Source organism: Hyperoodon ampullatus, assembly GCF_949752795.1.
Source record: "Hyperoodon ampullatus genome assembly, chromosome: 13".
In the NCBI taxonomy this organism is placed as follows: Eukaryota; Metazoa; Chordata; class Mammalia; order Artiodactyla; family Ziphiidae; genus Hyperoodon; species Hyperoodon ampullatus.
The window spans coordinates 48,164,738-48,453,095 of record NC_136926.1 but is presented as its reverse complement, the minus strand read 5'-3'; the positions used below and the strand labels follow the sequence as shown (position 1 = coordinate 48,453,095).

The following is a 288,358-nucleotide window of genomic DNA, read 5'->3' as shown; positions in this document are numbered from 1 at the left end:
CAAATCTGACTTCAACCCACAGGTCCAGCAGGCCTAGCTCTCTGACCTTGGGCAAGTCATTTAATCTTGCTGTGCCTCAGTTTCCTCATCTGCAAAATGGTGATTATGATACTCTGTACGGTATAGGACTGCTGCAAGGATGACGTACCCAGAGCCCCTGCAGTTGTTGCTCTCACAAAAGAGATGCTCGGGAAATATTAAATCTTTGGCAGTATTTGCAACCTTGACAATCATTTTCATTGTAAGAACATACGTTTGCAAGAAGTGCTCCCCGGAAGTTCAAGGCTTCCTCTGAGTCCAGTGGACCTGCAACATTATCAGGAGCCACCAGGTGGTGTTGGTGCCTCTTAAGGGACCCTAGGTCGGGGGTTCTTACCATCAGGGTCAATAAACTTCCCAGTGCTAAGTAAGCACCAAGTTCTGTTTCCAGTATGCTTCTTTCCATAGCATTATAACCTTACTAAAATAGCAGTCTCTACAGACTAAACACGAATGTGAGCATTTAACAGTAAAAAAATTTTATATATTATTTGAGAAAAGACTTAATGAAAAGCAGCTACTGCAGTACACATCACGTAACTTCCTGACTCCCTTAAACTGTTTTTAATGATTTCTTAAACTTAAGCTAACCTTGGTTTTAATTCCCTCACATTAATTTCAATTCATTCTTATGTGGGCAGAAGGCTAATGGCCTCTGGACTCTGCTTAACCATAGAATTTGGCAAAGCACTCCATGGAAAAAGCCCTCGGTCCTTTTCACCTGCTGGGGGATTAAATCCCCTCATTAAGAGGCTTAGGCAAGCCACTTCAGCCAGTACTTAGAAGAAAATCTGGCCTCTAGATGCCATTTCAGAGCTTGGCCCTCTTCCTGCTGCCTGTCTTTGTCCACATTGAAATAGAAAATGTTCACTGGGTTCTCCAAGCCCCATGGCCCTTGATTTCTAATCAAAACCCGGTTACCAGGGTTACCCCGGCCCCTGAGCAGGCTCCCTGACTCTGCGTTTGCCACCAATGCCACTGGGCAAGGCCACTCTGCTTTCTCCTGGCTGCTCACACAGGGTCCGGTTTGGGATGCTCTGTGTGCTGCAGCTCCTGGGACCCTGTGCCTGCTGAAGCCCTCTGCTTATAGATGTCAGACATGTCTTGTTTGTCTTCTCAACTTTTACACAATTTTGAAGGCTAAAAACAAAGAATGTTTAAAACAAATTTTAGCACCATCATTGTTCTAAGGGCAGTGAAACTACTCTGTGAGATACTACAGTGGTACATACATGTTATTTTACATTGGTCCAACCCATAACATGTAAAACACCAAGAGTGAACCCTAAAGTAAACTATGGCCTTTGGGGGATAATGACGTGTCAATGTAGGTTCATTAAGTGTAACAGATGTACCACTTTGGTGAGGGATGATGATAGAGAGAGAGGTTGGGGGGGAGGGGTATATGGGAAATCTCTATATTTTCCACTCAATTTTGCTGTTAACCTAAAACTGCTCTAAAAATCAGTCTTTTTTTTTTTAAGTGTCACTGCTATGACCATTTTTACCCTGTAATGTAGGTCCTTATCGCCTCCACAAAAAAAGGGAACAGGGGGTGTGCTCTTGTGATTATCTGACCATTATTAGGCACTTACCTTGTGCTGGTAACTGTGTTATGGGAGCATGGGTGACTCTACAGACCCAGCTCCTGCCCTCAGGAATCCTGCAGTTGAAAGAAAAGGAAGTAAATTAAACTAAGCCACTTAACTAAGCACTTAATTTCACGGTAAACACAAAGAAGGTGCTAGGAGAGTGTTTCCTTGGGGGGCAGCTGGAAAGGGCTGCTTCTCTTCCCTTGGCAAATATTCATGTGCCTCCTTCAACACCGACATGCTGAGTAGTTGACAGTTAGTGCAGTTAAGTAGTTGAGTTAGTACAGCAGTGTCAGTCCCTCACCCCTTCCTCCACCTATTCTCAGTTGTGGCCTTTAAGATCCAGATAGCAGAAGAGTTACTGCTGTGACACATGTGCTGCCCTCAGCTGGGCCTCTCCAAAAAAGGAGTGCTGCAGCTCCAAAAGCATCCAGAATCACCTCATACCTGTTAGGTTGGCTAGTATCAAAAAAATAGAAAAGTACAAGTGTTAGCAAGAATGTGGAGAAATTAGAACCCCTGTGTACTGTTGGTGGGAATGCAAAATGATTCAGTGCTATGGAAAATAGTATGGCAGTTTCTCAAACAAATAAAAATATAGTTACCATATGATCCAACTATTCCACTTCTGGGTATACTCCTGAAAGGATTGAAAACAGGTCTCAAAGAAATATGTGTACACCCATGTTCATAGCAGCATTATTCAGAATAACTAAAACATGAAAGCAATCCAAGTATCCATCAATGGGTGAATAGATAAGCAAAATATGGTATATACATACAATGGAGTATTATTCAACCTTAAAAAGGAAGGAAATTCTGAGGAAGACATTATGCTAAGTGAAATAAGCCAGTCACAAAAAGACAAATACTGTATGATCCTATTTATATAAGGTACCTAGAATAGTCAAATTCGTAGAGTCAAAAAGAATGGTGGGACTTCCCTGGCGGCACAGTGGTTAAGAATCCCCCTACCAATTCAGGGGACATGGGTTCGATCCCTGGTCCTGGAGGATCCTACATGCCACGGAGCAACTAAGCCCATGAGCCACAATTACTGAGCCCGCATGCCACAACTACTGAAGCCCACGTGCCTAGAGCTCATGTTCCGCAACAAGAGAAGCCACCGCAATGAGAAGTCCGCACACCGCAACAAAGAGTAGCCCCCACTCGCCGCAACTAGAGAAAGCCCATGTGCAGCAACGAAGACCCAATGCAGCCAAAAATAAATAAATTAAATAAAATAAATTTTTTTAAAATGGTGATTGCCAGGGGCTGTGAGGAGGAAGAATAAGGAGTTATTGTTTAATGTATATAAAACCTAATTTTGAAAGATTAAGAGTTCTGGAGATGGATGATGGTAATCGTTGTACAAAAATATAAATGTAGTTAATACTTCTGAACTGTACATTTTTAAATGGTTAAGATAGTAAATTTTATATTACTGTATTTTACCACAATAAAAAAAATTGGGAAAAAAAAAAAGCATCCAGATGGCAAGACATTACAACCTCCCTTAGCTGCCTTCAAGGTTCTAACTACTTACCCACAAGCCAGTGATGGAAAACTGTGAAACCAGGCGGATGGTGACCAGATTCTTTTTCTCCTCTATTCATTCTCTGCCTCTCCTTTTGTCCTGCCTTTCCCAAAATAATTTTTGACTTGGAGTGTAACAGAGAAAGGGTATACATGTAGAGATATGTCAGATAATAGGAAATTGTATCTGGAGATGGTTTGCATCGGACTCAGCAATCCCCACCTTTTGAGAAGTCGAGGGTGTGCGAAAATGGAGACGCTCATCCATTGCTAGTGGGAGGTCCACTCATGGGACGTTTTCAGAGAGTGATCTGCCATCTTCCAACAAAAAATTGTTCGAAACTTTTGACCAAGCTATTATACTTCTGGAACATTCTTTTAGAAATGCAAGTGGGCAAAGATATATCCTTAAGGATGTCAATTGCAGCACTATTTAATACAACAAAAAGAAATAGAAAACCCAAACGTCCATTAATCAGAGAATGGTTAAATAAATTGTGGCTCAGCAATATGACAGAGTAGTATAAAAGTACTTGTCAAAAGAGCGTAAATCATATAAACTAATGGAGAGAAGTCAATGATATAGAAAGTAAAAACAATAAGTTGCAGAACTATGTCTAGAATGATCTCATATTATTTAAAAACAAAATGTTCACATATGTGTTTGTATATTCATTTTTTAAAGTCTGGAAGGCTGTGCAAATCACTAAAAGTGGTTACCCCTAGGGAGGGAAATTTAGGAGAAAGGAACTTTTATTCTCTCTATAGGATATATTTCCATTTAGTTTGACTACTACTTATAATGAGTATGTATGATTAACGAGAAAAAATTTAAGAAAGAAAAAATTTTTTTAAAATTTTATCTGCTCCAAAACAGGATGGTAATGGTAGACTCATCCTTAACATTGATTCTTGTTTCATGACAGTCCACTGTGTTTGATTTGAAACAGGCCTTTCTTTTCAGAGCTCTCTGTTTTCCCTTATACTTGGCATTCCATATAAAACAACTGTCTGGAGATCACAGAGATGGAAAGGTGGAAACAAATGCACAGGAGGAGATAGGGAATGGAAGATTAAGAACTTAACCCAAATAAAAAGCAGCCATCAAAATTATGTTCATGGAGAATTCACAATATGGTGAAATATATACATTATAAAAAATACAGAAGTCAAAGACATATAGTTAGCATGACCATAACTAGAAAAAAGAAATAAATGGCCTCCAAAAAGCCTCCAACAAGGATACTAGGGAAAAGTAAATGAAAATATTAACAACGATAGACTAGATGATGAGACGTTAGAGTTTTCATTTTTTTACATTCTACATTTTCGAAAATGTAGAATTACTTTTTTTAAAATATTTATTTATTTATTTGGCTGCTTTGGTCTTAGCTGTGGCACGCGGGATCATCGTTGCAGCATGAAGGATCTTTCATTGCGGCACACGGGCTTCTCTCTAGATGTGGCGCGCGGGCTTGGTAGTTGTGGCATGCGGGCTTAGTTGTCCCACAGCGTGTGGGATTTAGTTCCCCAACCAGGGCTCAAACCCACGTCCCCTGCATTGGACGGTGGATTCTTAACCACTGGACTACCAGGGATGTCCCCAGCATGACTTTTATCATGTAAATAATCACACTTTTTTTTCAGCTACATCTATCACTACCCCACAGTTTATCCTCCCAAAATACCACCATCACAGATAGTAGTACAGAGTATAGATATGTCTAGTTCTAAACTCATTTTCAAAGCCTGTGTGTCTTAATTCTGAGAAGCCCATCAAGTTTGGAGCCTTTCCTTCTCTCTGCAGTAGGACAACTTGAAGATTCCATTATCTTCCTAAGGAATACAGTATGGGGAAGTAAATATCAATTAATTGTTTGGCCTGTGAATCTGGGAGATATTATATAATATTCATTGAAAGTATTTAGAACCTCAGTGTGAGAACCCGGGACACATTGTAGAGGGACTTTGTTGCTTAAATTTTCTTCACAAAGTTGAAGTGAGAAACCATAAGAGTTTAACAAAATTTATCTCAGTCTCTCAAATCCCTTGCTTTGGATTTCCGGAATCTCTTTTGGCCAGAAGACACTCACACCCTCTGTTTTCTGGTGAGAATTTATGTTGGCCTGCTTTTCTTGGTTTGGTTTGTTTGCTGACAGTCACCAGCTGTGCAAGCTCCCTCTATAATTTCTTGTAACTTTTTTTTAAAACAATAGGGCTTCAAATGCAGGGTTTCATGATAAGGTCTCAAGTTCCACATAAAATGGAAAATTTTCAGTACCAAGGCATGCCAAGGAGGGGTGGGGCCGCTCGACTGCCTTTGACCCTTTGTAACCCCGAAAGAGGTCCTCTCATCCCTGCAAGTCAGGTTTCTCTGAAACTGTCACACACCCAAGAGGAGAGATGCTAGTTGTTTTCTAACTTTGAAATCTGCATGAGTTGAAGCAGCAGCTCTCCCTCATTTCTTCTTGAAAGCTTATCAAAATGGGACTGTGAACCCCTAATATCACATCCTTTGATACTCACCAACTCATTTTATAAATAATCCCCTCTACATAGTAGACCTGAAGATCTATGTGTATATGGTTTGGTTGATGTTCCTTTATCTCATATAAGAAGTGCTAGTCCCTTTCATCTAACTTTCTCCTCTTATTATCAGAGTTCAAAATGTTGTCATTGCTGTTGGTTTGGCTTTGCTTTTTTTAAAAAAAATATTTGACTTCTAGTAGCCCAAGAGAGGATGAGGGGAGAAATTATATTGACTGTGAGCCCTGAGCTTTATATAAATATAGTGTGTTTTTCAAGTCAATTTCTATCCAAAGTTCATGCTTTTTTGTTCTACCATGTTGTTTCTGACAATTTAATACAAGAGAAAACTAACATTCATTGAGCATCTATGATATGCCAGATGTGCTACAGAGATTAACTCATATAACCTTTCCAAAACATATTCCAATGGGAATAGCTATCCTCATTTTTATGGAAAAAAAAAAAAGGCTCAGAGAGGTTAAATAGTTGCCTAACGTCACATGGTTTGCTGAGAACAGATCCAGGATTTAACGCCAAGTCTATCTCCAAAGCTCGCTTTCTATCTCATCATAGGTAGTGTTTTATGTGGAATCACTCACCAGGAGAGCTCTATGAGCTAGGTACCATGATCATTCCCATTTTATAGCGAAAAATCCAGCTTAGAGAAGTTAAGGAACTTGTCCACAAGTCCATTAAGTGTGCAAAAGAAGAGATTAAGACCCAGACAGTCTGACTTTGGCACTGTTAGTCACTTATTGGGCTATCTCCCCAGAAACACTTTTAGAGACTCTCTATTCTAATGAAGACAAGGGAGAAATTTCCTTAGGCATGCAAGGCACCAAATGTGATTTTAAAAAGAGAGAGAAAATAAAAATAAACTCTCTGCTAAACTAGGATTGGTCACTAGGAATTTCTCTCCTCCACAAATGCATGGTACAAATTATTCATTGATATTCGCAGAAGTGTCCATTAGCACATGACGGGAATGTCTGATTCCTCTTCACTGTGGCACTAGTGAAACCTTGCAGCTTCAGAAACCTTGCAGCTAATGTCCATTAGCACATGATGGGAATGTCTGATTCCTCTTCACTGTGGCACTAGTGAAACCTTGCAGCTTCAGAGGAAAAGGAGGAGGGTTCTGGAGCTGTATAAATCAGGAAACTGTGCAATGAACCGTGTGGGTGGTGGTAAGGCTTTTAGCAGCCAGGCTTTCTGAGTCTTGAGATGAGCTTACTCATCCTCAGTGTTCTGGGTCAGGGGAGAGCTCTGTCAAATGAAGGAATGAGCCATCCTTCATGGCTCGAGGCCAGGGCCATTGACCCTCCATCAGGAGGGCATGACATTGGAATTACCATTTCAGTAGTGGTGATGGATTTGCACATATCTCTGTGTGCATTCACAGGCTCCCCTGGCTCTTTGTGAGCCATGACAAGGACCTCTGAGGGCACCGGGATTCAAGGGGTGCCATTGTCATGACATATGACATTAGCAACATCCTTAGCTACCTCGGAGCCTAAGACAAAAGAAATGAGCAGATTCCCATGTAAACTTAAACCCGGTGCATGTGTGACCTTATTTCTCTCTGGGGTTGTCTGGACAATTAAGGGACAAGATAAGAAACTGTTGTAAGCTGTGTTTTTAATGTCAGCAGCAGCTCTTGTTTCCAGGAATGGAATAAAACAGAGAGCCCAAGCAGAGTGTCCTGAGCCTAGTCTGAGACAAAATTTTTTTTTTATGTGTTGGATTTATATGCCTCCAACTTCTGTGCTTTATTACAAGGCCATCCAGCCTGAATGCCCTCACAGAGAGACAGAGGCACTATTTCCTCCTGGTGGGAGGCAAAGGAGGAAGAAGCAGGGAGAGCAGCCTTACTATGCAAAGGAGCTACAATAAAGGCTGCCTTTCCCCACTGCAAGTGGCCCTTCGAGAAGACAAGTAGTGAAGGGGAGCGGGCAAAGGGCTCGATGCCTCTTTATCTAATAAAACCTGATAACAAGCAACAGGTGCACCAGCATATAAACTACCTCGGAGTCATCAGGAAATTCTAAAGAAAGCGGCATCAAATTGCAAATGATATGACTTTCATCTAATGATAGATATTAATTATACAGGGAAGATTGCAGTAGGCCCATAAAATGGGTGTTTGCATCCTCATTATTCAGTATTTCATGCCATGATGATAGAGCAATAATGACAGAATAATAAACAAGCTATTTATTTATTTATTTCCGTCATGGAAAACTAGACTTTGAAAGTCAAATCACAAAGTTTGGAGGAAGTGGGTAAAAGACTTCCACAAACATCCAGAAAGGGCGACTGGAGATGTCGGGGGTGGGGTGAGAAGAGTAAGGAAGAGATCAACGACTTGATAGATGAAAAAAACAGACGTGTTTTTCTTTCTGATAAACATACTCCTACAATGGTATCAGAATTAAGATGGCAATTTTCCCTTGCCGGTGACAGCAGCATTTTATTGATATGTTTTTAAATGTCCAAACCCTTTGAAAGAACAGTTCTTCGAGGTGATGTGGTGGACTGGGGCGTGGGGAGGAGTGTGCCATATTGAGAAGGAACACATGAGGTCGGATGTCACGCCCACAGCAGCACCTGTCGCCTCTATGAATTGCTACGTTTCACCCATTCACGAGGCCCCAGGGAGGAGCAGATCCAGGCTGAGCGGGATGACAAGTGGGTGGGAACGAGCTGGAAGGACTGAGATTGTCTGCGAAGAGAAGTGAGGGCAGGAAGTGGTGGGTGGAAAGGAGAGAGGGATGCAGGAAAGAATGCAGTGAGTAAACACACCCGCCAGCACGCGTGTGCCAAGAGACCCGCGCAGACCCTTATCGCGACGGTTTATTACACAGCACGTCGTAAAAATTAAGGGCAATTGGAGAAGAGGATGTGGAGAGCTGGGGGGAGAGGAGTAGCAAAGATCGACTTACCTGGAATCCTAAAATAACCCTCTCGGAGCAAGCTCTGCCCCAAGTACCCTGTTTGGTTTAACGCAGCGGAACTCCCCACCCTCTTGCCAGCCAGCCAGCCTCCTGCCTGCCTGCCTCTTCAGCATTTCTCAACGCTTTGAACCCTGCTCAGTTTAATGTTTTTTGTTTGTTTGTTTTGTGTTTGTTTGTTTGTTTGTTTTGCGGTACGCGGGCCTCTCACTGTTGTGGCCTCTCCCGTTGCGGAGCGTAGGCTCCGGACGCGCAGGCTCAGCGGCCATGGCTCACGGGCCTAGCCACTCCGCAGCATGTAGGATCTTCCCGGACTGGGGCACGAACCCGTGTCCCCTGCATCAGCAGGCGGACTCTCAACCACTGCGCCACCAGGGAAGCCCTAATGTTTGGATAGATGTATTTTTCAAAACATTGGCCAGTCTTGATGGCTATGACTCAACTTCTTTTTTTCTTTTTGGTCCTAATGGAGAGCGTGAAGACACTTTTCCATCTCAAAGAAAAATAAAATGATCTGATTATTTACCCACTCACCATTTTTCCTTGAATGCCATCTCTGGAGACAAAGGCAAAGGAGTCCTGTTAGATGTTTGTAAGTTACATTATCTGCGTAACAGATCCAGTCTCATCTAGTTCATCTGGTTAGTGATGTGAGCATGGAAAACCAAACTGGAAAAGGCAGATGAAGAATGAATGTGGAAAAACTTTTAAGTTAGATCCCACTAATTCAGAAGTTGTGATAAATCTCAACTTGAGAAAATTTCCCTTTCATTTATTTTTTGAAAATGGCAGGCAAATTAATAACGTAAAAAAGAGTGCAAGAAAACTCTTCTTTATCTGCTGAAGCAAACAATACCTCATGTTGCCCAGATATCAACAACTATGCATATTTAAGTCTCAAATGGGCAAACTGTAGCCTATTTTTCACAAACGCAGTCATGAAATAAACCAGTGGTAGACCATTTTTCTTTTTTTAAAGTTTGGACCATCCATCTTTTATTTATAAAGCAAAACAAAAGTCAGGTTTGATAGTATTAATTTAAAAGCATACTCTTGATTTATATACAATATGTATGCTGTTGTGCTCTGAGATTAAATTTATATTTAGCTTGTGGATATCTCATTCTGGAACCTGGGACACTATATCCCAAGGAACAAAATCAGTTTATTCAGGAGACTCCCAAGTTCCCTGACCTTCAGTTAGATGATTGCAGATTAAAAGACTTAATCATCCTCTGGAACACTCATTTTTACATTCCCATGGAGTATTTTCATGAAAACTGGTGTCAAGATGATTCAGGATGATTTTATCTCCTGAGTCGGAAGAGGAACAACCAATAGGACAGAGGTGTGACACTACGACACACTTGCTCCATCTTCACATCTTAAATACCAAACAGCAAAATCCTCCCCATCACCGACAAAACTTGTCACTCCCTCTTCCTATCTAAATTGCCCAGTCCTCCACTGACTTACTTAGAGTCTGGAAGATACTATGATGGTTACATGTGCCCCTGAGCTATCCCACATATGAGAATTCAAGAAGGGAAGCTGAGGTCCTATCTCTTCCCACAAAGTTTTTGCCTTGACTCATTCACTCACGTTCACTGATTCATTTGTTTTAGGAACACTTACTGGGTACCATTATGTAAATGGTAATTAGAGAATAAAAGATTTAGACTCCTTTTTCCCTAAGGCAAGTGTAGTCTGGAGTTTCTGGGTTTGGAGATAACAATTGAAGCAAGATGTGAACAGAGTAAGAATAACATAAGCCAGACAGCATGTAAGAAAGATGGAAAAACAGATATGCCTGTTTTCTATCTTTTTTATAAGGAAGTGAAATAAGGGAGAGCAGGAGAAAATTACTTCTCTATGGGGATAATTGATAAAGCCTTTAGAGAATACGGTGTTTGAGATGAATCTGCAAAATTGTTTTCAACTTGAGATAAAAGTGAGCTAGCTCTCCAAGTGAGAGTAACATGGAATTGACATAGGAAACTGGAAATATGGGGTGATGTTAAGATAGTGTGTTGAGATTTAGGTATGTAAAGGAAAATATTAGCCAGTGAGTTCGGAAGAGTATTCATTCAAGAGACATTTATCTTCCTCAAAAAGGATTAGACTAAAAAGTAATAATAATGAATATAATACACTAATAAGTGCACCTAGCACTTATTGAACAATTAACTGTGTCCCAAGCTTTGTGATATGTCTTAGATGCATTATATCTTTTAATTAGCACAATAATTCGATGATATAAGAATAATTAACTGGATTTCACAGAAAAGAAAACGAAGCCTCATACTGTTAGTAAATAGTGCCTCAGACTTTCCTGTTTGTGGCTATACTTCTTCCAGGCAATCAGTCAAGTTCACTTTAACTGAATTTCACATATAAATTATGTTTGAAGCAAAGAATTGGTTTGGCCTTAATTAGAAATGGCCCTCTTTGGAGGTTTCTCCTCTTTAAAGATAAACATATTCAGATAAGGGGTTCACTGATGCTGTCAGTAGAGGCATTTTACATTAGGGTATCTTTCCAGCACCCCTCAAATAATCCCAGCTCACCCAGAAGTCACCCATCCCACCTGCCCATAGAACTGACCCTTAGTTTCAGTGGCCATAAATATAATAGATACAAGTGTCTATATTTTTCATTACTGACCACATAAAATGTCTCATTTCTAATGGACTTTTAATAGATTGAAAAGACCTTCCTTGTGTCTAGTTCTCAATAATTGTTGCTTTTTGTTACTCTTTAAACAATTGCTTTGACATTCTAAAGTCATCCATTCTTAAGACATGATCTGCTCAGCATTTTATTCTACCTAATGAACACTGTGGTAGACAGAATAATGGTCCTCCAAAGATGTTCATGCCCTAATTCCTAGAACCTGTGAATACGGTACCACGCATAGCAAAAGAGACCAGTCAGGGCTTCCCTGGTGGCGCAGTGGTTGAGAGTCCGCCTGCCGATGCAGGGGACACGGGTTCGTGCCCTGGTTCGGGAAGATCCTACATGCCGTGGAGCAGCTGGGCCCATGAGCCACGGCCGCTGAGCCTGCACGTCCGGAGCCTGTGCTCCACAACGGGAGAGGCCACAACAGCGAGAAGCCCGTGTACCGCAAAAAAAAAAAAAAAAAAAAAAGAGAGAGAGAACAGTTAAGGTTCCCTCAAGCCTCCTGAAGGAACGCTACCCTGCCGACATCTTGATTTTTAACCCAGGGAAGCATATTTCAGAACTTTGACCTTGAGAACTGTAAGATAACAAATTTGTGTTAAGTTTGTGGGAATTTGATACAACAGCAATAGGAAACATTCTTTTATTCTTTTCTGTTCTTGATACCTTGTTATTGGAAATGCTATGTACCACATAAAATGACTGAACCGTTGTATTACCAGTATATCATCTGTCCCCAGTTTCTTTGTCCAAAGCACTCACCTGATAGTTTTAGAATTCAGTCCACCTTTAAAGTCCTCTATAGCTTTCTTTTTTTTTTCTGATTTCTAAGCTTCTTTTATTCTCACCCACATTAACCAATATTTTCAGGTCGAAACATTTGCAAGTCAGAAATGTATAGTCATATTTCATCCTCCAACTTTTTCCCTTATTTGCACCCTAGAATTCAGGTTCTCAAACTTGAGCAGGTACTAGAATCACCTGGAGGGCTTGTTAAAACAGATTGGGACTTCCCTGGTGGCGCAGTGGTTGAGAGTCCGCCTGCTGATGCAGGGGACACGGGTTCGTGCCCTGGTTCGGGAAGATCCCACATGCCGTGGAGCAGCTGGGCCCATGAGCCATGGCCGCTGAGCCTGCACGTCCGGAGCCTGTGCTCTGCAACAAGAGAGGCCACAACAGTGAGAGGCCCGTGTACCGCAAAAAAAAAAAACAACAAAATACAGATTGTTGTGTCCCACCTCAGAATTTCTGATTTCACTCTTCTAGGATGGGATCTGAGATGTGTATTTCTAACAACTGGCCAGGTAATGCTCATGCTGCTGGCCAGGGGACCACACTTTGAGAAGTACTGTTTTAGTCTTTGCTGGGGAATGCTTTGTTACAGGAGAGAACTACAACTGTAATAGACACATTGACCCTATAGGTGAATAAAATGCAATAGGATCTAGAATGGGTAGGGATGACACTAAACTGTTAACTCTGAGAACGGGGACAAAGCATGTTATTCAATATCTACCTTAGCACTAGGCGCAGTAAAGAGTGCTCAATAAATAGTTCTTTTTTATTATTGAGAGATAATTGACATATTATATTTATTTTAGGTGTACAACATAATGAATAAGCTCTTAAATGAATGTCGAGACCGTTCTTCATTTATTCATTCAATTACTATTTATTGACTGCCTCACTCATTCCTTTGTCCACATTTTTTGTTTGTTTGTTTTGGGGTTTTTTTGTTTTTTTGTGTGTGTGGTACGCGGGCCTCTCACTGTTGTGGCCTCTCCCGTTGCAGAGCACAGGCTCCGGACGCGCAGGCTCAGGAGCCATGGCTCACGGGCCCAGCCGCTCCACGGCATGTGTGATCCTCCCGGACTGGAGCACAAACCCGTGTCCCCTGCATCAGCAGGTGGACTCTCAACCACTGCTCCACCAGGGAAGCCCAGTCCACGCTGTTTTATGTGGTCTTTTGGGAAGATACAGCAGTGAACCAACCAAACAAAAATCTCTCTCCTCGTGGTGGACTGAGGGAAATAAAAGTAAACTAAGTAAATGATAAAGAATGTTGAAAGTGATCATTGCTGTGGGGAAAAATAAAGCAGGGAGGAGAATCAGGGTTGGTGAGCAGCCTGTAAATTTAAATAGTGTGGACAGACCAAACCTTGCCTGACGCTCATCAAGCCCTATTAAACTCACTCACAAACAATACATTCGCTGAGTTCCTGGCTGTAGCACTTCAAGCTGGGTACCAAGATATAGCAAATAACGAGAGGGAACATGTAGTCTTGTCCTCCAAGAGTTTGTATCCAGTAGGACCAAGATAAAGATGGAGATCCCTAATGCTCACCCTGTTGTGACTATCTACCAATCATCAAGAACCTAAAGTTGGGACTTCCCTGGTGGTGCAGTGGCTAAGAATCCGCCTGCCAATGCAGGGGACATGGGTTCGAGCCCTGGTCCGGGAAGATCCCACATGCCACAGGGCAACTAAGCCCATGTGCCACGACTACTGAGCCTGCGCTCTAGAGCCCCCGCACCACAACTACTGGAGCCCGCATGCCTAGAGCCCATGCTCTGCAACAAGAGAAGCCACTGCAATGAGAAGCCCGTGCACCATGATGAAGAGTAGCCCCGGCTCGCCGCAGCTAGAGAAAGCCCGTGCACAGCAACGAAGACCCAACACAAACAAAAATAAATTTAAAAAAAGAAAAAAAAGAACCTAAAGTAGCTGCCCATAGCACTTAAACCATTTTTCAAGAATAAACCCAGGGGCCCTGGGAAAGCCAGTGGAGGAAAAGTCATCTCTTTTCTCATCTTTGGGCTAATACCTCCCAAGCTTGAAAAAAATTTGAGAGAGAAAGATGTTTCTTACATTTTCACTTTACGTTTGACTAAGAGTGTCCTTTTCATTTTCAAAGCTTTTCTATACAAATGTTATTCTACAGGATCAAAAAGAGGGAGAGGAATTTAAAGACTGATTCATTTTTACAGCTCCAGATTCAATACTACTTATTATTTCAAAACAAGTGGATGGAAATTATCCTGGGGGCATATTGAGGAGAGGGAGTTGAGAAGAATATACAAAGTGATATACAGATTTTAAAATGTGTCAATAAAGTAATGATGGAACTAATTAAGCCGTTTGGGAGACATGCCCCTTTCACTGAGGCAGCCTCAAGAACTAACGTGTCTATCTGCACACATGACTAGATACAGAGCACAGGGTGGTATTTTTTGCACAAGTCTGGCTCAATAAAGCAATTCTTTGCTTCTCTTCTAAGTATCTACATGATTAGAAATACACAACTTCCTTTAATATACTGCTACAATATAACCACATTACTTAGAAAGATTCTTCTTGAGATCAAAATAAACTCGTTCATCATTTTCTTTTTTTAAAATGTATCGCTATTTTTAGTATCTGTTCTTTTCCCTAAAACACAAAATATTAGTTCTCAAACTTTAGTGTGCATCAGAATCACCTGGAAGGTTAGTTAAACCAGTTTCTGTGCTCCATCTATATTGTTTCTGATGCAATAGTTCAGGGGTGGGCCCTAGGAATTTGCATTTCTCACAGATACCCAGGTGATACTGATGCTGATGCCGCTGGTCAGGGGACCATTTTTTTTTTTTTTTTTTTTTGCTGTGTTGGGTCTTCGTTTCTGTGCGAGGGCTTTCTCTAGTTGTGGCAAGTGGGGGCCACTCTTCATCGCGGTGCACAGGCCTCTCACTATTGTGGCCTCTCTCGTTGCAGGAGCACAGGCTCCAGACGCGCAGGCTCAGTAGTTGTGGCTCACGGGCCTAGTTGCTCCGCGGCATGTGGGATCCTCCCAGACCAGGGCTCGAACCTGTGTCCCCTGCATTAGCAGGCAGATTCTCAACCACTGCGCCACCAGGGAAGCCCCAGGGGACCATATTTTGAGAATGTCTGTTCTAAATAAAATAGAGGTGACTGATTGAAATGACTCCTGTTGACCATAATAATAACCAGTACACCTGAAGAGAATAATAAATAAACATCTTAGTTTCTCCTCCAGGAAAAATAACCCAATCCAATTTAATCTTTCAATTGACATCCCTTCCATCAATTCCACTGCCCTTTTCTAAATTCTCTGGGTTAAAAAAAAAAAATTTACCCTGAAAATATAGAAATTAAAATGGACACCATATGTTAATAAGGGCCTAATAGACAGTGAATTAAGTGGAAATAATCTTTCCCAGCTCTTGCATATAACCCAATAATTTTTAAATATCCAAGTAGCATATTAGCTTTTTAGATTAAGCACATTATTGCTTATGAAAGACCTCAGTAGACTACTTGCTTTGTCAAGCAAAAAGCATTCATTGTTCAGATTCTGTTTCTTTAATAAACATAGAGATAAGTAAATAGTCAATTTTCCTTTAATATTTTATATCAGAACAATTACTTTTTAAAATCCATCTTCTCAAACCACATTTTAAAGTAAGGGTTAGGACTTCCCTGGTGGCGCAGTGGTTAAGAATCCGCCTGCCAATGCAGGGGACATGGGTTCGAACCCTGGTCCGAGAAGATCCCACATGCCGCGGAGCAACTAAGCCCATGCACCACAACTACTGAGTCTGCGTTCTAGAGCCGGAGCCATAACTACTGAGCCCATGTGCCACAACTACTGAAGCCCGCACGCCTAGAGCCCGTGCTCCACAACAAGAGAAGCCACTGCAATGAGAAGCCCATGCACCACAACAAAGAGTAGCCCCTGCCCACCGCAACTAGAGAAAGCCTGCGCACAGCAACGAAGACGCAACGCAGCCAAAAATAAAATATAAAATAAATAAATAACTTTAAAATAAAATAAAATAAGGGTTAAAAATTACACAAAAGGAAAGCAAATTTCTTTTTTAACTAATAAACTAAAATGAAACAGGACTCCTACAGCAACTAATAAAGCATATCTTTTAACATTTGTAAATTCAGTAGATGCCGCTTGATACAATGGAGAAGTGTATATTGGTCCTCAGTTCATTAGTTTTAGTATGCCCTCTTAAAATATCTTACTTGCATTTTAGTATCCGCCAAGATGTCAGTTCTGACATGACTCTCTTCAGACGAAATGTAGTTGGCCTTTCCTCATTTTTCGCTGACACAGAAAATGAACAGTTTCTTAACATCATTTAGGATAATGCTATCTGAATCATAGCAAGTTCAAGTGTAAATGAAGTGCACATGTTAAGTCATCTGCAGAAAGGTACAGTTTAACAACTAACTGAATTAATTCAGGGCATGAAAATTTAGCAGCCAGACCGACCAATTCTAGAAGTACATCTCACTGTAGAAAAATTTCCAAATACATAAAGATGACCAGCCTGTAATGTCCTCATTTCCATTTGTATATGACATTTGACTATAATCTAATGTATATGCAAGCTGCTTCCTGCAATGTTAAGCATTAACTATAATCCACCCCTTTATAGAATACATTTGATGATTTGGGCTGGCCATTATAATATTTAAATTGAGTGCTTAAGTACAGTTTAGAAAATTATGTTCTCTACATTTGAAATAACCCTAAATAAAACTCTCTTTAAATTATCATGGAAGAATAAGGCTAAATGAAAAAAGCAGAATACAAAATTGAATCTACACTGTAATTGCAACTATATTAAATTCATTATGCATGCAAACAAGGCTGGGGAAAAAACATAGAGAATATAAGTGACTGATTTGTTAAGGAAAAGTATATTGGAAGAGTGTCTTTTTAAAAATTCTATACTTTTTATAACATTATTTGTACAATTTTCAAAATTATTAAAATTATCTTAGGGAAGAAATTGTTTTTTCTCCTCTTGGATTGTATGTTTTCTTGTCATTGATGATGATTTAAATTATCAAGATATAAGAAAGATAGTTTGTGTGTTAAACAGTTACAATCTTCTTTCCTTTAAAAAAATTATTTTTAAGGCCCATGATGTTGTTATAGATATACTAATGCATATTCTTTACACGATATTATTATTGCCATTCATCACTAATATTACAATTATCAAAAATACTAGTTTTCAGCCAGAAATAAGCATGGAATCATAATAAAGACAAATGAACTAAATTACTGATGAAGTTGAAAGTTGCAGTAGTTTGATTAAACAGCGAGCAGGAATTGTCAGACTAATTAACTCAGGGTCAAGCAACTGCTGAACCAAATGCCAGAACTATCAAAATCCAATACAGGCTATGCCCTGTTACTTCACTAAGACTACATATTTGTACTTAAGAGTAATGATCTGATATGTTCAGAAAGTTCAGCTCAGTAAAATAACTGCTGTTGAAAACTATTTTTGCCAGGGCTGTTGTCAGCAAATCAGTCAAGTTCTGATAGTCAAGCAAGATCTTCTCAATTCTGAAAGCTAGAAATGCCTAGCATCTATATAGGACAGCACAAGTCAGCTCGGGCAGGGCCTATAGCCTAATATTCATATCCCTGACCATAATAATACATGGTGAGAAGCAGGGATGACCTGAGGCCTCGGGAGAACCAGAACATGTCTTTAAGAACTGGAGATAAAGTTGATAGAATATTAGAAGTGGTGCAGGGAGAAGGAAAACGGCCCCTGAAGAGGCACTGGCCAAAGGACTGAGCTCTTGTTCCCCAATTCATCCTCTACAAATTCCAACATTCATCCATAAAATTAAGATGATGAGCACTAAAACCATTCTGGTCTAATTCGTCTCTTTCCTTTCTCGATTTCCTTCATTGATTCCATTCCTTGTATTAAAATACTAGTCCATGATACAGATATTTAGAGAGCTTAGAGTTACTAGTCCAGGTTGCTAAGTATTAATACAATTTCTTAAGCTCTTACAGGCAGATGTTAACCACCCACATCCCCCTCTCCAAAGCACTAACACACAGCTAAAGTAGATTTACTTGCTTCAATTAAAATGAAAGGAAGGATTGACTAGGAAACCAGATCAATGGTTGGATAAGATGTAATAGGCCTGTGACATTCAAACATATATTAGTGGTTCTCCCCTCCTACACTGTTGGTGGGAATGTAAGTTGGTACAGCCACTATGGAAAAGAGTGTGGAGGTTCCTCAGAAAACTAAAAATAGAATTACCATATGATCCAGCAATCCCACTCCTTGGCATATACCCAGACAAAACTATAATTCAAAAAGATACATGCACCCCTATGTTCATAGCAGCACTATTCACAATAGCCAAAACATGGAAACAACCTAAATGTCCATCAACAGATGAATGGATAAAGAAGATGTTGTACATATATACAATGGAATACTACTCAGCCATAAAAAAGAACAAAATAATGCCATTTGCAACAACAAGGATGCAGCTAGAGATTATCATACTAAGTGAAGTAAGTCAGAAAGAGAAAGACAAATACCATATGATATCACTTATATGTGGAATCTAAAATATGGCACAAGTGAACCTATCTACAAAACAGACTCACTGACATGGCAAACAGACTTTTGGTTGCCAAGGGGGAGGGGGTTAAGGGAGGGAAGGACTGGGAGTTTGAGATTAGCAAATGTAAACTATTATATATAGGATGGATAAACAACAAGGTCCTACTGTATAGCACAGGGAACTATATTCAATATCCTGTGATAAACCATAATGGAAAAGAATATTAAAAAACGAATGTCTATATGTGTATAACTGAGTCACTATGCTGTACAGCAGAGATTGCCACAACTTTGTAAATCAACTATACTTCAATAAAAAAAATTTTTAAAGAAAAAAATATATATTAGTGGTTCTCAACTACAGCAGGGTTGTCTATTGTCACAAATGGGGTTGGGGGAGATACTACTGGCATCTAGTGCATAGAGGCCAGGGATGCTGCTAAAATATCCTACAGATGCAGAGAATAACCACCTACAATTTTTTTAAAAAGTATCCAGCCCAAAGTATCAACGGTGCCAAGGTTGAGAAACCCTGGGTGTACATGTGTTCATGACAGCCTATAATCATCATATCTGAATCTGAACTATCTTAGCTAAAAAAAATAGCCACTCACTCAGGCACAATGAATGTTCTCTTTCAGCAGACTCTCCAATTTTAAAATAACACAGAGGAAAATTTAGTTATACAGAATTTGACCAGCCTTATAGAAATGCCTCCATGGCTTCTGCTGTAATTGAGCTGCAACTTCCATCTATCAGTTTCACACTGAAGATTTAACCAGTTTCTTAAAAGATGAGAAATAAAGCCTGTTACAGTACTTATCACATGTGATTCTGTGACTATTTACATATCTGTTTCCCTCTTGCAATTGTGAATTTCTTAGGAATGTGAGCCATATCTTATTTTTCCCAAGATTACATAGTAGGTGGGGAAAATACATGGCTAAAGGCAAAGGTGGATGGGTAGGGGGTTGGAATATGGATGAATGATGCTAGTTCAACCTGCAAGGAGGCTTTTAAATAATCTGAGTTTATTGGTCGTGTCTCTGAAAAAAAGAATGTCATTAGTTCTAACAATTGCTAATGACAGTATTTTTGCTGTCATGGTTAAGTTTTTTAATACATAAAATAAAATCAGGATTTTCAAAATCAAGATAGTTTTATGATTGAACTGTGTCACCCAAAAAATATATGTTGCAATCCTAACCCCAGTACCTCAGAATGTGACCTTATTCAGAAATATAGTCATTACAGATATAATTAGTTAAGATGAGGTCATTAGGGTGAGCACTAATCCAATTTGACTGGTATCCTTATAAAACGGGGAAATTTGGATGGGGACGCACACACACATTTACACACACAGGGAGAACACCATGTGAAGATTAAGGCAGAGATCAGAATGATACAAGCCAAGGAACACCAAAGATTGCCAGTGATTCCCTAGAAGCTAAAGGAGAACCACAATACAGATTCTTTCTCACAGCCCTCAGAAGGAACCAACCCTCCTGACACCTTGATCTTGGACTTCAAGCCTCCAAAACTGTGACACAGTAAGCTTCTTTGTTTAAGCCACTCAGTTTGTGATACTTTGTTAAAGTATCCCTAGCAAACAAATACCATTCTCTTCATCAATCGACATGAACTCCCTTGTTACTCAGGTAGAGAAAATTCATTTTTTAAGCCACTCCTGATCCCCTAAATCTGAGCTGGGTAGACCCCAATTTTTTTTCTTGGAGTCTTTATGTATGCCACTATTATTCTTACCATCATATTAAATTGAAAATATCTGTTTAGAAGAAGTAGGTCTCCTCTTCTGGACTCTGAGGTATTCACGGGCAAACATCCTATTAATTTTATATCCCTTACACTTCTCCTGCCACAGGAATGCACACAATGAATGTTCAACTGAATTAACTGGCAACATTATTGTAAGAGAATCTGAACATAATGTTCACTGTTTCAACTGCTCGATACACATTTATCAATTACCTACCAAGTACTAGGTATGTGAAAAGTTACCCTATAGATCCCTTCATTCTCCATAGAAGTGCCTTTTTCATGTAAAAATTTGACCTTTGCAAATATTTAGCACAAGACTTTTTTATTGCAGTTAAAATAAAACTTAAAATATTCCCCTACAATCAGCTGTGCATTAGCATGCCCTAGCCTAATGAAAAGCAGGAACTGTAACAGGAGAGAGAAGATGGGCCATACATGGATTGCAAAGAAATAAAAAGAACCAACTCGTACAATAAAGTGGAGACATTCTACATTGTAGAGGTCAAGTGAAGATTGGCAAACTAGTTTTTCTACTTGGGCCCTAGTTACAAGATTGGAAATGCAGCATTTTAAAACCACATATAAATATCTTCTTACAAAGAAAAAATTATCTTTTTAAATAATGGAAAAAGAGTCCTTTGTCAAATTGTAGCCTTCAAATAGGCCAAGACCACAGAAGTCTTACCACTGCATATATCTTTGGTAAGTATAAATATGATCTCAGTACCTAAAATGGACTTGTCCAAATGCTCTTATTCAGAATCATCTGAATAAGAGCATTTGTTATTTTGTCATTTTGTTATTTATAAAGTTGGTTGTTATTTTGTTATTTATAAAGTTGGTTGTTCTGGAAGATAAGACTGAAGCCTACTTCTTAGTCAGATTAGAAAAAAAAATGAGTGTCCCAGGACAAACACCTTCCTTTGAGGGTAGAATCAGAGGACATGAAGGGGCTTAAAGTTTCATTCGGGGATTCAAAAATTAAATTAGTATTTATGATGAGAATCATAGCCTCCATCTTTATATTTTAAAAAATTGACAGTACCCAGTGCAAAATAAGAGTGAAATTACGAAATGTTTAATTTTGTCTTTCTGTATTAAAAAGACAATCTAAGGGAATCTTGAGAAGGGAAGAGAGGGTCCCTCTTCCATATATTTGTTATTATTCTATCCCTGAAAACCACAGCAAAAATCTTTAATCTCCTATTTCTACAGAAGAAAAGGCTTCTTTCTGGTGTCTAGGTATGTGGCAGAGATAGCTGAGTAGGAAACAATTCAAAGTTACACTATTTATTTTATTCTTCCACAGAGGATGTTATTTGGGCAAATGATAAATCATCTCAGTCCTCTCCCACCATCCCTGCCCAAACAAACTACTTGTGATCTTTCTTAGAAGTGGGTCTAGGCCCTGTTTCACATAGAATCATGAAATCTATCTCCGAAAATTATGGATGAAAGTTGTCTTGTCCTTCATACATGCAGTTCTTCATACATAGAACTTCGCTGTGGGGCTGCTGAGATTCTTCCCTCCTCCCTTCCTCCCTCCCTCTTTCCTTCCTTCCTTCCTTCCTTCCTTCCTTCCGCCCTTTCTTTTTTTTTTTGCCGTACGCGGGCCTCTCACTGTTGTGGCATCTCCCGTTGCGGAGCACAGGTTCTGGACGCACCGGCTCAGCGGCCATGGCTCACGGGCCTAGCCACTCCGCGGCATGTGGGATATTCCCGGACCGGGGCACGAACCCGTGTCCCCTGCATCGGCAGGCGGACTCTCAACCACTGCGCCACCAGGGAAGCCCCGGCCCTTTCTTTAATAGCTTTTTTTTAATCAGTAGGAAATTCACAGAGCTTAGATTTATTCAAATATAGGGAAAGATAGGTGAGATGTAGGAGTAGTTTACCATTTAATAAAACACCATGATTATAAACCTAAAGACCTTAAATCTGATACAATTCTAACCAGAAAGTTGCTTCACGTTCTTGCAAAGGGGAAAACTACCTATATTCTAAGAAACTATAAGTAAGATGAATTGGAGTCAGAAGACATTAAAATTAGTCAGACTAACTCATAGAATTTTGCAATAATGCAGATGAAAAATAATCAGAACACCTAAAAACTCTTGCTTGCTTTTATATCTTTTTGTCTTTGACATTCACTATGTTGTAATGAAAGACCATATGTTCTGAACTTTCTTCTACTCATCTAATAGTTGCCAAATCATTAAGACTTAGGGGCCTCTGCAATAGGTAAAACATATACAATGATACCCAATTGAATTAAACTTGATAAAGAGCACTTTCTTTTAAGAGGGTTAATTTGTATGTGGGTAAAGGATAAAACCTGTTCTGTGAGTTAAAGTTTCATAAGTAACTATTACATTATGGGAAAACTGAACCATTACTTTCTGTCTTCTTTATCAGATTAGACTGTAAACTTTTGATTGAAGGGCTATCATCTTACATTGCTTTGTATCCACCTTCACACTCGGCCCACAGTCTCACCTGAAAAGGGCACTCGGTGTACTGTTGTTGATTTTGCCTTATACAATAGTCATCATTTTCAGGGAGAGAATTTAAAAGAGTGACCTATAGTAGCAAAAAAATGGATGTTATATGACTCAAACATTAAAATGTTGGAGCCAGTTAATGCACCTTTGTTCTAAACAGTGGAATTTTTGATTGCCAATTAAAAGAATTACCAGTACTTAATTAAGACTAGTTACTATGGACCAGTCACAGTGTTAAGTAATTTACATGCACAGTATTATCTCATTTATTCTCCCAACAGTGCTTTAGGTAGCTATTATTATTATCCTCATTTTACAGATGAGGAAACAGGCTTACAGAAGTTAATTGTGAAATAATTAGTTAATTACAGTTTATTAATGCATTCTTTCATGGTATCATAAAGCCTAAAACCTTAACTATATTATTTTTTTCTCTAAGAAATTAAAATATCTTAAATTATCTAAGTTTGCTACTTTGATATATTTTACACATTTTTATTAAATTACTACTCTTCCTTGAAAAAACCAGTTAGAATTTTTCCATTAAAAAGTAAAAGTTAGTCAAGAACTATCAATTCAGTGGCACATATACACAATGGAATATTACTCAGCAATAAAAAGAAACGAAACTGAGTTATTTGTAGTGAGGTGGATGGACATAGAGTCTGTCATACAGAGTGAAGTAAGTCAGAAAGAGAAAAACAAATACTGTATGCTAACACATATATATGGAATCTAAAAAAAAATTGGTTAAGAAGAACCTAGGGGCAGGACAGGAATAAAGACGCAGACGTAGAGAAAATGGACTTGAGGACGCGGGGAGGGGGTAGGGTAAGCTGGGACAAAGTAAGAGAGTGGCATGGACTTATATATACACTACCAAATGTAAAATACATAGCTAGTGGGAAGAAGCCACATAGCACAGGGAGATCAGCTCAGTGCTTCGTGACCACCTAGAGGGGTGGTTTAGGGAGGGTGGGAGGGAGACACAAGAGGGAGGAGATATGGGGATATATGTATATGTATAGCTGATTGACTTTGTTATACAGCAGAAACTAACACACCACTGTAAAGCAATTATACTCCAATAAAGATGTTTAAATATATATATATATATATATATATATATATATATATATAAGCATTAGTTCAGTTCTCCTATTAAATACAATGTCATCATTTAATGCTTTAATTAGTGGGTATCTGTGTGTATCTTAAAAGTTTCTGCTGGCACAAAGACATGATTAGTTTGAAACAAATGAACATGCTCTTTCTGATTTAGGTTATGGAGTTATACAAACTTGAAGTAGTTATTTAATTGTATCTTCAATACATTTATCAACCAAATAGTATTCATACCACGGATATGGATCTCAAAACAATGATTCTCCCTGTATCAATGAGAAGCTATATTTGCATTCTGGTGATCTGGTTTATATTTGTCTGAAACTCTATATTTATGGCCAGATTTGTCTTTCTGGAAATTTGGTATCTAACAGTTACTAATTTGTTACTGTGTACTTGAAACTTCTCAGGAAGATATGCTGTATAGATAGGAAATGCATAATTGAATAGGGTTGTAGATTCATGGACAGGTCAGAATAGAAGAAACAGGCTTTTCCTGAAAAACCTCACATCCTCTAAAACTGTGCACTAAATATAACAAGGTATATGTGAAAAAAGTGGGATTAGGAGCAAAAAACTCAGAACTTGGTAGTCAGAGAACTAATGGGATCAATAACAATCTTTTAAAAAATTACACAGTTGAAAAGACGTACTAAATTTTTAATAAGCAAAATAATGCTACAGGACATTACCTTAAGAAAAAGTTTTAGTAGTTTGATGGACGTGGGTATAAGGAAGGGTCGAGGCTGCTATAAATTGTAGAGACCAGGGTAAGCTGTACAAGGAGAAGAGAGGGTCACTCCCAATAAGCACTGCCAAGAAAGCACAGAACCAACTGAGCAAGAGGAAAAGCTGGTGTGAAATGCAAAACTGGGCTCCCCTATGGCTTGCTGCTTTCAAGCCTGTTATTTTATGTTTAGCTGCTGTTAATTGGGAATACAGAGCATTAATATGCTCAGAATATCCTTAAACTGTGGAGACCTCAGTATTTTACTGACACCATTTCCCTATTTACCCATCCCATATGCGCTAATTTTGCTAATTCCCATTTCAGAAACACACGTGGTAGCAAAACAAACTGGACCTAAAGGATTATCTTTCTTCCACTGCTTTTCACCTCTAGACTAGTGAACAAATATGATCCAGTATAGTGATTATTTAATAAATTTTAATCATTTTTAGATATTTAACCAAAGATTAAAACCTTATCATATGGAACCATAGTTTATTTCAGCCACAACATACTTTTCAAAATGAGGTTTGGAGGAACAAGATGGACATTAGAGTGTTTCATCTTTTCCTTGGGGTTTCTTGTGTTATTGAATTTTTTAATATTCAAAAAATATTTAGACACACAGTTAGACCCCATTTTAACCCATAATTTCAGGTTTATCTAAGTAACTTTCAAACCCTTATTAAATTGGGCTTGAAACAAAGTGCTATATAGTTATTTTTAACTTTTTAATGCTTTCACATCTATTATTTTATTAAAAGTAACTACTGTCTACAGAATCTAAAATGCAAACCAGACCCAGTTCTGCTACAACTTCCCGGATAATTGGCCCTTGGTTCCTCAGGATAAAAATTATTTTTTCAATGCAAATGATTTCATTTGAATAATTCCTTTCTTGGCCAAATTCTCTCACCTTAAGTGACTTTAGAAGTCCAAATCTTACCTTTATGAGATTCCTTTCTGGGTTCCCTGACCTTTCAAAGTTGTTTGTTTTTTAATCCCCAGACAGGTATACTTCTTTTCCAGACTTTAATCTCTTCTCCGGAAAGCCACTTCTGTGTTTCATTAAGCCTCCCTGTAATAGTCAGAATTAAATCGCATAACTCATTTATTGTTATGGTTGTGGATTGCTTTTTTTGCTTTTTTTAATGCAGTGCTGGAAATGACTTTGAAAGGAATGACCTAAAGTTTTCATCATTCGATTTATTTTATCTTTTACTTCTAGTTTATTGTGGAATAAGAAGTTGTTTAACCTAAAAAAAGGAAGAAATCTTCCAAAGTGTTGGGGTAAGGAGAGGGCAATGATATCTGTTTTGTAATAGTTGAAGGATTCTGTCATGTGAAGGAAGAATGATATTTTTCTATAGAGCTTTCCAGATAGAACCAGGACCTGATAGAATGTTATACAGAAAGGTATTTCTAAGAGGCAGTGAATTATTCCCTCCTAGAAATACTTTACTTGGAGGATTCCTGAAATGAATACAATATTTTATCAAATGAGTTTATAAATCTGTACCCATATCAAGACTTCTGTGAGCCTTTGGCTGAAGGCTGATTATAGCAAAACAGAACCTTGTGGCAGGTTAGAACAAAGACAGTGAGAATGAGCAAACTGGGTTCAAGTCCCAGCTCTGCCAGAGACAATTTTATGTTATGTTGGGTGAGATTTTTGAAGCTCTCACTGCCTCGGTTTCCTCATCTATAAAATGGGAATGAAAATAGAGTCATAGTGGTTTTGAGAAGATTAGATTAGTTAATATATGTAAAGTATGCCTGACAACTTACATGCTTTTATGTATTAGCTATAAATATTTAGTAATTTTGTATGGATTTCTTCTGTGTCCTTTTAAATTCTTTGGAAATAGAGAATAAAACTGAGGAAATAGAGAAAAAAATTGAGCATGGGCTATTATTCTGAAAACTCCTTCCTTCAGTTGTCCATATGTCCAAAACACATTTTCATGAAAATGCACAAGATCCACAATGGCAGGGATCTTTTATTTGTTCACTAATTATTCCCAAGCATTAGGAACAGCTAGCCTATAGTAGATGCTCAATAAATATGTATTAAATAAATGAATGGAAGTGTCCAAGTGCCTCACAGTTTGAAGAACAAATAGATGTATTTAGGGTGATTATATCATGATAATTTCTTTCAATCCTAAATGAAGGCCTTCTTTGTCATAAACAGGACATTCAAAAAAAGTCCCCAAAGTTGGGAAGCATGTCTAATTTTTCTTTTTCTTACTTCTTAAAATTCTGCACCAGAAATGATCTCCTAATAGGGTATACATGACACTTTTCTATTCTTGCCATCTTAAACACTGGGATGATTTATTTGGTAGGGAATGCAAACATTATAGGACACAAACCAGGTACAGAACTGGCCCATACTAAGAAGACTTGAGAGTTTTTATTTAAATAGTATCAGAAGAGATTAGTATATAATCTGAAACCTAAAAACCATGTGTCAAGTATCAAATGGTCAAGGAGTAACATTTTTAAGTGCATTGATGTCTTGGTAGATCCTGGCTTGGATCTAAGATGTGTGGTTTTCTACTGTTACTCCATGACTAAAATATGTTCCAACTGGATTATGACTATTCCCCTGATCCCTCCTAGTCTTTAATGGATCCCGATTCACCCACCCACTGTGCCAGAGGAATTATTCATTTCCAAGTAAAAGTTAAATAACTAGTTTGACAAATCAGAGATCAAACATGTAAACTGTATGGAGCTTCTACTGAATCTTTCAAAATTCACATATAATACAACAAAATTAACATTTCACAATTGTCTGAACAATCATGTTAATGTAGTTGACACTCAGATGTTTGCCCCTGTGCAAGGGTCGAGACGGGGATTGGAGCAGTTTAAAAACATCAGGAAACCATTCAAAAAGATTTCTAATGCTTTGGCTAAACCCTGTGTTTTCCTGTAGAAACCCATCACTACTCGGGCTTATAGCAGAATGGTTAAAAGGACAGGCTTTGGAATCAAAAAAGACCTGGGTTTACTCTTTCATTTACTGTGACTTGGACCAATTATTTATGCTTTCTAAGTTTTAGTCTATTCATTTGTAAAAGGAAGATGTTAATCCCACCTTATAGAATTATTGTGATGGTTAAATGAAAAAATGTATGTTTGTAAAACATATTATTAATAATAATACCAACCCCTCATGACACTCATCAATATATTCAAAAAATATTTAAGTAGGACCAGATATGTGCCAGGTACTGTGCTCCACCCTAGTGATACTGAGGGGGTATCCTCTGACTCTGGAAGAAAATAAACATTTTTTTGGGGGGGTGCTGCACCGTGCAGCTTGCAGGATCTTAGTTCCTCAACCAAGGATGGAACCCATGCCCCCTGCAGTGGAAGTGCAGAGTCCTAACCACTGGACTGCCAGGGAAGTCCCTAGAAGGAAATAAACTTTTAAGTAAATGGTGCAATTAAGTATGCCAGGTTGTGTAAGTCTGTAATGGGTTCATTGAGGGCACCAAACTTTGATTCTACCCCAGGAGGAAATGTCATAAAGAGACAATTAGTCAGTGTCCCAGCAAGAGAGATGGCGCACTCAAAGGCATAAATGACAAGAGTGTACTGGAAGGATTATTTACAGAGCTGTGAGTAGGGTTAAGGGAACCGAAAGGAATAATGAAGCCCTTGAGAATGAACAAGAGTGGGAAGAAGTTAACACTCATAGACTGGAAAGGATGGGAATGTTTGTCTCCTGTATCAAGTGAGAGCTGTAGCCATGTGTGCTACGATGCTGTTTGGAGGAACAAAGCCACTGCCAAACCATAGTCCAGCAGGGATGAAAGCATGGGGAAGTGGAGGGGATAAATACCTAGACTCCTCTCTCCTCCTGCCCTCCAGTCTTTGCTGGTGCCTCCCATTGGCCAGCCTCAACTGCAAGCCAGCACTCAAGGGAGCATGATGAGGAGACCTCCACCATGAGCCCATGAGGCACAGAGCCGGGAGGGAAAGGGTGATGAGTAGAGCTGGAAGGGCAAATGGAGACTGTCCAGCACACTGTCACTTGATATGAGCCAAGAAATGTGAGCAGGTATGACTCTGCTTAAGTGCTCTCTTAGGCACAACAAAAACAAAAACACAGAGGTGTGAAAACTGAAAGAAACATGTCACATTAAGGGAATTGAAGTGTTGAGATGCAAGGCGGGAAATGAAGTAGAAGTCTGATCATGGAGGGCCTAGTATATCATGCCAAGTCATTTAGGCCATATTCTTCATAACCAACAACAGCCCGTGCTCCCCAATGACAAAAGGAATCTGTTGAGTGGTTTAGAACAGATCATATTAAGAAACTAGGTTCTGTGTCTATTTTCTTTTTTAAGACTCTTCCAAACCAAGGCTGCTAATACCAATCGCATATGTTATGGAAGACACTGTATTCCTAATTATTTTAGGGTAATGTATTTAGTTACACAGTAAATTAACACTAACTGAAGTTGGAAGAGGTTCAGAAAGCTATTAAATATTACTTGGAATAGAGTGGCAGAGTAGGAAATGTTGTTCTCTCAGTACAAAATTTGTGTTGAATGATTGCACTGAGTTAAATTGACATTTTTCCCCCTGAATTCCAGCAAGTAATTCAGTCTCCTTTACTTTTTCTAAATCACATGGAAATGAGAGAAAAAGATGCTAATGTAAGTATATTTCCCTATTTAGGTTTGCCCTTGAATTAGGTATTGAGACTAAATATTGAGACTAATATTATGGTGACGCCTACAAACTCTAAGTCACATATAATGAATCATATGTTTTGCTTCTTTTCTCATCTTGTCCATGGAAATACAACGGAGGTACTCAGAAGCTTGTTCAAAGATAAAATTGAAAAATAATTATTAAAAAGAGCTCTTATGCACAGTGCCTTTTTTTTTTTTTTTGGTCCTGTTTACTTCTTATGCGTAAAACAGAGATATAGAAAATACACTAATTCTCTTTGCGTCCAGACATACATCTTATAATTTTTAAAATTTCTGTTCAGAGCCTAAGGCCACAGAGCAGCATTTAACCTTTAATTCCAGCTCCATTGGCTACTAAAATGTGAACTAATAATTAAAACGATTTATGGCTGTTTCTATAAGTATATTATGTGTTATAACTTAAGAGATTACCAAACTAAACTGACTACCTAATTTTTGGGGGCCTAAGTCAGTTATAATTTTCTACCCAGTTTTAAGGTTTTAAAAGCAGCAGACTAGCTTAATTCATAGGAAATATGTGACGGTATGCAAAACTCTATTTGTTTAGCATGTGTAGATTCTGGAATTGGATAAAAGTTAATTTTTAATTAATTTGTTACATATTACAATAAATGTATGGCTGGAAACGCCAGTCTGGTAATTTATCTACTCAGAGATTTCTTGGTTTGGCTGGAATCTGCGGAATAATTAAGTTACTACAGTTCTCTAGGGTATAATGACGATTGAAAATTCAGAGGAAGATTTGCTCCCTCTCATGAGGGAAATTTTCTACGGGGAAAATAAGTAAGAATTAATACTCAAAGAAAATGACTGCAGCAGAGGGGAGAAGGGAACACTTTACTTCAAAATGAAGATGATTTAGAAAAAGACCAGCTGCTCTGGAAACCCAAGAAAGAAGCCACTCATAGACACTGAAGAACTCATAGCACATTTTTTTAATATTAAAGGATTTAAACCAACAGTTACAAAGTCCTGTCTCTTAAAGACTAGTAACTCTATTGAGAGACATCAAATAAATAGTCTTAAAATGATGTGTTAATTTTAAAATAGAATTTGTATAAAATGCTGTGAAAACAAAGAGCTGTGTGCTGGAAGTGGAAGTTTGCAGAGGAGGTGACGCTTGAGCTTGGTCTTGAACAAGGAAAGATAGTTCACAAAGCAGAGAAAGAATCATCTATTTGTAGTTAAGAATCTCCTAGAGGGAAACTGTACCTTCAGTGTGGCTGGAAGGTGGAGTGTGTAGGGGAAAGTGCTGTCAGAATAGGCTGGACGGACGCAAGCTGTTATATACAGAATGGACAAACAACAAGGTCTTACTGTGTAGCACGGGGAAATATATTCAATATCCTGCAATAAACCATAATGGAAAATAATTTTTAAAAACAGAATGGGCTGGAGTGCGGTCCTTAGGCAGCATACCAAGGAATGTGAATGTCATTCTGTAGGTGACAGAGGGCCATTAAGGATTTCAGGGAAAGAAGAGATTTGCTACAATTCACCTTTCAGAAATATCACCTGGAGTACCATGGCGGCTTGATTAAAGGGGGTGAGTCAGGAACCATCTTAGTAAATGATACACAATAGTCATAAACGATATCAACTTGGAATATTCACTATTAACTGCTCACTATTAAGGAATAACTCCAAAGTTTTCAAACTTGAGAAAACCAGGCTCAGAATACTTTTTTAAAAGAGAGAGGGGGTGAGGGTGGGGGGCACTGGATTTTATAAATTAGAGCTACAACATGAAACAGAAGAAGCATGCTAATTAGGATAATTCAAGGCAGGTTCAGCAAAAGGACTATTTACAAAGTCATGGGCAGCGCCTAGGAAAATAGAATGGATAACTCAGCACCCAAGGGCTAGTAACGATGTAGCTCTTACCACCCCTAGGCTGAAGGATGAAGGGAAAGAACATCATTTCTATGACATCTGGAGGCTAAAAAGATCAGGAGATGGTCTCTGCTTCCAATTAATCTCCTAACCTCTGCCAAGAGAATAAACTAAAAATCATGACATATCCTGGGTAGAATGGGAGAGATTAGTCCAATTGTTATACTCCCATTTATTTTACCAGCTTGGCTGTTGGAAAAAATGTATAGATCATGGCAAATAATAGTGGACTAACACACACTTAACCAAGGGGAAACTCCAGTCTTAGCTCCTGATATTGAGTATATTAGAGAATACATTCCTTTTAATATCCATAAGAAAGGAGAATCCAAAGCAGTTCAAACTGAACTGGGATGGACAGTAGATTATATTCATGATCTTGTCCTACAGCTCTCCTGTCCTTTATCATGATATGATTCAAGTGGACCTGGACCATCTGAACATTTCAGAGAATGTCACATTGGCCCACTATACTGTTTTTTTTAGATTGAAGTATAGTTGATTTACCATGTTGTATTAGTTTCAGGTGTACAGATTCTTTTCCATTATAGGTTACTACAAGATATTGAATATAGTTCCCTCTGCTATACAGTAGTATGTCCTTGTTGTTTATCTATTTTATATGATAGTAGTGTGTATCTGTTAATTCTAAACTCCTAATTTAATCCTCCCCGGCTTCCCCTTTGGTAACTGTAAGTTTGTTTTCTATGTCAGTCAGTCTATTTCTGTTTTGTAAATAAGTTCATTTGTATCATTTTTTTTAGATTCCACATATAAGTGATATCATATGATATTTGTCTTTGTCTAACTTCAGTTAGTATGATAATCTCTAAGTTCATCCATGTTGCTGCAAATGGCATTATTTCATTCTTTTTATAACTGAGTAATATTCCATTATATATATATATATATATATATATATATAGTAATATTCCATTATATATATATAATGGAATATTACTCACACACCGCATCTTCTTTATCCATTCATCTGTCAATGGACATTTAGGTTGCTTCCATGCCTTGGTTATTGTAAATATTGCTGCTATAAACATTGGGATGCATGTATTTTTTCAAATTAGAGTTTTCTCCAGATATATTCCCAGGAGTGGGATTGCTGGATCATATGGTAACTCCATTTTTAGTTTTTTAAGGAACCTCCATACTGTTCTCCACAGTGGCTACACCAATTTACACTCCCACCAACAGTGTAGGAGGGTTCCCTTTTCTCCACACCCTCTCCAGCATTTATTGTTTGTAGACTTTTTGATGATGGCCATTCTGACTGGTGTGAGGTACACTATACTGTTGATATCATGTTAACCAAACCTGATGAGAAAGAAACTCGGATGGCTTGGTGTGGTGGTTAATTTTATGTGTCAAGTTAACTGGGATAAGGTATGTCCAGAAAGCTGTTATACATTATTTCTGTGTGTGTGTGTGAGGTTGTTTCTGTAAGATATCAGTATTTAAATTGATGAACAAAGTAAAGTTGATGGCCATCCCCAGTGTTGGTGGGCATCATCCAATCAGCTGAGAGCTTGAATAGAACAAAAAGGCAGAGGAAGGGCAAATTTGCTCTCAGGGCTCGAGCTGAGACCTCCATCTTCTCCAGTCCTGGAAGAGGACATCGGAGCTCCTGGTTCTCAGCCCTTCAGACTCAGACTGAATTACAACACTGGCTTTTCTCGATCTCTAGTTTGCAGGTGGCAGATTGCGGACTTTTCAGCCTCCATACCCACGTGAGCTAATTTCTATAATTAATAGATAGATAGACAGATACATAGATAGATAGATAAAATAAGTATATAGGTTCTGTTACTCTGGAGAACCTGACTAATACCCATGGTAAAACACTGATGCTCCAAAAATATATAGGCTGTCGCATAAGTGAGCTTTTCAGGGGTCCAATAGTCTGGGGCATGCCATGACATCGCCTCCAAGGTAAAGGGCAAGTTACTGCACTTAGCACCTTCCAACACTATGAAGCACTGCACGATAGGCCTTTTCATTTTTGGGAGGCAACATACTACACTTAGGCATACAGTTCCTATTCATTTGTCACGTGATGCAGAAGGTTGCCAGTTTTGAGATTGTCTGGTAGGATTGCAGTACAAGTACAATCCAGGTTGCCATGCAAATAATTCTGTTGCATACACCACATGACACAGCAGATCTCGTGGTACTAGAGTATATGAGATAGCTAAAGAAACCATAAGGAGTATTTCTCAGGACAAAATAGGAAGTTGCCGCACAGCCCTCTAGGGTTCTGAATCAAAACTATGCACTTGCAGCATAAAACTATATACCATTCATATAATAACTCCTGACATGATACTGTGTCCTGACACAAACCAAGCTGTGACCACAGGTCACCAAGGGGCTGTATGACTAGAAGTACCCATTTTGAACTAGGTGCTGTCGGATCCACCAAGTCATAAGACTGAGTAGGCCCACCACCAATCCATCTCACATTGGAAATAATACATCATGTATCAAGCCGAGGCAGATCCAGAGGACACAAGTAAGCTGCACAAATATGGCCCATGATCATTCCACCTACACCTTGCTCTCAGCTTATTCCTATGCCTTCAAGGGAGTTCCCTAGAACAGCTGATGAAGGAGGAAAATCCCACTGCTGGTTTACTGATCAGATGGCTCAATGTTTTGGTATGAGCTAAAAATAGACTGCTATTATATACAGCCACACCAGGGGGGGATCCTACAAAACAGTGAAAAAAAGTCCTCCTGGTGGGTAGAGCTTTGGGTAGAGAGAGAAGTGGCCAAACTAAGGATATATATGGACACAATGCCAGCACATCATGCACAGTCTGAGCCCACATCTTTTTCTCTTCTGTTAACTCATCATAGAAAGAATTGAAGGAGAGAAGGGAAAGCAGCAGGAGCTGGCCCCATGGGAGCCTGAGCCACTGGCTCTGTTTGGACAGTTTGCTGTGCCTTTTGGACCTACTTGGGTCTGGTTACATATACACCAGGGGTTGGCAAACCACAGCCCATGAGCCAAATCCAACCCACCACCTGTTTTGTAGCTTGCATTCTTTGTAAGCTGAGAATGGTTTTCACTTTTTTTTTCTTTTCTTAAAAAATTTTTATTGGGGTATAGTTGATGTACAATGTTGTGTTAGTTTCAGGTGTACAGCAAAGTGAATCAGTTACACATATATATATATCCACTCTTTTTTAGATTCTTTTCCCATATAGGCCATTATAGAGTATTGAATAGAGTTCCCTGTGCTATACAGTGGGTTCATATTAGTTATCTATTTTGTATATAGTAGTGTGTATGTGTCAATCCCAATCTTCCAAGTTATCCCTCCCTACATTTTTTAAAGATTGGAAAAAATCAAAATCAAAATAATATATACACATAAAGTGATATGAAATTCAAATTTCAGCGTTGATAAAGTTTTATTCGAACATAACCACACTTACATATTGCTTCTGACCACTTTTGAGCTATAGCAGTAGAGTTGAATGAAACCATACAGCTTGTAAAGTCTGAAATACTACCTGGCCCTTTATAGGTAAAATTTGCTGACTTCCATTTTATAGTAGAATGCACTGTGCACATCCAATTTTATGGTTCAGTGAATCAGAAAGCACAAGTTTGGTAATTTGGATATCCTATGGTCAAGAATTCAATCTGTCCCAAGACCAGCAGTCAGTTAGGATCTTCCTTTCTAATGAATAGTTGTTGGCAGAATAAGACATAGCCTTATTCCAAAGCTCTAGGGTGTCTGTTGTCATTCTACTGGGGCTTGGCAGATGCTGTATAGCATCTCTATCTGCCACTGACAGGAAGAGCAGACCATTGATTTTGCTTGGTCACAGGGGCCCTGTGGCAGGATTGAACTGCAGTCTGAACTGTTTCAGAGCTCTTTGCTATTTCAGGTCCCACTAAAAACTGTCAGTTTATGGAGTTACCCGGTAAATGAGTTGGTACAGCACGCCTAATTGTGGTACATATTGTCTCAAAACACCCAAATAGGACCACAAAACATGAGTGATAAAATGTACAACAGCTTCTCTCTCACTTCAGAAGGGATGTCCCAATATGCTCAGACCATGGGTTTCCTATAAACATCACTGATATTGTAGGGTCTTGAATGTTCAGAGAGTTTTTCTCTCACTCTTTGGCAAGCATATATCTTATCCCTTCCATAGGTGTTGATCTCTAATAAACATCCTGAACACCAAACTCCTCAGAGCGTGCTTCCTGGAGAGCTCAACTTGTGACGTTCTAGAGCAAGATTGAAATGGCGTACTGTTGTCCTTGCTATGTAAACGCAAGCTGTTTCTGATTTCACATACTGAAGAAAATAGAAAAGAAGGTATTTTCATACCAGGTGCTAGGACATCTGTTGATTTGCTCCAAGAAAGATACTTTACCTGAAACCATAGCTATGCTAGATACCACCATGTAATTGAGTTGACAACAATTTGCTGTCACTCTCCATACCTACCTTGTCTCTGCCCCAGCTAACAGGTGAGATATATGATATATAGTAGGAATCACAACCTCTGCATCTTTCGAGTCTTTTTGATGGCACTAATATCTGGATGCAATATTTTCTCAAGATGCAATATTGCTTTAAGTTTACTATCTTGAAAGGTCAGTTCCAAGGTCTTCCTCTATTCTTAACATCAAGGCCCTCATTCCATGGGTCAGGGAATCAATGTGGGGCTTCTGTCATTTATTAAGTATATCTATTGCTGCTATATCCTCTAAGATTGGGGGGAAACCATATGATGGGTCTACAGTCCCACTATTAGACAAATTTTAGCCAAAACTCCATCTATCATTTAAAATCCATTAGTTTCCATCTCACTTGTGGGTCATGGTTGCATTTTGGGTCTCCAGGGATTAGTGATTAAGTAAAAATTTCTCAGGATCACCTGTGTCTGACCAAATATTCCCATTTCTTGTCTGAAGATCTCATTTCTTCCCTACTATAAAATTTGAGAGCAAATTCTGTCATCACGACTGCAGGTCTCTCTGGGTAAGTCTCAGGAGAAGATTCATGATATATATGTGTGGCCACATAGCACGGTTCTTCTTTTAAAGGAAACTGGGCTCCTCTCAGACAATGAGTTCTGGGTGTATGAACTATCTTATGTATAGGAAATTGGTAGCTGTCTGCAAAGACCTACAAGAGTGACTCAAAGTAGATTTCTGACTAGTGGTCTTAGAATTTTCTACCTAAATATGTCAAGTAGCATCTGCCTATTTATTTCATTTCTAAGGACACTTCCTGAACAATTAGTCATTGTAACAAATCCTTGCAGCTCAAAACACTCTAAATATTATTCTGTCCCTTTATTTTATTGTGATAATTGTGCCTACCTTATCTCTGAGATTTAAGCTTGACCATCTGGCCTCTACTAACCCAGAATCCCATTGTTCCTAGTGATATCAGAGAACTCAATCTGTGTAACCCTTCACTATCTTCTCTGGCCTGACAGAACAGCATCCGTGGAGCAATTCAAAGATAGTGATCCTCTTCAACAATGCATTTCATAATGACCCAGTGAAGGGAACGATCACCCAGGGGATATAGTTAGGGAGTGGTTGATGAGCTCTATGCCAACATTCCCAGTTCCACGAGGTTTTAGACTCACTCCTTCCTCAATAGTATTCTAGAGAAGTTCTGACATTTTGACTTCATTAGCTATCGGGTATGGTTCAGTACAAACTTTAATTAACCAACCTAGACAATGATTATGCCACTTCCAGGTGCTCAAGACACATTAAGTCAAAATTCCTGGGTAGATAAATCCATCTCTCTTGGTCTAGCACTTCTGTATATTTTCCTCAAGCTTCTGCTGATTAGAAAGTTTTTGCGACTCTTTCAGTGTATCTTCTTTGAATGGCATTTTGCCTCTCCCTCCATGTTATACTGGAATCTTACTCTCATTATGGGCTTAGAAGAAATGAGAAAAATTGACATTAATTTTTAAGTTTCAGGGTAATTTTAGGGATCAAAGTTCCCAGACCCAACCATGATGCTAATACGTCATACTCTTTGTTTCCAAGTCTTGTTTCTTACCCAACAGTTACCTTATTATAATTGTAACCTAGGCTTGGTCCTCAACAATATCTATCATGTAACTACAAGGAAGACTGCCCTAAAGATGCCATGGGGAGTTTCTGTTTCTCCATACATATTCTTTATTGAATTTTCAAAGCTTTTAACTCTTCTTTTTCCCTATGTATGCTCTCTAGGGCCAGAAGAAGCCAAGTGACTCCACAACCTTTATGAGCATTACTGTTGCTACAGCAACTGCGTGTAACAGCCATTTGCTATCCTACAACCTTTGCCTTCCCCTGCTCTTCATCCTCTGTCACTACCTGTAATAATTTAAATATAATCAAGACACCACATGCTATTGTTTACCCATATTCCATTTCTCCCTGGAAAAGTGTTTATTTCTGCACTCAAATTTTTGAGAAACCACTCCCAGAATCCTATTTTGAAGGTCTGGTTTCTTGGGTCAATTAAGGAACAAATTACTGTATCAGTCAAAGTCCAAGCAGGAAACAGGTGGCAGACACAAATCAGGATAATTCTAGGAGAATTTAATAAAGAAACAATACATGAAGGTGTGGGCAAGATGGAAGAAAACTACAAGGGATAATAGAACGTTGCCACAAAACTAATACAAGCTCTGGGCCCAAAAGGAAGCAGGGAGAGAGTATAGTTCCTGGAACCCAGGAAGAGTCATGTAGAGGGCTGCCTTGAGTGGAGAAAAGTAGTAATATTGTAAGTCTCTGTCCATTGGCTAATTGGAATATCTCTATTAACGATACTTTACTTCATCAACTATTTGATTACTCTAAGATGCACTTTGTATAAAAGAATAGGCAGTATAATGCCTGACTTTTTTCGCTTTATTTACCAATTTTAAAAACTTTAAATTGGCTCTCTGGTACCTTCTAATGGTCACCAATGAGTTTGTTCATGAACTTACTTGATGTATTTCAATCCATTTCAGATACTGATGCTCAAACTGGCCAGTGAGAGCCTACCAGGTTGGCTCCTGAGTCCTTCTGAAACATCCCTATTAGCCTTGGATTGCTTCCTTGCTTTCTGATATGACAAGATGTTCCAGGCTCATATTGTAAAATTCCTGCCCCAGACCTGTCATCACTCATTTCTTTAAGTTATGACTCCTTCCTGTGGAAAGTTGTGCTTTAAGACCATAATCTAAGTGCTAAGGGTACTGATTGCTATTGTGATTATTATTGTTTCTCAGCATTTTCAGAGGACAGAGTTAGAAAAAATGTATTTTTTTAAGTTCATATTGATGCTTCCTAGCAAAATCAGGACTATAGGGTTTTTATTTAACCTCTTTGATCTTCTGTATTTCCTTTTTCCCATGCCAAAAATACAAGTAATTAAAATAAGCCAGCATATGTATCTGAGTTTTCCCATGATATGCATCACAAGAATGGGAATAGCAACATCAACTTTTCATGGACACATTTAAAGTATACCTTGAGTACTTCCAGAAATAACTTTTGAGGAAGTGTCTTTAGTAAGCTGAATATCCTGTCTGAGCTGGTGAAGGCAAGAACATGATATAGGAGTTGTCAGATTAGATGCACCATAATCTGTACCCAAAATGTAGTGAGCCCCAGGATAAGCAGGTTATATATCCATTCAATATATAATAGACCAAGGGCCTTTACCACATCAGGTTTCTATTTGAAAATGCAAGCAGTAATAAACAAGCAATTTTCAAATATTTTTAAAGAATAAAATAAATTAATCAATTGAGGAGTTACTATAATATTCCTTTGCCTAATATATATATGTGTATGTATATATATATATGTGTGTATATATATATATATATATATATATATATATATATTTTTTTTTTTTTGGCCACACCAAACAGCATGTGGGATCTTAGTACCCCAACCAGGGATTACACCCATGCCCCCCTGCACTGGAAGCACGGAGTCCTAACCACTAGACTGCCAGGGAATTCCCCCAATAAATATAATTAATAAAACAAATCAGCTGCATAATGTTTATTTTAAAAACATTAACATCAGTGAGTTATTTCTTTTGTGTTCCTAATATATAATTCTATACTCCAAAGTTGAATTATTGGTAGAAAGGGCAATACCATTTTACTAGGCAGCAGGGGAAAAAATGGCTGGCTGACCCAGGAGGAGAACTAATGTGTTTCTTTAGAGCTTGCCCCAAACTTCAATGGTGACTATGATGCAAAAGGGATGATCATCAAGAGAAAAGTCAAGAACACTGCCCAAGCAGTCCCTGTCTGATGGGGTACCCACAAAAGGCAGGGCTCCTCTCTACTGAAAGGATCTTTCTTCTGCAATGAACAGTGAAGGGGCTAATTCAGAATTCACTCATTTTAATCCCAAGATTTAGATGAATTTTTCTATCATCTTGCAAGCTGGTATCTAGTATGTGTAACTTACAAATTTTTATTGCTGTCTTTAAGCAATTAGCTCATGCCATTTTTTTTTTTTCGGTACTTTTCCCTACAGGACTGAAGGTTCAGAAGTAATTTGCAAAGGAAAACATTCCCAGCCATGTGACTTAAAGGTTACCCCAGCAATATTTGTCTTCATTAGTTTCCTTGAAAGGCCATGTTTTCTTAACTTTATATCATGCTCTTTCCCCCACTCACTAAATTTGGTCTGAGTCTGTATTAAGGGCTGCGTTGTTGTCTGCTAACTTCCAGAGAAACTGCTAAGAACCAAGAAAGAAAGCACTTAACTGCTTTTAGTCACGATCAACGGTTTGCTCATAAGAGCCTAAAAGGATCAGAAGGGGTGGGGGGAAGGATATAGAAAACCTCTAATAGATCACCACAGAACTTTTGATTTTGTTTATAGAGAGAACGCCAGTAATAGTGACTGACAGGTAGTGCTCATAATTGATGTTACTGTAATTCTAGACGGGGCGCAATTTTATGTATACTTAATGTACAATATCTTTATGAAATTTATGTCACATCCTACTCTAATGCTCCTATAAACTGCTGCACAGGAATAGAAGGAAATGACATTTGTGTTCTATTTAATCTCTGTCTGGGGCATTAACCTCTGCCAGCGGAACGTCTCTACCCATTTGTCTCTGTATTGGTTTGGGAGTAGTACCGAGACCAATAGGTGGTACTAAATAAATATGTTATCAGCTAGGGCATTTAACCCATATACACGAACCTAACTTACTTATGGTGGTTGTATAACATGCTTTTCTGGGGTAGTAATAACAATAATGGCTATCATTTATAAGATGGGCACTATCTTATTTAACCTCTAACGCAGGTATCTTCACTCTTTGTTCACAGTTGAGGAAACTGTGGCCTGGGGAAATTAACTAACCTGCCCAAGGTCATTCAGCTAGTAAGGAAATAGAGCAAAGACTCAAGTTCAGGCATATCAGGCCACAAAGACAATACACGTGAAAAAAATTCTTCATCATCATCGTCATGTACATCCACGTTCTCTACTAACCTTGAATTTGCCTTCAATTCTCTCTTAGACTGTAAGCATCTAGAGAGAGATTTATAGCCCAAGTATCAACATCACCGAATGCTCTGGACAACTGATGGGAGGATCATTTAGTATAATGCGGCATAATCCTTGCTTTCTAGGTGTTTGGATACTAGGAGGAATACTCATTCCCAGTGGTGAACATGTCTCAAGTAAAAACAATGGTGTACATTCTGAGGTAAACAGTATGATCCTAAAAAGACTCCAGTAACCAATAAGTAATATCCTAATTTCAACATGTTGTGCTTTCAGAGGCTGTTGGTAAGTGACGCAGAACATATATAGACTTCATTATGAGTTCACTTTGGTTCTGGGGGTGAATGGGGATAGCATGGTTGGGTGAAAGGGGCACTTGAGTTAGTCCCAAATTCTTCACGTACCGATTGCCTGGCCTAGGATGACTGGCTTAACCTCTCTGCCCTTAGTTTTCTCAAACATTAAAAGGGATTAATAATACATACTTTATAGGATTATTATGAAAACCAAATGGAAAACTTTAAATTTCCTTGCAATGATCTAAAACATAGTAGATGGGCTTCCCTGGTGGCGCAGTGGTTGGGAGTCCGCCTGCCGATGCAGGGGAAACGGGTTCGTGCCCCGGTCTGGGAGGATCCCACATGCCGCGGAGCGGCTGGGCCCGTGAGCCATGGCCGCTGGGCCTGTGCATCCGGAGCCTATGCTCCGCAACGGGAGAGGCCACAACAGTGAGAGGCCCACATACCGCAAAAATAAATAAATAAATAAATAATAAAACAGTAGATTTTCAACAAGTATTGGCATTTAATTTTTACTCTTTTAAAATCCAATTCAAGAAAGATTTGCTGAGCTTATATTATATATTATGCAGCAACTGCAAAGCAGATTTAAAAAGTGATTAGGAAACAACACTCCATAAGCTAGAATGGGGACAGATGTGTAAATAGCTACCTACAATGTGTTATAAAAAGTGCTATCTTAACAGAAAGGACAAAGTGGGAACACAAAGAAAGGAATGGTTAATTCTTTCTTTAGGATGTCAGAAATCGTTTGCAGAAATGGGAGAATTTCAATCTATATTTGAATGTAAGGAAAGAAATGATAAGAATTTGGAAAGTTTCGAGTGCAGGCAAGGTTATATAATATTAATCTGCATGAGATTCATCCATCTATTCACTCAAACATTTACTGAAAGCCTACTATGTGCCAGGCACTGTTACAACATGCTAGGGTACAAAAATGAGAAGACATGGTTTTTCCTTCAAGGAGCTCACAGTAGTGATTGATACAGAGGGATACTTTGCATTTTTACTCTGAAATTTCCTGTCATTTTTATAAAAACTATTAATAGTACTTAGGCATATGTGTAAAAATGGTAATTGAGGCCATAACTCAGATCAGTAGTAAAGTACAATAGAAATTCTAGCACTGTTGCCATTTTTTTCAAAATAATTTATGTCACAAGAGGAAAATTTGTAAATTTCCATTATTGGTTTGTTTGTCTTTTCCTTCTTCCCTCCACAAAATCAAGATTTCAGTCCAGGTCAACTTCTGAGCTTCAACTGTATGCACTGAATATATAATTTGCACAAGATACATCTGCCTTTGAAGAGTTTACAATTTAGTTAGGGTATGAAATTATATCTCTGTAGAGATTACGGTAAAATTCCTTCTGAAGATTTATCTTCCATGAAAATTTAGAAGGAAGATAATAGAAAGCAAAGTAGAATTTATTAAATTGTTCTTTTAGAGTACCTGTAGAATCATTTCTATCGTAGTTTCTGCAGGTACACAAGAAAACCAAATTATGTTGGATTTATTGCCTGCTTTGGGCATCTTGACAGACTACCAGACTACTTGACAGACTACAGACTAAACTTAAGTCTCTGTTTCCTTGGAACTGTTGGACATAGGCATCTTGTATTTCTCACTGAGAAATTTTACACCAAAGAGACAAAGGAGATTAAGGCAATAAACAAATTGGAATGGCTTAAGGAGACCTGGCACTTTTCCATGATATGACAGCTCTCCTGTTTCTCAGACCGGATTGTATTTTTTGAAAATCCAGCTATACATTCTTTTAAGAGACATCCCTAAAACATAATGACACAGAAATATGTAAATAAAAGTAATGGAAAAAATATATTAGGCAAATACCACCCAAAAGAAAGCTGGTGTAGGATAAAAATATCAGAGAAAATAGAGAGAGTAAGGCAAATAGAGATAAAGATGGCAACACAATAGAAAAAGGAACAAGCCACTAAAAAGATATGACAATCATAAACTTTTATGAGCCTAACAACCAAACCAAACCAAACCAATGCAGTGGCAGGTAGAAATTGACAAATCCACTATGATAGTAGGCAGTTTTAACAATTCTCCATCTGAAACAGACATATCAAGTAGAATAGAGACTATTTCAACAGTAAAATTAACAAGCTTGTACAAATGGATGGGTCTAACACTCAGCACTGAACAAAGAGAAATACATATATATTTTTTCAAACGTATTTTCAAGTACACATGAAACATTTACATAAATTGCTCACAAATGAGTCATAAAAGAAGTCCAATATATTTTGAAGAATTATCTACAAAACACATTTCCTCACTACCAAGCAACAAAGTTAGAAAGCAATAACTGAAAAAAAGCCCCCAGATATTTAAAAAGTTTTAAATACATTCCTAATAAGTCATCAGTTAAAAAGGGACACACAATAGAATTTACAAAATATTTAGAACCAAATGATAACTGTTATGTATCAAAACGTGTGTGGCGAAGTCAGAGTGGATCTTAGAAGGGGATTCAGAGCCTGTAGATATATTTATTTTAAAAAAATAAAGAAAGAAGGGTTGAAAGTAAATAAGTTGACAAATCAACTCAAGAGATTAGAAAAAGAACAGAGTAAACCTGAAGAGAGTAGAAGGTAAAGCAAATAACAGCAATTAATAAAATAGAAAATTAAGAAAAAGTAAATCAACCAAACCAAAAAAAACCTGGTTTTCTCAAAACAACAACAGCAACTAACAAATTCATAACTCTCTAGCAAGACTTATCAAGAATTCAAAACAACCTAAAATGTCTATCAACAGAGAATTATGGACTCTTCATGAAATGAAATGTATAAAAGTTATAATAGTTAGAAAGAAGATTAGAGATTAATGGTCAGCATGGATAAATCTTAAAAACATGTTTGGCCAAAAAAGCAACTTGCAGAATATGTATAAATATATCATTTTTGTACATGTCAAAAGTGTGCAAATCAGGACTATATTCTATTTATGGGCACACACACACGTAGTAAAAATATGGAAACATTCATGGGGTTAACAAAAACCAAAATCGAGGTAAAGTTTACACCACAAGGGAAAGAGGGAACAAGGGAAACGGGATTGGAAACGGGGACAGAGAGGGAAGCCTTGTCTGTATCCATAATGTTTTTTCTTTATACACATCTGAAGTAAATAAAGCAAAAAGTTATTTGCTTAAGCTGGGTTGTGGGTAGACAGTCATTATACCATTCTCCATCATTTTCTATGTATTTGAAACATAATAAAATTTTAGAAGTAAAAACTTAGTTATCTTACATAATCTTTTGTTCTTTCTTAATTCTCTCTATCCTTCTCTCCTACCCCACAACTGTAACACAAAGGTCCAAGGTTTACCAGTTTATGTACCCATGAAGTTACACAGATATTAATATATTTCACCTCCACCTGGATATCTGAAAAACCTCAAATCCTCTTCAGGTTTCACAGGAACTCCCTAGAGATATTTTGCCTCCTTATTCAAGTCACTGCCACGAGCCTTTTAGGGGGGGTTAGCCAGAACACCCAGCTCTGTAGGTAAAAAAAGAGGTGGGCCAGAAGGTCCAAAGCCACCTTAGGAAGAAAGGAATTTCAGATTTTGATGAGTAAATGACAACCAGAGGTATCTTTCACTTCAAATACCAAAGCACATAGATAAACTCGTCTTATTTTTCTTTCTCTTAACCCATGCTACTCAAGGCACAGTGCAAACAAATCCCCCTGGGATCACTGCCATTGATTCTGCTTCCACCCAGTCTGCTCTCTGACCCACACCTGACCCACAGCCTACCGTTCCTCACCCCTACCCACACCCAACTCAGTCTTGCAGATAAGTAAGAAAGGCAGGAGATGCTCTTTCCCCACAGTTCACATGAAACAGGTATTTCTTCTGAGACAAATGTGGAGTTTCAATCCATCTGGATACAAGTCATCTAAAATATGACAAAAGCTACTACTAAACAATTATTTGCAAGTGATACAAATAAAACTCTCATAATTGTTAAAATGGTCATAAATTGTTCATGTTGAGAATTAAAGTTACCTTACACTGTCTTTGTAGAGTAAGGTACTTAACAGCTATACCAGTGCTTTTAATGACAGCTTTACTGTATTAATTGCAGATACCTTTCATTGCTTTCTTGAATCTATGCTAAAACATAAAGCAAAAACAAAAACAAACAAGAATGAGGGCTCCATTCTTAAGCTACTATAATAATCTTGCTTTAAATCACTATTTTAAGGCAATAGTGTGGTGTCTCTAGGGCACCAAAGGAGATACAAAGGCACATGTAGATTGACGATTAGGACTATTACTTGGATACAAAGCGACTACTCAGGCGAAATAGTATTGAAATGGCTGTTTGGTGTGTTACTTTATCAAACCCTAAACAAACAATATTTCTGTAATTTCACCACTGTAAAAAAAATGCTAGAAGAATGATTGATTTTAAGATGAATTTTATTGTAACATAGGAAACTCTTAATGTTTTATAACAAAATGCTAACCCAATCGCTCACTGTATTGTCAGGTGTTGTACAATACAGCCCATATTGTTGGACCAGTAAAAGCTTCCATTTGATACCAGTGAGAAAACATGAAATGTTTGTACCTGAGTAATTAAAATGGAATATTTGTTGGCTTAACTTTACTTCTATATATGTTTGAAGCAATATCCCTACTGGTATATATTACAGATGATTGAAATAAATTTGGCAGGAAGTCTCAGAAACCAATAATGGATTTCTCAGGACATAGGAAAATATTTGCATTCCTGTACCCACTTTCATGCCAGGAAAGGAAAATAAAACTTATTAACACAAATCTGATTTTATTTTATGATTTCCCTTCCCCTCTTCTTTCCCTCCCTCTCCTCCACTCACAAACCCCCCTCCCTCATTGTTTTCCCTTGAGGTTTTCTGCTTATCCCATAACCCCTAGCAATACAGTTCTTGCCCATTTCCATAGCTCAGTCATTTCCAATAGGCTTTTCCTCAGGCACACACAGCTCTCCATCTTCTTTGTTCTACCTTTACCTTGCTTTCCCATTTTCAGGTTTTCTCTCAGCTCCTACCCTGTTTCACCCTCTCTGTCTTTTTAGTCTGAAAGGTAATAAAGAGGATATTGTCATCTTTACTTCCCAGGGAGCCCGAGATGGATTCACCCCAGAAGACGGTAACTCTATTTCCTTTGTCAATTTCCATTGTCTATGTTAACCATATAAATGTAAAGAAAGCAGAAAAACCCAAACTGTCCAAACGCACTCCTATGTGTTTCTTTAACCCTGAGCAAGTTGGTGTAAACTGCCCACCAAAGTTTCCCTGAAAATCAAGGGCACCAAAGCTCACATGTGTATTAATGAGACCCAAGAGCATGTAGTTCAAATAAAAGCAAATTAAATATGTTAATGTATATCTTGGCATTAATGAGATTTACTAATAAGAAGAACCCTATTAACTCTTTTTCTGGATGGAATTATAACTAATACAAAAAGGTCAAATGCTTTATTAAATTATTGCATCTTCCCTCCAATTGTGGGATTTGCTTTTTGACGTGGTACGAGCCCAGGGGCAACACTTGGTTTAACGAAATTCTGAAAGCACTAAGTGTATTTCGTCAAGGTTTTATGTTTTTTTCATGAAATAATCCTTAAGCAAGTATTCTTGCGCTTTGCTCCTCACTTCCTGATTTCATCTGACCTTGTGACACTTTTTTTGGTGGAATAATAGAACATAAAATGATAAGATCTCATTTGACCTAATGTCTTTGAGCAATACAAATAACGTTGGATGATTCTATATCAAAATAATTTTTTTTTTTTTTTTTTTTTTTTTTGCGGTACGCGGGCTTCTCACTGCTGTGGCCTCTCCCGTTGCGGAGCACAGGCTCCGGACGCGCAGGCTCAGCGGCCATGGCTCACGGGCCCAGCCGCTCCGCGGCATGTGGAATCTTCCCAGACCGGGTCACGAACCCGTGTACCCTGTATCGGCAGGCGGACTCTCAACCACTGCGCCACCAGGGAAGCCCAAAAATAAAAATTTTAAAGCAACTTTCTAGACCCTGAAACAATTTGGAACTCAATACCTTCCCCCACTATTAGAAATGTAAAATGTTTTAATATTGAATATGCATCCCCCAGAGAGTTTGATTTCTAGTGAATATGATTCTACTAAAAGATCAAGCCCCAGATAAATACAAGGAGCAATTGAAAACGTTATTACCTTTCCTTATAGAGAAGTATAGATCATACAACATAGACTAAATGAAATGGAAAAGACCTTGGGAAAGACATGGCATCAATATTTAAATTATCTAGGAGTGGTGATAATTTATTCTTCTTAAAGATCTCCAAGGCAGAAAACTTGGCAATGTCTTTCCATGGTCTATACAGAGATTCACCACTTCATGGTACAATTCCTTCTTAAGTTTAACAGAAATTTTTGAAACTTGTGCTATTACAAATACATTTCTGGGTTTAATATATCTGTGCATAAAACTTCCTTTCTGTAGTTAGGTTAATTTACTTAGGGCAGTTTCTCCAAATTTAATTGGCAAGTAGGCATTTAAAGCCTCATTGAAAATAGCCAAATGCATAAATAAAGAGTACACCAATTTACATTTCCACTACCAAGAGATGAAAAAGCCCATTTCATCATATCCTTGACATCCAAACTGCTCTTGATGTTAAAAAAAAAATGCTTTGTGTAGGAGTAATCCACCAAGTTACTAGCGTTTAGCAGGAATGGGTGTTTTCATCTTCCTTTCTTGAGATGGTTTGGAGAGTACAAAACCGCTTATATTGTTTCCAAGGAGCAGTGGAGGGCCGAAGAAGGGCAATGTACTTAGTAATTCTGCATCATTTGCATTATGTGATCCTCCATGTATTTCTATTTACTTAACGAATCTTTGTTTATCTATTATTATGTTCTAGACTCTGTTTAAGACTCTGGAAGCAAAAATAATGAAAACACATTGTTGTTCTCAAGGAGGTTACAGTTATAACTGAGCTGTTTATCTAAATAGCATACGGCAGCAGTTAAAAGGAGTTTGTATACCAGCCTATTATAAACAATTCTAGGGAGAAGTCTGCTAAATTATCTCTGTTGTTGATGTTACTTCTAAATCATATTTCAACAAATATTTATTAGTACCTGTCATATGCAAGGCACTAACCTGGGAGATGCAATATGAACCTGAAAATATGTGAGAAGTTAAGTGTGCCTAAAGGCAGACAAATCTCCACAGGTCTCCATTGTTTCTGCACATCTTGTGAGCAGAGGCATTGATAGTTTTTGTTCTGGAGCATCCTTTCAAGGATGTATGTATAGTGAACGGTCTTAGAAGGTAGAGGTAATGTCTCCCTTTGGAGCAGAGGGCAGTTTCTGTAATGTCCAGTAATAAAAGTAACATCTCCTTCTGAAGAAAAGGTAGGTCAGGTTTGCCTGTTAAAGATTTGGTTCTCAGGGTATCTTAGCTGTAACACAAACTCACTGTGCATGCAGCATCCACCTGGGCATTCTGAGTCACATCATGGGACTTGGGGGACAAGGAAAACTGATGTGAACATGAAGTTCATGCTGCCTGATGAGCTAAGAGTAATAAATCCTTTGTCTCTGATCTGGGAGTCTCCTGTCTTCTGCCAGGATCCGTGAAACTGTGGCAGGCTAAATTGTTAGTTCGAGAGTCAGTAAAATCTTGATAGTGCCAAACAAGAAGTGTACTATTTAATGAGGAGTTTAAGAAAAGCACACATATAACCATGGTATGTTATAATTGTGGTCATAGTTACCCAAAATACTATAGAGAAGAACAAAATTGGTTCTGACCAAGAGATAGTTTCATGTAGGAAGTTAAGGGAAGGAAAAGGAAAAGACTCAAAAAATTATCATTCTCTTCCTATTTCTCTGACTGTTCTTTCTCAGTATCTTTTACTGGGTCTGCCTCTGTTGTAGGAACCCCTCAATATTCTGTCATTGTCCCACTTCTCTTTGCATCTATGTCCTTTGGGAAATTTTATCCATTCACATGACTGCAGCTACCAAATATGCATCTTCGTCCTTAATCTCTTTCCCAACTCCAGCTCCCTGTTTCCAATTGTCTACGTCACATCTGGATATTTTACAGGTGACCCAAACTGAACATGTCCAGAATTGAACCTATTCTCTCATCTTCCGACATATTCACTAGTCTCTTCCTTCCTGCAACTGTTAAAGGAATCATCATTTCCAGGGCCTCATGCAAGAAATCCACAAGGAATTCTCATTGCTAGGCAGGCATGTCATCAGAACAAAGTCAGTTTAATAGAATCAGCCTGAGGTAAACTAGGCCACTAGAGTCTGTTAAGTATTGATACTGTCAATAAAGCCTCATTTTGACCTGGGGGTTGTCCTGTCTTTTCAAAGTGACTTTATCTCCAGTCTGATCCATAATGGATTGACTTGATAGTTCCATGTTATTCTTATTTCAAAGTTCTCATCCTTGTCCTTGTGCACAATGTCCTACCCATACTGGGTTCTACACAGACCTGCTTGGTGTCCAAGGGATTCATGATCATTTTGGGAGAGTTGTTTTATCCCATGAAGTGAATTAATAAACAGGTTCTGAGGATATTACCTCCTTAATAAATATCCTATATCTGTTCCCTTATTTTCATGTCTAGAATACACTGTCGTTTCAACCCTTGATCAACCATCACCAGCGTCTTCTACTGTCTCCTGTGTGTCTTCTATTTCTTTCTTTGAATCCATCTTGTATACACTTTCCAAAACATTCTTTTCAAAAATTCAAAGCTGGTTAACAAATTCAGTGCTTAAGACCTCGCAGTAGCTCCCGTAACGAACACCATAGGTCACCTACTACAGGTCCTTTATGATAAAGTTCAAGTTCCTTCACAGGACAGACAAATGTCTCCATGATCTGAATCCTATCTAACTCTCCAGCTTCATCTCAGCCACTCCTTCCTTCAAATCTCAAGATACAGCAAAATCACACTGATTATAGTTATTTCCATGCAATATGCTGCTTCTTGCCTCCATGCTATTACTGACTCGGCTCCTTTTCTCTAGGGTTCACTTCCTAGTCTCTCCCTCTGTCCTGTCTTGACTTGGCTAATTTGTTCTGTTGCATGCTTCACTAGTCGGTCATCTCCTCGAAGAAGTCTATGATTTTCTCATCCAATTCCTTGCCACATAAGAGACTCCCTTCATAGTCTCAAAATATCACTACACATCTCTAACCCCTACCACACTGGATTGTAATTACCTTTATTTCCTGTGTTTCTGGCTCTCTTACTAGATTAAGACACTTGAGAACAAGAACTATCTTTGCATCCCTATTGGCTTGTGCCTGGCATATAAGTAGTCAATAAATGTTTATTGAATGAGTGGATGGATAGATAGATAGGTGAAGAGTGGGAGATGAGCTATGAACATTTATGTAGCAATTTAATCAAAGTACATTTAAAATTTTAATGAATGGAAAAATGGACAGACTATAGTATGGTGCTCTTTTGAAAGGGTACTATTTACCATAATGAACATGTCAGCAATAGACTAGATTTGGCTGCCGTTCCTAATTACTATGAATATTTTCTTTTTCTCCTGCTAAACTCCAGATAAGTTAGACATGTAATAGATAAACTGGAACGTAGTCAATATTTTCAAATTGACATATTTAACCTTTTTTAAATGGTAAATACAAAGCATTTAAATGGTAAATACATATTTAACCTTTTTAAAATGGTAAATACAAAGCATTTATAATACTAGCATATATAAAGAGCAAAGTTAATATTAACATTGCCTATGTTTGTCCTTCTTCTCTATCTTCTTCTCTTCCTCTTCTTCTTTTTAGTGAATTCATTTCCATTTATATCAATTCCAAAGTGTGACAAATGACTTGAATCCTTGGAAAAGACTGTGACTTTCAGGAGTTCAGGTGTGACTCTGAAGCACGTGGTAAGGTAGAAAAAAGAAACTCCAGAGAATAGATGATATAGAATGATAAAGTACTTGAAAATAGCAGGTAAGAATTTAACTTGTTGTTACAAACGAAGTAGTGGGAAAAAAAGGTATTTTAATCATCTGAGATACAAAAATAATGCAAGATGAATACATTTCAAAATATAATTTCAATGAGAGTTTGAGAAGAAAAGAAGAGAAGTTTTTTATAAGTACAGGGTCAGAACCTCTGAGGAGACCTACAGAGAGTCTGCATAATCATTCTAATGAGACCACCTTCCACTACATTAGCTTGAATAGTATAGAGCCAAGTGGAACTCAATGGTCTTCCCCCTCATGAATCCCTAGTGCTTATTCAAATGTAGTGTGATTTCAAGGGTAGATCAACTTAAGCTAGATATGTTTATCCCTCTATAAATTTAATGGTGAGGATTAAAAAAAATTAAAGGCATTTATTTATCTATAATAATAAAGTCAAGACTTCCGGGGAAGATGGCGGAAGAGTAAGACACGGAGATCACCTTCCTCCCCACAGATACACCAGAAATACAGCTACACGTGGAACAATTCCTACAGAACACCTACTGAACGCTGGCAGAAGACCTCAGACCTCCCAAAAGGCAAGAAACTCCCCACGTACCTGGGTAGGGCAAAGCGGAGAGATTCCCGCACAGAGGATCGGCGCCGACCGGCACTCACGGGCGGCGCTGGAAGCTGAAGCTTGGGCTTCGGTCAGAGCGCAGGGAGAGGACTGGGGCTGACGGCGAGAACTCAGCCTGAAGGGGGCTAATGCGCCACAGCTAGCCGGGAGGGAGTCCGGGAAAACCCTGGAGCTGCCGAAGAGGCAAGAGACTTTTTCTTCCCTCTTGGTTTCCTGGTGCGCGAGGAGAGGGGATTAAGAGCGCTGCTTAAAGGAGATCCACAGACAGGCGCGAGCCGCGGCTGAAAGCCCGAAGCCCAGACACAGGCGTGGGACGCTGGGGCTGCTGATGCCGCCGCCAAGAGGCCTGTGTGCGAGCGCAGGTCACTGTCCACGCCGCCCTTCCGGGAGCCTGTGCAGCCCGTCACTGCCGGGGTCCTGAGATCCAGGGACGACTTCCCTGGGAGAACGCACGGCGAGCCTCAGGCTGGTGCAACGTCACGCCGGCCTCTGCCGCTGCAGGCTCGCCCCGCACTCCGTGCCCCTCCCTCCACCCCGGCCTGAGTGAGCGAGAGTCCCCGAAGCGGCTGCTCCTTTAACCCTGTCCTGTCTGAGCGAAGAACAGACGCTCTCCGGCGACCTACACGCAGAGGCGGGGCCAAATCCAAAGCTGAGACCCGGGAGCTGTGAGAACAAAGAAGAGAAAGGGAAATCTCTCCCAGCAGCCCCAGAGGCAGCGGATTAAAGCTCCACAATCAACTTGATGCACCCTGCATCTGTGGAATACATGAATGGACAACAAATCATCCCAAATTGAGGAACCAAGAGTCAGTGCTGTGCCTCTGAGGTGGGAGAGCCAACTTGAGGACACTGGTCCACAAGAGATCTCCCAGCTCCACATAATATCAAACGGCGAAAATCTTCCAGAGATCTCCATCTCAACACCAGCACCCAGCTTCACTCAACGACCAGCAAGCTACAGTGCTGGCCACCCTATGCCAAACAACTAGCAAGACAGGAACACAACGCCACCCATTAGCAGAGAGGCTGCCTAAAATCATAAAAAGTCCACAGACACCCCAAAACACACCACCAGATGTGGACCTGCCCACCAGAAAGACAAGATCCAGCCTCATCCACCAGAACACAGGCACTAGTCCCCTCCACCAGGAAGCCTACACAACCCACTAAACCAACCTTAGCCACTGGGGACAGACACCAAAAACAACAGGAACTATGAACCTGCAGCCTGCAAAAAGGAGACCCCAAACACAGTAAGATAAGCAAAATGAGAAGACAGAAAAACACACAGCAGGAGAAGGAGCAAGATAAAAACCCACCAGACCTAACAAATGAAGAGGAAATAGGCAGTCTACCTGAAAAAGAATTCAGAATAATGATAGTAAAGATGATCCAAGATTCTATTTCCCAGATCCAAAATCTTGGAAATAGAATAGACAAAATGCAAGAAACAGTTAACAAGGACCTAGAAGAACTAAAGATGAATCAAGCATCGGTTAAAAACACAATAAATGAAATGAAAAATACTCTAGATGGGATCAATAGCAGAATAACTGAGGCAGAAGAATGGATAAGTGAGGTGGAAGATAAAATAGTGGAAATAACTGATGCAGAGCAAAATAAAGAAAAAAGAATGAAAAGAACAGAGGACAGTCTCAGAGACCTCTGGGACAACATTAAACGCACCAACATTCGAATTATAGGGGTTCCAGAAGAAGAAGAGAAAAAGAAAGGGACTGAGAAAATATTTGAAGAGATTATAGTTGAAAACTTCCCTAATATAGGAAAGGAAATAGTTAATCAAGTCCAGGAGGCACAGAGAGTCCCATACAGAATAAATCCAAGGAGAAATACGCCAAGACACATATTAATCAAACTGTCAAAAATTAAACACAAAGAAATCATATTAAAAGCAGCAAGGCAAAAACAACAAATAACACACAAGGGAATCCCCATCAGGATAACAGCTGATCTCTCAGCAGAAACTCTACAAGCCAGAAGGGAGTGGCAGGACATAATTAAAGTGATGAAGGAGAAAAACCTGCAACCAAGATTACTCTACCCAGCAAGGATCTCATTCAGATTTGATGGAGAAATTAAAACGTTTACAGACAAGCAAAAGCTGAGAGAGTTCAGCACCACCAAACCAGCTTTACAACAAATGCTAAAGGAACTTCTCTAGGCAAGAAACACAACAGAAGGAAAATACCTACAATAACGAACACAAAACAATTAAGAAAATGGGAATAGGAACATACATATCAATAATTACCTTAAATGTAAATGGACTAAATGCTCCACCAAAAGACACAGATTGGCTGAAAGGATACAAAAACAAGACCCATATATATGCTGTCTACAAGAGACCCACTTCAGACCTAGAGACACATACAGACTGAAAGTAAGGGGATGGAAAAAGATATTCCATGCAAATGGAAACCAAAAGAAAGCTTGAGTAGCAATTCTCATATCAGACAAAATAGACTTTAAAATAAAGACTACTAGAAGAGACAAAGAAGGACACTACATAATGATCAAGGGATCGATCCAAGAAGAAGATATAACAATTGTAAATATTTATGCACCCAACATAGGAGCACCTCAATACATAAGGCAAATACTAACAGCCATAAAAGGAGAAATCGAAGGTAACACAATCATAGTAGGGGACTTTAACACCCCACTTTCACCAATGGACAGATCATCCAAAATGAAAATAAATAAGGAAACACAAGCTTTAAATGATACATTAAACAAGATGGACTTAATTGATATTTATAGGACATTCCATCCAAAAACAACAGAATACACATTTTTCTCAAGTGCTCATGGAACATTCTCCAGGATAGATCATATCTTGGGTCACAAATCAAGCCTTGGTAAATTTAAGAAAATTGAAATTGTATCAAGTATCTTTTCTGACCACAATGCTATGAGACTAGATATCAATTACAGGAAAAGAGCTGTAAAAAATACAAACACATGGAGGCTAAACAATACACTACTTAATAACGAAGTGATCTCTGAAGAAATCAAAAAGGAACTTAAAAAATACCTAGAAACAAATGACAATGGAGACACGATGACCCAAAACCTATGGGACGCAGCAAAAGCAGTTCTAAGAGAGAAGTTTATAGCAATACAATCCCACCTTAAGAAACAGGAAACATCTCGAATAAACAACCTAACCTTGCACCTAAACCAATTAGAGAAAGAAGAACAAAAACATCCCAAAGTTAGCAGAAGGAAAGAAATCATAAAAATCAGATTGGAAATAAATGAAAAAGAAATGAAGGAAATGATAGCAAAGATCAATAAAACTAAAAGCTGGTTCTTTGAGAAGATAAACAAAATTGATAAACCATTAGCCAGACTCATCAAGAAAAAAAGGGAGAAGACTCAAATCAATAGAATTAGAAATGAAAAAGGAGAAGTAACAACTGACACTGCAGAAATACAAAAGATCATGAGAGATTATTACAAGCAACTCTATGCCAATAAAATGGATAACCTGGAAGAAATGGACAAATTCTTAGAAATGTACAACCTGCCAAGACTGGATCAGGAAGAAATAGAAAATATGAATAGACCAATCACAAGCACTGAAATTGAAACTGTGATTAAAAATCTTCCATCAAACAAAAGCCCAGGACCAGATGGCTTCACAGGCGAAATCTATCAAACATTTAGAGAAGAGCTAACACCCATCCTTCTCAAACTCTTCCAAACAATATCAGAGGAAGGAACACTCCCAAACTCATTCTACGAGGCCACCATCACCTTGATACCAAAACCAGGCAAGGATGTCACAAAGAAAGAAAACTACAGGCCAATATCACTGATGAACATAGATGCAAAAATCCTCAACAAAATACTAGCAAACAGAATCCAACAGCACATTAAAAGGATCATACACCATGATCAAGTGGGGTTTATTCCAGGAATGCAAGGATTCTTCAATATACGCAAATCAATCGATGTGATACACCATATTAACAAGTTGAAGGAGAAAAACCATATGATCATCTTGATAGATGCAGAGAAAGCTTTCGACAAAATTCAACACCCATTTATGATAAAAACCCTGCAGAAAGTAGGCATAGAGGGAACTTTCCTCAACATAATAAAGGCCATATATGACAAACCCACAGCCAACATTGTCCTCAATGGTGAAAAACTGAAACCATTTCCACTAAGATCAGGAACAAGACAAGGCTGCCCACTCTCACCACTCTTATTCAACATAGTTTTGGAAGTTTTAGCCGCAGCAATCAGAGAAGAAAAGGAAATAAAATGAATCCAAATTGGAAAAGAAGAAGTAAAGCTGTCACTGTTTGCAGATGACATGATACTATACATAGAGAATCCTAAAGATGCTACCAAAAAACTACTAGAGCTAATCAATGAATTTGGTAGAGTAGCAGGATACAAAATTAATGTACAGAAATCTCTGGCATTCCCGTACACTAATGATGAAAAATCTGAAAATGAAATCAAGAAAACACTCCCATTTACCATTGCAACAAAAAGAATAAAATATCTAGGTATAAACCTACCTAAGGAGACAAAAGACCTGTATGCAGAAAATTATAAGACACTGATGAAAGAAATTAAAGATGATACAAATAGATGGAGTGATATACCATGCTCCTGGATTGGAAGAATCAATATTGTGAAAATGACTCTACTACCCAAAGCAATCTACAGATTCAATGCAATCCCTATCAAACTACCACTGGCATTTTTCACTGAACTAGAACAAAAAATTTCAAAATTTGTTTGGAAAAACAAAAGACCCCAAATAGCCAAAGCAATCTTGAGAACGAAAAACGGAGCTGGAGGAATCAGGCTCCCTGACTTCAGACTATACTACAAAGCTACAGTAATTAAGACAGTGTGGTACTGGCATAAAAACAGAAAGATAGATCAGTGGATCAGGATAGAAAGCCCAGAGATAAACCCACGCACATATGGCCAACTTATCTTTGATAAAGGAGGCAGGAATGTACAGTGGAGAAAGGACAGTCTCTTCAATAAGTGGTGCTGGGAAAACTGGACAGGGACATGTAAAAGTTTGAGACTAGATCATTCCCTAACACCATACACAAAAATAAGCTCAAAATGGATTAAAGACCTAAATGTAAGGCCAGAAACTATCAAACTCTTAGAGGAAAACATAGGTAGAACACTCTATGACATAAATCACAGCAAGATCCTTTTGGACCCACCTCCTAGAGAAATGGAACTAAAAACAAAGATAAACACATGGGACCTAATGAAACTTCAAAGCTTTTGCACAGCAAAGGAAACCATAAAGAAGACCAAAAGACAACCCTCAGAATGGGAGAAAATATTTGCAAATGAAGCAACTGACAAAGGATTAATCTCCAAAATTTATAAACAGCTCATGCAGCTCAATAGCAAAAAAACAAACAACCCAATCCAAAAATGGGCAGAAGACTTAAATAGGCATTTCTCCAAAGAAGATATACAGACTGCCAACAAACACATGAAAGAATGCTCAACATCATTAATCATTAGAGAAATGCAAATCAAAACTACAATGAGATATCATCTCACACCAGTCAGAATGGCCATCAACAAGAAATCTAGAAACAATAAATGCTGGAGAGGGTGTGGAGAAAAGGGAACACTCTTGCACTGCTGGTGGGAATGTGAATTGGTACAGCCACTATGGAGAACAGTATGGAGGTTCCTTAAAAAACTACAAATAGAACTACCATATGACCCAGTAATCCCACTACTGGGCATATACCCTGAGAAAACCATAATTCAAAAAGAGTCATGTACCAAAATGTTCATAGCAGCCCTATTTACAATAGCCCGGAGATGGAAACAACCTAAGTGTCCATCATCGGATGAATGGATAAAGAAGATGTGGCACATATATACAATGGAATATTACTCAGCCATAAAAAGAAACGAAATTGAGCTATTTGTAATGAGGTGGATGGACTTAGAGTCTGTCAGACAGAGTGAAGTAAGTCAGAAAGAGAAAGACAAATACTGTATGCTGACACATATATATGGAATTTAAGAAAAAATGTCATGAAGAACATAGGAGTAAGACAGGAATAAAGACACAGATCTACTAGAGAATGGACTTGAGGATATGGGGAGGGGGAAGCGTAAGCTGTGACAAAGCGAAAGAGCGGCATGGACATATATACACTACCAAACGTAAGGTAGATAGCTAGTGGGAAACAGCCGCATAGCACAGGGAGATAAGCTCGGTGCTTTGTGACTGCCTGGAGGGGTGGGATAGGGAGGGTGGGAGGGAGACGCAAAAGGGAGGGGATATGGGAACATATGTATATGTATAACTAATTAACTTTGTTAAAAAATAAAATAAAATAAATAGTGTTTAAAAAAAATAAAGTCAAGAAATGGAACAAATTATAAACTCAGGAAATACAAATGAAGTTCTTGAACAGAAGCATGAAAAGCATTCTCTTCATAGTTATATACATAAATATTTGCCTACTAGTTCTTATTTTGACATTTGATGGACTTTTACCGTAATTCAGTATTTTGTCTGGTGATTTTCTTGTTAAATTTGACCTCCCCAAATATCTTCAAAATTTTTTCTTATTCTTCTATTATAGGTGCTCTTACTAAATTTAGGAAGAAGGTTTTATCCAGGGTCTTGCATCTACTATTAAATATTCTGGCCCACTCATAGAATCACATGTAGTAACTGCTAACTACACTCTATTTTTGTTACTTCTTAGTACTTGTTCAAATACTTTTAAAAGCTTTTGCCTTTAAAAATTCTAAAGGAAAAAGAGTTTTAAAAGGAAAAGATAATGTGGAATCTTCAGTATCCAAGTTGTGGAAGTGAAAATTCTTACATTTTGGGAAAGTAAATTGGCAATATGTATCAAAAGCCTTAAGGGCTTCCCTGGTGGTGCAGTGGTTGAGAGTCCGCCTGCCATTTCAGGGGACACGGGATCGTGCCCCGGTCCGGGAAGATCCCACATGCCGCGGAGCGGCTGGGCCCGTGAGCCATGGCCGCTGAGCCTGCACGTCCGGAGCCTGTGCTCCGCAACGGGAGAGGCCACAACAGTGAGAGGCCCGCATACTGCAAAAAAAAAAAGCCTTAAAAAATAAGTTTACACTTTCTAATACAACAATTCTCCCTTATAGGAATTTATATTAAGGAGGAAAATCATGAATATGCCCAAAGATTTACCTATAAGGATAGTCATGAGGATGTTATTAATAATATAAAAATTACAAACAATAAAAATGTCAAATCATAAAGAGTTGGATAAACTATCCAACTCTCTAAGCATGTTTCTTATGTGGAATACTATACAGTAGTTAATTTAAAAAATCACATTTTGGAATACATATCAACATGGTAAAATGAGTGAGAAAGGCAGACTACAAAATTATAGGTTGATCCAAATTAAACAGATACACACACATACATATATACTATAAGTAGAAGAATATGCACCAAATACAAAGAGTGATAAATTGTTAGCAGGGTGATGGGATTATAGGTTGTATTTTTTCTTTTGGGGGATTTTCTATATTTTAAAATTTTTATAAAATAGACATTTAAACACCATTTTGGAGAATTTTAAATTTGTTTCTGAGGTGAGGGAAAGGCATAAACTCTTCAAGAAGTGGGTTTGGGAATGAGTAGAAAATCTACTAGAGGAGTTAAGCATGATCTCAAGCAATTCTACGTAAATGAAGGTGACACTCCAGCCTTCATAAACCAGGAACCTGAGTATGGGAGCAGTCAGGGAAGAAAGATGCATCCAGTTTGGACCAGGGTGGTCGGGTGTCCAGCATAACCCCACTTTCCCTGTCTTTCTCTTTTCACTGGTTACTTCAAAAGAGGAGTGGAAACGTATTTGATGGACTTTCTTTAGAGGATTTGTCAGCAGGGAGCTAAAATCTCATTATCTTTCAAGGGAGAGGCTTAAAAATGGAACTGCCTCTGACACTAAAACTCCTTTGAAGCTTCAAATCATCAGAACACCAACAACAAAGCTGTATACATCCTGTGAAGATTTTTGGCACTAAGAAATATTTACTAATAATTATTATTTGGGCACTAATAAAAATGAAAGGTTTTCTACCTGTGCTTTGTCGCATTAAATATATTTATTAAGAAAATATAAATTATATCATGAACCATACACTTTTCTAGGTGGAAAGAATCTTAGCTTATCTACTTCTTAAGTGATATAGCCAATTAAGCTATCTATTTCTTTAACTAATATGTTAAATATATGATTCAAAACAATTTATTAATATATGAAAAATAAATAATTAGTGATTAGTTAGTAATTGTGCTTTATTTTAGTAAAGTACTTCTTGAAACTGCAAAATTGGATAGCTAAACTATGAATCACTTAACTACTCCTTTGAAAGCCTTTCACATAATTTATAAAAGCACACGGGAGTCAGGACCACTACTCATCACCAGCAGCTTCTCAGACTGACGTCTTGTGCTTGTTTGGGAGGAAAAACACCATCTACAAAGAGCTTGCTTCTTCATAAGCCCAAACCTATAACCTATAAAGTTACACACATGCACACACACATACAGTTATGATCTTGGTAAATTCAGTAATTAAATTATCATTTGCTTTTTATATTTCTGATTATTTTTGAATTTTAGAAGCTCCTACAACTTCAGCCATAATGTTCCCTGCTTTGCTAAATTATAAACAATGCACAAAAAGAACTATTATTTAAAATGGTGGTTTTGACACTGTAATTTGTGTTATGGACTATGAAATAAAATTAGTGGATCATGACTGATGTTGAAAAAATTAAACAGTAAAGAATAGATGAAAAGATCAGGATTCGGTACACATTAGAAGTACACAAAAAAGTATTATTTTGGAAAACTTTTGTTTTGATAATACATGTATGTGTATTCTGGGTTGTAACGCGATACATATTTTTAAATGGGGATATGTTGTATATGGTTTCAAAAAGCAAACATGCTCACAAAATCCAATTTGCAACTTGGAATATTTTTCCTTAATATGGATATTTTCCCTTAATATTCCTATTTTGACACTGTAATATACATGTTATTCAATGATGTACTTAAGAAAGGCACATCCTATATCAAAAGCAGGAAAGGAAGAGATGACAAAGTAAAATTCTGAATATGTTTTAAAATCCTTCCTGAAAGTACCCATATGGGATATGCTTCTTTATGGTATTTCGTTTACCCATTTATACATTCTCTTGATAGATAGATAGATAAATAGATAGATAAATGAAAGAGAGATGGATGCATAGATAGGTTGATCAATTTACCTATATAGAGAACTTACTATGTGACAAGTGCTGGGGATGCAAATGTAATAAAGCAAGGCTTTCTGACAGTAAAGTCCTGGCAAGGGAGACCACAAATAAGCTAACAAACAATAAACTAACAATATGCTAACAGTTTTAATGTGTTGTAACTGATGGTCTAGAGGTACATTTCTAGTTCAGTGACAAAATTGCAGAACTTGATTTTAATAAATAAAATTTAAATTTTCAGATGAATGAAAAGAATTGGGGGCCAATCTAATAGTAACCATTGTTGTATGGAATTAGAACCTTGAAAATTTCTAGACCTGATGAACATTAATCATTTAAAATCCAGAGATGCAGTGTCCTGCTAAATAATACAGAGTGTGAGGATGACTCAGCCTACTGATTATTCAGTTCAACATTAAATGAGCACTTTCCATGTGCCAGGCATGGTAACAAGAGCTGGAGAAACAAAGGTGAATAAAATACACTTTCAGTGGCCATGGTTAATTGTGGTCTAGTAGGGAAAGCCAACATAAAAACAGATAATAAATCATAGAGCAACTCTCACAATTAAAAGGGTTGGGGGTATTGCCAGGTACGATGGTGACACAGGGAAAGGAGTGGTCAGCTCTTTGCAGGAGACAGGATTTCACGGAAGAGAAAGGAAGAAAGGCATTCCAAGCCAAGAGGACCACCTCTTGAAAAGGAAAAGAGCTTAGAGACCTAGAAAACCACCGGGGCTGTGAACTTCGATATCACACTTGACCACTAGCATATTATGTGACCCAGGACATTCCGATACGAGGAAAACCAACATGTAATGTTTTTATCTTGCAAAGCTGATAATGCAGAGAATTAACGAGATATGTATGTATAAACAGAAGTTTCACAGTTAGGAAGTTGTGAAATGTCCCTCATAGGAGTCCTATAGTATCATATGCCTGATTCACTCCCGGGCTTATCAGCATCATTAGATCAGCATATGAAGGGTCATCATGGCCACTGCCTGGATCTGCTGGGTAGCAGGTCTGGCTTACTGTGAAATTAGTGTAGAATAACCCCATAGACTCTAAATTTAGGGACTCAGGTCCCACAGCTGGGAGCAGGCACCTGGGTTTCCTGTTTGAGGAACGATGCTCTCTACTCTTTGCCAGATGTAACTGTTCTTCCAAAATCAAATCATTTCCTCACAGTTCCATCTGCCTCTTCATTTCTTTTTTAAATTTTGCCCTTCAGCTTCCCTGGTGGCACAGTGGTTGAGAGTCTGCCTGCCGATGTAGGGGACATGGGTTCGTGCCCCAGTCCGGGAAGATCCCACATGCTGCGGAGTGGCTGGGCCCGTGAGCCATGGCCGCTGAGCCTGCGTGTCCGGAGCCTGTGCTCCGCAACGGGAGAGGCCACAACAGTGAGAGGCCCGCATACTGCAAAAAAAAAAAAAAAAAAAAAAAAATTTTGCCCTTCAAAACCAATACTTCTTTTAATAATAACAGCAAATGCTTCCATAGCCCTTCCTATGTGTCAGGCCCTATTCTAAATGCTTAACATATATTAAAGGATTACATTTTCATATCAACCCTATGAGATGAGAACTATTATTGTTATCTTAGTCTATCTAGGCTGCTATAACAGAATATCATAGACTAGGGGGCTTATAAACAACAGAAATTTATTTTTCACAGGGCTGGAGGCTGGGAAGTCCAAGATCAAGGCGCTGGTAGATTCTGAGTCTGGTGAGGGCCTGTTTTCTTGTTCAAGACCTAATCACCTCCTAAAGGCACCACCTGGTGATTAGGTTTCAACATACGAATTTTGGGGGAGCACAAACATTCAGTCTATAGCGATTATCCCCATTTTCCAGAGGAGGAAAGAGCAAGTTGCCCAAGATCCTGAATAGGAGCAGGTCACTAATGAAACCCATGCCATCTGGCGCTGGAGTCAATATTTTTAATCACCATAAATGCTGCCTCCCACAAACGTCAATTTAAAAAGGTATTTGGCAGGAACCAGGGAACAGCACATTGAATTCTGCTCTACAGAAAATTTTTCTTGGATGTTTCTTTTTCATAAACTGCAAAATCTCATAAGTTTTGCCCCTGTACCCAGTTGTTATGGTTTTATGTACGTGGTTTGCATCGGCCCAACAATCTTAAGAAACACACCTCCTCATATCATGTTTGGAAGTGTAGGTCAGCCAGACTGCAAGATTACCCTTCTCAGATGATTTATTTTCCCTACAGTTTAACCAAAACTCTCTGTCTTACAAATAAGATCTTTCTGAAAGAGTTCTGCCACGACAGGAGGCTTACATAAGAATTTGTAGCTCATTAAAATTTCTTCCCTCTAATACTCAAGATTGAAATGAAAACTTTTCTGCAAGGCCAGCATTAAGAGCAAATCTAATGTAAGTTCTTTATTGATTAAAAAAAAAAGCTGATTGCATTAATCTTTTTACTTTTTATCTTGTCTTTCGGTCGCAAGTCACCAATCCTTTCATGGGAAGGAACTACTTCTATTTCCTGAAGCTTTTAAAGAGGATATAATAGTCGCAGAAAGTTATTTTTTAAAATCAATCTACCATATAAGGTTTTAGGATCTACAAACTGGTTGAAGGACCCCTGACCCTATCCATTCTTAAATGTTTCTTATATTATTTTTGAACTCAGCTTTATTTCCAGAAATGATTAAATATTCAGATAGAAAAAAAATTAGCTGGCACTTAGCTCCTTTAAGTTTTTAAAAATTCTTCTTTCTGTGGGCAAAACTTAGAACTTTATGGACCTGTGATTCTGAGTAAAACAGACACTAAAATCTTTCCCACTTTTTTTTCAAGACTTCCAAAAACTTAACACCAGTGACAGAAAGGTCAAAACTTTCTGCAGAAGACTTTTGTGAAAATTATCGCCAGTATTTCAAAGTGAGAGGACAGGGAAAGTGGGAGTAGAAGAATCTCCGTGTTTTTCTCTAATTGCTATGGAGAGGTTTATTCATTGGCACAGAACTAAGCCAGCCCACTGAAAAGCAGCGGATGTTTTCAAGTCCCCTTGGGCGGGCGAAGCAGGTGCTGTTTTGTCTTACATGCACTGAGCACTGAATACGTATTGAAAAATATAAAGAACTGATATGTAACCCTTTCACCTGGCCATCATTCACCTCTGCCGGTGTAAAATAATGTTAAAAAAAAAGATTAGCATATAAAAGTCAGGATGTGCCTGAAGAAGCAGGAATCTTACAGCCACCTTTACATTCTGAGCTCTGTCAGCAGTGAGCAGGCCATACTCAATATTGGGGAAAACAGAGTGTTTGTCACGGAAAGCAGACTGTGGGTTTGTATCTCGGCAAGGCTATCTACAAGTGTGTAATCTTGCCAAACTATCTAATGTCCTGGTACGCGTATCTAGAAAACGGGAACTATTCCAACCTTTAAGCTTGGGAGAGAAATGAGTGAGAAAAGCATGTGAAAACAGCTGGTCCCAGTCGTCTCCCAGTAACCCTTGGCGTGTCCACGGCTGTTGTTAGCCTCATCCTCTGCAGTCTCCAGCAGTTTGTCCATACAATGAAGGTACTAAACCGACAGTCACCTTCCCCTGCGTGGGTACTGATCATTCATTACCTTTCTGCTTCTCGGTGCTTCGGCCTTTTTCATTCTGCCTAGCAGCCAAAGTCTAGACTGCTGGGGGTAACTTCCAGCTGCGTTTCTGGAGAATTGTAGGGCTGGCGGGGGCGGGGGTCGGGGTGCGGAGGACACGGCAGGGGATGCTCCCCGCCTGCCTTTCCCAGCTTCGTTTGTCTGTGGCATTCTCAAGAGGTGGGCACCAAACAGGTCTTTTTTGTGTCCTGTAGTAGCAACTCCAGTGCTAACAGGGTCGGGGTAGACGGGAGAGTGCCCGACATGAAGACTGAGAAAGATTCCTGAGCTCGCTGCGTTCCTCCAGGGCGCCCTTCGGGCAGGCCCTGGGCAGCGAAGGAGTGCGGGCGCGCGGTGGCGCCCGGGCCAGGGTGCAGGGCCCCCGAACGGTCGGATGGGGGAGCGAGAGCTAAAGCTTGCAGAGCGCGCCGAGCCGCCTGAGCCGCGACCAGACCCGGGAGCCGACTCCAAACGGAGCCAGCCGGGCTACAGCCGGAGGAGGCCGAGAGGGAGGCGGGGCGGGGCGGGGCGGGGCGGGGCGGGTGGTGCAGGGGAGGCGGGGGCGGAGGCGGGGGCGGAGGCGGGGGCGGTGTCTCCCCGAGCTGCGCAGGCGTCGCTCGCACCTTGTTGATTAGTCAGTGCTGGGAACGCTGCTATGGCGTTTCTCAGACCCGCGGCTCCTCCTCACACGCTCCAGGCGGAGGGAAGGAGGGGTAAAAGAAGGAGGAGGCGAGCGGGCGGCCGCCGCAGCTGCAGACCCGGGGCCAGAGGAGGAGGCGGAGCGGGAGCCGCCGCATACACCCCGGCCGCCGCCGCCCGCCGCCGCCGCCGGGTTGCTGCGAGTCCTCTCCGGGCTTGAGGGCACGCGGGGCGCCCCGGCCATGTCCCGCAGTGGCAGCTGAGCCGGCCGCGGGCCCCCTCCCTCCCCGCCGCCGCAGCCGCCGCGCCCCCGGGCTGCCCGCGGCCAGAGTGCCCGGCGCCTTCCGCGCGCCCCAGACCGCAAGTGTTAGCAGCGGCGGCCGCCGAGGCGCGGGTGGTGCAGGCGGCGGCGGCGGGAGCGCGGGGCCGGAGGAGGCGGGGAAGATGGACCCGGCGCCCTCGCTGGGCTGCAGCCTCAAGGATGTGAAGTGGAGCTCGGTGGCCGTTCCGCTGGACCTGCTGGTCAGCACTTACCGACTGCCCCAGATCGCGCGGCTGGACAGCGGTGAGTCCCCGCCCGCGGACCGCAGCCTCGGCGCGTCTCTGCACGCGTGTGCCCGGGAGGGTGGGACCCTGTGGGGAGTGGGCTGCCCGCCCCCCAGCGTTGGACTTGGCTCGAGCGGCTGCCGCAGCCCTGGCGCGTCGCTCTCAACTCCCCCCATCAGCAGCTAGAGGTGTGAAAATCAGAGCCCTAGTAGTATAATTAAAAAGGACGCAAAAAAAAAAAAAAATTCAACATAAGGGAAGCCTCTGCAGATAGTAATCTTGGAGGCGAGCTGTCCCTCTTCACCCGCCTGTAAGAATTACTCAACCTGGGAAACCCTGTATGAGTTATCTTAGGCAACTTTCTTACAAAATAATTGTGCTTTGGGTGTCACCTTTATTTTGGATACTCTCCTCCCCGTCCGCCACAAGAAAGAACAGATTTTAGGGGAAAGGCTCCTGGGTGACCAATGAAAGGGATCACATTTCTCGGAGACGTTTTATTACAGCTTGTCTGTTTTGTTTAACTGAAGAGGAAGTAATTTAGGGCTGTGTGTAGAAAATGTTTTTAGCAGAGGTGATGGTATGCTTAAGGTTAATTATTAGCTTAGCGCCTTTCTAGCCTGGAAAAAAATTGAAAATACACCAAAGCCTGTATTGACTTGGAACGTGAGCTCGGAACTAAGAAATGTTTGTGTTTCCTGAAATTGACAACCAGAAACCAACCAAACGTCTCCCAGCTGTTTGTTCTGCAGGTTGACGTCTGCAAACAACTAGATGGATGTGCATACTGTCAAGCAAATAGATACCTTTCAGTTTGAGAGTTCTGACATGTAAGGTGGCAGTTAAGGTGTGTTTTGTCCTTTGTGTTTTGGTAATAACTTCAGTTGATTTTGGCTTCGTGCGATTTCAGACTGTAGAAACAGGCTTGCTTCTGCTGTGGAGCTGCCAGAAGCACCTGGGCACAGACTGGCGGGCAAGCAGATAGAGCTGTGGTCACACAGGCCAAGTCAGAACAGCACTGAGCAGAAAGATGTCATTTCAAGTCACAAGGACTTGGGTTACTCCTTTTCTGGAGTACAGGAGTGAGTAACATGAGACGTATAAACGTCCAAAGGCATTTTTGTTCCCTTTCTTTTCTGTGGGGTTAGATCAGACATTTGAAGTACTGATGTGAAAAATAAAGGCAGGAAAGTTCATGAATGCTGAAAAACAGTCTTGGCGTGCGTGTTAGCCTTGTTTGATTGGTGGTGGTAGTGGTGGGCTTTGGGAATAAACTAAGAGTTTTAAAAGTAGTAATGAAGTGCACGTGAGTTCAGGGAGGGTCAGGTGTGTTGAGGCATTTCTGCTTAGAGTGGGCGTGCTTTAAATATGCGTCTATAGATCTGAATCAGAGAGAGGGAGTGTGTGTGTGTGTGTGTGTGTGTGTGTGTGCTGACAGTGTTTCATTTACTCCTACACCGTGCAAAATTGTGCATATTGGAAGGTTATGTGAGTCCTCACCTTTTCCTACCGTCTCTCATCTCTGCACACTCCCCCAAAACTTACTAGCTAGGTAGTGAACATTGGTGTATGTGGTGTAAAAGTCACCCAGAAGTTTCATTAAACTGAAAGTTTAAAGAGGCTGAATACCAGTTGCAGACATGTTAGCTTTATTATCCACTTTCCTCTCTCCGCCATTCATAAAAAGGGTCTGAATCAGCAGTGTACTCATCCCACACTTCTTTTTAAAATTAGGACGTGGGTAACAAGTCTTAACAGCGTGTCCTTTCAAGCTGTGGATTTTGATCACGTGTAATTCCAATTCTTTATTGTAAGTTTTCTCTTATTCCTGCTTGAGAATCACAGTGGCATACACAAATTTGGAATCATAGCCAAATACTGCTTTATACCTTGCTTCTTTCACTTAATCCCATCGTATTTAATTTTTTTTTTTTTTTTTTTTTTAAGCTGCGTGATGTTCCATGGGATGATGGCTGTATATATCTAGTTCCCTGCAGTGGACATCAAGCGGCTTCATTTTTTTACTATTATTAAGTTGTGATGTAATGAATACTCTTGTACATAAATCTGTTTGTTTGGGTTAGTATGTATTCCTTCCCTGCTGAATAAGCATGTAGATCCGTTTTAAGTCCTTGATACACATCGTCAAATTGCTTTAGAGGTTGTACTCATTTATACACAAATGAGAATTGTGGGAGTACCAGTGTCCCTACAGCCTTAAAATAATAAGTATTTTACAAACAACCAAAAAAAAAAAAAAAAAAAACTCTGCTAATTTGAAGGGGGAAGTGTTAGATTACCAATTAAATTTGGACAGACTTTAAAAGAACTGATGATAGATTCCATGCTTATGTTTTAAAGTGTTTCACAGCAATGCTTAGAACATGTTAAGGATATGCCACCATGCTATGTGTGAAATTTGTGCAGTCGTCGACCTGTGTATGTCCTTTTGACGGTTTTAGTACTGCAGGTACATTTTATACACGCACACCCTATACTTAGACATGAAAGGTAGTCATTTTCCAAATCACTTGTTTTCAAAGAGGTTAAAGAAATTGAAAAACATGACAGTAGTTGACATTATGTCAAGAGAAAACTGTTGGCTATTTTAAACAGTCATTAAAACTATTAAACATCTGATTTCATAACTGTTGATTATTGAAGGCCTACTATGTGCTGGTACATTTCTAAGTGCTTGATGTATTTTGTCTCATCCTTAGCACCCCATTTTAAGGACTTTGCGAGCCTTGAGATTTAGAGAAATTGAACGACATACCTAGTAAATGGTGGACTGTGATTTTCAGCTGACTTTCCGATTCTAAAGACACCTTTTATCTCAAACTGTACTACCTCCTTCTACTAAATGGGAGTAGATTTAGAGTAGGTCTAACGTCTGCTCTTAATAGCCCCACTGTCTCTCTGAGAGCTTGAGGACAGGAAAGTCAATATTTTTAAAACAGTGTAGACATCGAATTAAGCGCTGGCCTCATCCATCATATCTAAAGGAATGGCTGAAAAGAGGTAAGAGGCAGAGGAAAAGAGAGTACGGAATCTGAGAAAGAAGGAAAAAAGCGGAGTCTGAGGGCTTAAGGTATGTAGATGTGTCTGTTGACATTACTCCTTAGGACATTTGCCATGTTCAACATACTAACTACACAGTAAGTAAGAGTTTTCCAGTTTTTTGCCTCATGCATGTCAGTAATGAAATACCAGTCTGATGCATTCAGTATTCCATCCCCAGTGGCGAAATTTGTCATCGTGTAAGATAAATACAAAATTAGTGAGCCTTTATGGTATGATCTCATGAGTCTTTCTGGAGACTAAAAGAAAAGTACTCCAGCGGTTCTCCTTAGGACTGAGATACATCTCTTCAGCCAGTGTCTAATCCCTGTCAGCAATGCAGTTAAGATCAGATATCTAACTTCATCATCAATTTTAGAAACTTGGTTGCAGAACCAGGTTCAACAAATGTGTTTATGACTAAGAAGAGGGTGGAGAGAATGCTAATGCTCACCCCATCATCATCCCATCCTCGCTCAAAGCTAGGTAGGTGGGGAAATTGTTCTTTCTCTGTCTCTTCAATATTTTGTCTTGGAAGGGTTTTCTGAAGGGTTGTTCTACAGCAGCGTTCTTACAACTTTTTTGCTCTTGTAGTGCCTAAAAATTCTGTAAAACCCTGTACCCTAAGCATGTTTTTAAGTTCACTGCTAAAACTGTTCATCCTAAGTTTAAATAGTTGCAAAGGATGTCATTTTTCAGCATACTGTAAATGTTGACTTTTTAAATTGTTACATCATTTAAAAAACTCTGTAGTGGGATCTATATTTAATTCCCAGTATCATTCATTTTTAAAAATGCAGGAGTAAGTTCTTAACAGTAAAAGTCTTACATCTTTCCCTTTTCTCCTTAAATTCATATTTCCATTTCCCTTCCCCTATAGAATTCTATCCCAATGTAATATAGTGTTTTTGTTTGTTCGTTTGTTTTGGTAGAAGGAAGGATTTATTACTTGCAGTAAATAAGAGAACACCGGAGATCTTTCCCAAAGCAGTGTCTCCCAATGTAATATAGTTTTATGCATGAAAGTGTCTTATTGATCACTCTGTCTTATGTAACAAAAAAGAATATAAATTGAAATGTAGTATTTTGTATTTCTTTTGGCCATAAGCCTCTTTTTATTTAAATATTTCAGGTTGTTTAAAACAAACAAGTGGGAATTACCTGTCTTAGAGAAGGAGTTACCCAAATGCTGGAGACTTGATCCTCAACAGGCATCAGCATTTTTATTTGTTCCTTTGTTAGTCGCCCTGAGCCCTGTGTTCTTTGCACCCTGGCGTAATGAAGATTAGAAAGATCTGGTGAAGGTGATGTAGATGCATTGCTTTTGTAAAGTGGGAGAAGGACCTTTGCGAAGGGGAGGTGATGAAGGACAGCTTCCCTTCGTCAGGAGATGGATGTCCCTCCATCCCAGTCTTGGTTTCAGGCAGATCAGTTTTCAGACAAGAGAATGTTTGGAAGTTGGGGATTTAGAAATTGACTCACTTAGAGCTGTGATGGTGAACCCCTTGGGAAGTGTTGGCTTTGCTTCAGACACATATCCCAGTTCAAAGAATGCTGGTCTAGAGCAGTGAAAGGTGAGCTTATGGTCCTGCCTGCTGAAAGAAGGAGGAAGACCAAAGCTCCGTGAACTGCCAGGGAGAGAGAAATAAAGATGGTGGGCATTGGAGACAGCTACGTATAAATTAGCAGCAGTCTGTCCCTCCTAGCTTTGTGGAGGAATCAGAGTTGACTCTAAGCCCCAGGTGTGTTGGGACTGTGGGAGCTTTGGTATTTGCTTTCTGCTGAGCTGCTTCTCTAACCTTACCATGTAAGTGCCTGGAGGGCTGATGGTGAAGAAACAAGGTGGACACTCAGATGGCAGTGAGGGTCCACGTGGCTGTTTCCAAATGTCAAAGGTGTTTATAGATTCAAGTTTTATCTTTGAAATTAATGTAGATTCCCAAAATCTGCTCCATGACTGGTGTTACTTTAATATATATTAATTTTTTTTTCTAAAGTAACTTAATCTAAGTCTTTTTCCAGGAAGATGTGCTATGCTTATCTTTGGTTTCATTTCCCCTGGCATTCTAAACTGTAAGAGGATACGTATGCCCCAGGTGAGACAGTTGCTTAAAGGATACTGGATTTGGAGCCTAGGAACCTCCGTTCAGTTACAGGCATTGCCATTTCTTAGCCACGTGATCTTGGGCAGTCTCTTAATCCCTTTGATTGGTATTAAAGTTTTCTCATGCAGAAAAAAAAATGTACGTTATACTTGCCCATGAATCTCATAGTTATTCATTAATCTGTTTATTCAGTAAGCTAATATTTATTAAGGCCCTACTATGTGTCAAACCCTGTTATAGGTATCGGGACAGTATCACGGAACAAATCAGACAAAAACCTCTGTCCTCATGCAGCCTACAGTCTTACGTATCTACTTACTATGATAGTTAAGTGCAATAATATATGTGAATACATGTGTATTTTATTATGTTTTTTAGTTAATTTATTGTTTTTTGGCCACACCACGTGGCTTGCAGGATCTTAGTTCCCCCACCAGGGATCCAACCTGTGCCCCCTGTGGTGGAAGCTTGGAGTCTTAACCACTGGACTGCCAGGGAATTCCCAATACATATGTATTTTAAAACAATGTATATGTAAGATTGACATAGTGCAAGCTCAGAGCAGTTGATGGGGAGGCTTCAGAAGCCTCCCCTTCTGTTGCCTATCATTTAGGCGACAGAAGTCCAGTGAATAATAAATAGATTTTACTATCCTTACAGATAAAGAAGCTGAGGGAAACGTTCTGTGTGACTTTAGTCCATTTCCTTCTGAGTATTCCAGGTTATTGACTTAGTAATACACAGGTTATAAAAAGGTGGTGTAAGGTCTTTATCAGAGAGAAAGTCTTGTAAACTAACTCAACCAAGATTGGGTTTGGGAGAGACAGGAAGTTAGTTTTAACTTTAGGTTTTAACTTAATCCAGAACCACATGTGAGCCTGACCTAGTGATACTGAGACACTGGAATCTTTTTTTAGTACATACTCATCGATGCTTTTATCGGACTGATGATGATTTTCAGAGCACCTATAGTTGGAGAACTATTAGCAGGAAAGAAGTGCCTAGTATGATGTTATACACAAGGTGGGTTATGAAGAAAGTCTCTTGAATATTCTTTTATATACCATATACTTTTACTTTCCTCTCGTTGTCATGTATTCTAGTTGGCCATGCCTAAAAATGATGAAAAAAGAATAGGAGAGGACCTTGTGGAGGACAGTGGACGGAGGTAAACATTTAGACCCACAAGATGAGATTTGGACATGGCTCCTTGAATACTTTTGCTTTTCAAGTAAGATGGCTGGTTTTTTTTTTTTTTTTTGCGGTACGCGGGCTTCTCACTGTGGTGGCCTCTCTCGTTGCGGAGCACAGGCTCCAGACGCGCAGGCTCAGCGGCCATGGCTCACGGGCCCAGCCGCTCCGCGGCACGTGGGATCTTCCCGGACCGGGGCATGAACCCGTGTCCCCTACATCGGCAGGCGGACTCTCAACCACTGCGCCACTCAGGGAAGCCCCAAGATGGCTGTTTTGAAAGTCTTAAATGAGTATCCACATGACCAGTAAAAAAAAATCTTAAGATGCTCAGTTCATCTGTAAAAGGAAAACTGGTTTGACCATTGTGATCAACTGCATCATAGTTTAAAGAGAGAGTATTTTAGTCTCTTTACCTCATTTGGCTGCCTTGTTGAAATAGCAAGTTCTAGTAGACCAGCTTGTAAACTCGTTTATTTTTGTTTAAGATTCTTGAGGTATCTGTCTTTTCACTTACTAAGCTGCAGTTCTAGGAAGACTCATAAACTCCCTCTCGTCTTCAGCAGGGCTATCAATCTTAAGAAGACCAGCTATTATATGCAACTTGAAAAATAACTTTTATTGCTGGTTTATGTATTATTTTGTCATACTTGACAAAATATACCTGCTAAAATATTTTTTAAATCTCATGGGATTAACTCCTCTTTTAGATGACATTTCCACATGACGATGCTCCCCCCACATCTCAGCCTCCACCCCTGTTCCCAGTTTCACAAGATTGTTTACTCAAATTTCAGGTTAAAGGTATTTAGGGTAATTTTTACTGTTTCCTAGCTTCTAAGCACAATGCCTGGTACATAGGAGGCATTCAGTATGAATGTAAAAAATTAATAAGCAAATTTCAGTATTAAAATTTTTAAGGTCCAGAATATCGGTATTACTAAAGCTGTCTATGACCTCTGCTAGTCTGACATAGAATTTCACGCTTGTTCCACTTGAGATAAGGTGGTAGGTCCTAAAATTAGCAGTAGGAAAAATAGAGACTGGTAGAGCATCATGATGAAATAATGATTCTTAGGGTCATTAATTATCAATATTGTAAATAAGTTATTTCTAGAAATTACAACTCATTTTTTCAGATTTTTTTGCTTTCTTACTAGTTCTTTCATTCTGAAATTAAGACGTCTTCTTTACATATTACGTGTAGCTATGTCATTGAATTTTTAATCTTATATCACCTAGAATACCGTAAATCTTTGGAACTAGTCAACTCTTAAAACAATAAAGAAAAACCCGATTGGATAGTCAGCTAGCCATTTAACTATCCATTGTCTCATCTTCTCAGGGCCCCAGGGATTTTACTTCTAAGCAAAACAAGCCACTTGGTTTAAGTAGTGTTACAAAACTACAACTGCTAATTTGATACAGTTGTCATCTTCCTAGAATAGCCCCAAGATTGACTTGAAACCATAGTGTCTTAATCCCAGACAATGAGTTTCCTTTTCTGCCATTGCAGGAGTATTACCTTGTGGTAAAATAAAAAGGAAAAACCAATATTCCTTAGCCCTTTTCTGGTTCTGGGGATGAATTACTTTATATATACTTATAGGCAAGTCATTTTAATTGATTCTGCTACTTCTTAAACCTACTTTGAAGTATTTAAATACCACTTGGGCTTTGATGACTTGAATGGTTGTTTAATAAATATCAAGTTATTGAATTCAAAATGCAATGTGAAGTCTTATAGTTAATGAAGCTAGTTGTTATTCAGGCTAATATTTAACGTGTACAGTAAGTTACTACGATTAGCCCTGGTTATAGCTTAGAGAGGAATGTAATTGTGAGCAGTGCTTATGTTTGTATCCTTGTGAAGATTTAAAATAGGTTATGTTCTGTTGTTTTTTTCCACTCAGTAGAGAAAAATTTCCTTGGTCAGATTTTTTTTTCAAGGTGACAGCTTTCTCAATACCAGACTTTAAGATGTTAGAAATGAAAATTTGCTCTTGATAATTAGTTCACATTGACGGTATTTTCCTCCTAGCAGGGAACCAGATTCAAATATCCAAAAGTAACTGGAAAAGGGTAAATATTTACTTTTCTAGTTTTAAACGTATCTGTTACCTTGTAGGTAATTAGGAAGCACTGGTTACAAGAGATTTTTGTCATCCATTCAAAAAAAACGTTAATGAAATGCCAGAGGAAACTCACTTGATTAACTCCAGGCCATCCATCTGTGCAGACGCTGTACTCCGTGACTGATATTCACTTTGAATTGCCACTCTCTTCCTTTAGCAGCAATGGGCAAGTAGGGAAGGGCTGGAATCAAGGACCTAACATCTATTCCATTGTCATTCCTGGTCCCCAGTAGCTTGTGCTATGAAATCTTCAATTTGTTTCAGGTTAACATTTAATGTAATGCAGGATCCATTTTTACCTTGGACCACCGACCTGAAAAATCAGTCAAGCGCCAGACCCAAGTTAAAAACAATTCAATTAGTTATGCCTAAAGAGAGCGAGAGCTCTGGAAGTTTCAGATTACTTATTTAAAAATAATAAAGAACATAAAACTTCATTAAGATATTCTGCTGTTATTTTTTCCTGTTTATTTTGGTCCAGTCTTTGGTCTGTTAAGAGGAAGGGAGCCACTGAGAGTAGACAGGATCAAGAGAAAAATTTTCACAAGCTCAACATGGCCAGGTACATCAGTTTAGGTTAATTTCAACTGTGTGTAACAGAGACCAAAAAAAAAAATTGGAGATTTCTTTTTCATATAACAAAAGTCTAAAGGAACACGGTCCAGGATGATAAGGCAGATCCACAGAGTCAAGGACCCAGGCTCCTCATGTCTTTCTGCTCTGTCATCCTCAGAGGTAGTTTTGACTTTATGGTTCTCAGTGGCTGCTAGAGCTCCAGCGATCATGTCTGCATCCCAGACAGGAGGAAGGGAAAAAGGGTATGTTTTACTGCACCACACTTACATCTCATTGGTCAGGACTTGCACACTCCTATATGGGCAGGAAGGCAAAGAACTGGAGTCTTAACTGGGCACAGTGCCCAGAGTTTTTTACTGCAGGAGAGGAGAGCAGTGAATATTGGGAGCCGCCTAGCAGCTTTTGCCATTCAGATGTTTGCTTTGATGCCTTTTCTTTTCTTCTCCTATTCAAAACTTACTAAAATAGTCATGCCTTGTAAATAACTAGTAAGAACCTCCTGTATAGCACAGGGAACTCTACTCAATACTCTGTGATGACCTATATGGGAATAGAATCTAAAAAAGAGTGGATATCTGTATGTGTGTAACTGATTGACTTCGCTGTACAGCCGAAACTAACACAACATTGTAAATCAACTGTACTCCAATAAAAATTAATTTTAAAATAAATAAATAAAGGTACTGTGCATCTTAAGAAAAAAAACAAAAGTCATGCTTGGGCCCTAATTCCTTGACATCTCCTTGTTCAGGTTCTTCCTTAGCTAAGAGAGTAGGAACTTCTTGCCCCAACTTACTTTTCTCTCTTCATCCTTGAGCTAAAACCTTAAAGCAGTTCTATTTAAGAGGCCCCTTATTAGAGGTGGAAGTACTTTATCAGTAAGCCATGAAAAGTTGTATACTCTAAGGAATTGTTGTTAGAAGTCACTCTCACATTCTTTTTTGGTTTGTCTGCTTATCAGGTTTTGCCCCTGACCTGATACACACAATGGGGATAGTTGTCCAATTTTTTATTTTTATTTTTTTTTTGGCTGCATTGGGTGTTTGTTGCTGCACGCGGGCTTTCTCTAGTTGCGGCGATCGGGGGCTACTCTTCGTTGCGGTGCACGGGCTTCTCACTGCGGTGGCTTCTCTTGTTGCGGAGCATGGGCTCTAGGCATGTGGGCTTCAGTAGTTGTGGCTCGCACGCTTCAGTAACTGTGGCTTGTGGGCTCTAGAGCACAGGCTCAGTAGTTATGGCGCACGGGCTTAGTTGTTCCGCGGCATGTGGGATCTTCCCAGACCTGGGCTCGAATCTGTGTCCCCTGCATTGGCAGGCGGATTCTTAACCACTGCACTACCAGGGAAGCCGTGTCCAATTTTTTAAAGGTGCTTTTTTTCCTGCTCTATTTCTTTTGCCAGAGAGGCTTGGTGGGTTTTTTTTTTTTAAAACATACTATTTTCCCCCCAGATATCATTGTTATAGAGAATTTGGAAAATGTAGACAGAAAATGACACAAATGAATATCAGTGTTAATTCCAGAGGTTATATAATTTGTTATGTAACCTTTTTTTTAAAAAAATTTATTTATTTATTTTGGGCCGCATTGGGTCTTCGTTGCTGTGCACAGGCTTTCTCTATTTGCGGCACGCGGAGGCTACTTTTCGTTGCGGTGCCGGCTCGCGGGCTCTAGGGTGCAGGCTCAGTAGTTGTGGCGCATGGGCTTAGTTGCTCCGTGGCATGTGGGATCTTCCCGGACCAGGGCTCGTACCTGTGTCCCCTGTATTGGCAGGCGGATACTTAACCACTGCGCCACCAGGAAAGTCCTGTAACCATTATTAACATTTTCCTATTATGCAGGCATGCCATGTAAATGGAGAATATATATAAAAGTGAGACCAAGCTATATCTAAAACTTCTAAAATTTTTCATTATATCATGAGCATTTTCCTTCATTATTAATATTCTTTAAAAATAAAATTGTCATGACTGAATGTAATTCTTCTATTACCAATTAACCATTGTTTATTTGACTATTTTCCACTTGTTAGACATTTAGTTGTTTTAAGTGTTATGTTTTTGAGGCTATCTTTATACTTAAATTTGTCAGTTTTGTACATCATTTCATTATTTGGGGTTCCTGGAAGTGGGATTAAAAAATTATTTATTTTTTAGATTGTTGATGTGTATTGCTAAATTGTATCTGGGAAAGTTTGTACCATTAACAATGAATGAGTAATATCATTGTGCCTCATTGAATATCATAGGTGTTTTTCAGTCTTTGCTAATTCAGATAATTTAAAAATTGGCACTTTTTCTAATTTGTATTGCTTTGATGACTAGTAGAATAAATTCAATAATTTTATCATATTTGTGAATTTTATGAGTTCTTTGTTTAGTTTTTTGGTAGAGTTTTTTTTTAAAGCTTCTGTAATAAAAATGAAATCCTAGTGTCCTTTATTCTTGGTTTTTCTGCAGGATGTTTATAAATAATCTCCAGGTTTCAGGTGGGCTTAATCACTTTATAAACTTCTGTTCTATTTTTTCCAGTTAATGTTCATAAATAGGTATTACCTCTGTTTCTGAAATTGAATAAGGGTGGTTAATTTACTTTTCTTCATCGAGTTGGATATTGGATTTAAATGTTATGTTCAGTGTTGCATTGTGGCCCGTCAATAATCTCATGAAAATCTTGATAAAACCATGTTGTATGTTCGTAACTATAATTATACATACAGAATTTGAATTCATGTCATGGAGAGTTCCCACTGGTACATCATTGTTGACAAATTCCTGTGCATTGCATAAAACTAAGCTGACAAACTAGGTTCATCACTATTCGGTTTTAAAGACTAAGATTGAATAGACAAGTTTATAAAAATATTTCATTATTTTTACATGTAATCTATAATGAACCCTGAAGTGCTGCATTTAGGGCAGTTAGAGTTTTCTATTCCATTTCCTATTCTCTTGTAAGCGTTGGGTTTTGGCAAATTCAGAGCCTGTTGAAGCTTAGAATCTGAGTGCTGATGTGAGAGAATAAATACTAGAGATTCACAGATAACTTCAAGACCAGAAGAGAAGCAAACGTGATAGTTTGAATGTCATTTCATTTCCGCTGTTGAATATCTGTGCAAATGTCGACTTTGATGTAGTAATGTTTAAGAAGAAGGGAACCAGAGATAAGAGAAGGAAAACCCAGTTTAATTCCTTCTACGTATAGACAGTGATTGATGGGGGAATAAAATACGTATCCCACTGCCAACTTGGCACCTGAGGACTCTATAAATAGTTGTCTTTATCAGAGGCTTGAGGTGACAGTTGCTGAAAGCACAGTACAAGATGACTTTAAGAGAATCTTTTAGTGCCAAAGAAGAAGCCTCAAATTAACTTCACAGGGGATCAGGTAGCTTGTGAATTGTACTTGCCCCTCCCCCCAGTCTTCTGTCTTTTTTCTTGACTCTGTTGGGAAGATATCAATCTGAGCAGGTTGTATACGGTTGAATACAGTAGCTATCTGAGGAGTTTCGTGCTAATGGACCCTAGAGGGGGAGGGAAAATGAGAAATATATGAACTAAGTTATAAATATCATGTATAGTCTATTTAGTTTTTTAAATTGTCACAATAAAACAAAACTTCATTTCTCCCAATTATAAACATCATGTATTCACAATTAAAAATTTGAATGCATGGAAATATTTTAAAACTAAAGATAATCTGAGGTCCCACCATCCTAAGATAACTTGGTGACTGTCCTCTCTTGCATCCTCTATTCTCTTTCTCTCTTACACTCTTATAATTTTACAGAAACGAGGCATTTTATCTGCCACTTTTGTTTTTTGTTTTTTTACTTTCTCCCTTCACATCAACCCCCATTCCTCCAATCCAACCCTGCCTACCCACACAATCCACTTTAATAACCCAGGAGTATCTTTCATATTTCCTCTATACTCATATAATTCTGCACTGACGTTAGATTTACAGTCAGTATCTGCAGGGGATTGGTTCCAAAACCCCCGCAGATACCAGAATCTGTGGATGCTCAAGTCCACATAGTAAAATGGCCGTAGTATAGTGGCCCTCTGTATCCATGGGTTCTGCATCCATGGATCCAACCAACCTTGATTCGAAGACAATGCTGAAACAAAATTCTGTCATTGCTTTTTAAAAACAGGATTATATTATACATACTTGTGTATTATACATACTTCTTGGCTTCTTGTTTATGTCGCTCATGGGAATCTTTCTAAATCATCTGGTGTAAAACGAATTCATTCTGTTAATAGCTGCATAACAGTCCATGGTATGGGTATACTCATTCTTCTGTTCATTTGTGTTCAACTTGTTTCTTGGTCTCTGTTATTGGCCTCTGTTAATTATACTTCACTAAACCTCCATGTACATAATGTTGTTAATTTGTTCATTCTTTCTATAAAAGTCTGTGGTTTCTCTCATATATCTTTTACTTCTCCCCCAAACGTCTCTGATGGCATTGTCTTCCCGATTCTCTTAATCTCACACGCAAGGACCAAAATGAAATCTTTTTAGAAAAAATTATTTAGGGAAAGTGGGTCTTTTATCCCAGTATCAGAACCCAATTCACAGAAGTGGACCCGATTTAACAGCGGTTGCCCAAATGCTGTCCAAAAAGTCAGTAACAATTCTCATTTCCATCACTGATGTATGAGAATACCATTTCTCCAAATCTGTGACAACCATTAGATGTTATAAAGTTTAAAAGAAATATTTGCCAGACTAATGGACATAAAATGAGATCTAACTGCTATGTTAATTTGCATTTGCCTGACCATTAGTGATTTTTGTGCCCTTTTAATGTCTGTTTATCACGTAGACTCGCTCTTCTGCAAATTGACATAATTTTGCTGCTTTTTCTGTTGTCATTTTATTCTTGCCAATTTCTAGGTGCTGTTTATATATTATAGAGATTTTTTCTTATTTACATTTACCTTATCTGGTGACTTTGTTTATGTTATATGTATCCAAGAGTTGAAAATTTGTACTTAGACAAGTGTCTTTTTTTCTTAGAAATTTCATGTAATGTCTGAAACATTTATATTAACATAATTCCACACAAATAACCCAATGAAAGTTTAATATTAGTTGTTTTCTTTGTTTGTTTGTTTATACTGTAGGTTCTCATTAGTCATCAATTTTATACACATCAGTGTATACAAGTCAATCCCAATCGCCAAATTCAGCACACCGCCATCCCAACCCCACCACAGTTTTCCCACCTTGGTGTCCATACGTCTGTTCTCTACATCTGTGTCTCAACTTCTGCCCTGCAAACCAGCTCATCTGTACCATTTTTCTAGGTTCCACATACATGCATTAATATACAATATTTGGTTTTCTCTTTCTGACTTACTTCACTCTGTATGACAGATTCTAGATCCGTCCACGTCTCAACAAATGACTCAATTTTGTTCCTTTTTATGGCTGAGTAATATTCCATTGTATATATGTACCACAACTTCTTTATCCATTCGTCTGTTGATGGGCATTTGGGTTGCTTCCATGACCTGGCTATGTAAATAGTGCTGCAGTGAACTTTGGGGTGCATGTGTCTTTTTGAATTATGTTTTTCTCTGGGTATATGCCCAGTAGTCGGATTGCTGGATCATATGGTAAATCTATTTTTAGTTTTTTAAGGAACCTCCATACCACTCTCCATAGTGGCTGTATCAATTTACATTCCCATCAACGGTGCAAGAGGGTTTTCTTTTCTCCACACCCTCTCCAGCATTTGTTGTTTGTAGATTTTCTGATGATGCCCATTCTAACTGGTGTGAGATGATACCTCATTGTAGTTTTGATTTGCATTTCTCTAATAATTAGTGATGTTGAGCAGCTTTTCATGTGCTTCTTGGCCATCTGTATGTCTTCTTTGGAGAAATGTCTATTTAGGTCTTCTGCCCATTTTTGGATTGGGTTGTTTGTTTCTTTAATATTGAGCTGCATGAGCTGTTTATATATTTTGGAGATTAATCCTTTGTCCATTCATTCATTTGCAAATATATTCTCCCATTCTGAGGATTGTCTTTTCGTCTTGTTTATGGTTTCCTTTGCTGTGCAAAAGCTTTGAAGTTTCATTAGGTCCCATTTGTTTATTTTTGTTTTTATTTCCATTACTCTAGGAGGTGGATCAAAAAAGACCTTGCTGTGATTTATGTCAAAGAGTGTTTTTCCTATATTTTCCTCTAAGAGTTTTATAGTGTCCAGTCTTACATTTAGGTCTTTAATCCATTTTTAGTTTATTTTTGTGTATGGTGTTAGGGAGTGTTCTAATTTCATTCTTTTACATGTAGCTGTCCAGTTTTCCCAGCACCACTTATTGAAGAGACTGTCTTTTCTCCATTGTATATCTTTGCCTCCTTTGTCATAGATCAGTTGACCATAGGTGCGTGCGTTTATCTCTGGGCTTTCTATCCTGTTCCATTGATCTATGTTTCTGTTTTTGTGCTGGTACCATATTGTCTTGATTACTGTAGCTTTGTAGTATAGTCCGAAGTCAGGGAGTCTGATTCCTCCAGCTCCGTTTTTTTCCCTCAAGACTGCTTTGGCTATTTGGGGTCTTTTGTGTCTCCATACAAATTTTAATGTGATTTGTTCTAGTTCCGTAAAAAATGCCATTGGTAATTTGATAGGGATTGCATTGAATCTGTAGGTTGCTTTGGGTAGTATAGTCATTTTCACAATATTGATTGTTCCAATCCAAGAACATGGTATATCTCGCCATCTGTTTGTATCATCTTTAATTTCTTTCATCAGTGTCTTATAGTTTTCTGCATACAGTTTGCTAGTATTTTGTTGAGGATTTTTGCATCTATATTCATCAGTGATATTGGTCTGTAATTTTCTTTTTTTGTGGTATCTTTGTCTGGTTTTGGTATCAGGGTGATGGTGGCCTCATAGAATGAGTTCGGGAGTGTTCCTTTCTCTGCAATTTTTGGAAGAGTTTGAGAAGGATGGGTGTTAGCTCTTCTCTAAATGTTTGATAGAATTCACCTGTGAAGCCGTCTGGTTCTGGACTTTTGTTTGTGGAAAGATTTTTAATCAGTTTCAATTTCATTACTTGTGATTGGTCTGTTCATATTTTCTATTTTTCCTGGTTCAGTCTTGGAAGGTTATACCTTTCTAAGAATTTGTCCATTTCTTCCAGGTTGTACATTTTATTGGCCTAGATTTGCTTCTAGTACTCTCTTCTGATGCTTTGTATTTCTGTGGTGTCCTTTGTAACTTCTCCTTTTTCATTTATAATTTTATTGATTTGAGTCCTCTCCCTCTTTTTCCTGATGAGTCTGGCTAATGGTTTATCAATTTTGCTTATCTTCTCAAAGAACCAGCTTTTAGTTTTATTGATCTTTGCTACTGTTTTCTTTGTTTCTATTTCATTTATTTCTTCTCTGATCTTTATGATTTCTTTCCTTCTGCTAACTTTGGGTTTTGTTTGTTCTTCTTTCTCTAGTTCCTTTAGGAGTAAGATTAGATTGTTTACTTGAGATTTTTCTTGTTTCTTGAGGTAGGCTTGTATAGCTATAAACTTCGCTCTGAGAACTGCTTTTGCTGCATCCCATAGGTTTTGGATTGTCGTGTTTTCATTGTCATTTGTCTCTAGGTATTTTTTGATTTCCTCTTTGATTTCTTCAGTGATCTCTTGGTTATTTAGTAATGTATTGTTTAGCCTCCATGTGTTTGTGTTTTTTATGTTTTTTTCCCTGTAATTCATTTCTAACCTCATAGTGTTCTGGTCAGAAAAGATGCTTGATATGATTTCAATTTTCTTAAATTTACTGAGGCTTGATTTGTGACCTAAGATGTGATCTATCCTGGAGAATGTTCTGTGTGCACTTGAGAAGAAAATGTAATTTGCTGTTTTTGGATGGAATGTCCTATAAATATCAATGAAATCTATCTGGTCTACTGTGTCATTTAAAGCTTCTGTTTCCTTATTTATTTTCATTTTGGATGATCTGTCCATTGGTGTAAGTGAGGTGTTAAAGTCCCCCCTATTATTGTGTTACTGTCAATTTTCTCTTTTAGAGCTATTACAGTTGCCTTATGTATTGAGGTGCTCCGATGTTGGGTGCATATATATTGAAAATTGTTATATCTTCTTTTTGGATTGGTCCCTTGACCGTTATGTAGTGTCCTTCCTTGTCTCTTGTAACATTTTTTATTTTAAAGTCTATTTTATCTGATATGAGTATAGCTACTCCAGCTTTCTTTGATTTCCATTTGCATGGAATATCTTTTTCCATCCCCTCACTTTCAGTCTGTATGTGTTGCTAGGTCTGAAGTGGGCCTGTTGTAGACAGCATATATATGGGTCTTGTTTTTGTATCCATTCAGCAAGCCTGTGTCTTTTGGTTGGAGCATTTAATCCATTCACGTTTAAGGTAGTTATCGATATGTATGTTCCTATGACCATTTTCTTAATTGTTTTGGGTTTGTTTTTGCAGGTCCTTTTCTTCTCTTGTGTTTCTCACTTAGAGAAGTTCCTTTAGCATTTGTTGTAGAGCTGGTTTGGTGGTGCTGAATTCTCTTAGCTTTTGCTTGTCTGTTAAGCTTTTGATTTCTCCCTCGAATCTGAATGAGATCCTTGCTGGGTATAGTAATCTTGGTTGTAGGTTCTTCCCTTTCATCCCTTTAAGAATATCATGCCACTCCCTTCTGGCTTGTAGAGTTTCTTCTGAGAAGTCAGCTGTTAACCTTATGGGAGTTCCCTTGTATGTTATTTGTCATTTTTCCCTTGTTGCTTTCAATAATTTTTCTTTGTCTTTAATTTTTACCAATTTGATTACTGTGTGTCTCAGCGTGTTTCTCCTTGGGTTTATCCTGTATGGGACTCGCTGTGCTTCCTGGACCTAGGTGGCTCTTTCCTTTCCCATGTTAGGGAAGTTTTTGACTATAATCTCTTCACATATTTTCTCGGGTCCTTTCTCTCTCTCTTCTCCTTCTGGGATCCCTATAATGTGAATGTTGTTGTGTTTAATGTTGTGCCAGAGGTCTCTTAGGCTGTCTTCATTTCTTCTCATTCTTTTTTCTTTAATCTGTTCAGCAGCAGTGACTTCCACCGTTCTGTCTTCCAGGTCACTTGTCCGTTCTTCTGCCTCAGTTATTCTGCTGTTGATTCCTTCTAGTGTAGTTTTCATTTCAGTTACTGCATTGTTCATCTCTTTTTGTTTGTTCTTTATTTCTTCTAGGTCTTTGTTAAACATTTCTTGCAACTTCTCGATCTTTGCCTCCATTCTTTTTCCGAGGTCCTGGATCATCTTCACTATCATTATTCTGAATTCTTTTTCTGGAAGGTTGCCTGTCTCCACTTCATTTAGTTGTTTTTCTGGGGTTTTATCTTGTTCCTTCATCTGGTACATAGCCCTCTGCCTTTTCACCTTGTCTATCTTTCTGTGAATGTGGTTTTTATTCCACAGGCTGCAGGATTGTAGTTTTTGCTTCTGCTTTCTGCCCTCTGGTGGATGAGGCTCTCTAAGAGGCTTGATGGGAGGGACTGGTGGTGGGTAGAGCTGACTGTTGCTCTGGTGGGCAGAGATCAGTAAAACTTTAATCCACTTGACTGTTGATGGGTGGGGCTGGATTCCCTCCCTGTTGGTTGTTTGGCCTGAGGCAACCCAACACTGGAGCCTCCCTGGGATCTTTGGTGAGGCTAATGACAGACTCTATGAGGGCTCACACCAAGGAGTACTTCCCAGAACTTCTACTGCCAGTGTCCTTGTCCCCACGGTGAAACAGAGCCACCCCCTGCCTCTGCAGGAGACCCTCCAACACTAGCAGGTAGGTCCAGTTCAGTCTCCCCTGGGGTCACTGCTCCTTCCCCTGGGTCCTGATGTGCACACTACTTTGTGTGTGCCCTCCAAGATTGGAGTCTCTGTTTCCCCCAGTCTTGTCAAAGTCCTGCAATCAATTCCCACTAGGCTTCACAGTCTGATTCTCTAGGAATTCCTCCTCCCATTGCCGGACCCCCAGGTTGGGAAGACTGACGTGGGGCTCAGAACCTTCACTCCAGTGGGTTGACTTCTGTGGTATAAGTGTTCGCCAGTCTGTGAGTCACCCACCCACCATTTATGGGGTATGATTTTACTGTGATTGCGCCCTTCCTACCGTCTCGTTGTGGCTTCTCCTTTGTCTTTGGATGTGGGGTATCTGTTTTGGTGAGTTCCAGTGTCTTCCTGTTGATGATTGTCCAGCAGCTAGTTGTGATTCTGCTCTTCTCACAAGAGGGAGTGAGAGCACGTCCTTCTACTCCGCCATCTTGTTTCCTCCTAGACAAGTGTCTTTTTCCTGTGTTTTCACTCTTGGCTGAGAAAGTGACTCCTAGATTGTATATCCATTTTCTTAGATATTCTAGGAAGATTTAAAAACAATTTTTTTAAATTTAAGTCTTTAGTTCATCTGGAATTAATTTTTGCATATGATGTAAGATTTTTTTATTTTCTTTCAGACTGTTGTGCCAGCCCATTTATTCAAAAGTATGCTTACTAAATTGAATATCATTGTCAAAGTTTTGCTCTTTAACAGTAGAAAAGACACACTTCATCCACACCTGTCTTTTAGGGATTGCCTTGTGCTGTGATGTAAAAACATGTAGGTTAATGAAATCTGAAAACAGATTTTTAAAAAAATTTTTCTTTTTTATAATTCTTTTTATTAAAAAGAAGTTGTGGCTAGAGCTGTCCCTAACCTTGATTTACTCTTCTTTTCCAATAGCTGTGGGAGGTCTGAGATTTTTTTTCTAAAGAAAATTTTAATTCATTTTAAAGCCAGTGCTACCCTGTTGAGTCTGGGAAATGATAGTAACTTGTTAAATGCCTTCTGGAAGCCTAGTCCAGATGCTTTGGCAATAAGTTGTCTCCAGGGAAGAATTTGTTTTAAAATGATACTGTACTAAGCTGGTGTGTGTGTGTGTGTGTGTGTGTGTGTGTGTGTGTAAAAGAGAGAGTATGTGCCTTGCAAAATTTCAGAAGCATTTGCAAGTTGTGCTCATCTTTTTAACTGTTTGATTAATTGAAAGTGTATTTACCCCATTATTTTGTAGACAAGGAGCATACTTCACATACTATTTTTAACGTATATCTGTGTTTATTGCTTTAAAATCCCATTATGACCCACATCTGTTCATTTTTAAAGGCTTAAAGTAAATTTCTCTTAATGTTTTCCTTACCTCCCCGCAAATCGTGGATGGCATTGTCTTCCTGATTCCTCTTAATTTCACATGCAAGGAGCAAAATTAAATCCTTTTAGGAAAAACGTAGGGAAATGTGGACCTGATATCTCAATGTCCCAGACTTTCTGCTTAAAAAAAGGAGAAATAAGTGTGAGAAGAGAACTTATACAGAGATCATTCTTTGAGACTTTTTCTACTGTAAGACCTTTGTGCGGAACTACAACAAAATCTCAATCGTGCATTCCATAAAGTCCTCCAAACTTTATGAAGTTGGAGTTGGGTGTGTTTAAACGTTTCATCACTTCTCTTTTTCGGTGTCTTTCTGAGCCAACTGGGAGCCAGGATCCTGTCTTCTCTTTCCATTGTACATTTCACAGGCTCTAGTAGGACCACCGGATGTCCACCAGATGGATCAGAAATCCTGTCTGAGTGACTCTGCCACAGAGCTCTCTGGACACTCCAGCTTATCCCTAAAGTATTTGCAAGCTCCACCCCTGGACACACACAGGTGTACATACTCTATTTTTCACCTTCAGACCTTTTGTCAAGTTCTGGGCATGGAAAGAAGTGGTAACCGGTTTGTTACCTTATTTGGAAAAGGGGGTTTTGCAGATGTAATTAACAGTTTTGAGATGAAATCATCCTGGATTACATGAGTGTGCTCTAAGTTCACTGACACCTGTCATTCGAAGAGAAAGGCAGAGGGGGGTTTGAGACAGACAGAAGAGGAGGGAGAGATTAGAGTGATAGAGCCACAAGCCACGGTATTCCTGAAACCGCCAGAAGCTGCAAGAGGCAGCAAACAAAATCTCCCCTAGAGCCTCCCAAGGAAGCACAGGCTTGCCGACAGCTTGATTTTGGACTTTTGGCCTCCAGAGCTATGAGAATAAATTTCTGTTGTTTTAAGGCATCCAATTTGTGGAAATTTATTATGGCAGCCAGAGGAAACTACATATATACACATACATGCACATAAGCACACATACATATGTAAACACACACACACAAATTTTGCTGGCCTATAGTTAAATGAAGTGTCAGATAAGTTTTTTAACATCAGAAGTTATAAATGTGTCATCTCTTTTTCTGGATTTTCCCAGTGATAGAGTGTACCCTAACATCCGTCAGTAGGCTGATGGATAAGTGGGATTATGGAATGTGGTTTTCACAGTGTGTTTGCTGAGCAGCTGTGGATCACACGCCTGCTGTCTTACAAGCACAGTACCAAGTTCCAGGAACATGAAGGTAAGTGCAGTCCTGATGCTCAAGGAGTTCAGAGGCCCACTGGGCAGTTAGATTCTTAGAATTAACTATTATTGTGTAATAAGCGTGGAAACGCTTCATCCCAGAGGTCAATTAATATTGCCAGGAGCTCTGGAGGCAGGTTTCACAGAACACTTTGATTGACTGCTGAGCTAGACACTGATGAGTGAGTAGGGTTCCGGTGGGTTTAGAAGAGAGAGGATGCTCTTCCTGACAGAGGTTAGGGACATCCTGAACAGAGCCATGGAAGGGGGTGGTAGGAGATGAGGCCCCAAAGGCAGTGGGGAGCAGATCTTGAAGAGCTGTCACATGTTGAGGTTGGACCTTTATCCTGTGGCTTAGCCGCTGGCTCTTAGCCTTTCCCCCACCTTCTAGGACACAAATAACACATGGTGTTATAACAGACTCCACTGCAGCAGAATCCACTCAGGTCCCCAAATTTGATGAACTTCAGAATGAAACAGTAAATAACGAAGTAGAGTGAGACGTTTAGCCTACCTCTCCCAGTTCTCAGACCAACAAGGAGTTTTTTCTCATAACGTGTGAGCTACTGATATCAGGAGCAGTCTCTGGAGAGGCTCAGCATAGAATCTTGGGCCACGTGTGCTTCCTTGCCCAGCTAATGATAAACTCCACCCCATTCTGTCTCAAGAAAACCTACTAGAGTTTGTGAGTCAAGTTTTCACAGAGAAACTTGAGTCCACTCCAGTTTTTATTTTAAGAATAAATTATCTCACAAACTTCATATTTCACCCAGTCCTAGTATTGAGCAACACTTTCTACAACCAGCTGTGCCAGTGCATCACAGTTGCAGATGAGTGTGTAGACAAAGGGCTCACCTTTGTTCCTGTGCTCCTAGCACTGTCCCTGCTCACAGAAGTGCTCCTCCAATGTTTGTTAATATGAACCGAGGGGAAATGTTGGACAGCTTTCCATATGGGAAGGGCCCAGTTATTTAGATTTTAGAAGGATCGTTCTGGTGTCATTTAGAGCAGGAAAATTTTGGAATTCTAGAATGACAATATTTGGAAGCTATGGAGTTATAATCAGGGAGAAAGATGGCCTGCAGCCAAACCTAAAGTGGGGGTGGAGAGGAGGGGGTGATACCCTGGAAATATTTTCAAGGTGAGATTTCCAGGACTGATGATTGGATAGATGGGACATGAGGAGGAGAGAAGCACTCAGGAGTCCTGAGGCTCCTGGGGGGCTGATGTCCTTGTCAGAGGTATGAACACAGACGAAGGAGCAGATTGCAGGGGAGTGCATTAGTCAGGGTAGACCCGGTGAGGCTGCAGTAACCACTACAAAATGTCAGTCTTTGAAAATAGCAGAGGTTTATTTCTCCCTTGTGCTACATGTTTATCACAAGGTGGCCAAGGGCTCTCTTCTATGTCCTCATCCTCCCTGCAGGACCCGGGCCTAGAAGCCCGTGTTTATGCTTCCACACCTGTTGAGGAAGGAGACAGAATACGGCCTATCACGCACTGGCCCCTTAAAGATTCTACCCAGAAGCGATGCCCCTCACGTCCCTCTTACATTTCGTTGTTGGTGGCAAATCCCACGGCCACACCTAACATTCAGGAGCGTGGAGATGTGCAGTCTTGCCATGGGCTGGGAATACGACTCCAGTGACTGTTGTGCTAATTGGTGGATATGTTGACCTTGAGGTATTTATTTAAGGGAAATTCCCTTCAGAAAAAATTACAAATCATGGCTTGCATCTTGAGAGAGTTCAGGGCTAGAGAAATAGTGTTGGAAGATTTCAAAGTTGTGGTCATAAAACAGGCCACAGGAGTGAGTAACATTGATCAGGAGAGAATAGAACCTGTGCTCATGATGGTAAAAGATCAAGGTTAATAAGCTTGTGGTTCCAAATATTGCAACCCCAAAGCGTATTTTTTTTAGCAGTTTATTTTAACTTTTAAATAATTTTAAGTAACTGTTGACATAGGTGTTGAATTAATCACTTAAACGGAGTTTAGCTTTTTCATACTCCAAAATCACTGACTTGCATGTAGTAATTTAAAAGGTGCCTTTAGATTTTGCAGTAGGATTTCGGCCAATTTTCTGACCCAGCAGGGAGGAAAAAGTATTGCCAAGGGTAGCTACTGTAGTTCAAACTAAAGATCAGTTATAAGTTGATTGATACTAAGATTGCTGAGTACTCAGAAAATTAGAATACCTTATAAAATTTTCTAACTGGTTGTGCCTCAGACAGAAAGATATGGGCTTAACCTTGCTCTAATGATACTCTTTTTATAGCTCCGATTACTGGCAAAGGGCGTAAGTAGTTAATAGCACTTTTCCCGGTTGGCCGGTGCGCATACCTAAGGAGACATGATGTTTCTCTTCTCCATTCTCTTAAAAGGTTCTTGTGCTTCTGCCTGCCTGACCTCCATGGAAGTCTACACCTAAGTTACTCACTTTTTAATCTTTTCCTGTAGACATATGTGATTACCACAAATAAACCCTCCTCCCTTCAAGACTATGCACTTAACAGGAAAATGAAAAAACAAACCTGGTTTAATGCATGTCACCATTATTTCTTTGAAGGAAACTGCAGAATTACAATAGCAGTGATGGTAAAAATTCTGGTCTTCACAGCTGAGGTGAACAAGTATTTGTCAGGCTTCCACTTTTTGTTAGCACTGTGTCATGAATGGTTGCAAAATAAAGAAGGAAGCTATACCTTTTACCTTCTTGTCACAGACACATAAAACTATTAAAAGCAACTCTTCCTTATTCCCCAGTCAAGCAAAGCCATTGGTGTTTAATCCTGGACGATGATTATAATTAACATTTATTGAGAGTAATTACAATGCTATTTATGGTACAATACTTTATATACATTATATCATTTAATTCTCATAATAGCTCTTTGACGTAAGGCTACCTACCAGGAACAAGAGGCTGAGAGAAAGGGAATAATATGCTCAAGGTCACACAGCTGGAAAGACGGGCAGCGAGCTGCCAGCCGGTTCTGGAGCCCTGCCTTCCCTCCTGTCGCCTGCCTCTCTCAGTTTTCCGACCAACGAGGAGTTTTTTTTTCCCCACTCATATTGCACATTACAGAATAAGAGAATCTTCTGTTGATCATCTTTATTAAAAATTGAACCACTCGTAGGCAGGGTACCAAGAGTAGGCCTGGGTGCACTAATTGAAGTGAAGAGAACCACCAGGGCCCCAGAGAACTGTTAGTAGAAGATGGGAACTAAACTGGACACTGGGAATTACCAGCTGAGGGAGGTTTTCTGTTTTAAATGTTTGTTGTCTTCCTGCCCCGTCCTCCCCAACAAGAAAGACTCAGGGTAGAAGCTGACATGTAAAAGCCAAGTAAGAACTGTCTTCATTTTTCCTTCTTGGCATCTAAAATGCTTGTTCCTTAATTGCCTTCCATGGTCTATACATACGTGTGTGTGTGTGTGTGTGTGTGTGTGTGTGTATTTCTATATGTAAACCCATATGTAAGTCAAAGCCTTCACTTACCTTGGGGCGAGACTTGATGAAACTCCAGCCTTTCCAGAGAGGCTCTGCTCCTGATGTCCATCTGTCAGAAAGTCCACACTTGTAGTCAAATCCCTTCCCTTGACTGAGGAGTAGTGTATTTTATGGTTACAGTGTGACACAGCAAGCACTTTGGAAACCAAGCAGAAACAGGTTGGTGCCATCAAAGGTGACAAGAAAGAACATAAGAGATGCAGTCAAGGCTTGTGGTCACACTTAGGCTCCGACACCAACAGATAATCCCCTCCCCACTAATACATATCTCTACTGGGCAGTATTTTCACATTGTGTATTGATTAGCACAACTTTAGTGGTTGTTCTTGCCTAACTTCTTGGGGATCTGATGAAAGCTGCAAATCGATATGTGCACAAACACAAAGTTTTTCACATAATTTCACAGTGTTTGTTATCTGCCCACCTGTTGCCTGAAGCCAAGGACTCAGAACCATGAATTAGCGTGTCCTGTCACTGCCCAGTACATGGCCGCCGTAGCGGGGCACAGTCACTGATGGCATTAGAAGGGGAAAGGCAACACCCCATCCTGGAAGTTTATTATTTTATCTTACAATCATCAGTTGACTAGGTAGCATCCTGGACGTTGGGATTTTCTCCGTGACGGAGGGGGTGGCAGTGCCCTGGGGTGGGAAGTGGTGAAGAACCTTTTTCAGAAGTGGAACTCTGTGCCATTCACACAAATCTGATTTTGCTTTACTTGAGTTCCCCCCACCAGAGAGCACCAACTGTGGCCAGGTCTGGCCCGCTGCCTGTTTAGTAAACGGAGTTTTCCCAGCCACACCGATCATTCACATGCTGTCTCTGGCTGCTTCTGCACTTGAATAGCAGAGTTGAGTAGTTGCGTCAGAGATTGTGTAAGCCTACCATGCCTAAAATTTTTACTCTCTGGTGCTTGACAACCTTTGTCCTAAGCTATCTGTTCTTACCCAGTTTTCTTTGAGATTGGTGTTGTTTATTTATGTAGATGAAAGTAGAGATGTCTATAGATTCTGGAAAACGAACTGATGTGGATGGACCAGGCTTATGTACACTCACATTTAACAGTGGTTTAATCAATCGTAGCTATCTCTTTGAAAACAAGGCAAGAGAGCTCTCCAGATAACCCCCTTTAGAAATACAGTAGAGCAGTTCTTGATTATTTGTAGCCTTATCTCTTTGTGAAATGGCTTAATTTTCATGCTAGGCTGGGTTCTCCGGTGCCCTCTCAGAGTATACTTGGTCAACACAAACTAAATTATTTAATGTCACATTACATAACATAGAATCAGGAAAGCAAAACCAACTCAGTAATCACACATAATGAATTTCAACAACGTAACTTCTAAATTCAATTGTGTGTCTCTTGGATTATCCATAGTACCTCTTTTCATTAATGTCACTAAAAACTGTCTGCAGAAATAAAAATAGCAGTTGTAGAAACATGTCTTTGATGGATAAAGCAAATGGAAAGAACAAACTAGTATTGATACAAGGCCCCTGACCTCAAGAAATTTAAATTTTAGTACTTTGTCTTTTAGTACTAGCATTATATCAATTTTTACAACTATTCCAGTAGATTTGGATGATTTAAGAAAGAGAACTGAATCTGTACCCATCCAGAGAAGTTGTTATTAATCATTTATTGCTTTCCTGTAAAACAAATATAGTTTTCTAGACTTCACCACTACACTGATATGATATGAGAAGCAATGAAAAAGTTACATTAATGTGTATATTTCCTCTTTTTAAAAGTTTGCTTTTCTGTGAAGCCAAAGAATTTTTTTTATAATATTGAGAGAAGAAGTGTATATCATAATACTGGTACGACTATGACTTAAAAATTTATTTGGTTTTGTTTAATAAGCTTTTAAATATACAAAAGTAAAATTTGAAAATTGAGAATTTAGTTGAATGATAAACAGCTAAGTTAACTTATTTCTTATTAGAGCTATACATCCAGCCAGAAAAAAAATTGTCTTAAATTTGGTAGTACATATTCAGAGATTCTTTGGCCTAAAACATGGAGGAATAATTTGTGTAGTAAATGTAAATGAATTATCAGAAACCCACTCATAGCTTCCTACTGAATGTAAATGAGATGGTGACGGATGCTGTTAATCTGTGTGAAACAGTTGTGACTGCTGTTAGTGCCTGCTTGTAATAGGGGCAGCATATATAGTTTTAAAAGCAGCAAAGTTGCATGTACTTAGTGCTCTCTATGTATTCAGTACAATCAGGGCCATTGATGGCTTGTGGCAGTTGAGCCTACTGGGATGATGTATACAGTAAACATCTCTTAATATGATACTGCTGCCCAGTTACTGTTGTGAGATTGTGCTTGGTAACACTCACCAGGGCTAGATTTTTCTGTTTTCATTCTACACTTCATAGAGTTTCATCTTCCCAGAGTCTTGAAAATTTAACTTCCGCATTACTTACCTGGCATAATTATAGGAATTGCTAGGGGATTTGAGAAGGTGTGGGTGGAAGCAATAATAGTCAATGAAGGAAGCCTCATACAAGTCATGTTGATAAGCTCACAATTATAGCAATATAGCAAATAGAGAAGCACTGCTACCACATTCGTTGACTTCCTGCTGATTTTTGTGTTTTTTTTTTTTTTTGGAAATTGTTATTCTTTTGGTATCCAGTCAGACGTGGATTTCAACCCCAATTCCCTCTTCACCCTGTGTGTGAATTTGAGAAATTAAGGAACTTTTCTGAATTTGTTTCCTATGTGGAAGATCCCAGCTTGCCCAGGATAGTCCCAGTTTGTGTCTCTTGTCCCCGAGTAAGTATTAATAGTGCCCTCTCTCACTCTGTGAAGTGCCCTGGTTTGGACAGTAGATTACATGGACATCCTATTTATAGGTGAAGTGGAGGTAATACCTCCCCCCTAGTCTTGTGATATGTGGTGATTCTATGAAATAACGTGAAAATGAACAGCATGATTCTTTTGGTTTACAAAAAAATAAAATTTTTGTCACGGTAGATAACCTTGAATTCTAGAACAATGATGAATAGTTTTATTCATATATATCTTATACATAAATACATACATATTATGGGGAATTTGCAACAGATAAATAGGTAGATATCATATACATACATACATATATTAGTGAAATTGCTGTCTGAGAAATGGAGAGAATATTTTGGTGACCATTAACGGTGCATCAGGAATCAACACTCTGTATTTTGAAAGGAATAATTACTACTGTATTTGTATCATTAGAAATTTCTGCTGCACAGCTCTGTGTATCATTGTTTCAATGTCCCTGTCTGCTATTTGAATTAATTTGAAGGCTGTGGTACCCTTGTGGCAGAGCATGATTTAAAATTTAGAGCAATTCTTTTGATGAGCAATATGCATTTTACCTCAACACTACATTTCCTGGGATAACACGGTTTTGCAACTGAAATGATAATTTGTGAGAGTAATTTCTATCATGCTACTATGATCTTATACTTTTTTGCTAGAAAAATGAATCTAGTTTAAGACCATATGATTCTGGGATTATTAAATACACTAATTTAATATTTGGGGCTTACTGTAGGGATTTTAAACTGTTTTTAGAAGGTGGAAATAATTTGTTAATGCTATAGTAAGATGATTGTGCATTGGAGTCTTACAAAGCAAACTACACATATTTCTACATAGAGCTTTGGCAGTTTTAACTAGGAGTCTTTAGCTTCAGCCATCCAGCTTGACTTAGTCATCTTTCATCGGAAGATTTCTGGTTTATATTCAAAAGCAAGAAATTATTCATGAATTCTAAGTTATACCATATGCAGTAATTTTGACAAGACTATTTTATACTATTCCTTTCCTTTCCTTCCTTCCTTCAATGTGGATGGTGCTCTGGGGGAATATATGCCTCCATTTGAGGAGCAGACGGCTGTTAAGCATTTCTGATGAACTGTCTTACACATAGATCATAGGTAGTAAATTTTTTTCTGTTCCTAAAAGATGCTTAGAAAGATCTATAGTAGTTCTTTGGCCTTTTTGTGTGTGTGATCCTGAATGAAAGCTATATATCTTTAAAAAAAAAAATCTATAATTCACCCTTCTTACTACTGAGTGTAGGTTTTTCCACTTGCATCCCATTAGTCTATATAGGTGGTGATGCCTTCTCCAAAATGAGGAATAAATGGCAGGCTTGGGGTGGGTAGTGGAGAGACTAGGTGACGAGGTCAGGGGCTGGACGTGCTGAGCTTGACTTGCTGATGGCACATCCAGGTGGAGATGTTACCCAGGCAGTTGCTCGCTCCCATCCATAGGCACAGGAGTTCTGGGGTCACATACAGGCGTTGGGTCCAGATTGATGAGTGGGAAGGGAGGCAGAATACGCTTCCAGGAGGAATTACTTCCTGTGCTAAATCTTGAAGGACAGATAGGGATTAGCCAGCTGAAGAGGGCTGCTCTGTTTTCCTTTACCTCTCAAACACTTCTTACCCGATGTGGCCTTCTATTAATCTTTGAAAGTGATACCCTTTTAAATGTTTGTGATATAAACACACGCACGTTCAATCTAGAATTTTCTGAACCAGTCCATCTAGGAAAAGAGACAAAGAGAGTTTTCCCTTGGCCAGGGTGAGGTTAATTCATAAGTGCTGATTGGAAAGAACTGGGATGGGATCTGGCACTGTTGGGTGGTTAAAATTTCCAGGGGCAGCTTGGTTCAGCTGCTTTTACTGTTTCCTTTTTGTTTTTAGAAGTATTAACTCTCTTTACAGTTAACCCCTCATGTGATGACTATACCTTAACCAGGATAGAATGTGAAATTTCTGGTGACTCCTAAATATGCTCTGGGATTGTTGCTGTGTTTTGAGATCTGGTTTGATTGTAGGCTTACCTCTTTGAAGCCAGAGAGGGCCTTCTGTCTTAGCCCAGACCAAGCAGTTAACACCGTTAGAAACTAAGGCTCACAGAGAAACTGGCATTTAACAAGCCTGGGGACATAAGCAGGGCAGGACTTGAGACCCCTACCTCTGAGCTCCATGCTATTTGCACAGAGTAGGTGACTTTTTAAAAAAAAACTTACTAACAGCTTTATTGATGAATAATTCACAGCTCATAAAATTCACTCTTTTAAAGTGTACAATTCAGTGGTCTTTGGTATATTCAAGGAGTTGTATAACTATCACCACTATTTTATTGCTACCCAAGGAAACCTCGGACCCAGTAGCACTCACTTCTCACCCCACCCTCTCCCTAGCTGCCAGGAACTACCGGTCTTTCTGTCTGTATGGATTTGTCTGTCGTAGACATTTTGTATAAATGGAATCATATAGTATGTGGCCCTCTGTGACTGGCTTCTTTCACATAGCATCGTGTTTTCAAGCTTCATCCATGTTGTATGTATCAACACTTCATTCCTTTTTATGGTTTACTAATAGTCCACTGCATGGATTTATCACATTTTATGTATCCATTCATCAGTTGGTGGCCGTTTGGGTTGTTTCTACTTTTGGCTCTTATGAATACTACTGATATGAACATTCAAATACAGTCTTTTGTGTGGACATATATTTTCATTTCTCTTGGATATATGCCTACAAGTAGAATTGCTGGATCATATGGTAACTATATGTCTAATCAGTGGAGGAACTGCCAGACTCTTTTCCAAAATGTCTGCACCATTTTACCTTCCCACTAACAATGTATGAAGGTTCTAATTTCTGCACATCTTTATTGTCTGTCTTTTTTATTATAGCCATTCTAGAATGTGAAGCGGTGTCGCATTGTGGTTTTGATTTGCATTTCCCTAGTGACTAATGGTGTTGATCATCTTTTCATGTGCTTTTGGCCACTTGTGTATCTTCTTTGGAGAGATGACTATTCAATTCTTTCCCATTTTTAAATTGGGAAATTGTTTGTTGAATTACAAGAGTTCCTTATGTATTCTGGATACATGCCCTTTATCAGATATATGTTTTGCAAATGTTTTCTCCCATTCTGTGGGCTATGTTTTCACTTTCTTGATGGTGTTTTTGGAAGCATAAATGTTTTAAATTTTGATGATTTCCAGTTTATCTGTTTTTTATTGTCATGTGCTTTTGGTGTTACATATAAGAAACCATTGCTTAATCCAAGGGCACAAATATTTATTCCTATTGTGTTCTTCTAAAAGTTTTATAGTTTTAGCTCTTACATTCGGGTCTATTGATTGAGTTGATCCATTTTTTGTTGGTTTTTGTATAGGTTACTTTCAAATGATGGCTTTTCTGTGCTTCCCAGCTATTTTATCTTTGAAGTATTTCTGATGTTTCAATCCACATGAAATTACATGAGAAGTTTTAAGAAAAATTATTTTTTTCACTCTTCTGTGTCTTATGTTTGGTCATTTGAGAGAATCTACTTACTGGCATACAGTGATTAATTTCAACTTTTTTTAACCTACTGCTATTGTGAGCTGAAGAATACACATGCTCTCTTTTACAGTAGCAAATACAAGTCAGCGTAGTACTGAAGACTCTTGCTCTGTTAACCTGAACAGTTGGTCTCTGTTCTAGAACAATATCTTCATTTTCTGAGAACATTTGTTTGGGATCTTTCAATGAAAGCATCTCTCTTTCCATCAGCCTCTTATCTGCACAATGAACAGAGCTACTGAGTAGAGGGCAAAAGCTTAAGACATGCAGGTGATTTGGAAACTGCCACATCCCGTATGCTGTAAATGCTGAAAATTTACATCTAAATCAAAGTTGAGTTTGGAAACTTCACAGTCTCTTCTACTCTTCAAATAATACGCTACAAAGTTTTCTTATAATGTCATTTATTACTTTTATTTTTCATTAAAACAGAATGTTTTTTAGTGCTTTAATAGTGCAGGCAGTGATACTGCTCGTTTTATAAATAGCATGTTTTAAATTTAAGGGTGTCAGTGTCTCTTAAAATGTCCTGTATATTTCAAAGAGCTTCAGCTACCTTCAGATATCACACATTGAATGAAAAGCTGAAATGGAATTTTTGTACTGAATTCACATAAATTGGTTTCTGTTCTTTAGTTATTACTTTGGTATACTTAGCTTTTCAGGTTGTTAAGAAAATCATTTTGTTCTAAATAGCTTAGCTTCATACTTTATGGTGATGAATATAAAAATTGAGTATTACCTGTTAAATACTGTTGTAGTTGTGATATAAAGGGTAACGGGCATTATATAAAGCCATAAAATAGTTTACTTAGCAGTATTAAATAGAACAACAGATTTTCAATACTGATTTTTATTTTTAAAGATAGATCAATAATGGTTTTCATGTAGCAGTTCAGTAATTTAGTTTAATAGTTGGCAAGGCTGCTTCTAGCCACTTCAGAGGGGTTTCTTCTGCCAAAAGAAATTACAGTTTGCACCTGCCGTGAAAATGGATAGAAGTGGGGTTCAGCCTCACGGGATTGCCTTCTGGGGCTAGTTTGTGAACTGCCCCAGCCCTGTGACAGTGACCTTTCCAAGGAACTCGGTAGGCGGCAGCAGGGACAGGAAGTTTGCTATATTTTGGAATGCGAGCAAAAATATTGGTACATTGTCTCTCCAGATGACTCTCAGAGCACTTTTCTTTCTGTACGGGGTTGGGAGGGTGGGCTGTGTATGGAGAGATTTGCCATGTAGGTTGGCTTGTGTCCGAAGAAGGAACCCTTTCAGATTTGGGTCTGATTACAGAAACGGAGAAATAAAGCTGCAGTGGGGGCTGCTTTCATCTCTGGATATAAGGGAAGGCCTCTGTCTATTGAAACAGTTGCTTGTGTCTGGGTGAGCAGTCACTAAATAGAGAACACGACCACAGAAGTCCGGGTCAAGGTAGCAGCTTTCCTCATCTGCTTCTTCCATTTTTTTTCGAAGCTGTGTTTTCTTGACTGGTGACTATTAGTAGCAGCCTAACATTTATTGAGTGTTTACTCTGTACCAAGTGGTGTGCTTTCTTTAGCTGGATTATTTAATCCCCACAGCAGCAGCATGGAGATAAACACTGTTATCCCCATTTTACAGAGGAGAATGGTGAATCACAGTTGTCCATGGAGTTGGGCTACCAGAGCCCAAACTCTTTTGTGAATTTTGGGAAAAAATTTTAAAATAGTCTTAGTTACACTAAGTACTGCTTTCTGTATATTTAAATGCATACTATCTGAGATCTTGCTTCTGCGCCTCTAGGCTTCCTCAGAGGATCCTTGTCTCTTTCAAAGACACTAGGAACTGGGGTCCTAATGTCTCTTAAGTCTTTGATACAGCTTCTGCTAGTTATGATTACTAGCTCTGTATTTCATTGAATCTTACAAAATTATCAATTGTAAAAGGCACTATTATTTTATATATAGTTAAGGAAGAATACAGATGCCAAATAAACTGTAGCAGTGCTTTTTATCACTTACAGTTTTATTTTATACTTGTGAAATAAGCTCTTTGAGACTTACTTAGACATAGATTTTCCATTCTTGGGCCATAGAAACAAGAAAATATATGTGAAAAAAATTTAGGTATTTCTCAGTCTTCTTTACAATCCAAGTTGAACTCTTCTGCTTTATTTTGCCGCTCAGCTGCAGATGTCCATGCTTTTCCTACACAATATGGAATTTTCCTCTGTGCAATCAAGAGCATTGCTGAGACAGCATTTCTTAGGAATGCTCTACCGTTGTCTCCAGGATCTTCTTCCAAACTACAAGTTCTAATGGGTATGCACAGGAAATTAGGATACAGCAGAGCCACCACCTAGCCAGCAGTGATTGTAAGATGCAGCCCAAGTCTGGAGATGCGTCATAGAATCAAAATATAGTACTGTGATATTAGAGGAAGAAACAGAATCAAAAGCCCACACTTCTTAACTTCATCACCTTTACTGGGGCTCATCTTTTTATCTCTGGAATGTGCTTGTGCTAATTATGAGTAATGATAACAAGAATATGGGCAGTGTGCTATTTCCAGTATTACACGTGGCTGGTTGGTTAATTCACTCTGGACAGTTTAATAACAAATAGCAACAGTCCTGGGATCTGAAGCTAAAACATCATGATGTGGAGAAGTGCCAGAAGCCGGCTGTAGTCATGTGGAAGCTGTGTGAGCTTAAGCAAGTTACTTCTCTGTGCCCCATTTTCTTCATCAAAAAAATGATAGTTTCCACCTCAGATCCTTTTGCTTTAATGAATTAATTTCTATAGTGCCTTTAAAACATTGTCTTCTCTACCAGTAAGTGCTATTTATGTAAAATAAATTAGTGAATAAACAAATAAATGACCGGTATCATCAGGAGGTATGGAGCAAGGTGTAAGCAGAGGCCAGCGAGAGAGGAGAAGGGAGCAAGAGAAGAGAAGGGAGCGAGAGAGGAGAAGGGAGCAGATGTCCAGAAGCTGCAAGAGGCCAGGGGCCTCCTGCCCTCCTGCAGGAACCTAGCACTGGAATCCCCTGGGTAGGGCTGGGGGCTGGGCTCGCACCTTCGTTGTTTACTTCGTTGTTTATAGTACTTTTCCTGAGTGTAAATAAAGGTCGTGTGTGTGCGTGCACGTGTGTGTGTGTGTGTGTGTGTGAGAGAGAGAGAGAGAGAGAGAGAGAGAGAGAGAGAGAGAGAGAGAGAGAGAATGGGTGCTAGGATGCTCCACCCAGCGTGGCCCTCAATCAACTATCTCAACCACTGACCAGGAATCGTCTTACCAAAAATAACCCCACCTTTTAAAGTTTTTTAAAAATTATCATTATTAAAGATGGCTTGGTCATTCTGTGACTTTGCAACCAAAGCCTGTTAACTGCTTCTTCAATATCTTTTGGTCCAGAAATGACCCAGAATAAGGCCCAACCCACAGGTTGTAAATCTGTTGAGCCCTCTTCAGTTGGAGAGGTTTTATAGGACCGGAGAAGCCATCTGAAGCATCACCTTATCAGAAGTAAATTTACCTAAGCAATCACGGAGTTTCCGTTTTGGGTTCTTGATGGGCGGGCCAATTCCAGGCTTATCTGATGTCAGCCTGGGGCAGAACCGAGGCTCTTATTCTCACGTAATTCTGCCTTCTTCCTCCATGTTGTTTTGGGGGAAGAACTCAACTTCGCTTCTTTACAACTCCTCACATTAAATAACCGAATTTATCAGCACAGGGTGAAGAAAATGGGCCTTGGAATTCTGCAGCCTGCCTTCCAGTGCCTGTCAAGGCTTCACACCTCAGTTTTGTTCTTTCTCAAATAGGGAGGCTGGTATTTACTCCAGAGAGCTATTGTAAGAACCCTCTGCAGTGTTGTAGCTTCAGCTCTTAGTCTTTCAAATGATAGCGCCATCTCAATAAAGTCAGTAAAACTCGGTCACAATTAGATATCCCACCTTTGTCTAAAGCAGGGGTGCGGATGGGGCTAGGGATCAGATGGGGACCTTTTCCAACAATGTATACTCCCCACCAAGAGTCCTTACTGCAGTGAGCCACTCTTACTCCTTGGAGCGGGGGCCGAAGTCAGAGACGAGGTGCTGCTTCTCTTTCCATCCTCCAACCTGGAAGCTCTTGCTTGGGGGACACCAGGCCCCCAAATCATTCACCTTGAGAAGATTTAACACTTATTTCAATGATAATTCCTTTAAAATCTTTTTTGGCAGACATACATATCTTCAAAGCAACCTTGGAAGGTAGTATTGTTATAGTTTTCATCTTACAGATAAGAAAACTGAGATTCCGCAGTTCAGTAATTGCCCAAAGATAAAAAGTAAAAGTTAAGTTCCATTGTAAACTTATAAATCAGCCAAAGTCAGTTCCTGGTTTTCGTGTTTCAGTGTCATTTAACAGGGTGAGGATTTGACAGGCTTTTGTTCTCGACACTCGTTTGTTCCAGGGGCAGGAAAGAATGGGGTCTGTCTTCTGTTTCTGATCCCCCCTTTCTCAGCGCGGTTTGTGAGATTCACAGCTCCCTGAGGGGAAGGGTCAGTTTGATAAGGGGTTCAGCTGCCTCTAGGGCTGAGGGGCCATGTGGAGGAGTGCTAGCTGTCATCATGGGAGCCAGGCACCCGGCCAAGGTGAGGAAAGTGTGAGGGCTTAGTAGGACCTTGTGGAAGGAAGTTCACACATTGAAGCCATAAATTCGCAGGGCTGGTGGCCATCCCAAGGCTGCTAGCTTGCATGTGAACGGGGGATTAGACCAGAGCAAACAGACTTTCTCTGCCAGATAAAGCGTGTTTATTTTTGTCTCTTATTTAGTTGTGTGTTGTAGGCCTTCTCCCTTCCTTATTTTTTGCTGAGAGTAGAAATGGCAGCTGAAGTTCATTCCTTTCCAAGTCAAAAAGATAGATTTGCAGGGCAGAAATAGAGGCACAGATGTAGAGAACAAACGAATGGACACCAAGGGGGGAAAGCGGCGGGGGGGGTGCTTGTGGGGGGTGATGAATTGGGAGATTGGGGTTGACATGTGTACACTGATGTGGATAAAATGGATGACTAATAAGAGCCTGCTGTATAAAAAAGTAAATAAAATAAAATTCAAAAAAACCCAATAAAGGTACGGTAAATTTATAAAGGATCCCCCCCCCCAAAAAGAAAGAATATAGAAATGGGGAAGGGGAGCACTGTACATGTTTAGTTGCTCATATTTTTGGTGGGAACAGTAGTTTAGTAAATTGTTTTTATTCTAGGCTTTTTAAGAGTGTTGGGTTTTGGCTATTCTGAGCTGTTTGGCTATTTACCATTGTAAAGAGACCAGTCCAGTTGTTGTTAGATGAAATATGAGGGTCATAAACATTGCATAAAGGTAAGCTCCGTTTGCCTGGTTTAATGATGTGAAGAGCACAGGAAGGGAATAAAAGCAAATTTCCAAGTAAGTTAGACCTGAAACATTCTTTAAAGCATCTGTTTGAATTATCTGTATCGGATTCTTAAGAAGGAAGTAGATACAGCGACTAAAGCATCATTCTTCGTCCCATTTTCTGGTGTTTGAAAGCCCCCTAGTTTCCCCCTGTCTGTATCTGGAGGTACAGTGGCCTTGACTCGGGGCCATTCAGCTTGGTACCCTGTTTCAAGGTGTAATCATCATCCTTGACATTCATCATCCCCGGTGCTCACTTTCTTCTTTACCTCTGAATACTCTAGAAAGTGAGTTTCTACCAGCATCTCTGGTTGTGGCATTTTAGACACCAGAGAGCTCGGGATCACAGTTGAACTTGCAGGCTGGAGTTGTTTTCACCTCCGTCCTTTCCATATAGAACTAATGGCAGGCAGTTTTTATCACTTTACACATTTTCTCATTCAGCTCTTTCTCACGTCCCCGGTACCATGTAGCAGAACCCGGGAGCTAGAAGGAAGCCCCAAGACAGCCCTACCCGACCCCTTCCTATGATGGAAGAGGCTACAGGAGGAGGCAGGGGCTGGAGGTGACTTGTCTCCAGGTCACCGGCTGAGTAATGGTCGAAATATAACTAAAGTTGACGTCTCCCAGCTCTGTCTGGTGCTGTTTCAACCATAGCACGTTACTTTGGTTGGTTGAATTTGTTTGTTGCCCAGCTGTCACTATTGCCATTTTAATGATTCTATATCATTATAATGGTTTAAAATCTGTGTGTGACATCAACAGCCATGTGTTACTTTCTCTTAACCCATATACTAAGGGCTCCCTGTGTGCAGAGGCAGGGTTGGGAGCTAGACCTGGCATTTCTCGGTTAATTCCATGGTGACTTTTACAGTAGGTGAGGGAGCTAGGATTTGAATCTGTTTCTCCGGCTTCAAAATCTCTGCCCTCTCAGTACCTCACAATTACATATTCAGAATAAATAAACCTCTCGCACTTGAGGTTTTTTCAGTTTTAAATCAGAAAATATCTAACCAGAATAATGCATTTTTCTTAAACTATTATCCTGCTTTGCTTTAGTTTAGAAGTAAAATTCCAGAGAAACTCTTGGAATGAATAGGGTGATGCATGTAAACAGTCCTAATAATGAAGCTGCTTGAAGTTACAGAAATGACATCTGATTTAAGTGGCTTCATCAGGTTGGATAAGAAGGGACATTGATAATTGTCTACAAAAAGAGGCCTTGTTTTTACTCAAGAGTTTATGTTCCAGCTGTTAATTTGAAGTGTTTCTTTTAGGTTAGAAAGATCTAGATAAATACATGTCCTCTTTTTATTGTAATAGTTATTTTTCTTACTTGTGAATCTCTACATTTAAATCATTGAAAGTTTTACACACATTCATCTAAATGAGCAGCAGAGCAGAGCTACAGTGATTGCAAGAGAGTGAAGCTGCAATGGCTCTACGTTCTGTGTTGTTCTATGTAACTTCCTTGACCTTCAGAGGCACTCCAGAGAACAGGTCCGATAGGGGCTGGTTCTGTGCTGCAGCTCTTACATCCCTTCCCATCCCCCCAACCCTGATGTTCTGGTGTGGAGAACACTGATCTAAAACCTCTTCCACCAGTATTTTCCTTTATCATTTGATGACTTAATTAGTTCTGCCTTCTTTATTCTCTTATCATACTCATTCCCTTTGGTGCCTTTCACTGTTTCTTGCCTTTTATCTAAGGAGAATGACTCAGCTTTTGTTAGAGGCAGTAAATACAGAGAAAGAGACATTGAAATTAATCAGATTGAAACTCAGAGATTGAAACTCAGATTGAAACTCAGTTCTACTGCCTTAACTAGCTGTGAGACCTCACTGACATGTTTTTACTTGTAAAACAGGGCTAGCAGTACCTCCCTCACAAGGTAATAAGAAAGATTAACGAAGATCAGGCATGAAAGCACCTAAAACCGTGCCTGGCACACTCTAGGAATTCAAACCTGAGTACTCCTCACCCTTTCCTTCACCCTTTTCCAGGTTCCATTGCAAAATTAGGCATAATATCTCTAAACTAATTTCATGAAATTTTACATCTACAGCAACATCTTTCTCCTTTTTAAATAGACTGCTTTTTCTCATATAACATTTTTAAACAACCGATTTTTATTTTATGTTATTTTTGTTTAATTACTGCCATTATAACTACACTGATTTCTCCTGTTATGAAAAGAATCTCATTATTGGTTACATAGCCTTTGTGGGATATTCTGCCAACCTATCCACCATGTATAATGTTTCTACAGACAAAAATGACCTAGTTTTCAGACAGCCAATTTAGTAATGTTAGAAAACTTTTACTTTGTTTTTTAACTTGGTATTTTGAAATAATTTTAGACTTAACAAGAGTTACAAAAATAGTACAGTGAGTTCCCATATACCCTTAACCCATCTTCCCCTAATAACTGTAGTAACAGTTATCAAAGTTAATGTTGGTTCAATACTATTAATTAAAACAACAGACTGTATGGATTTCACCAGTTTTTTGGCTGTTGTCCTTTTTTATCCAAGATTTAATCCAGGATCCCACATTATATTCAGTTTTCCACCTCCTTAGGCTTCTCTGACTTGTCACAGTTCCTTGGTGTCTCTCCTTGTCTCTCATGATCTTGACACTTTTAAAAAGTATTGGTCATTTATTGTGGCTCAATTTGAGTTTGTCTGATGTCTTCTCTTGATGAGATTGAGGTAATTTGTTACCGCCAAGGATACTGCAGAGGTGATGTTCTCTTCTGAACACGTGATGTCCACGTAGCTTTTTACAGGTCTAACATTAGTCACTTGGGTGAGTTGGTCTCTGCCAGGTTCTCCAGTGTAAAGTTCCTGTTGATCCCTTTGTAATTAACTAATATTTGGGGGAGACACTGTGAGACCATGCATATATGTGTGTGTGTGTGTGTGTGTGTGTTTCTGCTTAACTTTTGCCCACTCATTTTAGCATTCATCAGTGGATCTTGCCTGCAGCAACGTTACAGTGGTATTCTAATGGTGATTTTCTTGTTCATCCCATCTACATTTATGAATTGGAATTCTTCTGTAAGGGAGATTTGTCTTCTCATATTTAGTGTTTTATTATCATTCATTTATATCAGCATGGACTCATGGATATTTATTTTATCCTTTGGGTTATAATTTAATATTATCACTATTTACTTTGTTGATCAAATTGTTCCGGCTTTGGCTGTAAGTAGTTCTCATGGCGGTTTCTGTGTTCTTCTGTGTGCCTTCATCGTTTTTTAAAAAGCACTTTTTAACTTTCTGACCCCACAAGATGTTCCAGGCTTATTTTCTATTTACCCTACCTCAGCCCTCACTTTTCCAAGGAGCCCTGATTCCTTTTAATAAAGGTATGTTTATTGCTACTGGAGTGTCACTGCTTCTAGGCCTCTCCGCAGACAAAGTTAGGAAATATATGTATGTAAACTGACAAATGTCTACACACACGTATCTCTATGTATTTTCATATCCATCTATCTGTATATGAACTGAGGGGGTTCATACCGTATAATCTCTGTTTCATATCTAGCACAAGGTTCATTTTAACTCTTCTCTTTTGCTTATTTGTAACTTCTTTTTCCAGCAGTGAGAAGCTGGCTTTCAGAATCAAAAATCAATTGATGGTATCCATGTGGATAAATTTTTGGATTCTCCGTTCTGTTCCATTGATCTTTGTGTCTATCTATTTGCCCATACCACACAGTCTTGATTATAGTAAGTCTTAAAATCAGCCAGTGTGAAGTCCTCTAACTTTCTTTCTCTTACTCAAATTGTATTGACTGTTCTAGTTCCTTTGCCTTTCCCTATGAGTATTAGAATCAGCTTGTCTATATTTACCAGTAAAACTCCTGCCAGGATTTTGATTGTAATTGTGTTAAATCTATAAATCATTTTGGGGAGAATTGATATAATGAGTCTTCAAATCCATGAACATGCTATGTCTCTCCATTTATTTACATCTTCTTTGGATTTCTTTCAAAGGTTTTATAGTATTCCCTGTATAGAAACATACCTGTACATGTTTGGTTAGATTTATACATAAGCATTTCTTTCTTTTTTTAACAAATATTGTAAACGGTATTATATTGGAAACAGATGAGTGGATATCCTTACCTTGTTCTCAATCTTAGGGGGAAAACTTTCATTCTTTTACCATGATCTGTGATGTTAACTTTGGATTTTTTTTTTTTTTGTAATGTCCTTATCAGATTAGAAAGTTTCTGTTCTCTTCCTACTTGCTGAAAGTTTTTATCATAAGTGGGTGTTGTATTTTGTGAAATGCTTTTTCTATATCAATTGAAATGATCATGTGTGGGTTGTGTTTTTAGCCTGTTAATTTGGTGAATTTGTTGGCTTGAAACATTAATCTCGCCATGAATTCTCAGGGTAAACTCCAGTTGAAAGTGGTATGTTACTATTAATGTTAATATTTTGTTGAGGCTTATGAGGGATATTGGTGTCATTTTCTTTTCTTGTGCTGTCTTTGTCTGGTTCTGCTATCACGGTAATTCTGACCCCAAGGGTGAGTTTGGAAGTGTTCCCTTTTCTTTTATTTTCTAGAAGCAGTGTAGAATTGGTGTTATTTTTTCTTTAAATGTTTGGTAGAATTTGCCAATGATCTGGGCTTTGGGATTTCTTTTTTGAGAAGGTTTTCTAAGTACAGATTTCATTTCCTTAATAGAAGACTGATCAGGTTATATATTTTTTCCTTCAGTGAGTTTTGATAGTTTGGGTTTTCAAGAAATTATTCCATTTCATCTGAATTGTTGAATTTATATGTGTAGAGTTGCTCTTATGTGCTTACTTTGTTTTCCTTTCCATGCCTGCTGGGTCTTATTGATAGCCAGATGTTGATAATTTTTTCTGATGTTGATAATATTTCTGTCTCTTTTGTTCTTTGTCAGCCTGGCTACAGATTTATCGATTTTACTGATTTTTTTTCAAAGAGTTAAGCTTTAGCTTTGATTGATTTTTTTCTCTATTTTTTCTGTTTTTAATTTCATTGATTTCTGCTTTCATTTCCTTCTTCTTCTTAACATTTCTTTGATTTCTGCTCTGTTCCTTCTGATTGCTTTGGGTTTATCTCTCTCTGCTTTTTCTAGTTTCTTAAGGTTGGAGCTTAGATTGTTGATTTCAGATCTTTCTACTTTTATAGTACAAGCATTTCATGTTATAAGTATCCTTCTAACTGCTGCTTTATTAGCATCCCACATACATTGAAAATCCCAAAAGACATTGTTTTAATTTTTGCTCTTAACCACCATACAAATTTTATAGAAATTAAAAGGAGAAGAATAGCATATTCTCTTTTCCCAGATATTTACCATTTCTGTTGCTTTTCTTTATTCCTGATGTTTCTTTCTGGTACCATTTCTCTGTTTGAAGAACTGTCTTTAGCATTTTTTTTTTTTCTATCTAAGAGGAAATCTGGCAAACAAATTTTCTCTTAGTTTTTCTTCATCTGAGAGTGCCTTTATTTCACATTCATTTATTAAGGGTATTTTCACTGGACGACAATTCTTTTCTTTCAGGACTTGGAAAATGTTCTACTTCTTTCTGGCCTCCATGATTTCTGACGAAAAGTCAGCAGTCATTTCATTGTTTTCCTAGGCCATGGGTCACTATAATCTTCTGCTTTCAGGATTTTTATCTTTGTCTTCAGTGTTCAGCAGTTTGATAGTATGTGTCAGGGTCTTTGAGCTTATTCAATGTGGTGTATGCTGAGACTTCTGAATCTGTTTATATCTACCAGGTTTCAAAGCTTTCAGTCATTATTTTTTCAAACATTTTTTTCAGCACATGTTCTTTATCTTCTCCTTCTGGGACTCTGATGACATGAATATTAGACTTTTTGGTATATTCTCATGGGATCCTGAGGACCTGTTCAGGTTTTTTTTGTTTTTTGTTTTTTTCTTTCTGTTGGATAATTTCTATTGATTTATCTACAGATTTACTGATGTTTTCCTCTATTATCTGCATTCTATTATAGAATCCATCAGTTAATACTTTAGTTACTGTATTTTTCAGTTCTAATGTTTCCATTTGCTCGTTTATATTTTCTGGTTTTAGGGAGAGACATTTTTATCTATTTGTTTCATGAGTGTTCACTGTTACTTCTTAAACCATAGTTTTAACAGCTGCTTTAAAGCCTTTGTCTCATAATTTCAGTATTTGGATTGGTGTCTGTCTTTTCCCTTCCAAGTTAATGTTTTCCTGGTCATTTGTATGCCACATAATTTTGGTTTTTAAGCGGGATATGTTGAATGTCCTTTTATGAAATTCAGGGTCTTGAGGTCTTGTTTAAATTTTAAGCAGAAAATTGATTTGGGTTCTGCTTTGTGTTAGGAGACATTCAACAGGTTAGGTTCAGGTTACAAGTTTCCACCTGCCTTTTCAGGCTGTGGTTCCACTGACAGTTCAGTTTTCACAACCTTTGCAGTGTTAATTGAATCTGACTTCCTTGTGCCCCACCCTGTAGCCAGGCTGGGTCTGGGCATTGGTGTATGCTGCAGTTAGTGCTCAAGGCGTTTGGTAGGCTGTTGAAAGTCAGAACCATGCGCAGCTCAGAGGTGAGCCCAGGAGTGCTGTACAACTTTGCAAAATTTCTCTCTTGAGCTTCCTTCTCTTTGTGATCCTGCTGGCATTTTCTGGCTCCTTGGGGCCCACTTCCCAGTCCTCTAGCCAAGAAGTCAAAGCTCTAGTTTTTCCTCTACCCTGCACTACCTGCAATTGCATTTGTGTCCAGGGGGATGCTGCAAGAGGCCAGGGAAATAAAAAAGCAACAGTGATTTGCCCATCCTCTTGGGACCACCACTTCTCTGGTCAGAGAGGGTTCCTCTCCTGAGAGTTTTAGGGACCTGCCGAGCTCCTCTCTGCCCATAGACAAATTTAGCAATAGTGTACAGTATTTGTGTACAGGTCTTTTATTCTTTAATATGACAATAGCAAGTTAAAAACATGGTTTTCGAAGCTAGTAGGGTCAGCTCCTTCCATCCCCTTCAGTGTATTTATGTGTGCCATTCATTTGTAATATAGTCAGATTCATTTGGTAAGAATGTTTTAAAGGTTGGGTTTCATACTCTGAGACACCAGCACACCCTAACATGACTGTCTTTGGTCTGTTTTCTGGGTCTGAATGCATGCAGAGTTGTGCTTCAGTGTCAATTGTTTCTTCCAGTCACCAGCCTCCTCTCATTTTGATTTCACTGAGCAGTGCTATTGTCCATTCTCATGGCAGTGCTATAGTACAGACTGATTTACAGTATTCTAGGACTTGATTGGTGATTATGCCATGACAGTTATCCTGTAATGCGTTTGCTAACAGAAAAAGATAAGGCTTCTTTTTTTAAAAAAAATATTTATTTATTTATTTATTTGGCTGTCCCAGGTCTTAGTTGCAGCATGCAGGATCTTCAGTTGCGGCATGCGGGATCTAGTTCCCTGACCAGGGATCAAACCCGGGCCCCCGGCATTGGGAGTGCAGAGTCTTAACCACTGGACCACCAGGGAAGTCCCAGACAGGGCTTCTTAAAACTTCCAGTGACATCCGTTGTGTTTCAGAATTCAAATGAAGATATAATGCTGTGACATGCTGTTGGAAACCAAATTGTTACTGTATCAGGACTGGATATAGTAACATGTTACTGGATTTCTTGTTAGTGGATTGTCTATGACAAACCATGATTTCTGGTCTTTTTTTGAATGTCTTCACCAATCTTTGTAGTACAGAAAGTGGCCAAGTATTTAGCTGTTTTTTTTTTTTTTTTTTTTTTTGCTTTCTTACATGTATACTCTAGGTCAATAGCAATAAAGATTAAAGAATGTCATTCCTCCGCTGCACCAGGAAGGGGTGAGCTAGAAAGGCTCTCTGTTTAGAATTAAAGTTCACCTCTAGTTGGATCAGTGCTTTTCATTAAAGAAGTAAAGTGTTCTTTATCCACATAGATTAAAATGTTGTCAAGAACCCAGGCCGGAAACACAGCCGGCGAACTGAAGTGCTCTCTGGCTTCTCTCAGCTTGAAATCACTTTTAGAATTTGACAGTACTGTGTTGTTAGACTCATGGCAGCACCCGAATTCAGAATAGCATGCAGCCTCTCCTTCTGAGGTGACCATGGCTTCCTTTGCAGAAGGGCTTTGTCTTGTTATGAAAGGTTCAGGCTTGGTCATTGAGTGCTGAGGACAGTGATTCTAGGAGGTGGACATCATTAGCCAGAGTGCTGAGGTTGTCTTATGAGCTACATATATTTGATTCTTAGGAGAGAAATAATCCTAAGTGGCAGATCATTGGTGTTAACGTCACTAAAATGATTTAGAATATTAGTGGTGGGGGGGAGGGGAGAAAGAATATCAGGGGCAAGATTTAAGAGGAGTGGATTTCTAATAGCTAGTGTAGAATGATCTATAGTTTGAATTAACTTGTTACTGAGATACAAAAAGCCTAACAGTGCATACAAATTTGAACTGGTGCATTTCCCTTTATTCTTTGATGGAGATAATAAGCCATAATATGGGCAATAGATTCGAGATCTCCAAAAATTGACCTTGTCCTTTTTATCCCCCAGTAGTAAAGGGAAGTAAGTGATCACCACAGTCTTCATTTTTAAGAGAGTTATCTTTTCAGGGAAAGGGACAGTACCCAGAGAAACATAAAATTCATTCCATAAATGCTTTTGAAAATGTAAACTTTTGCTAGGGCTTTGCAAAGGATAAAAACAAACTCAAGCTGCTTAATCAGAAAAGAATACTGGAGTACCATGAAATCCAAGGGCAAGAATGCAGCAAAGGATGAAACAAGGAACTGAAAAGATGGAAAATGATCTCATTGGCTCATCTTGGGTTCATGTGTCCTCGCTTGAGCCAATCAACTGTGTCCGGGCAGTCGGGCATGTAGTCCAAATGTTCTATCTGGGGTTCCTTCTCTGTGGGGAAAGAGTGACATTTATTGGTGAAGGGTTAAACTAGACGGAACCCTCCGAAGTGATCTATTACAATACCATGTTTAAACTTGCCGGCCTATTATAATTAAAACCTCTAATGGTGTGAGGCCTTTAGGAAGGTTACACAATTTATCAAACTTGCACATATAATAAGCTTTTCAACCATTTTCCTTCACATGCTGTCATACTGTTCTAACAGTTTTCCTCCAGGTGGCTGCTCTGTATCTCAAAGATCACTGCATTGCTAATTATATATATATTTTTAAAAAATATAATGCCTTTCCTCTTACATAATCCACTACCATTTTTAGAACTCTCTATAATGTACTTGTCCTCCATGTATAGTCATATCTCTCATGCAATTTTTTTTAAATTGCCCTGGACCCCTTTTTTTCTCCATACTGTTGTATGTTACCACTTTTTTGAGACCTAAGAAATTTAACTTTCAGATTTAGAAAATATAGCTTTAATATATTAGTAAATGATTTGGCATTTTTGAAAGGTCACATTTTTTTATGGTTGGAAGGAAAATAGGAAATATTTGTGAGTCATTTTAGCTGTCTCAGTGAGTTTAATGCCAGTTTTTCTGTCTAAGTTTAGATGCTTAATTTCAACATAAAGTATCACTTTTCTCCATATGCCTGACTTTAATTTTTGTGACATGGCAGAATAGAGTGATACAGTTTGCTGTATAGAGTGATACAGTTTGCATGTGTGGTAGTGGGTGGTAAGCATGTTGCTTCTACCGGCTTTGCTGTTCATGCCTCTTATGATATTGGTGTTACAACCAGACCACAACTACCTTAGATATCACCGTGGTCAAGCACTACCGGTTCTCTCTCTAGCTCTGTCATTTATTAACAGAGTGATCTTGGGCTAATTATTTCACCTCTTGGAGCTGTTGTTTTTCTCATCCATAAATTTGGAGAAAAGAGTTTTTAGAGCTATTGACTTTTAAAAACAATACTTAACACTGTTCCTGGAAATTCATCACTGCCAACTAAATGGTAGTTACTATTAATTTTTAGTAGATGACGTGTGTTTCTTGTGAAATGCAACTTCACTAGTGCAAAGCCCCTATCTAGTTAAATTGATATCCATTTTGTTTCTTTACAGTGGTACGTGGCTTTCCTAAACTTGGAAGCTATCGTTGGAAATTGGGGCAATGAGGGAAATACAGACATAGGAGTGAACTGATAAAATAATTGACAAACTCATTAGCTATTCAGGGAATGTTAAACTGATTGAGTTGATTACTTTGTGAAAGCTCTAGAATTAAAAAGAAGAATTTCTGTAGAATAAAGTAGTAACACATTTGAAGACAGAAACTCACATGAAGTAGAAAATAGAAATGGAAAGAACAAACGTGTATACAATAAAGTGAAATATAAGTTGAAGCAAGAATTTCTGTCATGTGTGTATTTTACCTTACATCCTGAAATGCACATTTTAATAAGTAAAAAAATATAATTTTTAAGAACAGTAAAACAATCCTGCTTTTGCCCGCTGTCAGCCAGGCCATTAGCAGAACATTTTATTTTCTTTTGGGCTCTAGAACTAAAGAAAGAAAACGGGACAAGATCCAGAGAAGAGTGATAGCAGGAACCAAAGGACTATTAAAAAAAATAAGGCCCATGAGGAAAGGGTGAAGGAGTTGTGAATCTTTCGTTTGAAGAGAAGTTCAAGAGGCCACTTAATAAGTCTTCGCATATGTGAAGGGTTGTCATGAGAAGGATACTGAGCAGTTGTTTCCTTTCTCACTAAGAACTGAAGAAAGGGGAATGGTGCCAGAGAGACGTGGGTTAGATAAAAAGAAATACTCCTTGCAGGGAGAGCAAGGCATGAAATCTGTAGTCAGATTAGCTGGTCCACATATCTTTGACTGGACTAGACAGCCTTGGTCCTTGACCATTTGGCTGTATTCTTTTGAGGTTGGCTACACGCCTTCACTGAACAACTATGGACTTAAATCTTGACCACAGAGGTGGCACTTTAAAATCTTGTACCATCTTGAATTTCTTGACTTTTTCATGCCTGTTTCTCCTCTTTATCTGCTCCAAATTACAAGGTTGTACAGAGCACAGAATGAATTCTTGTAGCCACTGAAAGAGACTCTTAGACCTGAATAATTAGTAGACTTGTGAGGCAGGTGTCCCCTCCACAATGTTTATCATATATACTTGGAATCACTGTTTACCTCAAACAGTATTAAATTACATTTAAAAATAGAAACTCTTTTCCTAGGGAGAGCTTCACGGTTGTTAATGGGAAAAGTCTCCAAATAAGATTTTGTACCACGATGACGGTTTAGCCAATTGGTTAAATAACTGTGTTTCCTATCACTAAATATGGAAAAGCTTCTTTTTTTTTTTTAAGTGAGAGCTGCTGAGTTAATAGGGTTTAAAAGCGAAATGTATACAAAATCCTAAGCACATTTATAGTGGACTGTGTGAGTGGTAACTAACTGATGTATGCCAGCCCACTGGGGTGAAAATAGTGGAAGGGAGGAGCCGGGGGATGATTTGGTTGACATTTACTCAATCACACAGACACTTAATTGGGACTGGTACAGAATTTTAAGTGCCTTTTTTGGGACTTACTGTTGTGATCTTTCTTTAGAACAGCCCTGATATACCCTTCAGAAGGCTGGCCTGGGAGGACGTTGTCTGTGCCAAATTACAACACAGAACAAGGGGCTGTTCTCTTTCATTTGCTGAGAATAGTGCTTAATAAGTACTATTTGACAACATGCTGAATTAAGAGAATGTTATAAGGATGTTTCACGAAGGAAAGTGGGTAAAACGTCTGATGTTTACAAGTTCTATTTACATGTAAGTTGACAGCAGGATAAAGCCATGCTTAAAGCTTTATTTTAAAAATTTTATTCATCCGTTTGAATATATATGCTGAGAGAAAATACTTTTATCTGGTTCCAAATATACTTTATATCTCTGTATAGTTAATGCCAATTTTTTTCCGTGTTGGTTTGAAATGTATCAGGCCCTGGTAAACTGCTTTATGTTAACCAAATTCATGCAATACTGATTTGTAGCCTGGGATACATCCCTGATTATTTCCTGTTTCTTTTGACCTTGACTTTGATCCCATTCTGGTATCCTAGTTTATAATCATAAGTAAAGGGAGAAAGAACTCAAAAATTTTAATAATATTTCTATGTATATTTCAATGTCATAAGCTAACTGTCTCAAGTTTAATGTTATCATAGATTGTAGCATATGAAAGTACTGCTGTGGGACATTCAAATGTAGTTCCATTTATTAATACACATCTATAATCTATAGTCAGGTATAACCTATGAAATAATTAACTTGTGTGTTGAAGTATAAAATAGTATAGTGATTTGTGACTTCTTTTCTAGCTAGGTTTCTCACTTAAATATGCTTTAAAAATGGGTTTAGATGACCCCCAGTGCCCCTTGCAACTCGAAGATTCTGTGCTTCCCTGATACTGAGCTTGTGTTAGGCCTGTAGCCTGTCTGAATATATGGGTAAGTAGCAATCTGTATTATACAGTTGTAGGCTGATGATATACTCGTGACCTTATTTTAAAGAGAGATTTGTATTTTGTCACTGCAATAGAGCCTAAGGAAAACCTGAATTTTTCTGTATTCAAGTAATATCTCCCTTTCTTTTCTTTTCCTTACTTAGGATCTAGTGCAATTCTAATGAGCACAACAAGTGCTGGAGTAAAAAAAGAAAGAGAAAGATGTAAGGATAACCAGAACAATTAACTAGTGACTAGTTTTCAATGCTTAAAAAAAATACAGTGTATAGGGAGGGTGGGAGGGAGATGCAAGAGAGAGGGGATATGGGGATATATGTATAGATATAGCTGATTCACTTTGTTATACAGCAGAAACTAACACACCATTGTAAAGCAAGTCTACTCCATTAAAGATGTTTAAAAAAAATAAAAGGATACTCTTTTAACACTAAAAAAAAAAAAATACAGTGTAAACTAATACCTTACCTTTTATTTTATTTTATTAATACCTGGCTATTGGTTGGCATTTGTGATTCACAGAACGCACTCATCAGCGTCCTCATTTAATCCTCACGACAATTTATGGAAGAGGCGCTGTTCTTTGCATTTCAATTAGAAAACTGCTTCCGAGATTATTGTGACTTAACTGGGATCACGCAGCTAGTATTGGGTCAGGATTCAAACTTTGCACTCAGACTTCAGAACCAGCTGTCTGTCTTTTCTGTTCTTCACAATATTCATCTGGGCTGGGTTTGCTCTGAAACTATATTGAGATATATAGTTTAGGTGAACTGCATGTGTGCTCGTGTGAAATCTGGGTAAATCATTTATAGAACAGGCCGTTTAGTTTTCCTTTTCATCTGGTTTAATGAGATTGCATGGTTTAAGACTAAGAAACAGGAAGTCTTCAGTTGCCACTAACTGACTGGGAACCTTGTGTCCATTTCTTCAAATATAAAATGAAGGCAGGTGGCGTTTAGGTTCTCCAAGCTTCCCTCTAGCTCTGAAATTCTGTGATTCCAAATTTATATATTAAAAGTTAATTTTTAAATTAATTTAATAATTAAATTTAAAATTCTGCTCCATTCAGAATTAAAAAAAAAAAAAGTTGCCTCATATGATGAGCCCACCTTTTTACATTAACTGTCTCCTAACAATCTATGCCAGGGATTGATAGGCTTTGTTTGAGTTTTAGATAATATAGTAGCAAAATCCCAGATTCTGTTCTGTAAGAAATAATTATCACATGGTGAGACTCTCATTCTGAATTTAAAGAGTGAAAAATGACTGCAGAACGCCAATTATACAGGAGTTTATTCCCCAAATGTAAATTGAGACTTAGTATTAGGTACTTGGGCTGCCAAGACCTTGAGCTCCCAGCCTAGCACGGAAAGCCAGGCCCACAAATATGAAACGTCATTACAGCTAGAAGGACCCTGGGAAGGATGCATACAGAGTGCCAGGAAAGTAAGAGAAGGAAACAGTTCCATCCGTGGGATGGAAAATGGAAGGGCTGCACCAGTGAGGACTTCACCAAGAATGGGGTTTTACCAGATGGAGAGATAGTAGACCATCCTAGGCCAAAGGAAGCATGTAAGAGAAGCAGATCCCTTAAGGAAACTACTTCAGAGAACCCCAGCTAGTTCTGTTTGTATCACATGCTGGAGGATGACTTGCTGGGAAGGTAAGCTTCGCCTAGCATGGGAAAGTCTTGTATGGACTTGAGACTAACCTAGGCATTAAGGAGACATTCGAAGAAAGTAAGGAAGAACTGATGTCTTGCAAAGATGACAGAGAAGGCAGTGTTAGACTCTGAAATTTCTAGCTTGAACAACTGTGGGGAAAGGGCCTTCTAGGCAACAGGATGAGTGTGAGAAAAGCCCATGGACACCCGAGATAGATAGCACACAGGGCTGTGCTACTCTCCATCTATGGGCCCTTCTTTGGCCCTCTCATGCCTCAGACCTTCCCAGTGTGATTGCTATAGCCAGGTCATGAAGGGTTCCATGCTGTACTCCATGGATTTTGGACTTTTTTCTCTTAACAGTGAAGAGCCATTGAAGATTTCTAAGCAAAGTAATAATGAAAGTAGATTTGCATTTGAAAGACTCTAATTGCAGCAAAATGGAAGCTAGGTTAGAGGGGTGCCACAATCTATACGGAAACACCCTTACAGTATTCCTGCTGAGAGCGGTTGGGAGCCTGCATTAAGTGAGAGCAGAGGGCTGTGTAGAAAAGGATGGAGCCCAGAGACTGAGTTAGAATAATGACAACAATAATATTAGCTGAGATTTATTGAGGGCTCACCTTGTACCAGGTGCCTGGTGTAAATGCTTTATATTCACTAATCATGTAATCCTTACAACAGCCCTATGAAGTAGACACTATTATTCTTATCATCATCATCATCTACATTTTCCAGATGAGAAGACTGAAGTACAGAGACATTAAATAACTTGCAGAGTTACACAGCCAGCAAGTGGCAGTTTGGTGATGTGAACTGAAGCAAGCTGTTTCTAGTGTCCACACCCGTAATGACTGCATTCTGTTGCCTCTGGATCAGTAGGCATCCATGCGATTTGGTGAGGAGTTGGATGTAGGTGATGAGGGAAGAGGTACCATTGGCAGTGACTGCTTGGTTGACTGGGAGGGTAGAGCTACCCCACACAGAGATGGGAGGAGCCAGGGCTCTTGGAGGAAAGATCATCATTCTGAGATACATCAAGTTTTTCAGGTTCTCATGGGGCGTTCAGCTGGTGATATCCAGATGGCAATTGGATATATAGACCTGGAGCTCAGGATTGGCCTGTGCCTGACAGTTGCGTGTAATTCTAAGTGCAACTGATATCAGGGCAAAGTAATAAATTGGCAAAGCTGAATATAGCTCAAACTATATTCATAATCACCTTTTATCTGAAGGACTCTGGGTAGAACTTTATGCCCTTGCTGTATCTCCCCAGAAATATTTATAAATATTTCTCTACATAGGTCCATGCAGGTCCATGCAGTAGAAATACTGGGGAGGGAACTCCAGCGTCAGCATAAGTGGGACTAATCTGGGGATTCTCTGTAGTGAAGACAGCTCCGAGGCAGAAAACGGTCCTGTTTATTGAACCAGTGCAGTTAAATGCTGTGTAGCTCTCTTGCACCTAGCTTTGGATTCCATTCTTTACAATCCAAATGGAAAGTACCCTTTTACAAACTTCCCCAAAGGTGTGTGGTTTCTTGGTGATCCTTGGAACAGATGAGTGAGGTGGTGGTTTAATCCCAGCCAGGGTGGCAGTTCAGGGTCAGCATCATGAAATCCAAACAGCAGAGGAGTCATTTGGAGCCAGTGCCCAGCAGTAGTCGGATGCATTCAAGGAGGTACAGATGAATGGAGTTCAAGTGGTAGGCACATTTCTCTCCATGTCAGTGGCCTGTACTTGCTTTCCAGAAAAAAATGTTCTTTCCCTCTCTATTCTAGGGTTTAAAAGCACAATCAAAGGAACGTAGCAAAGAAACCTTGGGACCTAAGCATCATATATAGAGTAATAATTTTGAAACTACTTAAAAGGTCTGATTATTATATCCAATTAATTTTAAAAAGCCAAGTGAAATTGTTGGAAATTATTTTAAGCTTTATTTTTAAATACAGACTAATAAGTTTTAGCACATTCATTTCTCAATTAAATTTATCTGATCATTAGATTCTGTTTGTCTCCAGAATCTTAAGTGAACTGTGTTCTTTTGGTCTACTTGAGATGTTAAATGTAAGCAGAGCTGCACTCTTATTTGACTGTTCCACTCAGCTTGGGCAAGGTAACAGCAGTTTCGTATCCTAATATCTCAAAGTATAAATTGATTGTGATTACTTTTACCCATAAAGCCTCTTTGGAAGAGACATAAAGTTTACCCATAATACTCTTGACTTAAATTCTATATCTGCTGTGTGCTGGAATGACCAGCTTTCTTCCTGTATCACTCTCTGTGGGAGGCAGAATTCTAAGGTGACCCCCTTGATGGCCATCCCCTGGTGTTATACCAGATTATGTTATGTTATATGGCAAAGGGAATTTTGCAGATGTAATTAAGGTCCCTAATCAGTTGATTTTGAGATACAGAGATTATCCTTAGTGGGCCCAACCTAATCAGGCAAGCCCTTCAAAATAGATAGTTTTCTCTGGCTGGTTACAGAAGAGGAGGTCAGAGATACTCAAAGCATGAGAGGGATTCAACATAAGGCAGGTTCTTGTCCCTAAGGTAGGGAGGGGGCCACAGGGCAAGGACTTGAGAGCAGCCGTTAAGAGTCCAGAGTAAGTAGTCCTCCAGCAAGAAGAAAACAACTGCAACTGAATTCTTCCAACAAAAAGAATGCATTTAGAAGAGCACCCTGAGCTTCAGATGAGAACCCAGCCAGCCAGCATCTTGATTTCAGTCTGAGCAGAGAACTCAGCCATGCCATGTCAGATTTCTGACCCATGTATAAGCTGCTAAGTTTGTGGTAGTTTGTTATGCAGCAATAGAAAACTGATACACTGTCCCTCGCTGCATTTCTCTCTATTAATGCTGGTTACTGGTCTTCAGAGTTGCAGTGTTACCATCTCTCAACTTAGTGTATTTTCCATCTGTTGCCCTAATAGCCACGACTGCATTAAATTAAGGAGAATCCTATTTCTTTTCCCCTTTTCTCTTTTAAAACCCTGAGCCCAGTCTTAACTGGTTCTATCTTATTGTGATTCTTCATCTAGGTTCCAGGCTTTGAAGGGAGATAGGGAAGGACTCACCCTCTTCATGTTGTTAACGTATCATCATGCTGAAAGTGATTTCAGGATGTAGTTTCTGTTCCATTTCTCTTTATTGACTTAGTTCTTGGCGATGTTATATCCTGCTGTCAAAGATGTTTCTCATGTTATCCATTGGAGTGGGTCTGTTATCTCCATTTCACATGTAGAAAATAAGCAAAAGAGCAGTATGTAGCTATCCCATAGCAGAGGTGGGAGTGGGACCTAGAATAGAAATAAATGTGTGGGACAGGCTGGTGGGTGTTTCTAGAACACAGCAACAAGGAGCAGTTGATCAGACATGGATATCAGAGAGTCCCACCAGTGCAATCTATAAGCAAGCTAAGCAGAAAGTATCTCGTTTTGACTGTCTGACTTGGGGGTAAAGAACGCAGGCTGTCAGTTTTATATGTGTGTGATTGTTCTATTTCAGTCTCCTTGGTTTTATTTAGACCCTCTACCTAGTATTTCTCTTGCATCTAGAAGAAAAATAAATTTTGAAATGGAAGAAAATAATCTCTTTTTATTAGGTTAATGGAATAATATTCTGGACACTGGTCCCCTGGATAATTTATAAAATGATTTCTTTATTTCTTAGAGGTGGAAGAGAGAATGGGATGGGGTAGAAAGTTTTCCGTATTCATTTTTATTATATCCACATCATTCAGGTAAATTTTTTAATTAGCTTTGCCCTTGTCTGAAAAAAATTAAATATATATATATTATTAACTATATTCCAACTCTCTGCTATCTAGCTCGGCAAGCTTAGAACATGCTGAGTGATTTGGTCACGTTCACATAGTGACTCACTGATGGATCGTGGTGGGTGGAGCCCCCTCATTAATTGAGCCAGACTGTGCTTTCCCTTATTTGTCAATGTTTGCGAAACCCTTTCAGATGTTATTTAAATTTAACATAATTTAAACTTCACTCATAGTTACCTTTATGTATAATTGCCAACATAATTTTGATCAATTAAAATAGATTTCTAATTTTAAAAAGTGTATGCATACATAATACACTTGAGAACTCTTGGAACTATATTTTGCCTTTCCTCAAGCCAGCCAAGTATTCCATGTCTCAGATTACACATTTAGGAAGTAGACCTGTGTACAGAGGAATAAATGTCAAAGTGATTTTTTTGTTACATTTTGCCTCAGAAAATTGTACTAATAATTTATCTGTAAACAATATATCAATAGTTGGTTAGGTGATGTAACTAACCAGATTAATTGATGATGTCTTTCCATCAGTATCTGTAAACTCCTGGTTTTGCTGGGGGGAGGGGGGTTGGTTATTTTCTTAGATTTTTAGAAAGAAAGGATTTTTTTTTTTTGCTTTGTTTTGTTTTCCAGTTCTATTTTAGGAAGTTGCACCCCACTTATCAGAGACACTATGTACTTCTTTTAGGCCTATGATATCTTTATAGACTTGTCTTTAAAATTTGGTGATCTGATTTTTTTTTTAAGTTTCTGACTGTTTATTTCTAGTATTTTAATATGGTGTTCTTTCATGTTCTTTTTTTCAGTTTTATTTATTTTATTTTTTAAATTTTTTGGCTGCGCTGTGTGACATGCGGGATCTTGGTTCCCCCACCAGAGATCAAACCTGTACGCCCAGCATTGGGAGCACGGAGTCTTAACCACTGGACTGCCAGGGAAGTCCCTGAACTTCTTTATTACATGTATTTTGAAATTGTAGAGGTAAAGCGTTGTCTAGATTCTGCCTTCAGGGCAACCCACCTGGAAAAGTAGAAATCCAGGTGTTACTTGGCATCTGTATTTTTCATGTTACCCCTCTTTTATGTGTTCAGAAATTTTTTTTTTTAATTTAGTGGTTTTGTGTGTTGACACTGGAAACATCATTAGATTTTCAACAATGGCATATGTGCGAGTCTTTGTTTCTCTTTTTCAAAATCTTGTTTGGATTTCTTTTGAAGGCCATGCAGGATTTTTGGAAATCGACTTAATGGGAGAAAAATTCTAAAAACTGTCATATATAATTCAAATATTTTACTAAGATTGTATCTTTTCATGTAACTTCTATAGCAGTGAATCATTTTTTTTAGTTTGATTCTTCAGTACTTTATATTTTATTTGTTACATAATAAAGCTCAAGGGACTCTAAACCACATTTGAAACTCAAAATGACAGTGAAAATCCTATAGTTTGACTCATGGCTCAGTTTATCCTCTTGAAATAAAATTGTTGGGTTTTTTTATAATTTATGTTCTTTTTTAAAATGTATTTATTTATTTATTTTTAATTTTATTTTTGGCTGCGTTGGGTCTTTGTTGCTGCGCACAGGCTTTCTCTAGTTGCAGCGAGCGGGGGCTACTCTTCGTTGCGGTGTGTGAGCTTCTCATTGTGGTGGCTTCTCTTGTTGCGGAGCACGGGCTCTAGGCGAGTGGACTTCAGTAGTTGTGGCACGCAGGCTCAGTAGTTGTGGTGCATGGGCTTAGTTGCTCTGCGGCATGTGGGATCTTCCTGAACCAGGGATCCAACCTGTGTCCCCTGCATTGGCAGGCAGATTCTTAACCAGTGCGCCACCAGGGAAGTCCCAAATTGTTTGATTAAACATGACATTTACACCTGGTGAAAATCATCCCTTTATTTTAATCGTTGATGTGAAGCATACAGTGCAAATCATTGCACATTAATTATCAGAGCATTTTCTCATTGGAGAAAGAAACTGTTGTGTACCTGAGTCCAGCTGGTAAAAGAAAGGGAACTAATTGAGGAAGGAAATAAGTCAAAGTCATATTTTTCACGAGCCTTCTATCTATACAGTACTATCCTGATCCTTTATGTTTATCCTCATCCACTCATCCCAACTTCCTTACAATATTATCACCATCATTTTAAATGTGAGAACTCTGAGGCTTAAAGATATTAAATAATTTTCCCAGAGTCATATAGTTAATAAATATTAGAATCTCAATTCAAACCTAAGTCTGGCTCCAACTCTTAGCCTATTGAGATCCCAAACTGCCTTCCACCTGACATGTGGAATCATCATACATTCATTTGAATTAGTGGAAGCAAAGAGCTGGGGGCAGGGCAAGGAGGAGGGATCCTAGGAATGTGCCTGGTGATTTGGCCTTTGCCTGCCCTCTCTTTTCAGAGCTTGGTGTCTGGAGGAGGCTGGGATGATCCTTGCATGTTTCGTTGCTTGGTCTCTGCGTGATTTTATGGTATAACATTGCCTCGCACCATGTGATAGATAACACATGTTGCACCAACCAAATGCATCATGTTATGTTCACTGTCCAGCACTGGAAGACACACGGGCTGTATCAGACTTATGGAGAGAGGAATGTGTATATTCTGTCTTTTAATGGATTGGCAAAGTGTAATTTTCCTATGTGAATCTGAGCCCCCTCCCTCGCCTGCCAGAAATGTGATTCCATCGTATGTGCCATGCACTGTACTAAGAGATTTAGTATATTGTCAATGTTTGTAGAAATACTGATACTACAATTGCTCACCTGTTTTTCTAAAAATCACTTGACATAGAATTCTTATCTTTTAAATATTAGGTACAGTACAGTAGTTCAGAGCATAAAATTTCAGATTTGACTTAAGTAGGCATACTTCTGTTTCCTACAGCAGAAGTCTATTATTCCTGGTAAATCTACTGTTGAAAAGGGAGTCCTTTGTCCCAGGGTTCATTTGAAAAGAGGTAATAATATATCCTTAATCTCTCTCTCTTTTTTAAACATCTTTCTCTTTTGTTTTATACATTCCTTTTTGCTTAGATTTCACCATGAAGTTCTTAGACTCCCTTACCATTTAGTGTTTTGTCTAAATTCATCTCTACTTCTTTCTCTTCTTGTTGGGATTTCACTGTAAACTGTAAAATGTAGAAACTCTTTCACTTGCTTAGAACCCAAGGTTACAGTTTTTGGGCCTTTGAACAGAGTATTCATTTAAAGAAGGGATCTTAGTGTAGATTTGTGGACGTTTGTTTAGGGTGGAAAGAGATCAGTAGGAGATACTTGAAAAAACAGCCTTTTTAAATACTCTGCTTTCCTCGGGGGGCTTAAATATTGAATAAGACCTTAGTGCTTAATTTATACTTAGACTTATTTAATGCGAATGCTCACTCATTTCTACCCAAGATTGTTCATTCAGAAAGCACTTATTATATACCTGTTCTACACCCGGTGGTCTTGTGGAATGCAAACTAGAGGAGAAATAGAAATGATGTTGGGCCTGAAGAGTTGAAGATCTGGTTGAGGTGACAGGGTTCCTGGTTGTTTCATGTCTGTGAACTCAAAGTAATGATAGGTGCAGATTTAATAGTTCTTAGCATTTGTTTCATCTTTCTAAACTTTAGATACTTTTAGTCAATAGAAGAACTAGGCATCACTTTTAGATTAGTCAGCATGCTATGACAGCAGATATTTGGCTTCACTTAATCAGAATATTTTACAAGAACAAAAATATCCTGGGGGCTTCAGTTGCTTTCTTTGACATTCCTACTCATTTTCAGAAAACAGGGACCTCTTGGGGCTTCCCTGGTGGCGCAGTGGTTGAGAGTCCGCCTGCCGATGCAGGGGACACGGGTTCGTGCCCCGATCCCGGAAGATCCCACATGCCGCGGAGCGGCTGGGCCCGCGAGCCATGGCCGCGGAGCCTATGTGTCCGGAGCCTGTGCTCCGCAACGGGAGAGGCCACAGCAGTGAGAGGCCCGCGTACAGCAAAAAAAAAAAAAAAAAAAGAAAACAGGGACCTCTTAATCATGGGTTACACTAGAATTTCTGTGCTGCAGGTTCATGGCCAAAGTGAGATACAAGGGGAGGAGTTGAAGGTTAGTTACTGGGTCTTGATTCTTAGCAATGGTCAAATGGACGCTTCACCCACAGGCTGTGGAGTGACTTCCTTTCTCTGGCACTCAGCATGTGGTATCACTGAGGTACTTGACATTAAATTCTTCTGTTTATGGTAAATTCTAGGAAATTCTAGGAAAGCCGTTTCACTGTTTTTCTCAAGATTTCTTTTTGCCATTAATATAAGAACACTTAATATTTTTCTCTCTGCATTTAGGAATACTTGATATTACCCCATTTAGAGCCATACCCTTGACTTGGATTCATAGATAACTTAGAGCCAAAGCTCATAATATACATGAATTTAACTATCCAAATGTGAGTTAACATTAACTCTTATCTGTAATTAGGTACAAGTAAAGAGTTCTTATCAATGTGTGACAATATTTTTAGCAATTTTTTGAGTAATGTGCTGGTCTTTATGAAGTAAACTTGAGTTAGTAAAAGTAATACAGTCTCTGTACCCACAAACCAGTTAGGAAGCTTGAAAGAAATTATCAAAAGCATAATATTGATGAATGCTGTTTCCTGTAAACTCTGGGGGATTATTTTGAAGTAAAAAATCATTAGATACCAGCTGTTGTTCAGATTTTACAACCGGGAGGTAGGCTTAGACAGTACATCCTTAGATAGGCATCTTTAATGCAATCGGTTTCTTAAAGATGAAAAACAAAAATTACTTTCTGTTTTGAAACTAGCTTACATATTTTGATTGTATAATGCAGGCACCACAATTCTTAATTTATTCTAATACTCCTGTATCATTTTAGGCTTGAGTTTGGCTACAAGTCACAGAGACCCAAAGACCAAAAGTTCAGGTTGGGGTGTTGCCCAAGGTGACAGGGGCCTGTTGTTTTGTTGTTGTTGTTTTTCAGTTGCTATGTCATGCACTCAATTTCAGCCCTAAGTTCCCTTCAAAGTCTGAGATGGTCACTACCATTCCAGTTCTAATAATCACCTCCATATTTCATCCATCAGGAAGAATAAAGAGGGAAAAGAAAGGCACATTCCCTCCAAAGATACATCTTTGTTGCCACTTAAGTTCAGTGTGGTACTGGAGATTCTAGCCAGAGGTATTAGGCAAGAAAAGAGGGGGAAAAACGGCATCCAGGTTGGAAAGGAAAAAGTATAACTATATCTATTTACAGATGACATGAACTTGTATATAGAAAATCCTAAGGAGTCTATAAAAGAAACTATTAGAACTAACAAGTTCAGCAAGATTTCAAGATATAATATCAGTGTGCAAAAATCAGTTGTTTCTCTACACTGGCAATGAACACTCCAAAAATGAAATTTTAAAAAAGTTCTATTTTCAATACCATCAAAAGAATAAAATACATAGGAATAAATTTAACAAAAACAGTGTAAGACTTGCACACTAAAAACTACAAAACATCATTGAAATAAAGATTTAAATAAATGGGAAGACATCCCATGTTCATGGATCAGAAACATTAATACTGTTAAGATGACAGACAGTTCTCCCCAAATTGATCTATAGATTGAACACAGTCCTAGCTTTTGAGACAAAAACTGGTAAGCCAATTCTAAAATTCATTTGGAAATGCAAGGGACCCAGAAAAACCACAACAGTCTTGAACAAAGTTGGAAGACTCACATTTCTCAATTTCAAAACTTATTACAGAGCTACAGTAATTAAGACAGTGTGGTTCTAGCATAAAGATAGATGTATAGGGCAATGGAATAGTATTGGGAAACCAGAAAATAAACCCTTACATTTATGGTCAATTGGTTTTTGACAGTGAGGCAAGACAGTTCAATGAAGAAAGAGTAGTCTTATCAACTGGTGCTTGGATAACTGGATAGCCACATGAAAAAGAACAAAGTTGGACCCCTGTTTACAGCATGCACAAAAGTTAATTCAAAATGGATCATAAACCTAAATATAAGAGCTAAAAACTATAAAATGTTTTATAAAACATTTTAAATCTTCATGATGCATGGGTTATGCAGAAATTTTTCACGTATGACACGCAAAGCACAAAATTAAAAATAAATTAGACTTCATCAAAATTAATAAATTTTGTGGTTCAAAGGACACTGTCAACAGAGTGAAAGTCTAGTTCATGTAATGTGAGAAAATATTTTCAAATCGTATGTCTGATAAGGAACTTGTATCCAGAATGTTAAAAAAAAAAAAAAAAAAAAGACTCTTGGGGCTTCCCTGGTGGCGCAGTGGTTGAGAGTCTGCCTGCTTACGCAGGGGACGTGGGTTTGAGCCCTGGTCTGGGAGGATCCCACGTGCTGCGGAGCAGGTAGACCCATGAGCCACAACTGCTGAGCCTGCGTGTCTGGAGCCTGTGCTCCACAACGAGAGAGGCCGTGATGGTGAGAGGCCTGTGCACCGCGATGAAGAGTGGCCCCCGCTTGCCACAACTAGAGAAAGCCCTGGCACAGAAACAAAGACCCAACACAGCAAAAATAAATAAATAAGTTAATAAACTCCTACCCCCAACATCTTCTTGGAAAAAAAAAAAAAAGACTCTTACAATTAGGCATTAAAGACAAGCAAACAAATTTAAAATTGGGCAAAGGATTTGAATAAACATTTCTCCAAAAAAGATACACGAATGACCAACAAGCACATGAAAAGATGCTCAACATCACTAATCATTAGGTAAATACAAGTCAAAACCACAGTGAAACACACTTCACACCCACTAAAATGCCTATAATTTAAAAGTTGGATAATAGCAAGTGTTGGAGTATGTGGAGTCCCTGGAACTCTCATTCATTGCTAGTGGGAATGTAAAATGGTGTAGCCAATTTGGAAAAAAACAGGGAGTTCTCAGAAAGTTAAATATAGAGTTACCATATGACCCAGCAGTTCTACCCCAGGTATATATCTGAGAGAAATAAAAACATATGTCCATACAAAAATTTGTATACTGATGTTCATATCAGCAGTATTCAATAACTGCCAAGATTGTAAACAGTCCAACTGTCCATCCTCTGATGATTGGACAAATAAAACATAGTATATCCATATAATCAAATATTTAGCCATTAAAATGAAGTACTGATGCATGCTACAACAGAGATGAACCTTGAAAACATGCTAAATGAAAGAAGGCAGACAGAAAACCTCAAATACTTTATACCTCCATTCATATGAAATTTTCAGAATAGGCAAATTTATAGATACAGAAAGTAGATAAGTGGTTACCTAAGCCTGGGGTGGGGAGTAGGGAATAATTGTTAATGGGTTTGAGGTTTCTTTTGGGGTGATAGAAATGTTCTGTAATTCAACAGTAGTGATGATTGCACAGCTCTGTGAATATACTTAAAGCATTGAATTATAAACTACAATCAGTTAATTTTCTGGTATATTAAAGATTTTAAATCTATATATATATCTTGGAAGTTACATATACTACTTGCACTACATCCCATTGGCTATAACCTAGTTACTGTGTTACACCTACTTGTCATGGGGCCTGGGAACAGTATTCTGTATTCTGGGCAGCCATGTGCCCAGCTAATATAAGAGGACTGTTACTGAGGACAAGGAGTGAGTGAGGTATTACTGGATGTCTAGCAATCTTTGCCACTTTTCCAAGTTAAAGGTGAATCATAACCAAAAAAAAACTGCTACAAGTTATTATGGTTAAGTCAAACAATCATGTTGATATAAAGCTTCCTATTAGCCTGAATTAATTACCAGTTTGTTTTTCTTTTTAAAGATTTTACGTACAAAGAGAGGATGCAAAGGGCTCATGAGTACCAGTGATCCCCTGGTGGTGTCTTTATGAACCTGGTCCTCCCAAAATTTATGGCTGTGGTAACCAAGCTGATCATTACAGCCTCCTCTACTTTATTTATTGAAAAAGTACTGACACTTTTAAGAATTTTTGAGAAGTCTATAAATGCCATTTCAGAACACACAGTGAAATCAATAATAATTCTTTTAATTATTGAGATACAATAAATGTCAAAAATAAGGAAAGCATATTGTTTTCTGTATAAAGGAATTAGTCTTTTCAAGTTGTTTTTTTTGGTTTTTTTGTTTGTTTTTTTAGCATTTAAAATTACTAAACCAGGATTAATGGGATGGATTATTTCAGCATCTAAGAAAAAAAAAAGGGAACATTTTTTAAGTTTCAGGGAATGGATTTCTCTTTTGAAATAGTTTGTTATTGGCTCAAAAGCTGAAAAGTTACTTTAGAAAATATTAAAATGAAAAAAATAATTTCATGTGTATGCTATAAAGCTTCATTATTTTCAGTTGATTGGGAAATTTGGTAAGCCAGAGAGAACTGGCAAAACATAACATTTTATTTTTTTTTATTGAAGTATAGTTGATTTACAATGTTGTGTTAGTTTCAGGTGTAGTTACAATTATATATGTGTATATATTACGTGTATATGTAGTTACAGTTACATGTATTCAGTTGCATATATATTCTTTTTCAGATTCTTTTCCATTATAGATTATTACAAGATATTGAATATTGTTCCCTGTGCTGTTTTTCTATTTTATATATAGTAGTATGTATCTGTTGATCCCAGACTCCTAATTTATCCCTCCCCCTCACCTTTCCCCTTTGGTAACCATAAGTTTGTTTTCTATGTCTGTGAGTCTCTTTCTGTTTTGGAAATAAGTTCATTTGTATCATATTTTTAGATTCCACGTGTGAGTGATATCATACAATATTTGTCTTTCTCTGACTTACTTCACTCAGTATGATAATCTCTAGGTCCATCCATGTTGCTGCAAATGGCATTATTTCATTCTTTTTTATGGCTCAGTAATGTTCCATTGTATATATGGACCACATCTTCTTTATCCATTCCTCTGTCGATGGACATTTAGGTTGCTTCTGTGTCTTGGCTATTGTAAACAGTGCTGCAATGAACATTGGGGTGCGTATATCTTTTCAAATTAGAGTTTTCATCATTTCCTGTTACAGGCCCAGGAATGGGATCGCTGGATCATATGGTAACTATTTTCAGTTTTTAAAGTAAGCTCCATACTGTTCTCCATAGTGGCTGTATCAATTTACATTCCCACCAATGGTGTAGGAGGGCTCCCTTTTCTCCATACCCTCTCCAGCATTTATTATTTGTAGACTATTTCATGATGGCCATTCTGATTGGTGTGAGGTGATACTTCATTGTAGTTTTGATTTGCATTTCTCTAATAATTAGTGATGTTGAGCATCTTCTCATGTGCCTGTTGACCATCTGTACGTCTTCTTTGGAGAAATGTCTATTTTGATCTTCTGCCCATTTTTTGATTGGGTTGTTTGTTTTTTTGATGTTGAGCTGTGTGAGCTGTTTGTATATTTTTGAAATTAATCCCTTGTCAGTCACATTTTTTGTGAATATTTTTTCCTATTCTGTAGGTTGTCTTTTTGTTTTCTTTATGGCTTCCTTTGCTGTGTAAAAGCTTTTGAGTTTGATTAGGTCCCATTTGTTTATTTTTGCTTTTATTTCCATTAGTCTAGGAAACGGATCCAAAATAATATTGCTGCAATTAATGTCAAAAGTGTTCTGCCTATGTTTTTCTCTAGGAGTTTTAGAGTATACGGTCTTACATTTAGGTCTCTAATCCATTTTGAGTTTGTTTTCATATATGGTGTTAGAGAATGTTCTAATTTTATTCTTTTACATGTAGCTATCCAGTTTTCCCAGCAACACTTGTTGTAGAGACTGCCTTTTCTGTATTGTATATTCTTGCCTCCTTTGTTGTAGATTAATTGACCATAAGTGCATGGGTTTATTTCTGAGCTTTCTGTTCTGTTCCATTGATCTATGTGTCCGTTTTTGTACCAGTACCATACTAAAACATATAAAATTTGAAAGGAGATACAGGTATTTAATCTCAAGTACTGTTTCAACAGAGAGATAAATTTATTATATATTTTTGGTAGTTATGTTGTATTGATTAAGAGCATAAGCTTTGGGGGAATTCCCTGGCAGTCCAGTGGTTGGGACTCTGCACTTTCACTGCCGAGGACCCGGGTACCATCCCTGGTTGGGAAACTAGGATCCCGCAAGCCACAAAGCATGACCAAAAGAGAACATAGCTTTGGAATCTTTTTGACATAGTCCTGAATCCGCACTTTTCTGCTTATTAAATCTGTGAGCTTAGACTACACTTAACATTCTGAACCTTAATTTTTCTTACCTGTAAAGAAGGAACAATACCTACCTCATAATGTTACTGTATTACATTGAAATAATATATGCAAAGCATTTAATTCATGTCCGATGTACTGTTGGCACTTAATAAATGTTTGTTTTATTATCATTGAAATATAATCATTAAGATAGAATGAGGTATTTGAAAATCTCTTTGCAAATAAGTGGGAAACATTTTTATGGAACCCTGTGTACAGTTGTCAACTTGGTATGAAATGCCTTTTTTTAATTGGTAACTCAAAAGTGAACTTTTTCTCTTCTTGGGATAAACTATCAACTTCTCCATTAGTGAAGTTTTAACTAATGAAATTTTATTGCAGAGAATGGACTAAACAGATGCTAATTCTAAGTTTCTCATATAAAATTTATTTTCTAGGAGAATGCATAGAAGGGCTACGGGAAAATGACTACCTTCTGATTCATTCGTGCCGTCAGTGGACCACCATCACTGCCCATAGCTTGGAGGAGGGGCACTACGTCATTGGGCCAAAGATAGAGATTCCGGTACATTATGCAGGTAAAGCTCCTTTCAAGAGACAAGAAACGGCTAATGAAGGGTACTTGAATATGCTAATTTTCTCCTCCACAGTGAGAAAGTAGGAATTGTCTATAAACTAGAGGGTATAATGACTTAGAAAAAGATGAACGAAACACTTTGGTTATTTTATCAGTGAAAGCTCAGATTCATTTTGTCATAGGCATTTCTAATTAATGCATGTAGTTAAGCGTGGATTCTTAAGCACAGATTCTTATTAGATATTTATAAAATGAAAATGGTGCAAACGCAAAGATCATCTCTGGAATGACAGTCCATATGCGTAGCCAGCCTCTGAACACCAGTATCTCTGAATAAACCTGAGCACGATTTGTGAATGACTTTGATGTCTGGTTTCACAAGATACCATTTCACAAACAAGCATTGTGGTCTGGTTTTAAAAGTATTGGATTGAAAGGTCAGATACCTGAACATGTCCCTCTTTGCAAGGAAGCGTTTAGAATACAGGCAGCAGAGGTGACCTCACTGCTTAGTTGAATCAGCATAATAGCTACCTTCTTGCCTCAGTTGGAACTCCATTCAGTGTAACAATGTCATTTAACTAATTTTTATTAAGCGCTTTCTAAGTACCAGCACTGTTCTAGGAGTTTATGATACATCTAGTAGCTTGAATCCACTTTCAATAGTGGCGGCTTACAAATGCAGTTTTTAAAAAACATTATGTATATATATTTCCTATACTTTCTTCTGGTGCTTATAGTTCATTATGTGAAGGATCTTTACTCTTTCTCTACTACTGTTAGTTTTTCAAAAGTCTCTAGCAGGACACTGTAATTGATTAGCTATAAATTGTATAGTCCTAGACTGCCGTCATGTTTTTGAGTGACTCCTCTACATTGCCCAGAGAGTTGTCTGTTTGGAAAAGAGACCTTGCTATATCCCCACTGTCTAGAACAGCAGCAAATGGTATGTGTTCAGTAAATATTTTTTGGATGAATGAATGGTTTGGTCTGCCTTTTACTCCTAGGAGTCTTCATTGGTAGATATGACCTAGAGATCACTAAATTTCTCAAAATCCTTCTTATTCCAGAAAAATTATAAGAAAGAATTTCTCTTGCCTGAAACCCTGTCCTGGAATTCTCTTGCCCAGCTGTAGGAGTAGACTTCATAGAAAAAGGAGGAACATATAGCTACAGAAAGTATTACGACTGTGAGATTGGGAGCCAGGCCAAAGGGGCAGAGAATGAGACAGACCCTCCACCTGCCCAGTCTCTCCTGCCCGTGGTCCCATAACAGGTGAGATCCATGCTAGTTTTAGCAGAACCAAAATTCTGTCCCTTGTGGAAAACCAAGAAGGAAGGTGTAAGATTGTGATTCAAATATATGATTTTACCTAATCTGCTCTGTTCTTCTTTTAGTAGATTGAGTTTTAGTCTTTCCCCCAAACCCATTGCTCTGTGACATCGTTCGTCCCAAATGCATGCTGTCATTGGTTCAGTTACTCAAATCTCTTTAGAGACTCCGTATGCCACCAGTCTCTTTGACTTATTGCTCAAAGCCCTCACAGGGGCTGGTTCTAGTCCACTTCTCCAAACTTACCTTTTCTACTCTGAAGAGTGAGCCTTCCACTCTAGCTAGATTAGTCACCTCGCTGTGTCCTGGATATCCTGAGTACTTTTCCATTTACACCATTCCCCGGCTGGAGTTGCCTTCCTTGGCCATGCTTTTATCAGAGCCTGTCATTGTGTCAGGAGGGTGCAGGTACCCCCGACTCTCCCCATGTGGTCTTCAATGTACTTACCGTGTATCACATTCATTTAGCACACGTCCTCAGGCTTCGTTCAGTTACCTTTTCCTATAAGCACACACATCTTCACTTGCCAGCTGCACTGTACACTCCTTAACAAGTGAGACCAATTCTAAAAACTTTTGTGAGTCCTTAGGATCTATACACAAAAGATACAGTTCTTTATGGCTGCAGATGCTTCACCTAGGGATCTCAAACTTGGCTGTACATTGGAATCACCTGGGAAGCTTTCAAAATGACTGATGCCCAGTTCCCATGTCCAAGGTTCTGGTAATTGGTTTTGAGTGTGGGCTGAGCATTAAGATTTTAATAGTTCCTCTTGTATGTAGTTAAATTATGCAGCCAAGGCTGGGAATCCTTTGTTCTGGAATGGGCATTCACAGTGTCAGATGATCAGATTTCCCTAAACACCTGCAAATATTTGCAAATGTTTTATTGTTCTGAACATTTTTTTAAATAGACATTCACCTTCCTCCGGGATAAAAGATATGGTATGTTCAACAGCTTACTCTTTATCTGCAGGGAAAATGATAGTATACTTAATTGGGAAACCCCAGGCCGTGTATTGCAAATGATACTTTTTTTTTTTTAAGTGAAATTGAGGTCCCAAGATTAAAGGAAACATGAACACTAAGACTGTACCACTTTACATGAAAAGAAAGAAAATATATTAAAGGAAGAAAAACTTGAAATAGAACTGTCTTAGTCAGTTCAAGCTGCTATAACAAAATACCATAGACTGGATAGATCATAAACAAAACAAATTTATTTCTTGAGAAGTCCAAGATCAAGGTGCCAGTAGATCCGGTGTCTGGTGAGAGCCCAATTTTCTGGTTTGCAGATGGTCATTTTCTTGCTGTGTCCTCACAAGTTAGAGAGAGAGAACAATCATCCTTCTCAAGTCTGTTCTTATAAGGGCACTAATCTCATTCATGAGGACTCCACCCTCATGACCTAATTATTTCCTGAAGGCTGCACCTCCAAATTCCATTACATTGGGGATTTAGGCTTCAGCATCTGATTTTGGGAGGATGTAAACATTCAGTCCATAGCAAGTAACCAATGGTTTATGAGACATTTGATAAGATTATTTCAAAGAACATCCTAGGGGATATTTTATTTCAAAGAATTTATTATCAAGTCCAGCCTTTGGAAGAAAGAGGGTATAAAGTAAATTGTGGAGACTAAAAATATCATTTATGTCTCTGGTTTATTAGTGTTCTAATTTTAATTCGTAGAAGAAACCCTTATTCATGCATGTTGTACTAATTTGTTGTAATTTCATATAGGTTAAGAGTCATCACTCATTCTTTGAGGGAAATTAATAAATAATAATTAAATATGTTTAATATAGTAATAAAGTCTACCAGCTTTGTAATCAGCCTAGTTGGATTCCCGGTTCTGCCACTTACTGTCTGTATTTGGGCAAGTTACTAAACCTCTCTGAATCTTAGTTTCCTCATCTGTAAAGTGGGGATAACTATAGTGCCTTTCTCTTCAGCTAGTTGTGAAGATTAAAAGAGGTAATGCAAGTGAAGCACCTTTCTGAGCGCTTACTAATTCCAAGTGCTCCATAGTGTTAATAGTGGTGATTATGGTAATGATAGCAGTAAAATGTTTCTAAAGATTTAACTGTTTATTTTGAAGCACAGATTAGAAGTTGAATTACTTTTCTGCTCCTTAAAGCAGGCTGAAATACTGATACCCCTCAATGTTGTTTTGGCTGCTGGGTTTTTTTGTTGTTGTTTTAAACTTTTTTTTTTTACTTTGAGGCTGCAATCGTATGATATATTCCTTTATACTATTTACCCATTTTTACCATCATTTGCCATGTTTGTTGTATTCTTTTCCTCCATCTCTTTCTCTGCACACACACACACACACACACACACGCCCATATTATTTATTTATCCTGAATCATTGGAGAGCAGATAGCACACATCCCGCTTAGACTTCATTATGTATTTCCTAAGAACAAGGATATCCTCTTATGTAACCACAGTACTGTTAGCAAATTCAGGACATTTAATACTTTAATCTACGGTCCATGTTCCAGTTTTGTCAGTTGTCCCAATAATATTTTTTCCCTCCAGGACAGCACCTAGTCTGGGACCCCTTATTGTATTTCCCTATCATGTCCCTTTAGTTTCCTTTAATCTGGGATAGTTCCTTATCCTTCCCCTTATCCTTCCTTCCTTATGTGTTTTATGACTTTTTTTTTTTTTTGGCTGCGTTGGGTCTTCGTTGCTGTGCGCGGGCTTTCTCTAGTTGCTGAGTGGGGGCTACTCTTCGTCGTGGTGCATGGGCTTCTCATTGCGGTGGCTTCTCTTGTGGAGCACAGGCTCTAAGCACATGGGCTTCAGTAGTTGTGGCACATGGGCTCAGTGGTTGTGGCTCACAGGCTCTAGAGCTCATACTCAGTAGTTGTGGCACATGGGGTTAGTTGCTCTGCAGCATGTGGGATCTTCCAGACCAGGGCTCTAACCCGTGTCCCCTGCATTGGCAGACGGATTCTTAACCACTGCGCCACCAGGGAAGTCCCTATGACATTTTTGAAGAATATAGGCAAGTTGTTTTATAGACTAGCCCTCAATTTGGGTTCCCCAGGCTGTTCATGATTAGATTGAGATTATGCACTTTGGGCTGGTTGTGTCCTCCTCAGGGAATCACATCTAGAGACACAGGATGTCCCTTTGCCCCTTATTGGTGACGTTGATTTTGATCACTCAGTTAAGGTGTTGTCTGATTTCTCTGCTGTATAATTACCATGCTTTGTGTTACTGGGAAATTTGAAAGAAGGTTCTTTGAGATTTTGTAGGTATCTTATTCCTTCTCTAACTTCCCCCCTTCTTTTGTTGAGCAGCTATTGATGTTTCCTGTCTGATTCAATTTTTACTTTGAAGGTGGCAAAACAGTGCATTTCTAACTTAACTCCATCATTCCTTCTTATATGTGTTGTCATTCTACTGTAAGGAAGAGCTGTTCCTTCTCTCCCATTGTTCAGTTATTATGAACATTATTATCAGCTTTTATTATCAGCATGAAATTATGGATTCTTACTTCAGGAAGGGGGTCGAAATATCTTCCTGTCCTTGTTTATTTTGATGCTCAAATTGTCTCATATTTTGCCATTTGGGTACAAGCTGGCCCATCTGTCTTTATGACATGCCCCCTTTTCCTTGTTTTCTGTTATAGGTAGCAACCATTCTTCTAAGTTAGTGTACCATTTTCATCAGGGCTACTGCACTGTCCTATTCCAGGCAATGCTCTTTACTTTGTGGTCTCTGTAAATGGTGTCCCTTGGAGTTGTGCAGTGCACAGCCTAGGCAGTCATACACAGCCCTATTCACATATATTCTGGAAAGTTGTGAAACTCAGCATTTTTAGAAAATCACAATTCAGAGTGCCTTTCCCATATTTTTTATCAGAGGTTTTCATGAAATTTCTCATGTGAAAATAAATAATTTCATAAAATTTTCAGAGAAGAGAAATATGACTTGAAGTCCTTACCAGAATTATACTCTGATGTGGTGGTAATAAGAGTCGCCTTACTCTGAATTCTGAAATTATTAGATGTGCTTTGAGAAAAAAAAATAAAGACTTCCCTTATTCTGACAAAATAAGTTTTTTATTTGGGATAAAAGGAATTTTCTTGGTTTAACAAACAATTGATTCTGAGAGAGAGAATGTGTTCAGTCAGCATCAGCATCACATATTTTGCTAACAGCAGGGAAACCACTCAAGAAAAATTGGCATAGTGTTTAGAAAAATGATTGCAGCTTTCAGACAACTTTTAGTCAAAAGATATCACAGATTAGTTTTACCTAAACTCTGACTTCTTGTTGCTACCTAAAGGGCAAAGATTTCCTAAGGAATGTACAACACAGAATTCGGAATTTTTCTGCATTCTGTGTACTCAGACCATCTAAATTCCTGCCTGGCACTCCATCAGACACTGCTAGCTCACGCTGCATGCTTCCTGACTTGTTAAACCAAAAAAAAGGAAAAAAAAAACCTATTTTTAAAAATTAGAAAAGGGAACCTAGTGCAACTTAATTATAGCCAACAGTTTGTAATGATGAATGATTTCCATTTTACAATTTACATTTCTATTCATCAAATTCCTTGTGTCTCTGCAACTCAGAGCGGTCAAGCTCATGCATATCGCTTACACTAAAGCATGTGTCTCAGGGTTTATGCTGAACCCTTCTAGGGCCTTAAACCTAATTTGGTATTCACAATTTCACATTTTGTCCTTTAAAACTAATATAAACTTCAGGCTCCACAAAAAGCTGGATACGCCGTTGCCTCTGGAATTTTATTTGCCCTTTTAAGCTCCAAGTTTCCAACCTATAAAATGAAGTTTTACCTTAGAAAATGTCATGAAGATTTTCTGAGATCTAACTTGTGTAAATGACTCAACACTGTCCCTGTCACGAGATGAGTACTAAATAATGTTACCTCCTCGTTTTCAACTCTGTCGTGAAAACCAGAAAAAGCTCTCTCTAGAGACACAGCTCTGAGAAATCAAATGAATCAGAATGTGAGGTTGTCTGTACCCATGATCCACCACTTGGGGAAGTAGTGGAATTCCGACTGGGTTTATGAAAATTTAAATCATTTGATGGCGTGCTTGGTGTCATCATCACCGAACAGATTGCTACTTGAATATAAACATCTGAGATAAACTCCAGCCACGTTTGGCTTCTATTTTTAAATTCTCATCCTCCTGCAAATCTGGTGAATCTTTAACAAGCTAAAATGATCTCAGTACTGCCCTCCTAGCTACAGTATGTACAGAAATAGGTAACAGTGGAGCCCAAGGTTGGTTAGAATTGCTTATGAAATCTGCAAGGCCCTTCTCAGCAAGCACCTGCATTTATATCAGCAGTATCTGTTTTTAAAAATGTAGGATGTGCAGTGTCTGTCTCTTGGGCAGAATTATAGTAATGTGGTATTCTAACATAACCTTGAATTGTAATTACTGAACAAAGGGAAATGTTGAAACAAGATAATTTTATTCTCCTGGGTTGTGAGTTTAATTAGCGTGAATCATCTGTTTACAAAAGTAACTACTTTTGTAGAACATCTTGTGTACTTTCTCTATTACATGGGATAAAGCTTATGTGATAAAATGGAAAGTAACCAAATGGTCTTTTTAAAAGTCCTCAGGACCAATATAGTATGCCAAGGAACATTATCCCAACCAGTTTTGCCAGTAATAAATATTAGCTATCTAAGAAATAACCATTTTTCATAATTGAATCTTTAGGTCACAGATAGCAATAACTCAGATTAATGTAGTGCTTAGTGTTCTCTTGTTAACTCAGCATTTTACTTGTATTTCTTCATGTAGCTTTCACAACAAACCCATGAGGCAGGTTCTATTATTACCTGCATTTGCGCACAAGTGCAAACCGAGGTTCAAAGATGTTAAGGATCTTGTAATATTACACAGTAATAGGTGTGATTTGAACCCAGGATATGCGGCTCCAGAACCTGATTCCCTCACCACAATTCTCTGGAAAGTGCTAGAAGGCACTTCACACAAGGAAGACATTCTAACCATCACAGAGAAGAGAGATCTGTTAGAATTTGCTAGTTAATTGAGTAAAGCTTTTGCTTTTCTTTCCTTTCACGCACAGCTCCCCACTTGTAATCTGACTCTAGGGGAAAACTAAGGAAACATATATTTCTCTTGACCTTTTCTAGATTCATAAGTCATCTGCGTACAGGTGACATTCCCATTTCTAAGTAAATTACAGGAAGGAGCAAAGACAGAAGAGCTTCCAGGAGAGCCTGTGGGAGATCGAGAGGATGCTGTGGGAACCTGGGGCTCTTCCTATCCAAGTCTGGAGGCGGGGGGAGAAGGTCTTTTAAATGCGACTTAGGAAGTTGGTGATATTCAAAAGGACAGACTCGGTGAATAAATGGCAGGAAAATTAGACTTCACCAGGGGATTAAAAATGAGTGGAAGGTGAGACAGCAACACAGATCAACTATGTGTGTCAGTGTAGTAAAGAAAAGCTAAGGGAGAGGACATAGGAATGAAAGGCTTCTAATATTCATTTTTTAAGAATAATGGAGTCGGAAGCATCTTTCTCAGCTGGGGGGATGACTCAGCAGAGAAAAGGGGGGAGATTAATTAAGTAACGTAATAGCCTGGTATCTGGGAAATTGTCTCTGCCATTGTTTTCCACCAGGGACGTTGTTACCCTCTCCCTCTCTACTTCTTTGTTTCATGATGTAGTTGGTGTAGCTACTGTAGCATAGTGTTTGTGGTCAGAGGTCAGGTGAATTGTATCTTTCACATTTGGGTATTCACCCAGATGTTTAAACTCAAAACAAGGGTAAAGAACTTATGTAAGCATCTACCCTTGATGGAAGAATGACTGGAGGACTGTCGCCAGCCTTCGGTATAGTTTTCTAGTTTCACTTCTAAATGCTTAAGAATAATACCCCAAGGAAATTTGAATATGAATGATATTCATGATGAGCTGATTCTAGGGAATTATCTTGATTTTGTTAAGTATTGTTAGGTATGATACTGGTATTACAGTTTTGAAGGAAAACATCCTTATGTTTTAGAGACATACTGAATTATTTAGGGGAGGGGAATATGATTATCATTTAAAAAATACTTCAAAAACAAACAGATCAACATAGACAAATATTGGGCAGGCTGTTAAAGTTGTTCAGTCTAGGTGAAGGGTAGATGGTACAGTATTCATTTTCTGTATGTTTTGAAAATTTTTGTAATAAGGAAAAAAATTGACTCTGTGACGGCAACCAACAGCAAAGTTAATTGTCGTGTATAACTCTTCAGTGGTATTCTTACCAAAACCACTTCTGCCTCAATCCTTGAATCCTACTTATAGCCTTAGTAAGTTGTTCTGTTCCAGTGTCAAGTGTGGAAATAGCCCAGTGAAAGGTGAACTCAGAAAGAAATAATTCTGTTTTCACCACATGGTGCAACCATTCCAGCTTAGCAGCTACCTGTGGAGACTTGATTGCTCTCAGCCTGGCCAGTTCCCAGGGGCTTACCCAGTTGGTGGTAGTGATTTAAGTATAAAGGGGGAAGGAGGTGTGTGTGTGTATGATTTGGAAAGAAAGGAAATTCTTTTTTATTAGTTTCTCCTTAAAATAAGGGCTTTATGGGAGAAATGGAAAGGGGGAATATGAGTAAATACAGGGAAACTTATTTGGTGTCACACTGTGGCTTTTCTTTTTTTTAAAACATTTAAAAAATTTTATGTATGTATGTATGTATGTATGGCTGTGTTGGGTCTTCATTGCTCCATGCAGGCTTTCTCTAGCTGCGGCGAGCGGGGGCTACTCTTTGTTGCAGTGCGCAGGCTTATTGCAGTGGCTTCTCTTGTTGTGGATCACGGGCTCTAGGCGCGCGGGCTTCAGTAGTTGCGGCACGTGGGCTCTAGAGCACAGGCTCAGTAGTTGTGGCGCACGGGCTTAGTTGCTTCACGGCATGTGGGATCTTCCTGGACCAGGGCTCAAACCCGTGTCCCCTGCCTTGGCAGGCGGATTCTTAACCACTGCTCCTATGTGGCTTTTCTTGATCTATAAACGCTGGTAAAACAACGTTCATAAAAATTTGAGAATCCCTCGATTGCTGTTTTCACATTTTGGCCTGTTTACTCTCAGAATCCTTGAAAATCACGCACTGCATCTACAACAGAAACTCTAGGATCCAAAACATAAAACAAAAACTCTGGTACGAAAACAGGGATGGTGTTTGGGGTTCAAAACTCCAAGGCTGCTGTTTTCTAATTTTTTTTTCTACTTCTCTGTCAGTACTGAATGGAGAGTTGGTACTTGAAAGGGATACCTCCAGCTTGAGTCTAATTTAGCCTATGAGACAATGTGATTAACATCAGGTGGAAAGTTTGAACAAGCTGCCTGTAACCACACTGTTAATGGGGTGCTCATAACGTGGGTGGGGATGGGTTCGTCTCACTTCGTAATTTGATTTCCATGTTGGAGTTGTACCTCCGAGAGGTGGTGTGACCTTTTAAAAAGTTCCCCTTCAGCTTTTAGGGATTGCTTTGAGTTTTTTTTCTTTGCGGAAAACAGACTTCTATGTTTCAAAACTGATCGCAATGCCGGTAAATCTTCCTGAAGTCACTTCCCTCCATTTCTTAGAATTGGAATCACTTACCTTTATGACTCACCCTCCAGGGCAGTCGTGTGCTGGTCTTCTATTAAACCGCTTACCCAGCTGGGTAGTTGTCAGGAGGACTTGTCCACAGGAAAACGACAGACCACATGTACCATGCGAACTTTTCTGACATTTAGGGCAAAAGCATAGATGATTCAGAACTCGCATGTGTGCTTTTCTGGAAGGTATACATCACCAAGGCCTCCAGCCTGTTAGGACTGGTTTACAGAACATCATGGGGTTTGTCCCTAAGAGTGAGTCAAGCCAGTGAGTGGGCATGAGACCAGCAAGAAACACAAAGCTTTTACCTTCTAGACGTTAAAAATCATTGTAGGTAAATGAAATGCAGAGGGTGCATCAGTGTTTGAAATAGTCCGTGTCTCCCCTCATGTCATTTGCATCCCATGAGCTTAATACTCAGCGGCAGCTGTGTCTTTCCATACAGCCCTTCACACCATTTCATCACCCCAGCTTTCTTACTTGTAGTAATGAAGCCAGTCACCCAGGGAGGGAATTTCAGCCCTCCTTCACCTCATGCCCTTTCCTCTTTGCCCCTGTAAGTAATTGTGTGCCAAGTCTTGTTGATGCCATCCCCACCGTCCCTGCCAAAACTGCTCCCCCTTTCCAACCTGCTTTCACTGGGTCTCTGAAGACCCGAGTGCCTCCTTCCTAGCCCCCATCAGTCAGGTTATTTTTTCTCAACTAGAGCTGTTATTTTACCACCGTCTGGGACGTGTCACAGGCGTCCTCCAGGTGGGTGCAGACTGTCATCTAATCAGGGCCCTTCTGAGGCTTGACATCCATTGAACTATAAGAGCATGCTCTCCGGTACGCACCCCTCTGGGCGCCAGCCCCACTGGCCTGTTTGTTGTTCCCCAGATGGGCCCCACCCACCCTGCCTCACTCTGCGCTGTTTCTAGTCCTTGGATGGCTCGCACATCAGTCACCCCCCAGCTATGAGACCCTACCTCATACAACACCTCCCTCAAGAAGCTTTTCTCAATTTTCCACAACGTGTGTATAGATAAGGTCCTTCCTGTTTGGAATCCCTATAATACTTTGTGCTCAAGAGTGTTTATGTCTTGCTTTTATTCTCCTCCCTACTAAAGGCTCCTTGAGGACAGTCCTGTCTCTCACAGAATCTAGAACAGGCTTGGATAGTTTAAGAGCTCACTAAATATTTTTGACCAAACTGAACCTGAGTCATCTTTAAAGAATGAACATTTTTTTCAGTCAGTTTACAAAGATGCCTGAGAATGCCTGGAGAACAGTCTGGTTTCCTTTTCCCTTGAAGCAGGCAAGTGTAGCTCTAAGCCCCTCTGTGGATAGTAAGAGAGATGATCATGGCGCTCTGATAGAAGTGCAAACTGTTGAATAAGGAGAGAGCAGTTCTGTCTGGGAGTGGGAGGTGAGGGTCCTCAGGTGACCATGGCAGGAAAGGGAGTCTAGACCAAGTGCCAGATTGAGCAAAGGTTTGGATTATGGGCAGTAGGGAAAGATAATTTAAATGGTTAGTGGGTTAGAGGGGGAAGGATTATTTAGGAAATAAGTTCTGAAAACCAGCTTGGAACAAATGTAAAGAGATTCAAATTCTAGGATGAATTACGGGAACAGTAATCTCTGTGTCTTGTGGGCATCCTTCCTAACCTGTGTCTCAAAAAGATTACAGGAGGCCACCACCTCCCACACTGATCCGGAATGGACGATGAGAAATCAGAGAAACCAGATAGGAAGTTGTTGAAATAACCTGATGAAAGATAATGAAGACCTGACCTAGGCTGGGGGAAGTGCTGATGAGGTAAAAGTTGATATCTAGATGCAGGGGACAAGGAAAAAGAGAAAGATTATTCTGAGATTTTTTTTTTTTGGTCCAGTTTTTAAGGAAACCGACTTTTGTTTTTAACCTCCCAGGCATAGGCCTTAGCTCATGGACTCTTTTTCCTAATGGCTTTCATTTATTTCTGCCATTTTCTTTTTTGCTAAAACATTCTTTGCCCTTAAGATAAATGTTGTCAACAAAATAAACGTCAGGTTTTTCCTAGAAAGAAGTAGAGTAGGAAAGTGAAGATTGAGATTTCTTTTAAAATGCTTTTGTGATCTTGTTGGGACACTCAGGGCCTTCCAGTAGAAGTTTCACATCATCTCAGGTACTTAGACTTCTTGACTGGCTCGAATGTGCTTATCCTTTTAGTTCTTGAGCCTGCCAGGTACATCAGAGATAGGAGTTCCACAGAAAAAACGTGTTTGGAGTAAGGCATCAGGTGATAGGAGGGGAAATAATATATACAAAAATCTCAAGGACTAAAAGATTAATGCCATAAAGATTGAACAGTTTTGCCTATATCTGGCAATTACTTATTTCCTACATCCAGTAGGAATTCTTTGTTCTATGTGTCAAACTAGGAAAGTTTGATGAATTGAATGAAATAGTCCAGTCATATATTTTCAGTGCTTATGATAGAGACATTCCTCTGTGAAGAACATGTGTGTTTTGTAGGTTGACTCGTTAAGATCAAAACATCTGTTATGGAATCTGTCACAGTTCTTAATAGCTCTGTTACTTTCTTTATTTAAGAAAAATAATGTTTGTTTTCTTTAACATAGACCAGTGGTTTTCAGCCAAGTTTGAGCAAGCAAGTTGCTCAACCAAGTTGAGAGTCTGTACCCACCTCCCCTTCCCCAGCACATTTGGCAATATCGAGAGACGTTTTTGGCTGTTGCAACGAGGGATGGGGGGCTATTGTGACCCAGTGAGTAGAAACGAAGGATGCTGCTGACCATCCTATAATGCCCAGGACAGCCACCACTACAGAGATGTCGGTGGTGCCAAGATGGAGAATCCCAGATAACAATAATGATGTTATTATTATGCTGTGTTATCAAAAAATATTTTATGCTGTGTTATCAAACAATCTCATTTTGCACAGAGGCTGCCAGGCAGACATTGTCTAGAAAAAAGTATCAGAGTTGATTTCTAAAACATAACAAGCTGTTGCCCAGACTGAAAAAAAACATGTTAAACAGTTTGTGAACAGACATCACATTCTGCACACACTGCCTGAGACTGACAGCAACCATGTGTGTCATGGCAGAAAAATTCAGGGGGCAGCAAAGGAGCAATCCCCTTTTGTCACAAAGCTTTGTTTATCCTCCAGGACTACCCTGGCCCCTTCCTTCTCCCTTTATCTTCTCCCTTTATATATATATATTAAAAAAAAAAAAAGGTGTATCTATCTGTAAATGCCTAGAATAAACAGATTTTAAAAGAATTAAAACAACATTATAAAACTTGGTTTCCCTACTTCAGATTGCAGTATGAATCTACGTAATATATGCTTCTTCAGATGCTGTTGAAATTGAGAATTTTACATGTTGTATCTGTGCGGGTCAAGATCTGCCCCCCTGCCCCCCAATAGAAGTGTAGCATCATTTCTCTTTTACTGTTCTATCTTCTCCTTTCCCATTTTAACAAAGTTCAGGTAACTGAATAGGGAGTCCAAATCTAGCAAGAAGAGGCTGCATTGAAGCAGTGCTGCTGCGGGTCTGCGGATCTATTCAGACGTTGATTGAATAATGGAACACACAGGAGATGCTAGGCAGTGGGCACAGAGGGTGGAGGGAGGAGTGCAGCGGAGGGAGTGGTAGCACGTAGGACCCGCAACAGTGAGTAGCCGGGAGCACCTACTGAGTGGGGGCCAGGCCTGTATCACACAGAGCCATGATTTCATTTCATGGTAGAAACTGTCCCCTTCCAGATGAAGAAACCAAGGCTTTGGGATCTTAGCCAAGGTCCTACCATCAATAGGTAGGAGAAGTCAAGATTGAAACCCAGAGCCATCCAACCGCGAAGCCTACCCACTCCGCCTGCAGCCTGCCTGCCTGCCATGGGGACCAGATCACAAAGTTCTGATGGGCCTTCTGGGTTTGGGTTGCACCTTGTCAGCAGGAGCTCACTTCCATGACTTTATATTTGTGTTTTAGAGATAACCCTTTGGTAGCAGGTGGGGACAGCCCTTGGTGACTAGCATAAGTAAGGCAGAAGCAGCAAATAATACAGCCCATTGCTCCCAGGGCTGCTCTCGAGTCTCTCAGGGGCAGGCCGGGTGAATTATGAAGAGAAGGATATTATCTCAAGGATGAGGAAGCATTTCGATTGGGGCTGTAATTATTCGTTCTGTTTTTCCACCTTTCCTTTACCTGGCGCCCTCTTGTCAGCCAGTATGCACTGGCTGGTAATATTCTTCTGCTCATCTAGCAGGAAAAGCTCACAAAATTCGAGGGCATTTTGTTCCTCCTCCCTGCGGAAAGGCCTTCTTTGTGTTCCCAAGGTGTAAATGAGCTGGGGAAAGAGCAGTCCTTTGGAGCAACAACCCCATGTCTGGATTAACAGGGCAGACAAGTAGGGAAACATAAAAAATAAAGGCACTTAAACTGAACTACAGAATTCCTGGCATAGATCACTTCACTTCACCTCGGCCCCACTCTCCTGAACACACACATATATGCACAGTGTTTCATAGCGAGTGTGTCTTTTTTGTGAGGTAGTGGAAGGAGGATGAGGTGATGCATTTTACCTGTTGCAGGAACCATTAGGAAACTATATTCTCTTTGATGTTTGGTTCTGGTGCGTTTCTGTGTGACGACTGTAGAGCATGTTGATGTGTAGAGAGACGATGTCACTAGTGCTGCTGGTGTCCAGTCATCTCTGTCCGCTGTCTTCATGCTTGACCAGCTGGGCACTCTAGACCTTGAACGACATTGAGGTGGGAGGAGCCACCTTGGGTCAGCTCTGTGGTTCGTGGCAGACTCAAGGTCATTGCCTCCTGCCTTATGGCAAAAACCAAAAACAGTATAGAGTCAGGAACACGATGAGGGTTCCTACTTTCATCCCTTCTCTTCTGTGGCTGTCTCAGTCCATTCGGGTCACTATAACAAAGTACCACACACTGGGTGGCTTATAAACAGCAGAAATTTACTTCTCACAGTTGTGGAAATGGAGAAGTCCAAGGTCATTATGCCAGCATGGTTGGGTTCTGGGGAAGCCCGCTTCTGGGTTGCAGGTAGCTGACTTCTTGCTGTGTCCACTCGTGGTGGAAGGGGCTAAAGAGCTCTGTCGGGTCTCTCTTATGAGAGCACTAATCTCATTCATGACCGTCCCCCTTCATGATGTAAGCGCCTCCCAGACGCCCCACCTCCTAATACCATCACACAGGCTTAGGATTTCAACGTATAAATTGGGGAGGGGAGACACATTCAGTCCATAGCAGTGGCCTAACAACTTGACTTTTTCTCCCCAACTAGAGTTCGTACTCTACCAAAATGACAACGTAGAGAGAGGAAGTTCATTGATCTGGCTCAGCTTCTTAGGGGCTATGTGATCATTTTTGTATGTTGCCTAACTTTTCTGTGCCTCAATTTCATCACTTATAAAATGGGGGAAATGATACCTATATATACTTGTTTTGAGGCTGAAATGAGCTTAGAACTGGTGCTTAGAAGAGCATCTGGCATATCCTAAGTACTGTATAAATGTTCTGTGCTGCTGTTACTGTGTAGTTGATGTAGTAAGACAAAAAAGGAAATGAGATTTCAAGCATTGGAAAGGAAGAGAAAAATATCATGATTGTCTTACAAAATCCCAGTAAACCAACTGAACCAAAGATTATAATTAATATCAGAATTTAGTGGTCAGATACAAGGTTAGGTTACAAAATCAATACTGTTCTCTAATATACTAGAAATAACCAAGTGGAAAATGTAATTTTTACACAGTAGTACAGAGCGGCATCCAGAACACATTCTTGTTTCCCTTGTAAAGACCTTCACTTGATCTAAATGAAGATAGTTAAGCCTTGAGGTGTCAACATATCTGTTATTCCATGAGACAAGTGTTTCTTTGTTGGCATGTGAAAACATGTTAAATGTTCTGTATAGATTTGTTTTAATACTTAAAATGGTCCTCCTGCCTTTACATGGAGGATCTTATTTACAGATTTCCTCCAGAAATCTATTTTGGGATATCCTGAAGAGTTCATACCATACTTTTAATTCAGTTATTTGTCTGAACATGAGGTGTGATGAGACAGTTTTCTTAAGATCATTGTCCAGATTTTTTTTTCAAGTAAGTAAATGCAAACACCCTGTTAGCAAGTAAGGTTCCTGGAAGTAAGTTTCCTGGCAATCTGTGTGTGGCTGCACAGTGGCGATTATGGTAGCTCTTGCTGTGGAGTGGCCATATGAAGTCTTGACAAAAATCTATTCATCACTGTACAGACAAAGTAGGTATAACTTGGTTTGAAGAGCCAGGTATGTACCATTTTCTTTTTAAGTCTCTTCACTATTGGAATCATTTCCAAATCACTGGATCTAACTTCCAACCATTGACTTTAATCAAATGATTTCCAGTTTGACTGCCTGTAGGGTGGGCAGGATATCTAGCGTGATATTGCTTTAGCTACATGAGACCTAATTCAAGGAAGAGATCACTCCAGTTGGCAGCTTTGAATGGATTGGGTTTCTCAAGTGATTCTTTTTTTTTTTTTTTTTTTTTTTTTTGCGGTACGCGGGCCTCTCACTGTTGTGGCCTCTCCCGTTGCAGAGCACAGGCTCCGGACGCACAGGCACAGTGGCCATGGCTCACGGGCCTAGCTGCTCTGCGGCATGTGGGATCTTCCCGGACCGGGGCACGAACCTGTGTCCCCTGCATTGGCAGGCAGACTCTCAACCACTGCGCCACCAGGGAAGCCCCCTCAACTGATTCTTGACTCAGTTTAATTGATCTGAATGAGTAAGATGTCAAGTCCCCCAAACTCAGATGAACCTGTGATAAAACCCACACAGCTTAGGATTTAGAATTGCTTTTTCAGGTGTGCAGACTCTCAGGCAGCTGTGTGGGGTGGAATGGGTCTTAGACTTGGAGTCAGAAGTTGTAGATTCTGCTGTTTGCCTCTGCAATTTACATTATCAGCTCTGTAACCTCAAAAAGTGCCTTTATTCTTTCTCAGTTCCCAAGTTTTTAAAATAAGAATATTTGTGAATATTAAATATATTGAATATAGAAGCTTTGTAAACTATAATGAACTATCCCTTTGCAAAGCATTACTTGTAGTAGATCAAAATTTTCCTGGTTCTCCATATACTTAGTACCTTCTTTAAGAACAAGTGAGTGTCTTTTGTGCTTAGAATAAATGGTACCTGATCTTCAAGCCATTCTGAATCCTCTCACCTTAAACCCGACTGTTGGAAGCACTTCTTCTTCTTGTAAGGTTCATGGCACTTTATTGAAACCATGTCTGGCACTTGAGTATACATGGCCTTTACATGTATCTGCTACTTTATTTTAGCTCTTAAAAATGACATTGCAGTTATTTAATTATCTAATGCATTATTTATCTTTGCATTCTTTACAGTACCTTGAAGTGTGTCAGGTACTTAGAGATGCTTAAATGGTTGAACAGTTGGAGCTATAGTGTTTTGCTTGAATATAAGGAAGGGTCTATCATAAGGTGAGTACTTGATTCTTATTATCAGTTTGGTTTAAGCTAGAGGTAAAACAGCATCGTATGGGCACATGCCATCAAGGAGGGTATTACTTGCAGGGGAGGTGGAGAGTTAAGTCATGGAACCAAGAACACATAAACTTGCATCTAGAAAACCAACCTGCAAATTAAAGGAAGCACTCTAATTGTATAGAGCAAGAAATGGCGTGATAAGTAATGACTGAACACAATGTACAAAATTGACCAACTGGGCTTCCCTCGTGGCGCAGTGGTTGAGAGTCCGCCTGCCGATGCAGGGGATGTGGGTTCACGCCCCGGTCCAGGAGGATCCCACATGCCGTGGAGTGGCTGAGCCCGTGAACCATGGCCGCTGAGCCTGCGCGTCCGGAGCCTGTGCTCCGCAACGGGAGAGACCACAGCAGTGAGAGGCCCGCGTACCGCAAAAAAAAAAAAAAAAAAAAAAATTGACCAACTGCCCAGAAAAGGAATTGATGACCATGTGATCTCACTTTACCTTCAGCCGAGCATCACCTTTCTAACATCTACCTGAATGTTCCTTATGCCTTTGAAGACCACGCTCAAAACATTTGATAAGAAATATGTGGCGTGAACCCTGGGTTCATATTCCTCAGTGGCAGCTGAAGCATTTCACATCAGGGAATTCAACCCAACCTTATCAGCATTGTTTATGAAAGCTGCTGAAATCACACACTAGATTTTAAGCATCAAAGCTCCCAAACAGCGTATTGGCAAAAGGAATTCTGTTAGGTACATTCTTCATCAGTAAGAACTCTAGGTTTGCATAGTTTATTTGGGGTGGATATCAATGTGTTCATTTTGCCAGAAATTCTTATCTGTAGTTTTCTAAGGCCGTGAAGTCTAATGTGTGAAAATAATTGAACTTCCCATGACCAGACACCACTGATGGTAAATCTGGTTCACTTTAAAGCAGATGATGGAAAATTACCAGGTTCATCTATCTCTGAAGGTTGAAAAACCAGTCAGGACAGCACGTAGTGACTGACCTACTGATCTTCTCATGGAAAGACTGGTGGGCAGCTAGAGCACATCGTGTGACAGCTGTTCTATTTTGGCATCTTCTCCCAGATGCCTTATTTTCAGGTGGCTTTGCTTGTAAGGATATGCCCTGAAGAGCTGAGAAATGCACTTGTTTTCACTGTTTCTTATCAGTCTTCTTGGGGAAATGTGCAAGAAGAGAAAATGGAGATCTTTTTTTTTTCTTTTGTCATTTGACCAAACCAAAAAATGATACCAAGTAAATTGTTATCCTAAGTCCTCTTCATGTTGTTTACCATTTTCCACTTGCTTCTGAGAGTGAAAGTGGGTGAGGGCTACGGGTGCCTGTGTGTTCTGTTGCTCCCAGGAGAACTCAGTCAGGGACACTAGGAAGCAGTGTGTCCAGCAGGAAGCACCCACTGTCGTCCCCTGAAAACGTACATGTTGCTTTGGACTCGAGTTCTGCACAGTCTTGTTTACTGCACCCCAGGATTCCGTGTATAACTGTGTCTGTTCCATGGTGGTAGAAAGAAACGCCCTCTCCCCACCCCCCCACCCCGCAAATGGAAGCTAGTTTTTACCTAAGTGGATAATATTTCCTTTTATTAAACCGTGGCCAGAAAGAGTTCTGTTTTGACATTATAAACGAGAGTTAGGATTATCTTCCAGGTGGATACGGCCATTGTGTGTGTCCCCTCCAGCTAGGCTATTTGACTGTTCAGTTTTTCATTCTCTAGTTAAAAATTAAAATTCAGATATTTATCTACTGTATATAGAGAGATAGCATTAATGCTTTTATTTATTTATTTTTTTGCGGTACGCGGGCCTCTCACTGTTGTGGCCTCTCCCGCTGCGGAGCACAGGCTCCGGACGCGCAGGCTCAGCGGCCATGGCTCACGGACCCAGCCTCTCCGCGGCATGTGGGATCCTCCCGGATCGGGGCACGAACCCGTGTCCCCTGCATCGGCAGGCGGACTCTCAACCACTGCGCCACCAGGGAAGCCCACATTAATGCTTTTAAATCTTTCTACTATATACAAGACTAGGGAGAGTGATTCATACAGAAAAGCTTTATCAAACATGTTCCGTCTGATAACTTCGAGGATAACTTCTATAGAACAGAAATTGGCATCAGAACAGGGAGAGTCGGGGGTGAGGGTGAGAGGAGAGAGAGCTGTAACCAAATGAAGCTGCTTGGAAGCTGCGGTGTCTGGGTCCCTCCGCTAAAAAAAGACCTATACAGTACCCAGTTTTCTACAATAAAACCCTACGTCCTGTTCTCTTCTCTCGAAGTCTTTAGGGGCTGCCTTTTCTGTGTTACAGTTCCAACCTCTTGCCCCATCTCCTAGTAGAGCGAACCCCAAGCCAAACCCAGTGGCCATTCGGCTGACTGGGCCAGTTTAACCAGTATTCCCAGCTCTGTTGACATTGCAGCACCACACTAGAGAGCTTGGTGTGTTGTTCCTTCCGTGGTAGTGAGACAGAAGACAGGTGTGGAAGCTTCACAGGGTGGAACTTGCCCCTCTGATGACTCACTAGGTGCCACTCTTTGGGTGTATATTGTCAATACCCCCTTGCTAGGAGGTTGTCTGACCTCAGGGGTGTAGCTTCTGGGGCTTTACTCATAAGGTTGCATGTTTAACCCGCTGGAAACATTCCAAGTGGGTAATTGCTCTCCACCTTGTAAAATCAATGGATTGGGTGTGTCTGTTTCCTAGGCTGACTGTTCTGTGTTAAATTTCTCAGAAGTAAGAACGAGATTTGTTTTGTCAAAGGGTAGTGTGTGTCACATGGAGATGTTGGGTTTTGATTTAGAAGAAGGACTGTGCTTCTTTTATGAGTGTGCTTGTGATTCTGATAACTTAAAGAGTGGTTTAGGTATAAAGATACAACTTGTCTTATTAGTACATAATAATTTCATAGACAATAAGTGTTGTTCCTTGTGTCTGTTGTGTTATTAGGTATGTGTATTTATGTACAGGCATGCGTCATTTTATTGCACTTTTTTTTTTTTGCGGTACGCGGGCCTCCCACTGCTGTGGCCTCTCCCGCTGCGGAGCACAGGCTCCGGACGCGCAGGCTCAGCGGCCGTGGCCCACGGGCCCAGCCGCTCCGCGGCATGTGGGATCCTCCCGGACCGGGGCATGAACCCGTGTCCCCTGCATCAGCAGGCGGACTCCCAACCACTGCGCCACCAGGGAAGCCCCATTTTATTGCACTTTGCAGATAGTGCATTTTTTACCAATTGAAGGTTTGTGGCAACCTTGTGTTGAGCAAGTCTGTCAACACCATTTGTCCAGCAGCATCCTTTTTAAATTAAGGTGTGTACATTGTTTTTTTTAGAGAATGCTTATGCACCCTTAATAGGTTACAGTATAGTGGAAAAATAACTTTTATATGCACTGGGAAACCAAAAAATGTGTGTGACTCTCCTTGTTGTGATATTTGCTTTATGGCAGTGGTCTGATATCTCTGAGGTATGTCTGTGTATATATGCCCCTGAGTGTGTGTGTGTGTTTACACACACACACAGAGGAATATGTGGAAAAAATGGTTACCAAAATGTCAGTGTTGGCTATCGGTGATTTTAACTGATTTAAAAAACAAACCAACCCAAGGGCTTCCCTGGTGGCACAGTGGTTAAGAATCCGCCTGCCAATGCAGGAGACACAGGTTCGAGTCCTGGCCCAGGAAGATCCCACATGCCACGGAGCAGCTAAGCCCGTGTGCCACAGCTACTGAGCCCACGTGCCACAACTACTGAAGCCCGCGTGCCTAGAGCCCGTGCTCTGCAGCGAGAGAAGCCACCGCAATGAGAAGCCCGCGCACCACAATGAAGAGTAGCCCCCGCTCGCTGCGACTAGAGAGAGCCCACGTGCAGCAACAAAGACCCAACACAGCCAAAAATAAATAATTTTTTTAAAAAAAAATAAATAAATAAAATGCAAACTAGATGCAAACTATTACATTTAGAGTGGATAGACAGCAACGTCCTACTGTATAGCACAGGGAACTATATCCAATCTCCTGGGATAAACCTTATGGAAAAGATTATTTTTTTAAAAATGTCTATATGTGTACAACTGAGTCACTGTGCTGTACAGCAGAGATTGGCAGAGCATGGTAAATCAATTATACTTCAATAAAAAAACAAACAAATAAGCAACCAAAACCCCACCTTGAACCCTGTTTCTCCATCTAACAGCTCCTCAACCAAACATCTCTGCCCCTCACCTCTCCTTTGCCACATAACCTGCTGTGGTCTGACTTTCGTCCTCATAACTTGGCCGCCATAGCTTTTACTAAGGTCCTTAGTGCATCCTGCTTTCTCCATCTAATGGGCGTTTTCCAGCCCTTTCCTTGCTGGACCTTTCTACCACACGTGAGGCTATTGTTTGTTTTTCTCCTTGACGTTGTGGACTGCCAGGACGTCACCACTTGCTCCCAGTTCCGAGCTCTGTCTCTCTGTGTCACCCACCCCTTGGCACTCGGTGTCACCCAGACTGCCATCCTTGGCCCACTGAGCTCAGTGGAGCTCACTCTAAAGCTACCACCTGCCCTTAAACCTGCCCTTCTTCCTGTATCCTGTTTGGTGGCATCACCACCCAAGCCAGAAATCTGGGACTCTTCCCACGACTTCATCCCCCACATCCTGTGATGAAAAGTTCACTGATTCCATCTCCTCTGCATATCAAATGTGTCCTTTTTTTTGAAAACACATGTCTAATGGCCTAATTCAAACCCTCTTCGTTTTTCATTTACAGTGGCCTCTGAACTGCCTCCAGTTTTGTTTCCCTAAAATTCGCTACCCACACAGCAGCCAGAAAGGTCCTTGATATTTAAGACACATAGGATTTTTCATTTACACACCTTACACCTTTGCTTTAAATCTTTTCATGGATCCCCAGGCCAACAAGAGAAAGTCACTATGACAAATTAAGACCCTCTGACACTTAGGTCCTGCCTGCCCAGTTCTCCATTTGTATAGTTCCCACACCTGCCATGCCCTTCCTTTAGTCAGGCTCTCCTCTCCACCTAGAATGGTCATCCGTCATCCAGGAAGCCTCTTCTGGTCTTCTGGTAACCATCTGTCTCTGACGTTGCATGTCCACATTTATAATTGCCTTTCCCCACCCCAGTGGATCCTGAGTTCTTTGAGGGCAAGTACAGATCTTCCTTTGTGCCTCTAGTGCTTATCAGAAGATCTGGCATGTAATAAGACAATAAATCTTTGGATTAATGATGTGCCTATGTAGTTTGAATTGTTGATACGAATTAGGATATATAAAGATTGTCAACAGCAGGTAGTTCGTGCATAATCTCAGTGTTAGTGTTACCTTGGCTTCTATCACTGATCACCAGCCTAGGTAGTGAAGGTGAGGAGAGTTGAGCTTGCGTGTTTTGAAGTGGCAGACTTAATATTTAAGCTTCCCTTCTGTATGTTTAATTTATTTTTAAATTTTGATTACAAGGGAAACATAAATTTAGGAATCTTTAAAAGAGTGTGGCTTATAAATTGAGGAGCATTGGCTTAAAGAAGTTCACAAAACATGACTGCAAATGTTGGGAGTCATGCCTATAGTAAAAATTAGTCTTACACTTTTATAAGCATTGTCAATATAAACTAGTTACATTTATTTTAAAATTGCCACAGAGTAGTGTGTGAGCTGTCAGGCAGTGGAAACTTTCATAATTTTCTTCATCTAGAATGGAGATATAGATATAAATAGATATATATCAAATCTTGTCTTAAGTACTTTCTGATGATACTTATAGCAACTTACAGCTCAAAGGGAAGGGTTATCTTATTCATCCCCTAAATTTCACAGTTGAAGGGAATGAAAGACACACACATCCATATCCAGAGGGAAAGACACCAAAATGATAACTGTGTCAGAGTGATGTTGGAAGAATTCACTGATGTTATGGTTGATTTATTTTTTATTTACAAGATGCCCCATGAAGTGGTTTAGTTAATCAGGAAGAAATTAAATACAAAGTCTTTAAATGATTCCTGACTCAACCCCTGCCCAAAAAAAAAAAAAAATTCTTGATGTTTTCAACTAAAACTATTGTTTATTAGCAACTATGGAAATCATCCTCTCATTTTTAAAAACTCCATGGGAGCTTGAGATGTGTGTGTGTGTCTGTCTGTCTGTCTGTGTCTGTGTGTATTTAACCTGCAACAAATAATATTATCAACAAAGTGTTTGTTAGTGCTGAAAGTAGAAGGAAAGAGTTACAGATTAGTAAGCTTTAAAAACCTCTCTACAAGGCTGATTTCTAACTATCTCTTCTCTAAAATATGCCAAGAAATATATTTAACATAAGCAGACTTCCAGTCATTTGGATCATTGTTCAAATGATGTGAAAGTTATTGATGTGAAAGTTATTCTACATCGTCTAAAAAGAAGCATATGGGCCCTGAAATGTGAACCCACATTTGGAATTCATTTTGTCTTTGACTCACTCATTCTCAGGATGTCTGATAACATGTAGTTGTGCGGCAGTCTATATAGTCATCCTTAGAGCCTGTGTGGGAAAGGCGGTACAATGAGAGTAACATTCGGATGCCGTACAGTTCCTATCTGCCTTCACGAGGGACAATGGTGTAGGTGTACCATTCAGATCAAGTGCAGACTAATGGTCCACTTTCAAAAAGGACAATTAGTACATTTCATGTTTACTTCCCAAAGTGGATTTTTCCTTGGTTAGCGATATTTAAATGAAAGTGCTGAGCAGTAATGCCTTTTGTTTAATTTCACTGTTATTATTGGTAGGGAACTAGATTTCTCAGATTCCTGATCAAAATGATGCAAAGTCTCATTTTGAAAAGCCACATTTTTGTTGTATGTGTTTGGCGTGAGTGGAGGGGGAGGGAAAGGGGATGAGGAGAGGAAGAACATGGGAATGAATGGGTCAGAGTGGCTGGGAGTGAGCTAGAAACATACCTAGGTCCAGGTTGTGAACAGTCTTTATAGATCCACTTCCACTCACTAAAGTGAATACTTTACCCACTTAGGACTTAGCATCAGGGTCTGCGGAGACTTTATGACCTTAATATATAAAAGATAGAGTTCCCACAACCTAGAGGTTGTCAGTGAGGCAGTGGGAACAGTGACACAGAGTAGAAAAGGAGAATGCTGTTCTTACCAACTGAAGGAATATCGAGACCTCTCTTTTGATTCTACTGTGTGGCATTTTGCCTGATTTTCCATGAAAATTACTTGACTGTCACCAACTGTGACACATTGCCAACGGATGTGAAGATCCACAGATTCATAGAAGTTCTGTCAGGTTTTGAAATAATAAAGAGCTCAGTTTTGATCACTGGTCCTTATTGGCAAGCGACATTCACTAAGCATTTTCCTCCCTGCAGAGGGGCAAGCACTGGTGATACAGGCAGTGAAACTACTCAGAATGATACTCTCATGGTGGATACATGTCGCTACACATTTGCCCAAACCTCTACAATGTGCACCACCAAGAGTGAACCCTAAGATATGGACTTCGGGTGATTATGATGTGTCGGTGTAGGTTCATCAGTTGTAATAAATGTCCCACTCTGGTGGGGATGTTGATAACGGGGGAGACTGTCCTTGAGTGGGGGCAGGAGGTATTTGGGAAATCTTTCTACTTCTCAGTTTTGCCGTGAACCTAAAACTGCCCTAGATAAAAAATACTTAAAAAAAATAGATGGATTTGTCAGGAGTAGGAGATTATTTTAAGAGTGAATACCTCGGGCTTCCCTGGTGGCGCAGTGGTTGAGAGTCCGCCTGCCGATTCAGGGGACGCGGGTTCGTGCGCCGGTCCGGGAAGATCCCACGTGCCGCGGAGCGGCTGGGCCCGTGAGCCATGGCCGCTGAGCCTGCGCGTCCGGAGCCTGTGCTCCGCAACAGGAGAGGCCACAGCAGTGAGAGGCCTGCGTACCGCAAAAAAAAGAAGAAGAAAAAAAAAAGAGTGAATACCTCATGTGTGTCATAGTCTTTGTGGCTCTGCTTTAAATCCCCCTTCCCTTCATTCCTCAGGCCCCACATTAATGTCACCTCCCATGCACGACCTCGCCTGGCTCTCCGGGCAGTTAGTCATCCCTCCTGTGAGTGAGCTTGCTCTTCTCACTTCCATGTAGCCCTTCACTCTGAATGGTTTTTCTGTTTCCTCTGTGTCTCCCTGGCTTGCTCCGGAGTGGGACTAGACCCTGTTCATCATCCTTGTATCCTGAAAACCTAGGAGGGTGCTCAGCTTGGAAATGCTCAATAAAGAAAATAAAACAGAGCAAAATAAAATAAAATTTGGACTTTGGCAATGAGGAACTTATTGAGAGATTGTTCTTCTTGTGTTTGTTTTATCACAAAGGTAATCTGGAAACTAGGTGAAGAGTAGGAAGTGCCTCAAAGGAGAAGCCTACATTCTGTAAATCATCGGAATTTGGGTTATCCCTAGATGTTATAAAATCAAATATCTTAGGAGAAGAAAACGGCTTAGTCTGAGTCTTAGGATCAAAATGTAATCTTAGTCTAAAACAACCAGTTTATTGCCACTGAATTTATAGTAGGGAAAAGCCTGCTCTTACCCATATCAGCTGGTATTATATGCATAAACATATCTACTAAGCAGTGTTCTTCTACCAGTCAGAAATCAGTATCTGATGTAAACCCTAAGCATTGTTGCTATTCGTTAAAATTTTTTTAATACTGTTTGAAAGCAGTAGTTGATCAGTTTTATTTAAATAGAGGTGATTTTCTTGGGCTTCAAAGCGAGGAAGGGATTTACATGGATATATTTTAAAAGAAAGCGAAGTGTTTACTGTTTTTGTTTGATGTGGGCTTTTTTTGTTGTTATTGCTGTTGGTTTTGTTTGAGAGGAATCAGTTTACAACTCTGAATGGCAAGGTTGTAAATTAAGAACGGTAGCACTGCTAGAAGGCATAGGGAAGGGCTTAGGGGAGATAAAGATGTCGTTCTTGTAGATTCTCAACTTGCCCTTGTCCATGCAGCTTAGCATCAGTAACTCCTCTCCATTTAAAAAAAAAAATTTTTTTTTTTTAAATAAAAAGTACCATTAGCTTTCAGAGTAGTTTTTGTTTGTTTGTTTGTTTGTTTTTAATGCAGGGTGTTCATTGTGAAGCTCTTGACCCTAATATAGTGATATTTGGTTTCTCAACCTTACATTTCACCTGTTGGCAATAAAAGCTGTATTATTACTGAGGACCTAAATTCCACCCACTGGTTTTTCCAGAATATTTGTAGGACTTTCTCAACCACTAAGAGCTACCAACCCAGCTTTGGTATGTAGACCTCCCAGCTAGCCGGAAGCAAAATATAATTTAAATCACTCCTCTTTGTTGCATAACTGCCGGTCGACTCTGGTACTTAGTTTTCGTTAATGGCTTTAATCAAACTTTATTTCATGTTATGATGTAGTCATTAGAGTTTCTTGTAAAAGTGGATGAAGAAGATGATTAAAAAGCTGCATTGGCCCAGCTTCCTAGTCTACGTCCCTTTGGGTGTTTGAACGGATGGATCTGAGTGAATAAGAATGTTTCTCTATTATATACAGGTCCCTTCCTATTAAATATATATACATGTAATACACTTTAAAGACTTTTCTCTTTCTTACTTTCTCCTGGGGCAGCCTTTGCCATAACTTTATTTATAAATTCATTTGTGCAGCACGTATTGGACGAGGACTCTTCTATGCCAAGCAGTGTACCAGTCCCGGAAGCAAACGGGAACCATAAGCCTGCCTGGAAGGAGCTTGCTTACTGTGTTGCACTGTAGCTAAAAAGTAGCACCACAGAGGGAAACCCGAGGGGCCTCATCATCTAGAAGGCACTCCGAACTGAACTACGGTATAGTGGTTAGAACTACAGGGTGGTGTTCCTGCTAGGTCATGGGGTGGGGAGAGGAGAGAAGTGTTAACAGGAGTCCAGTCTGGAGGACCATGTATCATTTACTAAGGACTTTAAGCAACACCTAAGGACTATTACTTGAAGAGGTTTTGGAGGTTTCCACCACCTCCATAAATCCTCCCCTACCTAACAGTGGAATTCCTCATATAACTTTTACTTATCCAGTGCATTACCTCCAGAGATATAACTCCTACTGAAGAAAAAAAAAAAAAAGCACACTTCCTTTGCATTATTTTAATGGCATTGCTTTCTTTCTAAGATGAGCGCTCAGAGGAAGGCCTTTTGATGAGGTGCTGGTGGCAGAGGGGGTAGATAACCAAGAAGTGATTGGAGCCTGAAGCAGGGGGATCCTACATGAGACATGGGTGGGGTGAGACTGGCCAGGGGGGCTAGGAACGAGTCAGGAAGTATGCGGTCACTGTCCTTGGAGTTCTGATCAACCCTACCCCCTCTTCCATTTCCCCGTCATAATAGGTAAAGGATGTGTACCTATAGTGTCCATATTTGTTGAACCAAAAATTGAAACCATGATCTTATAAAAGATATTTGTACCACTGCCTGTGAGATATTTAGACTCTTTTATTGGATTTACAGGAAATCTCCATGTTATGTTTGTGTAATAAAGAGAATATTCGAAATCAGGATGGTTTCTGTTGCTTTAGTATAGCTGTGGGTGTGGAATAATGGTATTTCATGATGCTGTGAATGGCTAATATTTTTTTTCTGTTGAATAAACTAAACTATCTATCATTGCCAGAAGAGAACATCAAAGTTAAAGGCAATTGGAGTGATGTTTATTGTTTCCCAATAAAAATAATTCTGGGACTTCCCTGGTGGCGCAGGGTTTGAGAGTCCGTCTGCCGATGCAGGGGACACGGGTTTGTGCCCCGGTCTGGGAAGATTCCCCCATGCTGCGGAGCGGCTAGGCCCGTGAGCCATGGCCGCTGAGCCTGCGCGTCCGGAGAGGCCCATGTACCGCAAAAAAAAAAAAAAAAAAAAAAATCCTGTATATATATGAAGGTTCTGTTCAATATTTTAAATTACTATTCTGAACCAGCGTTCTTTGTGAAGGCTAGAAATGAAAATTCCGTCTTAGTGTCCTTTGCCCATTTTTAGAAGTTCCTGTAGGTGACCAAAGGCACAGGTTTTAAAGAGTCTTGGGTTTTAGTTTTTGCTTTGCCACTCACTACTCTGTGATTTCATTAAGTTAACACTCTGGAGATCAGTTTCCTTCTCAACTTACTTCATGTGCCTGGTACATGGTATGCTCACATATTTTACAACTTTGATCTGATTATCTTTATCTCATGTACTGGTGCACTTTTTCCACATTTTTCTACTGCTGTAACATTTGCCTTATGTTTATAAAGTAATTTTCTGTACATCAGTCCTATGAGCTAGATTAGAGAATTTCATAAGTGTGTTTTACTAACATTAATGCATTCACAAGATACAACGTGCTTTTGTTAACACTAGCACATCAGACTTTTATAAAATCAATGAATATAGTTCTTGCTTTTGGACTTTGCTTTTCTCCCACATTTGCTGTTTCTGTGTTGCATGCTCTGTGGGGCGGGGAGGGAAGGGCAGGGGTGAACACTTATGGCCCTGAGATATTGAAATTATTCCTTTTATGGTATCAGAAAGCTGACCTCAACCAGAGTGTGCCTTAAAGTCAGATTGGTAAGGGCTTCTCCTGTGGTATTTCAGAAAGTTCCAGGAAGCTACCAAGCCTCTTTAGAACAACCCTCCCTTCTATGTGTTGATGACTGAAAATCTACAAAGGCTTTATCTCTTATGAAAGTTCAGAATGTTCCAGAGCTCCTAGAGTTAGGGGTATGGGGGGCGGGGGGGATTGAGTTAGCTCATTAAGCCTTTTCCAACATTTGCATAAAATTTTATATCTTTTAGTGAAGCTTGATTTGTTAGGAAAGAAGCCTGCGACCTAGGCTTTCAGTGCCCAGATCAAAAGGGATATCCCACCAAGAGGTGAAAATCTTACTCAATCAGAGAAATTCTTAAGAAATTTTATTTCAGTTTTACCAGCTATAAATAACATGTAGATGATCATTGGTAATTCAAACCAGGTTGGTTAAGTGTACAATTATGACACTATATTCATTTTATAAAGAAACGGCGACGAGGTAATATCCAAAAAGTAAATTTACCTTTGCAGAGGAATGAAGCCATGATAAAGTTAATGGCTAGGCAGTTGTTTTTGATCTCCTGAAAATAATTGGTGTTTTAAAGGTTTACTCTGTTCTTAAGTAAGATTTTTTTGGCCTTGAAACAGAAAAATATTTTTTTCCCTTAAGAAATATAGGTATGCTTTTGTAATCATCACAAGGAGTATTGTGGTATATCCAGTTTTCCAGGAATATTTCTGTTTTGGTGAAGTCAGGCTCATCAATTTAGACTCACAACCAAATCCCCCATATTCTTTTTTTTTTTTTTTTTTTTTTTTTTGTGGTGTGTGGGCCTCTCACTGTTGTGGCCTCTCCCAACCACTGCGCCACCAGGGAAGCCCGAAGTTTTTTCTTTGACATCTTGCACAGTGTTAGGCGTTTGATCCCAGCTTAGTTATCATTTGGTTAAACCATATACACTTATATCAGTTGCTTTATAGTTGAGCGTTTCATGCTTCTCAATAATTTCTTTCTCTTTTCTGTAATTTGCCTTTACAACTGAAGTATGAAAAACTGAGAAAATCACACATTCCATTTGTCCATTACTGTAGCTACATATATTTAGCAACTAAAGGAACATTATAATTTCAAATATTATTTATAACTTAAAGCACATTTAATTTAGGAATACAGTACGAGTTAGATCCTTATAAACCCACTAAAATTCTTTGAAAGGTTTTTACAAAGGACACGAAAAGGACTGATCCTAGAAAATGACATACTCCAGAGAGATCATTTGGGTACCTGAGGGTAAATGTACTAGAATGGAAAGGAAGTATGAGTAGTGAAGGTGATACAAAGATGAGGAAATTGTATCCTGGAATAGGGATTCTGGGAGCTAGAACATCTAGTATGGGAAATACTGAAGACCATAGCTACTTAGTCCAAATACTGAGGATTTGCATGTTCAATTATGGTACCTCTGTCTTCTGCCTTCCCACCCTCCTTGCCAGACCAGCTGTGATAGTAGCTAGTAGCTATTGAAGGTGGCAGAAATGGTTTATAAACTTCTATTTTTTTACAGTTGCTTGACAGTAGTCATTGTTAAGCAACACATGTAGATGATTCCACTTTAAATGGGGGTACACATTGATGTAAAAACATTTACTGTACCCAACATTTTAATTATTAACCTGGCACATAGGTCTTCAAAAGATGTTTGAATGACTGGTTTCCGTTCCAGTTTCTACCTATCTATTTAACTTAACTGATGCTGATTTTATATGGGGTAATCATAATATACTCTATAAACTCTACTAGGAAATATAACTGGTTTACATATTTTTCTAAAATAATTGTCTTAAACGAGATATTGGGAAATTATAAAATGCTGATGTAAAGTCTTTCATAGAATGTCTTAATTCCATTTACTATTGATTGGGAGGGGGAAGAATGGGATGTCAGATTTCCAAATACTTTGAAAATAATTTTCTATCTAAAATCAAAACTTAGAGAGTTAACTTGTGCACCCAAATGAATTTACAGTTAATCATACTATTGAAGTTGTTAATAAGTAATATTTTGGTGTATTCTTCCTTCTTATTTCATTGAAGGGAAACAAATATCCAAAACTATTTTGATTTAATTTGGGGATATCATTATATTTTTGATTGATTTTTGCAGCCAATCAAAGATTTGCCTTCCTCATCCTGCTTATTTAACTCGTTCTAACATTAAAAATAGCCAGAGTCCTTAGGCTCCTGCCAACAAAAAGTGTTATGAGGAGGTGGTCAGGTGTGTGTGGTTATGGGCAGGGCATGTACAGGAGGTAAGGAGCCAGTCTCAGATTTCAGGATTATCTCTAGGTGATCCTGGAAGTGAATCGTCCGCATATGAATGTGTTCCTGTGTGGGGTGATGAAGGTGATGGTAGTGATGACAGAGAGGAGAGAAAACTCATGCACCTGAGACCTGATGGGAGTGTGCTTTGTTTTCTTACAGTTGCATGGTAGGATCTAAGGATTAGGTAAAAATCAGAAGGCTGTCACCTGTGAGAATTTCAGTATTTTAAAAAGAATATTAAGTAGAAATATATTTCCACCTAACTGGAAATGCTGCCATAATAACAGAATTTCTGTTTGAGGTCTGAAGCAAAGGGAGAACTCTGATTAAATGTGCCAATTCAGCACAAATGTTGAGTATTTGCTCTTTCCCAAAACCAAGAAAAAGATGAAGTGAAGAAGCAAATAGGGGGTAGACCCTTAAGAACAAACGGAAGAAGAGAGGAGAGGACAGAGCATGAAAGATATTAAGTCTGTAGAATAAATAATGGAAATTTCACCCATAATCTTCGAATTTTCAGTAGAATGGAACCATAGTGAAGATGAGATGCCAGTATTAAAAACAGGAGTTCTGTGAAAGTCAGAACACCTGTTATAACCCCCAGAACGCTCCCTCACTTGGCTTTGGAGTGTTTGCTGGCCAGTGTAACTCATCCAGGTGGAAGGATTCTCTTTTGGAAAGGTGATCCCCCAGAAAAGGGTCTGTAGATACTAACATTGGGGGGTTCCCTAATGAAATAGTGTGTGCTCCCCAGCTGATCAGCCTACAGTGAAATTAACAAGTCGACAAGTCCATTCATCTGCACAGAGCTTCCCTCGCATCCAAATTTTAGTGCCTCTCTCTGAGGTGAGGCAACCAAGGAGCCTGTGGGGAGTGTCTGCAACAAGACTGTCCAAGCAAACCACATACCAGGAAAAAGAAATCTTGGCACAAATGCCCTCCAGGAATCAGAAGAAAAGTTCCGTGATTGTCTGAAAGATCAAAGGATAGAAGATATTTTATTAAACAAAACCAAGGTTTTTATTTAAAAAAGAAACAGAATAAGCAAGCTCTTCTTGTAGAAATTAAAAATATTGCAGAAGTAAAGAAGTTCAGTGGAATGATTGTATAACTAAAGATGAGGAACTCTCCCAGAAAGTAAAATTTTGAAAAGGAGAGGAGTATAGGAGAGGAAAGAGAAACAAAGTAGACAGCATGAGGCTCAATGTTTGAATAATAGGTGTTCCAGAAAAGGAATGAATGGAGGTGATCATCAGCATCATTTTTTTTAAAAAAGAGGGAACCAGTACCTGATGTGTTTGACCATGTTGAGAGGGTTTTTATGCTTTGGATTAACAAGAATTAGTTACTTAAAACACAAAGCAACTGTATGGCAGTTATTTACCCCGGGGATGGGGATTAAATATTGCACAGGAAAGAATGTAATCCTTTTGGTTCTACTGTGACCTGTATCATATAAACACTGAATATTGATTCTAATCCCCAAATTAAACTGTCATGGAACCTAGTTGGGAGGATTGGGACCCCCACACAGGAACACATTCATATGCGGATGATTCACTAGAGTGAGCGTAGGTGGTATCATAAGCCTCCTGAATATGACGGGAAATCAACAGATGATATATACAAATCATACCTATTTAGAAACACGGAGACAGATATCAGAAGAAATGCTCAAAGAGGTAAAAATGAACAGCTCTGGGGAGCAGACATCAGGTTGAAAGGTGTAAGGCAGGAGCTGCTGTTGCTCTTTTATTATAACACACTTAGTGCCATTTGACTGTTAAAACTATGGGAATGTTTTACTTTGAAAATAAAAGCAGGAGACAATTTTTTGAACAAAGCCTACCACGTACAGTTTTGAAACAGCGTATGGATGGCACAACAGAGGAATGTGAACTGAGTGGACGGCTGGGCAGTTTGGGGAAGGTTCTCAGGTCCTCCCCCTTGGGTCTGGCATCCCCCGGCTTGCACAGGATGCGTCCTTTTTGTCACAGAGGCCCCACGCCTGGCAGAATGCTCTGCCATCACTGTTTCAAAATTCTCAATAATTTAGGGACAAGGGGCCCCGCATTTTCATTTTGCCCTGGGCTCTGTGAATTATGTAGCCAGACCTGCTTCTAATAGATACATTGTTTGAATTCCGGCCTGGCTGAGGTTGCTACTACTTCCTTTGACCCTGACCTTCTAGTGGCCTGTTTTCACCACCCAGGCATTGCTATGGCCACAAGGGTTGGAGTAAACTGACATTCCTCGCAGAAGAAGGGAGTTTAGAGAGAGTCTAGCAGTCGTGGATTACGTGACCCCCTCCAGAAAACCGTTCTGGCATCTTCTATCAGTTAATTCTTTGTCTTTTTAAAGAAGACATCTGACACAGAAAGAAGTTGTGGTGATGGTGGTTGTTTAATAGACCTTATTTTTTAGAGCAGTTTAGGTTCACAGCAAAATTGAGGGAAAGGTTCCAAGATTTTCCGTATACTTCCTGCCCACACATACATGGCCTCCCGCATTATGAACATCCCCCCACCAGAGTGGTATACTTGTTAAAACTGATGAACCTACACTGATCCATCTTCATCACCCGGAAGCCCTAGTTTACATCAGGGTTCACACTTGGTGTTTGCTGTAGTCTGTTCCGGCTGCTATAACAGAATAGCATAGACTGGGTGGCTTATAAACAACAGAAATTCATTTCTCACAGTTTTGGAGACTGGGAAGTCCAAGATCAAGGCACAGGCCTGTGTCCTCACATGTGTGAAAGCGGGGAGGGAGCTCTGTAGGGTCTCTTTTATATGGGCACTAATCCCAGGCCCCATCTCCTAATACCATCACATTCAGGATTAGATTTCAGCATACGAATTTGGGTTGTTGGGGGCACAGATATTGTCAGCCTGTCTGTAGCAGTGTTGTATACTCTGTGGGGTTGACGACTTTATAATAATGTGTATCCATCATTTTAATATCGTACGGAGTCATTTCGCTGCCCTAAGAATCCTCTGTGCTCTGCCTGTTCATCTCTCCCTGGCCCCAGGCCCTGGTTATTTTTAATTCTGAACTATGTACTGAGTTAAATGGTTTTCTTAGGAAAGAGTATCGCAGCTGCCCAACAGAGAAGTGGAAAGCTAAGCTCGCAGCATCAGGAAGAAGATGATGGTGCCCCTGAGGTATGAAAGGATCCCCCTCAACCAAGGAGGGCACAAAGAAGGCTAAAATCGGGCACCTTTTGGCCAACTGGGAGGTCTCACTGGACTTCCTGTGACGAGCAGCGCCCTCTGCAGGCAGTTCTTAGTTCCTGGGCCGTCACCGCATGGCGGTTGGCACATCCCGCCTGTGTTACTTCCAGGGCCGGTCTGGGAAGCACGCACGTCTGCTGCGCTCTCTGAAAGGGTCGCCTCTGTCCCTTCCTCCACGGGCTGACCGAACCTGTCAGATCTGCTGCAGCTCTCCTGGCCTGTGTGTGTCACTCGAGCTCAGTGGTGGGGGCTAAGCTGAGCATGTCGTGTGTGTATAGAGGAGGGGACAGACAGTGCCAACGGAAAGGTGGTGGCTTGTTGCCATAAAGTGAGGAGGATGGTTTTCCTGTTTAGTTAGTAAATTCATTTCAGAGGCAGTTACCAAAGAGGATCCTTAGAAGTGCCTAGAGCAATAGCAGTCACAGTAGTCTTTGTGCAGCCCCCAGAATGATGTGTCTGAAATGCACTGCTAATATGGATGTATGCCTTCTGCTGTATTTATTAAAAATTGTTATTTATAGTTATATCTCATTGATTCATTAAAATTATTTAAAATTGTAGTGTTCTAGAGATTACTGTTTAAGGAAATAGGTGTGACTTGCGACTTAGATGAAATTTTTTCCTCCCTCCCTCCCTCCCTCCTTCCCTCCTTTCCTCCCTCCCTTCCTTCCTTCCTTTCGATAAAACAGTTTTGTAAAGAGTGAAAGCTCCCATGCAGGTAACATTACTTCCGGCATGCCTTAGCGTACGAGGTGGAGCTGATGAAACAATTGGAGGCTGGCCTTTTTCCTGGTCTTTAGTGGCTCTTCTTGATGTCCATTCAGTTCACATGCCTGACACTGTGCTGGACACTGGAGGTGCAAGGTCAAACAAGATAAAGTCAGACACTGTCATCGGGGAGTTCTCGGTCCGGGGAGGAGAGTCGCTAATCAACTCCACATTGAGATAAAGGCTGTAAATGAAAAGGTCAACGTGTCTTCAGAGCTGAAAAGGAAGAGCTACTTTAGGTTCAGTTCAGGAAAAACCTTTTTGAGGAAATGACTTGTGAGCTGAAACCTGAATGATATGTTAGGAAAAAAAGAGTATGGCCAGCACAGGGAACAGAGTGTGCGAAGGCCTTGAGGCAAGATACATGCTCTTTGTGTGAAAGAAATTCACAGAGGGTCAGTGTCCCTAGAGCTCAGAAAGGAAGGAGTAAGGTAGTACAGCACTGAACCCCCAAGGCAGGGAGGGACCACATGGCCAGGACCCAAAACTCCATTAGGGTTTTTATTTTAAAATCATACATACAACAGAAGCCATTAGGGAAAGGTTTTAACAGCAAAACCATCAGTCTTGGATCTTCAAAATATCGTCATAGTAATGGTTCTCTTAGGAGGTAGCTTTGACACCTTATTGGAGACTTTTGGCTTAGTCATATAAACCTGGGTTCAAATCCTGGTTTTGCTCTTTGCTAGCCATATGGCCTGGGGTATATGGCTTAATTCGGTGAACCTTACTTGTAAGGTCCTTACTTGTAAAATTGACATGGTAATACCATATACCATAGTGGAGATCGAAAGACATATATAAGGCACTTGTACAATAGCTGACATCCAATAAGTTCTCAGTATGTGGTGGTAGTGGGAATAGTGGTTGTCATCTTTGTCGTTGTTGTTATGTTTTTGAGGAATTTAAACAAGTATAAGTGGGCAGAGGAGCAGAGTAGTAAATAAACTGGCCATTAAATAGGAAAGAGATAAATAGAAGAGCATGTTCTAAGAATCAAAGGAAGGAGTCCCCAGAATTACGTTTATGTAATTGTGATTGGAAGACTCAAAAAGCCCAGCAGTAAAATTTGAATAATTTCACTCTTTTTCCTACTGGGTGTTTTTCCTTTGTAGAATTATAAAGTTAAACAGCTTGTAAGAGGTTAGAAAGCAAACATGGGAGATTAATATGAATGGTCATGAGACATATTCGAAAATCCCTGGTCTATCGTTATCAGTGCATTTTGAATTAGTCATTTTCTCAAGGAAAAATTTTTGGAGACTGTAACTTTGTTTGAAATAGGAAAGAATTGCTAACCTGACCTGCTTCATGGTGATTCATTCTTTTCCCATTTTGCCCCCTAAAACAAACCAAGAAGCCAGATGTTTGGTTGCCTAAGATGAAAGCCGTATCCTTAGAAATCCTGAATGAAAGGAAAGTGCTTCTCCAGAATGGCAAGGTCTGTTTGGAGGTAATCACGACCTGATTCAGGCAGTAGAATGTGGTTGTAAGAATGTTGCTCGTAGCAACAAAGAGCACTTGAAGATCTATTCATTTTCTAAAATAAGCCTTCTCTAATAATAAGTGTGTATGGAATTTTCCTGAACTCTATTGAATGTTCTTTTTTTCAACAATTGTGTAGACCTAGATCATATTCAGTTTGGTCCACTTATAATTTTTTGATTACTTCTGTTTGCTTAAAAAGCCTCCATTTCTCTTATGGAATATTTCTTTACCTGCTAACACACTCTTCTTTGTTCTGTGTGTGAATGTAGATCAAACTTAAGGGTGATAAAGGTATTAGGAAAAAAGCCCTTCATTCCCCTATATTTATAAATATCAGGATGAAACCAGTAATTTTTAGTTGTCATTATTTAAGAAGATAAAAATAAAATAAGAAATTTCCAATGTGTTTGTATGTTTGTTGAATTTTTTCCCCCAATTCTTGTTAGTGACTGAAACATTGAGTTGTGAAGTTCTGAAATGCAAGTGGAAAGCTAGTAATTTTCTACTTTCCCCTCTGTTCTTGATTTCTTAAAGTAAAATATTGATATATGAATAATTATCATAAACAGAAATCCAGATAAAACAGCCATATCTAAAATGTATCTATTCCAAAGATACAAAATAAGAAAATTTTGTTTACTTATCTAAGTATACAATTCTAGGTAGTGTTATTTTGTTCTTCATCATAAGCTTCTTGTTTTGAGAGTCTTTTTAAAAAGGAATTAGATATAGATTTGTAAAATTGTATACCTGCTAGGTAGTTTTGGAAAAAACTTAGAATACCATCATTAGACATGAGCTCTTCACTATAGATAATGATCTTAGGACTGTTTTCTCTTGAAGTTTTTTTTCTTCTGTCTCTGCTCCAAATTTTCATTCGTTTAATGCCCTAGAAAGACAATTTGTTTGTGGAGTTTTCTGGAACAGAGTCCAGTGACACAGTGATCTCTATGGTAAATTTATCGTCGGGCAAACACACTAGCTTCTTCTGTCACTCACTCTTCACTTATCTTGCCCATGACATCTGCTTTCTCACAAAATATTTATTTAAACATGGTAAAGAGTAAAACACTGGAGGGAAGTCATAGGACTAGAATTCTAACTGCTGCTCTGCTCTGTTACCTCAAGGGAATCATTTAACCTCTCTGGGCCAAGTTTAATCAGTGAATCACGGGAGTTGGCCTTTGCTCTGTGGTCTCTTCTAGCCCGTTCTGGGGTGATCAAAATGTCAATCCTGCTTTTGTGGAGGTTTAGAGAGAGTTATAGCTTGTTTCTCTCTTAGCTAAATGTGTTATTAAAGTTTTAAATTTGCATTGTAGATAGAAAAGAAACAAGTTCTTATGTGCAGGTAGTGCTGGTGATTTTTAGGGTTAATTTTGGATTCTCCCAGATGAAAACTAAATTCTTCTAGCCATAGCTATCTCTCCTTTGCCTTAATGTTCACTTAGTAATGTAACAAATATTTGTTGACCTAATGTGCTGGGTACCAGGCACTCTTTTAGGCACTGAATAGAATGTATTATATAATATAGTTGTCTGAAACTTGGCACATATATGTATTTTAATGTTTTTCTTTCATGCTTTCAGATGAAGCTATTAACATTTAGAAGTGCACACAAAATCTGTGAAACTCACATAATCCTTTGCTAATGTTGTTTTGTTTGTATTGTTAAATAATATTTTCACCACTAAGAGGAATTTCAGTGTAAGGTACACAAAACATAAACATGGAGCAGAAACAACCTCTGGTACTAAATTATTACTTTATTTTTACTGTATCTTGATAGTGCTAATGAATTTGTTGGTTTAGATTATCAAGATGATTTATGCCTCATGTATGTTGTCTGTGGTTCTTTGGCTTCCCTAATTAATATTTATCAGTTTCTTAACATAGACCCATCTAAGACATCTTGTATGAGTCATTGTATTATTTGTGATGATTCATTTCTAACTAGTCAATTTATTAATAGAAGACTTTATAATCTTTCTAATGATAAAACTTTGTTTCTTGACTTCTGAGAGTTTTAGTTCTCCCTTATTCCCCCTATCCATTTCCCCCTCCTCCTTTCTTCACAAGTTCCACTACTTCCTCTTCCCTATATTAACTCCCCCAGCTCTGTAATAGTTCTAAATCAGAAAAGTCCATGTTCCATTGACAAGTATTTCCACGTACTCATAGGACAGAGTGGAATCACAATCAGAAGGCATCTTATAATCCACTTGCCAAAGATGGTGTGATTTCAGTGTAGTCAAAGTGATTAAATAGTCATGTCCTAGGGACTTCCCTGGTGGTGCAGTGGTTAAGAATCTGCCTGCCAGTGCAGGGGACACAGTTCAATCCCTGGTCCGGGAAGATCCCACGTGCCACAGAGCAGCTAAGCCTGTGCGCCACAACTACTGAGCCTGCACTCTAGACCCTGTGAACCACAACTACTGAAGCCCACACACCTAGAGCCTGTGCTCCGCAACAAGAGAAACCACCACAGTGAGAAGCCTGAGCACTTCAACGAAGAGTAGCCCCCACTTGCCGCAACTAGAGAAAGCCTGTGCACAGCAATGAAGACCCAACGCAGCCAAAAATAAATAAATAAAGTAGATAAATTTGTTTTTTAAAAAATAGTCATGTCCTAGACAAGTTTCTAGAAACATACAGCCCACAAAAACTGAATCAAGAAGAAACAGAATAGACCAGTCACTAGAACTGAAATAGAATCTGTAATTTTCAAAACTCCCTACAAACAAAAGTCCAGGACCAAATGGCTTCACTGGGGAATTCTACCAAACATGCAAAGCAGAACTTTTGTGGATCCTTCTCAAACTCTTCCAGAAGATTAAAGAGGAAGGAATCTCCCAAAGTCATTCTATGAAGCCACTGTTACCCTGATACAAAACCAGACCACGACAGTACCAAAAAAGGAAATTACAGGCCAATAACCGATGAATATAGATGCAAAAATCCTCAACAAAATATTAGCAAACCAAATCCAACAATACATAAAAAGGGTCATACACAGTGATCCAGTTGGATTCATCCCAGGGTCATAAGGATGGTTCAACATATGCAAATCAGTGTGATACACTACATCAATAAAAGAAAAGAGAAAAACCACATGATGATCTCAATAGATTCAGAAAAAGCATTTGATAAAATTCAACATTCATTCATGATAAAAACTCTCACCAAATAAAAATCTCAACATAATAAAAGACATTTTTGGCAAATCCACAGCCAATATACTACTCAACAGTGAAAACCTGAAAACCTTCCCACTAAATTCTGGAATAAGACAAGGATGCCCAATCTCACCACTTCTCTTCAAAGTAGTATTGGAAGTCCTAGCCACAGCAGTCAGACAAGAAAAAGAAATAAAAGGTATCCAGATTGGAAGGGAAGAGGTTAAAATTGTCACGATATGCAGATGACATGATACTATATATAGAAAACCCTAAGGACTGCACACAAAAACTACTAGATCTAATAAATGAATTCAGCAGAGTAGGAGAATATAAGATTAACACTCAGAAATTGGTTGCATTCCTTTACACTAACAATGAAGTATCAGAAAGGGAATGTAAAAACAATACCTTTTAAAATTACACCCCCCAAAAATAAAATACCTAGGAATAAACCTGACCAAGGAGGTGAAAGGCTTACGCTGAGAACTATAAAACATTAATAAAGGAAATAAAAGAGGATTCAAAGAAATGGGAAGATATCCCATGCTCTTGGATTGGAAGAATTAACATTGTTAAAATGGCCATACTACCCAAAGCAATCTACAGATTTAATGTGCTCCCTATCAAAATGCCTATGACATTTTTCACAGAACTAGAACAAATAATCCAAAAATTTATATGGAACCATAAAAGACACAGAATTGCTAGAGCAATCCTGAGGAAAAAAACCAAAGCAGGAGGCATAACTCTCCGAGACTTCAGACAATACTGCAAAGCTACAGTAATCAAAACAGTGTGGTAAAAAAAAAAAAAGTGTGGTATTGGTACGAAAACAGGCATACGGATCCACAGAACAGAATAGAGAGTCCAGAAATAAACCCACACACCTATACTCAATTAGTCTTCAACAAAGGAGGCAAGAATATAAAATGGGAAAAAGTCTCTTCAGCAAGTGGTGCTGGGAAAGTTGGACAGCTACATGTAAATCAGTGAAGTTAGAATACACCCTGAAACTATGCACAAAAATAAACTCAAAATGGCTTAAAGACTTAAATATAAGACAGGATACCATAAAACTTGTAGAGGAGAGCATAGGCAAACCATTCTCTGACATAAACCATACCAGTGTTTTCTTAGATCAGTCTCCCAAGGCAATAGAAATAAAAACAAAAATAAACAAATGGGACCTAATCAAACTTACAAGCTTTTGTTGAGAAAAGGAAACCATTAAAAAAAAAACCAAAAAGACAACCTATGGAATGGGAAAAAATATTTGCAAATGATGCAACAGACAAGGGCTTAATCTCCAAAATATACAAACAACTTACACAACTCAACAACAACAAAAAACAACCCAATCGAAAAATGGGCAGAAGACGTAAATAGACATTTCTCCAAAGAAGACATACAGATGGCCAAGAGGCACATGAAAAGATGCTCAACATCACTAATTATTAGAGAAATGCAAATCAAAACTACAGTGAGGTATCACCTCACACCAGTCAGAATGGCCATCATTAAAAAGTCTACAAATAGCAAATGCTGGAGAGGATGTGGAGGAAAGGGAACCCTCCTACACTGTTGGTGGGAATTTAAACTGGTACAGCCACTATGGAAAACAGTATGGAGATTCCTTAAAAAACTAAAAATAGAATTACCATATGATTTAGCAATCCCATTCCTGGGGATATACCCAGACAAAACTATAATTCAAAAAGATACATGCACCCCTAGGTTCATAGCAGCACTGTTCACAATAGCCAAAACATGGAAACAACCTAAATGTCCATTGACAGATGAATGGATAAAGAAGATGTGGTATGTATATGCAATGGAATACTACTCAGCCATAAAAAAGAATGAAATAATGCCATTTGCAGCAAAATGGATGCAACTAGAGATTATCATACTAAGTGAAGTAAGTCAGAAAGAGACAAATATCCTATGTTATCACTTATATGTGGAATCTGAAATATGGTACAAATGAACCTATCTACAAAATAGAAACAGTCTCATAGACACAGAGAACAGACATGTGGTTGCCAAGGGGAAGTGGGGGAGGGAGAGGGATGGACTGGGAATTTGGGGTTGGTAGATACAAACTATTACATTTAGGATGGACAAACAACAAGGTCCTAATGAATAGCACAGGGAACTATACTGAATATCCTTTGATAAACCATAATGGAAAAGAATATTAAAAAAATGTCTCTAGTCACTTTGCTGTACAGCAGAGATTGGCACAACATTGTAAAACAACTGTACTTCAATTAGAAAAACAAAAGATATTTTTGACAAACCCACAGCCAATATAATACTCAACGGTGAAAAGCTGAAAACCTTCCCACTAAATTCTGGAGCAAGACAAGGATGCCCAATCTCACCACTTCTATTCAATGTAGTATTGGAAGTCCTAGCCACAGCAATTGGACGAGAAAAAAATAAAAGGTATCCAAATTGAAAGGGAAGAGGTAAAATTTGTCATTATATGCAGATGACATGATACTCTATATAGAAAACCCTAAAGACTCCACACAAAAACTATTAGAATTGATAAACAAAATCAGCAAGGTAGCAGGATACAGGATTAACATACAGAAATCTGCTACATTTCTTTACACTAACAATGAAATATCAGAAAGAAAAAGTTAAAAATACCTTTTAAAATTTCATCCAAAAAAATAAAATACCTAGGAATAAACCTGACCAAGGAATAGAAGACTTACATGCAGAGAACTACAAAACATTGATAAAGGAAATAGATGATTCAAAGAAATGAAAAGATATTCCCATGCTTTTGGATTGGAAGAATTAATTTTAAAATGGCCATACTACCCAAAGCAATCTACAGATTTAATGCGATCCCTGTCAAATTACCCATGACGTTTTTCACAGGACTAGAACAAATAATCTTAAAATTTATATGGAACCACAAAAGACCCAGAACTGCCAAAGCAATCCTGAAGTAAAAGAACAGCTGGAGGCATAACCCTCTCAGACTTTAGGCAATACTACAAAGCTACAGTAATCAAAACAATGTCGTATTGGCAAAAAAACCAGACATATGGATCTATGGAACAGAATAGAGAGCCCAGAAATAAACCCACACACCTACAGTCAATTAATCTTCAACAAAGAAGGCAAGGATATACAATGGAGAAAAGACAGTGTCTTCAGCAAGTGGTGTTGGGAAAGCTGGGCAACTGCATATAAATCAGTGAAGTTAGAACACACCCTCACACCATAAACAGAAGTAAACTCAAAATGGCTTAAAGATTTAAATATAAGACATGACACCATAGAACTCCTAGAAGAGAACATAGCCAAAACATTATCTGACATAAATCATAGCAGTACTTTCTTAGATCAGTCTCCCAAGGTAAAAGAAATAAAAGCAAAAATAAACAAATGGGACCTAATCAAACTTAAAAGCTTTTGCACAAAAAAGGAAACCATAAGCAAAATGAAAGATAACCTGCAGACTGGGAGAGAATATTTGCAAACGATGTAACTGACAAGGAATTAAATTCTGAAATATACAAACAGCTCATACAACTCAATATCAGAAAAACAACCCAATCAAAAATGGGCAGAAGACCTAAATAGACATTTCTCGAAAGAAGACATGTAGATGGCCAATAGGCACATGAAAAGATGCTCAACATCACTAATTATTAGAGAAATGCAAATCAAAACTACAATGAGGTATCACCTCACGCCAGTCAGAATGGCCATCATCAAAAAGTCTACAAATGGGACTTCCCTGGTGGCACAGTGATTAAGAATCTGCCTGCCAATGCAGGGGACACGGGTTCGAGCCTTGGTCCAGGAAGATCCCACATGCCGCGGAGCAACTAAGCCCCTGTGCCACAACTACTGAGCCTGCGCTCTAGAACCCGCGAGCCACAGCGACTGAGCCCACATGGCACAACTACTGAAGCCCACGCTCCTAGAGCTCTTGCTCCTCAACAAGAGAAGCCACCACAATGAGAAGCCTGTGCACCGCAACGAAGAGCAGCCCCTGCTCACCGCAACTAGAGAAGGCCCACGCGCAACAACAAAGACACAACACAGCCAAAAATAAATAAATTTATATTTTTAAAGAAGTCTACAAATAATAAATGCTGGAGAGAGTGTGGAGAAAAGGGAACCCTCCTGTACTGTTAGTGGGAATGTAAATTGGTGCAGTCACTATGGGGAACAGTATGGAGGTTCCTTAAAAAACTAAAAATAGAATTACTGTATGATCCAGCAATTCCACTCCTGTGCATATATCCAGAAAAGATGGAAACTCTAGTTTGAAAAGGTACATGCACCCCAGTGTTCCTAGCAGCACTATTTACAGTAGCCAAGACATAGAAGCAACCTAAGTGTCCATCAGCAGATGAATGGATAAAGATGTGGTATATATACACACAATGGAATATTACTCAGCCATAAGAAAAAATGAAATAATGCCATTTGCAGCAACATGGATAGACCTAGAGATTATCATACTAAGTGAAGTAAATCAGACAGAGAAAGGTAAATATTTTATGATATCACTTGTATGTGAGATCTAAATAAATGATACAGATGAACTTATTTACAAAACAGAAACAGATTCACAGACATAGAAAACAAACTTATGGTTACCAAAGGGGAAAGGAGGGGGAGGAATAAATTAGGAGTTTGGGATTAAGATACACACTATTACACATAAAATAGATAAAAAAACAAAGACCTACTGTACGGCACAGGGAACTATATTCCATATCTTGTAATAACCTATAATGGAAAAGAATCTGAGAAAGAATATATATGTATAACTGAATCACTTTGCTGTACACCTGAAACTAACACAATGTTGTAAGTCAGCTGTACTTCAATTAAAAAAAAAAAAAACAGAAATGGTTACTTCCCCTTCCATGACTCATCTTTGTCTTCTTACTGTCAGACTTCATTTGATTTTCAGTGTACTTTTGAAATGTTACCTAATGTAACTCAGAAGTTAGCCTATAGGTAAGGAAAATCCTTATGTAATCAAAGCAAGAAATTCAATAAATTAAGCCAGTTTAAGTGTGACAAATTCTTTTAGCCCTTATGGTTGGGCCAAGGTCAAAAAAGTTGGCCATACTCTAATGAAATAGCTATTATGTAAATAAATAGTGGTGCTCAAAGGCCAACTAGAAATTGAGAGGATACCTCCTTTATGTGGTAAAATTGTCACTAAGAAATAAAAGTAGCATTTTAGGACTTCTCTGACCCTACACTGCTGTATCCCCTACACTGAGAAAATATCTCACACATAACAGGTATTTATTGAAAAAACTAAATGCTTTCGATTTTATTAGCATCTGATTAGAACTTGTTTGTACATTTCTTTATATCCAGGACATTTAAAAATATTAATTTAACATAAATGGAATAAAAATCAGTGAAAAAAGATGTACATATAGGTTCTCATTCTAAATAAAAAATCAGTATAGCTTTTATTTCCATATTAACATCTGACTCTTCTAAGAACTCAGTGCTCTGTGAGAAGCAACAGATGATCTAGTTGGCATATGGAAATTTATAATTGAAAGATTTAGTGTGAGTTGGTCTTCTATTAATAAAAGAAATAATTGAACTCATTTGCTTTGTTATTTACATTCTGAGTCCCTTCGTGGTCTCAATTTATACCACGTACATATTAGCAGCAATTCCCAAAGGGAAGTAATTGAGAGCTCCTCTATCCCATGGCCACAGCTAGAGAGTTTCTTCTTCTACAGATCCCAAATCCACGTGGAATTCTCCATCCTCCACTCTCCTCCTTCTAAACCCATTTTCCATGGAGACTGTTGCCTTCCCTCCTAATCACAGATGCTCACAGCTCTGGTCTTTTTAATCCTGGGGAAAGAGAAAGTTGATCCACAGAAAGGAGGGAGGTAAACTCTCGCTCATATCAGTCCTCACTAGCCTACCCCTAGACCCTGCCCCCCTCCTCTTTCTAGTGGGTTGGCCCAAAAGTTCGTTCGTGTTTTTCGTAATGGCAGGACCCGAAGGAACTTTTTGGCCAACCAGTATTTCACTTTCTACTCCATCTCACCTCCCTACCCCTCGCCAACTCCTCCCACGCTCCCATTCAGCTTGTCATCCCCAAATGCCTGATTCTGCCCCTCATCTCCTGAAAATGCAGTCTCTTAGAGGCTACTCCCCAGCCTTGCCTTATGGAACATATACCCCCAAATCCTCTAATAGTGACTGGCACTGGCAGAGTTCTGGGCCTACAATGAGAAGGACAGGATTCCCTACTCTCAGACCAGCATGGCAGCACAAGAAGATGCACCCCAGGCCAACCGTAAATCAGTGTTCTGTAGAACTCTTGGCCCTGTCTCAGTATTGTTATGTTTTAAATCAGGTTTTGTGTGCTGATCTGGCAGCTTAATCCCCAATTTTCATCTTGTTTCTCTGGGAAGATGTTAAAGTTTTGAAGAACTGACTAGTAAATGAACTTTTGGAATAACCATACATTTGTAATTTGGTGCCTGCCTGTTTCTGATAAGAGTGTATCCTGCAGCTGCTCAAAAGGGCTTTGTTTGGGATGGGGGTTGAGAAGGAAAAGAGGTACTGGTTTTGCTTTAAACATTGAGAATTTTTAGCTCTAAAAGCACTTTTTAATCATTTTAATTTGTAGTATTTTTCCGTTTAAATTTGGGCATTTTAGATGTAATGCGTTTGCACAAACAAACATGTATTTCAGACACACAGAATTCCATAAATCTGCATATCAACAGCTGTGTACCTACACTGAAGAAAAGATTCCCTTTCACAGGCATTTCTTTATGGCCTAGAAACTGGTATTTTAATCCATCTTTTCAAAGAATGTACTGAGAATTTTAATGTAGGGTAGCTGGTCAGACTTGAACTGTGGCATCAAGTCATGCCGAGCAAACTTTGGGTTTTTTGGGCTAGTGATGTTTTCTGTTCAAGTACGAGGCCTGAAAAAAAAAAAAAAAAAAAAGAGAGAGAAGGTATTGCTTTAGAAACACTTACATTTTCATTTTTCAGGATGTTACCTAGAATGTTTATTAACCAGGTTTCCAGGACATTGAATGTTTAAGGTCATCCTTGATCCTAATTATCTCCACACTTCTCAAGGTTAAACTCATGGCTAAATGAAGCAAGGTTAAACTCATGGCTAAATGAAGCCTATATTTGTGAACTTGGTTGGATTGTGTGAAACTTGCGTCATGCAGGCCCTTTAATCCCCACTGTAAAGCTTTTCTTGGAAAATGTCTGAACCTTTATTAATGAATTATTTATATCAGAGCTAAATTAGGGCCAAGAACTGTAATTGTTGTTCTCCTGCTTACATCAATAGTTTTACATAAGTCTTCTCTACTGATAAATTTGAGTCAGATTAATGAGTAATAAATCTAAAGATAACCTTTTCAAACCATTGGAGAGCCAAGAAAGTGAATATATAATTGTGATTAAAAGGGATATATGACTAAGGCACTCAAATGCATTTCATATGGTGCCTGAGTACTCCTTTCTGGCTTAACACAATTGAATGAAAATTACTTCCTAGTTATATTAAAATAGCGTCATTGATTACTTTAAACTCCTTTTGTTTTTTTAATGATGTAAGGAAATACAACAGTGCACTCTAAAATTTAAACTTGAGGGGACAGAAGTACCAGAAGTTTCACTAAATGACTAAGAAATTAAGATACAGGTTTCTAGAAAAATGCTGTGTCAACTTTCTCACAAACTCTTTTGCTAATGTTTGCTCTCTTTCCAGTTAAAAATAGGGATACCATTCAAAACCAAAGTACATTTATCAAAAAAAAGTAGGACCTTATCTGATAAATCACAATTTTATTGAAACATCATGCTTTACATTCCTGATAGACCATAAAACTTAATGTGGAACAGAAATGTAAAACCTTGACCAGTGGGGTTTTATGCGTATTTTGAAACTAGAAGGCCATCACTTGGTTTGCTTCTCCAGTATGAACTTTGATTTTTTTAAAACTCACATTACCTTTTTATTGTATAAGGTAGAAATGAAAACTCTTCAGTGTATAGTTTGCTAAAATAAAGGACAAACATCCAAATAAGAACTTTAAGAAGTGATTCACGAACTATAAGAGTTGATTTGACATTTAAAGCTATTTTTAAAACTGCATTTAAAAACTCTCTTCATATTTCTTAGAGAGAAGGGGTCTTATCTTTAGTTTGAAGCAGTAACAGCTAGACCTCATGTATTGGCAGAAATATTGACATCCACAAGTTTGAGTAGAAATGTTTATTCTTCCTTATACCAAATTTAAATGTCTTTGGGTCCATACTTAATATCTTAAAGACCCTGACTTAAAGCAGTTGGGGCAAGAGGTACTAATATTAGCCAAAAATCCTAATCAGGGTAGTTCTATTGAATTTGAACTGTTATGGGTTATTTTATTCTTACTTTCTGAATTGTAAAGTGGTTATATTACTTTCATAAATAGACTTTTTTTAAGTCTCTATGTGTATGTATATTTAGAGAGGAGAGACACTCTGAATGACTCATTCTGAAGGGGGGGTCAGTTTTAAACTTTTCAAATAGCTTCCTTTTCCCATTTCTTTACTGAAACTTACCAGTTACTGTACATAAAAAGTGTTCCCTTTCTTGTAACTATCTCTACTGGTTGCCAAGGTGTAAATCAGAAAGCCCAAGTTTTCTGTCTCCCACTTCATAAACAAGATTCAGTTCTGCTTCAGACACTTGGAGCCCTGCCAAAGTTGTCATGATGATGTCAGTTTACCAAGAATGTTCACATTTCTCATGCTGTGTTCCACATTCCCTGGACTGGAGCAAATGTCCTTTTAGAGCTCATTGAAGTTTTAGGGTTGGATTAAAAAAGCATGCCTTGTTTTCAATACTTTATGCTACCTTTTCAAAATCAAGGATCCATTTTTAAAACCATGACGGTTTACAAGCCCATGATCCATTTTGTATTTGTTGGTTAAGAAAATACAGAATGACCAAAAGTTTATCAGGTGGTGAAACCAATAAGATTTGCTAGTCTAGTAAATTGAAATTGTATTAATTTAGTATTCCCTCATTCATCAACTGCTTATTTCATATCTATATTTATAATCCAGTATATTTATTTTAATATAGTTCTTGATTTTCAAATTTTTACAAATAACAGTGGCCTCTACCTGTATTTGGAAAGACATAGGTAGACGTTACTCAGTGTACAGAATTCTTAGGTATCTTACAGTACTTCTTAGTTCTTGGCTAGATTGGAAATCACTATGTTGTAGATGGTTATTTCTAGTTATTTAATAAGTGATTTTGGCCTGTAAGCCATAAACATTAGAAAAACCTGACAATTTTTAAAGATTATTTAGAGAAATGGCTGCATTTGAAGGGAGTAGTTTAAGTTTATATATACCTGTCCTGGTAAATTTTATGGAGAAGTTATGAGGACCATGAAAATTTCAGTCCTTCCAACATTTAAAATGTGTGTAAGTTCAGTTTTATGATAACGAAGGTTTAAAATAAAATCTGTTCTATTTTATATCTACTACATTTTGGACAGTTTATGTGTCAGGAAATGGACTAAATATGATAAATTCTGTGAAATATATTTGTCCTCAGACAGAATTCTTTGTACACACCAAATAGATGATGTTTACATGGATTTCTTGCAGTTAATGTTCATTAATGACCTAATTAGCCAAAAAAATAAAGTACCAGCTAATAGTTATTTATATTGTAAATATATTTGATTCTTTTTATATCCTATTTGAGTTGGTAAATTACATATTTACAAAGTGGAAAGGAGGATTTTCCTTAATATTCATGTTTAAATTGAACTTTGGTTGACTTTCTAGGCTGAGGTTGCATGTTGCCTACTTTTCATTTCATTTATGATAATGTGAAGTATAGATAGTTTTCTTGTCATCACCCAGTTTTGATTCATTCAAAAGAATGGAACTTCTTGAGACAGATCCACTAGCCAAATCTAAGACAAGTATTGTTAATCACAGGCAAAACCCTGGCCCTCTGCCTTTCTTTCTCATCGAGCAGCATAATGTAGCCTTTTGATAATTTCTAGAGCATTTCCTCGTGGCTTTTTACAAAAGTTTCAAAACAAGTTTAAACTAGGCAAATTAAAATCTAGTTTGAATTCAGAGATTTTTAAACCTCTATTTTAAGAAATAATTGCAGATTCCAAAAGTAGTTTTCAAATTAGCAAGGAGGCCTCAACCAGTGTTTCCTTCCTGTCGTAGAACTCCCTGTCATGTTCTCTGGAATGTCAGGAGTGAATTTGCAGAGCTAGAATGTCCTACTGGGTCAGACTTCCAGATCCTACCTTCCTGGAAGTTAATTCATGACAGTGATAGATCACAATTAGTGAATTTTTTCAGGCATGTTTATGTAATGGAACATTGTCGAGGTCATCAGACTAAGGAAATAGTTACCTGGCATGAAAGGAGCACCAGGATAAGTGTCTGCTAGCCCCAGGTTCAGTTGTGCTGTTTTCAAGATCACTGTTACCTCTCTAGGGACAGAACCTCTCTCATAAACCCTGTTGTACTCCTTTTTCCATTGTACTCATTTCCAATTTTATCCATTGCACAAAATACATAATTTTTTTTTTTTTTTGCGGTACCCGGGCCTTTCACTGCTGTGGCCTCTCCCGTTGCGGAGCACAGGCTCCGGACAGGCAGGATCAGCGGCCATGGCTCACGGGCCCAGCTGCTCCGCGGCACATGGGATCTTCCCGGACCGGGGCACGAACCCGTGTCCCCTGCATCGGCAGGCGGACTCTCAACCACTGCTCCACCAGGGAAGCCCCTTTAAATATTTTTTTAATTGACATCGATTTGGTCTTTTCCTGTGATTTCAGTTAAAGTAGTTGTTTGTTTTGTGCATCCTATGGCATTTTCTAAAGAAGAAAAGAGTCCCTCTCTTCCAGAAGTCCCTTCAAATTGACCCAAACTCATCCCCTATTATCCAGTGAGTACAGTTGCCTCCGTTCACCTTTGAAAAGATTGCTTTTCTAAATTTGGTTCCATTTCATATTTCTCGTCTCCTTATTTCCGCCATGAGCTCCCTTTTGTTTCTTTGTTCACAAGCAGCCACCTGGAGTCCTGAGAGGGTCTTGCTGCACAAGGACAGGAGGCTAGTTCCTTGGTTGCGGACCAGTGCTTTCCACAGGCCAGAACCGCACTATGTGTGTTGGTTGGTTGTTTTTAATGTTCTTGCTACTAAACTTTAATCTTTTATTCTCTCAACAATTTCTTTTTATCTTGAATCATCTTAAGGTCGCTTCTTTTTTTTTATTCTTGGATTCACACTGCTAGCAGTCTGGAGACACAGTGTATGCATAGTTACATAAATTAAAGGCCTCAAACCTGGCTCTCGTAGCAGGGGTTTATATGCAGACTTCTTCAGATTCTCTCCAAACAGAAATGTAGCGTGAACGAAGCCAAGACCAGATTGAGCTGAACTAACTGAACTGAGATGGTGCTGACACCCTGTCTCTTCCCTTCTCTTTAACCCGGGTGATGACCTCCTTCCCTTTTGGGGGAAGTGCTTTTCAGACCTGCCGCCTTCTGCAAAGTTTTTGTCCCCTGCAGTTCAACTCTGCTTTATCAACATTCTTCTAATGTTAAATTTGTGTTTGGGGAACCTCAGTGAAAGTTCTTGAATCATATTCTGTTAAGTTCTCCAAAATCCAGTGATTCCACGTCTCTACTTTTCAACGTCTGAAACACAACCAGGGAGTAATCAGTTAGTCATTTCTCTGATTCCCATAACATTAATGCACTAAAAAAAATAAACAGAACAATAAACGATTTGTTCTCCTGACCCCAAAGGAAAGCCCAAACTCTTTGGGTATATTGGAATTTTATTTTTATATGTGATCTGAAACAAAAGAACCATCAACCAGGACTTGGACACATTTTCATGTACTAAGTTACCTCTAACAATATCTATCACTTTCTAAGAGGATTTGCTTTATATTGATGAAACGTATGCAGAATACTTAAAGGAATTCTTATAAAAGGATGGTCCAGTTGTATTGGGAGTTTGTTTTTGTAGATCTAAACCAGTTAAGGTCAGTGATTTTATTTTCCATAAGGGGGCCTCTATCTGTAGTTAATTTAAAATTCTATACTCGCTTGACTTAGCTTCTTCAGTCATGTTTAAATTATGCTGATATTGATATGATTTTCAGCTTTTGGTAAACATTGCAGTTTATGTGGGGACTCCCAGACTTTAACCCAACACAGAGTTAAAATGAAACCAACCCAGAGTATACTATAAAGTAGACAGTATAACCGTAGTGGAAAGGACATCTAACATTTAGACCAATTCTGTGCTCGTTGCCAATTTCACCAAATTAGCATTGCCTTATCAAGGTTGTAATGAGAAGACGTGCTAAAAGATTTCCTAATTTTGTAGTCTATTTTAAGAACTCAGTATTGATTAAAATGGAATTAATATGTCCTTTATCTTTTTTCATATCATAATTTTTTGTTCTAGTTTATCACTGAATGATATTTCTAATTAGCAGCTGAAAATTTTGCTAAATTTTAGTGTTGGTTTAGATTTCAGCAATTAAATGAGATGAAATGTGATTGCTGGAGGGGACTTCCCATGCTGTGGTAGTAATACTGGATTCCTAACAATGGTCTTCTAGTACATAAATATTTCACTTATTTGTAGTCATTTTAACCTCGTCCAAATGCCACGACTTTGTAATTAATCTGTCCCTGGATAATCAAGAGTTGACTGGGGCTTCCCTGGTGGCGCAGTGGTTGAGAGTCCGCCTGCTGATGCAGGGGACATGGGTTCGTGCCCCGGTCCGGGAGGATCCCACATGCCACGGAGTGGCTGGGCCCGTGAGCCATGGCTGCTGAGCCTGCGCGTCCGGAGCCTGTGCTCCGCAACAGGAGAGCCCACAACAGTGAGAGGCCTATGTACCGCAAAAAAAAAAAAAAAAAAAAAGAGTTGACTGTACTCTGTGCCTGTGTTTGACTTGCTCATACATTTTACTTTTCTGGTTTGCTTATAGACTATAGACTATTTTATTGTAGACTATTCATTAGCTCTCTGATCTGTTACTTCATTATTACAAATTTATATATAAGTATATGCATGTGTTTTATCATCTGGTAGTGTCTTATTTTGAAAATGGTTTTTGTATCAGTAATCCTTAAGCTTAATTTTTACCAGTATAATTTAATTTCCCCAAAATTATTCAAATAATTAGGCATTTCTAGATATAGTAAATTGCTGTTTACTCAGCATAGTGAGTAGTTACTTTTTTCCCCACTTAGTGTGATTAGACATAATCATTGATAATTTCTGTGAAGAAGCTAGCAGTACAGGACCAGGTTTCAACAGAAATGTAGCCTTTTCAATCTAAGTCCAGTTGGATGTCTGGGTCCAAAAAGAGATCATATGCAAAAGAAACAGGCTGACAGTTGGGGTCTGGAGGTGGGACAGGGGAGGCAGCACAGTTGTGTGAGTATAATGCAGAGGTGGTATTAACACCACTTACCAAGCTGGGCATTTCCAAGACTTCCTCCAGGGTAGATGTGAGAAGACCAGAGTAGGATGCACACAGGCCCCTGGAGGTCTGAGCCTTAGCAGAAACAGAACAGAATTGATACAAAGACTGCCAGTGTGACCAGGAGGGGTCACACTGTGACACACACTCCCCACCCTGGCCCGGCCCCACCCGAGTGCTTGGGTTGGAAGGGAATCAGACACCAGCCCTGTGTATTCAAGCATTGGGCGGAAGAGCTGGGAGTGGGAGGTGCCTGTGAATATCCTGGACTGCTGCCTTTGGCAGGCTGCTAGGGAGTGGGTGGCTTGCTGACACTTGGACATACATTCTAACTGCTCAGATGGCTCTAGACAGTGCTAAAGATGGCAACCACTGTTTCCTATGAAGATGAGTAAATGCTTGTTAGGTAAATGGTAATCTGTTACACTAAAATATATAATAATCTGGAACATATCAGATTGATTATATGAAGTACAGGTTTTGCTTTGTTTTCTTTTAACCAGCTTGTTTTTAAAGTGCTCTTGTGAAAAATTCTAAAAGTTATATGGAACCACAAAGGACTGTACAAAGCCAAATCAAGCTTGAGAAGGAAGAACAAAGCTGGAGGCATCACAATTCCTGATTTCAAAATATATCACAAGGCTACAGTAATTAAAACAGTATGGTACTGGCATAAAGATAGACATATAAACCAATGGAACAGAATAAAGAGCCTAGAAATAAACCCATGCATATACAATCAACTGACCTTTGACAAGAGTGCTAAGAATACACAATAGGAAAAGGATAGTTTCTTCAATAAATGGTGCTGGGAGAACTAGATACCCACATGCAAATAAATGAAATTGGACCCTTATATTACACTATACACAAAATTCAACTCAAAGTGGATTAAAGGCTTAAACGTAAGACCTGAAACTATAAATCTCCTAGAAAAAAAACAGAGGAAGAGCTTCTGGACATTGGTCTTGTCAATGATTTCATTGATATGACACTAAAAGAACAACAAAGGCAAAAATAGACAAGTGGGACTACATCAAATTTAAAAGCTTCAACACAGCAGAGGAAACCATTAGCAGAGTGAAAAGGCAACCTACGGAATGGAGAAAAATATTTGCAAATCATATATCAGATATGGGGTTAATTTCCAAAATATGCAAAGGATAAGGAACTCCTACAACTCCATAGCAAAAAACCTGATTTTACAATGGGCTAAATACTTGAATAGGCATTTCTCCAAAGAAGAAATACAAATGTCCAACAGGTATATGAGCAGATAGTGTCACTCATCTTTAGAGAAATACAAATCAAAACCACAGTTAGAAATCACCTCATACCTGCTAGAATTGCTCTTATCAAGAAAATAATAGACAGGTGTTGGTGAGGATGTAGAGAAATTGGAACCTTGCACAATATTGATGGGAGCGCAAAATGGTACAGCTGCTATGGAAAACAGTATGGGGATTCCTCAAAAAACTAAAAATAGAACTACCATATGATCTAGCAATCTCACTCCTGTGTATTTATCCAAAAGAATTGAGATCAGGATTTTGAAGAGATACTAGCATGCCAGTGTTCATTGCAATATTCACAATAGGCAAGATTTGGAAACAACCCAAATGTCCATTGACAGATGAATGGATAAAGAAAATGTGGTCTCATATGCCCAAGGATTGCAGTAGGCTCCTAACAAGTTGCTTCTCCCCTCTACCCCTCCCTGCCCCACCCTATCCCTATCCTCCATTTGGGAGCCAGAGTGTGAGAATCTTTTTAAACTACAGTTGGGGTGGACTTCCCTGGCGGTCCAGTGGTTAAGACTGCACTTGGCTTCGATCCCTGGTCGGGGAACTAAGATCCCACATGCTGCACGGCATGGCCAAAAAATAAAATAAAATACATTTGGGGTCAGGGGTGCCAACCATCCATGGAGTGGAAAATCCACGTATAACTTTATAGTCAGCCCTTCATATCCAATGTTCTGCAGATTCAACCAACCACGGATGTTGTAGTATGTATTTATTGAAAAAAAATCCATGTATTAGTGGGCCCATGCATTTCAGACCTGTGTTGTTCAAGGTCCACTGTACGAATCTGATTGCCTTACTGCCATGTTAAACAAACTCAAGGGGCTTCTGTTTGCTTTTAAGAGAAATATCAAAATTTCCCTTTTGCAGGAAACAAATTCCAATATATGTCTATTATTTTCTTTTATCTAGTTGATTTTACATATTTGAGCACAGAGAAACCTACACAAGGATATGTAAAACACTTTACATCAGTCCTTAACGGAGTAGGGTCGGAGGCAGGGCCGATTTGTGGCCTTAGCATGGTGGCTAAGAGCCGGACTCTAGGACTAGACTGCTTGGGTCCACATCCAGCATGCACTTGCTAACTCTGTGGCCTTGGGCAGGTAACTTAAATTTCTTTGTATTTTAGGATTAATAGTAGCATGAAAGCATTTGGCAGGTGCCTAGCACCTAGTAAGTACCATATGTTTTCCTCTGTTAATTAACAGTTAATTAATTTTCCTCTCTATTGTTGAGTTGCTGTAATAAATATGCTTTACTTTTACAACACATAAATTTGGAAGAAAGTTTTAAAGAAAAGGGGGAAAAAAGATCCAAGGATATCTGGGGCAGTTCTTACTATTGCCTGCAAAGCACTGTATGACAAGCCCCTGTCTATTAGTAACTTCATCTTACTCTACTTTTCTTTCCTTTGCTCTTCTGGACCCCAGTCATCCCAGTCTTCTCATTTCCTGCAGCCTGACCTCTGCTCATCTTTCAGGTCTCAGGTCAGAGTGATTTCTCAGGAAGTCCTTTTATTGGCCCCTTAGACAAGGCCAGATCCCCTTGACCTCGTAGAACTTTTTTTTTTAAACAGCATTTATCCAAGTTGTAATTACATATTTCTTTGAGTGTTTGTTTAGTGATTGACACCCCATCACTTGAGGAGAACCTCTGAGAGGCTAAGACTGTCCATATCACCCACCATTCTATCCCCCGTGCCTAGCACAGCAGTTGCCGAACTGAGAAGTAAAGGGGTGTTTCAGAAAACCCACCAGGTCGGTGTGGGGAGCCCCTAGGCTCTATGAGGACCTGGCAGCAGTGACACTGGAAGGGACGGGAGCTGCTGCGTTTTTAAGGGTAGTGTCATTTCTGCCAAGGATTTTTAGTTGTATCCAGATATCTTGGAGCCCCCAAAGATAGCTCCTCAAGCATTTTTTTATTTCAGAAGTTTTTCTTAGAGTCCTGCAGAGAAACTCTTATGTACAGAAATGTGAATCCTGCCCTCCGAGATCTGCCTGCAGCACTAGGACAGTGTTTTCACCTAGTAGGTGTGCAGGAGTCATAGCAGGTATGCTTCTTTAACCATCATCATGGGCTACAGGACCAGCATTCACATCAGCAACTGGTATGGATGCAAAGGACATAATAAATTTTCATGGCTTAGTGTTAAATAAAATTAAGAAGGGTGAAGGCCAGTATGTTAGTCAGGCTTCTCCAGAGAAACAGAACCAATAAGGAGAGTGTGTGTGTGTGTGTGTAAAATAGAGATTGGTTGGTTGATTGATTTTAAGAAATTGGTTCATGCAGTTGTGGAGGCTGGCAAGTCCAAAAGCTGGAGGCTGGAGGCCCACGGAGGAGCTGCTGTTTGCTTCCAAAGGCAGATGGCTGGCAGAATCCCCCTTCTTTGGAAAACCTCAGTCTAATTTCTCAAGGGATTGCGTGAGGCCCACCTGCATCATGGAGGGCAATCTACTTTACTCAGTCTGTTGATTTAACTGTTAATCCCATCCCAAAAAATGCCTTCACAAAAATATCTAGAATAGTGTTTGACCAAGCATCTGGGAAGCGTGCCTGAGCCAAGTTGACACACACACGATCAACCATCCTACCCAGTAAGCTGCCCTTGCCTGTGCTGTTAGCCTGCTCTAGGAAAGCTCTGAAGTTCTGCAGGTCTATAAAAGACAGCCTCTGCGTGAGGTTCAGATTCTAGTCCGATCATCTAGAGCTTATATGTAAGGTGCCCAAAATATCCAAAAGAGCCTTAAAGAACCAGAGGTCTTTGTTACTTACATAAAGTTCAGGAGCTTTGCTGTTGTTTTAGAGGTATTTAAGCATCATGGTTTCCTTGTTTTGTTTTGTAGTTTGCATTGCCTTTCAAAAACAAAGTGCATGCACTCACCCCCAGAAATCAGCATCTCATGATTTTTTCCCATGTTATAGATGAGGAAATGGAGGCTCCTATATTAGCTTTTATGCCAAATCAATGGCCATTAAGTGGCTGGGTTGAACCTAGGTCTTCTCATTTTATATTGAGCCTTTCCCCTCTTTCCCTAACCCCTTGTTCCATAACATCTCATTTCTAAAGGAGGAGGGAGGGGAAAAGAGAGAGAGTATGAATGAATATGAAAATGAATATTTACAGAACTCCTACCTGAATTCAGGATAGGAGAAATAAAAAACTTTACCAGATTATATGCTTGCCTTGACCCCTCTGGGGCTGTGGCTATTTCAAGCCAGAGGAATTTAGGTTTGCTCTCCATTCCTTTCTAGTTCTGCATTATGGGTGACTATATTTATGGACAAATAAATATTGAAACTCTAAAGAAATCACCTCCTTCACTCTCTGGGTCACATTCCCTACCACCCTGTAGCATTTAAGAGTGTTTTCACAGTCATCACGTCTGCCAGGTTTGGGTCTTGTGTTATGCCTCCTTCCAGTTTGTTTGGTTAGTTAGCTAATGTGTTTTGCATTCAACCAAGGAAATTCAAAATACTGTCTCCAAGAGAGCCAGCTAGAGTAGAAGTGCTGTCCAACTTGAGAGTGGTAGGCCGGCTGAGTTCTCTGGGTGATGATTGAGCAAACCACCCGCTAATTTTAGGCTGGGAAAGGATGGGGCACAAATTGAGTTTTCAGTAGAAAAATAACGTCCTGCTAAGACGTCCTATAACCTTGGAATTATCTTCTGGCTCTCTAGCTCTGGACCATTTTGAAGCTTCATATCCCTACTCATTATCGGATTAAGTGTAGTGAAGACTTTAGTTTTGAAACTGTGACTTTCTGCCTTAGGTCACCTGGATCTGAAAGGTCATGAAAGCAAAGCTTGTCCTTTTTTCCTATGACTAATGTAGGTGGGAAGCAGTGGGCCTCAGGCACCCATAAGTGGATAAGCTGAGCAATAGCACGCAGGGCTACAGAATTTTCCTGCATTACCACTTTCAAGCTTGTATACCAGATACTGAATTGTAGTGCAAAATGTGTATTAATTGCCCGTACTTATATACATATTGTAACTTTTCAAAAAATTTTATCGTGAACACCATCTGCCTTGGTTTGTGTGGATGAAGTTTAAGTTTATAGCCAAAGCTCCATTTGGTCCTGCACAACAAAATTGCATATGGCTTTGTTAGTCCCAATTCTGGCATCTTTTGGAGCTAAAAACAGGCCATTAAAAATAAAACATATGTTTTCCAGGGATTGATTTCCTAGAGACAGTGCAAAAGTATAATGTATCTTTGCCTTGAATATAGAGATGACATTTAATAGTTCCTAGTTTTGAACTTCCTAGATTATCTCACTGAATTTTCATGACAAATCTGTGCAGTAGGTAGAACAGTTGTTTTATAAAATAAGTGGAAACAGAGAAATAGTATTCACCTAAAGACCCCTGGACTGCATATTTTTAGCAATTACCATTTTTGGTTGCCTACTTTGAGTCGAGGGACTGATTCTAGCTGGCTGTGTTACCTACACCTGCTAATATTATTTAATCCTCATAACAACCTGTGGAGTCACTGGTAGGGTTCTCACTTTATAGATGAGGAGGGTAAGTTTCAGGGAGATTAAATAATCTCTCTAAGGTTGTGTTGCTGGTCAAGTAGAGCTCTTCTGGTCTGAAGTCCATGCTTTTTCTAGCCTTCAAGCTTCACCTCATTACAGTGTTCAGATTGATGTCATTAAGTTCTGTGGCCGTTTATGACCCATATTTGATTTTTAGTTCGTCAGAGCATTTGAGTGGGGAATAGGTCAGAGCCAATGGAAATTTGACTTGTTGGATCCTATGGTTGCTATATGCTAACTTTTATAGTAATAAAATGCTATAAATCCCTGTGTTTGCATTGTTTATGGCAATCAAGATGTTTCAACTAAAAAAAAATGTATATTGTCAGGGGATTAAGATACTTAAATTCAAGAAGTATTTATAGAGCACCAGTATTTGCTAGGTGCTGTGTGACTGGTACTTTCATGCCTAGTATTTAATACGATTTTTACAGTGTTCCAGCAGGCCTTAATTATTGCGTGTTTGCAGATAAGGAAACCTAGCCTCAAAAAGAATAAAATACTTGGGGAAGGATACACAACTAGTAAGTAGAGCTAGAGATACACTGGGGTGTTTCACTTCATGTCCATTACTTTTAGTCCAGTGTTAATGTTCCCAGCTTCCAACATGCTCTGTTGCTACTGTGGTCACTCTGCCATCTCTCAACCCACCATCAGCACAACCCATTCCTTGTCATTTGCATACCCTCCCTTGTGAATTTCAGATAATTTTGTCATCAACCCAGGGAGCATTTCCTGAATTGTAACTAAAATTGTCTATGGGAGATCATGCATCTAAAGAAGGTACTATATAATGCAGCCATTAGCATCTTGTTGAGGGACCTCTGCTTTTCAGAATTCACTTCACAGAAAGCAATGGAGTTATCTATCCAGCATTTCTGAGAAATAAGACAAGTGATGGATACATGTAGTTCAAATCAGGACAGCTCATTACATCTGCAGTGGGTGTTTAAGGAGACCTGAGGTAATTGAACATGGTAATTGTGTTGCTGTATCTGAAGGGTTTCATTGACACTTGTTTTGTTTTGCCTGAGCCCATAATTGCAGAAATATTCTCCCATGGTGATTAGTTCCCAATTTAAAATTGACTGTTTCGGGCTTCCCTGGTGGCACAGTGGTTAAGAATCCACCTGCCAGGGCTTCCCTGGTGGCGCAGTGGTTGAGAGTCCGCCTGCCGATGCAGGGGATGCGGGTTCGTGCCCTGGTCTGGGAAGATCCCACATGCCGCGGAGTGGCTAGGCCTGTGAGCCATGGCCGCTGAGCCTGCGCGTCCAGAGCCTGTGCTCCGCAATGGGAGAGGCCACAACAGTGAGAGGCCCGCATACCGCAAAAAAAAAAAAAAAAAGAATCCACCTGCCAGTGCAGGGGACACGGGTTCAAGCCCTGGTCCGAGAAGATCCCACATGCCGCGGAGCAACTATGCCCATGCGCCACAACTACTGAGCCTGCTCTCTAGAGCCCACGAGCCACAACTACTGAGCCTACGAGCCACAACTACTAAGCCCGTGCACCACAACTACTGAAGCCCGCCCACCTAGAGCCCATGCTTTGCAACAAGAGAAGCCACCGCAATGAGAAGCCCGCACACCACAACGAAGAGTAGCCCCCGCTGACTGCAAGTAGAGAAAGCCCGTGCACAGCAACGAAGACCCAACACAGCCAAAAATAAATAAATAAAATAAATTTTAAAAAATAAAAATAAAATTGACTTTCATTAAAGGTAACTCCATAATGAGAGCAGTGAGCCCCCAAGTTGTGTGCTTTAATGACAGTAATTCCCTCCTCACTTGCTACTTGACCAAGTGCACAGAGAAGATGTAAGGCAAAGCCTTCCTCTTAAGTCCTGCTTGAATTGCAAGAAAAGAGGAGGTCGAATTACATTGCCTTTAAGGTCCCTTCCAGCGTTAGCATTCTGTGATTCTTTGGAATATTCACCAAATGGAAGTTCAAAAATTGATTCTGCTTTCACACTGAGAGGGAAGAATGCCCACAATTCAATACAAGATTAGAAGCTGCAGAGAGGAAATAGTTGTCTTGAGTGAGTTCTTTTATTGGAAATCAGCCTTGTACTACTGGACAGGAAATTAAGTGCTTGCCTGGGTCATTAATCATTGTGCCGATTTGAAAATTAGCAGTGGGAGGAGGTGGTTATATTTGAGGAGGAAGGAAGTAGTGGGTGGAAGGAGCGATTCTGAAAGCTCCCCCTTCGGAGTGGGCATTAGCTGGAGAAGATAGAGTGATACCAACCACCCCCATCTGGTGCAGGTGTCTCCACTATTTCTGCCAAGTCTCCTGATTGTTCCCACACATCTCCTGCCCCAAACTCTTTCCCATCTCTGCCAAGAGGAGGGAAAGAGAAAGAATTCTAGGATTTTCACTGAGAAAAGGCAGAGAAGTGATCATCTAATGGGGGTCATATTTCTCTGTTTAGCTCAAGAGGGATATTATAAGGGAAGAAGATAAGATTGGGATAGCCATAGTTCTTGTCAAAGTTACATTGAAAAGAGACAAAAAGAAAAAAAAACCCACAGCAAAAATATGAGTAATAGGTTATATCATGTCAGGACAGCTTGTGTCCTTCAAAACAACTCCAACTTTTACTGTCTCTCTCTTTCCAAGTAGAACTGCACTCAGGAAATTGTCTGCTGCCACGTAAAGTTGGAGCTTTTTTCTTCTGTTACTTGGGCTAGAAAGGTATCAAGACCATCCTTGCTTTCCTTTTCCATCCTCCCGCCCACCACCCCGGTATGTAACAGTTTTAGAGTGTTTGCACTTTTCTGTGTATTTTTCCTTTAAGGTGAGAGGTTTTGGTAAATAAAAACTTGGCAGCAGATTTTACTTCCACAAAAATAACAATTCTTACATCTCCGGGTATCATCTCTCTCAAAGGTGTTCCCAGGGGAGATGAAATATACCACTGGACTTTCTCATCACTCATCCAAACTGCCTCAGAAATTTGCACCCCTTGGGGTCTGATTGACTAAGCCTTCTGTAACACTCTCTCTTCTGCTAGGGATTTTTCTGATGGGAAAGTGGCTAAATTAGGTTGGGAGTTGAAGCATTTGGCTCGGTTACAGTTTGTGTGGGGCTTTGCTCTTTCTCTGTCTCCAGACACTTGCTTCTTTCTGACTGTAGTTTCACACTGTTCTTAACTGCTGGGTGTTCAGTATGGTCCTTAGCATCCCTGATGAATCCTGTCCTGAATCATCCTTCCGAGCACTGCAGGGGCTGTCCTGCTTGGTGATCGCTCTCAGGCTTGGTTGGAACAGAAATAGACTTCTCCCTTCTCCCTACAGATCACACTCCAGCCTGCATAGAGATAGGCATCTTTTCTCCAAACTAGTCACAGCTGCTCCCCACCCTAACCCCCATTATTTACACCAGGGATGAGTACCTAGAGATAATTTCCAAAATTAAAAAAAGAAATCAACACCAGGTGAAGCATCATTGTCAGCACAGGAAGAGTGTTTGGAGCAGCTAATGATGCAAAGGATGAGATCTGCTGCCGTGAGCCAGCCGCCTCTTCACAGGAAGTCACACAGACTTGCAGTGTTTGGGGATCTTCTGAATGAAAAACAGTAGGCCAGGTTCCCACTTTGTTGGAGTTTAGCTAGCTAGCTTGAGAAGTAATGTCAGTTACTTGGGAACTCTTGAAGTTCTGACTTGGAGAACTGGATCCCAGCAGTGCCTTTAGGGGCCTTCGTCTTCTGAGCCTGCACTCCTGCCTCCTAAAACCTGGCTCTTGAAGTCATAATGACTTGTAATGGCCAGAGCCCTGGTCTTCTCCATTCCTTCTCCTTGACTCTGTAATACCAGACACCAACAGGAACCGTCCTTGAAACTCTACTTCCCACTGTCCGTGGCGGTCCACTCTCCTGGCTCCACTCCGTCTTTTCAGTTCCTTCTTTGTCTTCTTTGGGTCATCCCTGCTGTGTTGGCCTTAAGATTCTGCCTGTTTCTCTTTCTCCCTCTCCCTCCCCCTCCCTCTCCCTCCCCCTCCCTCTCCCTCCCCCTCCCTCTTCCTCTCCCCCACCCCCTCTCTCCCTCTCCCCCTCACCCCCTTCTCTTCACGTCTCCCTCTCTTCATCTCTACAGAAAACCTAACCCTCCCAGCTTCCAATGTCACCTCCTGTAGGTGACTCTTTACTCTTGACCTCTCCCATTCCAAAGTTCCACTGACTGCTGAATACGCTTCCACTTTATCATCTCAGCTTCAACTTATCTGGGGAAAAAAAATTTTTTTTCACCCCCTAAACCCTGCAGTGTCTGTTTTTGTCATTGTCATTTCAATCCATGTCATAGACCACCATGTTGGTCCCCATACTCTTTCTCCTTTGTGCCACTGTTCCCAGGAAGGGGCTCAAGCAGACGTCCAGGGACACGTACGAGGTCGTTTCCATGAACGAAGCACTAAGTGCCAAGCGCCGCACTGAACTCTTTCCTGGGCCCACTCCACTTAGTCCTCACAGCTTCCTGTCGGGTGGTCAGTGGGAAGGGACTGTGCCCTCTCTACCCAGAGGTGGGAACAGACATCACCCTTTCCCCTCCTCCCCTCCGGACATCCCAGGACTGACTGTGTACTTTAGAACAGGAAGAGGGTATGGATTGTCGATCCAGGCTGCCCGTGAGGGCAACTCCCTTGGGGATTTTGTGGCTGGAGACTCAAGTGCCTTCCCTCCTTCTTTGCTCCCCCTTTTTGGAGTTGCAGGACTTGGTTCTGGGGTGCCTTCCCTGTGCCAGGCTCCTTTGGCTCTGCCTGGGGGAGGAGAAAAATACATGGCTGGCGTAGGCTTTGGCACTGAGTCTAAAAGAGGGCAAGAGAGGGACCCGGGAGGAGTTCAGTGTGCCCTGACCAGTGGCAGCTTGGCTCTGACATCCTGCCTCCCTGGCGCTCATTCATTCATTCAACCAGTCTGTCTGTGTGTATCACAGAGGTACACTGGGCAGCACGCTGGACACTCAGCCCCAGCTCTCTCTTGTGACCGGGAGAAATGCACTTTTTACAGCTCTTTTTTTTTTTTTTTCTTTCTCTGTACGCGGGCCTCTCACTGTTGTAGCCTCTCCCGTTGAGGAGGACAGGCTCCGGACGCGCAGGCTCAGCGGCCATGGCTCACGGGCCCAGCCGCTCCGCGGCATGTGGGATCTTCCCGGACCGGGGCACGAACCCGCGTCCCCTGCATCGGCAGGCAGACTCTCAACCACTGCGCCACCAGGGAAGCTCCCTACAGCTCATTTTATAGTTGATTTCACTGGAACCGTGGTAAGTGCCACAAGTGTGTGGCAGGCACTCGTTGGTCGGGGCTCTTCGCCGCGCTGTCTCCTGGCTTTCCACGTGAGGAGTCACGGTGCAGGGTGGCTGCTGGGCAAGGCGCGCACCCCGTGCGCCAGCGGGGCGTCCTCTCCTCACAGCATGGCAGTAGGTGGAGCCCACCCACCTGTCGCCAAGCCCCTCAGGCCAGCCCTGCGGCTTGGCATTCCCACCCACGGCTCCACCTGCGCTCAGCTATTCTCACCACCTCCGGCGTTTTCTCCTCACTCTTCCACCTCCACATTCTCGAATCACCCAAAGCCCAGCCCACCCTCAGGGCCTCCCTCGTGTCCCAGTTTCTCCTCTGCCCCAGCAATGCCACTGTGCTCTGTCTCTCCTCTAATATTATAGTTGATGCCTCTTCTGTGAGGAGTTGTTACGGGTTCTCAAACTCCATACAGGCACTGGCCGTAGCAGCATCACCTGGAAACTTGTCAGTAATGCAGAGTCTCAGTCCGCTGGCCCCTACCGTCAGAATCAGAGCTGGCGGTGGGCCCAGCAGGCTGTGCTGTAACAAGCCCTCCGGTGATTTTGATATACACCAGTTTGAGAACCACTAGTGGTGTCTCCTTTAGAATTTAATGGTGTGTTACCTTATTTTCATATTTCATAGGTTAATATTTTGTTTCCACAACAAGATTGTAAGTCTACTATTTTGCCTACATTCGTCTTTTTACACAGTGTTATTAACAGTTTAATATACATTTGGTTGCACCCCTGAAAGCTGTTCCAATCAATTTTCACCAATTTCCATATGACTAGTAATTTCATCTTGGTCTGCTTAGGAATCCGTGGTATACGAAGAGCAATAGTAAATTCTTCACAATCTCTGAAACCAGTTGAGAAGCTCTTATTGGTATAGAGTGCATAACACAGGAAGGGCTGTAACCCGCAAACCATTCTTTATGGGTTTAAGTGTGGGAGAGATGTTCTTAAGATGATTAGATTTTGCTCCCCACACAATGGATGGCAATAGAATTGAATGGCTTGGGGGGGTGGGGACTTAGTATGACATCAGTTTGATGGAAATGATGAAATAAAAGAAGGAGGAACAGATTTTTTGTGAGTTAAAGTACGTGGTTAGGTTGGAAGGTATTTCCCATTCACTTCAAAGGCTAGGGTCTAGTTATGTTGACATATATCTCTGGGGGGGCCTGTATGAATTTTGAGGAGAATGCTGTAAGGCACCTGTTGTTTCAAGGGAGAATATTTTTAATGTGTTGATCAAACCCGATGCTTGACCTGTAAGACATTCAAATTGTCCCTTCTTTTCTTCTTTCTTTTTTCCTTCCCTTCTTTATTCTTTCCTTCCTGATATATTAAAGTGTTAAAGATACTAGTGATAGATTTTTCTCTAGAAATAACAGTCTGGGGGAAGAGTTTATTTACTCTATTTCATCATGATAGTCCTTTACCTTCCCACCCTCCCATATGCAACCATTTAAATGTGTTTCTGGTGCCTTTTTTCTTTGGATGTGTTTTTATGAAAGCACAATGGTTTATGTGCAAGTACTTTAGATTTACATAAATTATACTGTGTTTTAAGTCTCATATTTCTTTTTTTTTTCCATTCAGCCCTGTGTTTTTAAGGATCCACTATGTTTTTATTTTTTTATTTATTTTAAATTTATTTTATTGAAGTATAGTTGATTTACAATGTTGTGTTAATTTCTACTGTACAGCAAAGTGATTCAGTTATACACATATACACATTCTTTTTCATATTCTTTTCCATTATGGTTTATCACAGGATATTGAATATAGCTCCCTGTGCTTTACAAGGATCCACTACGTTTTTAAAATCCATTCTTGTTTTACTGTGTGTTCATACGCTCTCCCAAGGGCAGCAAAAATCATGCTGCTGTGAGCATCCTCATGCATTCTCCTTATGCTCTTGTTTGAACATTTCTTGGGGATATGAACCCAGAAGTGGAATTGCTGGCCTTAGAAGTATGTAGAATTAATTTTACTACCTGGTGCCAGATCGCTCTCCAGAATGGCTGCCCCAGCCTCACTCCCATCACAGTCTAACAGGATTCCTTACCCACATCAGGAATTTACCATTTTTGTCTAATGAATGTGAAGTAATAGCTCTTACTTTGCATTTATTTGACTATTCAGCTTCTTGTCACCTGCTTGATACTCTTTTTAATTTTTTATTTTTTTTCCCCTGCTTCCTACTCTTTAGGATAGCCTCCTTAGTAAATTGTCTGTTCATTTTCTGGCCTGCCATTGTGTTAGCGGTGGTGTCTTTTTTGGTGATTTGCAGCATTACATTGACCAGTTCAGATATCAATCTCTTTTCAGTTTTGGGCTTTGCAAGCATCATCTGTTGCATCACCGCTCTGTCAACTTTTCCCATGCAATCCTTTACTGAACAGAAATCCTTAATTCTAATGTAATCGCTATTTGGCCCTGTAGTTTCTGCTTCTGAAGTCCTTCCTTGCCTGTAGGTGATGTCAGGTAGGGATTCATTTTTAGTTTTTCTCTGCACAGTGAGCCAGTTTTACCACACTGAAGTGTGAATATCTTTTCCAGTTATCTTTGTCACAAAATATAATAATGTCTTCCATTTCCCTAACCCTCTTGAAATTCATTCATTCCACAAAAGTGTTTGTATAAGTTGAAATGACTCAGAAGCCTAGAAGAATAAGCTGCCTCTCACTGACTAGTAAGAATAACACGCATGAAAACAATGTCAGCACGCCCTTATTCTGGCCTTGGAAAGTTTCAGCTGGACTCCAGGTGGAAACAGAGTGTAATTGTTCAAAGAAGCTCTCTGTTGACATTGTCTATTCTACTTACAGGGAGTTGATAATATCAGCCAGCATGAACTCAGGTCCTGTCCCACTGTATCCTATAGTGATTAGGTTTATCAACCATCTAATCATTTCAGATTTATGAATTATTTACAGGGCACGCTAAACATGCTACCCTAAATTACTCACATCCTAAAAACTGGATAGGCTTCCCTAGTGGCACAGTGGTTAAGAATCCGCCTGCCAACACAGGGGACACGGGTTCGAGCCCTGGTCTGGGAAGATCTCACATGCCACAGAGCAGCTAAGCCTGTGCGCCACAACTACTGAGCCTGCACTCTAGAGCCCGAGAGCCACAACTGCTGAGCCCACGTGCCACAACTACTGAAGCCCGTCCACCTAGAGCCCGTGCTCCACAACAAGAGAAACCACCGCAGTGACAAGCCCGCACACCACAACGAAGAATAGCCCCCACTCACCGCAACTAGAGAAAGCCCACACGCAGCAACAAAGACCCAACGCAGCCAAAAATAAATAAATTAAAAAAAAAAAAACTGGATAGGCATTGGAAAAATTCAAATGTGTGTAAATGAGAGAGAAGGAAACACAGAGACTTGTATTTTTTTTCCCAGTAATCTCTGAGTGTCTGAAATATCCTTGGCACTCTGCACGCTGCCTTGAACAGAGTACTAAGTAAATAAATCATATGCTTTGAACTGTTATATTAGTTTGACTAATAGTTAAAATAGGGAGGGAGAATGAACTCAGCCCTTATTTTCAGTTCTCTTACTGAATCCTGACAATAAGAAAACAATATTTATCATCTTACTATTAACCAAATGCATACTGCTCTTTGCTGAGTATTCTTGTACATACGTGGCCTAATTTAATCTTTGCAACAATCCCATGAAGTAGGTGTCAGTTTCAAGTATTGCAATTCCTGTTTGTTTTCTTTGATACCAGTTTTCTTCATTATAAGCTATCATCACCTTAGTATAGTGAATTTTCTATATATATTTGCATATATATATTTTTTGTATATATTTGCAAGGCCAAATGCTGCACTTTCATCCCTCTTCCTAGGAGCCAAATATTAATGACGACAGTGTTAAGCCTCTGTATCAACATGGATATAATCTACCAATTTTTTGATGATTACTCCTAATTTGACAGATTATTAGCCATCATTTCCATTCAACATCTATATGGGTTCTCAAACGTTATAAATTCTTACAGTCGCCTTCTAACATCCCTGGCACGTTAAATGTTTTGGGTTTTTTTTTTTTTTTTTTTTGGTTTTTATTTTTAAAGAAATAAAATTCTACAACCAGAAAAGGAAAAGGTCAAATCCCCTTAGCACAGTTTCAGAAATCACAGTCACTGACTCACCCCTTATTCTTTTTAAATTTCCCCCAGAGATTTAGGTTTATTAAAAGCCTGATCTTACATTAGAAACAAGAGTATTTTTATTTAAATGTATCTCTGTGCCCTGACAAAGTCACTCCTCTCTGTAAGAGTCCTTCTTCTCTCCAGCCTTGTTTATCCCATCAGACATTCCTGCCAGAAGCAGCCCTGTTTACATAACTGCCCTCGTTGGATGGAATATTTTACTGAGCGCAGCCCTGCACTCACACCACAGCCTGTTTAACATGGAACAGGGACAGACCTGAAAGGCACTAGAGAATGCTCAATAAGCTCGATCTGCAGCGAATAAAAGTGGAGGCATTTGGATGAAAATGAAGCTTTGCAAGAAGGGAGCAAGAGCAGGGACGTGTTGTCAGCAAAGACCAAAGCAAACAAAAGAAGAGAGAGTAGTTCTTTGGTGAAGGGGTGGAGGCGGAAACCTTCCCATGGTTCTGGAGTGTCGGACATAGGTATGTATTTACTGTTTGAAAGCATGCCATTCATGAAGCCCTTGAGCAGAAATGGAGCCCTAGGTCTCAGAGCCACAGCATGGCTATTGCTTCTCCATTTTTTAATTAAAAGAAAAAGATTTAACAGGAATGAAGGGCTCTTTGTCATGTAGGGCCTTTTCCTTTTACTAGAGTTTCTGTTTTTTACTGCAATTTTGACTGATTTCTAATAAGCGTAGGACTCTCATCCACGGCACTGTGGTCACAAACATATTAGAGTAATTGTATTTTGAGTGTGAGACATTCTAACTGGAATTGCTCTGCATTGAGCAGAGGGTACAGTAGGCAGCTTGTCGTAGAGAAGATAAAACTGGCCATCTCCCATTCTTTGTCTTTCTCTCCCAGAACCAGGTGGCAGTGCTCCACCCTGAATCCACATCTTCCGCATTTCTTTCTCCTCTCTTCCTCCCAGCTACCTGGCTACCAATTGTGCCACTTCTTAAAATTTAGAATGCTTCGTAATGGTTCCTCCTCTTCTGGAGTTTTGCCCAGATTAATATAAGAAGGTGCGAACACTGTTCTCCTAACCAGGACCACATTCCAAAGAGTATTGTGATTACATTCCTTTTCATTCGTGACAGGTACATCTTTGTCTCATTTGACTTCTCTCTGATGTTCATTGAGGCCTTACCATGTGCCTCTCATCAAGTGAAGCCCTTTATTTAAGTTTAGTCATCCCAGTAGCTGATGTTAGTGTTATTGCCCTTGCATTATGGAACTAGGAGACACACGGAGGTGTAGAAGGTCATGACTTAACCAGAGTTGCCCAGTGGGAGGGAGAGCCAGGATTTCAACTCCAGAAGTTCATGTGCTTAACTACTGTGTGCAGACATAGAGGCAAAATAACCCATGAGTACGTGCTGAGCCATGAGAACAGAGCATGCCTGGCTCCAGGAGTGCCATACCTCAGCTCTGCTCTTGTATCGACTGCAAGCCTTTAAAGAGTTGCCTTGCTTGTGTGTGTGTATATATGTATGTGTGTATGTATGTATGTGTTTATATATATACATACGTACTCTTTATTTCAGAGTAGTTTTAGTTCCAGAGCAAAATTAAAGGGGAAGGTACAGAGATTTCCCATATACCCCCTCCCCCTACACAGACACAGCCTCCCCCATATCACCATCCCCCACCAGAGTGGTACCTTTGTTAAAACTGATGAACCTCCATGGACACATCATTATCACCCAACATAACAGTTCACTTTTGGTGTTGCACATTCTCTGTGTTCAGACAAGTGTATAATGACATGTATCCACCATTATAGAATCTTACACAATAGTTCCGCTGCCCTAAAAATCCTCTGTTCTCTGCCTACTCATCTCTCCCTCTCCACTAATCCCTGAAAACCACTGATTTTTTTACTGTCTCCATAGTTTTGCCTTTTCCAGAGTGTCATATAGTTGGAATGGTACAGTCTGGAGCCTTTTCAAATTGGCTTCTTTTTCTTAGTACTAAGCATTCAAGTTTCCTCTACATCTTTTTTATGACTTGATTGCCTCGCTTTTTGTAGCTAAAGAATTTGGTGAAAACGTACCCCTAACCCTTACAGAAATGCAATTTAGGACCTCTACAGTATGTTTTCACTGAGTGTCTTTGCTAGCTTTTCCATCTTTAAGTCCATGCGCTAAGCCAAGGTGGGTGTTAAAATTTGGATGGTTCTCCCCACCCCCCTTTGATTATGCCGAGTATGCTCTACATCAGAGTTTTAAGAAACCATTCGTGTTTCTCTACATGGAGTTTTAATCAGTTCAGTTTTGGCCTGAAGGTTCAAAACTAAATCCCTTATAATCAAGGCACTTTTTTTCCTAATGAAAACCACAGCTTGAGCAGCTGCTTGTATTATTGTCTCTCCTCTGTGGTCCCACTGGTGTGTGGGAGTTTACTGTTGGGCTGTGGAAAAGGGAGCAAATGAGAATCCAAGAAAGGGGTCATGTTTCAATAGAGGAATAATGGTGGAATGTTAAAATTCTTGAGTGTTTTCCTCACCCTCCCCGCACTTTGGACATGCAGTTTGGCTCTCTTTTTCCTTTTTAAATACTTCCATAAGGCATGGAAGAGAAGCATATATCATATGAACCATAGTACTGAAAACTCTTAGACCTCAACTTTGATTCTATACAGAATACCTTCATTTTTGCCTGTAGTTGTAAATGACAACATAGCTTTAAAGTCTGTGTCGTGTACGTCCGTATTTTGTCCATCTGCGTTGGTGGGGTCTTCCTCTCCTTTGTCTGGGTTGAAATTGTGTTTATCTGTGTGTAATTTTTTTTCTTGCATCAATTTCTGTCTCATTTTCTTTTTTAAATTTGTTTCCATATCTCCTTTTCGCCTCACTTTCCCTGCTTCCCATTTTCTCTTAACCTTTGTTTTCCCCTTCATTTTTTTGTACTATGTGATTTTAAGTTCTACAAATAAAAATTGAAGTTTTACTTTTGCTGTTTGTACTTTTTATGTAACTTTTTTATGTAGATAAATAGATCATTTTCTATTTCTCCAAAAGGATCCTACCTCAAATAAAATTGCTTTTTACTTATTAGAACTTTGATTTTTTTTTTAATGTGGGTTTTTGATCCTTAATAGAAGCAGCTGCTTCATCCCAGCGACTAGTTCCAGTGCCAGAGATAAGAAAGAGTAGCTGGGTTCTGTTTCCACCGAATGGGTGAATTACTGGTGACACTGTGTACCTTCCATGCTCCAGTCACCCTAAGTTACCCAAAAGTGAAGATAGGTTTTATCATGTAACCAATTGCCAGGGTCATTGTGGGGATTAAACAGGACCATCTGAATAGCCCTCCACACTATCAAAGAAGAATTTGTTGCATATGTAAATAGTAAATGACCCTTCTTCCTACTAACTTTGGGGAATTTTTTCAGTAACCTACAAGGCACAGTCAGCTCCTCTCCCTGTCACCCTCATCCTGAGGAGGGAGGTATTAGTGGCTTGGGGAAGCAGCATAGTAAAAGTGGGCTTAGGATGAGAACGCATGAGTGACAGTCCTGGGCTCGCTATTGACTTGCTGTGACCAAAGACATATTCCTTGATCTCTGCCAGCTTCAGTTTCCTCGTGGGTAAAGTCTCTAATAATCCCCGCCCACCACTGTGGATTGTTGAGTGAGGTAATGTGTGTGTGAACACCTTTCAATTGAAAGCAGGCTCTCGGTGGAGTCATCCTGACATGGCTCCGGTCCAGAGGCTCAGACTCCTTTTTCTTTTGTATTTTGTCTTTCCACATTCTATCGAGTCTCTTTCTTAAGAAGCTGGTCACTTGGTATGTGATTCTCTCTTCTCATTCTTTGTTAGTGCTGCCATTTAACATGTTCTGGCCTTCAGAGTCAGGCAAGACCTACCATCATCCGTTACCACGTTTAGATGGAATACCTGTGGTAGAGACCAGAAGTAGAGGGAGCTCAGCTGTGTCCAGGCAGAAGGCTGTCAGCACTGTAGGTCTTAAATGAGCTTGCTCATAAGCTTAGGCTAAAAGCTGTAAATGGAGGCCTCCCACTTAAAGTCATCCTTTCAATTTGAGGGAAAAGGAAGCACCCCAAGAGCCTAGACTTCCCACCTAAATTTCTCAAATATTTCCTGACTGATATCTGCCCACTCACATATGGCATCACGTCAATCAGTATTGTGTTGGGCCCTGTTCAAACCACAGCCACTCCCTCCTGTCTTGTAGAAACCCAGGGTAGTCCCTGAGTTAGAGGAGACTTTTTATTTGAGTGAATTGTTAAAAACTATTAATAATTAGGTGCATTTACATTAAAAAAAAAATCCAGATTCCCTGCCTCTGGAAATCAGCAGGTGCTGGAGCTCTGAGGTGGCCATCTCCACCTTTTTACTAATTTTACTAATTTACAGCTTCTCTGGTCATGTAAATATTTGATTTTGGTACTCTAGAAAAAATACATATTATATATATTTACCTACACATATATATATATATATGTATTTCTCCTACTCTAAACGCCTGTTCTTCAAAGCAAGCATTTAGTAAGTTTCTAGTATGGACTCAAACTGAGCTGTCAGAGAAGCAGAAGACATGATTCCTGCTGTCAGGGTGCTTGTGGTCCAAGAGAACAATACAAAAACAGGTGAAATAAGTAGGGAATAGTTAAACAAACTCCGGTGATAAATATGAACAAAGATCAGCATGGGCTGAGGTTGTGAGGGAGAGCTTCATGGATGACACTGGACTTGAGCTCATACTTAAATTCATTGCCTCATTCAGCTGTTATTTATTAAGTACCTACTATGTGTCTTGCACAGTATTGGGCACCGGGAATAAATAGGTGATTGACACACCCCCTGCTTTCTTTAGAGAGTTTACTGTTTAGTTTACAAAGACCTGTAAACAAATGAGAATGATAAAATTTACATGCTTGGTTAAAGATCTGTAGACAATGAGATCACAAAAGAGTGCGGCCAGGTATATACCTGAGCTCAGAAGATTTTTTATAGAGTAGGTGAAGTGTGAATTGGTTTTGGATGAATAGCTTGGCCAAACCTGGGAATAGAGAAAAGGCATTCCAGATCTTGAGTTCAGTATAAGAAGAAGTATAATTCACTGTGGATGGATCTAGATGGATTTTAGCATAATGAGAGGAAAGTAAGGGTCAGATCTTGGAGGGCCTATATATTCTCTATAAAGTTAAATTTTACAGGAGGTGGAAGGCCTCCAAAGTCTTTTAATCAGAGGGTAGAAGGGCGTACACCCCCGCCCCCAGTCTGTCCTCCACTGCCTCCACCCTGCCCCTCCCCAGAGGCTGACCAGTAGGGCCAAATCATCAGACTCTCATGCCCTTTCATTTCCAGCTAAGTTCAGCCATTGGATAGATAGCCCCAGCAGGAGATGGGCGGGTCAAGGGAGGAAGCTGGTCAAGGTCTTTATATTCTCCAGCTTCATGGCTCCCTTGAAGGATAGCCTGGGAACAGCTGCTTCTCCCCTTTTCAGGGCAACCTTATTTACATAACATTCTCCTTCCTGTAACTAGTCCCTCCCCCTGGCACCACAGGCCTGTGGTGGTGACCTCTTCTCTGATACTGTCCCTAGTTTCTCACTCTGCTTTCCCTGCAGCCCACCCACACCATCATCAATGACCCTGTTGTAAATAAATCCTCTGCAAATTATCCTCATTTAAAATATGATTCAACTTTAATTTTAAGCACTAGTGGAAAGAATAGTTTTCTGGAATGGCAGTCAAGGGGTAAAGCAATCAACTGGTAAAACTGGCCAAAGCGAGAGATGTTGTAGTTTGTTCAAGAAAGGGAATGGAGTTGAATTGACACCAGTTGAATGTGAGGGATTAGGGAAAGGGAGGGGTTAAGGATGACCACCCGGGGTTCTGACTTGGGTGGCTGCTTGATTCAGAAAGTAGAAAGATGAGTTAAGTTTTGCACGTGTAGATTTTTTTTTAATTTATTTATTTTTGGCTGTGTTGGGTCTTCGCTGCTGCGCGTGGGCTTTCTCTAGTTGCGGCGAGCGGGGGCTACTCTTCGTTGCGGTGCACGGACTTCTGATTGAGGTGGCTTCTCATTGCAGAGCACGGGCTCTAGGCACGCACGCGGGCTTCAGTAGTTGCAGCATGCGGGCTCAGTAGTTATGGCTCATGGGCTCTAGAACACAGGCTCAGTCGTTGTGGCGCATGGGCATGCGGGCTCAGTAGTTGTGGCTCACGGGCTCTAGAGCACAGGCTCAGTAGTTGTGGCACATGGGCTTAGTTGCTCCACGGCATGTGGGATCTTCCCGGACCAGGGATCGAACCTGTGTCCCCTGCATCGGCAGGTGGATTCTCAACCACTGCGCCAACCAGGGAAGCCCCTGGTGTTGATTTTGAGAGAGATCTTTGTGGAAGAAGTGTTGGAGATATGCACCAGGTATTGGGTAGACCGATGTGGAATTCAGGAGAGATCTGGCTGGAGGGAATGTTGGTGTGCTGTCAGCTTATAGGTGGTCCTTGAAGCCAAGGTTATAGAGGGGGTCCCCCAGGAGAGCTGAGAGAGTGGGAGAAGGAAGACAGTTATGCACAGAACTTACAGTGGCACTAAAAGGATCCAGAGTTTTGCACAGACTGAGAAAAGAGCAGGAGCACAGGCAAAGGGGAGAGAAGGACTGTGGTTGCACAGGTGGTGGGGGAAACGTTTACAGAAGCTGAGTGGAGCCAGATCATGGAGGGACGTGAAAGCTAGGGCAGAGCAGCCTGGGCTGGGTGGTTAGAAATTAAAGAGCTATTATACGTTCATTTATTTCTTCATTTATTCTACAAATGTTTATTGAACACTTAGGTTCTTGAGTGAAATGAAATCCATTCAGGTTGTGTTTCAAGTTGAGTAAAGTGTTGGTGGAAAGGCAGAAATGGAGAGAGCCTGAAGATCTGAAGCAGTAATATCATTATGAAGTGATAAGGATTGAAACCAGAGCAGTAGCAGTGAGTGCTGAGGGCAAAGAGATTTCAAGGAAAGAAAGGGCAAGACATGGGGAAAAGTGAGTATAGAAGAAGAAAGATGATGACCCGGAGATTCCCACCGTTACATGTTAGCAAGCATGTTCAAATCTGAAACCTTTTTAGGTTCCATCATGCTTGTGATAATTGTGCCCCAGAAAATTTCTGATCATTCTGAAGAAGCAACTGACCAACTAAGTGCAATGAAAAATGCAATTTTCCCATTTTTCAACAAGTAGGGAAACCATTTGCATGGTGTGAAATAGCTTGGCTGGTTAGAACATGTGTCCCAGAATGATTCGGTTTTAATCCAGGTCTACTTAAGTTCAAGGATGGAGTTTCAGAACTGAAGGCAGTGGTCTGACCACATGTTTTATGGAGATGAGAAATAAATAGAAATACCTACAGATGGTTTATGATGGAATTCATTATTTTTTTGGTTAATGATTTCTTTCTGTTCTTTGGCTTTAATTCCTATTGTCTGTGGTTATAAGTTTGGAGCCTTTGTGCTCAGATTTGTTCTTTACCTTTCTCTTTATCCCAATTCCACTTCCACTCCCCTCCCTCCCCCCCCGAAAAAATTATAATTTAGGAACTAACTAAAAGTGATACTGGGAATCAGACTGTAGAATAGGAAATGTAATTTCTATTTGTGTTTTTATTTTTTTAATTATGCTTAAGATCATTAAAATTTCAAAAATTGGTAATAAACTGAACAGAATATGAAATATAAATTACTTAATTATTATAAAAATAATTATATCTACCTTTATAATAAGAAAAATGCAATTAAAATCTCAATGAAATACTGTTTTGTTTTGTTTTTGCGGTACGCGGGCCTCTCACTGTTGTGGCCTCTCCCGTTGCGGAGCACAGGCTCTGGACGCGCAGGCTCAGCGACCATGGCTCACGGGCCCAGCCGCTCCGCGGCATGTGGGATCTTCCCGGACCAGGGCACGAACCTGTGTCCCCTGCATTGGCAGGCGGACTCTCAACCACTGCGCCACCAGGGAAGCCCTGAAATACTGTTTTTTACCTGTCAGATTGGCAATGATAATAGGAAATGAGGAAACGCATTAGGGGTGGGAGTATAAGTGAACATATACTCTGTGAAGGTTAGTTTGGCAATACCTATCAAAAGTAAAAATGGACTTACCTTTTGGCCCAGCAGTTCCACACGTAGGTATTTTCCCGCCAATGTACTTGCATTAAGGACCCAAAGCCTTCAGTGCAAGGTTATCAACTTCAGCATCAATGTTGTAAAAGATTGGAATAAATCTGAATGTCCATCAGTAGGAGACTGGTTAAATTAGTTATGGTATTTGCACGGGGTAGAATATTGTGTACCTCTTAAAAAGAATGAGACAGATTTTTATGGAATGATAAAAGAACTGTACAGAATCCTACCATTTGTTTGGAAAAGAGTGGCATTATGTGTGCCGATGGCTGTATCAGATACCATCTCTGGACCCAGATGTACAGGAGAATGAGAGCACTGCGTCTGGAAGGAGATCTGAGGATAAGATTGTGAAAGAGACTGACTTTTTACCCTATACCTTCTGGTACTATTTGAAGTTTTTGGCAATTACATATATTAAGTAAATCTTTAAAACTCTTCACATTACTCAAGGGACGCTATATGGTTCACCGACACCAATAGCATTGGTGAAAGGTTTAGGTAAATGAGTTTTCATACATTGTTGGTAGACGTGTGAACATTTACGTACACTTTTTAGAAGGCAGTATATTGGTTGGTGCAGTTCAAAATAACAAGATGCATCTCTTTTACCTGGCAATCCTACTTTTACATTTCAATCCTATAGAAACTCCAGCCTGCTTGCATCCATGAAGTTAAAAATACAAGAGCACTTGTAAAGTTAAATCTTGAGTGTAAGTGTAGATTCCTACCCATGTTTATTTACTTCTTGAAAAATGGCAGTTGGTTTGTTGTTTCTGTCACATGAGAATCCTCATTTATTCACATCTGGAAATGGCCCAGTGGTTTTAAGGTCCAGTTATTTAAACCATTTAGAATGTATTTCATTTGCACAACCAACTTGAAACCATCTAACTTTCATGTTGGCGGCCTGTCTCCGAAAGAGGTAAGAGAAGAAAAGTAAGCATTCATTCATTCATTCATAAGTGCCTGCTTGATGTCCTGAGTGGTACAACACTGGGCACCACACCGAATCACACCGTCCTGGCTGTGGTGTTTTCAACATTCTGGGACGCTTTTCTTAACCGTTTTTGTTCATTTTAGCCATTCTTGGGTTGCTTTGGTGTTCCAGTGCCATTTTTTTTGCTTTCTTTTCTATTTTATACTTTTGTGCTGGTTTCTGTGACGTTTTCCTGCTCCCAGCAGGGAGGGAAATGCTGGTGGAATGTCGTCGTTCCCTTGAGTTATGGGCCCACAGATGGATACTAGAGGTTTCGGCTCTCGTTTCGTTTTATTTACACACAGAAAGTCAGCCACTGGGCTGAAGGGAAGGCGAACGGTAAAACCATAGCTGTGAAAGGAGATTTACAGCAGGCGGTGCTCATCAGCAGGCGTGATAGGGACCAGGGAGGCATGAATCATGGGTAGCCCCACCTTCCCAGTAGCACGGGACTTGCTTCTCACTGCCTGTTGACCATAACTTCCCAGCCAGTAGCAAACGGGACAGAACTGAATGTGACCACCTCTGACTCCCTCTGTTATCTCTACGCATCTCAGCATCGTTGCTCTCTCTTCTTAATTAGCAAAATTTATTTCCGTTTTTCATTTCTGACAAGTGACCTTTTTTCCCTCTAAGTAAAGGAGAGTGTGTGGTCCTGCTGTCTGTTCAGCATCATACAGGTGCTCGAAACTTAGACGCCTCACGTAGGACTTCAGGCCTCTTAGCTGTCTGTGCTTAATGTATCATCTCTATTGAGGTGAATCACTGTGATTATCTTGAGGGACACACACCAAAAATTGGATATTTTCTAGATGACAGTTATTCCCTGTCAGCAGATTAATTATGTAATATAGTTTTAGAAGCACATCATGAAAACAGTGCAATAAAAAAACATCTTTGTTTTTTACGTATTACCTTCAGTTTCTTTAACCTGTCATGGACAATCGTGGTGTTGGATTCGTTCCTGGGAATTTCAGCGTCCTGCTGACAGAACAGCTCTCACAATGGAGATGGTTTATGAAATTAACAAAACCGTTGAAAGACAATGCAGTTTCCTCCCTCTCCGGGAACAGGGTTTTGACAGTAACATCTCAGAACAGATGTTTCGGCGATCTCCAAATGTTTTCATTTGGTGGCACAAAGACTCTGTTATTCATGAAATGGTCTGTTAAAAAAATTAGTTCCTCCATGTGGGGATTGTGGGAAGATGTGTTGTATAAATTGATTTCACATTTTGTCAGGAAACCGGCTCTTAACTCTTTAAATTTGCTCCAGGATTTGACTCTAACAAGTTCCGACTTCCAGGCTACAGCAGTCACAGGGAACAGAGCAACACAACGGCTCAGCATCTTTCCCAGAGAACTTCAACTTGACTCATCTGAGAGAGTCCTATTCTTTTATAGGAGAATAGAAGCCATAAAATACAGTGAGAGGAGGTGGGCACGTTTGCTTTTCATTTGCATTATTCTCCTAATACAATCCGCATGTGCAGCTTAACACCTCTTGATTTTAGACTCGTATTTAAAGGGAAAACTGCCATTCTAAGATGAACATGGGCCGGCTTAGGGTGTAGTTTCAACTACCTTACAAGAGACCTCAGGATACTTAGGAGTGTTGGTCATTTTCATTTCTGATGTCCTGTCTGACGTCTCTCATTTCTTGATGTCTCCCTGCAGGACAGAGGTCAGCAAACTGTGTGGCCTCAGGGCCAGATCTGACCTGCTGCTTGTTTTTGTAAAGTTTGATTGGAACACAGATGTTGTAATTCGTTTACATGTCGTCTGTGGCTGCTTTTGAGATCCTTCACCGGAGTTGAATAGTTGATAACAGAGGCCATTTAGCCCACAAAACCTAAAATATTTACAGAACAAGTTTTGCCAACCCCTGAAATAGGAAGTTGCGTATATCTCATGACCTGGTATTTAAAACATTACATTAAAACATTTGATATATTTAGATTTTAAAGGTATTTGTGGGGTGTAAGAAGTATAAAATATTTATTTGGTTTTAGACCATTAAACATATGACAAGAAAATGTTTAAAATAATAATATATGTACACAAAGAAACATGAACTAAAATCTTACAGGACAATATAAAGAAGCTATATGGAAAAGAGGAGACAGAAGTTAATGGATGATATTGGATATTCAGTAAACAGTTAAAAGAATGAAGGAGAGGAATCAATTTTTCTGATGTACAGTATGTTCAGATGTGAAAACATTTGGTCATATTTAGCTGCTACTTTGTTTTTATTCTTATTCTTTCATCTGTGTATGTTCATCATTCTCAGAATAGATTCTTGTCAGTGCTCCCATGCGCGTGCTTCTGAGGTCTTCCTGTCCATCTTACCTGAGATGACAAACACAGGTGAGACTAGGTTAGAATTTATACAGCTTTACTATTGACATCACAGCCACACCAGATAGGATTATTCATTTGGTTCATATGCCAGAATATATTTGAGGCTGCTAACAGTAAGAGATCTCAGACACAAGAGAAAAATAACTAAAGGATGCTTGAAGAACGAGCACCCAAATTGAAAGAGAAGAAAAACGGTGTTAAGGGGATAGAGGTGCTTTATATCAAGAAACCCAGGCTCTGTTCTTTGAACCAGAATATCAGCGATCACGACAAACAGAGCAAGGAAAGAAAATATAAGCGTTCTGAAGCTGTTATTTCATGAGATGAAACATCCTATTTTGTCAGGAGGTATTCCATCACATGATCTTTTTTAAGGACGTGAACAGTATCTGCAGCCAGTTTTAAGAGAAGGCAGAAATGTTCTGTACCCACATGGATATAGCAACCACTAGCCACATGGGCTGTTGAGCGCTTGTAATGAGGATAGTGTGAACAGAGGTGTGCCGCAAGTGCAAAACCTACATGGGGAGCTTCCCTGGTGGTTCAGTGGTTGAGAGTCCGCCTGCTGATGCAGGGGACACGGGTTCGTGCCCCGGTCCAGGAGGATCCCACATGCCGCGGAGCGGCTGGGCCTGTGAGCCATGGCCGCTGAGCCTGCGCGTCCGGAGCCTGTGCTCCGCAACGGGAGAAGCCGCAACGGTGAGAGGCCCACGTACGGCAAAAAAAAAAAAAAAAAAAAAAAAAACCTACATGGGATTTAAAAGACTTAATGTGGAAAAAATTTAATTAATGATTCTTATATTGAATTTAGATGTATTGGTTTAGATAGAACCATATTATTAAAATAAATTTCACCTCTTTTTACTTTTTTAATGTGGCCATCATAAAACACATAATTGCATGTGTGGCTTGCATTGTATTTCTATGAGGCAGCACTATTCTGTAGGGTAATGTCTCATTTGATGTGTAAGTGTTAGGATTTGGTGACACATCCTTGACTTGTGAATGCCTTTCAGAAGGGACAGAATGGAATTTAGTATAGGCATGTAGCTTTCGGGTAATCCGTTAGCTCAGAGATTGTACATCTACAGACCACTTGGCATGCATACAGATCCTCCTGCCCCCTGCCTTAGGAAAATTTTTCTAGAATATTGATCAGAATTTTAAAATAAGTTAAACTATTTCATGCTCGTGGAAAGATAATTTGTAGACTTTCATAAACTATACTTGGTTTAGTGATGGTAGCTTGACTTGGCTCAGGTTCCAAATCTACAATTTATTTTGTTATTCTGCTAACGAATTAGAAAATATAAATTACAGTTGCAGATAATTGGAAGTATCGGCAAATATCTGATGTCTCTGTCAGGTGATTCTGGGTATTCCCACCAAATGGACCTATAAATTTGAACTCTTGCTCACTGGTGACTACTTTTTTCCCCTTGTATATTACATCCTGATGCTGAAAGATTGTTTCATCCTGGAAGATAGTTCCAGTTGCTTATCTAATCTGTTCTTTGGTTGGATTGGTCCCCGAAAAATATGTCTTGAGGTTCTGTACATTATTCAGATTTGAATGATTTTTAAGTACACCATTGCTTTCTTTCTCTGTTGAGTGAAAACATTCATCAGTAGTTCAGAAACAAACCTTGTGTATAGTAATGTAGTTCACCTTTTATTTATAACTTTGAAAACCTGCAATTACTTATGCATTGCTTCATTGTTTGCCAATTCCAGGACTATATTTATTACACATTTATTAAGTATCTATTGCATGCAAGGCATTGTGCTTCCCTGACTTTAGACATGTTGAATTTGGTGCTAATGGGACTTCCAAGTATAAATATCCAATAGGCCCTTAGATGTCTCTAGAAGTGAAAAGAAATGTAGACTATGTCAAATATATTTATTATATATTTGTACAGTCATTTGTACAAGAAAAATTCAAATGTTTAACTTCACTGATCTTCAGAGGGATGCAGATTAATACAGGAAAGAGATGCTTTTTAATATGCATTGAATTGTCTAATTGAAAAAATACTCAGTGCTGGCAAGATTGTGCCCCAACTAGGAGGCATGTAGCCTATGCATAGAAATATAAATTGGTTTTGGTATTTTGGAAAAAAATATAGCCGTGCATGGTAAACATAAGGAATTGTGTATTATTCTTTGATTTAATAACCTCACGCTAGAAAATTTATCCCCAAAATGTGAGCCAGAAGACAAAAGAAAATCTCTTTGCAGAAGAGGGAAGGGAGCCGAGAGTTGCTGAATGGCTACTTGTGCTGAGTACTTTGCATCATCTCACTTAATACCCACAGCAGCCCTATGAAGTGTCCCCACTTTACAGGCAAGGAAGCAAGGCTCAGACGGATTAGTAATTTACCAGTATCATAAAACATGTACATGGCAGAGTTCCCACTTACATTAGGCACCTGCCAAACTCAGACTGACCATGTAAGAATAGAAAAATAGTTGAATCCATTATTAAGTGATATGCAAGTATTGTAAGTGTCATCACGTGAGAAAATGTAGGAAAATACAGAAAGAAACAGCATAAAACTGTAGATAAACCATAGGTATTAAAAGTTTGTACACAGACTAAGTAGAATAATGACAAATGAAAAGTTTAATTTGGCAGAATTTGTTTAAATAAGTAGTATTGAGATTGCCATAATCTTTTTGATTTTTTAAAAATTGTTTTTTATGAAAAAGGTACAGTCCAACGTATTTTGTATTTTCAAATGTGTTATTCATCCGTCCACGTTCTTCTAAAAGGTGCATGAGCTGTTATGTCTGGGTGCATCCTCTATTTTGCCCTCATCACCTGCCCTTTAACTCTTGAAAACGCTTCCATCAAGGTTCATCACTAGCAAAAGCCCTACATCCTTAAACCCCCCTCTGAAATTACTTTCATTTTGTTAAAACCCAAATCTGCATATGCCCTGAAAACACTGCTTCCCTGAAGGCCTCTCAGGTGGTAGCTCTATTTTTTTTTTTGCCCCAGAGTTGAGGGGATATAAGTATCTCTATGGTCTTCATTGCTACCCTGACCTTCCCTGCTCCCTAAAAACTCAGCTGTAAATCTCTTGTCATCAGACAGCATCCCCTGCTCCCCCATCGTTGGTACATTCATCTACCAAGCCTAAGATTCCTCCCTCATTTCTCCATGGTTCTCACTCCTGGCTCACTGCCGTTCTCCCCAGCAGTGCTTCTCTCCTCACCCTTGGAGATTTCAGTGCTTACCTGTATGATTCATTTGATACCCCTGGCTTCTCAGTTCCTTTAGCTTCTCACCACCACAATGCTTACCTCCCGTGGTCGCCCCCTCGACCACAGCATCGCCAATAACTGCATCCCTCCGTGATCTCAGTCGCATACGTACCACTCTCTGACCTCTCTCCTCTGCCTGGTTCTCGAACTCACTGCTCCAGGGCACGGAAATCAAGTCCGTCAGAACCTGCCATCCGTTGATCCCATGATTATTTTCATCCTCTTCCCTCCCTCCCAAGATGTTGGGTCCAGCTCAAGCTCCGTGAACTCCCTTGCATACATCCTGCCTGCTTTGTCCCTCTTGCACGTCTCATACTCACTTGGTAATTGGCTGAATCCAAATCTCTACCTGCTTCACGCCAGCCCCTGTGTGTCAGACATTGGCTAGAGGAAAACACACAACTAGACTGTTCGGTTTCACTTTCAAATGATGACCGTTAACCTCAAGTGGGAACTTAGGGCTGCCCACCAGACGTATTATGGTATTCATTCTCACTGGACTTTTTACAACCTTCTCCTCTTTCCTTAACCTCCAACACCTCCTCTCTCAACTTTATTCTCAACTGATGCCTTCCTTCCCACTTTTGCTGGAAATATTGAAGCAGTAAGAGGGAGCTTCCCCCAGGTCCCACTGAACCTGCCACAGATGAACTCCTGTTGAAGGCCAGCTCCTCCACTCTGATGTCCCCCCGTCTCCTCAAGGATGTGCTCCAGTAATCCTCATCATCTGTGCGTCATTCCCATCAGCATCAAACATGCTGGTACTTCTCCCATCGTATTAAGGAAACAAAAACACTCTCCAGGCCCCATCCCACTTCCTCCCTTTAGCTACTACTCAGTGTCTCTTCTCCCCTCATCACAGAACTCCCCGAAACATCACCTGCTGTCCATTCTTGTTATTCCCAGCTCTCCTTTCTCAGGCTCTCAGGTTCAATCAGGCTTTGGCCCAGCTATTCCACTGCTCGTATCAAAATCCCCAATTAAATACAAGCTGCTAAATCCAGCAGTTCTCAGTCTCGTTTCACAGTCCTGTGCACAGCATTTGACATCACTCCCCCTTCTTCTCCTTGAGGCACTCGAATCACCTGGCTTCTAGAATGTAGCACTTCTGGATTTTTCTCGTATTTTCCTGGCCAGTCCTTAGTCTCCCAGAACTCAAACCTTGGACCTCTTCTCAGTCTACACTTGAGACCGTGGTTGTCATCATTAAAGTGTCATGGCTTTAAATATCATCCATGTGCCAGTGGCGCCCAGAGTTAACTATTTCCAGCCAGACCTTTCTCCTGACCTCCACACTTATGTATCCATCTAAGAGCTTTCGGGATATCTCCGTTTCTATGTCTAATAGACTTAACCGGTCCAGACTGAATTCCTGATCTTACCTCCTCATCTTACCCCTCCAGACCTGCCCATCTCGGTTAGTGGCAGCTCCATTCCTCAGCCGCTCAGGCCAGATTCCTCACTGCTTCCAAACCCCGGCCGTCTCATACCTGGATGATTGCAGGGCCCTCCTAACTGGTGTCTGGGCTTCTACGCCTGGCACCTTTACAGTGTGTCCTCAACATGGCAATTAGAATGATTCTTCTGCAACATTGGTTAAATCACCTCTTCTGCACTTGGACCCCCCAGGTGGCTCCCCATCGCACTCAGATGAAAAACCACAGTTCTGCAAAGCTGTGGACAGTCTAAACCACCTGTTATTTCTCTGACTTTCTTTCTCTTCCTTCTTAGCTTCTACTCACCCCACTCCAGCCACAGCATGCCAAAGATGCACCAGCGCCTGAGGGTTTCTGTGTAGACTGTTGCGTGTGCTTAGAATTCTAAGAACTCACTGCCCAGCTACATCAAAGTCACTGTCTCAGCCATGCCTACTCTGGCCACCCTGCACTCTCCAACCCCCTCATCCTATTTTTAATGGCACTTCTCACCTTCTGGCATATATTCTACTGATTGATTGTATTTATCCTCTGTCTCCCACTTCAGTGTAAGCTTCAAAAGGACAGAGATTTTTATCTCGTCTCTTGATTGATTTATCTCCAGCATCTAGAATAATGCCTCCACCTAATAGATGCTTTAAAGAAAATGTGTTGAAAGTATGAAAGTTTCCCTATTTCTGCCTGATGCCCCGTGGACGCATGCAGAGAGATCTGCCTCATAATAGCTTTTCATTCCTTTTCAAGTTTCTCAAGTGTTATATTGTAAACAGTGTTCAGAAAATGACCTCTAAGAAACATGGCGTCATGGACTTGATTGTATATGGTCTTTTATTCTAAACCGAAAGCAGCTCCTCTAGAATGTGGCAGCAGTATCACAAACACCAAAAACGTCCAAGCAGCGTAATAGAGCCTTGACATTTTTAGGAATATGTTCAGAGTTCTTCAGAAATCCCCCAAATTATGGATACTTTGATAGTATATTTCTACTCTCATGAATTTCACACATGGTAGTAAAAAGGAAAGATGGAAGCTACGTGCTGCTCCAGATGCCAAGTGGCTCACTCACTGCAAGGGGGCTCCACCCAGCGCCCGCCCCAGGCCCCTTGGTCTCAAGCCCCACCCGTGTGCCGCAGCCAAGCTATAGACTTACAAATTATAGCAGCTCCTGAGCCCTAAGCATTGCCTACGTGTTGTTGAAACCAAGGACATCTGTGAAAGCTAAGGGTCCACGTATTATTTTATTCCATTGCACATTTTAAAAATACTAATTTTAAAAAAAATCAGTTCCCCCAGGCCACTTAGCCTTGGTTTTAGAATACAATGTATGGGGGGGGCATTATTACAACTAAATGACAGCGTGACGTACTGTTACAAACAACATGAGCAACCATTTATATAACACATTAAGTTTTCAACGTCGAGTTTACATTACAAGTAAACATCCATCAAATCTGTTATTGATCCTCTGGTAATAAACTCTGAAAGTAAGCAAAAAAAGAAAAAATATGTTTGCTTTCATTTTTAAACTGATTTTTAAATAAATATCCTAGTTCAAGAAAACCTTTTGCCACGGTAACTTTTTCTTTTTTTAAATGATAATGCTCAGAAAGCCTTTGACAGAGAAGAGTGGGAGTAAGGAAAGGGGATGCTGTCGCCACGGTGACAGCTGTCCAGCGTAAACATCTCATATCTCTTCCGTTTATCACGTATTTCAGGGCAATTCAAGCTGCTGGAACAAGACCGAGATATAAAGGAGCCAGTGCAATATTTCAACAGTGTGGAGGAGGTGGCTAAAGCATTTCCTGAACGCGTGTACGTCATGGAGGAAATAACATTCAACGTGAAGGTAGTTCTGAAAGAACCAAAGATTTATCCTCACTAAGATAATTTAGCTTTCAGGTTGTTGTGTACACAGTAAGTGCTCATCTATGCCTCTTAGGAGGTTCCATCTTCCTAATGAGTTGGTGTCAATGGCCAAAACTGGTCTTATAAGAACTGTGCTGTAGCTGAGCTGACCCCCACCCCAAAGGTTACTACATTTAGTTAGCATTACCTTTGGCTAGAATAACTGTTAAGGCAGATCAAAAGTTATTTTCCTTTTTTAAAATTTGGACTTTATTCCCTAAGATGTAATCATTTTTTGGCCACATCTTCTGTGAGGCTAGATGCTCTACTTGTAAGGGCAAGCAAAAGGCATATGGTAAATCTAATACCAAACACTTGTTGAGAGAAAGAGGGACTTCCAGAGCATGCCCTGACATCAGCATGTATTCATTCTGTCTGTATCAGTCTACAAAGGAGGGAAAATTGATGTATCGAATGTTGCCCAATAGGTGCCTATTGATCCTTGTTCATCAGAGGAAAGCTGAATAGTGTTTACTGTGCTGTGTTGGTTTTGCATTCTTAAAGGGACAGTTCTGTTCCCTCCTACACAGTGAGCGAGCTCCTTGACGAGAGTCTGGTAAGAAGAGAGACTAACCAGAGTAGCGATGCCACCAACCAGGTCCATCCTTGTTTCAGCCTGCAAACCCACTGCACTTTCTTCAGCCACATCCATGATTACACTGACTCATTTGAGAAAGTGTTCACATTGAAAGGATTTTCTGTTTAACCTCATTTCAGCAGGAAGTCCAACTGAGTCACTGTTCTCTGAATATTTCAAGATTTAGGGGGCAGATGCCAGTTTCTTGGAAATCCGCTCTATGTGAAAAACAGACTACATGGTATCTTGGCCCAAGAATGCAAGTGTCTTTACAGGTGGGGCACTCCACCCACACTCCCAGGAAGTGGGGAGATGCCCAAGACAGCTTCCTTAGTGGAGAAGTGGCCCATTGAATTGGCTAAGTCATTCTTTCCCCCGGTTCTAAAACACAGCTGCCATAATCTACTTCCTTTAGTTTTATTATTAAAATGATTTTGTATTTAGTAAAGTTCTTTACTCACCAAATTATGCTTATGTTCAGAATATTTACAGTTTTTAACTCCGTCAGTGGCCCGGGCTGTGAGTCCTCAAGACAGCTTGTATTTGTTTACATTGAAGATTTGTGAGAAAGTGTTCATTTTTTAAGCTTTCTAAGATTCATTGGCCAGAAGTTAATCAAATCCTATTTCATTAGTGTCTTGATTTGATTTAAATCTCTCCTTAAAACTTACATTTAGAATTAACCAAATGAAAAAAATTTTGTTTAGAAAGCAGAGTTAATACTGCAAAACTCTCTTCTGAAACATTTCATTTGCTGATAAATGATGAGAAATCTAGCATAAAATTTTTTTATGACTTTTTAAATTTCCTCAGGTATTAAAATCTAATATTCAGTCTTTGGTGGCATATTGTTTACATGAAAGATTTTTAAAAGATGCCTCTAAGAGCTGTTTGTTTGTGAATTTGTATTGAACCAGCAATGGATGAAAAAATAATACTGAAACTAATACATTTCGATAGGGGTTTTTTCCCCCCACAGAATACCATGATTGGCTATATTGATTCAAATATATATAATAGAGATATCATTTAAAAGTTTAGCACGGGCTTCCCTGGTGACACAGTGGTTGAGAGTCCGCCTGCCAATGCAGGGGACACGGGTTCGTGCCCTGGTCCGGGAAGATCCCACATGCCGCGTAGCAGCTGGACCCGTGAGCCATGGCCACTGAGCCTGCGCGTCCAGAGCCTGTGCTCCGCAACGGGAGAGGCCATAACAGTGAGAGGCCCGCGTACCGCAAAAATAAATAAATAAATAAATAAAAGTTTAGCACAACAGTGTGAATGTACTTAACACTACTGATCTGTATACTTAAAAACGGTTAAGATGGTAAATTTCATGTTACGTATATTTTACCACAATTTTTTTAAAAAGCAAAAAAAAAAAAAGTCAGTTGGACTCCCCACTGAAATGAGGCCAAACAGAAAATCCTTTCAATCTGGACACTTTTTAAAATATGTCAGTGTAACTGTGGATATTACAGATAAGTGTATGGAGTAGAAGCTTATAGCATCCATAGAACTGGTTGGATTTGGGTTGAGTTCTGTGCTATGCATACATAAATATTTAATACCTCTTGTCTATCACTCATAAAGTTGTAAGATGTCATCACATCCAGCCTGCGCTAATCATTAAGACATCTTTCAATTCTATTCCAAGAAGACTGGATAAAGGAACCTCAAGAAATTTACATAGAGATATACACAAAAGTCTGTGTGCTTAGTGAGTAAACACCCACGTAAATAAATAAACCGAGGAGATTTGGGGGAAAGATGCCTGGATACTGCCTGGATTTTAAAAGAAAATGTTGGATGCCATGGTCTTCTTTAAAAATTGATTATAATGTGCATGAACATATATGCAGAGTTTAATGTGAGACCTAATTGGGGGCCAGGAAGTGCTATGCTTGGTTATTACTTCTCCTGGAGAGGAAGAGAAAAAATGAAAAACAGTACAACCTATTCATAACTATAGCTGTTACAAATATTATTAAATATAATGTAATATGAAATATTACATAAATATAGCTATTATCCAGGAAGCAATTTTTTACAAGATAGGAGAATTCAGACCTCCTTGGAAAATTCATCCTCTTCTCTCTGCTTCAGATACAGTGTAAATTAGACCAAGAGGCTAAACAACTATAGAAATGACTTACAGTTAAGAATTGGCAGCTAACTGGCATCATGATAGTCAAAAGGCACAACTATTATTTGAAATAAATATGTATTTATGCATATATATTCATATACAGTTACAAGTGCAAATTGAAATGAAGCATGATAAGAATACAGAGTAAAAAGTATTGAAAGAATAGGAACTAGTTTGGTTATTTTCAAGACTATAGCAAAATTTTATCTAAAATTTAACGGATAGTATTAGTACTATTTACATATTTATTTCAAAATAATGTATTCTTTTATCTTGAATTAAAGTAAATATGTCTTTAAAAGGTGACTTGATGTGTTTAAAAATGATCTGCCCAATTGTCCCATCATTGATAAACTGTGTGAAATGAGTTAATATACGTTAAACGTTTAATTCTTTAAGCAGCAAATATATTTTGAGCACCCACTACATGGCCCACCCTGTTCTAAGCACTGGGGGTAAATATTGAATAAGTAAATCCTTGCCTGCTTGGAGATTACATTCTATTGGGGAGGCAGGGAATAAATAAGCAAATACAAACACTACCTCCAAATAAAGCAATAGAGAAGACATTTGGATATACAAGTCCGGAGCTTGGGGCAGGGTCTGGCTTGGGGTGTAATATATATTTGGGGCTTATCAGCTCCTAGGTGGTATTTGAAGTCATGGGGCTAGCTGAGTTCAGCTACATCTCAACCAAGGGTGATCCCCCCACCCCCCAGGGACATTTGACAATGTTTGGATACAATTTTGATTGTCACAGCTTGGGGAAGGGGTGGGTGCTACTGGTGTCTAGTGAATAGAGGACAGGGATGCTGATAAACATCCTACAATGCCCAGGACAGCCCCCCCTGTCCTGATCATTTGTCCATTTCCTCCAATCCCTCCTAAGCATTATCCAGCAGAAACATCCAGAGTGCCAAGGTTGAGAAACCCTAACCTAGAGTCTAGATTAAGAGAGGAGATCTGAGGACTGAGCCCTGGAACATTCCAGCACTGAGGTCTAGAGGAGGCAGAAAGGAGTAGCAGATAGAAAGACAGCAGAGCATGTGGTATCCCTGCAGCCAAATGACAATAGCGTTTCAAAGAAGAATGGGCAATTGTGTCAAATGCTTAGTGATTGAGTGAGATAAGCACTGGGAACTCACCATTACATTTAGCAAAATGGGAGCCTTTAGAAGCTTTGAGAGGAAGGAAATAATAATCAGCTCAGAGACCCAGAAAACAGTTAACCAGGGAAGTATAGTAGGGTGGTCCCACGGTTTTGTCAAAGTAAATTTCAAGTGAGATTACTCAGCACTAACCTTTTTTTCTTCCATCCATCTTGAGCTGGAGAGTTGGGTATATAGTCAGAGTTGGGTTCTACCAGGGAGTGTAACAGAGATGAGCAAAGGCACAGATGAAGTGCCCTGGAGTGGCAGGTAGCAATGAGCCATGAATACAAGACATGTAACCCCAATGAAAATTGGAGATCCTGACAGGGTTAAGGAACTTCTGATGTGGATTTGTTTAAGGAAGTGATGTGCAAAATAGGAGAGTGGTAGAGTGTGAAGTCCTTGAAATTAAACTTGAGGCAGTAATATAGGAAATGATAGGAGTAGCTGTTTTTCAAATCTAAATAGGCAACTGAGGTGGTAGGAACAGAAAATGGGAGACGAGAAGGTCAAGAAAATGAAAGAATATGGGCAGGTAACCTCTTGCTGATCATTTTGTCCATTTCCTCCAATCCCTCCTAAGCTGATGGCATTTGATGTTTTTGGAACAGCAGTCACCTGCCTCATTCACCACTTTTTCCCTCTGTTAATAACATCCAGTTTTTGTTTTCCATGGTAAGAATTTTTTTTGTTGTTTACCTGCTTTCCTACCTATTTGTTTTTAACTGTAATAGGCATTTTCTCAATTACCTCTTTTAGTTTTTTCATCAGCTATCTCTGTTCTCATGTTTACTTTCAAAGTCAGAAGATGTCTTAGTTCTGAATTGGTCATTCCAACCGAAGGCTCAGTCCTCTACCCTTTAATAAGAAAAATAGCTGCACCAACAGTTTTCAGTCCGACTTCTTTCTTTAAACAAGTTGCCGTTATCTAAAGAGCATGTCAGACTGTGTATCGTAGCTCAGGCTCTGGATTCAGAGTTGAGGTCAGACACCAGCTCCTGGCATTGACTGTGACCTTGGGCAGGTCATATGACCCCAGGTGTCTTCACCTGCAAAATGGACAAAATGCGAGTGATACTACCCACATCATAGATTTGTCATGAGAATTAAATGAAGCAATGCATTCATATGCTTTGCAAGTGTCTCATGTAGGGGCTGGCTAACTACAATCTTGGGGGAAGGCACCTGTCTTGCAAATAAAGGTTTATTGGAACACAGCCATCCCCCTACACTTAGTGTTGTCTGTGGCTGCTTTCATGATACAACGGCAGAGTCTGGTAGTTGCAAAAGAGACCATATGGCCCACAAGCCTGAAATTATTACTCTGTGGCCCTGTAAGAAGAGGTTTGTCAACCCCTGATTCAAAACATAAAATCCTACTAAATGAAGTTTCACATTTAAAAAAAAATTCCCAGCACAGTTGATTTCACTTACTCTTTATTTAGTACTTTATACTCTGTGACTGAATATTAGAACAGAGTATATATGTGTTGTTGTTTCAGAACACCTTTTCACCTCAAATACTTTTTTGGAGACTTATTATGCCAGTACCCAGTGAATTATTTTACATGTCTTCCAGCCTCTCAAACCCAGCCCAGTAATGATGAGAAATGTTCCCACACGTGTATTTTCTGCCATCAAACTAATGACTAACAAATTAAGTCTTGATGTAAGTCTGTCTTTCCTGTGACATTTGCGGAGAGAGCGCGAAGAAAGGGCAGCCTTGGATTTGGCACTGGGTAGCTTGCAGCTCTCGTAAAGTGGGGAGGAGGCTTCCTGCCTTCAGTGCCCTCAGGCACAAGCTTTCTACATTAAAATGACTGCTCCCCAGTCCTAGGGAGCCCAAATGCGCTAATCTGGATGCTATAACGTTGCTATTTTTGTTCCAGTTAGTGAGGTCCAAGCTTTCAGCTGTTCCAGCATAGATTTCCCCGGAGGCAGAATAACAAGTTTGCATTGTCTCAGCTGGGGAAAGTGCCCCACTCAGGAACTGTGAGATTTGGGCCAAATGTGGAATGTAGTCGCCACTTCAGCCCACACAGACCTCGTAAGAACCATTACCCTGTGGCTGGGTCAGAGCTCAGCTGACAGTCCTGTCACCTGCAAATCGGCTCCTGCTAACTGGGTTTGTCACTGGCAGGGGTGGCAGTGTCTCACGGCAAAGCTGCTGGAGTGTATGGCAAAGGATCTCAGAATCAACTTTTTTTAATAGGGAAAAAAAATCGTGTAAGATTCAGAGAACTTGAGTGATAGCTGAGCTTCTCAGTACTGAGAAACGTGACCAAGAATAAAGTGACGAACTGTTACAAATAATCCAGCAGGACTAGGAAATTTATAGACTCTGAGTTTTGATAATCATCAAATGTTAGACCTGGAAAGGCCCTTACACATTGCCTTGTCCTACGCCTTCTTTTAATAAATAGGAAAACTAAGAAACAGATGTCAGCCAACTTCATTGATACATACAAAACCACAAAACAACTTAGCTGCAAAGCCAGGTCCCCTAATTCAATCCAGTCATCCTTTTACTCCCTCATATTCTGTCTGTGGATTTGAGATAAGGCCCATGATTATGATCAGAAAATCCTTTCACATTGACACGATAGCTTGCACGGTAAATTCATTTTCTTTTTTTAAAAATCTAAATAAACATATTCAATAATTATTGCCTAGCCAAATCCTTCCATCTTTCATATTTCTGAAATGCTTATGGTCTGACACACAGGATTTGGCAACTTTCTGAATGTTATATGTGCCGATTTTTAGATTTTACATCATTCCAGAGTATGTTGCCAATATTTCAGAAATAAAATCCTACAAGTTAACTTGATGTTTTCTATCAGCAGTGGTGCAGTTTCTAATTAGATAGCACATGTCAAAATGAACCCCTTCAAAAACGCTACTGTAACATATTAACCCAGAATTTTTTTTAAGTATTAACCAGTATTCACAGAGAAACAAGATGGGTTCTTTCATTGTTGCTTGAAGTAGTGGTAAAGACACAAGGAAGTAGCCAAAATGCATCATTGAATAAATAAGCAAGAGTTCTAAAGTTTAATATTATTCCTGCAACTTGATGCTGAACTTTGGATTTTTTCCAAGGCTTCTAACTTACTGAGAATCAGCCAGCTTTTCCCCGAAGCTGTAGATTTGAGGCAATCTGTGTGCCTTTTATCTTAATATATTCATTCCCCTTTTTAAAGCTGCCATCTGAAAAAGTGCTGAAGAAATAAATATCTTCCCCCTCTGCCAGCCAGTTAGACTGTACTTTGTTTCCATACCTAAGATAGTTAACAAATTAAACATATGTCATGTTACTTCCTTGACTCATTTTAACAGAACACACTAAGACAAGGCCTTGGAGATACATTAGTGGAAAGTGTTTGGACTGCTCTTGATTCTAACTCTTGTCATAATTATTTTACTCTCTGCCGTCTTTCTGATCACATTCGTCTTTTAAAAGGCAAAAACAGCATATGACTAGACTTTATTCTGTGTGCATGGGCCATCCTATGTTCGTCCTGTAGAGTAATACAAAATAGTGGGACTGAGTTCTTTGGTTGTTTTGTTTTATTCTTATACTAAGAGTATAGTTGAGTCGTGGTGGTCACATCATTCCTAGTTTAAAATACCATTCCTGGTTTCTGTCTTGACCATTCAGAAAAGGAATCCTCATGCTGTAAGTTTATAATGATATCAGACAGGTGTTTTATTCCTCTGATTCTTCAAAATGGATAAGGATCATTTGCTCTGGCATTTTCTACCTCTGTGGAGCCTTTAGAGTGTGAGTAGTTCTAGGTAGCCAGCTTTTGGGGTAGCTGGGAATTATAACAAAAATCCTGTCTAAAATGACTGTAATTTTCTTTCAGTTTCTTAAAATGTATTGTACTTTCTATCATCCAAAAGAGAAGAACTGGAACAAAATTTAAACTCATCCCCCTCTCCTGATGTGTATGGCTTTTACCTTTATGTGGGGAGACCCTACAACCCTGAGAATTATGTGCTTTATGGTCTCATTTAAATTGTTTGTTTGTTGCCTCTTATGTTTGTTAGAATACCTGCTTTAACAGTCCGTATTTCCAGTGTTGATTTCCACTTCTATTCCGCTGTGGGCTGGAAACTGGTAACCAAGCTGGATAGAGTTTTAGTTAGATGGGAGTAAGTATAAGTACCCTTAAGGTCCTTAAAGGCTTTTTCATAAGCCCTCATATCACATCTTTTTGGCTGCTCAGAGGCCTCTAGTTCACTACCTTGTTCTTGGCTACGTTTCAGAGAGATCAGAAATTACCGATTAGTATGCAACCTGAATTTTGTCAGATGTAAGAATGAATTTTAAAAATGAAGAGTGAATGAATTTAGAAGTAGCCAGTTTTTATTTGTATTTTCCAGTTTTTAAAAATTTCATCTTTTCCTTACCATGAGTCAGATGTCATTTATTTTCAAGAGTCATTCAGAATGATAAAATTGGATACTATGGTGAGGCTAATTATTTCAGTGTTTGAAGACAGCCCAGTGCTTTTTTCGTCATCTGAGGTTTCAAGACCTCCTCTGAAAAACTACCAGTTGGCAAGCCCTCGGCTGCACCGTCACAAATTAAATCATGGCTGTTGTACTTGTCATCCTTGCCCTATTTCCTGTTTAAAAAAATAAAACACTCAGGATTGACATTTATCTTAACTCTTCATGCCCTTTCTTTCTCATTTTCTGCCATTTTCCCAAAAGAAAGAGTTACAAAAATCGAAGTTCGGGGGGAAATGATCTAATACTAATCAAATATTGTCTATTTAACCAAGTATCAATCAGATCAATCCTGATTTTTTTATTTCAAGAGTTGAGATTTTAACCTCTGTTACATGTTTCATCTTTAAAACAACTATTCTTAGGGAACAGGTTGCCAGTCACCAGGGACAGAGAGAAACAGAAGAGGTGGGGAGAGAGAGTATGTGTGTGTGTGTAAAATTTTATGTCAGTGTTTTTAAATGTTGCTTGACCTTGGGGTATTCTGAATGGTATTATGAACAGTAAAACCCTGATAGTTTCCTGGATTAGACCTATTAGAGTTGTTTAGATAACACACTTTGAATGACTTCCTCTCAGGAAATATTGAAACTGGAAATGTTAACCAGGCACGCATACCCAAGCACTTAGACAGAACGCATTGTTTCTTTTGCTATTAAAAAAATTTTAAAGGAAAGAAATTATGCAAATAAATCACATCTGTAGAAACCAGAGGAGACTGTTTGGCTCAACTGTCAAAGGAAGAACACTTATTTATGAGCTTCTTCCTCTGTCACTGACAGTGACCGCAAGATTCGTCGGTACATTAGTCTCCTAATATATGCAGAGCTAATTGTCGGCATGAATGGTGACATCAGAGTTGGAAGCATGGAGCCACAGATTGTACGCACATATGTTATGCATTTTTATGTATGGGAGTAGGAGTAACTTCCTTTAGAAGTACAGACATACACGAAAATGTAGACAAAACTGTTGAGTGCGCCCAGAGAGTGACATTTACTGAAGATAATTCAGATCTGTTTAATCTGTGTGAATCGTGTCTCACAAACTATGTGGACATTCTCTTTCAGATCATTTGGTGTGCAGTACTCACTAGACCTATAATTTCTTCATTCTGGAAGGTGTATGTTTATAAAAGTAAATAAGGAAAAATAGAATAAGCACCAATTTAAAGAAGCTAGAAAGAGACATTTCTTCTTGTTATTCCTTCATGTTTGAGAAGCATTGTTGGCTCCCTGTATGTTCACTGGAAACAGTTTGTTGTATGAGTGAACATGTGTGTGTTTCCTCAAATCTCATGAGAACCCTTTCTCAACATCCTTGTCTCCATTCTGATCCAAATGGATGAACTGCCAACTTTTTTTATAAAGTTCCAATAAAAAGGAAGTATAGCAATGCATCTGAGCATTTTGGAGACCAGTTTATCCTAAAACAGTATATTCTGAATCATTTCAATATGTTCACTTCCTTTGAGATATAACTGTAATGATATTTCAGTCCCTACTCTGACATTAAGTTTTATTCTGGCATAACACATTCAATAAAAACTTGGGCAATTCTTTAGTACGAAGGAAGGATAATGCTTAAAGGTAGCAGTTTGGGCTTGAAAACAGTAGTGCATGAAAATAGAAAATAACATGAAAATACAGAGATGTGAAAGGTAATGTGAAGCAGAATTATAAGAATTAAAACTTTTTAAGAATTACTGTTAATAAAAGTAATAACAATAATGGTCTCCCCTTATTGGGGGCTTAGCACTATGGGAAGTTGTTTACCTACATTGGTTAAGCTTGAGAAGTAGCTGATGGTGTTCTCATTTTACAGATGAGGAAACTGAGGCTCAAAAAGGTAAAACACTTCATCTGAGGTCACCTAATAGTAAACAAGATTCAAACTCAGCTTGTAGTTTAGTTATTAGTATTGTACCAATTAATTTCCAAAGAACATGGTTCTTTTTATTCATCTATACCAGGGGTCAGCAACCTTTTTCTGTAAAGGCACACAAAGAGTAACTAGGTTAGAGTTTGCAGGCCATACAGTCCCTGTTGCAGCTACTCAACGTTGCCAGTGGAGAGTGAAAGCAGGCACAGACCGTGCAGAAACAAATGGGCGTAGCAGTGTCCTAATAAAACTTTATTTACAAAGTCAGGTGGTGGGCCAGAATTGGACTGTGGGCAGTAGTTTGCTGACCTCTGATCTGGGTTATTATAAGCTTAACTAGATGCCAGCTGGAAGTAAAAGGGATAAACCAAAAATTAAAATTAATAGCCAGTGACTCTTCCTAAGGACCCTTGGTGACCAAAGTCAGGAGAATAAAATAACTGAAACCTTGAAGCTACAGGTCCTGTAGGAAAAGACAGTCAGCTTTCATGCATGCCAAGTACTGTCATGTATAAATGATATACTAGCTTAAAAGAAAACCCTCTTCTATATTCTTCAAAACTGTCAAGGTCATAAAAAACGAGGCAAGATAAAGAAACTCACAGGACAGAGGACTAGATGCAATGTGGTATCCTGGTTTGGTCCAGGAACAGAAAAAGGACATTCATGGAAAAATTTAGTGAAATCCAAATAAAACTTATAATGAGGTTAATAGATTGTACCAATGTTCATTTCTTAGCTTTGATAATGTGCCATGGTTTTGTAAGATGTTAACAGGAGAAGCTAGGTGAAGGGTATACAGGAACGCTCTGTACTGCCTTTGCAACTTTTCTACAAATCTGAAATTATTCCAAATAAAAAGTTAAATTTTATTTATTTATTATTAATTAATTGATTTAAATTCCTAAACTTACTCCAATATAGAAGTCCAGGTGAATGCTGAGTCTGAAAATAAACACAGCTAAGTTGAGGACTTGTTAAAAAATAATAGTAATAACACTTATCTGAGTCAGCTGAAATGGATTTTAAACCTTAGGAGCCTGAACTGCTGTTAAAACAGTATTGTGCTGCCATTTAGGTACTGATAATGCCTCCTTCAGAGGGATTCCCTTCACTCCAGAGACAACAGAACTGTTCGTTTTATATAGCACTAATGTTGATCGACAAGCTCCTTTTCCCAAAGGTTAAAATTATATAGAGATGACCCAGAATGGGTAAGAAATTATTTACAAGGATTCTTACTACCTAGTTTTCTAAAGACATAATGATTCCTACTCAGTAAGCAATATGAACAATGTCAGTCACTTGACCCAAGATGCTTTTTTATTAACATAAAGGAAAAAATACATCTCAGGCTTAATGTATGCCTGATACTAAAATGTGATAAAGATAACATAATAATAAAACTGTAGACTAATCTCACCTGTGACTAAGATACCTCAATCATAGATCAAATGCTATCAAGGAGAATCATGCAGTATATTTTTTAAGTGCAACATGATCACATAGAGATTTTTTCGGGCACGTAGTGTTGTTTTACTATTTGGGAATCTACTATTAAAATATAAAATACATATATAAAAATGAAAAACATATGACTATCTTATTGGATACAGAAACAGCATTTGGTAAAAAAAAAAAATTAATCTCATTGTAGAAACTTTTAGAAAACTAGAATTGGAAAGACACATCACTAATAAGATTTTCTAAAATATCCATTTCAAACCAACAAATTTCTCATAGTTGATATTAAAACACAGATAATATTCACATTAAAATGTGAAACAACACTCTTGCCACCACCACTCTATTGTGGAGAGAAAGGATGAAAACTTCAAAAATGAAAACAAATTTTTCGACTGCATAAGATATAATTACCTAGGAATCCCAAGAGAATCAACTGGGAAAAACTATTACAATAAGATTACTGGACACACAGAATAGCAGCAAAGTATATTCAACAAGATAGTAAACAGTAATGTTCAGGAATTGATAACAAAGGCAAATTTAAATACTAATAAGGGAAATAAAAGATATGAATACATGGTGAAAGTTTTCATGTGCCTATTTGGAAATACTAATATAATGATGTTACTTCTTGTCAAAATACCATGTAGATGTACTTCCAGTAAAATTACCAATGCAAACCATGGACAGGATGATTCTAAAGTTCATCTGGAAAAATAGGCAAAAATATCTAAAATTTCCTATTGTCATGTTTTCTTTTAAGTTTTTATTTTTAAATAATTACAGTCTTAAAGAATTGTTGCAAGAATAATATAAGATCTCCCTAACCACTTTAGATTCACCAACTTAACATTTTGCACATTTGTTTTATCATCCTCTCCTCCTGCATGTGCATATACGTACATATGTATAACTTATTTATGTTTTTCTGAACCATTCAAGAGTGAATTGCATACATTATGCCCTTTGCCTGTTAATAATCAGTGTATATTTCCTAAGAATAAGGATATTTTCTTATGTAACCACGGTATGTTGATAACAGTACTTTTATTTACAGTCTGTATTCTAACTTTGCCAAGTGTCCCAATGTCGTACTTTATAGTATTTTTGTTTCTTCCAGTACAGAATCCATTCCAGAATCACGTATGGCATTTACTTTTCATTTCTCTTTATTTCACCTTAATCTGGAACAGTACTGCAACCTTTCTTTGTCTTTCATCACATGGATGTTTTTCAAGAATACACACCAGATATTTTATAGAATATTTCTCAGTTTGGGTTTTTCTGATATTTCCTCATGATTAGATTCTAGTAATGAATGCGCTTTTAAGGTGGAATGTTATGTGATTGAGGTCCTGAACTTCTCAGGGAATCACATCCAGAGGTACGTGAGGTGAACATGCTTCTCTTTGGTAATATTAAGTTTTATCACTTGGTCAAGATGTGTCCAGTTTCTACCCTCTACAATTACTTTTCCTCCCCTGGTAATTAATTAGCTTCTGGGGATGACATTTTAAGACCTTGCACATTATCTATTACCTTAATCAAACTTCTATAAATTCAGTATTAATTAATGATTCTAGTGTATAATCTTTACTGTAATAGATGATACAAAATTATGATTTTTTTCAATTCCACCACTTCTTTACATTTGTCAGCTTTTCCCCCATTCATTTTTTTCATTCATTCATCTTTTTGTTAACAATATGGACTTAGACGTTCCTGTTTTATTCAATAGATTATAACTCATTACAGTCTTCATTTACTGTGGTACTCAAATTGTCCCAGATTTAGCCAGTGGGGGCTAGTTCAGGCTGGCTCCTGTGTCTTTTTTACATGATCCCATCATCTTATGAGCAATTCTTTACTTTCTGGCACAACAGAATGTTCCAAGCTAATCTTGTATCTGTCCTGCCCTAGCCCTGGAATCAGTCATTTGTCCCAGGAACCCTAGTTCCTTTTAATGGGGAATGAGTTGGGCACTAAGTATACTTGGTGATAGTTGGAATCTTTGCTTCTAGTCCCTTGGAAAGAACAAAGCTAAGTAGTATGTGTGTGTGTGGTTTCCTCAAATTATGAGTTGGTACTAATACCTCCAATTCCAATCCAACCCTGTGGAGTTCTTGCTTGCTTTTCCCAATTCCATACTTCTGTCTCCCCTGCCACAGTGAAAACTCTGGCTCCCAAAATATCGACACATTTACTCATTTGTTCAGTCCTACAGTACACATAGAGTTGTTTGAGAATCACTGTACCTATACCCCTATACAAAACAAATCTCCTAAAAAGAACACGATCTTGGTTGGTCTTTTCTTTTCTCTACTGGTAGTATATAGTCAGTGTTCCAAATTTACTTGGATTATTTCTCTGTCCCCAGGGCTGTTAGTTTATTCATTTGAAATACAGTTGGGTTCATCTGTTTCCATTTGCATTCAGCTTTTTTTTTAAATTTCTTGTTAACTTTTATTTTACTTTTTGAATATATAGACCATTCGCATACTTCCTAAAAGCCAAAACTCTATAGCAAGGTTTACTCACAGAGGTGTCACTCTCCCCCATGTCTCTTCCTCCCTCCCCTCCCTCCTGTAAGTGACCAATTTCATTGTTTTCTGGTTTATTTTTCTTGTGTTCCTTAAAAAAAAATAAGCAGAAATACACACACACACACACACAAACACACAAACTTTTCCTTCTTTCTTAAACAAAAAGGCAATATACCATATAAATTTTCACGTGCTTCGCTTTTTTTTTAATTTAGTATATCCTGGAATTTATTTCATACCAATTCACTGAACTAACAGTACTCATTCATTTTCACATAATATCATTTTGTGTGTGTACCATAGTTTATTTAATCAATTGTCGATGTTTGGGCATTGAAATAGGTTCCAGTATTTTACAAATACAAATGATGCTACAACGAATAACCTTGTACATGGGTATTTTCATACGGTTGGAGAAATGTCTTCAGGGTAATTTCCTAAAAGTAGCATTGCTGGGTGGAGGGATAAATGCATGAATAGTTTGGTTAGATATTGCCAAATTCCCGGCCACCGGGCTTGTACTATTTGCATTTCCACCAGCTATGAACAAGAGTGCCTGTTTCCCCATAGCTTTACCAACTGAGGGCAGTGTCAAGCTTTTGAATATTTATCAGTGTTCTAGGTGAGAAATGGTATCTCAGTGTAATTATAGTTTACATTTCTGTTAGTATAAGAAAAGTTGAACATCTTTTCATAGATGCATCTTTTTAGTAGATTGATTTTTCATGGCTTTTCTGTTTTTCTGGAGGTTTGGGGGTCTTTTTTAAAAACTACCTATGTATTAGGGATGTTAGCTCTTTTTCTGTCATATACACTGGAAATATTTTCTGTCAGTCTGTTATTTGACTTTTGACTTTGCTTCTCTTGTTTCTTTCCATCTAAAAACTTTTGAGTCGGAGTAACCACAAGTGAGAGCTTTTGTTATCAGATCGCAAAATGTATGATAAAGATACAGGAATTAAAACAGTATTGTTATGATAGGAAAATAGGCAGAAAGGTCATAAGGATAAAATGGCCCCTAAATAAATACTAATATATGTATACATTTGAGTGTATGTGTCTTATAAATTTAATATATAATAAAAAATCAGTGATGAATGGGATGGTTATTTGGAAATGTACTGGACACTCAGTTAACTTTTTAAAAAACTGAAGTTAGATCCCTACCTTAAATAATCCACCAAAAAAATTAAATAAGTTAAATATTTAATAAATGAAACCATCAAAATGCCGGAAGAAAATATTGGTTAATGATATCAACATTTCTCAACCTGAACACCAGTGAAAATTGGACTGGATAAATCTTTGCTGCAGGACTGTCCTGTGCCTTGTAGCATGTTTAGCACCATTCTTTGTTTGTACCCACTAGGTGTAAGCACCCTCCCAGTCATGGCCATCAAAAATGTCTCAAGACACTGTCAGATATCCCCTGGGCGGGGGCGGGGGGGTGCAAAACCACTCCTAGATCAGAACCTTGATCTATATCTTCTCAACAGGTAGACACATAACACCCAAGAATGAAATCACAAAGGAAATGTTTGAAAATGCTGCACAGAAAAAAACTTTAATACTTAAAGAAGGCATAAAATTGAAATTCAAGCAACAAATTGGAAAATGTATAGCATAAATGACATTCACATTGCATAAATAGTAATAAGATAGCCATCCCAACAGAAAAATGGGTGAGGGACACAAGTAGACAATTCACAGAGGAAAAACTCTAATAGCTTGATAAATAAATACCAAAAAATATTCACAATACTATTATTCAAGCATATTCAACATAAAACATAAATAAATGCAGGATACATGCTTTACTTTTAATATTGGTAAACATTAAATTTATTCAGCATGGGTATGGGGAAACATAACTTCATCGAGTAGAAATATGTCTGTGTATAACATTGATGAAGTACAATGGGTAACACATATTAGACCTTTCACATGTATACACAGCTTTGTCCATGCAATTCTACTTCTGAGACTTTATCCTAAGGAAATAATTGAAGTGTAAAAACATTTGCTGCAGTACTATTTATACTTGCTAAAAATTGGGAAATCCCATCTGTCTAACAATAAGGAATTGGTCAAATGAATTAAGGCATATCCATATATAATGGAATATGTTAGGTTAGTGTTACAATTGATGGAGTATATGCACAGGAAAATGGATAAATTACAGTGAGAAGCAGAGCAAGAAAACTGTGTATTTATATATCTCTGAGATAGACTGATACACTCATTTCTTTTTTTCTTTTTTTAAAATTTCATTCTTTTTAATTGCTGAGTAGTATTCCAATGTATATATGTACCACATCTTCTTTATCTGTTCATCTGTCAATGGACATTTAAGTTGCTTCTGCGTCCTGGCTATTGTAAACAGCACTGCGGTGAACATTGGGATGCATGTATCCTCTCAAACCATGATTTCCTCTGGATGTATGCCCAGGCGTGGGATTGGTGGATCATATGGTAGCTCTATTTTTAGTTTCTTAAGGAACCTCCATACTGTTCTCCATAGTGGCTGCACCAGTTTACATTCCCACCAATGGTGCAGGAGGGTTCCCTTTTCTCCACACCCTCTCCAGCATTTATTGTTTGTAGACTTTTTGACGATGGCCATTCTGAGTGGTGTGAGATGATACCTCATTGTAGTTTTGATTAGCATTTCTCTAATAATTAGCGATGTTGAGCATCTTTTCATGTGCCTCTTGGCCATCTATATATAGCTTCTTTGGAGAAATGTCTATGTCTTCTGCCCATTTTTTGTTTCGGTTGTTTTGGGGTTTTTTTTATGTCAAGCCGCATGAGCTGTTTGTAAAATTTGGAGACTAATCCCTTGTCACTCGCATGTTTGCAAATATTTTCTCCCATTCTGTAGGTTGTTTTCTCATTTTGTTTATGGTTTCCTTTGCTGTGCAAAAGCTTTTGAGTTTAATTAGGCCCCAGTTGTTTATTTTTGTTTTTATTTCCAGTGCTCTAGGAGGCGGATCATAAAAGATATTGCTGAGATTTATGTCAAAGAGTGTTTGGCCTATGTTTTCCTCTAAGAGTTTTGTAATATCCGGTCTTACATTTAGGCCTTTAACCATTTTGTTCTAATTTCATTTTTTTACATGTAGCTGTCCAATTTTCCCAGCACCATTTATTAAAGAGACCATCTTTCCTCCATTGTATAGCCTTGCTTTCTTCTTTGTCATAGATTAATTGACCATAGGTACATGGGTTTATTTCTGTGCTTTCCACCCTGTTCCATTAATCTATATTTCTGTTTTTGTGCCAGTACGGTACTGTTTTGGTAACTGTAGCTTTGTAGTATACACTGAAGTCAGGGAGCCTGATTCTTCCAGCTCCATTTTTCTGTCCCAAGATTGCTTTGGCTATCTGGGGTATTTTGTGTCTCCATACAAATTTTCAGATTTTTTTGTTTCAGTTCTGTGAAAAATGCCACTGGTAAATTGATTGGGATTGCATTGAATCTGTAGATTGCCTTGGGTGGTATGGCCATTTTAACAATATTGATTCTTCCAATCCAAGAACATGGTATATCTTTCCAACTGTTTGTATCATCTTCACTTTCTTTCATCAGTGTCTTACAGCTTCAGAGTACAGGTCTTTTGCCTTCTTAGATAGGGTTATTCCTAGGTATTTTATTCTTTTTGCTACAATGGTAAATGGGATTGTTTCTTTAATTTCTTTTTCTGATCTTTTGTTGTTAGTGCATAGAACTGCAACAGATTTATGAGTATTAATTTTGTATCCTGTAACTTTACCTAATTCACTAATGAGCTCTATTAGTTTTCTGGTAGCATCTTTAGGATTTTTTATGTATAGTATCATGTCATCTGCAAACACTGACAGTATTCCTTCTTTTCCAATTTGGATTCCTTTTATTTTTTTTCCTTCTCTGATTGCCATAGCTAGGGACTTCCAAAGCTATGTTGAATAAAAGTGGCAAGAGTGGACATCCTTGTCTTGTTCCTGGTCTTTTCCCCATTGAGTATGATGCTAGCTCTAGGTTTATCATATATGGCCTTTATTATGTTGAGGTATGTTCCCTCTATACCCAGTTTCTGGAGAGTTTTGATCATAAATGGGTGTTGAATTTTGTCAAAAGCTTTTCCTGCATCTATTGAGATGATCACATGGGTTTTGGGGGGGGTTGAATTTTATTTATTTATTTTTTATACAGCAGGTTCTTATTAGTCATCCATTTTATACCCATCAGTATATACGTGTAAATCCCAGTCTCCCAATTCATCACACCACCACCACCACCACCCCCGCTGCTTTCCCCCCTTGGTGTCCATACGTATTGAGGTGCTCTTATGTTGGGTGCATATATATTTGTAATTGTTATATCTTCTTGGATTGATCCCTTGATCCTTATGTTGTGTCCTTCCTTGTCTCTTGTAATATTCTTTATTTTAAAGTCTATTTTATCTGATATGAGTATTGCTACTCCAGCTTTCTTTTGATTTCCATTTGCATGGAATATCTTTTTCTATCCCTCACTGTCAGTCTGTATGTGTCCCTAGGTCTGAAGTGGGTCTCTTGTAGACAGCATTTAGATGGGTCTTGTTTTTGTATCCATTCAGCAAGCCTGTGTCTTTTGGTTGGAGCATTTAATCTATTCACGTTTAAGGTAATAATCGATATGTATGTTCCTATGACCATTTTCTTAATTGTTTTGGGTTTGTTTTTGTAGGTCCTTTTCTTCTCCTGTGTTTCCCACTTACAGAATTTCCTTTAGCGTTTGTTGTAGAGCTGGTTTGGTGGTGCTGAATTCCCTTAGCTTTTGCTTGTCTGTAAAGCTTTTGATTTCTCCATCAAATCTGAAAGAGATTCTTGCTGGGTAGAGTAATCTTGGCTGTAGGTTCTTCCCTTTCATCACTTTAAGTATATCATGCCACTCCCTTCTGGCTTGTAGAGCTTCTGCTGAGAAATCAGCTGTTGACCTTATGGGAGTTCCCTTGTATGTTATTTGTCGTTTTTCTCTCGCTGCTTTCAATAATTTTTCTTTGTCTTTAATTTTTGCCAATTTGATTACTGTGTGTCTTGGCGTGCTTCTCCTTGGTTTTATCCTGTATGGGACTCTCTGCACTTCCTTGGGTTGGGTGGCTATTTCCTTTCCCATGTTAGGGAAGTTTTCAACTATCATCTCTTTAAATATTTTCTTGGGTCCTTTCTCTCTCTTCTCCTTCTGGGACCCCTATAATGCGAATATTGTTGCATTTAATGTTGTCCCAGAGGTCTCTTAGGCTGTCTTTTCTTCTCATTCTTTTTTCTTTATTCTGTTCCGCAGCAGTGCATTCTACCATTCTGTCTTCCAGGTCACTTACCTGTTCTTCTGCCTCAGTTATTCTGCTATTGATTCCTTCTAGTGTAGTTTTCATTTCAGTTATTGTGTTGTTCATCTCTGTTTGTTTGTTCTGTAATTCTTCTAGATCTTTGTTAACCATTTCTTTCATCTTCTCAATCTTTGCCTCCATTCTTTTTCCGAGGTCCTGGATCATCTTCACTATCATTATTCTGAATTCTTTTTCTGGAAGGTTGCCTATCTCCACTTCATTAAGTTGTCTTTCTGGGGTTTTATCTTGTTCCTTCATCTGGTACATAGCCCTCTGCCTTTTCATCTTGTCTATCTTCCTGTGAATGTGGTTTTTGTTCCACAGGCTGCAGGATTGTAGTTCTTGCTTCTGCTGCCTGCCCTCTGGTGGATGAGGTTCTCTAAGAGGCTTGTGCAAGTTTCCTGATGGGAGGGACTGGTGGTGGGTACAGCTGGCTTTTGTTTTGGTGGGCAGAGCTCAGTAAAACTTTAACCCACTTGTCTGCTGATGGGTGGGGCTGGCTTCCCTCCCTGTTGGTTGTTTGGCCTGAGGCGACCCAACACTGCAGCCTACCCAGGCTCTTTGGTGGGGCTAATGGCAGACTCTGGGAGGACTCACGCCAAGGAGTACTTCCCAGAATTTCTGTGCCAGTGTCCTTGTCCTCACAGTGACACACAGGGCCCCCCCCGCGTCTGCAGGACACCCTCCAACACTAGCAGGTAGGTCTGTTTCAGTCTCCTATGGGGTCACTGCTCCTTCCCCTGGGTCATGATGAGCACACTACTTTGTGTGTGCCTTGCAGGAATGGAGTCTCTGTTTCCCCCAGTCCTGCAATCAAATCCCACTTGCCTTCAAAGTCTGATTTTCTAGGAATTCCTCCTCCCATTGCCAGATCCCCAGATTGGGAAACCTGACGTGGGGCTCAGAACTTTCACTCCAGTGGGTGGACTTCTGTGGTATAAGTGTTCTCCAGTTTGTGAGTCACCTACCCAGCAGTTATGGGATTTGATTTTATTGTGTTTGCCCCCCTCCTACCATCTCATTGTGGCTTCTCCTTTGTATTTGGATCACATGGGTTTTATTCTTCAATTTGTTGATGTTCTGTATCACACTGATTAATTTTCAGATATTGAAAAATTCTGGCATCCCTGGGATAAATCCCACTTGATCATGGTGTGTGATCCTTTTAAAGTATTGTTGGAAACAACCCAATTAAAAAATGAGTGGAAGACCTAAATTGACATTTCACCAAAGACATACAGATGGCCAAGAGGCACATGAAACGATGCTCAGCATCACTAATTATTAGAGAAATGCAAATCAAAACTACAATGAGGTATCACCTCACACCTGACAGAATGGCCATTTTCAAAAAATAAAACAATAAATGCTGGAAAGGGTGTAGTGAAAGGGAACCCTCTTGCACTGTTGGTGGGAATGTAAATTGATACAACCACTATGGAGAACAGTATGGTGGTTCGTTAAAAAACTAAAAAATTGAACTACGACATGACCCAGCAGTCCCACTACTGGGCACATACCCTGAGAAAACCGTAATTCAAAAAGAGACATGTACCACAATATTCACTGCAGCTCTATTTACAGTAGCCATGACATGGAAGCAACCTAAATGTCCATCGACAGATGAATGGATAAAGAAGATGTGGCACATGTATACAATGCAATATTACTCAGCCATAAAAAGAAATGAAATTGAGTTATTTGTAGTGAGGTGGCTGGACCTAGAGTCTGTCGTAGAGAGTGAAGGAAGTCAGAAAGAGAAAAACAAATACCATATGCTAACACATATATATGGAATCTAAAAAAAAAAAAGTACTGATGAACCTAGGGGCAAGGCAGGAATAAAGATGTAGACATAGAAAATGGGCTTGAGAACATGAGGGAGGGGGAAGCTGCGGTGAAGTGAGAGTAGCATCGACATATATACACTACCAAATGTAAAATAGATAGCTAGTGGGAAGCAACAGCATAGCACAGGGAGATCAGCTTGGTGCTTTGCAATGATGTAGAGGGGTGGGATAGCGAGGATGGGAGGGAGGTTCAAGTGGGAGGGGATATGGGGATATATGTATGCACATGGCTGATTCACTTTGTTGTACAACAGAAACTAAAATAGCATTGTGAAGCAGTTATACTCCAATAAAGATGTATTAAAAAAAAAAAAACTTTAGTTCTGAAAGCCTTCCAAAAAAAAAAAAAAAGTATTGTTGGATTTGGTTAGCTAGTATTTTGCTGAGTGTTTTTGCGACTCTTCATCAGTGGTATTGGCCTGTAATTTTCTTTTTTTGTGGTATCTTTATCTGGTTTTGGTATCAGGGTGATAGTGGCCTCACAGAATGAGTTGGGAGTGTTCCTTCCTCTGCATTTTTTTGTAATACTTTCAGAAAGATAGGTGTTAACTCTTCTCTGAATGTTTGATAGAATTTACCTGTGCAGTCATCTGGTCCTGGACTTTTGTTTGTTGGGAGTTCTTTAATCACAGTTTCAATTTGAGTACTTGTGATTGGTCTGTTCATATTTTGTATTTCTTCCTGATTCAGTCTTAGAAGATTTTACCTTTCAAAGAATTTGTCCATTTCTTGTAGGTTGTCCATTTTATTGGCATATATGGTAGTCTTTCATGATCCTTTGTGTTTCTGTGGTGTCAGTTGTGACTTCTCCTTTGTCATATCTAATTTTATTGATTTGAGTCCTCTCCCCTTTTTTCTTGATGAGTGTGGCTAAAGGTTTATCCGTTTTGTTTATCTTTTCAAAGAACCAGCTTTTAGTTTCATTGATCTTTTCTGCTTTTTCTTCATCCTTATTTCTGCTCTGATCTTTATGATTTCTTTCCATCTACTAACTTTGGGTTTTGTTTGTTCTTCTTTTTCTAGTTGCTTTAGGTGTAAGGTTAGATTGTTTATTTGAGAATTTTCTTGTTTCCTGAGGTAAGATTATATTGCAGTAAACTTCCCTCTCAGAACTGCTTTTGCTGAGTCCCATAGGTTTTGGATCGTCACGCTTTTGTTTTCATTTGTCTTTAGGTATTTTTTGATTTCCTCCTTAATTTCTTCAGTGATCCATTGGTTGTTTAGGAGCAAATTGTTTAGCCTCCATCTGTTTGTGTTTTTACAGTCTTTTTCTTGTAGCTGATTTATAATCTCATAGTGTTGTGGTTGTAAAAGATGCTTAATATGATTTCAATTTTCTTAAATTTACTGAGGCTCACTTTGTGGCCCAGCACGTGATTAGTCCTGGAGAATGTTCCATGTGCACTTGAGAAGAATTTTTATTCTGCTGCTTTTGGATGGAATGCTTTATAAATATCAGTTAAGTCCAACTAGTCTAATGTGTCATTTAAGGCCTGTGTTTCCTTATTGATCTTCTGTCTGGATGATCTGTCCATTGATGAAAGTGGGGTGTTAAAGTCCTCCACTATGTATTACTGTCGATTACTCCTTTTATGGCTGTTAATATTTGCCTTATATATTGAGGTGCTCCTATGTTGGGTGCATATATATTTACAGTTGTTATATCTTCTTGGATTGATTCCCTTGATCATTATGTGGTGTCCTCCTTTGTCTCTTATAAGTCTTTATGTTAAAGTCTGTTTTGTCTGATACGAGTATTGCTACTCCAGCTTGCTTTTGATTTCCATTTGTGTGGAATACCTTTTTCCATTCCATCACTTTCCAGTCTGTGTGTGTCCCTAGATCTGAAGTGGGTCTCTTGTATACACCATATATACGGGTCTTGTTTTTGTATCCATTTAGCCAGTCTGTGTCTTTTGGTTGGAGCATTTAATCCATTTACATTTAACGTAATTATCGATATGTATGTTCTTATTGCCATTTTGTTCATTGTTTTTTATTTGTTTTTATAGGTGTTTTTTCTTCCCTTTCTCTTTTGTTCTCTTGTGATTTTACGACTAACTTTAGTGTTGTTTTTGAATTCCTTATTCTTTTTTGTGTGTGTATCTATTGTAGATTTTTGGTTTGCTGTTACCATGAGGTTTTGTTATACCTGCCTATATATAAACAAGATTGTTTTAAGTTGCTGGCCTTTTAATTTCAAATGCATTTCTAATATCCTGCATTATGCTCTCCTCATGATTGCTGGGTTTTTTAAAAATATTTATTTATTTATTAATTTGGTTGCTCCGGGTCTTTGTTGCAGCACGTAGGCTCCTTAGTTGCAGCTTACAGGATGCTTAGTTGCGGCTTGCGGGCTTCTTAGCTGCAGCACAAGGGCTCCTTAGTTGTGGCATGCAAACTCTTAGTTGCAGCACGCATGTGGGTCTAGTTCCTCGACCAGAGATAGAACCCGGCCCCCTGCATTGAGAGCATGGAGTCTTATCCACTGCGCCACCAGGGAAGTCCCCCATGATTGCTAGTTTTGATATCATATTTGTGTGTGGATGATTTCCTACCTTTACTTTATGTTTGCCTTTACCATTGAGCTTTCCCGTTCATAATTTTCTTATTTGTAGTTGTGGCCTTTTCTGCCTAGAGAAGTTCTTTTAGCATTTGTTGCAAAGCTGGTCTGGTGGTGCTGAATTTGAATTCTCTTAGCTTTTTCTTGTCTGTAAAGCTTTTGATTTCTCTGTCAAATCTGAATGAGAGCCTTGCTGGGTAGAGTATTCTTGGTTGTAGGTTCTTCCTTTTCATTATTTTAAATATATCATGCCTCTCCCTTCTGGCCTGCAGAGTTTCTGCTGAGAAATCAGCTGATAACCTTATGGGAGTTCCCTTCTATGTTATTTGTTGCTTTTCCCTTGTTGCTTTTAGTATTTTTTCTTTGTCTTTAATTTTTGTCAGTTTGACTATTGTGTGTCTCGGCATGTTCCTCCTTGGGTTTATCCTGCCTGGGACTCTCTGCACTTCCTCTACCTGGGTGACTGTTTCCTTTCCCATGTTAGGGAAGTTTTCAGCTATTATCTCTTCAAATATTTTCTCAGGTTTTTTCTCTCTCTCTTCGCCTTCTGGGACCTCTATAATGCAAATATTGGTGCGTTTAATGTTGTCTCAGAGGTCTCTTTGGCTGTCCTCATTTCTTTTCATTTTTTTTTCTTTATTCTGTTCTGCAGCAGTGTATTCCACCATTCTGTCTTCCAGCTCACTTATCCATTCTTCTGCCTCAGTTATTCTGCTAATGATTCCTTCCAGTGTATTTTTCATTTCAGTTTTTGGGTTATTCATCTCTGTTTGTTTGGTCTTTAGTTCTTCTAGGGCTTTGTTAAACATTTCTTCTGTCTTCTCGATCTGTGCCTCCATTCTTTTTCTGAGATCTTGGATCATCTTTACTATCATTGCTCTAAATTCTTTTTTGGGTAGATTGCCTGTCTCCACTTCACTTAGTTGTTCTCTGGGGTTTTATCTTGTTCCTTCATCTGGGACATATTCCTCTGCCATCTCATTTTGTCTAACTTTCTATGATTGTGGTTTCCTTACCACAGGCTGCAGGATTGTAGTTCTTCTTGCTTCTGCTGTCTGCCCCCTGGTGGATGAGACTGTCTAAGAGTCTTGTGCAGGCTTCCTGGTGGGAGGGACTGGCTCCTCCCCACTGGTGGGTGCAGCTGGGTCTTGTCTGTCTGTTGGGCAGGGCTGTGTTAAGGGGCATGTTTAGTGGGCAGCTGTATGCTCAGGAAGACTTTAAGCAGCTTGTCTCTTGATGGATGGGGCTGTGTTCCCACCCTGTTGGTTGTTTGGACTGAGGTGTCCCAGCACTAGAGCCTACAGGCTGTTGAGTGGGTCCAGGTCTTGGTGAGAAAATAGCCACCTCCTCTAGGGTTCACACCAATGAGTACTCCCCAGAACGACTGCCACCAGTGTCTTTGTCGCCACAGTGAGCCAAAGCTGCCCCCATCTCTGCAGGAGACCCTCCAGTACTAGCAGGTAGATTTGGCCCAGGCTCTTATGAGGTCACTGCTTTTTTTCCTGGGTCCTGGTGCACATGAGACTTTGTGTGCACCCTCCAAGAGTGGAGTCTCTGTTTCTCCCAATCCTGTGGAATTCCTGAGATCAAACCCCGATGGCCTTCAAAGCCAGATTCTTTAGGGGCTCCTCCTCCTGTTACCAGACCCCCAGGCTGGGGAGCCTGATGTGGGGCTCAGAACTTTCACGCCTGTGGGAGAACTTCTGTGGTATAATTATTTTCCAGTTTGTGGGTCACCCACCCAGCAGGTATGGGATTTGATTTTATTGCTGTTGTGCCCCCTCCTACCATCTCATTGTGGCTTCTTCTTTGTCTTTGGATGTAGGATATCTTTTTTGGTAGATTCCAGTGGTTTGTTTTTTTGTCGATGGTTGTTCATCAGTTAGTTGTGATTTTGCTGTTTTTGTAAGGAGAAGTGAGCTCACATCTTCTATTCCACCGTCTTATCTCTGTCTTTTCTTTCCGTTTATATAAAATTGTTAACAGGTTATCTTTAGTGGTCAGGTTGTGTAGAAATTGTTCATTTTTATATCTGTATTTTCTAATATTTCTTCCAATGAATATGAATAGTTTTCATAATAAATAAAAGAATGGGGAGAAAGAAGACATTTTTTAAATCCTTTGTCCCAATTTTAGAAAATTTAATAAACTTAGCAAATTTTTAAAGGTAAAAAATTAGTAGAACTTTAATAGTTTAAAAAGAATTTTCTACAGTGATATTCATGAAAGCATTTTTATAACTGAAAATGATAATATTAATGTCCCAAAATAATTATCCATGTGGTAGAAGACATAGGAAAAAAAAACTAGAAGGATGTTTATCAAATCATTAACCGTGGCTGTCTCTGCATCAGGTTCGTGGGTGTTATTTTTTGTGTGTGATTTTCTTCTGTATTTTCCAAAATGTTACAAATGAATACAGGGTACCTTTTTCTTCAGAAAAAAAAAAATGCTTTTAAAAGTCTAAACTAACATCATCTTGTTATGTTAACCACATAAATATTACAGGAGAAATGGCTTGTCTAAATTTGGTATTAAAATAAAACAGCATTTTCCTTTGTGTATGCATGTGTGTCTTAATAGCATGTTCGCTACTTCTCTGCATGAATAAACTAAAGACAACTACCCTAAAATTTGATTTATCCTATTGTAGGTTGCTTCAGGTGAATGCAATGAAGACACCGAAGTTTACAACATCACACTTTGTACGGGGGATGAACTCACTCTAATGGGCCAGGCAGAAATCCTTTATGCAAAGACTTTCAAGGAGAAGTCACGACTCAACACCATCTTCAAAAAGATTGGGAAGCTCAATTCCATCAGCAAGCTGGGAAAAGGCAAAATGCCGTGCCTCATTTGCATGAATCACCGGACCAACGAGAGCATCAGCCTCCCATTCCAGTGCAAGGGCAGGTTCAGCACCCGAAGCCCCCTGGAGCTTCAGATGCAGGAGGGCGAGCACACCATCCGCAACATTGTGGAGAAAACCAGACTTCCCGTGAACGTGACCGTGCCCAGCCCTCCACCAAGGAACCCGTATGACCTCCACTTCATCCGTGAGGGGCACCGCTACAAGTTTGTGAACATCCAGACCAAGACAGTGGTGGTTTGCTGTGTGCTGCGGAACAATAAGATCCTCCCCATGCACTTCCCTTTGCACTTGACTGTCCCCAAGTTTAGCCTCCCAGAACACCTGGTGAAGGGGGAAGTATGGCCTGAAACCCTGGTCCATCACTGGCTGGGTATCTGCCAAGAACAGTTCGACATCGATGAGTATTCACGGGCGGTCCGCGATGTGAAGACCGACTGGAATGAGGACTGTAAGAGCCCCAAGAAGAGCCGGTGCACTGGCCACAACCATGTGCCCAATTCTCTTAGCTACGCTCGCGATGAGCTCACCCAGTCCTTCCACCGGCTCTCCGTCTGTGTGTATGGCAACAATCTCCATGGCAACAGTGAGGTGAACCTCCACGGCTGCAGGGACCTGGGGGGAGAGTGGGCCCCCTTTCCTCATGACATCCTGCCCTATCAGGACTCGGGTGATAGTGGGAGCGACTACCTTTTCCCAGAAGCTAGTGAAGAATCAGTGGGCATCACAGGGAAGTCAGAACTTCCTTATGAAGAGCTATGGCTGGAAGAAGGCAAGCCCAGCCATCAGCCTCTCACTCGCTCCCTGAGCGAGAAGAGCAGATGTGATCAGTTTCGAGGTTCTGTCCGGTCCAAATGTGCACCTTCTCCCCTTCCTGTCCCCGGAACTCTGGGAGCAGCAATGAAGTCTTCAGAGATTGCCCTACCTCCACCTCCAGTGCCTCCCAAATCTGAAGCCGTAAGTCCTTTCTGGTTTTGGGTGATGTGCCAGTCCTTCTGTCTCTCTGCTCAGTCATCTGCTAATTTATTTTCTTTCTTAAAGAAAACTCCCCAATGGAAGATTATCAGAATGAGCAATTTGCTTAATTTGGAGTGAAATAGAAGTATTTGCTGGATTATTTTTACCATTTGGGAGTTAGTTAGAGTTTTACTCTACATTTGATGAGAAATTCTTGGAGAGTTTTTATTAGGAGAGGTTTAAACATGCTGCCTAGAGAACGGATAACAGTGAGGGGAGAGCAGAAGGCAGAGACCAGATAAGAGGGATGAATATGGTAACAGGTATGAAATGATGACACCCTGAACCACAGCAGTTGGTAGCAGCAGATGGCAGGGAGAAACGAGCTGCTTCGGATCATGTTTCAGAGGTGGAACCAACAGTATTTACTGATTAAATTGGATGTGGGTAGTGAAGGAAAGAGAGAAATCAGGAGAAACTCCTAGATTTGTAGCCTGAGCAGCAGAGTGGATATTAGTGCCACTTACCACTGATGCGGACTGAAGGAGGAGTGGATTTATTTGGGGGAAGGAGAGATCAAGAGACATCAGCATCATTTGTAACTCTCTCCTCGCACTTACATTGAGATCAAAGCATCATGGGGATGCTCACTTACACACCACGCATACACACACACAGCAGAGCCAGGTGCCAGCCCGGTTTTGCTTACCACCTCAAACATAACTCACTCAGAGCTGAGGAGAAGTCTATCAGATTTTAATGTAAAAAGGTCATACAGCACAGGAGAAAGAGCCCTCTGTTTTGACCATGTTCTTTGATTGGCAGGCACTCTGAACCTTCACGACTCATTTTTTTTTTTTTTTTTTTTTTTTTTTTTTTTTTTGCGGTACGCGGGCCTCTCACTGCCGTGGCCTCTCCCGTTGCGGAGCACAGGCTCCGGACGCGCAGGCCCAACGGCCATGGCTCACGGGCCCAGCCGCTCCGCGGCACGTGGGATCCTCCCAGACCGGGGCACGAACCCGTGTCCCCTGCATCGGCAGGCGGACTCCCAACCACTGCGCCACCAGGGAAGCCCACGACTCATTTTTGATCATTGAATTTCATTATATCTGAAGGGAGAAAGCGCTTGAGGCATAGGGTGTAATTCTGTTTATTTATGTGACAGTATCTGTGGCAGTGGTTTCCTTTTTTTCTATCTCTAGCAGAATCCTTTAAAAGAAAAAAAAAGAAAACTTATACAGATCACAATAAATAGAAGAATTACAATCAAAACCCATCTGACTGAAGGACAGATTGGAGGGATGGGGGTCTCCCCTTGGCCCTGTCCACTCTGCCCCCACCAGGTGGTCTCAAGACCACCTCTCTGGAACTACGGGACTGTGTAGAGCCTCGTATCAAAACCATGGGCTAGGTGCTAGAAAAATCACCATCAGTGACCCCTGAAATCATGACCCTGGACTCCAGCAACTTCCCCTTTTGTAGGGAAGGTAACGGATGAAAAGAGAGGACTACTATACAAGTTAAAATGTGGGAGGTATACATAGGTCATGTATGGGGGGAGTTCAGAGGAGAAAAGAACTATTGGGCCAGAGAAGCCTTCATGGAGATGACATTTCAAATGAGCCGAGAGTATATGCATGAATGGAAAGAGCAGAGAGATGGGAAAGAAGGGCGTTCCAGAGAGAATGGCTTGAGCAAAGGCAAGGGCAGATGAGGGAAAACGCAGAGTTTTGCTGGGCGAGTGGAATAGGGTTGAAGAGGGAGTATGAAGGGCAGTGGTGTCTTCAAGGCTGGAACCAGGTCACGGACAGCTCTGGACACCAGGCAGCACTTTGTGCCCGGCGTCATACATAGCTGTCCATGCAGAGCCCTCATTGCTGCAAAGCTTTCCTGAGAGAAGACCCACCTTCAGCTGTTTATTCCAGGACATAAAAACTCCCCAGAAATTGCAGGTCTCTACTTTCCCCTGCTCCTTACAAGATCTACCAGGGATCTTAAGGCACAAGCCCAGAGATCCCCATATCCAGTAGGGGTTGTGGAATATTTGGGGGAAGTCTTGGTGGAGTCAGAGTCCTTGGTTCTTTTATTCATGTCAGATGGTGTTCCCCAAAACACAGGTAAAAGGTAAGGGGACACTACTAGTAAGTACTTTAGGCAATTTTAGGGATGTCTCAACTTACCTGGGTATGTGATGTTGCTTGAAGCTTGGAGCCTTCTCTTCAATAGGAATGTGACCACCTGAGCTTTTCCTATAGAACTCTGGTCCCACCTGGCACATAACGGGGACTCCTGTTTGTTGACTGATTGAGTGACTCATCCAGGGTGGTCACACCCAGTTATTTACATAACCAAGTCTTGAGGTAGGAAACTGGCAGTGATTGTTTTCACTGAGGCTAGTGAAAGATGAGTAAGATCATAAATATTAAGAGGCCCTATCTTGACCCTGGTACTAAAAGAAAAATGTTAGAGTTAAATGTGAAACTAAAAGCAAATCTCACAGAAGAAAAGGTTTGGGCCTCCAGTCTAAGCCGTAATTTCTTATGACATAAGAGAACCTTCTCAGAGCATATTTGGTGTTTATAGAATGCTCTAATCATAAAGACTTTGTATAAACACCTGAAATTACTTAATTTTCTTTTTTTAAGAATTAGGCATTTCAAATGAAGTCATGTTTTTTATTGGTTCTGTGACCATGAAACAAATTTTCCAGTTTTAGGATGTGCGTGGGATCCGGAGAACGTCATAATTGTTAGATGTGGCTTCAGCTTGTGGCTTTCAAAAGGGAACTTTAATGGGGCATAAATTCAAGTGCTCCCACAGAATTAAATCAAACTTCTTTGGATAGTGACAGTGGGGTGGGTCTGGGGAAAAAGATGGGCCATAGAAAGGGAAGCAGAGCTGATAATTGGCAAGTGAACGCTGCTTTGCCACAGTCCATGTCCCAGTCATGTTAATATCTAGAGGGACAGTGGCTCCACTACAGTGTATGTCAGCCTGTGCCTTTTCTTCTTATTCTATTCTTCACTCCCTACTTCAGGGAGTGAAGTTACAGCAAATATCTGTGCTCTTTATCCGGCAGATTTTGACAGTCTTTGTTTCTGTAAATGAGGTAAAAATCTTTCTCCTTCAACAGTAATTCTTCCTATGTTTCCAGCAGTGTGCTGCAGTTCCGGCATCATCTGGTTAATGCTTGACCACTGTCCTACCCATATCCTAAAATGGAAAACTAGGCTGTGGGGCCAAACAGAAAATCCTCAGTGGAGGAGTGATCAGTTTAGCCCTGTTAATATACTTTGTACTTGATGTAGCTACTTAGAATTATGCCCTAGTATGTACCTTTGTAAAGATCGTTAAATACAAAGGTTTTTTTCTTTAAACACAAAACACTGCCACTTACCTTTCCCAAGAATAAGAGGCTATACCCCCCCAACTGGAACATCCCAGGGAAGAGTAAACAGCTCCTGGTTCCAGGCACAGAAGAGAAATTGTTGCAGATGAGCGCAAGCTGGGGAGCTGCCCAGCTCACTGAGTGGTGACATTTTCATTTTTTAAAATTGTGCAAAGTGCCCTCAAATCAGAATGACCTGACAGTTCCTCTTCAGTGGGTTATCCTTAATTCGTTCATATGTTCCAAACACATCCTCTATTTCGTAACATTGTGGGCCTCATTCCATAATTTTAATTTTCTGGCTGTTGGCTGATAATGTCTAAAATATTTACCCAGATACACTCTACAAGTGACAGTCTTCAAGAGCTGCCTTTTTTTTGGTGCTTTTTTTTTTTTTTCCTCTTTGGAAGATGCCGTTTTGGAGAGCAGTGACGGGAAGGCTTGATATTACATGGAATTCTATAAATAGAATGTTTGACTCTCAGACTATTCTGGTCAATGCAGTAAATTACAAATCAGTATCAAAACTACTGGATCATAACTCTTCTATAGCTATGTGTGCAGTAGTATCAAACCTGAGGACCCCAGAACCCAGGGATTAATTAATGTCCTCTGCCTGTCTTTAGTAACAGAAAAAAAAAAGTGCATTCACTCTTGGTTGGATGTTAACATGGCAGCGATTCCTGAGATTCATGAAAGAAAAATCATAAAAGGAGCTCTAGGTTGAAACCACTGGTTTAAAGCAAATTTTACTGCAGTATGGATGAAGAATTTGTTAACCTTTGGGAGTGACAGGATGCCCCCTGACAATGACAACATGAGAAGCAGGGTGTAGGGACTGAATTGTAAGATGGATTGTGGTAGCATACATTCATTGTTATAAGACTGAAGTCCATCATAAATAAAGTTCCTGTAATGGAGCACACTGTTTTATTGATGTTTGAGAAAAATAAGACATAAAGGGCGAATGTAATCCAGATCTACACTGCACTTAGTTCAGTAGGTGCCTGAAAAGACTGCACTATCCATAAGTCTGAATCTGCAGACTGAGCAGCTGATGAGAAAATGGAAGGGGACACCAAGCATCCTGAGAGTCTTCATTTCCCTTCTCAGTGGAATTTCACTGAGAGCAGAGAGGAGTGATCTGCCACACTATGTGATGGATAATTAGAGGCACAAAACATTATGTCTAAGAGCCACACGTGGATTTGCATCCTCATTCTGCCACTTAGTAGCTTCATAGCTTCACAACTTGGGCAAACTGTTTAACTTTCTGAGTCAGTTCCTGTGGCAATTAATAAACAGTGTCTTCATTGCATTATTGTATTATACAAAGTACTTGGCAGTTTTCCCTGGCACTTGGTAAGCAGTCGATAAATAGTAGCAGTAACTTAATATGGGATGCATTTTTTTTTAGGGTTAGATAGAAAATAATTTTTTGGAGGTTATTTCCCCTGTCCTTCCTTGCCTAAGGTATAAGGCCTCTCCAGAGAGTCGTGGAAGCTGATGGGGACAAGGACACCTACCTCCACAGACAGACCAGCAGAGAGCCCTGGCACACAGGCAGGGGACAGTCATCCCCGCATTCCAAAAGTGCATCCTAACAGGCTTGAAAAGTAGCAAAACATTCTTTTCATCTGACTTTTAAAATGTCTGCTTGATAAGCTAGGTGTTATGTGTTATAGTTACCTACCTGTGGAGCCAAAATTGTAATCATGATAAACCAAGAAAAGAGCTACAGAAATGCTCAGCATCCTGTGGGCCCCAATAATATGTAATCCTTTCATGGGCGATTTGGGGGGTTTGTAGAATATATAGAGTACCTATGAAAAAGCCACATGTGGTTCTACGGCTGCAAATATGTGTCAAGAAACAAATTCCTAGGAAAACCTCTCTAGAAATATTAAAGCTGAGAAGTTGCCTTGACTAATTCCATTAGGCATGGTGAGGCTAGGTCATGGTGCTACCAGGTGTCACACCTGGATGTGTCCACCCTACAGAATGAGGGCACTTACAAGACTACCCAAATTAAGAAAAAGTCATAAAAATGTATTGTTTAAAAACCGAGAGAAGTGATTTTTAAGAATTGAGCTGTAAGAATTAATTCTACTGTACAGCCAGCAAACACTGAGGAAAGAGGTGGCAGGACATGCATACTACAAACAGCCCTTGCACCAAAAATATTAAACCAACCCAGGATACACAGGATGCTCCCACATAAAAATAGCCCTCCAAGACCACAGTAGATAATTGTTTCTCCTAAATTCATAGAGTAAGAGAAATATAAGTAAAATGAAGAAGCAGAGGAAACACTCCCAATTAAAAGATGAAGAGAATTCCCTTGAAAGAACAAACAATGAAACAGACCTCTTCAGTCTAATAGACACCAAGTTAAAAAGGAGATAATGAAAATACTGAAGGAATTAAGAAGGGCTATCAATAGGAATGCAGATTACTATAAAAAGGAACTAGAAACTATAAAAGAGGAGCCAGGAAAAATTAGAAAACATTTGCTGAGATGAAAACTGACTGAGCTAAAGGCAATGAATAGCAGATTGAATAATGCAGAAGAACGAATAAGTGTTCTGGAAGATAGAATAATGGAAATCATCCAATCAGAACACAGAAAGCCAAATTGGAGGAAAAAAAATGAAAGCAAAATAAGAAACCTACGGGATAATATAAAGCTTGCCAATCTACACATAATAGGGATCCCAGAAGGAGAAGAAAGAGAAAAGGGGTTCAAAAATGTGTTAGAAGAAATTATGGCTGAAAACTTCCCGAACCTAAAGAAGGAAACAGATATCCAGGCACAGGAAGCACAGAGGGTCCCAAACAAGATGAACCCAAACAGACCTACACCAAGCCATATTATAATAGAAATGGCAAAAGTTAGAGGATTCTAAAAGCAGCAACAGAAAAACAAAGAGTTAATTACAAGGGAACCCCCATAACGCTATCAGCTAATTTCTCAATAGAAACGTTTGCAGGACAGAAGGGAATGGCAAGATATAGTCAGAGTCCTGAAAGGGAAAAATCTGCAACCTAGGATACGCTACCCAGCAAGATTATCATTTAGAATAGAAAGAGAGATAAGGAATTTCTCAGACAAGCAAAAACTAAAAGAAAACAGCAATACTAAACCTATCCTAAAAGAAATGTTGAAAGGTCTTCTCTAAGTAGAAGAGAAGCAAGAAGGTATAGGAGAGAGAAAATCACAATTGGAAAATAAATCACTTAAGCCAGTAGACAGATTTTTTTAAAAATTAAAAAGATTTTTGTGAAAGTGATGACAGCCACAATGAACAGCAAAAGGATAAATATGAAGATGTAAAAGAGGACATCAAAATCATAAAATGTGGGAGAGGAGAGTAATAAAATGTAGACTCTTTTGTTAGTTTTTTTTTTAGAATGTGTTTGAGCCTATATGACTACCAGTCTAAAAGCAAGTAGATAGGAAGGGGTTAAAATACTTGAAAAACAAGGTAACCACGAATCAACACATAAAATCGATCTACAAAAACCAAAAAGAAGAGAACACAAGCATAATATAACAGGAAATCATAAACCACAAAAAGAAAAAGAAAGGGACAAAGAAGAAATACAAAATCAACTGGAAAACAAGGTTTAAAATGGCAATAAATAGATATCTATCAGTAATTACTTTAGGTGCCAGTAGACTAAATGCTCCAGTCAAAAGACAGGGGAATGGCAGATTGGATTAAAAAACAAGAGCCTATAATATGCTGCTTATTGTAGGCAACACATAAAAAAGAGACCCACTTTAAGGCAAAGGACACACATAGACTGAAAGTGAGGAGATGGAAAAAGATATATCATGCAAATGGAAATGACAGAAAAGTGGGGGTTGCACTACTCATGTCAGACAAAACAGACTTTAAAACAAAGGCCATAAAGATAAAGAAGGACACTATATAGTGATAAAGGAATCAAAACAGGAAGAGGATATTACATCCTCAAAATATATGCACCCAATATAGGAGCATCCAAATACATAAAACAAATACCAATAGACATAAAGGAAGAAATTGATGGGAATACAATAATAGTAGGAGACTTTAACACCCCACTCACATCAATAGACACATCTTCTAGACAGAAATCAGTAAGGCAGCAGAGATCCTAAAGGATACAATAGAACAGTTAGACTTAATTGATATTTTTCAGGACATTACATCCAGAAAAAAAAACAGCATACACATTCTTTTCAAGTGCACACAGAACATTTTCTAGGGTTGACCGCATACAAGGGCACAAAACAAGCCTCAACAAATTTAAGAGTATAGAAATTATTTCAAGCTTCTTTTCTGACCACAATGGCATGAAACTAGAAATCAACCACAGGAAAAGAAATAAGAAAAAAATGATTACATGGAGACTGAACAACATGGTACTAAAAAACCAGTGGGTGAACAACAAAATGAAAGAGGAAATCAAAAAATACTTTGATACAAATGAAAATAAAAATACAACCATACAAAATCTATGGGATGCAGCAAAAGCAGTTCTTAGAAGTTCATAGTGATACATGCCTTCCACAAAGAACAGGAAAAATCTCAAACAACCTAACCTACCACCTAAAAGAATTAGAAAAAGAAAAATAAGCAAAATGTAAAGTTAGCAGAAGGAAGGAAATAAAGATCAGAGAGGACATAAATAAATAGAGATTTAAAAAACAATAGAAAAAAATCAAAAAAAACGAGAGCTGGTTCTTTGAAGGGTAAACACAATTGACAAACCTCTGGCTAGGCTCACCAAGGAGAAAAGAAAGAGGACCAAAATACACAAAATAAGAAATGAAAAAGAAATAACTGATACCGCAGAAATACAAAATAAAATAAGAGAATACTATGAACAATTATATGCCAACAAATTCAACAACCTAGAAGAAATGGACAAGTTTCTAGAAACATACAGTCCACCAAAAGTGAATCAAGAAGAAATAGATAATTTGAACAGACAGATCACTAGAAGTGAAATAGCGTCTGTAATTTTTAAAACTCCCTACAAACAAAAGTCCAGGACCAGATGGTTTCACAGGTGAATTCTACCAAACATAGAAAAAACTTATACTGATCCTTCTCAAACTCTTCCAGAAGACTGAAGAGGAAGGAGGGAATGTATGTCCAAAGACATTCCATGAAGCCACCATCACCCTGATACCAAAGCCAGACCAAGACAGTACCAAAAAAGAAAATTACAGGCCAATATCTTTGATGAATATAGATGCAAAAATTCTCAAAAAAATATTTGCAAACCAGATCCAACAACACGTAAAAAAAGATCTTACACCACAACCAAGTTGGATTCATCCCAGGGTCACAAGGATGGTTCACCATAGCAAATTAATCAATGTGATACACCACATCAACAAAAGAAAATACAAAAACCAAATGATCACTCAGTAGATGCAGAAAAAGCATCCTTTCACGATAAAAACTCTTACCAAAGTGGGTACAGAGGGAACATATCTCAACATAGTAAAAGCTATTTACCACAAACCCACCGGCAGTATAATGCTCAACAGTGAAAAGCTGAAAGCCTTCCCACTAAATTCTGGAACAAGACAAGGATGCCTACTCTCACCATTTCTATTCAACGTAGTATGGGAAGTCCTAGCCACAGCAGTCAGACAAGAAAAAGAAAAGTTATCCAAACTGGAAGAGAAGAGGTAAAATTGTCATTATATTCAGATGACATGATACTATATATAGAAAACCCTAAAGACTCCACACAAAAACTACTAGACTGATACACAAATTCAGCAAGGTAGCAGGATATAAGATTAACATACAGAAATCTGTTGCATTTCTTTACACTAAAAATGAAATATCAGAAAGGGAATGTAAAAAAAAAAAAAGTCCTTCTAATCACATAAAAAAAAAAAAAAAGGAATAAACCTGACCAGGACTTCCCTGGTGGTCCAGTAGAAGAATCCGTCTTCAATGCAAGGGGCGCCAGTTCAATCCCTGGTCAGAGAACTAAGATCCCACATGCTGCGGGGCAACTAAGCCCATGCACCACAGCAAGAAGATCCCATATGCCACAACTAAGACCCAACGCAGCCAAAAAAAATAATTAATTAATTAATTAATTAATTGTTTTTAAAAGTCCATCTTAAAAAAAAAAAAACCTGACCAAGGAGGTGAAAGACGTGTATGCTGAGAACTATAAAACATTAATAAAGGAAATTGAAGATGATTCAAAGAAATGGAAAGATATTCCCATGCTCTTGGATTGGAAAAATTAATATTGTTAAAATGACCATACTTCCCAAAGCAATCTACCCATGTAATGGATATCCCTATCAAATTACCCATGACATTTTCCACAGAACTAGAACAAATAATCTTAAAATTTATATGGAATCACAAAAGACCCAGAATCGCCAAAGAAATCCTGAGGAAAAAAAACAAAGTTGAAGGTATAACCCTCCCAGACTTCAGACAATACTACAAAGCTACAGTAATCAAAACAGTGTGGTATTGGCACAAAAACAGCATATGGATCAATGGAACAGAATAGAGAGCCCAGAATTAAACCCACACCCCTACAGGCAATCTTTGACAAAGGAGGCAAGAATACAACATGGGAAAAAAAGTCTCTTAACCACATGATGTTGGGAAAGTTGAACAGCCACATGTAAATCAATGAAGTTAGAACACACCCTCACACCATACACAAAAATAAACTCAAAATAGCTTAAAGACTTAAATATAAGACATGACACCATAAAACTCCTAGGAGAGAACGTAGGCAAAACATTCTCTGACATAAATCGTACCAATGTTTTCTTAAGTCAGTCTCCCAAGGCAGTAGAAATAAAGCAAAAATAAACAAGTGGGACCTAATCAAATTTACAAGCTTTTGTACAACAAGAGAAACCATAAAACGAAAAGACAACCTACAGACTGGGAGAAACTATTTGCACATGATGTGACTGACAAGAGCTTAATTTTCAAAATATACAAACGGCTCATACAACTCAACAACAAAAAAGCGAACAACCCAATAGAAAAATGGGCTGAAGACCTAAGTAGACATTTCTCCAAAGAAGACATACAGATGGCCAACAGGCACATGAAAAGATGCTCAAGATCGCTAATTATTAGAGAAATGCAAATCAGAACTACAATGAGGTATCACCTCACACTCATCAGAATGGCCATCATTAAAAAATCTACAAACAACAAATGCTGAAAGGGTGTGGAGAAAAGGGAGCCCTCCTGCATTGTTGGTGGGAATGTAAATTGGTGCAGCCACTATGGAAAACAATATGGAGGTTCCTCAAAAAACTAAAAATAGAGTTGCCATATGATCCAGCAATCCCACTCCGGGGCATATATCCAGACAAAGCTATAATTCAAAAAGATACATGTCCCCCTATGTCCATAGCAGCACTGTTCACAATAGCCAGGACACGGAGACAACCTAAACGTCCATTGTCAGATGAATGGATAAAAAAGATGTGGTGCGTATATACAATGGAATACTACTCAGTTGTTAAAAAGAAAAAAATGAAATAATGCCATTTGCAGCAACATGGATGGACCTAGAGATCATACTAAGTGAAGTAAGACAGAAAGAGAAAGACAAATACCATATGATATCACTTATATGTGGAATCTAAAATACGACACAAATGAACTTATCTACAAAACAGAAGCAGACTCACAGACAGAGAACAGACTTGTGGTTTCTAAGTGGGAGGGAGGGGGGTAGGGAGAGACGGATTGGGAGTTTCGGATTAGCAGATGCAAACTATTATGTATAGAATAAACAACAAGGTCCTACTGTATGCACAGGGAACTATATTCAATATCCTGAGATAACCATAATGGAAAAGAATATGAAAAAGAATGTGTGCATACATGTGTAACTGAATCACTTTGCTACCCAGCAGAAATTAACACAACATTGTAAATCAACTATACTTCAATAAAATAAATTTTTAAAAAAAGAATTGATTCTACTCTGAATTTTTATTTTGTCTTTGGGCTTTCTCCTACTGACTATTAATATTAGAGAAGACAAGGGGGGAGGGATAAATTCAGAGCTTTGGATTAACATACACTACTATATCTAAAATAGGTATAGTATATCTACACTCCAGTAAAAAAAATTTTTAAGTGATATAAATTAAAGCTAAAAAAAATACATTAGAGAAGGCACTAAAGGAGAGATTTTCTTAAATAAACCTGGTGTATTGATAGTCAAATTTAGGTAATAAAAAGATTAATCTGGAAGTGATTATTTACTTTTCAAAATAATTGCTCTACAAAAGGATTCACTCAGGATTCCACTAATTAATGCAGTCTCCTAAGGCATCTGACATTTAATTAATTTTAATTACAGCTTTTGAGGAGTATTCTGTAAGCAAGCCATACCTACGTTTCCCATTTGTTAATTGAAATAAGGACTGAATTATTATTGTGTTTTGGTAATTTTGAAACTAATTGCCTTTGGTTTTGTGTAGGTTATTTATTTTTAAATGAAACCTTCTAGGCCAAGTAATTTTCTCCTGTGTCTGCCGAAAGTCTCAATGATTAGAATGTTAATAAAGTCATTGTAATATTCTATGGGATAGCCCTTGTTTCAAATCTGCACTCCTGGGTTTACCATTTGCACAAAATCACATTAATGGGAAAGTTATATACTATTTAAATATATCTATCATGCATTATACTCCTTGCTCAGAAAAGGTCTTTATTCTCTGCCCCAATGGCATAGTCTTTCTCTGGAGTCCAGGGAAGCACCCTGGAACTTAAACAAGTATTCTTTTCAGAACTGCGTGCCCTTCTTGTTTCCCAGTAGCGGCCTGCTGTGCCCTCCGCCTTGACTCCGTTGCCTGAGGCCTGGAGGTTGGAGGCCATTGCAGACCCAGGCCTGCCTTAGGTCCTTATCATCCGCATACACAATGGGAAAAAGAAACGCACACGTCTGAGAATCAGGATTTCAACTGTAAATCACATCTGCTGTGGCGTAATTCATCAGATAGATGTTCATTTATTGCCATGTTGTCATTGTAAAACTTTAATTTCTGTTTGGCTGAAAATACCCCTGATGGGTATGTGACAGGGTTGTGAACTCTTTGTATAAAAGCCTCTTTATAAATAAGATTTCTTAAGGCTGTAATGATTTTGTTATCTGGGAGAGGGAGTGTGGGAAGAAATGTAAAATACAGGGCAGAGGGCATGTAGTGAAGGCAAAGTTACAAAGTTCAGGGAAGCATGGTTACAAAACTCCTTTCTTTGCAACACTGGCATTATCCTGAAGTCAGCTTTTTAGAGAAGAAAACTCATGGTAAAGGTGAGTCCAGTTTTAGATCAAGCTCACCTATAGTGTGTGTGTTTTCTGAATTAGTGTCAACATAGAAACAAAGTGATCCTTAGTCCACCTGAGGATGGCCGAAGCCCGTTAGTGACTGCCCACAGTTCCAAGCAGTGTGGTCTTTGAGCCGAGATTTTCACCCACAGGTATGTGATGGCAGATTTTAGACTGTAGACAAGGAAATGTGAGCCCTCGTCGGCAAGTGTCTCCAGATCCATTGCCTTGTATTTAAAAGTTGAATAATTGCTGCTATGAAATTGATTTTTTTCCCCCAAAGAAGTTCAGCAAAGAACATTTCATAGTAAGTCTTCTGTTTTCCGAAGCTGTCTCTTTGGTCCAGTTAGTGAAGGGGTGTGAAAGTGTCATTTCTTCCATAGAAGATGAGTAGGGAGTTCTGAGAAACTAAGACTTTCCAAGAAACATCATCATACCAAAAAGCCCCCATTCCTACACTGTGCAGTTTCATAAGCACGTTGTGTGTCTTCTGTTCGTTGTATTCTTTTAATCCCTAGGGAGTGTCAGGAAAAGATAATGTCACAGAAGAAAGTAGTTCATACGTGTATAAAATACTCTAATTGTATGTAATGTGTGAATTTTTGTCTTCTAAACATTTACATTTAACCCTGTTTCCAGCCATGCAATATTGAGCTTTGTATTTGTAATAAATTCTCATGCGTTATCTTTAACATGTGGCTATTTAGGGAGAAGACCTTGTTTTCCATTTTTCACAAATTATTGGTCCTTCACCCTGGGCTCAGTTTCCTCCCAACTAAACAGACTTAGAGCTGTGAGGAGAGTGGGGAGGGGAAAGGATGCTTAAATACCTATTCCAGGAGTCAGGAAATCAAGTTACACTTTCTGGAGAGTATTCAGAAAATAAATAGTCCCATTCCATGACGCACGAGATTCTGACCACAGGTTGAAGTTGGGTTTTGACTTTGTCAACCACCTTCACATAGTAACACGAAGCTTTCCAAAGCCATTTATTTTATTGGGTGTGTCCATCTTTGCTTTCACTGTTAGATAATAAGCTGCCATTGATTATTTTTCTGGTTTTACGTGGCCAGTGCTGGCATGGTGAAGGCAGAGAGCAGTGGGGAAATGTGTTCTCCTCTCCGTCCCAGAAGTCCGTGTGCACTTAACCTCCAGGTTACATGCGTGCGTGTACCTACCCGGGCATGTTTTCAGGTTTCTTCCAGGTTAAAAAGAAAAAAGCCATGCCTCCTTCAATCCACTATCCCTTTCTAGTAGCTGTCTCCGCCTTCCTTCCCAGCGCCTGCCTTCCTTCTTGAAAAGAGCGGTCTGTCCTCACCCCACCCTCGCCTCCTGTTCTGGCTTTGACTCCCTGGAATCTGCTTCTGGTCCCCTCACTCAACTCCGGCTTCATTCACTAAGGTCCCCAGTGACCTGCTAACTGTCACACCTCTTCCCGACCTGCCCTGACTTCCTGTCGTCGTTCCATCTTCACACCATCCCTCTCCTGAGCCGTCCTCCCCACCATCTGCTTCTTTGACACCACTGGGGACTGTTCTGTGCCGTGAGCAGTGAGATGCGGTCCCCACCCTTGGTCTCCTCCTCTACTGGCCCCTTAGCGGTTCAGCCCTCTTCCCTTCTCATCTGGGATCTCAGTGCCACCAGGACTTCAGATTCTATCCATAGAACATTGAGCTCGAACTCTCTTCAACACTGAACCCCTTGGTTTCTCCCAAGCTCTGTGCTTCCTTCTAAGTGTCTGTCTGATAAGTGGCACAGGATTTGTCTCGCCTTCTAAGCCCCCAGTCCAGGGCGTCGTTCGGGCGGTTTATTCATGCCCACGTACCTTTTGTACACTCACACTTCCTTCCTCCTCCAGACTTTCTCAGTATGATTTCCTGTGAGTTTGTTCTTCACCTGCCCTCCTGAATCATTCATGGTGCTCCCGCTGACCTTCATTTCACCTTCTATTCGCATAGGACCGATTTTTATCTCAGTCGTGTGTTGGTCTCCCTCCATCCCCACCCCAGCTAATTCCAGGGGCTACTCATTCTTGTCTGCTTTACTCAACACCAGCTCAGTGAGCCTGTGATGGGCACTCAGCATATAATTGAAGAAGTCAATAGTAAATGGAATTAATGTCGTTTGTAGGAAAAGGGAAAGTGACACAATGTTCTTCAGACTTTTAGGGGCAGTAGATGGTGCCTGTGATCCCGGCCATTAGCCCTCAGGACGGACACCTTCTACAGCTTACTTCAAACCCCACTAGTAAATTTTGTGTGTTAGACGGCAGTCACTTAAATATGCCTCCCTGAGAATATGCATCGTAGACTAAAGAGAAGTGATGGTTCTAGAAAGAGCAGAACTCCCCAATTCCACCTCGCAATAAATTAGCTTTCTGTTTAGCTCTGGGTTCACAGTCTGCTGCTTGAACACTGGGTAGCGGTATCTTATCTCTGATAAGACTGAATCATTGAGCATTTCTTTAGAAAAGGGAAAGACTTGTTGTGGAGAGGCAAGGATGAGAGGACTGTGCTGGAAGTAAAACCACTTATAAGAAAGGCTTGAGACCAGAGAACTGCTTGTGAAGCCAGGCTCTGGGTACGGGTGGGAGTCTGCTCTCCCCGAATCCATGTTGTGGTCATTGACCCTGTCATAACCAGTAGGTGCCAGGAGCTTGGCTGTAAACACTCAAGCTACTCATCACCAGAAATCACCTACCAGTAGGCAAAAGTCACCCATGATCCGCGATGGGTAGTAACACCTGCCTCAGACAGAACGCCATCCCCTCCCTTAGCACCAGGGTTCGAGGTTTACTCCTGAGAATCCAAGTACCTCACCCTCGCCCTGCGCTGCTCCTTGAAGTTCAGTCTTAAATGCTGCACTGAAAGGCAGAGAAGGGCTCTAGTCCGTCAGGCATGGTGTGTCGGGCACGGTGTGTTCTATTACATCCTCATTTAGAATAGGACTTACAGGACGGTGGGATGGGGTGCTGACAATGAAGCCACAACATTTCCCAGTTCAGAAATACTGTCATTTTCACTCTGACACCACGTCCAGTGTCATGGTGGCAGAGTTGATGGCGGTCATAGGGGCCAGGTCTGCTGGCACCTTTCTTCCCCTAGATTGACACCAATATGAAGACCAAAAAATTAACATGGAGCCCAGATGACTTATCAATAACAGTCTCCACATTAAAATATAAAAGGCATTCTTTTGGTATAAGTTTGAAAATAAAAGGGCCTTGTTGTATTTGTTTTGTGACATCTGATAACCTCCACCTTGCATTCTGTGCGCCATATTTGTGCCAGAGGTGACAGATCCCCAAACTCTGCCATCCACAGAGCAGTAAGAACAATGACGACAGTCCCTACCATTTCCACGTTCGGGCTAATTGAATATACATGGGAAGTAGGTAAATATAAACAGTCTGTTGGCAGAGTTCAGAAGCAATGACAAGTACTGGTGGCTACTTGTGATGGTCCCAAACCGCGCCTGTAACAGTTAGAGCTGGGCCTTAGGAAGTGACAGGAGGGGATGGGCGGTAAGAACTAAAGCAGAGCGAGAGGCAGGAAAGCACAGGGCGTGTTTAGGTGACACGGAATCTGCCCCATTGGATGGACCCATGTATTCATATAGAGGAGTAATAAGGGAAATAACTAGGAAAATGGAATCAAATGGGATAATTTCTTCTAGCGAGAAGAAATCACTAGAAAGACTGCAGCAGGCCTCAGTGGGAGACAGGAGAAGCTGGACTTTATCCAGTAGTCAAGGGGGGCCACTGGAAATGGGAAGTAACAAGATGAAAGCCACATGCTGAGACTTTGAGAAGGAATGTGCTGAAAATGTAGCACTTAAACGTGAAATTGAATATGAGGAAAAACTGGAAATAGGGTGATTGGCCATCTGGTCTTATAAATTGCCTTTTATTGTCAGATAAAATTCATTTCAAGCCACAGCTACATTTCTCTGGGATATAAATGTCCCATGATGAACCAAATCAAGAAGCAAAGAGAAGTAGAATAATTACTGTTAAAAGGATGTAAGAGATAGAAAGTAAGATGGCACAACAAACCCTCACAGTGTGTTGGTGTGTCACTTCTGAACCCCAAAATGTACACATTCCCCCAAAGCATATGTAGTTTTCCCATAAAATGCACTGCAGTATGACTTCATTTGAGCATCCACATCTGCAGCAACAAGTTAAAAGTAACACGTGGAGACGCATCTACAGGGTCACCAGCCGTGCTCACCCTGAGAGGGCCGCCCTTCCGCAGCTGCCCGGTGTAGCACTCACTAGTTTTGTTCCTCCACAGTGTTACAGCTGAATTCTTGTTGCCGACGGGGTCCCACTGAAGTCGGGTTTTGTTTTGTTTTTAACTTTCTTTGGTCTCATGTTAGTATCTTCTCACTGACAACATCTCTCACACACACACACACACACACACACACACACACACACACACACACACCTTTGTTCTTTAACTCCTTTCAGGAGTCATATGGCCATTTCAGAAGCTTTCCATATTTCAAATGCTGTTTGGAGTGTAGCTAGAAACGTTCCGGTCAGCCGAGCTCACGTCACCAGGCCCTGTGACCTACAAATGCTTCTTTTTACTGCTGCCTCGCCAGTCCCCTCCTGTCACCGGGAAACCTATGGGGAAGCTCTTTAGGACTGTCCAGTTATGGAAGGAGGGAGCAGAACCAGATGTCAGGAACCTTGAGAGTCTGGGGTTATAAGAAGAGAAGAGAGGACTTCCCAGAGGTCAGAGTCAACTACGAGTGGCTGCTTTTCTGTGTTCCGAGACCTAGGTCAGCTGATGATCCTCAATTAAAATGCACAGTGTAGTCGACAGCTCAGCATATCATAATTGACATCTAGGTAAGTGGTCCCTAATGAAATGTATTTAATGACTAATTCCAAAATTTAGAAATTTCTAAATCAAATTCAGCCTTAACCCTGTTTTCCTGATGCTTCTCTCTAACTCCATGTTGAGAAGCGATTGTTTATTTTTAAAGTGGAAAAGTTCACTGACGGACTCCTTATCTTCTTACGTTTTCCGTGATTCCTGTTATTCTAAGCGTAGACAGAACCAAGCACATCTATAAAAGCCGCACCCATCCATCCCAGATTCTAAAGACATTCCCCAAGAAAGAAAAACACAGTTGGCTACTATACAATTCGCTGACAAGACAGAAGGAAGATGACACAATATCTTATTATTTTGTAACCAGTATATGCTCCCAAAAGCCAGGGAGTGGAGTGATCCAGCCAGAACTTTTCAGTGTCCTAATTGGTTCCCAGCTTCTTAAGAAGACCCCAAAGTGAGGCAAGAGTCCCCCCTGGGCCAGCTTACAAGCAAGCCTCCCACTTCCTTATCCAAACCTCACTTCCTTCTCCACCACCACCTTTTGAAAAGCTCAGAAAGAGAACGCCCGCAGCTGTTGGAGAAGAGAATCTGCTGCTCTCAATATTTTGTTTTCGCCTAAAGGGCTGCTGCAGAAGAAAAACTGTAGCCAGTGGGTCCCAACAACCAGGGTGGTGGGTCCTCTGGGTGGGAGCAGTGATTCCCAGACCCAGGGTGAAATGCAACGGCTGAGACTTTAAATGGCTTCTGTTTTACTTAGAATTGAGGTTTGCCGGGTCACCCCGGGGTCACATGACTTTTTTAACATCTGGTTTTCTCCAGCAAGTGAATCAGGCGTCGGAAGCCAGTTAGAGGGCCGGGGTGCAGCGTAGGTGGTAGACGACGCAGTGTAACGTGAGCCCAATTCATTTGGTCTAAAGCAAACTCCAAACCAAAGCTAACAGGAGCTCCGTTTCATTGACTTCATTACCCAGAGCCCCTGGGACAGAGGAATCGAAGGCAAAGGTGAAAAAAAAAATGGGTGGGAACACAGCCTAAAAGCAAGCAAGGGTGGTTTTTTTTTTTTTTTTACAAAGTAAGAATTGGCTCTGTTTTTACCTAGGTAGTTAAGGGCAGACTAGCTGAACCAGGTATAAACTGCCCCCTGCTGCCTGACACAGAGAAGTACATAAAAATATCTGCCTCATTAAAAAGAACCTTATTCTGAAGGCCGACCATGAATGGAAAACAAGCTGGGGCGAAGGCAGGCAAGGGATGGCACAGGTCACCTGCCTCCCTCTCCGGTGTGAAGATAAAGGGAGGGTGAGGGAGGTGGTATTTTTCGGATTTGGAGAGCTGCCTCGTTACGCTATCTGCCGCCTTGTTTCTCAGAGTGTATGTAGTCCGTGGTCCAGCAGCGTCCGCATCACCTGGGAGCTTGAGATGCAGAGCCTGAGATGCAGAGTCTCAGGCCCCACCCTTGGTCTACTGAGTCAGAATGTGCATGAAACAAGATCCCCAGGGGATTCATGTGCACAGTTCCCTGTGAGAAGCCCCGACCCTAACCTCAGAAGGAGCCTTTACACTAGACAAGGTCCACTGTTCCCTAAGGTTTGTAGCAAATCGAATTCAGTTTGAACAGTGAAGAAATACAACTCGCTAGGAGAATGGAATCCTTCATTAATATCGTGATCAGTTACGCCCTTATTTTCGTCCTGCTCCCGTTTCCTGCGTCCTCACGTATCACCGGCTCTTTACCGTGCTGTCCTTCCCATTACTTGCTACATTTCTGCAGCATCTGCCAAACCGTTTCTTTCCAAATCGCTCCATCTCTGGCAGCCTCCTGTCTCCCACAGTCCTTGTTTGCTCAGGTCTCCTCTCCCCTTCTTCCACCCCTGCTGGTGTCACGTAAGAAGAGCAGCCACTGGGCCCTCCGGGAGGGAGCTGGCCCCGTGCGTAGTCCGAGTGTCGCTAACCCCGCGTGTTCTCTTCTGCGCCAGGTCAGGGAAGAATGCCGGCTCCTGAACGCCCCGCCTGTCCCGCCCCGCAGCGCAAAGCCTCAGTCCACCAGCCCCTCGGTCCCTCCTCGCACAGCCAAGCCGGCGCGGCAGCAGACTCGCTCTCCCAGCCCCACCTTGTCCTACTATTCTTCAGGGCTGCACGACATGTAAGTCCTTATGCCAGGGCCCACTTCCACATGGTTCCCTCATCAACCAGGTCCCCGGTCCTTGAGAACCGTGTCAAGGAGCCATCCCCTGGGCAGGGTGGTAGGAGAGGAAGTTTTCTTTTAAAAAAAGAAAAAAAAAAAAATTTTTTTTTAACTGGATGAGCATGATGGGGCTCTGTTGGTTCTGAGCTAGGATGGAAGAGCCAGTGACCTAGGAAGATGCACAGTCTGTGAGGGGTTCAGTGGTTAAGGCTGGCCTCTACTTATCTCCGCTTTGACTTCAACACACGCAGACAGCACCCTCGAGGAGGCCCCGGAATGGCAGGGGTCGTGTCGGCTGTCTACTCTGAATTCCAGCCAGTGCTGGAGTCCCTTCCTGACCATCACTGTAAGGCAGTCTTCCACTTCCATCTGGATCCTCCAAGTGCTGTGAGCTCATTCTTTTGCACTGCAGCTCATTCCATGGTTGGCACATGCCAATAACTTTTTTTAGAGATCTTTCATTATATGCAGTTGAAATCTATCTCCATGTAACTTTCAACTGTTTCTTAGGTCTAAAGAAACAAATGTAGGTCCACCCCGCCTCTCTTGATCAGGCTGTGAAACCGTGAGGTCAGCCACGATGTAAGTCTCCTCCAAGAGGCAGCCTCAGTCCCACCTGCTGTCCCCCCATCACCCACCTCTGAGCACACTCTGGTTTCACGGTCACTCTTAAGACAGGGCCCCAGAGCTGAGTGTGATCACATGTGACAGGTTAAAGTAGCTCTCCTTGGCAGGTATTTCGTTGTTCCCTGGACATTTAAATCTTTATGGTGATGTTACGCAATTGTGCGGAAACCAAGGCAAGAATAAGCATTTAATTGGAAACATTTCTTCCAGCCTCAGACTCTTGGATGGACTTAAGGTCATCGGTGGTGGTGATGTAGTCCTGTCACTGTAGCCCAAGAATGACAAGCATGAGACACTCATTTACTGCTCTCTCACTCCACCCATGCCCACTGCAGACATCACTAATCAATCACAGCACCTGTTGGTGATAAGCCCAAACAAGGCTGAAGATTTTTCTCATCACAAAGATCCAGGCACCCACTAACAATGATTTTCTTGTTAAAAAAATTATATATTTGCCATCTCTGCTATAGCATATTAAATCAGTATCTTCATATCCATAGTTGTATTTTAGTAATTTAAAGATTCTTTAAAAAAAAAAAAAACCCAGTGAAGTTAAGCAGGTACTTTACGATAAGAAATACAATATTTGTTGCCTAACTACATTTTTCTACTCAGAAGTGACATCAATGGGATAAGGATAGGCTGGATATTTTACTTTTCCTTTTTTTCCACTCATCTCTCTCTCTCTCTCTGTTTGGCTTTTAAGCAGCGTTACTAAAAGTGACACGAGTCCTCCTGAAAGCTCTCCCGTTTCCTGCTACCCGTGTAACCGAGTGAAAGCAGATTCCATGGACCCCAAGTCCCCGTTTGGCAGTCCCACTGCTGAAGCTCTGTCCTCCAGGCTCTCGTGGCCTAATCATTACTCGGGAGCGTCAGAGACCCAGACCAGGAGCGACTTCCTGCTGGATCCGAGCAGGAGTTACAGTTACCCCCGACAGAAGACGCCGGGCACGCCCAAGAGAAACTGCCCTGCAGCCTTCGACCTCGACGGCCACGAGCTGGCGGCCAGCCCACCCGGGCCCGGGCCCACGGAGCCCGGCGGTAGTGCCCCAGGGTGTCCCAAGTCGGCCAGCTACTCTATGGAGAGCACGGGCGGGAAGACCCTGACTGCGGGCCCCGCCAAGCAGAGCATCTCGTGCCCGGCCTTGCCTCCCAGGGCCCCGAGGCCAGTGGAAGAGAAAGCCGCCCTCGACACCCTACCTTTGCCTCTGCAAATTGATGGTGCTGAGGAAGACCCCGAGTCTGGGTCGCCGGACCTCTCCGAGGACCCGTACTTTGTTCAGAAGGGCACGCAGGACATCTTCTCCATGTCTTACCCCTTCTCGTCACCCCTCCACCTCCAGCTGGCCCCCCGCTCCTGTGGTGACGGGTCCCCTTGGCAGCCACCTGCCGACCTGTCGGGACTCTCCATAGAGGAAGTGTCCAAGTCCTTGCGGTTCATAGGGTTGTCCGAAGACGTCATAGCATTCTTTGTGACCGAAAAGATTGATGGAAACTTGCTTGTTCAGCTCACGGAAGAAATCCTCTCCGAGGATTTCAAACTGAGCAAACTGCAGGTGAAGAAAATCCTGCAATTCATTAACGGCTGGAGGCCCAAAATATAGCCAAATAACCCCAGGTAGCATTGAACAAAACAGATAAATGTGTGTTCTAGAAGGGGAGGGCTGGGACACAGTTTCACATTTTTTTGCACTAAAAACTTTCTCTGTAAATAGGGATAAGAGAAAACTCTTACTATGCAGATTATGATTTTGAATGGTGAACAGGCTATTTTGTACATCAATAAAAATGCTGTACAGAACACTTAGAGGTGTGCCTTGTACATCACTCAACACTCAACAGCTGCTAAAAGACAAAAGGCATGTTCAGAGAAATAATTGTTACCCAAGTAGGTTTATGGGAGAAGTTGTGATATTTATTTACAAAATAGCCAAAGCTGAAAGACATAAGAATCTTTAAAAACAAAAAAACAAAAAAAAAACCACCTTTGAACAATTCCCTCCTTTGGGAGAATCAACTTTAGACAATTTATTCTGTGCTCTGTCGTTCGGATTGCTCAGTGCTAATTGTTTTACTCTTGTGCCTGAAAATGTTAGTGATATGAAATGACACTGCAGTGTTATGTGCTTGGTGGGGATCTTTTTATCAAAAGGCATTTTACAAAAGTCACCTGCTAGTAGAGAGGATCTATGATGTCCTTAGAAATAATAAATCATGACCACAATAATTTATCTGTAACTGAGCAGAGATTTAAAAAAGACCAGAATATATACGTATATGTATATCTACACAATACAAATGTATGTTTTAAACATCAGTATGAGTCTGATCTTTTAGATAACATCATCTGTTCACTTTCAAATATCCATTGAAGTTTGGGGCCGTTAATTAAGTCGACTCTCCTAGGAAATGGGTCAGAATGATTCCAAAGGTTCTCAGAGCCCTGTCCCTCGAAGCTCAGTCTTATCAGGCTCCATCACAGAAAACTGGGAACAAATCAGTAGAGAGTCTGTATTGAAGAATTAAGTTTGATTTTACACCTATTACAGGCTGGGTTTTACATAGAGTACTCCTGTGCTGGTCAGTGTCTGGGGAAATGACCATTTCTGTCGAGTGATAATTCTTCTCGGGTTTGAGGGTCTTATTCTCCTGGTGTGTGGTGATGAGGGGTCTAGAGAGCATTTCTCAGAGCGTGTCAGGTGTTCTCAACATGCTTTGTGCTTTAGGAGAGCTCAGAAGTCAGACATACCATCCTCTGCTTTGATACGTGCTACATCTGTTGCATCATTTTTTAAAGTATCAATAACAGTACTTGTTTAGTTCAGAAATCTCTTCTTTCCTCTCTTCCAAAGAAAATACATGATTACCGTACTTTCATTCCAACAATCCCAGGACCCAGTCTGACAGTTTTTGCCAAACGTGAATAAATCCTCCAAAATATAATGGCATCAACATAATTCTTGACTTTTTGAAGGAATATAAATCTTAGAGAAGTTTTTGTTCTCCGAGCAGCATATCGTCCCTAGCCCTGTCTCCCCCAGAGTCTGTCCCCACATTCGAGATAGACAGACAGCCACCCAGGTGTCAGTGTGACTTGCAGGATTGGCTTGTATGTTATTATCCACTCTTCTTGCTCATCAGAATAAATACACAAATGGAAAGACAAGACCCACCAGTCTAGTTTTGCAGACCTGTTCAATATATGGCTTCATTTCTTGGCATTCAAGATATTTTTAATCCATCTCATTGTTTAGAATTGGGGTGAATTGGTACCTTTTCTCATTTTCCATCTTAAATCTCTTTTTTTAAAAAAAGGCATTTTCCCCCCAACATGTCTCCCAAAATGCAAATACTCTAGGTTAAAAGTGCCCCATAAGAGTACCCTGTAGAATCTGTCAAACTGTAGCACCTCTTCAAAAGTAACTGACAAGTTTATATAGAAGCTTCTAGTACTGCACTCAGATGACATGCAGCCCCTCCATGAATTTCATGTTGAGAAAGCATCCTTCTGTGTGAGGGGCAACTCCCTAGGTAAAGTTAACCTCTCAGAACTTTCCTTTAAAATAAAAACAAAGGATGATGTTGAAAAGTTGCAAGTTTTCTTTGGCAAAACCTTGCTGAATCAGTTCGTGAATCCTTAGCGCTTGGACACTGTTCTTAGTTCAAGAGGGAGGAATGAGTGGGTTTGAGTTTACTGTGACAGTTGCCCCACATAAACAACTGATTCCTTTTATCTTTTTTTCTTTTTGTTTTTTTTTTTTTCTTTTGCAAAACCTCGACACAAAGTCCTTTTTGTTTTTTGTCTTGGCATATGTACGTTGAGTTTATATCGACGGCAACATAGAGACTCCTTGAGGGCAGGGACTATGGCCTTTCATTCACACACTCAAAATTCACTGAGCATCATCTGTGTGCCGGGCACTATGCTAGTATGACCTGACAGGCTGATAAAAAGACACAGTTCCTGCCTTCTTGGAACTCATAAGGTTTATGTTTAAAACCACAGTTGTTGAGACTGGGTATGTGTAAGAGAGACATGAACTCTCCTGGCAGTTGGATGTATGGAGAGTTAAGTGTGCCCCGTCCCTCAAGAACCCACAGAAGGAAGAAATGGCAGCCTCTATTAACGGGGTATAAAAGAAAAACTACAAGACCATTGAAACTTGGAAAGCATTGGAGGCAGCAAGTATCTCTGACTCCCACTGACTAGTGTTCTTTTCTACTGATGGGAATTTTTTTTTTAATTGGTAGTAAGTATCTTCTGGTATCTGCAAAGCCACATGGCGCCCTTACTAGACAAGGCATGCATAGCCAGAGAGAATCAAGACAAGGAATGCAGAACAGGGGTAGGAAGGAAACAGGCCTTCCCTTCTGAGCTGCGATTTTTGCAGTGAAAAGCAGTGTATAGAGATCCCCGCATACAGAACCTTTTCTAACCAACCAGGTCAAGACTGAGGACATCTTCTGGCAGGTTCCCTGCAATCTGTGCACTGACCCCTGTGCTTGGGGGAGAGTGTCCAAACGGGACTCTTTCTTGGATTCCTTAAATGCATGGCCAAAACCATCATGACCCTCCCTTAAGAAATACAGCAATAAACCAAACCAAGCAGCTAAAATGTAAAATGTGGGCCTGATTCATGTTGGGACGGAGCGCTCAAACACAGATCAATTCTTTCTCAGAATCTCGTAAATGCCTGCACGTTCTCTCTCTTTTAAGTTGAGCTGCTCAACTTTATGAACTGTGAAATTTACATTTAGACCCTTTCAGCCCACATAGAACATTCACATTTATGGAGTTGCAGCAAGCTGCCCATTCGACTAAATTGCACTGTTTATCTTGTTTCACGTAGAAATAAAACAATCTTACAGGGAAATATTATTATGACTGTCCATTCCAACTGTTTTCAGATGTGGGTAAATACCCTCTGCCAACATTCCAGAAGCACCTGCACATTGTGCACACAACTCCTCGAGAAGTTCAGGGGGTGGGGGTGGATGAATAGAGGGCTCTTCATTTTCCAAACACACTGTAACACAAGTCACTACTCATCATGCCTAAAGAGTATGAGGTTAACGTTTTGAATAACAAACTGAAAAAAAAACACAGTTCTCCAAAGACCACTGTGAACCATTCAAAGAAAATTTCAACTTCAGTCCACCAGAAAAGTGAAATCTGCTGTTGGACACACAAGACTTTCAGAAACTATGACCATTAATCCCAATTCCCACTATTTTTCTAGGAATACAATGGCACCAGGCTGCTAGGGCAAGAAAAGTAAGATGCCCAGAGTGCAAATGATGGAAAGTAGGATTTTTATTCTGTGGGACTGTAATAGTGTGGAATTCTTATGACCACTTTTGTCCAATCACATCGTTTAGTCTTCAAAACTTGGTGTTTTAAAATTTGTCTCATTGTGAAAGCTAGAAACAAAGGGTAAATGTGATTTCTGTTAAAAGTATATACAAATATCTTCTGTAATTTTGCTGCTCTGTCTAATTTTTAGGCTATGAGTTTTGTAATGAGCTTATCAGATGATGAATTTCCTTTGTTTACAATCTCATGTAGTAGGGCTCAGATCATTTCTTAGCTATAAACCTCTTCTCCCATTTTCATATTAAGCTCCATTTAAAATATTGCTTAAGCTAAGCCTAAAAGTTGAATTTAATTAGTCAAAAATTTGGGAGTTTTCCTTGACTTAAATGAAAATGGTATATTCTTTTCAAAGACTTTTGTAACCACCTTTACAGTTTCTTTGCTTGGAAAACTGGGGTTGTTAACTACCAGTTAACAGTTGCATTATTTCCAGAGCATTGTCTATGGGCCCAATGTGTACCTCAAGATAAACATGGTATGTTTTGTCTAAAAAAATTCGTTGTTGATTTAAATGGTTCTGAAATGTCTATAAATAAAGAAATTTTAAAAGTTGCTCTTCTTGCAATCGCTCCTCAGTGAGTTGGACCCCTGTGTGGTTTTCTAGAACCTCTCTTTCCCATCCTCATGGAGGAGAAGAGAACTTGTCTGAAGGGTTTCTGAAGACTGCAAGCTCATTCCATGTTAACAAGAGATTGAAGACTATGGCTATCGAAAGTGGAAGAAGCTGGGAACCAGGTAACCTGGTGGCAACCAAAGAGAATCTAGTACCTGTGTGGTCAGAAGTTGGGACAAAAGACAAATATAGATGGACTAGTGAGCTTTAAAAAAATAATGGGGGAGGGGATAAATGAGGAGGTTGGGATTAACATATACACACTACTGTATATAAAATAACAAGGACCTACAGTACAGCACAGGGAACTACGTTCAATATCTTGTAATAACCTATAACAGAAAAGAATCTGAAAAAATATAGATAGGTAGATAGATAACTGAATCACTTTACTGTATACCTGAAACTAACGCAACATTGTAAATCAACTATACTTCAATAAAAAAATAAAATAATTTTAATAAAAATACATGTTTGTACAGAAAAAAAGAATAGAAATTCATATCTCTTTGGCTTATATATAGTTTAATTTCTATAATTACAATTAGCATAACAGTGAGTAGATGTGGTAGAGGGTTTTAGAGAAAGTCATGAGCATGCAGCACGCTGCAGCATCCACCAGTAATTTTTACAGAGAAGTTGGCAAGTGGAGGCTGGTTAAGCTTTTATTGTACTCAAAATAGCATGAAATAGCTTCAAACTATCTTACTGGGCTGTTCAGGGGAGGGTTGAAGGGCAGGGAGGACAATGAGGTCTTAAGTCCTTGCCTGGCTAGGATCTCCCCAGCTTCACAATCACCAAAAAATCTTCCTGCCTTCTTTTGCTAGATAAAGCATCCCTAAATCATTCATTCCATGTTATACTTAAACCTTCAACACTTCTGCCCTATTTCACAGGGATAAAACCTGTGACTATACCCACAGGTGGCCACTTTCCTGATTTCAGGGATGTGCACTGGACAAAACTATAGGGTTGATGTGACTGGGCTAAAACGTCCAAGGACCTACCGCAAGGTTCTAGAAGTACTTACATCAGATATACACTAGGACATATGACTTCCCCAAATTGGATATTGCCAAGTAAATTTGAGTTTAGAAATATATTGAGTTAGAAGACTCACAGACATAGAGAACAGACTTGTGGTTGCCAAGAGTAAGGGGAAGGGGTGGATTGGGAGTTTGGGATTAGTAGATGCAAACTATTATATAGAGAATGGATAAACAACAAGGTCCTGTTGTATAGTACAGGGAACTATATTCAATATCCTGATAAACCATAATTGAAAATATGAAAAAATGTATATATATGTATAACTGAATCATTTTGCTGTACAGTAGAAATAAACACAACATTGTAAATCAACTATACTTTCATGAAACTAATTTAAAATAAATAAAAAAATTTAAAAGAAATACATAGAATCAAATATCCTCCAAATCCTACCTATCTGAGGTTAGAAAAAGCCAAATCATTGAAAACAGTGAGTAGGTGCTGGGTAAATTGCACTGAAATGAATTTTCCCTTAAGCAGTCCCCTCTCCCACCTCAGCCCCTCCATGCTTAGGTACTCATATGCTTCCTTGAGGATTTACCAAGTGTCATCCCCCAAGCTGATTTGGTTTCACGTCTCTGTGCTGACAGCTTTCTGGCTACCCTTGTAAGCTATAAGTCTTTGGTATCAGGGCTTATGTCTTTGCTGTCATATCTTCAAAAGTAATGCTACTTAAGATTCTACTGAATGACGGCATGATGCCATCACGTTCCTGATGGCGGCCAGTCTTCGTGCCATCAAGATCAAGACCCTGCAGCTGCATGATAATGAAGTAAAGTCAAAAGAATGACAAGTGAAATCTGTATTCATCATAAAATATCTAAGACTAAAAGAGAGTAAGATATGAACCTGTTTAGAGATTCCAGATCGAGTTTGCAACATTTGCCAATGAATAAATTTTTCTTCTAACAGTTTAATGAAGGCAATGAGTTCAGTTCTTTAATGAATATAAAGTGAGCTAGAAAAGATCAGTGTGTTTCGGTAAGTTGACTCAAATATTGGCTCTAAAAGACACAGGCAATTGAAGACTAGTAGATATGGTTGAATGACCTAAGCTAAGAGTGATCTCAGGACCAGAAGCAGTGATGGGTAAAGATAAGAAACAGTTTGCGTGCTCAGAAGCACAGCTGGCAAGGAGATATTGTGCAGGGCATAGGAAATAGCATCCATGGGCAGATCACAGAAGTTTAGAGCCAGAGGGAACCCTGGAAATGATCTGGTCCAATCTCTTAACTTTATTGGAACGAAACCCATGGAGGTTAAATGACCTCACTGGGATCACACAAAGTCCGTGACAGAACCAGAGCTAGAAATAAAATCTCTTGTTTCCCCATTTTGTACTCATTCCACGACAACCTTGTCTCCCAATTTCCTCAACTTTTAACTTTTAAAATAACATTTAAGGACTTCTTTGGTGGTGCAGTGGTTAAGACTCTGCGCTCCCAATGCAGGGGGCCGGGGTTCAATCCCTGGTCAGGGAACTAGATCCTACATGCGTGCTGCAAGTAAGAGTTCACATGTCACAACTAAGGAGCCCGCCTACCACAACTAAGACCTGGTGCAAATACATAAATAAATAAATATTTTAAAAATAATAAAGAGCAAAAGTTTTTTTAAAAAATAAAATAAATAAAATTTTAAAAAATAAAAATAACATTTAATCAGGTGTTTTTAAGCACATGGAATGCCCTACCCTGGTCCACCAACTTCTCTTTCTTCTAAGCCTAAAAATAGGAGCTGATGTTCCCCAGTCAGTGTTAGCTGGAAAGAAAAGAAACCTCTCCTGTTTGTAAAATGGATGCTCTGTGAATGTCACCTGCTTTTTGATCAAAAACTATGACTCAGTGGAGATACTGAGACAGGTGTAAGATGAAAAAACGTAAAAGAAAAAAAAAATCCAAAACTAAATGTCCATCAACAGATGAATGGATAAAGAAGATGTGGTACAAATATACAATGGTATATTACTCAGCCTTAACAAAGAATGAAATAATGCCATTTGCAGCAACATGATGGATTGTGGAACCAAAAAAAAATGACACAAATGAACTTTTTTACAAAACACAAACAGACTCACAGATGTAGAAAACGAACAATGGTTACCAAAGGGGAAAGGGGGCAGGGGGGGAATAAATGAGGAATTTGGGATTAACAGATACATACTACTCTATATAAAATAAATAACACGGACCCACTGTGTAGCACAGAGAATTATATTCAATATCTTGTAATAACCTTTAATGGAAAAGAATCTGAGAAAGAACACACACACACATATATATAACGTATATATATCACTGAATCACTTTGATGTACACATGAAAATTGTAAATCAACTATACTTCAATTTTTAAAAATCCCTCCCAAAAAATCCACGCATAGCATGCACGCCTTTCATCCCACTGTATCCAGAGTAGCCCCTAGGAAGAGTACAAACTGGGGCACCTTGGGAGAGAAGCAGCTGTAGTACTAAACATGGCCACAGGGTGCCAGGCTTTTCCAACCAGCTAATAACTACCCAAGGATTACTCCAGTCGAGGATCAGAGCAGAGTAAAATTTTAAATCCAGCTGTACTGGGGGTCTCTATATTCCCATCAGTCACTTTTCCACTTTCCTTAGTTAGCCAAAGGCATTCAAATCCTGAAGTTATGTAAACAGAAAGAAGTGGCTCAAAAAAGGTAAGGGATTTGAAAGTGGGGCACTGTACAATCTTTTCAAGCCACATTTCCACTGGAAGAAGGCAGAGGAATTTTCAAAGGGCAAAACTGACCTATCAGAAACCTCGCTCTTTCTTGGCCCTGAGTCTCTGGAATTTTGAAAGTAAATGGTGCAAATCTGAGGCTCTTGCATAAAGAAAGTTGTACTTCGTTTTTTTTTCCATTGATTGGTTTTGAGCAACAAAACACCCTCAACCAAAACCAAAATCTATCAAGTATCATTACACTAAAGTTGACTTTAGTGTAAAGTTGACATTACACTAAAGTTGACTTTTGAGAACGTACATCTCCTTCAAGCCTCCTTCACCTTGACAATCAAACCATGAACCTACCTAATTGATCCTGAAGAACAAAGGAAAGATGAATTCTAACGAAGAGAATATCAGACTTCGGTTTGGGCATGAATATGTTCATGCTTCATTCTCTGTGCTTTTTACTACTTTCGGTGTAGCATGATTATTGACAAAGTAAAGGAAGTCTCTTTTTCAATTCAACTTTTAAGAAGGTGACTGATTTTACAAATCCAGTAAACTACCAGTAATTTCAGTTTTAGTTTAAGTTGCCATCTTGAAACAGTGTAATTGCCAATTAAAGTTTTCCCATAGCCACGCTTACTCGTTTCTATCTCATTTCAGTGATTAGTGAATCCTGTGGAGAAATGGGACTTTTTCGCTTTGTAAAATGCTTGGCTATCCTGGCTCCATGTTTCTGTCTAGGTTACCCTGTCCTACACACAAAGGCCTTCGCTTTTGGTTCCTTGTCTCTGTGAAGACTGTCGAATATGCTGGTCCTGCATGTGCATCCTAGCTGCCGCCCTCTAAAGCTGGAAAAGTCTAGCCATGTAAATCATCATTGAAGCAAAACCTGAAACCAGGATAGACAATCATCTCACGAGGTGCAGAACATTGTTCGTGCAGCCTGGGGTCCACTCTTTGTACAATCCCATTTTTTCACGGGTCTCACTATCACTGAGATCGGATAAGACCAGGTAAGTATGGTACATTCTGTGTACACCAGTGATCTGGGGCACATTTTGAAGAAGTAAGATTTCTGTATGTTAATCATCCTGGATGATAGAAAGGTGTGGGAGTTATTTGTGTCAGCAGAAGGAAAAGGCAACCTGCAGAGACACCACTACTACAGTAACTCATAAAGTACTGGGATCCATGGATCAGTTAATAATTGATAGTTTATTTGGAAGGTTGAGATGACTTATCTTTCACAGATATTAATTGCAAAAGAATGTTGTGAAATATGGCCTGGGAAAATGAAGTACACATTTCCTTCTTCAGTTAACTATTAGGTACGCTATTATTTAACCCTGGACAACTTCTTTGAGAGAGGTCTTGTTTATTTTTGTTGTTTTTTTGCCTTAACATGTTGCCAGTATTGGCCATTTCTAGAGTATCCATCTTCCATCCATAGTCTTTGCCCCCTCCTGACTGTCACCCAGTGTCAGGGTGACATTTAGGGGCAGGAAGTTTATAAGGAAATCAGCAGCTGTTGCTAGAGTTGAGGATTCGACACCAGCGTGCCCTCAGCAATCCCAATACTCAAGTTCCAGGCTGTGGATTATCCCACTACCAGACTTGTTTATCCCCTAACTCAGCTACTGTCCTCACCAACCACTGTAGGTCTCAGTATTCCCAGTAGGGACCCTGCCTCCTGTCTCCCCCCAGTCTGGGTTTCTTCTAGCACCTCTTTCCCTGAGACTTCTTAGATCTTAACCCAGACTTAGCCTAAATTTCACATTTCCCTGAACCCTCTTTTTGCTCTATCTGCAGTTAGCTCATTATGATGCCTGAAAACATTCTCTAACCTGAGTTTCATAAATGTGTCCTTGTGAACAGCCAAAGTGACCCAGCAGGCAAACAACACTGGAGAGACTGGACTGATCTCACGGGCAGATGGAAGAAGGCAGGGCGGCTGGTGTGCAGATCTCTGGGTTCATTAATTGAAGTAATTTGGGCAGCATAACTCCCATCATTCCCAAACAGTAAAAATTTGCCTTTCCAATCCTGGCTGTATGAATGCTATAAAGACAGGTTTGAACTTACTTTTAGTGTCAATAAAATATTGATCAGCCAGCGCCTCACCCTCTGGCATGTCCCTAAGTGATATTCCCAGTATGTTTAGAGGAAAGTGTGTCTCATGTGCTCCAAGGTTGACCAACACCCAGTTAGTCTCTGATTCTCAGCGCTGGCACCACATCCAGCTGGCCATGGCCACAGGGTCACTTCCTGCTTCTCAGCACAACATGAGCTCCTGAACTCTCTGATTATACAGCCAGTCCTGCAAACAGGCTCCTCTGGAGATGTGCGTTTAGGCTTTTCCAGTCCTTCCGTAAAGGTTCTGTGTGCAGCTGCTCCATCAACCTGAGCTACAGATGTGCTTGCTTACAATGCAGGTATCCAGCAGGGTACCAGGCATACAGGTATGTGTACATCCACATACCCCAACACCTATGCCTTGAACAAACATCCTCTCAAAGACACACAAACTCAGCCCATGAGGAAATGAGTCACAGACCTCTTCATAACTGCACCCAAGGCTACACAGACGCCCAGCAGAAGCTTAGAAATGCCACCCATATGGCCATGATTGGCCTCCTACACGTGTGTCCATCCTTTTCTTCAGGATAGAACCTGAGGGAGGGTTTCTTTTTCTGGTGACAAATATTTAACACCTTTGGAGTCAGCCAGTCCTGTATTTGAGTCAGAGTTCTGCTCTTTATTATTGCTGTGGCTATGACATCATTTTCTTACCTATAAAATAAGAATGACAACTACCTCTTAGAGTGGTTACGAAAATTAAATGAGTTGACATATATGAAGCTCTTGACGGACCACTTAGTTCAAAACAAGACTCAATTCTGTTTTGAAATAGAATTAAACCCCTTTAAAAATGAGGGACAAGGCGGCGTGGGAATAACACACATTCCTTCTAACCATTAGCAAGTGCTTTTTGAGCATATATTACATTTTCTGCACAGACCAGGTACTAAAGCTGTTCTGAATGAAGACACAAGCTGATGGTTTACAGACAGTTAGCACAATAATAAAATCATTCATTGAGTAATTACTGTGTTCCATTCGTTAAAACACAGGAAATCACATGCATTATCTCACTTAAATTACACGGAAGCAGTAAGAGGTAACTACTACTGTTATTCCCGTTTTTATCTATCTATTTATTTATTTTGGCCACGCCATGCGGCTTGTGGGACCTTAGTTCCCCAACCAGGGATCGAACCTGGGCCCTTGGCAGTGAAAGCACAGAGTCCTAACCACTGGACCACCAGGGAATTCCTTATTCCCGTTTTTATAGAGGAGGAAACTGAGTCTAAAAGGGTAACTCATCCAAGATCACACAGCAAGTAAATGGTCAACCTGGATTCAAATCCAAATCTTTCTGACTCAGAGGCCATGCTCTGATGCAGGGACACGTGCTCTGGGAGTTCACAGGGCAGGTCACTGTGACTTGAAGCTCGGAGATGACCTCCTACAGGAAGTGGCTCCTAAACAGGAATCTGGAAGATGAGTAAGAATTAGGAAACAAAGGGGAGCAGGGAGAAGGGGAAGATGTGAGAGGGAAGAAGGCAGTATTGGCTCCAAGATCCTGGAGATGCAAGAGAGCACAGCGTCACTGACGTAAATTGTTCAGGGGGACCTCAGTGTAGCGAGTAAAGAACGTCAGTGAGAACTGAAGCGGTAGGAAGAGGCCTTTCCATGAAGGCCATTGCATTGAAGACAAGGGAGGCTGGTCTTCAAGCAGTGGAGAAACTCCGTCATTGGAAGTAGGGAGTGACAGGAGCAGATAGGATCACTGGGAATGCAACGGGGGAAATGGGTTGAAAGGAAGAAATCCTGGATGAGGGGAGAGCCATTAGAAGCAATGAGGAAGCACATAGATAATTCATGCAAGTGTGGAGGTGTCCTGGGTGGGGTGGCACCAGTGGGGATGTAGAGAAATGGACCAACTAGAACAGAGTGGAGGAGGTAAAACAAAAGGACTTGGTAATCGATCCAACTTGGCAGCTACTACTTGGAAGCAAGCGCCTAAATCTCCAGGTGCCTATGACCCTCAAACTTCCGCCATCCCCCTCCTAATACAATATGGGACCTGAAAGTAAAAGACTGATATTATAATAGTGTTTCAGGGGCTTCTAGATATGAGAATAAACAATAGAATATGAATTTAACAATAAATGATGGTGCCTAAACGAGAATCTCCACTGGACCTTATCCTGGTTGGAAGGATGAAACAGGAGTTCAGTCCCAAAGCATCCCTCAGCAGAGCTGGGCGGGGATCTACCAAGGGGGCGATCCCTAACCGGGGTACCCTCCTATTTGTCACCAGCCACACTGGCCTCTGAAACCACGGTGAGCCTGGGACCTCGTCAAAGTCAGAGGCTGCACAACTCGCTCCCCAGTGGCGCTAGAGGCTGTGCTTCCGCTGGGCAGGGCTGTGGAGCAGAAAGCTGTACCCAGAGCACCTTCAGCAGCACCAGTGGAACAGGGCTCACGGCTCCTGGGAGTAGAGGCGAGGAGGGATGGAGGATGGCTTCCAGGTTGTCCACCTGGGCGACTGGATAGAAAAGAAACAGAGAAGCAGGGCGGGAAGGGGATGCTGCTTCAGCTTTGGGTGTGCTGCATGTCAGGCCGTCCACCAGGTGGGGTTCTGTTTGGCTGCACAGAATGAAAACCCAACTACAGCCGCTTAGTCAAAAAGGGGTTTGTTTTCCTCGGTAACAAGAAGCCCAGAGAAGGCATTTAGGGCTTATGCAGCTGCTCAAGGAGGCCATCCCGGAACCAGGATCGTTCAGGTCTCCTGCTGCACTACCCCGGTGGCTTTCATCCTCGTGATTATAACTTGGATCCTGTAGTCACAAGCATTTTTCCTGACTTCCAAGCAGAAAGCAAGCTTGGAAGTGTAAAGAGCAAAAGACACATGCCGCTGACTCTGCCCTTTTCAAATCCCTATAGATTTCCACTTGGCCAGAACTAGGTCACATGACCACCCCAGGGGCAAATGTCACTTAGGCATTTTCAACGCTGAGCAAGTCAGAACTATGAACAAAGAAGAAGAGACACTGGATAAAAAACAACCATCAGTGTCTTCATGGGCACTTATGCAATATGTATTCATTACCCCAGTGTTGACCATAGGAATGCAGGCCATCCTGCATTAAGCTGTTGGCAGGGTATAAGAAATGTGGGATCTCCATGCCATATAATAGTAAGTACAAGACCAGTTTCCTGGGCAAGCAACTTACGCAGTCACACAACTCTAAGCACTTAATCCCGTTCCCCATCCCAGGGGCTTCTAGGGCCCTACCTGTCCCTCAGGTCCTGACCATGGGCTCCTGTTGACCAATCAGAGGTCTTGGTAGCAGGAACCATTATAGTCCTAAGCTCTGAATGGACCAATCAGAAGGCTAAGTGATAATGACTCATTGATGTTGGGTCCTGAATGGACCAATTGGGAGCCTAAGTAACAATGACTCTTTGATGTCCAGGAGCCTGAGTAAACCAATCAGAAAACTAAGTGACAATAACCCTTTCGTGGCCTCTGTCCTGGGTGAACCAGGTAACAATGACCCATTGGTCTTTTAGATCTTGAAAAGAACAATCCAGAAGTCTGAGATACAGTGGCCTCTTTTTAATCTGGGTCTGACTGGACCAGCTAGGGGTCCAGATTTCTGTCAATAAATAAGGGTCCAAATACCAAAGACACCCTTTCTCCACGGTCCAGTGGGCCACTCAGTGGCTGCGGGGACTTCTGTAGCCAAGAGCCCCACCCTTCACTGATCACAGTACTGGTCCAGGGTTGATGGTGGGCATAGCTTGGGAGGGGGATTGTGTCCCTCCTGGGCTGCCAGTGTTTGCTGCACCACCCTCAGCCTTGCCCATGCCCAGCTATTTTTTTTATTTAGTGTCACATGGTGGTTATGGCTGGGGTAGGATCTGGGTCTTCCACCTCCACCCCTGCTATAACCAGTCTTCCCTACTTTATTAAGTATCGGAGGGAATTAAAAGAAAAAAAAAAAAGCCCCAAACTTGGGTTAATGCTATGCTGTTGCCGTCTTGAGATTAATTTCCACAAGGGCCTCCAAATTTTCATTTTACACTGAGCCCGGCAAACTATGTAGCCAGTCTCAGGCAAACAGGATAAAGAACAGATAGACGTGATTCATATTTTTAGCTTTTTACTATTTCAGAAGAAGGAGTTGCCTGCTAGTTGAAATACATTTGCCCTTCTTGCTGACGTGTATCAACATATATGAAAATATTAAAACATAGAACTGTTCTCTCATTCCTGTTAACACCCTTCCCCTACTTTTTTTTTCTTTCAGGGGGTGGGGGATGGATAAGTCAAGTTTGTATTAAACGTAGTGAAAAAAGAAATTAGCCTCACTTTATCATAAATGGATATGAATGGGAATTTAAAACAAACTTTTTTTTAAACTGTAAAACAAATGCACTAGTCTTTGCATTGGGGAAGGGAGTCATATTTTATCGATTATGTTCAACGTGAAGTACAGTACATGGCCTATAGTGGATGCCCAGTTGGCTGATTGATTGAAATAGAGCTTGATGAGTGAATGGATTTGACAAGGCCCATCCAGAGATTAGAGAAAGCCTGTAGACAGCCAGAGCCAAGACTCAGGCACCCCCTGCAGACTCTGGTGAAGGCCAGGATCTGTTTTCTACCTTGAATCCATCCTTTTGTGTAGTTTGTTTGGGGTTCTGGAATTTAAACTTATTAGCAGAGTAGCAGCTATCTCGTGACCATGAAGGCCCCCCCTTCCCCAGTATATAAAAGCCACAACCACAAATCAAACTGGTCCTCCACATTGAAGGAAATACCTAAAAATGGGAACAAAACTGGTATAATTAGAGCTGGATTGGAGTTCCTCTCCATCAGGAATTTCTTTTGAAATCTCTGAATGTTGACAAGAAAGATAAGATGGTAGAAAGAGACTTACCCACAAGTCAACCAAGAAATGATTTTTTTTTAAAGCTGATTTCTTTATCCTTAGCTCCAGACAAATGTGTATAGTTTTTAAAATTTATTTTTCCCTGTTCTGCCACTTCCAGCCTAAAATGTATTTATACCAACAGCCCCCATCACCACAACCCCCATGAATGGAATGCAACAAGGTGTTACAGGAAAAACGAAGTGTTATCTTCCACAAAGGATGGTTGATGAGTCAGTTTACTGCTCTGTCTAGGATAATCCACATCTAACTTTCTTTGACTTTGCAAAGCTTAAACAGAGTCTTGGGAGCAGTATAGAAGGAATAAAATTGCCTTTAGGAAGCAAGAACCACACTTTCATTTCTTTGAAAGAGGAAAGTTAATCCCAACAGAAAAACAAAGAAAGCAACAAAACTCATATATTAGCAGAAAGAGGGAGATTCTTTGTTATTATTTGTCATGTAAAATGAGAAGATAATAAACCATCAGGGATTGACCTTTTCACTGGAAGAAAGAGTTGATATTTCGATTCCTTTTCTGAGTCAGGAACTGGGTCTCCCCCGTGGCAACCACCATAGCCATTTGTTGGTAGTGGGTGTTTGTACTATCTGTTGGTTATTTGACGGGTGAGTGGGTGAGTGAGTGCATCGGTTGGTTGGTGGATTTTAATTCAGCAAATCCTCTTCTTCTCTGATGTTATAGCAGCCTTTTCCTCATTTTCCTGGTCTTTGTTCTGTGATGCCTTAGGCTGGTTCTATCCCCAACACTGTTTGAACCAGCATGCAAGTCCCCATATGAGGACCATAAGAGCCATTCTCCTCCAGAAGGTGATCTCGGGTCTAAGCTTCTTGTTTTGTCTCTAATACGCTCTCATGTCTTACTTTAGTCCTGGTCCCAAGACTGCCCCACCTGCCCCTCAGCCTGTCCGACCCTAGTCAGGTTCAATAAATATTTCTGTTGTTGGACTGGTGAATATAAACAAGTTAACCATTCCCATTCTGCTTTTGAAAACAAACGCTTCAAGTAGTGAATTTTTAGAAAAGATATGTCTTGAGATAGCCATATTTACCTATTTAAATCTTTTTCTTAAATTTACAACTGAAGCCTACATTGAGTCTTACAATTGAAGCCTACAGTTAGTTTTCAGTCCAGTGAAATAATGTCCTGGCTTAAAAAAATACAGGGCACACAATTTTCCTAGCTTTTTAGTTTTTCTTTTTCTTTTCTCATTGAAAAAGTCTGCAACTTAATATGTAATTCTTGCTAAATTATAATATGATTTTCTTTCTATGGTTTGAAACATTTGCCTCTATTAGATTTCCTTCTCTCTCTGTGTGAACAACCGGATGCATTGTGCCAGATTCATCTCAAAGCAGATAGAACATCAGTAGTCACTTGGAGCATCTCCCACAGGCTATTTCAGAGAAGATCTCTTTACCAGTTCCTTCTTTCAAAAGTTTTTAGAGAGCACAAGTCTTAAAAAAAAAAAAAAAAAAAAAAGTACACACAGTATAGTGTTCTGCCTGGGATTTAGAGCAGACAGGCAAAGGTTAACAAAAATAGAAAGAAATTTAACTCATCCCATTTTATTGAAAGCAATTTCCAAGTAGCTTATTTGTTATGATCCCATTTTATTGAAAGCAATTTCCAAGTAGCTTATTTGTTATGAAGATAACTTCATCCAAGCATTTATTTAATAGTTAATTAGCAGCATCTCTTAAAAGATTTCTGCAGCTAGAAAACACGAGGCCAGAATCCCCACTAATAATATCAACTGATGAACAAGGACGCAGCACCTACATTTTCAGCTGATGATGTGGCAAAGATCATGAAATCCTGCAAAACTCAATCTAAAGTGAGTTATAAATCGTACAAATACCAGCTAATGGATAATGAGATTCTGTTCTAATGTTGATAATGTGCAATGTAAGTGTTTCCTGTTTCTTAAATAGGATATCTTTGACCATTTAAACAAGTCTTTAGCACCAAGCATCCACAGGCAAGAGTATATTAAAAAAGCCATTTTGTGTATGCCACTTGGAGGTAATGAGAAAATGCTTCGCAATGGGACACGCATAAGAGGAGACATCAATGTCTTATTAATAGGTAAGAGCACGCTGAGTTAATAGTGCATTGATAACGTATTTTTATTGTCCTCTCCTCACCACGCTTGTGTGACTCAGTGATATAATATTAGCAAGAAAACAAAAAGCCAAACTAGCACAATTACTGTGTCATCATTTTCTTGTATAAAAAATGTGCTTGCCTTTTACTGAAAACATTTTTTATCCTTGAGAACGTCATATGACCTTTTCAGAAATATCCTGTGTCCAATACATCAACCCCCGACCCCAAATTCCGCACATATTTCCATACTACCCCTCCGTTTATCCAGCTCTAAATCCCAAATTTGATCTACTCAAAAATCCAATAAACACCCTAAAAAACCTGACTATTGTCTAAATCTCCCTCTAACCTAGTCTATTCCCCCATCTTTCCATTTTACCCTTTAAGGAAAGTCTCAAAGACCATTTGGAATTTGAGCAAAGACTTCAAGGTGCTTTTATACAAGAACCTGCAATTGGCAAGGCTTTATCCACCACTTTCTCTGTCCCTCTTGATGCCAGGCACTCAGGGGGACACAAAAATACATGTGGTGCAATATCTGCCTTTCTGTCTAGCTGTGGAGATGAGACAAATAAATTTACTGAATTTGCATTTATTAAATACTTACTCCATGCCAGGAATTGCCAGCCACAGACAAAAAAAAAAAAAAAGGAAGACACAAAGATTGTCCTTAAGGCGCTTACAGGAAAAAACAAGAGGATAGACATGTAAAGAAATTATCAGTACATCAAAGTGTTTTAGGCTCTATGACAGAAGTATAAGCAGAATGTTAAGAGGGCAATGGTGGAAAAGTTTCCAAGAGAAGGATTTCAGCTTTCAACACTTCCCTTGAACTGTCATTTTAAGAACTTATTAGAAAATATTCCTGAAGAATACCTCAGTATCTTCCGTGTTCGGTGCTATAAATTACTCCGATTTCCACTTAATTGTCACCTTCAAGAGACATGACCAGACTTCCCAGAATAGCGTAGCCACACAATCACAATCTTGTACTTAAGCTGATTTGTAATCCTTTGCCTAACATTTTTCTTATGGTTTTACTGATTGCATGTAAAGTCAAAGAGAGCTGGAACTTTGTTCTGTCACCTGCTGTATCCCCAGAGCCTAAAATGGAGCCTGCCACAAGGAAGGTGCTCAGTAGTATTTATGAAGGGATGAATGGTAAACGCACCGGATTTTCTCAAATTGGCCTTGTGGCCAGCCCATTTTCCCTTTCTCAAATCTTCATATTTCACCCACCTTCCCTCCATCCATATCAGCCCTGACTCAATATCCAGTATTGTTCCACAGGGAAAGGTTTTACAGAATGCTCATCACACCCTCACTGAGACCCTCTCAACAGGCCCTGATGCTTTAGACTGGGTCACAGTTAGAACCAAGGCCTGTGACAATTGCAAAACTATTTGTGCTAAGTCTACACAAATATCCAATTGTAATACAATTTTTAAAATTTTTTATTTTACACAGCTTTACAGTTTACAAAATATTGGCTATATTCCCTCTGTTGTATAATACATCCTTGAGCCTGTCTTACACCCAATAGTTTGTGCTGTAATATAATTTTTAAGCAAGGAATAGTATAAACTATATAAGAAAATAAATTCTGGATAATAAAGGTTTTATCTTTTTGCTATAAGTTTATAGTCTTTTAGATCAAATTTCACAAGGATTTGGAATTTGGGGTGATGGGTTTTGTTCATTGCCTAACGTTATATGCCAAACAGAACGACTGCCATTCTGAGAAGAGGGAGCATGACACAATTATATTTGATAGGCAAGTGAAAAATGTACCCTGAATATTATTTAGGCCTAACCAGCTATTCATAATGATCCAAACAAGATACTGTCTGTTTTAAAGCTTCTTTCTGAAAACTAATTCTTTGAAATGTGTTATTTACCAGGGCTTTGATTATGCTAATCTATTCAATTCAATTCTATGAATATTAACTGAGTACTTTCAAGCATGTGGGTGGGAGGGGTAGAGAGATGAGGGGAAGTCTAGGAATGCTGTAAAGATGAATAGGAACGCCAAGAGTCCTATAACCTAGTATCTTACCATGTGTTACAGAATAGTTGTATATGGACATTCTATATTTTAAAAGAGCATGCTTCTCTTCATTTGTGTTTTCAGTATTCAAAATGGGAAAGAGGTCAGAGAAAACTTCTCCCTGTCCCAGAAGCACCTCTACCGATGCAGGTTCAGCCAGCCCCCCAAACTGTCATGGTTCTAGTTTTCCTGGTCACCTTCTCTATGGGAAGATGAGCAGAGCATCTGTTGCACTGAGCTCAGAAACAAACGTCCTCTGCTGCTCTTGGAGATAACATCCACAGAAGGCTGAAAATTAAAATAAAATAAACAGGGCTGCAGATTGTTCAAATTAGGCTACATGAAAGCCAGAGGAAGAGTCTGTCATTTAGCTGTTAAATTAGACCACGGCTGCTGCCGATTTGAGAGCAGATGAATGAATGACAAGTGTTAATAAACCCGGGAAAAGGTGCAAAGTAAGCCACAGGGAAGCAAGGAATGCAGAGCAGATGGACAATTGGATTTGAACAGAAGGAGAAAAATGGAATTTTTAGGTTGAGGTTTTTTTTTAAAAGATAGCAATAACCTATATTTCTACAGATGGACTTCTTTGCTTTCTGAAAGATTTTTAAAGTTCATCTCTT

The 288,358-nt window shown here is 39.8% G+C and overlaps 1 protein-coding gene across 2 annotated transcripts; it reads left to right on the top strand.

The window, feature by feature from the left end:
* Positions 1 to 65,945: 65,945 nt before the first annotated feature.
* GAREM1 (GRB2 associated regulator of MAPK1 subtype 1) lies at positions 65,946 to 269,143 on the top strand. Of its 2 annotated transcripts, none has more exons than XM_079718027.1 (6): positions 65,946 to 66,088; positions 131,448 to 131,588; positions 218,363 to 218,493; positions 245,256 to 246,428; positions 265,988 to 266,154; positions 267,536 to 269,143. In XM_079718027.1, exons 1-6 carry the CDS (start codon positions 65,968 to 65,970, stop codon positions 268,428 to 268,430), a joined length of 2,628 nt encoding a protein of 875 aa, XP_079574153.1. In that variant the 5' UTR covers positions 65,946 to 65,967; the 3' UTR covers positions 268,431 to 269,143. The 2 variants fall into 2 exon arrangements, with proteins under 2 accessions (XP_079574153.1, XP_079574152.1); XM_079718026.1 differs by having other exon boundaries at positions 267,533 to 269,143.
* The last annotated feature ends 19,215 nt before the right edge of the window (positions 269,144 to 288,358 follow it).

What these genes read in the sequence shown, in the direction of transcription:
- GAREM1 (XM_079718026.1), top strand. Translation starts at nt 65,968, where the DNA reads ATGGACCCGGCGCCCTCGCTGGGCTGCAGCCTCAAGGATGTGAAGTGG. An exon ending in GATCGCGCGGCTGGACAGCG is followed by an intron (nt 66,089 to 131,447) that starts GTGAGTCCCCGC and finishes TTTATTTTCTAG; the next exon opens with GAGAATGCATAGAAGGGCTA. An exon ending in TGCCTCCCAAATCTGAAGCC is followed by an intron (nt 246,429 to 265,987) that starts GTAAGTCCTTTC and finishes CTTCTGCGCCAG; the next exon opens with GTCAGGGAAGAATGCCGGCT.